The sequence below is a fragment of the Drosophila rhopaloa genome, unplaced genomic scaffold, assembly GCF_018152115.1.
Source record: "Drosophila rhopaloa isolate 14029-0021.01 unplaced genomic scaffold, ASM1815211v1 contig_3, whole genome shotgun sequence".
NCBI classification, from domain to species: domain Eukaryota; kingdom Metazoa; phylum Arthropoda; class Insecta; order Diptera; family Drosophilidae; genus Drosophila; species Drosophila rhopaloa.
The window spans coordinates 10,318,218-10,598,674 of record NW_025335123.1 but is presented as its reverse complement, the minus strand read 5'-3'; the positions used below and the strand labels follow the sequence as shown (position 1 = coordinate 10,598,674).

Here is a 280,457-nt window from a genome sequence, read left to right as displayed (position 1 = left end):
TAACGGTCATCCAAATTCGATGAATCCAAGGTATATAAATAAAAGCATTATATTAGATGTTGTGATGCTGATGAAGAACATATATGTATATTTTATAGGGTCGAAATAGGCTCCATTGCTGTTTTACAAACATCTGACCAAAATGATTATACCCCTTGTCTTATTCTTAAAAAACGATTTTTAAAGCTTTGGGTTTCGTTAGGAACAATTAGAAAAAGTATTATATTTGGGTTTTTTCAAAAGGTTCCTGCTTGAGTTGAGGACTGAGGGAATCAAAGATCACCCTGGAGTCCTTATCTCCAAAATTCGCTTTGGTCATGCTGAGGCATACGGAAAAACAGAGAACTAAGTGCTCGATGATCTGAACTGCAACCAAAATCTTATAAGGTGGGGAAGAAGCTTTTGTTTTGTGTTTTATCTGCGACGTGCATCTACTTTGGCACCCTTTCCACCTTTGGCATTTGTCTTTATCTTCTCGCTCTGAGTATCCGAGTATCTGAACGATCTGTGTCGTAAACTCCGTCGAGCTGTGTGTACTTGTATATGACACAAATATAGCTCTTCTTTTTTATGGGCCCCCAGTGCAGGGCACCCCCCGCCTGGGTGTATTATATTATTATTATCGGACTCCGATTAACAAACACACTTGTGAGTGCACAACTACATACATGTACTATATATATTCATACGTATGCCAGGCGAACCGTTGCACAGTATGGATGTCGTTCCATATAGATCGGATCGGGTTGTAATGGAATAAATCGGAATGGCAGCGCCATTGAACATATGCCGTAGTCGTGTTTATAGAACGCTCTGCTCCCGCCTCTGCCACTGCCTCTGTCAACGTCGCTGCCTCCGACGACGTCGCTGCCGGCGGAGTGTATCTACGAGTGGTGTACCGTAGTGTACCATATAGTACAGTATGGAAGCCCCCAACAGTGTGAGTGAGTAGATTTGAAATAATAACTTATAAGACCGGCGTGGCGGTACGGTGCGTAGTGTTTACTTTGCCGAATATTCAGTTCGAATTCGTTAACAGCCGCTAACGGTTTGCTCCCGCTGCTCCGATCGTCCGCAGATCCTTTTCTATATATATACCTATATATATATACGATCCTGAAAGAGTACTAGCCCCTATAACAACATGTCGAAAGTGTCGCAAAGGTTAGTAATCAACGAAAAGGAAAGCTGTTGGCAACGAAAAATGGGGAGAAAGGGAGACCGAAGCAACTATCTTATCGAGGGATCTCTACATTTGTACATATGAAGTGCAATATAATAACTATGTGTAATCGTCGGTGATAAGGGAACCTTATCTTGGGGTCCACAACTGGCCAGGAGCAGGGTTCAATGGTTACGGGCACGGGTACCGGTACCGATACCGGTACCGGAAAATCAACTACCGTGCATTAGACAATTAGCTCAGAATCCCATTATACATCGATCAAATGGCCAACTCATCCATATGAATGATGGTCGTGGCAACCTTTGACCATTGTGCAATCTGGATCAGCTCACTTAAAGCGCCATTCACCTTCATCCGACTTAGTTTAACTATTTCAAATTGCCCCATAAACCTTGACCAATGATCGTGTTCAGTTATCTACATATGGTTGAGCACAAGGATCATCCCGCATTTAGGGGTTTTCAGGATATAGTAATACATAAAATGATAAATTAAATTCAATATTATTTATAAAATGATTTAAAGTATACTGCTTAAAACAAGATATGATCACAATATTGAATACAATATTTAAAAGTACATATTTTGTTAGTATAGTTTTATACCTCATAAACTAAAGATGCAAAGTGTATTATAAATGTGTTTCCTTAAATGTCGTGTTTAAAATTCTTAAATTTACATTTATCAAAAACGTTTTAAAAAAAGACATTTACATTTACTCAATCACAAAGCATGAATGATGCGGTGTTTCAAAGTAAGATCATCACTTGGGCGTTGCAAAAATTCTTGTTGTGCATTTGTTTGGAACTATCTAGGTGGGCTGTTCAGCACGATTTGGTCCGATCGACTATAAATAGCATTCCAGAAGTGCGGTGATAAGAGCGGTTTCTATGGAAATGAAATGCGGGAGCGGGATGGGGCGATAGAAAGTGAAAGAGAGCGAGCGAGAGGTACCGATGTCATGGTCAAGGTTTCCCAAGTCGATGGCACGATCTGGTATACACTATATATATGGCTCGATTGTGCTGATCGCAATACGTAACGCAAATGCAAAAATACACAAAAACAAAACTAAAACCCAAACCAAAAGCAGTTTGGCATTATCAAGATCTCACGCAGCTGCGGCCGGCAGTATAATTACAGAATATGAGCTGGAAAAAAAACGCTGACCCAACATGGAACTACCCCATTACCACCCACTTTTTCCCGCCCCTTTTTGGAAAAACATGGAAGGGTCCATCTAAAACACTGCAAAAAAAATTACATCAAATGTGGATCAATTTGTGTTTCATTTATAACAGAAATATTAAGTGATCGTCTTTAACTAATATATTTGTCAATACTTAGTAATAATTGGCTTAGTAAATTTAATATTTCTTACTGTATCAAGTAATTTTTAAATAAATTAAATTGTATGCTCAATTTCCCAAAGGATAAACTAAAATATTTTTAACCGAAATCTTATTTGAAAAATGGGAAGAAAGAGCTTTTGAACGAAACTGAAAAGAATGACAAGCTATACATTTTTGTTCTGAATAGCAACAAAAAATTAGACAAAAGAATTTTGAAACAAACTGAAAAGAATGACCAGCTTCTGAATTCGAAGATACCTTTTTTTTCTGTGTAGCCACAAAAAATGTAGCACCAACAATGGAGGATGCCAAAGGTCATCCGATTGTCGCTCGCTGCGAGATAAGGCCTACACGCACACTCACAATCCAAATGGCTCTGGGTCATGCAAGAGTTGGGGTCCGGATTAGGCCCAATTCATCTCCACTCCTCTCCGGTCCAATTCCCTCCAGTTCATATATGTAATTATGATGCTCAGATCAAGAGTCAAATTAGCACAGGCACGCACATCCCACATAAACATAAGTACTATGCTGCAATACTTTAAGTGTGATGCCATTATTTTTAGCTGCAAAGTTTTTTACATATGGTCATATATACATATGTAGTTCCAATATTTTTATAGGAATTAAATAGGTATTTGCAGTCAGATTAGTTAGGAACTAGTTATTTTGTTTAGTAGTGAGGATATCGACTCTGCTGCTAAAGCCCACATCACTTAACATCGTTTTAATGATGCATTTTAATTTGAGTATACCCACAACAGGTAATGACGAAAAGGGCATAACACCTATATTTAAAACTGATATAAAGCTTAACTCGAGAGTGTAAAACCTTAGAGTTAATATACAAGTTGGCAGTAAGTTTAACATTTAAGTGTCCGTACTACCCTTCTTGGTTCAACTAAAACATTAATATTAACAATGTTTCATTGAACTTAACAATATTTCAGTTAAACTTAGATATGGTCAAAATTGGTACATTTTCACTGTCGCTTAAAAATACAAACTGATTAAAATGTTGTCCGATTCAAATCTTCTCTTATATCATAACGACAATGCACTATTGGCAGTTTATGGTATGAAAAGCGACAATCTAAAATGACTATATTCGTTCCCTTTATTGGTATAATCAAAATGTAATTAAAATCTGGCCAAACTAATTTTGTTCAGAATGAAGTGAGAGATACAAAATGAATCAAACTTTTGACTGAAATTAAAAAAGCATCTGCAAGGGTATACAAATCTATAAATAATAAATATATATGTATATCTATAGGTTAAGCTAAAAGTTAACAGTCGCCTTATTTTTTTGGGGTACAGCAAGTCGAGAATGTTTTATAAATTTAAGAAACCTTGAGAAATTGTAAAAGCTTGATAAAAATGCGTATGTATGTACTGATATCCCTTTTGTTTTTTTCAGTGCTGGCAACAGCAACAATGGCAACAGCAATGACATCTACAACATCTTCCTGCTGGTGGTGGACATCCTGATGCTGATCGCCAAGTTCTGGATCGCGATCTTTGAGGCCGTCGTGGGACTCTTCCGACCGGCTCCCCTCGAGGAGGTCAACGGCAAGGTGGTCCTGATCACCGGAACCGGACACGGCATGGGCAAGGAGATGGCCCTGCAGTACGCCAAGTTGGGGGCCACCATCCTCTGCTGGGATGTCAACGAGCAGACCAATAACCAGACGGTGAAGGAAATCCAGAAGAGCGGCGGAAAGGCCTTCGGCTATGTGTGCAATGTGACCAAGCGCGAGGAGCTGCTGGAGTTGGCCCAGAAGGTGCGCAAGGAGCACGGATTCATCCACGTGGTGGTCAACAACGCCGGCATCATGCCCTGCCATCCATTATTGGAGCACACCGAGAACGAGATCCGCCTGATGTACGACATCAACGTGATCTCCCACTACTGGGTAAGTTTCTCATTAGTCTTCAAGGTTCGAATACCTAAAGTAAATAATAAGACAAAGATCAAATTGATTTTATTGTATCAGCAAAAGGTCATTTATACCACATTATTAAGCTAATATCTGGTCAAAAATTATATAAAATTGATCCTTATATTTTATTCATCATTCTATTTATCATTCGGTGTAGATATTTTTACAACGATTACATAATTGACTTATTTTTAATCATATAATATGAAAAAATCATTGTATGAGATTAAATGCTAGATATTTAAACCTATTGTTGTCATCCCTTTTTCGTGTTTCCATAAGTTTTGTTCAAAACTTCTCATGTAGGAGAACCATATTTCAAATGAACTTTAAAAAGCATATTTTCTGTAGAACCAAATTTGTTTTTCAAATTTTAAGTTTTTTTTTATAAATTTCACTGTAGTTTTCATTACTTTTATTTTATTTTATGCCGAAACTGGCAAAAATGTATTATTGGTTTTCTGGTTTTTTCCTACACAAAATATAGTCCAATAAAGTTAAGTCCAATAGTTAATAACACATAATAATAATCGAAGATTTTCTTAAAAAAACATTTATTTATTGGAAAGATGTACATACAGTAGAGGGTTGAATTAAGTTTGCTCTCGAAACTTTTTAACTCAATTTGATTTTGTTTTGATTTTGTTTTTTTATCCTGACGCTACAAGTATAATACTTTTAAATTAATGCGCCAGTCGCAAAAGATTCACAATTAATTAATAAAGTTAACTTAATATTAACATGTTTTAAGTGACTTACTGTACTTAAATATTTGTATCCTATGCACACGTACAAACCAATTAACTAATAATAACTATGTCCACAGATTATCCAGTCCTTCCTGCCCGATATGATTGAGCGCAACGAGGGCAGCATTGTGGCACTATCCTCCTGCGCCGGACTCTTCGGACTGGTCAACCTGGTGCCCTATTGTGGCACCAAGTTCGCCGTTCGCGGCTACATGGCCGCCCTCGCAGAGGAGCTGCGTCAGAAGAACCCCCAGAGCAATGTGAGTACCACTTAAATTTACAGTTCCCAGGCACCATTTGGTGATTTATGATAATGGTGGCATGATAAAAAGTTATTGTATTATAATGAAACGTTGTTTATTGCCGACGAATTATTGCCCCTTTTACACTCTTCGGTTTATGCACAGGTTTAGCATTCGTTTAGTTACTTGTGCACCTTAATTCCAGACCAAAAGCTAATAAAGAAAACCTTAAATTTCTGTTTTGAACAAATTTTTAATATGTACTGAACGTTTGGGCTTGTCAATCACAGAAAAGTTGTATACAAAATAGTCACCGAAAATCAAAACAGAATTTTTAACCATTTTGTATGCAACAGTAAAGAGATACGTAATACCAAAATAATAAGAGGATAGATAATCAGATATTTTATATTATAACGAGTGATTTGGAACCAATCAAAGAATTGTGGCTTTTAAAATCCCTAAAGACTTCCACAATACCACTACCAAATGTACCATTAAACCTATATTAATACTAGGATTACCTGTATCTGAATTCCAGGTCAAGCTGACCACCATCTATCCGTACATGATCGATACGGGTCTGTGCAAGAACCCCCGCTACCGATTCCCCAGCCTGTTCAAGCTGATCTCGCCCCAGGTGGCCGCCGGCTCCATCATCGAGGCCCAGCGCCAGGGATTGGAGGAGGCAGCCATCCCACGGCATTTCGTGGCCGTGGAGAAGATCGGTCGGCTCATTCCCCGCAAGGCGATGCGCCTGGTGAACGACTTCCTCGACACGGGAGTGGACACCGACAAGCACTAGAGGAGGTGCTCGACTTGGACACCCTGCCTTCCCCCAGTAGGTCATAGAGCTTTATTGTTTTACACATTTTTTTTTTGTCGTTTTTACTATTATCTCCTTTTAATTGCTGTGTAGAGAAGTGCAACTAATTGCTGTGTGAAAATATGTGAATTTAGCAAGCTCAATTTAGCTGTTAGAAAGGTTGTTACTTAATTAAAGGCGAACATTGTCGGGCTAATTGTGTTGGTCGTAATAAAGGTCTCCAAAGAGTACTCCGTAAAGTGATGAAATGCTGACCCGTGAGGCTGCCCTAATGTGTTTATCTGGTTGTTTTCTGGTTCATCACGCTAACTGTGAATAGTTTCATGTGGATTCCCCTAGAATGGATTACTTTCTGGTCGAGTGAATATATATTTAGGGATAATAATAGGGATAATAATAGGGATAATAATATTGTTTAGTATACGAACTCTTTGACTTAAAACTGTTAATGCGAGCCTTTGTCATATTATACGTATATTCCAACATTAAATTCAGTTAAATTTCAGTTATATCTTTTCAATCAACCCATTTTTATCAGACCCCCAAACAAATGTTCACTGTTGTCTGGCCGATCCTTGCGAATTCCTTTGATCAGCAGAGGTCCTATTCTCGTAGTTAACTGAAATCGGAGGCCTTGGATCGGGCTGTGTATATATAATAGGTTCTCCCTGGGGTAGCTCATCGTACGGACTCCACTCCTCGAAGACCGTGCGCTCCATGATCACCTGCCTCTTAGAGCGCTTCCTCTCCACGCTGAGTATCATGTCCTGGAACTCACTGATGGCCGTCCGGAACTGGTCGTCGCCCTCGATCATCAACACGAACTGGTCGGGATTGTCGGGATCAAGCTCCAGGACGGGGCCCAGTTCCTGCTCCTGCCGCACGCGATCCTCCTCCGCCTGCAAAAGGGTCTTCCGCTTCAGCCTGACTTCATCATATCGAGCCTCCAGGAGTTTACTCCGCACGATCTCGCGCTCGAACATCTGCAAGGTAGAGATGTCTTGATAAAAAAGTTGAAGTAGTTAAAGGTTCCAAGCCCCCTATTCAATATAAAAGAATATGAATATAACCATTTATATCAAAAAGAAAAAAAATATGAATGTAACTATGAATGAATTATAGCAAAAAAAAAAAAATATATATAAATTGTAAATTGTTATAAATGAAAGTTGTTGATTAATGGTTTTAGTACTGAGTCAGGAAATAAATAACTGAAATAACATTTTTACCACAGGGAAATTAAAAGGAGCAGAGTGGGTATCCTAACCTAGTGCCTTTTTACATTCCAAGATAAGTACGATAAATATGATTAAAATCTCCCACATAACCTCATCCATAATGGAAGGTATGCAGTATAATTAGCAGGAAGCTTGGGTACTTTCGAAAAGAAGGTAATGATATATACCCCTGTAGAGTTCTGTAAGCAATAATAGATAGGCTATAGAAATAAACCAAAGCCTGGGACCCTTACAGCTGCTATTAGTGCCTTCTCCTTGCCGGTGGCCTGTCGCATGGACTCATCCAGGGTCAGGATGTGACTATCGCCATTCTGCAGGGCAATGGCCAGGAGATCACCGTCCGGCCGGAACACCACATCCGCTATCATAACCTTGAAGTCGATGGAGAAAATGGGCAGTCGCTGGTGGAGCAGCAGGTCCCAGAAGTCGACGACGCCATTCATGTCCCCAGTGACAAACAGGGAGCAGCGACCCGTGCTCCAGGCGCCGCAAACGATCTGGGTGCGCTTCCGGAAGTACATGGTGGAGGGTCCGTCCTTGACCTCTTCCGACCAGATCCTGGCCCGCCAATCCCCCGTAACCAGGAAGTTCTTGACGAAGAACGGATTCCGGTTGATACTGCGCACGGGTCCGGCGAACAGTGGATAGTGGGCCAGTAGGGTTTCCGTGGGCGTCATCCCCTTGCGATTGCCCACAAACACGTGACCCATATCGCTGCAGATGATGAAGCGAACCGGGATGGTGTACTCAAACTCCAGCACCGTCACCCCATGCGAATCCATCCTGGACTGGCGCTCCTGCGGTTCCGGCTCGAGGAGCAGCTCCTGCATGGGCATCTTGAGGTCCCGCGTGTCCCAGTACTTGATGGAGCCATCCAGCGAGCCCGAATAGAACTCCGTGTTGGACTTGGAGTGGACCCAGCAGAGGGCCGAGGTGGTCTCCCTGTGGGACACCTCCAGAGGACAAGTCCGCACCGGCAGACCGCCCTTGAAGGTGTTCCACAGACAGACCTGCCCCAGCCCAGTGCCGCCCACCATGTTGTTCTCGTCCTTGGGACAGATCTTGGCCAGCGACACGGCCTCGTTGCAGTCGTAGGATATCTTCGGCCTGAGAGGGTTCTTTACGTCCCACACAAAGGAGGAGTTCGCCTCGCCGAATGGCTCATCCCCCAGCAGACGTAGTCGCTCCCCCTTGTCGAACTGATTGTTGTACTGGGTCATGAACTGGCGGTCGTTGTTGGGCATCCACTCGATGGACTTCAACCGGCGGGACGGGAGCCACAGGTCGTGGAACACGTTGAGCACCCTCGCCCGGAACCTCATCCGGAGGTCGTGCCCCAGTTCCAACGGAAGATCCGCAAAGAAATTCTGATAGATATTGACAGTGTTGTTCTGCTCCGCCACAGTCATCGTGCTGCGGATTATCCCCAGGACCTGCTCACCCCAGCTATCCTCCCGCTCCACCTTCTTGCGGTGGCGCAGCGTCTGCTCCTCGTCCAGGGAGTTCACCTCCTTGGGCCACCCGCCCTCGTAGTGGTACATCCCGTGATGGTCGAGGGTCACGTTCTCCGTCTCCATGATGGTCAAGGCCATCTGGCGACTCAGCTGGGTGCCCTGCACCGAGGGGTTGCGCATGATGTACTTCAGCCGCTGGCGACCACTGGGATGCACGCTGACCATCAGCTCATTCCGATCCTGGAACCGGCACTGCCGTCCAAAGCGACGCCTTTCGCGGGAATAGATGAACTGGTTCTGGTACATGACGGGACTCGGAGGAAAGCTCAATGGAGCAGTGGTGGATTAGGCTCCTACAAGGGTCACAGCTTCATGGGATTGGCCAGATCCAAGGGATCAGGCGGCTTCAAGAAACTCAAAAAAACCAAGGGATTTGGTGTGCTCCTGTTCTTCCTCCTGTGTCTTCTATATTTCTTTGTTTATTTTTAAGTTTTGCTAAATCAATTTGTGTGTCAATGTGTTTTTCTATGTGTATTAAGTATGTTTGATTAAATATGAAAATCCGCCTGCGAACAACCATAACTTTAGGAAATAAAATTGGATGGAGGTGCTTTTTGTTTTTTTTTATTTCTTATTTTTGAATGGCCTTACAGAAAAAAAACCAAAATCATGTTTTTCTTAGGCCATCCATTTTTTTTAATTTTTCAAAGAATTTCAAGCTTGCATCACTATCTTTTCTTACAGAAACTCGATTTCAAAGTGGAATACTTATAAATGCTTGTGGGTTAATTCTCAAAAAATATGCGATTATATCTGGATTTGAGATTTTGCGTCGATTTCCTGTCATTTTTATGATGTCCTTTTAAATTTAAATTACAAAATTGTTGTTATATTATTAATAAACTACGGTCACACTGCCCCCAATCGCCAACAATTAATCGTAGACGTAATCGATATCAGGACATTTTATCGACTGCTCGATTGACCGAGCACGCGTCCAATCGATTGTATAGTATAAAAAAATAAATACAAATATAAAATAAAATAAAAGTTATATGAAATAAGGCTAAGTAACAACGTATAATATAATTTAATGCGGAGCAGCCAGTGGAACAACGTTTCCTGCCATTGACCAACTTAAGGTGACTACATAGAAATTACGCATAATCACGCATCGCTTGCTCTTCCAAACAAAATAATTCGAAATGACTCTACTTGCCAGCAGATCGAATTTCAGAACGGAGCAACTGGGAATCCGGCAAAGTGAGTCCCGTCAAGCAATTGCCGCCATGCTAGCTAGCGAATCCACAGCACCAGACGCTCTGGAAGCGCCGGTGGCAACCAAAACAACAACAGAAGTCGCCACACCGCCAGAATCTGGGAATGATCAGGCGGAGGACAGTGGTAATGTGGAGGAGGGCGATGCCGACACGGATGCGGATGCGGATGCGGAGGCCGCTGCCGTGGAGACCGAGGAGCGCGAGGAACTGCAGCAGTTCATCAACGAGCTGCGCGACAAAATCGAGAGCAAGCGGCAGCTGCGGCTTCAAAACTCCACATTCGAGCTACCCGGCGAGGAGCACTTCGCCAAACTGGACTCCAACCTTAAGAAGAACACGGCGTTCGTGAAGAAACTGAAGCTTTTCACGGCCACCCAGCTGGAGGCGCTTCTGCGGGAGCTGTCCGCCCTGAATCTGAGCAAGTACATTTCGGAGATATGTGCTGCGCTGGCCGAGGCCAAGCTAAAGATGACCGATGTGCCTGCGGTGGTGACTCTGGCCTCCCGGCTGCACTGCACCTACGCCGACTTCGATGTCCAGTTCCTGGAGGCCTGGCAAAAGGCCCTGAACATCAAGGCCAGCGAGAAGATTGCCAATCCCAGCAAGCTGCGCGTGGATCTGCGCCTATTCGCCGAACTGGTCAGCTCTGGTGTAATCCAGATGAAGCCTGGCTTGGCCCAGCTAGGCGTTGTTCTGGTGCACCTAATTGCCCAGGATAAGGACGACCACAGCAACTTCTCTATCATCCTTTCGTTCTGCCGGCACTGCGGCGAGGAGTATGCCGGCCTAGTGCCGCAGAAGATGCAACAGTTGGCCAGCAAATTCGGCGTGGAGGTGCCCAAGTCCGACTTCCTCACTGCCGACAAGCAGCTCAATCTACGCACCATGCTCAAGGGCTACTTCAAGGCCCTGTGCAAACATGTCCTGGCCGAGCAGACCGAGCTGATGAACATGACCAAGAACATCCGGCGCACTATGGAGTGCAAGGGTGAGATCTCCACGGAAAAGCGGGAGAAATGCGAGCTCATGCAGGCAGGGTTCGATAAGCTGCTAGCGTCCGCTCAGTCCCTGTCGGAGCTGCTGGGCGAACCACTGCCGGAGCTGGCCAAGGAGTCGGAGTGTTGCAATCCGGGAACGGTCATCGACAACATGCTGGACAGCGCCGCCTTCGGGGTGCTCGATCCCTGGGGCGACGAGGAGACCCGCTCTTTTTATACAGATTTACCCGATTTACGGCAGTTTCTGCCCAACTTTTCGGCACCGAAAGTGGATCTGGAAACGCTGGAAGAACCCAGTGAACTCACCGAAGAAGCGATTGAAGCCAATCTAGATGCGGAAATGGATCTGGATGATCCGCCATCTACCACCTCGGATACGGCGCTGGAAACTGCCAGCGAAGAGCAGCCGAGCACACCAGCTACACCAGCGGAGGATGTGAAGCCACAAAAGATGGGCAGCGCCTTAATGGAACTGGGTCGGCAGCAGCAGCAGCAAAGCCAGCAGAACCAGAATCAGAGCCAGACCCAAACCCAGACCCAGATGCGGCAGCAGTTCGATGGCTTCCTGGTCAACCTGTTCAACTGTGTGAACAAGGAGCTAATTGATTCGGCGGCCATCGAGTTCCTGCTGAACTTCAACACCAAACATCAGCGCAAAAAGCTGACGAGGACCATATTCTCGGTGCAGCGCACTCGCCTGGACATCCTGCCCTACCTCTCCCGTTTCGTGGCCATCGTGCATCTGTGTAATACGGATGTGGCCGCCGATTTGGCGGAACTGCTGCGCAAGGAGTTCAAGTGGCACATCCGCAAGAAGAACCAGCTGAACATCGAGTCCAAGCTAAAGATTGTGCGGTTTATTGGCGAACTGGTGAAGTTCGGGTTGTTCAAGAAGTTCGATGCCTTAGGATGTCTGAAGATGCTGCTGAGGGACTTTCAGCACCACCAAATCGAGATGGCCTGTGCCTTTGTGGAGGTCAGCGGCGTCTATCTGTACAATTGCCGTGATGCCCGCCTGCTGATGAACGTGTTTCTGGACCAAATGCTGCGTTTGAAGACGGCCACGGCGATGGATTCTCGCCATTCGGCGCAAATCGAGAGCGTTTACTATCTGGTAAAGCCGCCGGAGTCGTCCAAGCGAGAGCCTACGATTCGGCCACCCATGCATGAGTACATCCGTCACCTGATCTTCGAGAAGCTCTGCAAACAGAATGTGGAGCAATGCATCAAGATGCTGCGCCGCATCGACTGGCAGGATCCGGAGACCAATTGTTATGCCATCAAGTGCCTCAGCAAGGCCTACCTGTTGCGCTTTCCGCTAGTCCGCTGCCTGGCCGATCTCGTCTCCGGCCTGAGTTCCTATCAGCCGCGGGCGGTGACCATCGTGATCGATAATGTGTTCGAGGACATCCGCGCGGGTCTGGAGATCCATTCGCCGCGCATGGCCCAGCGGCGCATTGCGATGGCCAAGTACCTGGGCGAGATGTACAACTACAAGCTAGTGGAGTCCACCCACATCCTCAATACGCTGTACTCGATCATCTCGCTGGGCGTGTCCATGGACCAGAGTGTCGTCTCGCCGCTGGATCCACCTGACAGCCTGTTCCGTCTGAAGCTGGCCTGCATGCTACTGGACACGTGTGGACCCTATTTCACCAGCCAGGCCACGCGGAAAAAGTGAGTGGGATCGCCTGTGTTGTCAGCGGGCTACATTCAAACGGATGAGCCGTTTAATTTAAGAAAAAACAAGCTTTCTGATATAATTATTTTTTATTTTTTTAGGCTGGACTACTTTTTGGTGTTCTTCCAGCACTATTATTGGTTCAAGAAAACCCATCCCGTGTTCAGCAAGTCGGAGAACACCTCCGATTTGTTTCCCATCCTGGTGGATCACACCTATCGCGACTGCCTGGCCGGTGTGCGGCCCAAGCTGAAGCTGTTCAAAAGTTTGGAGCAGGCCAAGGCGGCAATTGATCAGTTGCAGGAGAAGCTCTATCCGCAGCTGAAGGCCACCAGTGCCCAGGATCCGTCACTGGCATCCATCAGCGAAATTAGCGAGCTAGACGAAGGCGTAGGTTTTTCAACAAAAATATCTGTCCCAAACGATGCATAACTTGTAATTTGTAATTTACCAGGCCACCGATGAGGACTCGGGATCCTCAAATGACCAACGGGAGCGACAGGTTGCCGGCCAGGAGCCGGAGCAGAGCAACGACTGGACGGAGAACGAGGCGGAGCCACCGCTGCCGCCACCCCCACCGCTAGAGAAGTCTAAGGAGGACCTTGAGTTCGAGCACTTGTACGAAAAGATGACCACGGACTCGTACCAAGAACGGCTGAAGGAGCCGATCAAGGCCACAGCCAAGGATATACCGGTGCCGATGATGGCACGCTTGCAAAAGAAGTCGTACGAACAGATTACGGGTGGTCAGGCCTCCGGCAGTGGTAATGCCAATGCGCCACAGATCTCAAAGGCGGTCGCCAATCATGACGCAGCACCCGGCTCTCCAGGCTCTGAACCTCCTGATGGCAATGGCAAACCCAGAGGAGGAGGAGGAGGCGGCTGCGGCGCTGCAGTAGCATCAGCAGCAACAGCCGCCGTGCCGTTCGTGCTGATGGTGCGCGGCAACAAGGGTGGCAAGCAGCAGTTCAAGTCATTCGTGGCGCCTTCGGACTCACAGTTGGCAATCAACCTGAAACTGCAGGAGCAAAAGATCCGCGAGGAGAAGGAGAAGGTCAAGCGCCTTACGCTTAATATAACGGAGCGGATCGAGGAGGAGGATTACCAGGAGTCACTGCTGCCGCCGCAGCAGCGCAACTTCACCCAGAGCTACTACCAGAAGCCCAACAAGCACAAGTTCAAGCACCAAAAGGGCGCCCCTGATGCGGACCTCATCTTCCACTGAGACGCTGTCCCCGCTGCCGGAACCGAAAGAAAGCCGGGGCCGGTGAGTGTGGGAGCTCCCATGTGCCGCACATGCGTAGTAGCACCTTTGCTTGTTCTCAGCCTCCTGGCCAGCGCATCGATACCACTCTGCTGCTGTACGGCCCATCGACTGCGACTGCGATTGTGTACCACGGAATCGAGAGAATGAGAGAGAGGAACGCTCCAAGAGCCGTCCACTCTCCGCCACGAAAAATGCCCCCAAGCTCCGGACGATATCCACATGAGCCACATCAACCTCAAGCCGTACTTAAGCCAACCAATCCAAACCCACACTTTGCCAGCACGCAATCGCAGTCGTGGCAGCTCAAGCCAATCCAGATGGCCCGGGTCCACGTGCTCGTCTTCGATATTATCGTGTACATAAAACTGCTACTCCCCGATTCGTATCCGTATATTTTAACACTACATAGTACGTAAAATTGCCTAGACTTGTTTCGAAAACAGACCCCTATGAATAACAAAGCATGTATACAACGATATATACAGAACATATATAGAATGTTATACACACATCCGATATTGCCATCCGATGTTCGCTGTTCCATTGACATTTTTGAATCAAATGCAAAGTACAGTCTGAAAGTGAGTTTGTGTCCTTTGGGGGGAAAATGGAAAATGTTGAAATGCTCCCAGGGATGTGATCTGAGTGCCCTCCAATAAGTTTCGAGCTTTATTCGCTTGATCGTTGGTGTTTTTAGCGTTTTATACAAAAAGATAATGCTCAAAACAAGAATTACAATTTGATTAATTTTTTTTTTTTTGTTTTTATATTGCTAGAAATTATCCCCGGTTTTTATTTTATAAATCAAAGTTAAATCAAATCGCCGATTTTTAATCTGCAGGAGAGGAATATAAAAGTACATCAAGGGTCTTCGAATAACCGATTTACCCCAATCTTGTTTTTATATTTTATTTTTTATTCATTTTACTAAAATTAGCATCAAACAATTTAATTTCCACTTCTTTTTATATTGCTAGTGTTTCCACTTCATTTTGTATTAATTTATCATTCAATAAAAATACTCAAAATTATTTTCGTTTTTTTATACAAAATTTTTTGTTTTGGTTTTGTATTACTTTAAATGTTAATCAGTAATCAGTACAAATGGCAAAAAATATATATTTATATAGTAGTATTAATTTACTTTTAATGATCGAAATTCAATAAAACAAAACACGCACAAGAGACTATATTCCATTCTGTTCCACGCGGTTACCCTCTTTACTTTTACTTTCTTTTTCTATAAATAAAACATACAAAAATAAAAATGAACAGATTTTACAGAAAACTAAATGTCCCCGGGGCACTCTTGCATTTCGAAATTAACAATTACAAGCTTAAATGTTAATAGCTTAAATATTAAATGTAAAGTTAGCTTTAAAAACAATAGAAAAACATTTAGACAGGGGGACTTGGCGAAAAACGACAATTTCGGGAGGGTAGAAGCAGTTAAGTTTCCCATTTCTAGCAGTTTGCCGGGATCATTTCAGTTAAATACATCGCTATTTTGCCGTTGTTTGTCGTTAATAATAAAGGATGTTGATACAAAAAATTAGAAGTAGGGAGAAAAAACAAAACAAAAATTACAAATTAAAAATAAAATACAAATTCATTTGCTCCGATTTGGATGCAATGTGTACAAAAAAAGAACACAAAAATCATAGTTCTAACTATCGTTCGTAGTTCATTTGTTGTCTGTTTTTTTTTGTTGTTTCTTCTTTTTCTTGGCTGCTTGTTTTTGCTGTGCATAGTATGATATAGTCTAAAATATGTTGGAAGGCACAAATCGTTTGCTCGTTAAGTATACGCAATGTATAAAGGCTGCCCCGTCGGAGCGGTTTTGTAAATGTATATATAAATGTATATATAAATATATATATATATATATATATATTGTTGACTTAGTTTAGAACGCGTTTCAATGGCAGTTGACTTTAGTGGTTTTTGCACCCGGACAAAGCAGCTTTATCTATGTTTTCGGAGTCGTTTCTGATGATTGGTTATATATTAGTTATATTGGTTGGTTTGGTTGGCTGTTTTTCTTTCTGGTTGCGGTCCAAGCACAGACAATTGTTGTTCAATTGAACGACACAAGTTGCATTTCCCTAATCTAATGTTACATATCGGATTTATTTGCCCGCATACATGGGGTTCTTGAAGGTGGATGTGGCCTGCTTATATATGGGATTCTCGCCCTGTAAATGGAGTAGAGGAGATAATTTAGAATGGACTCAGGGGGTAAATTCTTAATCCAGGAAATACTCACCGTATCCCATTTGGCGTTCATGCGCTCCTTTTCGAACCGCGCAAATTCCCGGCGATCGTGGATCGTTGTTAGCAGCTTCCAGAGCAGAAGAATAGCCAGACCCACTAGCACAATGGCGGCAATTACGCCCAGAACAATGCCAAGCATGAAGACCTTAGGCGGGCACTCCTTTTCCTCCTGGGCATGGACGACTAGATTACCTTGCTCGCTGTACTTGAACATAAACTTGCAGTCGTCCTCGTCAAAGAAGGTGCACATCTGCTCGTCCTTGTGCTCGTCGATCTCCACCTTCTCCACGCCGAAGGGAGTAAAGCTAGTGCAATTATTGGCACAATCATTGCCGTTCTTCAGCACGCCCGTCTTATACATCTGGCACTGGACGCAGTCCTTCAGCTCCTGGCACCGTCCAGAGCAAGTTGGACACTTCTCGCAATGGCGGCCGGAAAAGCGTCCCTGTTCGTTAACCGTACACTTGCAGACACCACATTCGCAAGTACCATGGCCGGAGCAGATCTCGTCGCTGCCGGGTGGCATGCAGGTAGCATTGGAGGCCTGGCAGGCGCAACTGCTGCCGGTCCAGCCCTCCTTGCACACGCAACTGCCGCAGTCGCAGGTGCCGTGATCCGGACCCGAGCACAACTGGTTCTTGTTCCGTTCGCAGCTGAAGTTGTCGCATTCGCAGAGTCGTCCGGAAATCACCTCCTCGGGATTGGTTCGTTTGAAGCACTCGCAGGCGCCACAAACGCAATTACCCCGACCAGAGCAATCCGTCGTCGAGTTGCTATCCGCTCGGCAACTGGCGTCGCTGCCGTTTGTCGAATTCACATCTGTTGCCGAGCACTCGCAGATGTTGCCAAAATGATTATCATCACAATCGCAGATGCCGCACATGGAGGTGCCATGCGTACTGCAGCTCTTCGAATGCTCCTCATAGCCAGCTGTGCCTTTCTTTTCACAGTCACACGCGCAGAGCATCTCCAGATGGATCTGCATGGTCTCATTGATGCCCACGGGCGAGATGTTGATGGTCTGTTTCCAGTCTTTCGGATTCTCGGGGCATTTGAGCACCTGGATCTGGGCCGTGAAGCTCACCTGCTGGCCCGCGGTCAAGTTGTCGCACTTGGTAGTCTGCACTTCAGGACCGCCGTTCAGGCAGGACGAGAAGTAAGTGATTTTCACATCCCCACCGGCGTTGTCCTTCATCTCCACTGAAGAAGAGATTTTCTGCAAAGAATAGATAGATTAAATGGAGTTAGGATTTTAAACGGCTTCAGTGACCACTTACGTCGTATTCTCCCTTGACCAAATCGACCACGTTGGATGAATCGCTGGAGAGTATGGCCGCCGAGGAGCCCTGGATTTGGCGCACCAACTTCTCATACACGGAATGCTGACTGGCGGTCACCGCAAAAATAATATTGATGGCATTGTCCTTGACCTTCTGGTTTATTTGCGAAATGCTGGGATAGTCCTGCTCCGTCGAGTGCGTGTAGTCGCCAGACGGACTCAAATGGCACTCTCCGTCGTTCGGGGCAATCACGCCACCCAGTTTGCCATCGCCAGCATAATGGAATCCTGCGTCCGTGGAGAAGACGAGCAGGCGACGGGCCTGTTCACGCCAACCGATCTGCTGTCGGCAGGCAATGGCCTGCATAATGGCATCGAAGCCACCTTCGGGAGCATCCAGATTGCCCGATACTTTGGCACTCTTCACCTCTCGCTGCCGGTCAGAGATATAAACGATTAGCGGTGGGTTTCTCTGAGGGTTTTGGGTTAATTCGGTGGCTGAGTAAGGGTAATGCATTCTGGCACACTCTGTCATAAATGCCGGATTATTTAGTGCATAAACAAACTACTTGGACAACAAGAATTCTTTCAGCAAACATTTAAGAACCTTGAGCGGTCTGGTCTATCAGTATTAGTCAATGATAAGAATTGTTTCCATACTACGATAAGATATATGCAAGCAGTTATGATTAATAGCACTTTCCCCGCGTAGCTAAGTGAATAGAGTTCTATATTTGGAACCTTGAAATGAGAAACGGTCGCTTCTATAAAAGATATAGGGTTAATTGTGTCAAGTCCGGCAAGATTGTTTTCGGAAATGAGAAACTATTTATAGTGTTATTTGGTGTTCTGATATAAAGTGGAACTAGGTTGTCAGCAATATTTGCACTTTAAAAAACTTATATAAATTAAAAATGCCTCTATGTAAGACATAGATTTAGGATCACGTTTAACCATTCTTTTCGTAAAGGTGATCTTTTTTTAAGCATTTTTGAATGTTAGTTTTGCCTCAACTACATTTTAATAAAGAATTAGACATTCTTTAATTTAACATATACACTTTCTTATATTCTCTAAACGTTTACAGTTTATGAATTTTTCAGAGTGTGCCAGCAAATAAGAGCCTACATATATAACGTTAACCAAACAACAATGAATGCAAGATAACCAATTAGCATTAACATACCAACAGCTATTCTATATTAGTAAGCAATGCCATTTTTAACTTAATAACACAACATTCAAGATAAATTAATAATGAATTATACAACATAGTTAAGTTACAAGCAAACCAAACCCAAACAAATTAATAATATTTCATGCAAAATCCAATGAAACAAGCTCGGAACTTGAATGGATGTTGACCAAAAGAGGTTTCAGATGCAAGTGCGATAATTCCGATTCGGATGGGGGCGTGACCACTTACAGAGAATTTATATGTGTCCGTACTTAAGGCCATGGCATTTTGGTAGCCATAAGGAGCACTGCAATTTTCGCACGGCTCATTCAGGCTAATTAGTTTAGATTTGGTATTTCGTAATATTTTGTTCAAATTTCGAGCCAAGCAACAGGGAATTTTGGAATGCACAAGTACAATACATATGGCCAGATTTATATGGAGAAAGTGATGAGTACACAATGAAATAAAGAAATAGAGAGAAAGAAACACAAAAGATAAATAATGTTTTGACAACATCGATGAGTGCAAATAGATTACGATATAGATACGATACGGTATAAATATGCTAGTGTGGCTAATATATAAAAATGTGCTGATCACCATACAGCACAAATACAACACAAAACTATAGATAAAAAATGTATAAATAATGCTTAAACTAAAAGGTGCAATGGGATATTTGAGATATAATCATAGATGGAATAGGGCAAGCACATAGAGTTATGAAGATACATGCAATTGGATCTATACACAAGGCTATAGATCTATATATAAATATCGATATGGGAGCAGGCACAATTAGATGGGATTATACGGGTCAAGTATTGATTAATTGTCTCTTACAGAAAAGCTTGTGGTGTTTCTGCTGAGTTGCATGTGATTGTGGTAACCGTAAGGAGCCGTGCAGTTGTCGCAGGGATTTAAAAGTCTATGGATTCAATTCGATTCGATTTGATTCGATTCCGTCGATCGTTGGTGTTGTGGTCGAGTTGTTTGTTGGTGTTCATGGTATGGTTGTAAGTATAAAATAATTAACAAAGTTAGCGGCTGAATCGATCTGGTAAATTAGATAAAATTAGCTCAAAAGTTTGCATTAATCGTGTAGACATACAGCATAGAGAGACACTACAAAATCTAGCTGTGGACTTTTTAGAGAGCCAATTAGATGGGTGTGTTACTTTGTATTGTTTTTTTTTTTTTTTTTTGTTAGCAATAGGAATTATTTGGGACTTGTTGATAAATCACTGTGTCATCAGCGGACATTGCTCATGGATGCTATCAATAAGTGACGCTCTCAAGTCTTCGTAATTTCTCCAGAATGGCTGACTAATCGGGTACTCGTTAAAGCTTATGACTATTACAAGGTTTCTTAGCAGCTACAGATGATGAAAACACTTAAAAATAACCTTAAATTGATATGTTCTTTGATATATGTTCCTGCAATCAGTCATCATTAAAATAATTTATATAAGCAAATTGATATTTAAACATTTTGTTTATCAATAATAATAAGTCAATAACTTAAATATGTTCCTTAAATTTTAATCATTATACAAGGAACTGATAAGAGCAAATGGTAAGTAAAAACCAATTAACTATGATTTATTCTTATAATAACTAAATAATGAAATGACCCAATTTAAATAGTGGTCCCAATAGAAGAATCATTGCTCTGTACAAAACTTAAATATGACTAACATTTTTCGAGTTCGTAGAAACATATTGGTACATAACATATTGAGAACATATCCTTAACTAAGCCTAGTTTTTATTAACTCTTTCTTAAGGCCATACTCACTTTTTCTTAATGGTCGAGACATAGGGCATGAGCACCTTGTCCACAAACGAACCAAAACCGATTTGGAAATTCGAGGTTATGCTCGTCATGGTCTTGGACAGTTCGTCGCCCAGCGTGGAGAGCTTCTCCTTGTCGTCCTCCATGGATTTGGAAAGGTCCATCAAGTAGTAGAGATCCACCGGATATCCCCCCGCCTGGGAGTAACTCACCTTGAGGTTGTGTTTCTCATCTGATATTGGGGAAAGTGTAGAATTAGGTTCTGGGTCAAGGCTGCAGAGGCAATACTCACTGACGCGTAACTTCAGACTCACGGACTGGGGCATGATTTGAACAATTTCGCCGGAGCTGGACGACATGCCAGCGGAATATTGCGAGCCATAAAAGCTGGACGAGGATGAGGATGAGGATGAGGACGCTTGATAGGAGCTCGAGCTCCCGCCAGAGATTTGTGCACCACCACCTGCTCCTCCCGCCGCACTACCTGTGCTGGCCAGCGTTAGGTTCTTGTTTAATAGAATCTGCGCTTCGGATCTCGGGTCGCTGATGAACTCATCCGGACACAGATTGGAACCACGCTGGAAGCAGCGCGACTGGCCCTTGAAGCCCGGCTGCATGCACCAGGCACAGGACTCGGTCTGGATGCAGGTGCTGCACTTATCCTTGCCACTGCAAGTTGGTTGGTTGACCTTTAAGTTTGCTGCCTTCTGTCCGTCCGTCTGGCCAGCGATGGCGGCCAGAACGACGACCAGGAGGAGGGCCAATTGGCTCCTCCGGTTTCTCTCGATGATCATGGCTCTGTTAGTGTTGGTGCAGGTTGCAGGACGCAGGAGGATCTTCCTTGGGTGTGCGTGTGCTGTGTGCTCTCTCTCGCTCGCTCGCGAACGTTCTCTGTCGCTTTTGTGCGCCGGCTGTAATGGGAAACCAATTAAACTGATTAGTTTCTCCAATTGAATTGGCTTGCTTCTTAGGATTACAGTTGTGGAAAATATAATAGAACTTCGGTTCAACTGATTTTATGAATTTATTAAATTACTTTTTCATTACATTTATTAATAAAAACAACGATTTTAATACTGAGAACAAGTATTATTTTGCAGCAGTAGATTTTTTTAAAATATTTGTTTACATTTAACCACTTTTAAAAGTTTCTTAGCTTCTACATGTAAAGTTGTAAGATAGTTTTGTTCAATTTATATACTTTATTTAATTTTTTGATATTTTATATTATTTCGACCGCAGCTGTAAGTAAAAGTCCAGCTGCTGGCTGCACTGTTTCTTGAGTATATTGCTGAGCACTGCTTTTCCCGCCTGCCCTGATTTTTTTACTGCAATAACAGAGCAAATGGGCCCCACATCTGCCCTCTTTTTTTTGGATTTGCTCTACGTTAATGTTTAATTTTATTTTCCCATCAACTTTGCCAGATGACTCATCCCACGCACACACAAAAACAGGGGCATGATGTACGATATCATGAGTGGGTGTGAGTGTGCGTGTTTTTTTTTTCTTGGCGTCCAAAAAGAAAATAAGAAGAACAACAAAAAGAGGGAGGAAGAGAGCTTACGATAAACAACAAATGCAATGCAATTACTCATTCAAGCACGTTCTGTTAGCACGCTCTCGGCCACCCATCCCTCTCCAATGAACTCCCTCTCTCTTTTTGCTCCTGGCGAAATGTAAACAAAGAGGGAGTGGAAACAATGAGTAGTCATTGAGTCAGTCAACTGCACTGGATTTGGATTTCCGCTTAAATGAATCACTCACACCAACTTACTCAAAAAAGGGCTGCAAATTACGTATACGTACGGGAATTGTGATAGATATTCAAAAACGCCTACGCACAGACAACTGAACCCAATTCCAGCAGATCGAGTGCCGCCAAAAAATACAAAAGATACAAAGTCAGAGATGAAAACCCCAGTTTATATACCCTGCAATCAATGCAAAACATTTAAGTTAGACAAAAGTTAACTATCAAACCAGAAAGTAGTGTCAATTTTTTCCACTTTTACACAAGACACAACTTAAAAGTCACAGGAATTGCATAACGAATAATAAGTTATAATTTATGCTGTGAGTAGATTAGTCATGTTTTTCATCCTAGAATAAATCACTATCATTTAAAAAACAAAAAGCCACATAGCAAAGTTTCGCAGTTAGTCATCTTTTCGATCTTAACTGTAGTATATGAAATCTCAAACAATCTTGCTAAAACCATTACTAACAATGATGTTGTTCTTCGAAGACGTGTTAAATTCAGTCCAATCTACACAAACTTATTTTTGGAACTAAGAAAGCCTATACCATTTAAAATAAAAGGATTAAATTCCACATAAACAGACACAATGCTTTGAAAAATATTATGAATTGATCATAACCTTTTCTGCAACAAACTCCTGACTCACATCGCACTCTAAATAAACAGCATCTGCAGTACACAGTTTTTACCATGGATGGCCGCCCACGCCCACTAAGTAAAAACGAGCAACATCTGGGCCGCCCACATTTGGGTGTTCAAGTTAAACCAGTGGCGTACGGCGGATTTGTTTAGATAACATTTTGGATTTTTGTAAAGAAATGTTAATTTGAAGTTTTTTTTAATTTTAATTTAAAGTCGTTTACAAATAATGAAAAACAAATAAAAACCTATTCCTTCCCTTTTTAAAAATGTACGCTACTACTATGCTTTTTTTTGCCTCTGCCTACGTACTCTGTGATCAGTGGGCGGGGGAAGTTGCAATAAAGAGGCACCAAGACCAACAACTGGCGTCGTAACGTCGCCAATCGAACCCAAAAAAAAAAATAAATAAAAAAAATTATCGTTGAGGATTCATTATTTTTTTAGCTCAGCAAACAACCCATACACGCACAAAGATACGGCGCTCTATGAGTGTGTGCGTGCCTGTGTGTCGTCACTGCGAATGAAATCATCAAAAAATAAGAGGGGTTTTTTAATCTTTTTTTAGCCAAATGCAGCCGGAATCCATTGATTTATTACGTAATTCCCACTTATTTCACTTGATATCTGTTTAATGGCAGCTCTTTGGTTTAACTTTTATGACGTTTTTGCTGGTAGTTGGCGATATTAATTTCCATCAGGGGCGTTTATTTTTTTATTTTGATTTGCTCTCTCTCGCACACTTGTGGAGTTGCTTACTCACACACACTCACATACACAAACACTTCGCACACACGCAGTTATTACAGATATTTCGTACTCAATACCGTTATTCGCTGAATAAGCAAATAAGCACTTTTCGGTCAAAAAAAATACTAGCTGCAGCAGCCAGAAGACCGCCAATCGGAGGCAACAATTGGTATTTGATTAAACTAATAATTACTGCTTTGTCCGCAACTTCGTCCAGTGTGACTCGACGTGACCTAGGGATGTATCAAAATATCATTATATCGATATTTAAAAATAATATATATATATCGATATATTTTCGTAAGCATCTGAATGCCGATATGTTTATAATTATAAAGCATAGTATCCAGATCGACAAACGATTACGCTAGCGTAAAAACTTTAATCTTTCCAGTGTGACCAAAATTTTGAGCGTTCATCAGATTTAAGCGTGCTACGTTCGTACTGTCAATCAGCTGGGTTTGTTGACGAGCAGTTAAAATTCAAATATCGTATTTGCGGGAAAGAGCCTTTAAAAGATATTATCAAATACCTTGGCAAGACAAGTCTGCCGCTGTACAAAGAAATTAAAAAACAATACAATTTAAAATTAACAGTTCTTTTTTTTAATTTACTGATAATTATTTGCTAATTTAAAGTTCATAGCTGCACTTTTATTGTGTCTTTTCGTACATTCTGGACCTAAAAAACATTTTGCTCTGACAAGAGGCACCCCAGATAGTATTAATATTATTTTGTCCTCACATGTAAACACCTGCAATCGTCTTTTGTGAGTTTTTTGAGTTTTTCCCTCCATTTCTTATAATGTTCAGTGAGAAGCGCACGCCAAAAGATTACATTTTTTAACCTTTCGCTAGGGTTCACCCAAAGTTCATTTCCGCAAACTGGCAACGCTATGGAATTTTCTGGTATTTTTTCGTCAATCTGTGGACCGACGTGAAAAAAAGGCCCGACGAAAAGTGAACGCCAGCTGTTTGCCTCTCACTCTCTCTCATGACTAGCGTACGGTTTTCGTCGATCTGGATACTAGGCTTAAAGCCTGATACTCAGATCGACGAAAAATGTACGCCAGTCATGAGAGAGAGAGCTAGAGGCAAACAGCTGGCGTTCACTTTTCGTCAAGGTTTTTTTTACCTCGATCCTCAGATCGACGAAAAAAATACCAGAAAATTGCATAGCGTTGCCAGACTGCGGAAATGAACTTTGGGTGAACCCTAGCGAAAAGATTAAAAAATTTAATCTTTTGGCGTGCGCTTCTCTCTGAACATTATAAGAAATGGAGGGAAAAACTCAAAAAACTCGTATGAAAAAACACAATAAAAATTCAGCTATGAACTTTAAATTAGCAAATAATTATCAGTAAATTAAAAAAAACAACTGTTAAATTTAAATTGTATAGTACTCAGATCGACGAAAACTGAGCGCCAGTCATGAGAGAGAGCGAGAGGCAACAGCTGGCGTTCACTTTTCGTCAGGCCTTTTTTTCACATCGGTACTCAGATCGACGAAAAAATACCAGAAAATTTCATAAATTGTCTATCTTTACCAGATTTACATCTTTATTTCTGATATTTTTAAGATTGATTAATTGATGTAAAACTTGAAAATATGAATAATAATACATTTATTTCTAAATTCAAAATAATTAAATTTTGATAGCTAAATTTAAGTAGAAAATCCTAGTGCAGACCTTATCGATAAATACTCATAATTTCGTTACTGGTACGGTATATTTTTTGACGTTCCCGCACACTGTTTCGAAGCGTGGTGTTGTTGTTAGTGTTACAAAGGTAACATTTTATGGGGCGATTTCCGCGGTGAAAAGTAAGGAATATTGCTTGAAAACCAATGAAAAGCCCCGCCAAAAAAAGGCTTAATAAAAAACACGGAATAAAGACGGAAATTCAGAGGAGTAAATAAAACCGGAGGGGCACGCCATCGTAAAATCGTCGCACCGCATTCCGCGCTCTCAGCGCCATTTTGTTTCGCTTGTTACGTTTAATTCATCGTGCATTTTTTCATGCGCCGTGCGCTCTCGCTCGTTTGCTTACACGTCGAAATATGAAAATTCACCACCAGAGCGAGAGTGCGGCGGCGGCTCTCTCTTGCAATCGCTCTTTTCACCACACACGCACACCCTCACGTTAGCACGCTCTCTCCCTTGCTGGGTCTAGCCGTCGCATTCGTACATGACCACCCTGTGCAGTGCGTTAGAGCGGCTCAGCTGCATAGAGCAGGCGCGTGCGCCTCGTGCCTGTTGTCCGTGTGTTAGTGTGTATTCGCATTTTCAGTAATTTCGAAAAAAAACTTTTGTATATTTGATGGCGACGGCGACTGCGACTGCTTTACTCACAAGAAACTCGCGCGTTTGTCGAAAATCGTAGCGCGTACGTATATATCGGTGTGTAGAAATTACTAAAAAATTGTGGTAAAAAACGCCAAAAATTATATAAATTTGTGTTCGGTGTGAAGTGCTAATAGCGGGGCATACGTTGGATATGGAAAATTTGTGAAATTCCAACGATTTTAGCGCCAAAAAATGCATTTGAAAAATGTGAGACTTCAATGGACATGACAATTTTTTTCTTCTTTTTTTTCGGTGGTGGAACAAAAGCGAACGAAAGAGGAGAAGAAGAAGCAGAATCGCTCGTCAGTGTGTGTGTGTGTGTGAGGGTATGAGGGCGAACGTGTGTGTAGTCACTAAGTGAATAATATTAACAAAAAAAAAAGGGAAAAAGAGGAATACACACGCAGAAGCGCGCGAAAAAGTTTCACTAAAAAAAAAGAAACAAAAATACAAGTGCTAGCTCTGGTTGTTTCTCGCAAGCAAAACTAACGTACACATTGAAAATCTATAATTTTCGATTTTTTTATTGCATTATTTGATTTTGCGGTTTTGCGGCGCCGTCTGTAACGTAAGCATGCCGTTACGTAGCTTTACGTTGTGCGGTGACGTATAGAAGATCGTTTACGTTATGGGTTAAGTTGTATTTGTCGCTGGGGATTTCTCAATCTCTCTCCTCGAGCTGTCTCGCGCGCGCGAATCAAAAATACAAAAATATAGTGCCAAATAAAGTGATTTTTTGTTTTTATTTTTACAGTTGCACCTTTTTAACAGTCGTGTACAATCTGTATGTTGTATATGTTCAATTTAAATACAACAACAATAGCAACAACGCAACACAGTTTTAAACAAAAACAAAATCGACAAGCTAAACTTGGCTAATACAACGACTACCAGCACACAGCTACAACAACTATAGCAACAAAAACATCAGCAGCACGCAGCCATAAAACAAGTCAAAACCAAAAAATCATTCGGATTAATATCGCTTTTAAAACGGATAAACATCAACAAGAACGTGTGGATTTCACCAAAAAATAACACGAAGGAAATGTAAGTTACAAATGTGCAGCGCACGTGGCTTTTGCCTCGCCTCTCTTTACCGCCCCCCGCCCACACAATGAAGGAAAATTATCTAAGCGTGCCTTTTTGGTTTTTCTATATTTGTCTCAAATACTATTAGCATTTTCTCTGGGTTTTGACGTTTTGCTTTTAGGGGTCAGCAACCCTGAAATTGAAAAATGACAGCTACCCTTTGCCTGGTTTTAAAACTCCATCAAAAACCCTTTTCCAATAAAATTTAAGATTTTTCACTATTTAAACATTAGTTAAGATTTTATTATTTGCGATTTTTTGTCTTGATCTGTGTTAAATTTAAGTGTTTGCTCTTCAATATGCAAAAAAAAAAACAGCTTGGCTTTTTTAAAGTTTTTGTTCTAATATAAATAGCATCATTACAATTTAAATAAATATCATAAATAATAAATACAATCAAATAAAGTTTTACCATACATACAGGTAAAATTAAGAATTTCAAATAAAATTTAATATATATTGATGCTGTGACTAGTTGTGAACTCACTTCTGAAGATTTTAAATATTATTGGGGATTAAAAAAAATTGTTTGATATTGTTTTGTAAAGAATAATATAAAAAATATAATACAAATTAAAAATGGCCTAGAAATATGCGTTTGATATTTGTTTATATTTTTTTTATGAAAAGCTGAAATCAAGCTTAAGTTTTTTTTAAGGACTTTTTTCTTCATGCATTGCATATTTTATTAGTTTTAGGTGAACATTTTAGTTTTGCATCCTCCAGATCTTCTCTATTTTTCATGGATTTCCTTTGCTCTCACTTCTCTTTTGTTTTTTTTTACCGGCATGTGGAATACTAGTTTATTCGTATTGGGTTTTTGTTATGCTCTCATTTAAGTGTAATTGTTGCGGCTGCACTTTTGCTAAGTTGGCGCGTAAATAGGATAGGCAAACGCAATTCGTTTGTTTACTTGTCGGGGCGCAAAATTGAAGATATGTTTATCGTAAATAAGCGCAAAATAGCGGTGAGACATGCGGCTCTCTCTCGAATTGAATTCATTGATGCTTTTTGGGTGACTTTGCTCTTCATTTTTTGCTGCTTCATCTGCGGCTGCTGCTTCTTCTGAATTTGCTGCATGTTGCCATGTAAACCGGCTTTAAATTCGTGCCACTATTAGCACGATTTATTAACCTAGAGGCAGCTCCCCTTTTTCCCTCACCACTTTTGCTTCCTCTCTTTGTGCAGATACACAGCGAGACACTAAAATCAACAACTCTACTCTCTTCTTTCGAATGCCACACACACTGGCACACATGCCGCCATATTTGCATTTGGCTACGTATTACGTAGGACCCCTATTGTTATCTCGCTCTGGCGCACGCTTTGCCAGCTGCAACTTTCAGCAGAGAGTGTGTTTTAGTATTTGTGCTAGTGTGTTTTACTTCAGTATTTTATTTATTTAAATAAAATTTATATATTGCTCGTAGTTCAAGTGCATGGATATTTAAAGAGGATACAAATAACAATATTTAATTAATAAGTGGTCGGTCAATAGGTTTGGCAATGAAGGTAAATACAAAATAGGTTGTCCTCCCCATTTTGCTGCTACAAACTGTTGACCTTTGTTTGTTTGTTAAAGAGGAAATGAGTTTTAGTTCTTGATTATTAATGAAGGGATTAAAAATGGGATGTGTATCTATATATAATATTAATTAAATAGCGGCCTCTTCAAAATAGCGATTCCCAATTTCCATTCCATTTCCAATGCATGCCGTTGCTGTCTCTGCTTCTTCTTCCGCCACACTTCTGCTTCTTCCTCTTCTCTACGTCATCGTATCGTTCTACGTGAATTTCTGTTGAAAACTCAAAGTCTACTGTACTACATAATTACAACCGCTCTCGCGCGCGCTCTCTCTCTCTCTCTTCTGCCCCTGTGTTTGTGTGAGTGCCAGTTAATGTTTTGTTTTGTTGTGGGAGCGAGAGAGAGCCCCCCCTACCTATTGTGTATTTAATATTTGTTATTCCTAAAATTTAAATTTTATTTGTGGCGAGTTTAGAATGGGCCAGATACGTCATAATAATTGTCTGGCCTTGCTATCTACCTTCGTTTGTATTCGTTCTTCTTCCGCTTAATTTACGTCACTAACGCACGTACAAACACACACACTTTCGCATACGCACACTTGGCAACTAACAAAAACACAGTGGGCTAAAATGGACAATTAAATGCAACTTTGAAAATACAGCTGATCACAGTAAAGCATAAAGTGAAAGCCATCGAAAAAAAAGAGAGTATCAAAAATCGCTTGCCGGCCGGCGCCACACACAAGTGGATTAGTGTGTGTGCGAGTGTAAATAAATTCGCAACATCAACAAAAACTCTCTGGTGGGCCAATAAACAATTCGGGACTATGAAGCGAAGCCAAATGTTTGTGCTTGACCTACAGATTAAAAGTTAATATAAACAATAAACAAAGCAAATTCAAAACAAGGAATATTCTAATCAAAACTGTCCAATGGATTTTTATGTGCAACTCAAATGCAATTTGTACCACTGTCAATTTGGAATATCGGAAAAAGGCAAACTATTAAATTTTGTGACTGTGTATGTGTGTGTTCTTCCTCTTTCTTCACACCTCTCCCTCTCTCTATCATCCTTTCTCATAGCCTCATTTAGTTGAGGGTGATAAATAAAATGTGAAAAAACGTAGGAAAGTAGGAATTACGTGCTTTTTATTGCCTTTTTGGCATGCCGTTTGCAGTAGCGCTGCAACAACAACAAACAAAGCGAATGAATCATGCCGAGTGACAAGAATTCAACTTTTAAAAAAGGCGGCGTGGTGAATTTCGTTCAATGCAAACACAACACACGCCGAATCCGTGACACTGCGTGATTGTGTAGTCATTTTTGTCCTATGAGTGAGTTGGTTAAACTTTGATTCAGTATGTGCATTTGCATTAATGTATATTTATTGTGTTTATTAAAGGTTTTTTTTTAATTTTTAAAATTTATTTTGCAGCATTTGGCGTGCGCCATTTGTCCGCTTTTTGTAGTTCTTTGATTCACAAGTGCGAGCGAGACAGCTCTATGTGTGATCTCTGCCTGTGTGCGAGTGTGTGAGCCGGGTGCTCTCTCACTTTTCGATATTCGAAAATGAGAGCGCCGCTCACAGTCTATTTTTTCTCTCTGCGGCCTGTTTGCCTCTTCTCTATTTTTGCTGTTGCTGTGAGTGCCAAAACGGCGGCAAAGTAACTACTCACGACCAAACGGTGGAAGGGAAAAACTAAACGAAAACCGCAAAAAAACGGCTAAAAATAACGTTGGAATCTATAGCCAAACGCATAAACTAATAAACACAAGGAATATTGCTCAGCAAGTGAATTGATTGCTATTAAAAAGTGCCCGGAATTGATTGTTTTGCACTTGGCTTGTGTGTGTGTATTTTGTCGTTCTCTGCGTTTTCTGCTTCTTTCCGTGTCTTCTGTTTTGTGTTTTCCCTTTTCCGTTTTCCTGCCGCCTCTGCATATTCTACATAGATTTGCTGTCGCATTTGTTTATGGCAACCGCCGCAGTTTGTAATTGTTATTTTTGTTTCTGTTTTTGTGCGCCCCTTATTTATTTTTTGTTTATGTAACCCTTGGAGGAGTGTTGTGAAATGCAAATCCCACGACCAGAGTTGCGAAATATCCGAATATGCCGGCTAACTTTGATACTTTCTTTTGCAGATTTATAGCTGCTGCTACGCTTGTGAATTGCCAATAATAAAGGATTAAAACAACAATGCCGCCAATAACTGTCGTAGTTGTCAAATCCATGGCTCTTAAATCAGCTAAAGCCAGTCGATTCCAATGAGAGGAGCCTGGGCCCTGAGAATCTGGAGCAGGCGAGGTGAGTACCATCCTCTAAAGGCTCCTTACAACTATACTTACACGTTATTTACTCTATAAACTATAGTGCACAGACGTTGCTGAGTATGAAGCAACCACTACGGACCACTACGCATCATTATCCCTCGAACAAGAAGAGATTTCTATCAAAAACCAGAACAGGAGCAGCCGGATTAGGAGCTAAGAAAACGATAGGCGGAGGAGGATCACCAGGAGTAGGAGTCGCAGGAGCAGGCGAATCCAGTCACAGAAGGAGAAGGTGGTTATCGGCCACATAAGACTAGTCCCTCCCCCCTTCCCCCAACCCACTAAAACACCCCTTCCCTCAAATTACCCATAAAAAAGGAAGCTCAAAAGAAAGGCAAATCGGAGGACACAAGGAGGAGCGCAGGAGAAGACGGAGACGGCCCGTGTGTGTGTGTGTGTAGGTGGAGTGTGTGTGTCGGCCGTCTCAGTCGGATAACCATCAACCCAGATCCTCAATCCCAAGACCCACATCCCAAACTGAAGCACCAGAACCACCACGAGAACCACCACCACCATGTCGTCCAGTGAGCCACCGCCTCGCTACGAGCCACCCGTGGAGCCAGTCAATGGCATTGTACAGCCACCGGTGATGCCGCCAGCGGAGCGACCCGGCCGCAATACGAACCAATTGCAATATCTGATCAAGACGGTGATGAAGGTGATATGGAAGCACCACTTCTCGTGGCCCTTTCAACAACCCGTCGATGCCAAGAAGCTTAACCTGCCCGACTACCACAAGATCATCAAACAGCCCATGGACATGGGCACGATTAAGAAGCGTCTGGAGAACAACTACTATTGGTCTGCCAAAGAGACCATACACGACTTTAACACGATGTTTAACAATTGCTATGTCTACAACAAGCCCGGCGAGGATGTCGTTGTGATGGCCCAGACCCTCGAGAAAGTCTTTCTCCAGAAGATTGAATCGATGCCCAAGGAGGAGCTTGAACTGGAGCCGGTTACGGCTAAGGGTGGCAAGAAGAAGCAACGGGCGCCGGCTACGCCCAAATTATCGTCATCTTCCGGTGGCGCTGGAGCATCCACCGGTTCTGGTATGGCCTCCTCGGCGGCAGTTAGCAGCGGAGCAGGTAGTGGCTCCTCCAAAGTGTCAGCCGCCGCCTCTTCCGCGCAACAGTCCGGCCTGCAAGGAGCGACAGGAGCGGGAGCTGGTGCGGTGAGCACACCAGGATCCCAGGCGAGTTCCGGTGCCGGAGGAGCAACTGCTGCCCGACCCGTATCCGCCATGGGCGGCACGGTTTCATCGACGGCCGGCGGTGCACCGTCCATACCACCGATTAGCACAATGCCACCGCACACGGTACCCGGCAGCACCAATACGACGACGACGGCGTTGGCCGGCGGCGCTGGTGGAGCAGGTGCAGCGTCTGCCAATACCAATGCCGCCGCCCTGATGGCCAGCCTCCTGAATGCAGGTCAAACGGGTGCCTATCCCGGCGCCCCGGGCCAGACAGCGGTCAATAGCTCCTCGCTTCTAGATGGCAGAACAGCCGCAGCAGCGGAGGCAGCAGCGGCAGCGGCGGCGGCGGGAGCGGGTGGTGCAGCGGGAGCCGCTGGTGGAGCAGCGGGCGCAGGAGTGACAATACCAGCCGTAGCCGTCAATGCCGCCAACGCCGTGCAGGCCTATGTGAGTTCGGGCGTGAGCGTTGGAGTTGACGCCGTGATACCGCCGCAGCAGCCTGCCAAAATCAAGAAGGGTGTTAAGCGAAAGGCGGATACCACCACGCCTACGGCCAATGCCTTCGAATCGCCGTACACGCAAATGGACTCCAAATCGGCCAAGATTGCGACGCGGCGGGAGTCGAATCGTCAGGTAATTGGCAAGAAGGTAAGAGTAACGGGCATCACCAGTCGTATGAGTATGATCCTAGTCCCCAAAAAGCTTGTAAATATTCAGGAGCCACAGTTTTCAGAGTACTTTGTTTGCAACTATATCATTGCCAAAACATTGAGTTTGCAATTTCACAACTTTTGATGTAACCAATTCATAACTTAAATGTTGATCGATTTATGTATTCAAAATTCCAACTTCTGGCAGCAAATCACTATAGTTTTAAAAATTCCACAATCATAAATATATTATTTCAAAATTGAATTGGAAATACAACTTAAAATTAAACATGTTTAATAATAAATAACATTAAAAATACATTTTGGTTTCATTTGGATATAAAAAACATCCAACATTCTTATTTGTCACACTGAATTTTCTAAGTTTCTAATGTCGTATTCCAACAAAAGTCTGATCACTATATTTATTTGCCTAGTTCATTATTTAATTTAGCCAATCTGATCATTTGTAATTCTTTTTTTTCAAATTTATTAAATTGTACAATTCCTAATGCACAACAACAATCGATTAAATCATACACAATACGCCGTCCTGCCTTTTACTCGAAAACCATTTCATATATTTGTAAATAAAGCGACATGCGAGAGGGGATTTGATTTGACCTGTAACATCCGATGTCAACTCCCATCCGCATGATCTGCGATCACTTCTTTTAGAACCATTGGATTTTTTTCGATGCTAACCCCAAGCCGCTTTTTGCTTGTTTTATTTTCTTTTCTTTTCTTTTGCATTGATTTTGCTTGCACTCAACCAATCAATCGATTGATCAAATCAACACCACCAACCACACCAATCAACCAACAACACCACCAACAACAAACCACCAATAAATCAACTCATCAAAAACCAAAACGATGGGTTCTTCTGAATCACAGGATCTTACATTCCAGGGCTCGGGATACAACATGTCGCCGCTGGGCGTCTCCGGAGTGCCCGGACTTGGCGGTCTGGTTGCCGGTGGCGTTGCGGGTGTTGCGGTGGCCAAAAACAAGGAGAAGCTATCGGATGCGCTCAAATCGTGCAACGAGATCCTTAAGGAGCTCTTCTCGAAGAAGCACTCTGGCTATGCCTGGCCCTTCTACAAGCCCGTAGACGCAGAAATGCTAGGTCTGCACGACTACCACGACATCATCAAGAAACCGATGGATCTGGGCACTGTCAAGCGGAAAATGGACAATCGCGAGTACAAGAGCGCGCCGGAATTTGCCGCCGACGTGCGATTAATATTCACCAATTGCTACAAGTACAATCCGCCAGACCACGATGTTGTGGCCATGGGCCGCAAGCTACAGGACGTCTTTGAGATGCGCTACGCCAACATCCCCGACGAGCCGGTGGCCAATTCGGCCCACCATCATGGCCATGGCCACGGGCATGGTCACGGTCACGGTCACAGTCACGGGCATGGCCACGGACATGGGCATGGCCACGGGTACGGCGGCTCCTCCTCACTCAAGCACGATGCCAGCGATTCGTCCAGCGAGGACTCCAGCGACACGGAAAACGAATCCAACTCGGACGAGGAGCGGAGCGCTAAGCTGAAAATGCTTGAGTCCAAGTTGCTCGGCCTGCAGGAGGAGATCCGAAAGCTGTCCGAGGAAGCTTCGGCCAAAAAGAAGGCGAAGAAGAAACTTAAGGAGAAGAAGAAATCAATGGTCGGCGGCTCCGGCTCCGGTTCGGCCTCTCATCATGGTCACGCCTCGGGCGTCGGTGCAAGCGCTGGCGGAGCAGGCGGCACCGGTTCGGGCGGCCATGGGGGCGGTGTCTCGGTGCCGGGCGGTGTCGGCGCCATGGGAGCTGGTGGACCGGGCAGTGCTAGTCTCAACGCACTGCTCAGTGGTTCGTTGGTTGGCCCAGGCGGAGGAGCCATCGCCGGCGGAGTTCCCAATGTGGCGGCCCTGCACAGCCAGGTCCATGACGTGGCCATGGCCTTTAACCAGCTGGCGGGCGGCGGTGCCGCGGCCGGTGGCGGCTTTGGTGGCGGAGTGACTGCAGCGGGAGCTTCAACGGGCGGCAAGGCGGGCACCCTGGCCGGCGCTCTGGCAGCGGGCGCGGCGGCGGGCGCTGGCGGTACAACGGCTGGCAGCGGCAGTGGCAGCAGTAAAGGTGCTAAGAGCAAGGGCGGACGTGGCGCTAAGGGCAGCGGCGCCGGCGGCGTTGGAGCTAGCAATAATTCCGCTGCGGGCAATGCGGCAGGCGGTGCGGCGGGAGCTGCAGCGGGCGCTGGTGCCATTGGAGCCGTTGGCAGTGCAGGAGCAGCAAGCGGCGGTAATGCCTCCAAACGGGCCAAGGGCAGCAGTTCGGCAGGCGCTGGCGGCGCTGTTGGCGGTGCGAATGCCAGTACCGGTGGCGCTGGAGCGCGCGGCAGCAGCAAGAAGAAGCCTAGCCAGGTGATGAACTTTGACTCCGAAGAGGAGGATACGGCCAAGCCAATGTCGTACGATGAGAAGCGCCAGCTGTCGCTCGACATCAACAAGTTGCCAGGTGAGATGATAAAATATTGCTGTATTTATATTTTAAGTTAGGAAGCACACAAAATAGAAAAGTATATAGTTGATTTCTTTAATTATGTCACTGTTGTGAGTTATTTCGTATCTTTATAAAAATCAACAGTACAAATACGTAATTTTTAGGAAATAGACAATAGGGTTGCATATAATAAATACTTACAGAAATGGAATTCGAGCTATGGTAAAACGTATGGTAAATTATAGACTATAATCCACCCCACCTCATTTAAAGCGCCACTAATAACCAATTCCGTTTGCAGGTGACAAGTTGGGCCGTGTGGTACACATCATCCAGAACCGGGAGCCATCGCTGCGTGACTCCAATCCCGACGAAATCGAGATCGACTTCGAGACGCTGAAGCCGTCGACGCTGCGCGAGCTTGAAAGCTATGTGGCGTCGTGTTTGCGCAAAAAAACACGTAAGCCATATTGTAAGTTTGTAACTAAACCGAGACCACAACAAAAGCCAAAGCAAATGCAAAAGCAAAAGCAACAGCAAAAGCAAAAGCAGCAAGAACGGCAAAAGCTAATGAAAGAAAAAGAGAAAGATCCAAGACCCATTATAAGAGTCAAGTTAGGAGCACAACAAGAGCCATTAGACAACAAAAATCTATACATCCAAATTAAATTCGAAATACATTTTTAGTGCAAGATCAAAAATAAGAAGAGAGAAACAAATTTCCGTTTTGGCTTTGCTGACTGCGCTTCCAAATTTGATTTTAATTTCGAACCGAAAACCGTAGTGGTCATGTTTAGTTAGTTAAACTCAAAAAAAATAGCAATTAAACTGCAAATCCGTATGATTAAGTTTTTTAACACTCGAGGTCCTACCGATAAACTGTCTGTAGTTAGCAAGTGCATGCAAAAAAAGAAAAAATAAACCCTTTCCCTTTCCTCAAGTAGCTTGTGAATGCTGTAGAAGTGCCGATGTGTTAAAGAAATCTTTTAAGTTTTCAAAATTCTTTGGGTGCTTTAAGTAAGCTAATGGTGCGAACTTTAAGATACCTCTTGATATAGTATTTTGAATCTCAAGAGATTTTTATAATGCCGCTGATAGAGATATTGCCGCTTTACCTTTTTTCCCGCCCAAACTTTTGAGTACATTTTGTTTCGAGCATGAATCTATATCCTGCCTATTGATCTTTCACATCTCTTCGCCTTTGGAAATCAATCCGGATATAAACGATCAAACCTCTTTCCGTCTCGCAGATAAAAAGCCTTCCGGCAAGTCGAAGGACGAGCAGATGGCGGAGAAAAAACAGGAGCTGGAGAAGCGCCTGCAGGACGTCACCGGCCAGCTGGGGGCAAGCAAGAAAACCACCAAGAAAGGTATGTATTATGAAGATGAGGCGGTTAACCTGCAGATGCGGTCAAAAATAGGGTGTTTACTTGTAGGGTGTTTACTTGTAACATAGGCTTTGTCTCTCATTATCTGAATCGTAATACGTACAAAGTACCTATGAAAATGTATCTTTAATAAATATATCCTTATCGGGTCAAGTGGATAAAGAATTCGAAAAAAAGACCCTAACTGAATAGCCACCCCATTTAAACTTCAATTCAGCGATACTAATATTCCATTTTCTTTATTTTCTCACAGATGAGTCCGCTACAAACAAGGTCGAAGCAGTGCAGCCGGCGAATCCCGTGTCGTCGAGTTCCAGTTCCAGCGATTCATCGTCGTCGAGTTCGAGTGATAGCAGTTCGAGTGACTCGAGCGACAGTGAAGCAGGTTAGGACGCGTTTTGTTTGTTTGTTTTATTTTATACAACTTTTTTTTGATTAGTATACATAGAGATATGCAAATATAAATATATATATATATATAGATGCGTTGTTTAAGAAGCAAACAACAGAACTCACTAAACACACATACGGAAACCGATACCGACTCAGATACAGATTCAGATTCAGATTGAGACAGACTCACACAACTCTAGACCGCATCATTTTTATTATATTATCGTTTAACATTTCAGACCTAAAAACATAACGCTGAGGGGCGGGCGGGCTTGGCATAAATTAGAGAACAGAAGATTTGAACGATATGAAAAGTCTAGGATCTAGGAAAACCCATTAAAACCTGTTGAAAATGTAAAAATATATAAACAAATTAAATGAAAACGAAAGGATGAGCTAATACTTAAGTCGCACAGAATCAGGAGATTTGAACAGAGCGATTGGCTTAATTAATTCAATTGGATATAGGTTTATCTAGTTATATTTTAATAACTACCCCATTAGCACACGAAAAAATGTATGCCAATACGGTTATATGTAGAGTTTATTGATTGTGTTTTCTGCTTAACATTTGTTTTTATCAATTTTTAAGTTAGTTTCAAAAACCCACACAGACACGCACATCCACACTGACATTTGAAATAGAAGGAGACAGAAAGAGACAGAGAGTTAGGGGGATAGAGCGAGAGGGGAAATTATGGGGGTATTACTGCTTTTAAAGACCGACTGACCAAGCTATCCCGCTCACACACACACACGAAAACCCACTCCCCTGTCTCGCTCTAACCGAGCATTTTTAATTTATTGAAGTTAGCGCATTTTGTTTATGTTTTTGTGTGCTAAACAACAACAAAACAAATTAACAGGACGGCCCCAGATCAAAAACAAAACATCTCCATTTTCCAACCGTCTGATTTGAATAGCCCAAAAAAAAAAAAAATCCAACTCTGGTAATTTAAAAGTTTTTTTTTTTTTTTTTTTATACAAACATGTGTTTTTTTTAAGAATGCCCAAGAACCAAGTTCGTGACAAAGTGCAATATGCATTTACTCTAAGACAAAAAATGCACAAGGATATATGGAATTAAGCAACGTAAATTGGAAAATGAGAAAAAATCCTCAGTTAAATTGATATTTAAATGAATTTTATTTAGATATTGCAATAACAAACTTAGCCAGTCACACCCATATAACATGCAAACATATTGAAAATTAAAAGTTGAATGCAGAGTTGTTAAACAAATTTGCTGACAAACAGATGAACTGAACAGAGGTTTTTGTTTCAATTCGCACTTGATCCGAATAAGAGTTGGCTTTTGGGCTATACCAATATCAGACGGTTGGAAAGAACTCATAAAACCATAACACCTTTACTCATTTTTACGAAGCAGCTACACAAAACACCGACAAACAACATGAACACAACGTCAAAACTTTATATAATCGATATATATATATATATATCTATATATAAAAATCTAGGTCTAGTATATACTTAATTATATATACACACCCACACACACACATATATCATACTTAAGCATTTGTAGGTATTAAACGAATTGTATATGTAAATGAAAAAATGAGAAAACAAATCTTACACAACACACATACACAACTATCTAAAATGAGAATAATAAGAGAAAAACACACTCTTTACTACTTTAAGTCTTTTTTGAAAAAACAAAAAAAAAAACAATTCTTAAAAAAATAACAAGAAAAACCTTATTATTACCAATATTATGATTATTATTATTATTATGATTATTATGAGAATATGCTGAAAAAATCGTGAAGCAATTGTGTATTGGGGGCAGCCAATCTGAAAAAGAAAGTAATTAATTCCAACTCCAACCAACCAATCAATCAACCAACCAAACCAAAACCAACCAATCGAACCAATCAACCAAATCAAAACTCCATCAATCTACAAAACAGCAGAGCAACAATGCATGATTTGACAAAAGATCAACGAATAAATCGAAATAAAAACGTATCATCCACACTCCACACACATGATTAACCTTCAGTTACCCATTATCAGTATATCCTTTAGAGGCAGCTTGGGAGCAAATTCCTTCATCGGTCATCATCATTATATCCCCAATCCCTCCCACGACAAAAAAACAAAAACTTAACTGATCAAGGATTTTGCATTCTACTCACTAGACCACCATTAAGCGTATTAACCACAAGGCGTAATCGGATGAATTTTCTCCGCCGACTTTTCAAGGGTTAAAACCTCATAGTCCCCGAAACGAATACTTCTGTGCCAATTTCATATATTTTCTAGTCTTATTTCTTGATAAATCAAAATTAACTAATCCTGAACTCACTCACGACGAATCTTCTTCATCCAGTCTGTAATTGAAATACGAGTGATATATGTTTTTTTGAGAAAGCTGGACAACACAGTCACACGCACACACAAAACACCTACACAACCTCACTGAACTATATGTAAAATATAATAATAATGAAAATGAACAATAACCATAACCATAAAAATATGAAATTTCTAACAAAATTTAATGAACCAAAAATGCAAGCAAAAATACCATATATGTCTAAAGTATGCAAAAAAAAACCTATAAAATCCTCGATACACTTGCAGACAATGTGTAAAAAAAAAAGAAAGTATGAAAAGCTTTGAAAAGATATGGAAAGAAAACACCGAACCACAAACAAAAAAATTGTAATTAAAATAAACAACGTAAGGAACGAATACGTAAGAAATGTATGACAGAGAAAAAACACAGAGAGAAAGAGAGTAAAAGAGGGGGGAATCACTCAAAATTAAAGCTAAGAGGGCACAGATAAAATAGAGGGCTACTTCAACTAACTTCTAATTAAGTCCGCTGACAAATGTGAATGTTAAATTTGATGTTATTAATTGTTTAAACGTTTTTAACCTTAAAACAAAATATAGGCGTTTCCAGTCGGAATGAAAAGAATTGGAACACGGCAATTAGCACAATTCGCGAACTTTAGCTCGCATTATCACTTAAATTCTAGAATTGCCTAATATCTCTCTGTATATCATTAATTCGTGGTTAATTATTTGTTGTTGTCATTAACTTTATGTGTATCAATGTGGGAGAACCGTCATCCGAAAAACAAGAAATACTTCCAGCTTACTTCCAAAAAGACTCCATGAGTAAAAAACCAAAAAGACAGCTTACCAATAAATAAAATAAAAACCAATAAAACGGATCAAATATTGAAAATATCAAAAATCAACTAACGGGAGTAAAAAAAAAAACGATTACTTAACGAGGGGGTAACGGTATCGGGTCCACTTTCCATCTGAATATACTTTTTTTTTCTATCTCTCTCTGTGTCTTTGTCACTGTGTCTGTCTCTGTCTGTAGTAGTAACGGTATATCGGTATGAGAGAAGCGGATCGAATCGGAATGGAAAAAAGCGTTACTTATAGAGTCTTTTGCTCTATAGCTCTAAACTCCAACTAGTTCTATGTACATAGCTATATTCACATATATGTATGCTATACATGATCAAAAGAGGTATAAAACAAAAACAACTACAAAAAAGAAAACAAATAATTAAATGTATTTGAAAGCATTTTATTATTTATTTTTCGGCTGTCGGCTTTCCCCTTTACACATTGTTTGCACGTTTTTTTCAAAAAAAATATATATATATTATATTACGAAAATATACAGAAAAAAAAGAAATGCATAGAAGAGAAGAGGAGGAAGATTGATGATATGATGATGATGAGATGATAATGCAATGCAAATAAAGAAAATTTAATTAAACAAATTGCATAAAATCAATTTAAATATAAATTTTTACTATTAAATTAAATCAAATGAAAAGCGCAAGGAGGAAAACGAAATGAAACAAAAACCAACAATAATAATGATAAACGACAACAAACAAATCCACACGAAACAAAATGTAACAATATTTAATTTCAAATCGTAAAACTCAACGGTCAAAAAGCGAAGCGATAAAAACATGAAGTTAAGAATAGAGCCAAGCAGTGTAGACACCGAGAAAGTCAAGAATGTTGCATTATTTAACCACAGATTAGTTTTAGAATTACATTTTTGTTTTTAAACGCAATTGCCTGTTTTTTAGGGTCCGAACTTTTTTGTATTGTACGTAATATAGTAGCTCTTGTACTTTCTTTAGCGAGGTCAAAGCACCCCGTAAACGCCTTCTCCATCCAATTAACCCCATATTGAAATTGTTTTGTTGTAAGCCTAACTTCTTGTGTTTTTGTATAGCCTGTAGTTAAAGAAGGAAAATAAGAGCGGATATACGCAAAGCACCAACTTTTACACACATGTAAACACGCTCAAAAAGTCTTGTAAGAATAATAAAAACAATTTCCGTAAAGAACGTTGTGAGCAGAAAACATTAAAATCAAAACAGAAAAAATAAAAAAAGTGCATTTTTGGTTTCAATTCGCGCAGGCGTCTCACACAAAAATGATTTAAAAAGGACGAAATAAAATAAAATATAAAATAAAATAAACGCAAGGATAAATAGTAAAAATCTTAGGGAAAGGAAGAAAGTAGAGGGAGTAAGATGAACGAAGAAAGAATAAGAGCGGACAACGCGAACTACGTAACGTAACCCGACTCACGAACACAAATACAAACAAACCAATACAAACACATTTAGAATTATGAAAAACACACGCATACATTTAAATATTTATAGTAAAAACAATAATAATATTTATTATTACAAAATGGCAGCTGCGGTTGCAGCAGCGAAACAACAACTAAACTAAAATAAAAAAACGCAATGAATATAACAAACAAAAATGAAAAATGAGAAAAGAAAATGTTTATTAAAAAAAGAAAAAAAGAAAAACTAATTGTGTGTTTCCTCATTACCCCTAAAAATCCATTTCTATTCACAGAGGAGAAATAATTTAACGATAAAAAAAGAAAGTAACGATTACTTTAGAAACCCGATAACACATATCGATTGGAGCCCCGTTGGTTGGTTTGGTTGCGATTATCCTTTATCCCCCATTAATTTTCCTGGTGCAAAAAAGGTGGTCTGGCCGTTTTTTTTTTAGTTCATTTACAGTTTAGATATTGAAAATAAAGCACAGAGGGAGTGGGCGGAGAAAGGGAGATAGACAGAGAAGAGAAGAAAGAGCGCCGAAAAGCGGCTGCTCGCTCATCCACCAAACTCCAAAAACCACCACAACGAAAACCCACCACGACACAATTGTTTCATCGATCGGCATTGTAAGAGGTATTTTTAATACACCTATACTATATATATATTTATGTAAGCCGTAATTGTTTGTACGATATACGAATACGATCTAAGGCGTCCCCCAAATCACTATCGCTTGTGGTCCTTAGGGTGGAACTCTATATGCTCACAATCGGTCGAGGGCTCAAATTTGTTTTTCAATGGCTTATTTTAATATATTTCCAAAGAACAACCAAAGGATGTGGGATATTTATATTTCTTAAGGGATATGCTTTAAAGTGAAAATTGATGTGGTTAAACTTTTGAAACATAAAATACATACTCTTTACTTTTCATGGAACTATTAAATTGTTTAAAAATAAACGATTAAATATACATTTTTTCATAGTAACAGCTATTCCGATTCAGGTTCCTCTATTTATATGCCTTGAAACTAAGCCCGTTTGTCATATAATGAGGTCCACCCAGGTGTTTTGTTTTTTTTTAGCTTGTTGCTTGTTGTTGATACTGATCCCCCCCCTCCATTAGCTTTGCTACTTTTTTTTTCGGAACCTCGGCCGCCGTTCCTTGCTAACCGCTCTCATTTGTTTTTTGACATTCCACATCCAACAGGTGATGGTGACGAACGACCGCCGCGCAAGAAAAAATCCCGAGACTCGAATGGAAGCAATGTAAGTACCGAAATCCAGTGACTATATCAGATTGAGAAATTTAGGAGGGGTAAAAGATAGACAAATAGATTAATAGACACCACAACGAAGGCTTGGCACCTGGGATTATTTCGATATATTATCATCCGATCAGTAAGAAATTTATTTTATACTGGGTCTTAAGATAAAAATTAAAAATCGTCATAAAAATGTTGATGCAATTGAAATGAAATAAACTTTTAATTCAAGCCAAAAGCTTTTGAAATAAATCATCTTAAACACTTGAATAATAAAAATTTCAAATCAGTTTTATTGATGGTTAAATTAACCTATACTCCAGTGATAGATTGATAATAATTTATTGATTAACCCATTGCCATTGAAGCATACTTGCGACACAACACATTCACTGTGATTGTTAAATGTTGTGATAACCATTGTTTATGTACCACATGTTCATCTCCACCTTTCCTTTTTTCTACCCCGTGTTTCCCTTGGAAAATCTTGACCAGCAGGTAAATAATCCAAGTATAAACGTTGTCCTGGGCGGCAACCTGACGAGTGGCCCTCTTACGCCGACGACCATGTTGATGGGCCTGGACCATGTGGTGAACTCCAACACACCCTCATCACAAATGTGTAAGTACAACCAACCAACCAACCAAAAAACCGGTAAATGGTCACAGAAATCTTTGCAATATTAAGTTCCTTAGGAGAGAGAGATTTCTGTGAACTATCCGTTTAAATCTTGTGATCTCCGTGACTAATTTTTGTGTCTTATGTGTGACCTTTCACACCCTATCCTTCCAATCCTCCCTGATCCTCTTGTAGCCAACATGCTGGGCAATGCCAATCCTCTGACGGCAGCTGCCATACTAAACAACAACAACAAGACATCGCTGCCGGGCAGCAATTTCGGTGGTGCGCCTAATCCCGCCGCCGGCAACATGTTGCACGGTCCAGTTGTCGGCGCTGTAGGTTCTGCGGCGACGGCGGCGGGGCAGCAGCAACAGCACAACAAAAACGGACCAAACGATCTGAGCAAAGTGCCGCCGGGTGGCTCCATCACCGCCGCCCTGCCGCCGCACAGTTTCGCCGGAGGAGGAGGAGTAGCACCGGCCGGAGTGGCCACCAGTCAACCGAGCGGCGGTATTCGTATAGCCAGCAATCTGCACAAGTCGTCCGGTTTGGGTGGCGGTGATCTGGGCGAGCATCATGCGGCACTGGCGGCTGCCCTGACGTCCGGCGTTAACAGTACCGGCGCTTCTGGCGGTGGCAACACCGGCAGCAGCAACAACAACAACAACAACAACGGTAGCAACAACATCCCAAATCCATTAGGCGGCTCGCATGGGGATGCGATGGCCAATGCCTCGCTGGCTTCGGGTCTTAAACAAATACCGCAGTTCGACGATCCCGTGGAGCAGTCGCTGGCCTCGTTGGAGTTCAGCGCCGGTTCCACGGGCAAATCATCGCTAACGGACAACTTTTTGATGCAGCAGCATCTGATGCAGCCCGCCGGACCCCAGCAACAGCAGCAGCAGCAACAACCCTTTGGCCATCAGCAACAGCAGCAGCAACAACAACAACAACAACAGCAACAACAACAACAACAGCAGCAGCAGCAGCAGCATATGGACTACGTGACAGAGTTGCTAACCAAGGGAGCGGAGAGTGTAAGCGGAATGAATGGCAACCACCTGCTGAACTTCAATCTGGACATGGCGGCGGCCTACCAGCAAAAGCATCCCCAGCAACAGCAACAGCAGCAGCAACAGCAGGCGCACAACAACGGCTTCAATGTTGCCGACTTTGGCATGGCCGGATTCGAAAGTCTTAATATGACGGCGGCCTCAGCATTCCTCGATCTGGAGCACACGCTTCAGCAGCAACAGATGCAACAGCAGATGCAGTTGCAACAGCAACAGCAACACCAGCAGCAGCAGCAACAGCAGACGCACCAGCAGCAGCAGCAGCAACACCAGCAGCAACATCACCAGCAACAGCAGCAGCAACTTACGCAGCAGCAGCTCCAGCAACAGCAGCAACACCTCCAGCAGCAGCAACACCAACAGCAGCTCCACCAGCAGCAGCAGGTGGCCAACAAGCTGCTTATCATACCCAAGCCCATCGAATCGATGATGCCCAGTCCGCCGGACAAACAGCAACTGCAGCAGCATCAGAAGGTGTTGCCGCCGCAGCAGTCGCCCTCGGACATGAAGCTGCATCTAAACCAGGCGGCGGCGGTGGCGGCGGCGGTGCAGGGCAAGCTGGCGCAGGCCTTCAAGGCCACCAACGAGCAGAACCTAAAGAACGCCAGCTCGTGGTCCTCGCTGGCCTCGGCCAACTCACCCCAGTCGCATACGTCAAGCAGCTCGAGTAGCAGCAAGGCCAAGCCGGCCATGGACTCGTTCCAGCAGTTCCGCAACAAAGCCAAAGAACGCGACCGTCTCAAGCTGCTGGAGGCGGCCGAGAAGGAGAAAAAGAACCAAAAGGAGGCCGCCGAGAAGGAGCAGCAGCGCAAGCACCACAAGTCCTCGTCATCATCCTCGTCGACCGCGGCCGTCCAGGCAGCAGCCGCTGCTGCAGTTGCGGCCGCAGCGGCGGCATCTGCAGGATCAGCTGGGTCGGCGGCGTCGGCGGTGGCCGCCAGTGCCTGTGCGTCGAACGCCTCGGGCGGCAGCAGCAGTGGTGGCGGCGGCACGGCCAGCAACCAGACGATAAGTGGCGATCGCGAGCGTGACAGGGATCGCGAGCGGGAACGTGAGCGTTCCGGCAGCGGCGGCGGTCAGTCCGGCAATGGGAACAATAGCAGCAACTCGGCCAACAGTAACGGACCTGGCAGTGCGGGCAGCGGCGGCAGTGGTGGCGGCGGAGGAAGTGGCCCGGCCAGCGCCGGAGGACCGAACAGTGGTGGCGGCAATGCCAATAGCAACAGTGGTGGCGGACCAGCGCTGCTCAATGCCGGCAGCAATAGCAACAGCGGTGTTGGCAGCGGCGGCGCAGCCAGCAGCAACAGCAACAGCAGTGTGGGCGGTATTGTTGGTAGCGGCGGCCCCGGCTCCAATAGTCAGGGCAGCAGTGGTGGCGGCGGAGGACCGGCAAGCGGTGGCATGGGCAGTGGCGCCCTCGACTACGGCCAGCAGGTGGCGGTGCTAACGCAGGTGGCGGCCAACGCCCAAGCCCAGCATGTGGCGGCTGCTGTGGCCGCCCAGGCTATTCTGGCCGCCTCCCCCTTGGGAGCCATGGAGAGCGGAAGGTGAGCTATATCCGGAACTATCTCGACAGAAAAGCTTTAAAGTCAAAAACCATAAAATGCATCCAATAAGTAGCAAAGGGGAATATTTTGAATAACAAGTTTTTTTTCTGGGCAAATGTTGGATGTTATTAAATCATTAATATTGCTTATCTTTTGAGTGCCTTGGCTTATGAATCACTAGAATCAATTGTTGAAAATAACCAAAACAAGAAATAAAAATATTCGGACCGCCGAAGTAAATTCTAAAATATATTTTGGTATCAGGATGTTAAATTACAGCATATTAATCTTTAAATTTAATAGGTGTAAAGTAAAATATGTTGAAAAGAACAAATCATCTAAAAAAAAGGAAATACCCAGTGGAAAGCCACTAAAAACTGAACGGGACACTTTGAAACCCCCTATCTGTGAGCTTCTCTAACCAACTATTTTTCATAATATTGCAGGAAAAGCGTGCACGATGCCCAGCCGCAGATATCGCGGGTGGATAACATCAAGGCGTCGCCGGGTGGACAGGGCCAGAATTCGCCGGCGCAGCAATCGCCGCAGGATCGGGCGGCCGCTAAGCGTGCTGAGCAGCGGAAGGCCGAGCAGGAGCGGCGCAGGCGCGAAGCGGTAAGTTAACCAGATGAACTTCCACCCAACTTTAAGTCTAACCGATGAATCTTCTTTGCAGATGGCTGGCCAAATTGATATGAACATGCAGAGCGATCTCATGGCTGCCTTCGAGGAGACACTGTAGGCAAAGGCCCGGAGAAAGTCGACCAACCGGGGCGGTAGCGTCAACGGCATCACCTCAACTAAAACCACCACCTCATCATCCTCCACCTCCGGCGGCCAATCGAAGCGGCGAACTAGGCGCCAGCAACGGACCACGTTGGACAACGGCTTGCAAGAGCAAAAGCAACACGGCTAGGACAGCAACAACGACGACAGTTCGGGACAGAACTGTTAGAGCAAAGAAACAACCAACCCATCAACAAACAAGCAAGCCAACCAACCAACCAACAAATAAAAGAAACAAACAACACAAGCTAAAACCAATAAAGCAATGTTATAAGGCGTAAATAACATACGTACATTTAGTGAGTATATATATATTGCGCATACGGAAGGAGCGAGCAAACAAGAAAATAAGTGAAAACCACCTGCAAAACCCAGCAGCTGTAACCCAGCATCAACAACACAACAGAAAATGGCAAATTTCCTTCGGTTAGCAATTGATTCCTCACAACTTTTTTAAAAATCACTTATCACTTTCGATTATTATTGTGTATTACCATTACGATAATGATGGATCGTGGCGACAAGGATGTCCGCACATGGTTCCAAAGCTTATTATGTTTAATATTATTGATTGCATAGGCAAGTTTAGTTTGTAGTTCTAAACCTAATTGATAATGCTTTTTTTTTTCTTAATTATATACACACACCTATGCTTAGAGTTGTTAACTAATTTAAAAAACAAAACAAAAAAAAACCCTACAAAAAAAGAACAAACAAAACAAATCGAAACGAAATCAATTCAAGATATCTATCCGCAGGGAATGGCACAGTCGCGCTCGCAGTTGTCTGTACACGAATCCAATTATATTATTTAAAAAAGATGTCATTAAAAATAGAGCCATCCCGATCCCCATTCCCCAACCCACGGACCGCCGTGAGCAAATTTTATGGAATCTTATTGTTTTACGATTTTAATTTTTCGCAGCTGAAGAGCAGACTGCACCCCACCCACACAACTGTAATTTATACACATACATAAGAAACTCGCACACATATACACACCGGCCCACTAAGAGAAAATGTGAGCCGATAATTCGCAGAACCAGAACCACAAACCAAAAGCAAATTTAGTTACTAAGTAGATACAACATTTTTTGTATGTGTCGCGCCTAAACAAAACATAGAAAAAAAAGAAATGGAATATAACTTGTAATTTCTTTTCGAATGACCACAAGCCTTCGCAAGCAGGTGCCAGGATGCTATCCCCCCAATTGCAGTGACAATTCAGTAAATTAATGATACATGTTTGGAGTCTCTGCCGTCTTCCATGTATAATCTTTGTCTATATCTTTATCATCTGCATGCATTCGATCCTCCTCGTCAATGTGTCCCTGTAAATAGATCCATAGGTCCTTCTAGATCATTTCTTCATCAGGGACTCTGATCCTGTAATAGCAATAGGAATTATGATAGCAACTATCTATGTAAAAGCTAACGAAATGATTCATGTGTTGTATTCGTATAATGCACGTGTTTTGGTGAAAATTCATACTGTATATTTAATTTACGTTTTGGGGTTCTGATTTCCGAATGTTCTGTGTGTGTGAGTGTGTGTGTGGGTGTTCATAGGGATACGTGTATGTCCTTGTATATAGAGGCGGTCAATAGATTCGTATCTTTCCCCGACTTAACCGGTCTCCCAGTTGTTATGTACACTCGCAGGAAATGTCATTTCGTTTTGTGTAAATTAGTTTTTTTTATCGACAGCGAGTAGAAAGCGAAAGAAATTATCACAAAATATCCCCAATTCTACATAAAAGAATATATATATATACACGATAAAAAGATGCATCAGAAATACATATACAAAAAGAAGAAACATTTTTTTTCTATACTTAATTTTTAGCATTTAATTGAAAAATAAATCACACGAGGAGATAAAAAAGAAATGTATGAAAATAAAAATTGAGAAAAAACCAAACGATTCAAATAAAAAGAAGTTTTTAATTCAGCGATAAAAGGAAATATATATAAATATATTAATTAACACCTCTATATAGATTACATCCCTGATATGAACAACTTATTTGCATATATGAATATAAAACACCTATAAATACATATATATATTTTAACACGAATGAGACGTATTTGATTTTTGTCCAATCTGATCAAATCGCCCAAGTTCTAGCAGATGCATTTGGCATATTAGCAATTAATTGTTGACCTTTTGTTGTTACTTAACGAGGGCATTAACTAGACGACGACGACGACGACGACGACGAGGAATAGGATAGCTGGATAGCTGGATCGAGGAGTATGTAACATATAGCGAAAAACTCACTAAAGAATCACTTTTCTGAAACGTAAAAGCAAACGATCTTAGCCTTAAGCGCCTACCGCTAAACAGAAACACTTTAAAGCAACGTTACGTGTGGAACGTAATGCAGGAACTAATAATAATTACTATTATAATTATAAAGCAAAAATCAAGGGGAAACAATTTGGGATGGCAGAAAGAGTTGATATAGAAAGCATTACATTTACATGACTCCATTTTGGCCCCTTTAGCATTCACTACATATATACAACACTTTTTAGTAAGCCTATAATTAATGAAGGAGAACATAAAAAACAAAAATCGAAGGAAACCAATTAACAAGTAAAACATAAAACATATTTTACCTTTAATGCGTACACTTAGTATTAATGAAAGGCCGACAAAAGCAAAAAACTAAAAGAAATGAAACAAAAAACAAATAAAAAACAAAAAACTGAAGAAAAACAAAGAAAATCCGAAAAAAATAAACAAAAGTTCATAAAAAATAAAATTCAAACGTGTGTTTTTATTTTAGAAAGTAAGTTTGTCGTGAAATCGAAACAAATTTTAATGTTCTATAGCAACTATATGGTATCCTGGATATTTCTGGAATGGAAAAAAAAACAACTTTAAAGTACTTTATAACTTGCTTAATCAATATACATATATTATTCTATATGGACAGATAAAGCGTAATCACGTTTATATAGGTTACACACAACAAATTTGTTGCAATACTTGATGCAGCTGTCTAATTAATACTGTCGTTATTTACTGTACTATTTTTTTCAATATACTACAGTTAAATACATTTTTGAAGAATCCACTAGTTAGAACTAACAACCTGTTTTTATATTTTACATAAATATTTAAAATGCCCTAAAAATTGTACACTTTCATTTATTTGTAATTAATCAATTAGGCCAATCTATCTTTAAAGCTCTTAATTGAGAAATCCCATAAATGTATTTTAATGACGGTGTACTTTGTCAATACATATAGTTCCAAAATGAATTGACAGATTATGGAAAAAAGGAAACTGCGGAGTAAAATCATCTGATAAGAAATTTTGCGGAATCAGCAGATCCACCCTATAAATGCCCGCCATCGGTCATTCCCAAACCAGTCAATAACTAAATTCTTGCGATGGCGGCGGGGGCGGTGTTATTGTTACTGGTTTTGTTAGCTGCTTATGAAAACTCAAAAACTGTGACAAAATGTGAAATTAACACTTCGCCGACAGGACCTCTTCTTGTAACAAGCATCGGGACCCGAACAATACTCTCTGATTATTCAGGCTTAATAGAGCTAAACATAAGCGAAAAAATCCAGTTTTATTGCGGCACTGGATTTATATTCAAAAGAGACGGGTACGTGGTTAAACTTTACCAATAAATATAGAAGTCAACATTTGGCACATATTTTTGAGATACATTGAGATATGTACATCCAATGGATCTGTTCGAAATTTTTAACAAATAAGTAACACGGGATGTAGAAAAAAACGAGAACGAAAGCTATCTTTGATAACAGCGTGCACTGCGCTTATTTATATGTAAGACAGCTTAAGGTTATAGTCAACTCAAGGGATGGATCCGAGGTTATATAAACTCTATTTATTACGCAAAACAACCGAATATAGCAATATTTACCCAATTGTTATATAGTTATAGCAAGATTTTGAAGTGTACACATACGAAAAAAGATTTGGAAAGTTTTATGTTAATAGCTTTTATAATGCGCAACTAAACTACAATTTGAATAGAGATTTATAGTACACTTTTGTAAGGGCGGCAAAAATATTTGTATTTTTAAAATAGTCATTTCGTGCAGCATTATAAAACTTTTTCGAAAATGTTTCCTTTAATATAACATTCCATTTGAATATCTTTTTTATACCCTTGCAGAGGGTATTATAATTTTGGTCAAAAGTGTGCAACGCAGTGAAGGAGACATCTCCGACCCAATAAAGTATATATATTCTTGATCAGGATCACCTCCTGATATAGCCATGTCCGTCTGTCCGTCTGTCTGTTTCTACGCAAACTAGTCTCTCAGTTTTAAAGATATCGAACTGAAACTTTGCACACACCCTTCTTTCCTTTGCACGCAGTATATATGTCGGAACGGCCGGGATCGGCCGACTATATCCTATAGCTGCCATATAACTAATTGATCGGAAATGCCATAACTTTAATGTTTGTAAAGTTAGGAAGCTGGGATTTTCTATTGGTTTTATATTTGGTTAGTCAATCCGACCTACCATATTTCATAAGGATCGGCCGACTATATCCTATAGCTGGCATATAACTGAACAATTGGAAATGCCATAACTTTGGTGTTTTTAAAGTTAGGAAGTTGGAATTTTTTATTAGTATTAAGAATGCATCACATGAATAATTTTGGAGAATATAATGTACATAATATTCTGCAAGGGTATATCAACTTCGGCTCCGCCCGAAGTTAGCTTTCCTTTCTTGTTTTGTTGTAGCTTTGCTAAAAGAAGACGCACAGCGAAAAGAATGACTGTTCTGTGTAGCTGACAGCCTACACAATCGATTCCAGGAGGTTTTAGTAAATTTTATTTTTTGACCGATTTTCGCATTTTTGATAAGGGGTAACACTTGATTTTTTTCGAAATATGGGCCAAAATAAAATTTTTGAGCTGAGAATACTATTCGATTGGAAATTTTGTAACGAATTCAACGAGGTATGACATTCCAAGATCTGACCATTATTTCCAAGGGTTTTGATTGAAAAACTAAAAAAAAATGTGCTGTTTTTTCTGGATTTTGTATATTAAAATCATATATTTAAAACGCATTTTTAAGGGTTTTTATACCCTTGCAGAGGGTATTATAATTTTGGTCAAAAGTGTGCAACGCAGTGAAGGAGACATCTCCGACCCTATAAAGTATATATATTCGATTGATCAGGATCACCTCCTGAGTTGATATAGCCATGTCCGTCTGTCCGTCTGTCGGTCCGTCTGTCCGTCTGTCTGTTTCTACGCAAACTAGTCTCTCAGTTTTGAAGATATCGAACTGAAACCTTGCACACACCCTTCTTTCCTTTGCACGCAGTATATATGTCGGAACGGCCGGGATCGGCCGACTATATCCTATAGCTGCCATATAACTGATTAATCGGAAATACCATAACTTTGGTGTTTGTAAAGTTAGGAAGTTGGGATTTTCTATGGGTTTTATTTTTGGCCAATCAATCCGGCCTACCAAACTTCATAAGGATCGGCCGACTATATCCTATATATAGCTGGCATATAACTGAACGATTGGAAATGCCATAACTTTGGTGTTTTTAAAGTTAGGAAGTTTGGATTTTTTATGAGTATTAAGAATGCATCATATGAATAATTTTGAAGAATATAATTTACAGAGTATTCTGCAAGGGTATATCAACTTCGTGCAAAAAAAATACCAAAAAAATTATTACAAAAAATTAAATTAAATATTTTTCATTTCCATTTTTCCTGCCATTTTTACAGTCGCAAATAGGCCAACTGGGTAAACTTGGATTTGATATAAATGTGAACGCCAGCGATCGATTCTTAAAAGTTGCCAGGTGCGATTATATAAAAAATAAAAAAAATAACGAATTATTACGTCTTTAGATTTTTTGTGCCAACGCAAACAATTATTAATAGAAAAAATGAATAACAATGAAATTTAATTTGAAATGCTATTCATATAATTGAATTAAACTCTAGATGTAGTTACTTGTTTGTAAAACACACTGAATGTATTTCTTATTAAAAGCCCTTTTAAGAACTGAATAATAACTTATAAAGGCCATGATTGTTATCATATAAAATTACAGAAATAATGTCCAAATAAGTTTTAACGTATGTACGTCAAATACCACTTTATCTACTCCGCCGGTTGCAGTCAGGCTGATGTGGACGCCTTTTGGAACAAGGACAAGCAGCTGTCCCAGATGTTCGGCACGGGGCCCTTCGATTACGCCAGTTTGGTCCAGGACGATGCACTAGGTGCCCATGTGGCCGGCTACGAGGTCATGATGAGCATCGTCTGGCTGCACAGCCTGCGCACCGGCAACTGGAGGCACTGGCTCGCGGCACTGCGATCGGCCAGTGAGTCCGGCGACCAGTTCGACATCCGCCTCGGAGTCTCCGGGATGGTCGAGATGCCGGAATCCGGGGATCGCTGCGATCTGGCCATCGACCTGGCGGACGGCAGCACCCTCCCGCTGCCCGCCCACATTTGGGCCCATGTGCGGGCTCTCCACCCAACCGGATCGCCGGAGGACGAGTTCGTCCTTGTCGGACACAACTCGCCCTTTGTAAGTACAAAATAATGAATAATTTAACACTCAGAAAATTTAGAATGTGTAAGCCAATCCAAAGGGGAATTATCCTTGATCTGTGCATCCTAAAACGACTTACTAAATTTATAAAGATCCTTCGCTCGTAACGTTGGTAAATCATTCTGTTTTGTAAGCAATTTAAACAAGGCTGGCATTGAAAAATATTTGTTGATCGCAAAGAATAGTTTAAAATCAGGTCAAAGCCAAGGCCAAACACTAAACATTTAGTTGTAAAAGAATATATTTTGAATTTGTTGTTGGTGTTTATTTCTGTTTAAATAATTTTTTTATTCCGTTCGCAGTTCCGAGACGACCCCTCTGCGGAACAACTTTGCCCATCAATGTGCGACCAGGTGTCCTGGCTGAGGAACACCCTCTTCGCCAGGCTGCATCGGTATCCAATCAACGGCTTGATGCTGTGCTGCCGAGTGGAGGATGTGGCCCAAAAGTTGGATTCCTTTTACGGGTCAAGAGTGCGTGCCACAGCCACCACCGAAAAAATTAAGGAGCTCGAGGAGTAGACAGGATCGAGCACCACAAATGATTTTGTAAACAAATAACATCGGATAATTAATATCTGCATTATAGCTAACTAATAGTTATGTTAGCAATCAATTTTATTAACTAACAAAGAACAAAAAATATGGCAAAAAAAAAATTCCAAAAAGGCAAAATGCATTTTGAATTGTAAACTAAAAATTAATTAAAATAAAAGTTGCAAGTTTTAAGTCTTGTGAAAATGTTTGCTTATTATTTTGCATTTTTTTAATGCGACCGGTTGAATTTGTGATCAAAATTGTCAACCATTCCACTTCTATTGGCTTGAGATACACACTTTTAAACAGAGAAATGTACTACCTGATTATATTTTTGCAGAATTTGTATGTTTTCAATATTGTGTTTATAGTAAATTCTTTAACAACCACCAACAATCTTTTGATCTATTGCCAACTGTCTATTATTTAGGAAAACAAATCGCTTTAGCAAGAGTTGCAATAATATAATAATAATAATAATAAATGCTATCACCTGGTGCACAGTATGTAAATTATTTACATACAGACATTTTAAGTGAGTATTACTGTTCCTATCGACACTCTCATCTTTCAACGGGAAGCAATCTGTGAAAACTTGCGAAAAAGGGGGATCCCACGATCAGTCAGCACAAGCAGCTTTAGCAATATACACACAAATGTCCGTTTGTCTTATTTATAAAGATAATACAAAATATGTATATATATGTATGTTTGTATTTTGTATTTTTAGAGCAAAGGAGATCAACCCATGGCTTATCGCTTTTAGCGCTGCACTCGTCAGAAATGCGCTTACGATTACGAATCCGCAAGTGCGATACGAATTTCTGCTACATCGGCAATTCGACCCTTTAAAAAGGGACTGCACTGGGAGGCAAGATCAGTTTAATTCCAAAGTCGTCGCGATGTGGTCGTTACTCACCGTGTTCCTGGGTCTTTCAGTTCTCTGGGGACTGCCCCAGGATGCAATTGGATCCTGTCAACTTAAGACCACACCCACCGCCCCCCTTATCGTTACGACTTTTGGCTCCAAGCAATTGGTGTCCAATTCTGCTGGGAATCATGAACGCGATAGAGGCGAAACTATTGAGTTGTTTTGCGGCAGTGGATTTCTATTCAATTATAGGTAGGTTGCAGAGTGTATATTAATTTGATTGTGGAAAAGAATTTGCAGAAGGCTCAGAAGCTTGTAACGTAATAAAAACTTGTTTCCAAATTTCCCCTACCTAAATAATTTTCAAGACATATAACTATAATGTACAAGTGTTGACATATTCAATTAGTTGTAAGTGAAATAAGTTTGCAATTTGCTTGTGTTTTTATACCCTTGCAGGAGGTATGTTAATTCATTCAAAAGATTGCAACGCAGTGAAGGAGACATCTCCTATCCTATGAAGGATATATCTTCTTGATCAGCATCACCGTCTGTCCGCCAGTCTAACTGCCCGTTACTATGCAAACTAGTCTCTCAGTGTTAAATCCATTTGGATCGGTCGACTATATCATATGGCTCCCATAGGCACAATCAGTAAAAAGAGAATTCAAATTATAACTTAGTTGTTTCTTAACATATACCCATATACTTCCAGATATAGTAGTTTTTAACGATATCAGAAATACGGTTTTAGTTTTATAAAAATCGTTTACCATATAGCTGCCATAGGAAAGATCGGAAAACAAATAGGAATATAGCATGCAAATACACAGAACTTCGTTGTTTATAAACATGTAAGAAAATTCTCCGAGATAAGTTATATTTACGATTATAGACATACCGTTTAAATTGTAAACAAATCAGACGACTATATAATATGTAAGCTAATTGAAAAGATCGGATGATAATAGGAAAATCGACAAAGCTTCGTTGATTTTCAACATATTCGGCACTACACATATAGTAATTTTATACGGTTTTAGTTAGGATCTTACATCTTTTTTCTCTCTTTTAGCTTGACATTAATTTGTATACCCTTGCAGAGGGTATTATAATTTCAGTCAAAAGTTTGCAACGCAGTTAAGGAAACATTTTGGACTCTATAAAGATATATATTCTTGATTAAATATTACGGAATTACAGTTTTTATCAAATTAAATTAAATATAGCTGCCATAGAAACGATGGCAAAATGCAGCGCAAAGTCGACACAGCTTCATTGTTTTAAGTAATATGGGCATATAAATAGGCATTTCGATTTGTAATAACTGCAAGGGTATATAAACTTCGGCTTGCCGAAGTTTGCTTCCTTTCTTGTTTTTTTTATGTTATAAAAATATCCAGAGAGTATCTTTAAAAATTTTAAGATTCATATTAGCCGTTCTCAACTTATAAATACTTGAGTAACTGTATGAGACTAAAAAATGTTTAAAGGTTGTATTGGATTGAATCTAACATCGAATTAGGTCGATTTATACAATTTCTGGATTTTAATTGCCAGTTCTATCCAAAAAGGAAGAAATGACCAATCGGTCCAAACACATATAGTTCATTGGGAAATTAATGTTTAAGACACTGCAAGTTTATACAAAAAGGTGTGTAAATAGTTTGTATTAATATCTATTTTTTATAGACATTCCTACGGCCATACAGAGTCTTTGTCAATAAATGACAATAAGGTTTCACTGAGATGCGAATCTGATTATTTTGTATATCCAAAAAATCGAGACCGCTTAATGAACCTTGTTGTACAGTGTCAGAAGGGAGTGTCGCAGTTGTTTGAGAGCAGGACCAGTTTGCCCAACTGCGAAGGCGACATGACACTCGTTTTGGGTCATGACTTCGAAGAAATGGGGACCATGAAAAATGCCGCATTGTGCTATAATATTGTCGCCTCCCGGATGAAATACATTGCCTACACGACGTTCCCCGAAAAGAACCTAATTTTGCAAAAGGTAGGACTTACGGAATTGTTATTTCCGAGATCTCGGCGTTGTAAAAGCTTGTTTTTCGGTTTCCCTGCCTACAGACGCAATTGGGTCAGCTAAATACTATCGGATTGGACATCAAAGTAAACTACCGCAAAAACCTAATCAAGTCCATCAGGTGGGTTATGAAATTCTTTGACTCTCTGTGTCTGAGAGTTTAGAACATAATTTAGTCATTAACTTGTGTCTCCTCGAGCAGCCAGACCGAAATCGACGCCTACTTGAAGAAGAAAGACGTGCTGTGGCAGTTGTTCCAGGGAAGAGTCTTCGAATCCGCCAGTCTAGTTCTGGACGATGCTGTTGGTGTCCAGTTGGCCGGCTACGAGGCCATGATGGCCACCACCTGGCTGAGCTCCCTGCGTTCCGGCAACTGGAAGCATTGGGTGGCGGCGATGCGGGAGGCCACCAAAGCCGGTCTCCACTTCGACGTCCGACTGGGCGTCTCCGGAGTACTGGAGCTGCCGTTGGATGTGGGGCGATCCTGCAACGCCAGCCGCTCGCTGGTCTTCGAACTGGCGGACGGCAGCTCCCTGCCGGCTCCCGCCCACATTTGGGCCCATGTCCACATCCTGGAGTCAACTGGAGGCGTCGAGGACGAGTTCGTCATCATCGGCCACAACTCCCCCTTTGTATGTACATATATGCGACCAATCGCAGTGAGGGGAATCTCTCGACTCACCAAACAAAAACCCCTTGACTCTTGCAGTTCCGCAGCGACAATTCCACCGAGCTGTGCTCCTCGATGTGCGACCAGGTATCCTGGCTGAAGAACAGCCTCTTCGCCAGTCTCCACCGGTTCCCCGCCTACGGATTGGTGCAGTGCTGCCGGGTGGAGGACGTGGCCAGCAAGCTGGACAACTTTCCCGGGTCGTTCGCCAATGAATCCGCCTCCAGGAGCACGACCCCGGCACCGGATCCTATTCCGGCGTTTGTGATGTCCCTGAAGCCAGAATCTGAGAACACTGAACTAGAGTAATTGCATACCAACGTTCGCTTGATGGAACTCAAATCGTATTTTTCGAATCGATTGAAGCGCTGTTGCGCTATAGAATAGTTTTCAAACATGTTAAGCATAAAGTAACTGCTACCCTTCATTAGTTTAAATAATAAAGATCCAAATTGCGCATTTCTAAGATAATTTTGTATTGTTTGGAAAAACATAATTCAAAGTTAAATGATCCTTACAACGATCTTTACCACAACTGTGTTTTGTTAAACATAAAAATGTTCGACAAGCTAAGATTCTTGGGCTTTTCTACATATTTCTTCTTTTTTTATTACACTTAGATATTTACAAATTGTAATCTATCCTTGGATTTCGTTTTTAACTGGTTTAAAGGTCTTAGAGGCGCATTGATTTTTTTTTATAAACAAACCATTATTTGGCTATTAGAATAAGAATTTTAGGACATTATTTTCCAGTTGCACATGTATTTTATTGTTTTATTTTATTTATCATCAATAGCAACATATAACCAGTTTGTGTACATATATGTTTTAAGCTTTTAGGCCATATGTCTGAGGTTAACCGCATCTGTTTTGAAAAAACTGCAGATAACATAGTTGGTCAGCTTACTAGAGTTATAATTTATGGTGTGGTGCCATTGGAGACGTAAACGGCGATTGTTATTTTGAGTGTACTGACGATCGATTGGGGAAACCTCAACCTAAATATCCTCCAATAGAACCCCTTTTCTCGTGGGATCGACCTCCATTCGCTGCCGCAGTCCAGGTCAAATGAGCTTTGGCTTATCCCGTTTATTGCGAATTCCTTCTGACTGGTGACTCCCCCCACATCCCCCCCCATCCTTTCGAAGAAGGTCGGCGAATACAACTGGAAGCCACAAGGGGGAGCGGGGGAATGTCAAGTCACTTTCATTATCAACAAAACAAAAGAAGGAAAGTCATAGTGCAGAAGTCCAGAACCGAACCTGAAATACTCTTCATTACTTAAATATTCAAACAATTTATGTTTCGCATTGTCATATTTAAGTTCGACATTTAAATGAAGGAAATAAATACTAATTTGCATGTAAGTTGTGGCATTAAATTTAGATTGTTAAAGTTTTTAAATCGATTTTTTTAGAGCATAATAAATTGTTAAGCACTGGTTGTACAAATATATTTATATTTAAGCTAAGATTAAATATAAATAAATAATAAATCAAAAATACAACAAATATATTTCACGTATTGAAAAGAATTTAATTTAAGCATATTTATGAAATGCAGCTTAATTTCATTCGAATTTATTCAGCCATAATTAAAGCGGTAATAAATACGGAATTTCGGTTTTTGGCATATGTACTTACGAATGATATTTAAATAATTAACCGAAAGTCAGTCATGGGTTTACCAATTATTATGCATAAATATTAATTTTCGAACAAAAAAATGCGGCTTTATTTGCACGATACCCTTTTTGGCACACAAACAAAACGTGGCGAAGGCCGCAAAGGACATTAACGCTGGGCGGTGGGTGGATTTTTGGGGGTGGTAAATAGCAACGGCAAAGGCAACAGGAATTTCTTGATTAAGTAATAGGAATGTTGGGTCGGTACAAAGCGGAGCACACCAGAAATGTCATGTCAGGCCATGAGTGCGCCTTTATCTCGACTCTGACATTTTCGCAACGGGTGTGAGCTTCGGGGCTTATCCTGGCAAAAGTCCTGCGACCAGCGGCGACGGGCGAGTCAATAAAGCATACTGATTAATGTCAATTTGTACTTGGATATTTTGCATAAATTATGCATGAAACAAAGCAGCAAGCAGAAACAAAAAAAAACGCTCACAGTGCGCAATTGGTCCCCAAAGTCCCATCCCGCTGCCACGCCCCCTCTCCTACTCCCCTCCTCCCCTCCTCGCCCTCGTTGATTGGGCGGCACAAGGGCATTTAAGCCGATTTCAGACGCTTAATGCCAGCACACAAAATAAATAAATACTCACAAATGACCATCAAAGATCAGAAAATGGCTGCCAAATAAAATTGATTTAAAAATTCCCCTAGGCATTTAATATTGATTTTTTTAAAACAGTTGTTACCATTTTTAAATATTAAAAGTCAATGAACAGCAGTTTAATTTTTGATAAATTTGTAAACTTAACTCATGTTGTTTTCATGATATTGGAAAATAGTCCTTAAAAGGTACAACAAAAATACATGAACAAAAATGAAAACAAACTTGCAGATTCTAAAATGAATCTAAAAGTTTTATGAAAAGGTAGAAGGATAAGGTAAAGGCGTAAAAATGTGTTGATAAAGTAATAAGCATACATAATATTAGGAACAATATTGTCTGTTAATTTATTTAATAAAATTACGATTATTTTACAAAAAAAGTAAGTGGGGGTCTTCTTTTAACCATTCCCAAATAGTTCTATCATTAAAATTATAAGTCTCTAAAGATAAATTTCCAGTGAGTCCTATTACAATAACCTTTTCTTACAACAGTATAACTTCTTGGAACTTTATTAAACTTTACTTGAAAGAACAGTTAGAAATTAAGAACTCATTGTTAAAGCTCTAATAAAATAAAATTCATCTTTATTAAAAACAGCAATGAATTATGCATATACATATTTTTATATAGCGCGTATCCTAAGGACGACCAGCTCAGAAAAACTGTTTTTATTTTCATCTTAATGCCAAAAATGCGGAAAAGCCTTCATAAAAGGGAATGAAATTACCACAGGCTCCGTGCGGAGGACCTGTTCTTGCTCCTGCTCCTGCTCCTCCTGCAATGACAACAACAGCAACAATCAGCCACCACCATAAATGAAAAATAAAACAAAATAAAAAAAAAAGTAAATCTGTGTTCAAATTTAATTTGCCCTTTTTTTTGTTTCGGTTTGCCTCCCTTGATGCTCTCACAAAAGCTGAACGCAAAATGTCACATAATCAAATTTTTAAACGCAAGCGATTTAAGAGTTGTGGCCGCTTACAAGGAATTCAGGGAGTCGGAATGCTGGGATGTGGGTTTCGGGGATGTGGATGTGGAGTTTGGGGATGCTGGGGATGACGGCTGACGAAAAAAAGTGGAGCGAAGTGGTGTTTCTGGGACTCCTTGCGATGACATATGAAATATTAACAAGAGCACCGTTCGCTCGAAAAATGTTCAATGCAAGGAAAAGCTGCGTGTTTTTTTGGAGGCTTGTGGGAGAAAGTGGCAAAATCTGGCTAACATATAGGGACGGGTGCCTAAGGGGGGGCGGGGGTAACGAAAGGGGCATGGGAAGATAAAGCAAGTCGCCCAGTTCGCCGTCAAGCGTGAAAACAAATTTACTTTAACGATTCGGGGCCAAGCCAACGGGTATGACGATATTTACATACCTTAAATTAAAATAAGCACGTATTGATGTGTTATTATTAACTTGGTTAATATATTATACGAGTTTTTGTTTATTATTGCACAGACCCAAAACTTTAGCAATCATGGGGATAGTTGCTCAAATTTTCATAAAGTATTTTATAATTTTTTTGGCCACTTGCCAAACTTGAAATAGAATTATAAGTTTGTCCAGCCCCGAAGAAGGTAATTAATGCTTATTTATTAACTAGACCAAAAGGAAGCATCTTTGGGAACAATTATATCCCTTGAAAGGGTATTAAGAGAAGATAAAGAAGCCATGCTGTCGTCTGCCAGTCTGTCTATTTGTCTGTTTGTATATAAATTAGAACACATCAAAAGTTTGTGACATTAAATTTGGTCCCTCCCTCACTCCCACTTCCATTCCACAAACTCGTTCACACACGCCAGCGATTGGGCCACAGATAAATATTTTAGCAGAATGAGTCTGCTGTTGGGAACGGGAAATGGGAATGGAAATGGAAATGGGAATGCCGATGCCAATGCCGATGACGATGACAGTAATGATGGTACGCGGTCGCGAGAATCCGGGTCTAAGCCTCAACCTCAACTCCAACATTTACCTCAACCGAAACCTCAGCATCTACAGGCCAACTTCCAAGTGCCGAATTCAACTCACTCGAAATTGTTAGGTATAATTGTATACGATGATTAATGATTGGAGCACTTGGAGCAGATGTTGGATAGTTCCCTGGAAAAGAATTAAATTATTACCAATATAATGTTTCCTAACGAATTTTGGTTTGGTTTCTATTAAACAAAATTTCATGTAAATGATTTTTTTAGTTCCAGCCATATAAATACATATCCTAATTCGGTACAACGCGTTCGCTTCCACATTCATTAATTTCCAGATATTGGGACTACAGAGACAGGGGTTTCTTCTTGATGGATTTGATTTTCGTAAGCTTTACTGTAGCGTACAGGTTGTGCCACTAACCAGAACAAGGCGGTCACGATGAAGGTTGGGTTGATTAAATGTTCTGCCCCTGCCGTTGCAAATGTGTGCGTGTGTAGTGTGTGTGCGAGCGTGAAAATGCAATGACAACAACCCGAAAAAGGCGATTACGCACACACACATACAAACACACAAGCACACACACGAGATTCGGGGCGCCATGCCTTCACGTATGTCATTACGTTAGGTTACGTTACGCATACGCCACATACGCCGCGACCACTTGACTTTTCGCAGTCACGAATCGGGAATCTGCCGCTGACTTTGCTTGGCTTGCACGAAGCACTCTGACTGTGTGACACTGCTCCTAAAAAGCCCATAAATTGACAAATATATTACACAAAAGTTGTATTACTTTGCGTTTTTTACCAATAATAAAAAAAATATTATAATTATGAGCACCGCTCCAAAAATGTTCAATGTGTGGATTGTAAAAATTAAAAAAAATATTTATCTTTTTATTTGTTCTCCTATTTTTTGATTAATTTTTTGATGGATTTTGATTATGCAAAAATAGTTTAATATTATAATAATATTTATTATTAAACGTGTTTTTAAATTACAAGTTTTTAGTGAACAATTTGAAAAAGGTATATAAGTTTTTCATTTTAAATCATACTTTAATGTTCTCAAAATTTTACCAAGTCAATTTTATTATAAAGTGCTTTCTTGTGTTGTTTCGTTAAATATTTTAACAAATTATATCAGTTTTAAAATAACTATTTTAGTTTCTTGTAATTAATCGTTTTCCATGTTTCCAATGTTTATATTAACATTAAATTGGAAAAATGTAAATATATTTTATTTAAGCAAACAACCAAAGGCATTTCCATGTAATCCAGTGTCACACAACTGGAACCTGAATTCCATTCCCCCTCCTCCTTCAATGTTCATTCTTATCGTTCATTCTGTCTGACTTTTTCCTCCCTCCTTTTACTTATATTTTATTTTTCTTCATAGCTTTTCCGGAAAATTGGAATGGGGCTGCGTGGGACGTACGTATGGAGTCTGTCATCTGCTTGAAGGCTTCCACGTCTGATGAAATAATGCTAATGGAATGGAAGCTGTTATATATTTTGTCTCCAAATATAATCCATGCAAAAAAATTACCTCACGGAATACCGCCAACAGAATTAGCTGAAATACTTTCCTTAAAAATTCAATCATAGAGACTCAGTTTAATTCTAGAGATACTATTCAGCAGGCTAAGTGTGTATATGATATTTTCTTAGCCGATTACAATTTAAAATATTTATTTCATGTGTACCCTTTGCACATCTTCTCAACGCCCTTCAATAATTATAATGTAGTTTGCCCCATTCTCTTTTTTTATACCGCCCCAAATTTCGGTGTCTGCGTGTACCCCAATGAATATTAAAATATTTGTTGTTTCGTTAAAAACTTTTAATTGCATTGCAGCCTTTTTATGCCCTTGCTGAGCGCATTATAACTTTGGTCAGAAGTTTGAAACGCCATGGACAAGTATATATATTCTTGATCAACATGACATGGCGAGTAATACTTAACTTTTGTAAGCGTTGATATATAGGATATCAAGTTTGAAAACCACATAGCTGTCATGGGAACAATCGAGTCAAATTTGACTATAACCTGTAGCTGTCATATATCTGCAATTCTGGCCATATCTATAGAATCAATAGTTACGGCCTCAGCAACACAATCATTCATTTGGCTGTGCATCTAGTTTTGGAGAAATTAGAACAAAAACCCGTTAAAAAACGTGTTTTATTGTCAAATTACGGAAAATAATCGCCAAATGTTAGAATGTTATACCTCGTTGAATTCGTTATCAAATTTCCGATCGAGCGGCATTTACAGCTACAATTTCATCTTAGACAAATTTCTTAATAAATAATTACGAATGCAATATGTTTTGGCCAAAATCCAGAAAAGGTTAGTTCAAAATTTTTTTTTATCAAAATACTTTTTATGAAATACTGGTTAAATAATGGAATGTCGTTTAATTCGTTATAAAATTTCCAATCACAGCTAAACAAATTTTATATTTGACCAGTTTTTGGAAAAAACCAGGATGTAACCATTTCGTCCATTCCTTAAGTTGACTTTTACCTCTAGCTGTGTTATATAGGCAAAGTCATCCAATTTCGTTGTGGCTGCAAGGGTTTTACAACTTCGGCTTGCCGAAGTCAGCCTGTGTTGTCGTTGATATTCTCATGACTACCCGTGCGCTTGTCCTTTTTTTTTTTTGTTGGTCACACAAAAATTGTGCACAAAACTGAAAAATCAATTAAAATGACCGGTCGTCAGTCAACGCGTTTAAGGATTAAATGTGCAAAAAGGGCAGTAAAAAGCGAATGTCCATCAATGAACGGGTTAAGCTCTCGAATAATGCCAAACATTCTGGGATTTCCGTGACTCCGTTATGTTGTCCAATTTAAAGTACACTCAACTTTGAAATCAAGAGCATGTGGTAAGGGTACTTAATTAATTTAATTTCCCACGTTTTTCCCGCATAAATAATTATATGATCGCAGACATAATTCTGGTATGGTGGTCAGTTTTTATTAGATAAATTATACATTTTACTTTTTTTTTGGTTTCGCTTTCGATTCGTTTTTGTTTTTTATAAATATTTCATCTACATAGTTTATATATTCATGTGTATATATATTTCTTTTATAGCCATAGAACAATTATCACATCTTACATATGTATGTTGGCTACACTTAAACGTATCCATTACATGTTTACTCAAATGTATGTTTTGTGTGTGTGTGTGTGTGTGTGTCTGTGTTGGTCAGATGAGAATTAAATAAGAAGAAAACCAGGGTGAAGGAATGATGGAGATAGTGGGGGATATCCAAAAGTACACGGGTGCATGTGGTAAGCTCCTGGCTGCTGGTAGCCCATCGACCATGCCCCATGATGCCTTGCCCCCGTTTAAGTGGTGCCAATCTTTCACATTTCCAATAAGATCCCAAGCCAATAGCCATCTATTTTTTTTTTTTAGATTTTTGTCCGCCTTTTCGTCTTGCGTTTTTCTTCGAGCTTCTTGGTAATTAGACTTGGCAACGTCGGGTTGCATCAAAAGTTTGCTCATTTATATTGTATAAACAGTGCGCCCTCCCCCCTCACCCCATTTTCCTGGCCTTCTTGGTTCCGGACACTTCGTCCCGTCCATTTAAGTCCGTTCCGTTCCATTCAGTCAGTTGGCCATTTAATTTTTCAGCTGGCGCTGAGAAGTATGCTACAATTTTGTCTGAGCCAAGTTCAGTGCGGGTGCGTTGGTGTTTGTGAGTGTGCCTGTGTGGGAGTGTGTGTGTGTGTGTGTGTGTGTGTGTGGGCCATGCCTTGTAAGCTGCTTTGTGTTAAACGTTTTAGCCTGGCGGCGCTGTCAGTCGGCAAATTTCAAAGGCTTGCCAAGACAACAAGGGCAAAGGGCACGAGCACGAACACAAACACAAGCCAAAGGCAAAGGCAAAGTCGAAAGCAAAAGCGAAAGCGAAAGCGAAGGGGGGAAAAAAAAACACGGGCGGGATTGGTAAATGCATTAGTTATTTAAAGAGTGAAAACATTTGTTTTGGCCTGTTGCCCTTGCGCTTTCACTTTGGCCCACACACACACACGCACACACACGCACAAAAAGGACGATGATAAGCTAATGGCGATCCGGATGAACGGGCGACTACAGTCGAACTTACATAGCTCATAAAACTAAGTTTTGCAGCTTAAAATAAAATTAAAATTATAATTAAAGCCATTTAATTTGAAATGGAGTTTTCTTCTGACAAGTTATGTTTTATACTTTAAGGGATCATTTCGTCGTTAGGACTGATATCAATTTTCATTTCAATTCATATAGTTTTTCTAAAAAAAGTTTTCATAATTGTTTTTAGTTATCATCTTTTACTAGATAAATATTTTGTTTAAATTTGATAAGCTTTTTTAAATGAAAATAAAACTAAATACTAAATTTTTAATTTTTTTAAAATAATATATCATATGTATGCATATGTATGTACTTGAAGTATGTACGCTGAAACAAGAGTTAAGAAATCCAAAAAAAAGAAGTGATTTCCTTAAAAATTCGCGTTGCAAAAGTTCAGATTATGGAGGTACGACTGTTGAAAACGAAATCCCCGTTTAATCCATTTCGTGTGCTGATGTGTGCCCGTGTGTGCTGTTGTGTATTTGTGTGCTACGTATTATGCCACGCCCCCACGCCACCCATCGGGAGTGCGCCCTTCGGCTAATGCCTAATGCATAGCGCCCTAATAGATGCACTCCCCAAGCAAATCGCACTCGCCCTTCTCCAACGGCCTCAGCCAGAGCGGATTGTAGTTGGGGCACAGTTTGCGGTGGATGGGTATGCGGATTTGCACGGGCGTCGCCGCCACGCCCTCCCAGCTGCCACGCCCCTCGAAGCGAGTGCCATCGGACCTGTTGCACTGCATGCTCAGCGGCTCCTGGATGTACATGGTGTACAGCTGGTCGACACGGGGCTGACTCCACTCGATGCTCCGGTAGTTGGACGACCTGGCTCCGTTCAGGTGCACGCCGTGCTGGTGCTCCGTGCTGCGGGGGGAAAAGGACTATGTAGATTATTGAGAATATATATTCCTAAATATTATATATATACGATCTCTATCCTAGACACTTGAGGTACTGCTCTCATCCTACAAAAGTAAAATTCAAAGTAACTGAGAACGAGACCACTAAAGTTAACAGGAAGTATATTCCGAAATAGGGTTTTTAAATATTGGGGATTGGCAAGTATTCTTCTGCGCTTTGCCGACCTATTTTTTTCTACAAAAGTTAAATTCAACAAGAAAGGAAGCAAAACTTCGGCAAACCGAAGTTTATATACCCTTGCAGTTATTACAAAACGACTAAATTTTAATTTATTACTAAATTTATTACTACATTACTAAAAAACACTGAAGCTATGTCGATTTTGCACTGCATTATCGGCTTAAATTTGGTAAGTTATGGACCCTCGAAGTCAAATTTTGAGTCACTGTATTACAAGACATCGGAAAATTAGAAATAACTGACATGAAATTGGGACAAAAATTTGATCAACTTTAAATTGAAAATTTTGAATGCAGTTTTTTAGAGAATCGAATAACAAGTCTTTAGAGGTAAGCCACTTTGGAATCGGATTAAATTTGGTGAAGTTATGGACCCTCGAAGTCAAATTTTGAGTCACTGTATTATAAGACATCGGAAAATTAGAAATAACTAACATGAAAATGGATATGAAATGGATATGAAAAGGATCGAATCACAAGTCTTTAGAGATATGCAACTTAGCAATCGGATTAAATCTGGTAAAGTTATGCACTCTAGAAGTCAAATTTTAAATCACTCTTTTACAAGAGATCAATTCCCAAAATAGGGTTTTAAATCAGTTCCGATCTGATTTGAGCATATCCAAGTATTCTTTTCTGCCGACCCACGACGACAAATCACTCACCGTCTTTAAGTTGACCTAATACCAATAGGCCAAGTTGTGGTTTTAATACTAATAAATAGACCGAATAATCGAAAACTAACCCCAACATATTCATTGCGGAATACAAACATTGCTGGGTGGCCCAACTTTTATGGACTATCCTATGCTGCGGGGAGTACAATGATTAAAGCCTTGCTAAGCGCCGGCTGAGTGCAGAGTGTAACCGCAACAATAACTTGAACTTTAGCCAGCCATTTCCATTTGCCACTCCCACCTGGCTGATGGTTGATGCTCCTCCGCCAAGGACGAGTTCCAAGTTTCCCCGTTGCGGTGACCCTAATCTAATGCAAACTTCGCCATCAACCGCTGCTCAACTGCTTAAAGTTGGCAATTAGCGAACACCTTTTGGGCCAACCGAATAGGAATAGGGCCAAAATGAAGGGATGCGGGAAGGGGGGGGCGTAACAAAGAGAATTTCGCCGTTATGAATGCGCCAAGGAATCGGGGCCTTGAAAGGGAATGCCGAAAAGTTTCCCTTTGATGCACAAGGAGCTGAGCGGAAGAACCCCTTAATGAAAACCCACAATGCCACCGCTCATCACCCTTAAGCCCCTTAGAAACCGCCGTACCCCCTTAGACCCCCTAAAACCCCCTTAGACCCCCTAAAACCCCCTTAAACCCTCCTAGAACCCCCCTAAATCCACGCCACTTCCATTGTGACGTCGTCTGTCGTCGGTTTCGCTGCGTAGATTAAAAAATATTTCTTCCATTAACGCCGCAAACGCCCGCGGGACGGATGGATAGAATGCCATGAATGTGCATGGGCGTTATAATTGTTGAATAAAGGCAGGCCAAAAAAAAAAAAAGGAGAAATAAAAAAGAATAACGCAAACTAGGGAATGAGCAAGCAAGGAATTCGCCTGCAGCACATTTCAAAATCAAAGGGCTTTCGTTGGTTTTGGGAGTTCTGCGATCAAATCTAATGTAATCAAATCAATTTTGTGAGGATATTGTGATTGCCGTAGTAATTTACAAGTTAAGAAAACTTGTAGCGCTCCTTCACTTTAAAGATATCAAAATCTCCTCAACCAACAATTATGATTAGCTTCCATTATTAATGGTTTGTAAGCTAAATCTCTTTATACAATAGCATTAAATAAGTAGTGAATTTCATGTGACATTTTTTCTAACCGAATTCCAGTGACTTTACAAAGAACAATCCAAAAATATAACAACATCTCCTAAGTACCTAACTAATGCCTAATATATTTATTTAATTTAACCCTGTGATCCCACTCACCGCTTCATGTAGATGAAGTAGTTCTCGAGCGTCTCCTCGGACACGGAACTCTTGCAGACCTCCAGTTTGGTGGCCGGGTAGTAGTGGATGTAGTTGACGCACATCTCGTCGCTGATGGAGAATCCCCCGAGGGTGGCGGTCTGTTCGTTCTTCGTGTCGTAGTAGCAAGTGGTCACCAAGGCGTCGCCCTAAAAAAACAATGGTAGATGGTACAGCTAACAAGTATATCAAGGCTGAAACTAAAACGGAGAATTAAAGGCACCACCAAAAATGTAGAAAAACGTTTAAAGAGTGGTCTTAAGTTGTCTGCGATGTGAAACTAAGGAAAGTTAGTTTTTTCTATTCAGCGTAAAATTGTGAATGTAAAATGACATTTCTTACCCACAGTTACAGTTATTTGGGCAAATACACTTAGCGAACAATCTGACCTTTAAAGTATCAAAATGGGCTACAATTTAATAAATAATGGCCAAAATTCTAGCATAATTTTATAGAAAAAGAAAATGAGATAATGAGATAAAAAAGATTTACCTAAAATATTCGAGCTAGGCTTATCTTTTGGGTAATTATTTGTAAAACTTAGGTAACTTTGTTTTCTGGTTTATGCAATGACCATTTCATGAAATCATTTCATTAAATGGGAAACGAACGATGACCATGCCTTTTGGGTGAATTCATGAAATAGTGCAGTGTTGCCAAATTGTATTTGTTTTATAATAGGCCCAAAAAAGTCTACACCTTCACCTAATGACGTCACTAGCTTATGTTTATTTGTTATTTGTTATTGGGTTATCGATGGCCACCTGACTGATACACCAGGCGGTTTTACTATTAGCATTTTATGAATTCGATAAGATACAGACATCGCATAAACGAGGTCTATTTTGACTTTACGTATTTAAGAATTCATGAAATTCATGGCATAAACATGGTAGTGGTATGTGACTTGCAGTGAAGTTGTGTATTACAATACTAATATGATGCACACAAGACCCGAATGGAAGTCTGGGATGTGGGGCACTCACCGGCAGGACACGTGGCTTGTAGTGCAGGGTGCGCATCTCCTGGAAGTGGTGCGAGTAGAAGTCGTCGCGGTTCACCTCGCGCAGCTCCTGCTCCCCGCGGAAGTGGCGGGTGAGGACGCGGACGCCGCGCAGGTGGGTGTGCAGCTGGGAGCCGAAGATGATGATGCCCGTCGCCGGCAGAGCGGCCCGGGTGCAGTCCGCCACGCAGTAGCCGCTCAGCGGGAAGGCGGTCTGGCCGGGCGGGATAGCCATCTTGTCGGAGTACTCCAGACCCAGTTCCATTACGGCGGCGTCATATTGACGCAGTGTCTTCGACATCTTGATGCGGAAGCCGGAGTTGTCAATCAAACCTGAAAAGGGGATTGGCCAGGCGGCAACGGGGCGGATGATTAATATTGATTGGCCTTAACCAGGACCAGTTAAATTCATGAGCTTAAAAATATTAAACTATATTAATTTGTACACATTAATTCGAAAATTACATGATACTAACTCATTAAAGTAGAGCAAAGAATTTTTGTACACTACTTCTTACATTGCGTATACGACTAGTAAAACAGCTTATAAGTATGCTAACTTTTTCTCTTCAAGTTGTTTCCATAAATACAAATCTTAAAACTTTATAAAATGTAAACAATTAAAAATGATTACTCAGAGCGTTAAAACTGGATTTTAAGCTACAATAATGGTTTCGAAACTGCTTCTACGACTGGTTATTTAGCTGCAAAAAAAATATATTTTCTCGACTGATATAATATGGATATGTTATCCTAATGGCGCCCAAATTGAGTTCCAATTAAAGTTTATGTACACGAACAGCAGGGAACGTAATAAGCTTAAAGCTGGAAACGAAATCCCTCCACTGCGCCACGTGTGGCGATGCAGCTCATCACTTAACCAAATGGGGGCTGTCGGGACGTGGTCGTAATCCCCTTTTGCTTAAGCCATCTGCCATCTGGGGTCAGCACACTCACCAGCCTGCTTCTCCGGATTATTGAAATGGACCTCCAGCCGGACGTAGGGATTGAAGCCGGGCCCGCCGATGGGCAGCCCCGCCTCCGGGGGATAGGTGAAGGTGCCGGCGCCCATGGCCCACAGCACCATCACCTTGGAGCAGACCTTGGCCGGCGGCGGCAGCTGCTCGCAGTCGCCGTTGTACAGCGGGATCTCCTCCCGCTCGCCGGCCTCGCAGTGGAACACCTCCATGTGGTGCACGATGCCCGGGGATCGGATCAGCGGCTCGAACTGGACGATGTGGTGGCGCCGCCGGAGATCGCCCTCCAAACGCTGCACGTGGCACCAGTAGGTCGTCTCCCGGTTGGGAATGGGCGCCTCCTTCAGGGTGATCTCCACATGATCCAGATCGCTGAAGCGGAAGACCGTACAGTAAGTAATTGATGTTTAGTAAACAATGGGAACTATTTTGTTTAAATACAAATTACTTAATACACATAGTAATCTGGACTACGTATTTAGTAATTACTTAATACACATAGTAATCTGGACTATGTGTATTTAGTAATTTTTTTGTATACACATCTTGGGCTTTGTTCTTAATAGTAACTATTAAAAATTTTGGTTATATGAAAGTAATTTGTACCAATAAATTATATATAATAAAATGAGAATTCATTAGTTCCGGATTTTGGGCTGAATATTTTTCACGCTTTTAATGCTTTCAAAAACAATTTTTTTATAAAATTTTGTATTTTGGAAATTTTATAACGAATTAAACGATGTATGAAATTCCAGCATTGGAAAACTATTTACCAGCGTTTTGATCAAAACGCGAAACACGAGTAGTTTGTTGCTAATATTGGCCATAAAATACTCCTGTTTTAGTACTCTTGTTTTCTAGTGCTTATGTTATTTGTGGACCATTACTTTGATTTATTTTACTAAAGTCGAATTACCATATCCTATAGTTTTCATTTTTCATATTAATTGCCACAAATGTAAGTGATTTGTTATCTAAAACACTATATCGCATGCCTCCACTTACTTCTCGGGAATAAGTATCTTGTCGGCACGGAGCAACTGCAGCATCTTGACACCCGCCTCGTGCGGAGCAGTCACATTGGGCAGGGCGAACTGGTGATCCTCCAGGGCCAGCTCCGTTTCCCCGCGGGCCCAAACCACGTACATGGTGCCCTCCTGGAAAACGGAATACCATATAGTCCAGGCGGATCAACTCTCCCCAGGGATTAACTCACGTGGAGTCGGAGATCCAGGGGATCACAGGTGTCGAACTTGCGCCGGAAGGCCAGCGTGAACTCGTCCATCTTGAAGACCTCGCAGTCCTGCTGGTAGTCCCGCCTCACCCACCGTCCATCCGGACTGGTGTACGTATCGGTCACCGCGTTGAAGAACCCGTTCTGGTTCTCGAAGAAGCAAATATCCGCATCGGCCAGGCCGCCCCGCTTCGAGAATCCCAGATAGAACCACCTGTGCTGCTCGTTGAAGGCGTTCTGCAGGTGGAAGAGCACCTCCTGCTTGTACCAGTCCACCATCCAGCTCAACTTGATCTCCTTGTCGTCCAGGTAGATCTCGTGGAGCTTCGTGTCCGACAATCCTAAAGGAGAGGATTGGGGATTCAGGGCTAAATTTAAAGTATAATTGCAAATATCGATATTTACTCAGACTTAGTATATCTTAGATTTGGTGTTTAAAAATAAACGAGAAGGAGTGAAAATGTCTTTAAATTAGTTTCACTTCTTTTTATACCCTTGCAGAGGGTATTATAATTTTGGTCAAAAGTGTGCAACGCAGTGAAGGAGACATCTCCGACCCTATAAAGTATATATATTCGATTGATCAGGATCACCTCCTGAGTTGATATAGCCATGTCCGTCTGTCCGTCTGTCTGTCCGTCTGTCTGTCCGTCTGTCTGTTTCTACGCGAACTAGTCTCTCAGTTTTAAAGATATCGCACTTAAACTTTGCACACACCCTTCTTTCCTTTGCACGCAGTATTTATGTCGGAACGGCCGGGATCGGCCGACTATATCCTATAGCTGCCATATAACTGAACGATTGGAAATGCCATAACTTTGGTGTTTTTAAAGTTAGGAAGTTGGGATTTTTTATGAGTATTAAGAATGCATCACATGAATAATTTTGGAGAACATAATGTACATAATATTCTGCAAGTGTATATCAACTTCGGCTCCGCCCGAAGTTAGCTTTCCTTTCTTGTTTTGTTGTAGCTTTGCTAAAAGAAGACGCACAGCGAAAAGAATGACTGTTCTGTGTAGCTGACAGCCTACACAATCGATTCCAGGAGGTTTTAGTAAATTTCATTTTTTGACCGATTTTCGCATTTTTGATAAGGGGTAACACTTGATTTTTTTCCAAATATGGCCCAAAATAAAATTTTTGAGCTGAGAATACCATTCGATTGGAAATTTTGTAACGAATTCAACGAGGTATGACATTCCAAGATCTGACCATTATTTCCAAGGGTTTTGATTAAAAAACTGAAAAAATTTGCTGTTTTTTCTGGATTTTGGCTATTAAAAACATATATTTAAAACGCATTTTTATACCCTTGCAGAGGGTATTATAATTTCTGTCAAAAGTTGGCAACGCAGTGAAGGAGACATTTCCGACCCTATAAAGTATATATATTCTTGATCAGCATCACCAGGAGAGTCGATTTAGCCATGTCCGTCTGTCCGTCCGTTTCTACGCAAACTAGTCCCTCAGTTTTAAAGCTATCTGCTTGAAACTTTCCCAAAAGTAGTCTTTCTATTGCAGGTAGTATATAAGTCGGAACGAGCCGGATCGGGCGACTATATCATATAGCTGCCATATAACTGAACGATCGGAAAAGCCATAACTTTGGTTTTTTTTAAGTTAGGAAGTTGGGATTTTCTATGAGCTTTATTTTTGGCCAATTAATCCGACCTACCAAACTTCATAAGGATCGGCCGACTATATCCTATAGCTGGCATATAACTGAACGATTGGAAATGCCATAACTTTGGTGTTTTTAAAGTTAGGGAGTTTGGATTTTTTATGAGTATTAAGAATGCATCATATGAATAATTTTGAAGAATATAATTTACAGAGTATTCTGCAAGGGTATTTCAACTTCAGCTCCGCCCGAAGTTAGCTTTCCTTTCTTGTTTTTTATAGAATTTATAGCTTTATTCTTTTTAGAGAAAGTAATTTATATAATATCCTGCAAAATTTAGTAGATTTTGTATTGACTTAAATTTTAGTCATACCAAACCATTTGTTTTTTTGCCAACTGTCTTAGCTTCTGATACACTTAAGATATTATGAAGCCCTTTGAACAGAGACGAAGAGTGTTTTCAATATGTTTACAGAACATCTATGAGTTTTTTATTTTCAGCAAAATAAGTTGAATTGCCCAGATTAACAGACAGGGTCTTTGGTTTATTAGAGACAACACCCTGTGGGAAAGTGCTAGTTCAATTTATTAATTAGGCCAGCTCAGATTGACTACGATTGGATAGCCCAGCTGCGGGGCCAATTTCCCGCGGGAACCCGTGCTGTCAGTGTTATCCGACCTGTTACTCAGCCCCGAGTCCTGTGAGTCCTGTGAGTCCTCGTTGTCCTGGGTGGCCCGTCCTTCTGGACAGCCCGAGTTATTGCTGGCCATTAAGGCGGCTCGTCTGCTTTGGTTACCAATCCCGGCAACTGGGCATCCGTGGAGATGGTGCGATAATCAAGTTGCCTTCTACTAATTACCCAAATAAAAGCAAGCCACGCGACTTCAATTCATCCACTGCCCGGTCAATAAAGCCTCATAACCCCCAGGAACTTCGTAACTCGGGGAAACCATGGAATGGAATCCATGGAAGAGGGAGGGGCTGAAGGGACAGCGTGGATTTATGTTGGCAGCGACTTGGTCGAAACGGCAGCACATCAGGCACATCAATTACGGCAACAATATCAACAACAACAGCAATCGTGGATCCAGTGGAGCGGCAGTAACGAGAGCGAAGGAAAACCCAATAAAATGTCAAATCCAATTGGCAAACACACGCCGAGATCGAGGACGACTAGGACGAGCACGAGCTCGAGCACGAGGACGAGGACCATGGCCAGGACTCCGGACTCAGGACGCAGGACTCAGGATGTGGATGTGGAGGTGGATGTGGATGTGGCTGTGAACGTTGATGGTGGATGTGGCTTTGCAGCGCAGTTCGTAAAGTATATCAAACTGTTTGTCAGTGCGCACACATAGCAAAAAAAAGCAAGCAAAATAATTCATATTTAAAATTCCTTTATTTTTAATGGGATTTAAAAAAAAACATAAATATTTTTTTTTTTTGTGTTACCCTATTTCCAAAAATATAGCTGTCCAATCATATATCTTAAAGCTTTTTAAAATTATATATTTACAATAAGATTTTATTTAATTTAAATTTTTTACAAGAACAAATACATTGTAAAATCAAAATTATGTTAAAATTATTTTTAAACAAAATATTTTAAGTAAGTCTATGCTAAATAAAAGTGGATTATTACAGCAGATTTAGCTTTAACTATAACCCATTCATAACATAGAAATGAGCTTACAAATGCACTTGCCTCTTTCTTTTTGAATAGGAAAAACTTGATGAAATAAAATACAATTTTTTGTCCAGTGTAGCTAGATGAAGACACAGGAGGCAGAGCAACGGCGAGAGCGAGAGGGCGACAATAAAAACACTCGATTACAATCAAAAGTGACAGGGGTCCGTGGTTTTTTTACACGGACGGGGGGAGGGGGGGGCGTTCGAATTTGACATGGGTGGCGGATGGAAGTGGATAAGAGGGTTGGGGTGGGTGGTGTTGGTTGGTGTGCCTCGGATTTTGGGCAATGGTGCGTTGATGAATTTCGCTTTCCGCTCGTTCGCTGTTCGGACCAGAGCAGTTCAATCAAGTTCGGCGGAAGTAATATGCCCCAAAACGGGTTTCGGCTCCACTCGCGGCACCACCCACTTGCCACCCACCGCCCCTTGTCTGTGTTTGCCACTAAAATTGATTTGTTACTGTACATATGTCTCACTTCACTTTTACAAGCGGCACGAACACAGAAACATGCACATCGGCCCAACCGCAGACTCACCTCCCCCCCCTCACCCAAATCGAACCGGAACTGAAAGCCCGTAACCCCCCTCCCCCCCACTTTCTTTCTCCGGCAAAAGTTTGGTAATACGAAACAAATCGGTTTCGTTCACCCAAAAGAACCCAGTTCGAAACCAGTGCCAAACGAGTTCAAATCATAATTGGCTGGTTGATCTGTAATTACTTGGAATGCGTTATGTGTGTTTGCTTTGAAATTCGGCAACACAATGGAATTTAGGGCACTCTACATATTAACTTAATCGCAGAAGGCATATTACTTTGCAGAAAATATATCTTTTTGTACCTTTAATTAATTACAAATAAGCATTTTTAAGGGCTTAATTTGAAATGCAACTGGCATAAATTTAATGATTTCAATAATGTATGCCAAGTAATTCGTTATAGTTTGAAAATTGATTTTAAAATAAAACTAATGTTTCTGGATTTAAAATGTAACTGACTTTGAATTTATGATTTGCATAAAGTTGCTTACAACCTTCGCTTCTTTTATTTAACTAAATATAGATAGCATATTTTGGTGTCCATATAATAAACTTGATAGCTTTAAACCTTGAACTGAATCTTTTGGAATTCCCCTGGAGTTTCGGCTGCCCCGCTCACTTAATAGCCGTATTATGCGGGTAAGTATAACCATATCTGCCTACCTAAGTAATTCAATTTGTATCGTCTTTTTATATTATGTTGGAATGAGTTCGTGGGTCAGTGCTGCGAGTTCATTGTAGATTCAGTCGGTGGAACTGGCCGACTTGATTTGATTTGACATTGATTGGGAGGCTGCCACTGCCACTGCCATTGCCGCTCGCATCCTCGGAATTTACACTTTTCCTTTGGTCTTTTGGCAATTTGATTCCGGGCAAACAATTGCCCGGCCACATACAGTCCATAAGTCGAGGTATGAGTGTGATAAAATTTAATAAACTTGAAGTTTATTGCATTTGCTCGACTGCTTCTCAGTTGTGTTCGCCCCTTATCCAATCGAAAACTTTTCCGATCCGATTTTTCCGCCCCGCTTGAACTTGAAATGCCACTTTGACGCTGTGCTCCTCCTTTGAATGGTTGGTCCTGGGACGGGAGATCCTTCGGGGCTGCGCCGCATAGTTTTGTGTCTCCGGACGAATGACGGGAATGATGAGGATGTTCGGCGCGGAAATGCCAAGGCGCACAGGAATTTTCTTATTATTTACTGGATGCGAGCGAACGGCACTTGAAGGCATGTCCAATTCCTCGCCACCCGCCCATCATTTCGATTCTCTTAAGTTCCCATCGAACATACCAAAGTGCTCCTCAAAATTACATTCAGAGAATGGGGTGCCCATTCTGCACATCTGTAAAAACTACTTAAATATTTTATTTTTTTTATATTATTTTTTATTTCTATTTTTATTTATATTTTTTTATAGTAAAAGTTTGTGATATAGCTCATGTTTTCCAAAAAATAAGTCTAATTTAGTTAACGCAATGTAAATTGTTTTATTCTTGACAATGCTTAACACTCAACACAAACAATTTTCTAAGAAATTATTTTATATATTTTAAACACTTGCACAACAAATACAATTGTGAATATTATTTTATGAATTATAGAAAATTCCTTTTTTCCGGCAGTGTAATTTTTGCATTTGGACGATGGGCTGCCACAGGCGCTCTGGGATGATGTCATTATAATAATGGTTTATGCACAAATCGTCAATTGGTTTGGCCCGGGGACGATTTAGCTTGGCTTTGGAGGCTTTTCCCACCCTCCCCCCGTTTCCCTCTCATTTGCCGCATTTCCAGCATTTCCCTTTCCCATTCGCATTCCGTTTCCCATTCGTCCATTCAAATTGCCGCTCAAGTGACGCAAAAGCATCTGGGGAATGAAATGTTCGTGCTTTCTCCGTTCTTTTCCCCCTTTTCCCAGCTTTCTCCGCCCCTCTCTCTCTCTCTCTCTTTGGCTGCCCCACTTAACACTTTATTGGATTCCTTTTGTGCATGCCGGTCGGTTGTTGCTGTTGCTGTTTTTCTTGTTTTTCTTGTCGCTCCTGTTACTCTTATCACTTATCATTATCCGCGCCCTCATCTGTCCACTTCGATTGCCATGTCCAGGACATTGGCTCATAATATAAATTGACTGCGTCCTTGTGGCCCTTTTCCCTCCCCTTCGCTTTTCCCTCGCCCTCTTCTGCTGTCACTTTGAGATATGAAATGGCTCGACATGAGCACTCGACAATTGTCGAAGCGCCATTTGCCATTATCCATTAGTTGCTATTTTGATACTCGGGAAATGTATTTCCTTTCGACCAACTTAAAGGAAAGAAATCATAATGTTTGAACACATCTGCAACCGATTTTATTATTATACTCCTGCCCATATTTGTTCATAATTATTATTTGCCAATATCCTTTTTGCTTTCTCAAATTCCCGAAAAGTGTTGCCTACATTTTAGCGCATTTTTTGAGTAAATAATGAGTACGATTTGGTCGTCCTTTGCAAGGCGACTGTGATATTGCCACACTCCCTTTTTGATTGAGACAAATATTTGAACAAATTTCACTTTCGCCTAGACACTCACGTTCCGTCCTCCGCTTTCCATTTCCCCTTGCCAAAAACCTCAGAAATGCGGTCGACGCTCAATATAAATTATTGAGGATTTATTGGTTGCACTGCTTACACGCTGAAAACACACACATATATATTGGCATTTTGATAGACTTCTTATGACACCCCTCCAACACACACTCACACCCAGTGATGGGAAGTATCTGGGCGGGTGTACCTGTACCTAAAGCCTTGGGTACATTAACTAAATTAGGGCAGCAAGTTTAAAATTAAACGCTATTTCACAAGACGAAGGAAATATGAAATACCTTTAAAAGTAATTAAATTTTAAAGAAATTTAATGTTTAAATTGGGATTGTAGCTTAAAGTCAATGTACAATTTATTTAAGTGACAAAATAAAAAGTTTATCCCTGAGTTAAATTCGCAACGATTAATAATCCCTAATAATAGTATATTTTTGGACCATAAAACGATGAGAAACAGTACCCTTCCCATCACTAAAACACACCAATTTGGCACATTGTCTAGAACAAACGAGCGCACGTTTAGTTTATCATAAAGCTTATTTATGGCAACCACTTTGCGCCACCTTTCGATGATGATTCCCATAGTGATGATGATGACGAACGATCTTGGGAAAGGTATTTGCCACTTGTCTATATATATATATATATATATATTTGGTGGTGTATTGGCGTGGGTAGTGGTGTGGCTCAACAACTGCCGTGACATATTGAGTAATGACACTCTCGAGTCGATAATCCATTAGGATGTCCAACTCTAAGCCCAATGAATCGTTAATGCCTCCGGGGGAGGTGAGATTTTCCGGAGAGGAAGGGGCGTCTCTTTGGGATAAGTGGCTAGGAATTAATACCAATGTCCGAGCAACGTTTTCCTCATAATTTGAAGGCAAGTTAAGCGACCAACTGTCAAACTTTTGAAAAGCAAAGAAAAACAATTCTTTCTCAAGGCTTTTAGTTTTCAAGAATAGCGAAAGTAAGATTATTTGCAGTACTGTTTACTCAGACCCTTAAATAAATATGGTTTTTAAATAAACGAGAACCTTAAGCTTTGTTAGAAATAAATAAATAAATCTTTGTGATATTTATTATTTTATTTTTGAGCTATTAATTGTAACTGTTTTTCATTTCATTTTATCTTAACACCTTAAATAAAATAAAAACTGAATAATATTACATTTACATTTTTTACATTACATTGAAATAATATTACATTTTGAAAAACAGCTTTGGATAAATTTGTAATTTACAAGGAACTTTCATATCCTCTAAAAATTCAGCATTAATCATAAGTGACAACCTCGGAAAGCAAAATGTGCTTCAATGTTTTTTGTGCGTTAATTTAGTTGGCATTTTTGTGGGCTGTTTGCGTGGCATATGGACGGCCCCCAAAGGCGACATTTGGCATCCAATATTGGGAAGCGGAAAACGGAAAACGGGAGTTGCATATGTTAGAAGTTGCTATAGAAGGGGGCAAAACGTGGCCAAAACGCACGTGAATGTAAACTGCCGCAGGCTGTTGCATAAATAACAAAGCCGCCAAATTGCCACGGCCACGTTTTGGCCAAATGACGCTTTGACCACCAGCAAAAAAGCGAAAAAAGAGCAACACAAAATGTGGGAGGTGAAGGGAAGGCCCAAAAACTGCGGCGGCGAATGCGGCCTCTGATAAATAAATTAAAAGGCACACGCAAAACAGCGGGAATAGCCCACAAGTTCGCCATGCAACTTGAACCTAATAAAGCTGACCACGCACCAAGGGGGGAGGGGGGGAATAGGGGTTTAGTTGCTCGGGGGTCAGGGGTCGAGGGGAAAGGCACATGTGTGGCCACATCCAGGCAGCCGACAAAAAAACCGCCAACGCGTGGCCACACAACGGCCCAAAGCGGCAAAAACGGGCCAAAAGCAAAGCTGCAAAGCCACAGCCCTAAACAAAATTGATATACCCGAAAAAAATAGTCAGGGAATTTACTAAACCCGAAGCTAAAGTACCCTTCTAATTTTAGGAGACAACTAAATTAAAAAATGATCTTTAATAATGCAATTCAGTTTAGAATTTAGAAATTATCCTTTTGTTTTTCAAAATCACACTTATTTAATGTTAGCAATATTATTCTAAAAATTGTTTAAAAACTTAACCACAACTTAAATCTTAAAAATAAGCTAACCTTTTTCTTGACAAATAAATAATAATTATCCTAGTTCATTTCAAACATTTCTAAAAAAAAAATTGTAAATGGTATATTATTAAAGTTTAAATCCAAAATATGTTTATTTTACTTAATTAATTTCTTAAAAAAATAAACCTAATAAAATTGTTTTCTAATATGCTCAATTTTGTATTCATAAATACAAGAATATATTTTATTTTTGTGGACACCTGCGTTTTTTAAAAGTGAAGCTAGTTAGCTAAACAAATTGAATTGAACGATAAACTTTTAGATCTAGTGGTGATAATGAATTGGCTAACTTTATCCCAACTTTATCAGTTGATGCAAATGAAAAAAGGGTTTTATAAATACTTTTGCGCTGTTGCAAACTTTCTATCCACAACAAAACATGCAATTTATGTACTTATACCCACTCCAAGGGGATAACAAGCAAAGTCTAAACGAGTGCAGTCCGAAAAAGAGCAGTGGATGTGGATGAGGATGTGGATGTGGATGTGGTTGGTCCACAGTGGAGTGAACAAGAAACGTGGACCATGTTTTCATTTGGTTATTTGATGCCACCAGCAGAAGGGGCTAAATCGCCTGAGAGGGGAAAAAACAAGCAAAAGTGATCTGAAATGCTGATGGCGGAAAAGAAAGAACCGAAGAAGGAGATATATTCTAAAGCCAAAATAAGACGCACAGCCAAAATAATATATATTCTGTGCAGGTGAGGACCTTAACTATTGATAGCAGATTTTCTCATTTTTCATAAGAGGTAACATCATGATTTTTTTATCTAATAATGCCAAACAATTGAAAATTTTATGACAAATTCAACAAATTTGGTCAAAATACAGATTTTTTAACGAAAAAATAAGATTTTTGGATGGAAAATCAAGACCAGGTGTCTTAGACAAAGAACTATGCATTTCTTAAGAGTTTTTTCGAAATAACTTGGGGAGTTGCAAGTTGCATTAAATCTGATTTTTAATTAAACCCATCGAACTTTTCATCGATTGGCTTTCTAATCTGTACCGTTGGCATAAATTGGAAGCTTCATGACAAGTTCTTCGAAGTTAATCTGTCCAAACCCAACTGGTTTAGGTTTTATGATGTATCCCAAGTCCTCTTGACGTGGCTACTCTAGCCACTTGTCCCCGTAAACTTGGATCAGAGAAGTGCCAAAAAAAAAGGGGCGGATGGGTAGAGGGGAGGGGAGGGGAGGAGTGCCAGGCGAAGTGGGCGGTTGTGGGGGCAGAAACCTTATCAATGTGCCTGAGTGAGTGTGTGCGTGTTGGGTAAATTAGGTTTCATCTTTGGGCAATTTTCCTTTTGCTATTTTGCTGCCTTTTTTGCACTCTGTTTGCAAACTAATTTACCGTTAGTTATTACTTGGCATCTGTGTGTGTGGTGTGTGGCTGTGTGGCTGTGTGTGTTAGTGAGAGTGTCTATCTCAGCATGCATATGCCGGCCATTTGTCTGCCACGCCTTGACCATAAATAACACGTTCTTTAGGGTCCTGGATTCACCAACACAAGCATGGCTCACACGGAGCCACAGACACAGATACACACACACACACACACATAAACATTGCCTGGGGCACGCACACAGCGACAGAGTTGTCACTTATAAATGTGCAGCTATTTCCATTAAGTTGTTGTCATCACTAACATTCCTGCGAGCCTCATTTGACCATCGCCAAAGGCTCTTGGCCAAAAACAGAATTATCTCCAGCCATATACCCTTCGATTCTGATCGGAATTTCGACTTTGGCTTTACCTTTGTTTTCATAGCACAAAATATACATTTTAACCATCAAAACATAAACGATAAATGTCTTAATCCCAGAAGATGGAAACCGAATTCTCAATAAATTAATTGTCCTAACATCCATGACATTCCAATTTTCTTATTATTTTAACTAACAATTTATTTTCAAGAATTCTAATTTGAAACTTTATTGATTTATTGGTTTTTTTAGATGCATAATAATTGGAAAAGCAAATTTAAGCTACATTACTTATTAAGGGACATGTTGCAAAAGGGTATCTGGTCCGTTGTCAAGTCTGTTGCCTTTGACTCCTCATTTTGTTTTAGGTTTGTTTGGGCCAGGCCAAGAGAAAGGTCGGGGAAACAAGTCACTAGGTAATCTACGGCTAAACGGCAAATGGTAGTTGGAATGGGATTCGAGTGGGAGTGGGAACAGTTACAGGGGAGGGGGAGGGGAAGGGGGGCTGGTGGAAGGAAGGACTTGTGGGTAACCGACTTAATCACAAGAAAAGGACGTCACAGTCTTTACTCGGCCCCCTCCCCCTCCCCATCTGCCTCAATCCCTCTCTTTCTGGCCCCTTATACCCATCTCTCTCTCTCCCCCTCCATCTGTCTCTTTCGCCGGTTCCAGTCATTCCAATCTGCAGTGTCAGCCATTCATTTGGTTAATGACATTGTGGCGGTTGCTGCGCCAAAAGCCACAGAGGGGGACGAGGGGGTGTGGGGGGACTCATGGCTAAGAAGGAGGCAAGAAAGTATCTCCAAGATACTTTTTAACTGACACATAAAGTTGTTGGTCGGACAACCGCTATATATTTACACAGAAAAAAATTTTTATCACAATTAAGAATTTTTGTTATAAAGATAGAAAATATAATACAAAAATTTGAGATAACCTCATCCAATTTATGATAAATCCGAGATCAGCTCGGTAAGTTCATCAAATAAACTGGATATACAAGCTCTTATCAATTTTGCGAAAATTTTCAAAGGAAAAGCATCGTTAAAATTTCAAGAAAATGCAAAATAACTACAACCGAAATCTAATATCAATGAACGAAGTAAAAGAATCCTAGCAACTTTTATGCGAAATCAAGGGAAATGAAAAGAAGGACATTTTGCACACCTTGTGCATTTGGTTTTGGAAATTATATATTGTAAATGTGTCACTGGCACACGTTAAAAACTGGTATGACAAAATGAGAGTACTCATATACTTAGGTGTGCATTTTTTTTCACAGTGCACGTATATATGTGTGGGTTGTTGATTGTGTGTTGTTCATGTTGCCGCTTGTCTGTGAATATGAAAGTGGTCGCCCACGAATACCGCTCTTTCCCCTCTAAAGTCCGAGCTCTGGTTGAATTATTTTAGCAGCAACTGTTGTCTGTCGATGTAGTTGCCTTTGTGCTAATGCAGCAATGCCCATTCACATCTGCCCCTCCCCTTTCCTTCATACAAACATCCTTGCAACATTCGGCCTCTTGGGATGTCCCAGCAAGAAATGGAAATGAAATATAAATTAAAAAAAAAAAAATTCAAATAGACAAACATACGAAAATGTATGGAATGTAACTGAATTGAATTAAATGTACAAATGTGGGGGCCCAGCCATATTGTATCTATTTGCATAACAGCTCTGTTTATATGCCTTGGGTGTATCCAAAGTACAATTGTGGGACCTTCCCAACTGTGAGAGCATTTATCATTAACCCATTAAAATTGGGGTATATCATTTAACCGTTTTCAGAAAATCATTCCAAGTACGCTTTATTTAAAAAGGCTATGTATATTATATACTCGTAGGATATTTAAATTCAATTATTCCTAATCAGATTATTCTTTATACCTTTTTTTTTAGAGAAATATGCTCAGAACCAGTATCAGCTTAATGTGAAAAATATTGTTATTTGTTAAATTGACTATTTTATTTCCTTGTGTATCGGCGAGATACACGTTGCTTCTTGGTTCACCTATTAAATTCAAAATAGCATTAATATACCTTTACAACCAGTTCAAAAATGTCACTAATTAATGCGCTGCTGTTAATGAAATGTAGGCCAAGAGAAGAAAAATGACCGAGGGACTTGACCAATACAGCCGCCACTCGCAGAGTGTTTTAGTGACTTAATAATGGCTTAACTTTTGCAAGGCTATCACACACACACACACACATGTTTGATTTAATTTGGCTGCAACGAAGACATTGACACGCCCCCAGGCTAAAAATACCGCCACATGCTTCACATCCTCCACTTGCAACTCCCACTTTTAACCCAGCCGAACTCTCACTAATGAGTTTCAAATGGAAAGTACTCAATGAGAGTACCCCTCGCTTCCTATATTTCGTCCTCCAGCCACGCCCCCCGCACCGAACCGCCCCCGATTTGGAAATTTTTTCCATTCTTCGATGCCGGACGGAACGACCCTTTTGGGCACTTGGGCACTTGATGCATTGCACTCGAACGCCTGCCGATGCGATGCGATGATGGCAGGATAGTGGATAGTGGATTGTGGATAAGGGGTGGATAGTGGATGGAGGACGAAGGATGCAGGATGCAGGATGGATCGGTTGATGATTCCCGATTTCCAAATGGTTTTCCTTTTAATGTGCGCCACATACCATCGTTGACCCAAATCAGGGGAGTGGTTGGTTGGTTGGTTGGTTGGTTCGTTGCTTGGTAGCTGGCTCTGGACCAAACCCGCCATCCACGACCCCCCAAAATGACAGACTGAAACGAATTTTCAATTTTGCATAGAACATTTTGAAGCCAAAATAAATCCGCACAAGTGCTGATGTTGATACACCAAAAGAAAATAAATTTATTGACGTTCTACCAAGCCAAACACTTTAAAAATTAAAAAGAAAACAAGAAAGGAAAGCTAACTTCGGGCGGAGCCGAAGTTGATATACCCTTGCAGAATATTTTATAAATTATATTGTCCAAAATTATTCATATGATGTATTCTTAATACTCATAAAATGTCCCAACTTCCTAACTTTAAAAACACCAAAGTTATGTCATTTCCAATCGTTCAGTTATATGGCAGCTATAAGATATAGTCGGCCGATCCTTATGAAATTTGGTAGGTCGGATTGATTAGCCAAAAATAAAACCCATAGAAAATCCCAACTTCCTAACTTTAAAAACACCAAAGTTATGGCTTTTCCGATCAATCAGTTATATGGCGGCTATAGGATATAGTCGTCCGATCCTTATGAAATTTGGTAGGTCGGATTAATTAGCCAAAAATAAAACCCATAGAAAATCCCAACTTCCTAACTTTAAAAACACCAAAGTTATGGCTTTTCCGATCGTTCAGTTATATGGCAGCTATATGATATAGTGGCCCGATCCGGCTCGTTCCGACTTATATACTACCTGCAATAGAAATACAACTTTTGGGAAAGTTTCAAGCAGATAGCTTTAAAACTGAGGGACTAGTTTGCGTAGAAACGGACGGACAGACGGACAGACGGACAGACGGACAGACGGACGGACAGACGGACGGACAGACGGACAGACGGACATGGCTAGATCGACTCTCCTGGTGATGCTGATCAAGAATATATATACTTTATAGGGTCGGAAATGTCTCCTTCACTGCGTTGCAAACTTTTGACTGAAATTATAATACCCTCTGCAAGGGTATAACAAGAAAGGAAAGCTAACTTCGGGCGGAGCCGAAGTTGATATACCCTTGCAGAATACTCTGTAAATTATATTCTCCAAAATTATTCCTATGATGCATTCTTAATACTCATAAAAAATCCAAACTTCCTAACTTTAAAAACACCAAAGGTATGGCATTTCCTATCATTCAGTTATATGGCAGCTATAGGATATAGTCGGCCGATCCTTATGAAATTTGGTAGGTCGGATTGATTGGCCAAATATAAAACCCATAGAAAATCCCAACTTTCTAACTTTACAAACACCAAAGTTATGGCATTTCCGATCAATCAGTTATATGGCAGCTATAGGATATAGTTGGCCGATCCCGGCCGTTCCGACTTATATACTGCGTGCAAAGGAAAGAAGGGTGTGTGCAAAGTTTCAATTCGATAGCTTTAAAACTGAGAGACTAGTTTGCGTAGAAACAGACAGACGGACAGACGGACATGGCTATATCAACTCAGGAGGTGATCCTGATCAAGAATATATATACTTTATAGGGTCGGAGATGCCTCCTTCACTGCGTTGCACACTTTTGACCAAAATTATAATACCCTCTGCAAGGGTATAAAAATTAAAAGCAAGCAATTTTTTTCTATGTAAAGCATTTTTAATAACATCACTTACTATTTCGAAATGGATATAATTCATATAATTACTTAGTATTTTTAAACGGATAGAGCTCTTGGATAATATTTCTTAGTATTTTTATGTACCTACTTTTGAAACATTAATAATGTATAATTATATGTAATTTAGAAAGATGTTTAACTTTTCCAATAAGAAATGTTTATTTTGTGTATAGAATCTTACAATTTAATATATTTACTCAAATTCTGAAACTAAATAAGCCTCTTAAAATAAAAATGTTGCGAATTTTGATAATCAAAAGTCGTCAATAATAATACACCGAATGGCTGGCAATTTGTTCTCAGTGTGCCTCTTCCTGCTCTTCTTCGACTTTAATGAGTTGCGAAATGTTCCACATGGAAACATTTGAGAACGGAATGAAGCCCGGCAGCATTTTGTAATTGGCTAAAAGAGCGCGCGGGGCTGGGGGAGATTCAAAAATGAAATTATATACCGCAAGGACAAGCCCTAAAAGGATAAATGGCGGAGGGTGGGGCTGTCGGCACGGGCAAACTCAATTTAATCAGGCAACGAAAATCAATTTAAAATAGATTTACTTCGCCACGCTAATTGAGGCGCCGTTACGCCGTTTTTCAGGGGGTTTGGGCATTATCAAATATTTGAAGAAAACTAAGCGCGGCCATATCGGGGAGCAGTTAGTTAATTAAACGCTTTTCGACGCCCCAGAAGCAGCAACAATAACAACAGCAACAACGCGATAACAAGCAACGCGTAACAGCAACAACAATAAAAGTTGTTTAGACATAAGTAAATTACTTGGAAGCGCCATTTTGACACTTGGCTGGCGGCGGCAATTCCACAGTCCGTCGCCTCACCCCTCAACCCGTTTTCCGGGAAAAATCTCCCCCTCCTTCCCCACTCATCCCCTTTATCTGCCACGCCTCCTTTGCGCCCACGCTTTTCTGATGGATTTAAGTTCCCAGCGTAAACTGTAAACAAGAAGGCGGGCTTTCAACTACAAGATACCCTGTGAATTTTGCAAGCATTTAACCTGCGGAAAAATTCATTGCCTACATTTAAGAGCAAGTTAACAAAATATAACATAATATATCAAAATTACCATGCTAGATAGATTATCGATTTAAGCTATTAGGTAAGCTTATTTTTTAATAGAGTATCACTCACATTTTGTTTTAAATTTTAATATTAAATGTCTTTAAAATTGGTCGTATAAGTGACATTAAAGTAAATTTCGTATACGCAGTGTTGTAAGCATTTGTTACAAGATTATTACTCATACGCAGTGTGGGCCATGTATATATGTACATGTGTATGTTTGAATCGATTTAAAATATAAAATATATTTTAGGACTATGATTTATAAAGATTTCCATTAATTATAACAACAACAAAAAGTTATGCGAATATGGTTCCACATTATATCAATCATTCGCAGTGTTGTACGGCTTTGTGAACTTAAATTTTTTCAACAGTAGTTACCGTCATATTTTTATTTAAATGCATACTATTTGAAGAGTTGCATCTAAAAGTGCTTAAAAAGCATATACCCTGACCTTTTTGAAATACCTTTTTGGCAAGGAAAAGATGAAGAAGCGGCTTCGCGAATCGGCTAAGAAAAAGACATGGCCAGAACGATGGAGGAGGGGCAGGGGGTAAAAGCCGGGGAAAGTAAAGAAAAAGCAGCAGCCAAGTGCCCACAAATACATTCAAATTTAATTGAAATACAAATTGGCAGCTTTTGTTGCCAATCGTCCGCATAAAACTCAAGCAGAAGTGGAAGCCGAAGCGAAATAACAATGCAAATAAACAAACAAACGAAACGGGCAAGGGAAAGGACTAAGGACTAAGGGCGGAAGACGAAGGACAGCGAAATTTTGCAAGTGGAAAGCAATTTGAATTGAATCTAAATATTTATGCAGCAGTTGGAGAAAAAAATGAAAAGTTGCTTATGAAACGATGCCCAAAAAGGGCCACTAAAAAAGAAAGTGCGGAAAAAACATCAAGTAAATAAAGACTGCGCTTTAACCGATCCGTGTTACCAGGTCAATATTAAGGTCAAAAGTAACATTTACCCAGTTCAAATTTAAATCGAAACTCAATCACTCGGTAAATATTTTCTATTTTCGCCACGAATTACTAATAAAACTGCAAAGCTAAAACAAAAAATAAAAAAAAAACAAGTATAAAGAAATGTATTTCAAAATGAGGATACCCACACGATTCATCGACTATAAAATGTAGCTAAACGAAGATATACTTACATTCAATTGCCACTGCATAGCGAACTTTAAAATTAATTACGAACACAATTATTCTTATATTAATAATTAATAAACTGTTTTGTGAACTGTGTTATTAAAGATTATTTATTTACGACATAGTGCTGTCAAGTATTTGTTATTAATTAATGCACTTTGAGCTCTAGAAATTAAAACAAGCAAATGGTAACACAAATAAATTATGAGGACATTCAAACCATGCGTACATTTTCCAAAGTCTGCTTTAATATGTTTGTTATATGTACAAATAGAATAGAATTAAAATGTAACAAAACCAACAATTGAAATGACTGCAAAGTGGTTTTAAGCCTTTTCACTCATACGAGCAATTTGAGATTGCTTTGAAATTACACTTTGTTCAATTGCACAGAATATATAAGAGCAGATTTACTTCAATTTACTTTCATCCAAGCTCCAGCTCTTTTAATATTAATGAAAACAATTTTCCAAGTCAATGATAAGGCAATCCAAATGGCCGCAAAAAGGATAAAATCACTGGACGCTGTGCATCCTCAAAATGTGCCTTAAAATAACATTGAAATATATACTGTTCCAATATCTAAAGCCGCAAGCTGTTATCCCTTCCATATCGCTATTTTCCTACCCAGCTCTCGCCTTCTTTTTAATGTTTGTATACAAATAAGATCAAGTAGGATTTGGCCCTGGGGTTTCTGAAGCAAAGTATCTACTGGATTGCATTCCGTGAAGGTTCCGCGGCTGGCACACCCCCTACCCCAACCTCCTGGTCATCTTAAATCGCATTAAGTTTACCCACCACCATCAAAGTCAGCCAATCGTGGTCTTTTAAGAATATCATCGACATCCTCACGTACGCACACACATGGATTAAGCTGCATCAAATGATTTGTCCAATTTAAATTGCTGACGTACGCTTCTAAAATTCGGGCCACAATAGTAGCACTAATAATGGATTGATGTTTCTTTATTTTCAAGATATTTAAATAATATATTATTGGTTAAAATTGAATAACTTATGTCAGTGAGGTAAGACTTTAAAAAATTTAGATATGTTTACCTCAAAAAACGCAACACATCGGTAGTCTAATCAATTTATTAGCTGAACTTTACAATACAAAAAGTTGAAAGCATGTTATTCATAAATTCTGATTTGTATATAAAGAATGTTTTGAACCACTTTGAGTTCCAAAAAGAATATTACCTAATTTGAGCTTTGTAAAATTTATTCGAAATATGAAAAATATGACTTATTATTTTCACCGCAGCTGTATAAACGTATGCTCACAGACATATTTAGCCTGGATTTTTTTTCGGGGGGATCTGGGGGCCAACAAAACATTTCGATTCCTTCACTAACTGAAGCAAATTCAAAGAAAATTTCCCTCAACGGCTTTGGTTTGCTTGAGCGCACTTCAAGTGGCAAACACAAACTCGAGCACTCACCACGTACACAGACACACACACACACACACAGCACACACGTGTTGCAGGAAAAGTCCTGGGAAATGGGAAGCGGAAAAGTGAGAACGGAAAATGCAACAGAAAAAGCAGCGACGCTTAATAAAGCCACGCGGAGCGGAAATGAGCGTGTAATGTAAACGGAAATGCGTTGAATGACGCCATATTTGCTTGGGATGCGAATAGGGGATTGGTTTTGCAATTGAAATGGTGTTCTAGCTTCAGGACACCAGCAGTCGCACTCGTCCAGTTATCCCAGTTATCCCCCGAGCGGCGACAAAGTGTTAAATTGTGTTCGCCAAAGAATGACAGAATGCTGGGAAGACAACACAGATCGGGGGAATTCCCATTTTATGTCAATGCTGCAGGCAATCCCCTTGGCACAGTGGAGCCATTATCCCGAAAACGGGGACCTTATCATCTGCCATTTATTTTTATTAGGTGGCTATCAACATCCATTAACAATAAGTGTCTCCCAATTATTTTTAAAAGGTGCTTATGGTTTTCCTCTGATAATAAACGCTTAAAGTCTAGTATTTCATTGTTCATGCTTAAAGGCACATTCTAATTTTAAATTGGATAACGTATTTAGGAACTAGGTATTGAAGAAAAGTAGTTAATTTTGCTTCAATCAATCGATCAATAGTTATCTTAGAAACTTTAATTATACCATAAAAAAGAGTTATTTAAGACTTTTAATTTAAAAATACTACTATTTTTTAAACGTCAAAAATAAAACAATTTTGCTTTTGTCCACAAAGTACATAAAATTCATTCAATTTGCAAAAAACTAAAACTGTTGTCTACAAATTGCATAAAAATCAGTTAAACTGGTAAACAAAATTAATACAAATCCCAGTAGGCCTTTTAAAAAAGAAGTTACTGGTTCGTATTAACATATATCTTAAAAATTATAAAGAAGTCATCAATTGGCTTAAATTAATTTGTAACGTTTGCTTTACATTTAGAACCAATTTTAAATTTAAATAGCACTTTAACGATATTATATTTTGACCTAATTAAAAACGACAAAATCAAAGCTTTTTCATATTTTTTGTAGCAACTTGCACCACTGTGCGAACTGCACTCGGGGGACTCAGTTGTGCAAGTGTGTGTGCAGAACATACATCATTGGTTATTTATTGGTTTCCACTAAATAAATCGAACTGAAATTGGCAAACGTCGCAGAATGGCCATCATTGGCCTCTCCTGACCCCCTGACCTGCGACCCCCGCCACCCACCTCCGTGCGATATCCGTACGTATGGACGTGTAGTACGCCTCACGTAAGTTCCGGACATATATACTGGTTGCCACCAAAAGGCGACACGAGCAGCCGAAAGTTTTCCCTTTGGCCGGGCACCAAACTCAAGTCACTCCAATAAATGTTGGCCAAAGTTTTTGGCCCGCTTTGGTTCGAGTTTATTATTTATTCAGTCAACTTTTCACTCTGACACCGAATCCAAATATACGTATGTCCCCCTTTATTGGGGCCATATGGGCCTATGTATCGCATATATATACTAATACTGTGTGTATATACATGTATATGTGTAAGGGAGTATCTCATTAGCTGTTTGGGTTGCTCTTAGTTAGCGGATGATTTGCCCCGATTGTCAACCGATTGCAGTCGCACCAAAGTTGGCCCAAAAGGTCCTCCGATGAGTGGGCCAAAAAAGGTGGCGTCATATAAAAGCACCTGCTGTTGGCCCGAAATGTTGCTGTCATGGGGATTCGGGGGAACAAACGATGCCGGCGATAAGAAAGGTAATAACTTTTAAAATCGCTTTAGGCCACCTTTAAAGTGGCAGGAACAGGTGGGGTGACCCATTCACCCGCTTCGCTTTTGGGCAAATCATTTGACATTGTGCTCGGGACAGATTAGATAACTGTTTTGTAATATTCACAATCTGCCGCAATGATAAATGAACCAGTTTAGCATAAATAATAAAGTAATTTAGCCGGGTGACATTATCTGAAAACGTGTTTTATTGATCCTAAATCAATAGAAATTTAAATTGATCTTCAATGAATATAAATTTAATAGCTAATTCAAAATAATAAAATTCGCTTTTGGGTATTTCATGGAAATTGATAAATATTTCTCTTGCAGTCAGTGGTCATAAAATTTTCATAGCATACTTAATCGCGCATTTGTATGGCCATTTCGTTTTTGATTTAAATTAATGACGTTAGCTTCCATTGAATTTTCGCTAACGAAAACGAGTAAAATTGAGATATCAACTCTTTTTAAATGTTTTTTTATACCCTGCAGATGTTTTTAGTGTGAATAATGAGCCATTATTTATTTCGCTTTAATGTTAAATAAAAAGCATATTTAATAATTGTTATGAAAGTACCGAATTTTACAGAATATGGTAATATAATAACATTGTTTTATGAACACTTCATTTAGTTTCCTTTTGCCAAAAACTTAGAGAAATGTAGTTTTATTTTCCTCAAAAGATAAATAAATCGTTTTAAAAAGTCTATTTATTATGATTGATACGAGGGTAAAGAATTTCGGACAATATTTAAATATTCTATTATAAAGAAATCTGCTCTTTTCCGTTTTTCTTCTGTCAGAAATATTAGAGAAATCTCGCACTCTCCTTCCAGACGCTTTATTTTCCAGTCAAGTCCAGTCAGCTTAATGCCAAGCAGTCGCGAAACAACAACAATAATAACAACGCCTACAACAACAATGCGCCAGGAGAACAGCAACATAAGCGTAAGCACTTTGCACACAACAAAAGTCTCCAAACAAAAACAACAACTAAATCAACACTAAAAACAGAGCAGGGCATTAAAAAACAACAACAAAAAGGACGAGAGTCAAGCGGCGAGAGCAAATGAAAGAGAGGGGAAAATAAGGTGGAGAGAGTGAGCAAGAACTGCAGCTGAGAACATAGAATAAAAACAATACAACAAGAGAAATAAAAAATATAAGAGCAACAACAAAGTTAAGCTCAAACAAAGGCGCCGCTTGGAAAATGGGGGGGTTAAAGAAATAAGAGAAAGGAGGCAAAAGCCTCAAAGCGCCCAGCTAAACGCTCGTAAAGCTTTCAATTAAAATTAATAAAAATTTACGCCATTTAAATAAACACCGACTGGGTTCAGAAGCAGCTGGTCAGGACAGGTGCCACAAAGGTAACAGGTACTAATACAGGTCACACAACAGAGAGACAGAGAAAATGTCAAAGGAATTAATTATCCCTTGCTAATCGATTGATGGCAAGTTTTTACAAAAGTACAAGTATTTTGGAAAAATGTGTATGATATATCTGTTGAATTATTATTGATGATACAATTTCTTTTAAAATTCAAGAATCATTTTAATTTATAGGGAAACACTTTCCTAGATAGTTTAATGGCGGTGCTTAATTAGACTCAAATTTTGTTTTTATACGTTTTGGAAAAATGTTTTACTTTTTTATCCAGACCAATTGATTTTATTTTTTTATTAAAAAATAATCAACCTTATTCGCTTTTGATGACTCCAATATACTAGACAGTAGTAGTTTTTACTAAATTCATATATTTGTATTTCTGTAAAAACAATTTTTTGGTTTACAGCGGCCTTTTTTTGAAAATCGAAATTTAAAAACAAATACCTGCCCTCTATAAACTTTAAAATTATATTATACTCCACGTTTTTTTTTTATATATAATTTCAAATGTTTAAACAACAATAAAATACACGCATTGTTAAGCCTATTTGCGAAATTTAATTCAATTGGTCACATTTCTGTGACACATCGAAGCATTATGTTTTGCGCAACGTGCCGAATAGTTAATTGATTTTCCAATTAAGAATATTTTTTTGCTGTATTAAATTAAACATTTCTTCTGACAACAATTGATGCTTTAATTGCCCGATGCTAGCTCCTGAATAAACGTAATTTTTTAAACCAAATTCAATCAAATCTGCGTTTGCATAAATGGGGTTACACAAAACAAATGCAACTTTGAAAGCTCAGCGGACCGGGGCAAAAAAAAAAGAGGGAGCAGAGCAATATGTAACTCGCATCCGGTTACGTGATACGTTTAACGTGACATTCGCATCCTCCGTGGATGTCTGTCGGTGACACATTAACCTGGAATGGACGAACGGAGGAGGAGCACCCACTGTCCGCTGGATTATATAAATTGAATTGTTTGGTACAACATGGCCCTGGCCATTAAGCAGGAAGCTAGAGCGGAACCGAAAATACATACGAGGATGTGCGTGTGGATGGCGTATAGAAAGTAAGACGGGAAAAATCCCGGCAACTCCGGGGCATGGCGCCCTGCCGATCCAAAAGCCCTCGTAAGCCGGGCAATCGACAGACATAAAAAAAAAAAAAAAAGAAGGAAAGTAAAGCCAAGTGATTTCACTCGAGCTTCCTATGCCTTCGGTTTTGTCAGTTCCTTATGGATTTATGAGGCCCACCCGTCGAAGGTAAGTAAGTGGAGAAGCCCTCTCGCACTAATCAGACACTTATGTCGGATTTGGGACGTCCGGCGGCCAAGGAGTGCCCACACATCGGATACGTAATTTGAGCAGCGATGGAAAACGGAGCAGAAGGACGACATAAAAATAACAAATTATTTTGCTTATTTCGTTGTTTACGGTTCGCATTCAAATTTTGTTTTATGGACATTCAATGGCCAATACGAAGGAACATATAATGTTTCATCTGCATACATACAAATAAATACACTTGGAGAAACTAAGCACAAAGATTCCAAAAGTATTGGCGATTTTAAAGTTGCAGTTTAAAAATAAATTCTACGATGAAAATGCCTTAGCTTGGTTTTAATAATCCCAAACTATTTATCTTCCACCACGCTGAGATTGACAGTTTAACCCCAAAAACTTGACCATCTAAGATTTTGTTTTGGATTTTATACCATTTTGTTGTTCAGTGATGTATGTATGTGGGGCATACAGCTAGGATAGCCATTAAGAATGTTTGTCCCATTTATGATTCATGAATGCTCTTTGTTGCTGTCATCGGTCCAATGAACTGCCATCAAATAGCTGGCGTAACTTGAGCATCAATTTGGACTTGTTGCCTTCAATGTCTGGTCATTCTAAGAGTTTACTTAGCATCGCTTCAAGAGTATCGAGTAATTGAAATGTTGTTGATCTAACGGAAAACCAATGGAAGGTGTAGACACCATTAAAAGGAGCAACAAGATTTCAATTAGAATATGGACTATATTCGAAAATCTTGGGCTCATTTTAGAAATGGAGTTATGTATTAAATTGTGCAAATTAATCAGGGCTCAATCACTAAGCACAATTAATTTGATCAATTAGTTTATAATTAAACAGTTTACAACCTTCGACGAAAACATCCCAATTTAATAATCCATTTCCTGCATTTTAAACTATGAACGTTTATCGTTCGTAACGTAATCGCTATTAGTGACTGGTAATCGATCAGTAACAATTATTTTTTTGATCTTATCTTCTTAACCTGTAATTGGGTTTACATTATTTACTCTTTTATGCTTTCAATTTTAATCATAATTCCGATTAAAAAGTTGAACCTTGTGCAAAGAACACATATCAAGCTTTAATCATTTATTGTTCCATCTTCACCAAATTTGCTAAGTTTTTATGGTGTCCTTCTTAGACAAACAAACAAAAGTGTACCCCATCGCATTGACTATTGTGACTGGGTATCTGCAAAACCTTTCGTCCGTTGACGTTGGCACACCTGCATGGACCATATTTCTCCCCCGGAACACCTTAAACCCCAGTAGAATCCACCGTTTAGGTCGTGGGCAGTGGAGCGTCGAGGCAGCCAGTGAGGCAGTAAGGCAGTCAGCCAGTTTGCCGGTTAGCCAGTTTGCCAGTCAGCCAGTTTGCCAGTCAGTCAGCCTGTCAGCGCACAAATGGCGCCACAAATGTTTTGCCCTTTTTGCCCAATGGAAGGATACATTTGTAACTTCTATTGATTTTTAATGTACGCTTTCTGTTCTGCCAGCCAAGGCGTCGTCGTCGTAGTCGGTACTCGGAACAAGCCACCAAGCCATGAACTTTACGAGGAAGCCACCTACTTAGAGCCAGACTCCGTCCCTCGTCCTTCGTCCTTGGTCCTTCGTCCTGCTACGTCTCAATTTTACCCTCTCCGACTCTTTCCACGATTCGGTGGAGATGCGGAGATGCGGGTGGGTGCGAATTTTAATGCTTGTAGCTGAGAAACAAACAAACATGTCACAGTCGAGAGAACTGGCCGCAAATCCGCCATCTTCTTTGGCGATGCCATTGCCGTCGCATTGCTCCACTTGATAACTTAATGTCCCACGCATGCTTTCGTTCCACAACATCCACACACACACACATACATACGCAATTACCCGTACACACGGACAGACACTCCCGCAGACGGACAGCCATCCATCCGGACGGACAACTTTATAAACAAGCAGGCAAACAAGCAACTGAACTTGTCTTTCCGGAATGCCGCCTATGCATTTGCGTATTGGAGATGGGCGCGTGAGAGTTTTGATTGATGGCGGAGTAATTTCGGTGATCAGTACATCAGCGATAATATAGTTTTTGAAAAGTTAAAGCCAGGGATATCTTAATTATATATTATAAAAGTTGTATTATTTTTGGTAAAAACGATTTAGCTTTGGAAAAGTAAAAGATGGTCAAGTAATTACCTGAATTCTAAAGATCAATAAGTAAGTAAAGACATACTTATGAAATAAAAAAAAGTTTGAAATATCCAAACTATTTTAGAATAATATTCTTTGGAGAACTAATGGTTTGGCATGAAAGAATATTAATTCTAATTTATATCTAAAGAAGATGCAAGGGCAATAGCTGTCATTTTATGATCGATAAGAAATAGATCAGAGTGTTTCAAAGTAATTAGGCAGAGTAACTCAAAGCTATTACTTGGGCTAGTGCTTGAGAATACTCATAGCGTATTCCCGCCATTTTGTGTTTGAGAAACTGGCTGTAAACTAATTGGAATATCAATACATTTTGGTGATCGATTTAGCTAGCTTCTTAAGGATATTTTCATATTTTTGGCTCTACTTACGGTTGGAGAGGGCGCTCAGCGGACGCGTGAGGAGCGTGGCCATCAGGAGGAGCAGCATTACTGGCAGCAACGCCGGCGAACGTCCTTGGAACACTTGGTTTTGCTCCTGATGGCGATAAGCCTGTTGTTGTTGCCGCTCTCGCTGCTGTTTTTGCTGATGGGGTCGACGAGGAACCCCATCCTGAATCCTACACTGCAGCGGCATTTTAAGCAGAGTGCCCGGCCTGCAGATCGGTTTTCGATTATCGTTTCTCGGTTATCGCTTATCGCTAATTGCCAATCGCTCCGAATTCTCTGCTATTGCTGATGCTGTAAATGTCGATGCTGCAAAATCATTGATAGGGGAAACCCATTTATTTGGAAATCAAATTGGTGATGTCTTCACATGAAATCACACTTCAAACGAAATCGAAAATAGAACAACGTTTTTTAATGTATAGACTGTATAATACCCTAAGTTTATAAAGTTGCTCAAGAATAAAACAATAAGTATAAACAAATATTGATATATTTCATTTGTATTCTCTAAAGCAAGTTCTATAATGTAAATTTCTACGATATCATAACTTGAAGTAGAATGCCTTTTTCTCAACATGCCCTCATTCGTTTTCAAATAGCGGGTATAATAAAACAAATCCGTGTACAATTTAAATCAGACAATTGACAGATTTGAGCATTGACAACAACAAAATTGTAAGCACATAATAAATGTTTACACGTTCATTGTATTGTATTTACATGACAAATTTATCTGGCGCCATCGACGCGATTGTTAGGATGGGGCCACGGGGGGTTTATTATATTGTGAATTGGGTGGAGTTTGGTGGTTTTGGGGACGAGTGTGCGGTGGTGTTCTGATGGCCGCTGGGCGAATTTCACGGCCCAGCCTGCATTAACATTTTTTGTGGCGGTGAACTCCAAAGCACCACCTCTCTTTTTACGACATGCCAGACTTCGTGCACATCGTACAACTTATTCCGAAAAAGTTTTCAACGTGCCAGCATCACAGCGGCGACGTGTAACTCACTTTCGCCCACCCACTTTCGCCCCTTTCACAGCCTTGGAAATCTGGGTACATAACGCAGGATTTGTCGGGCATAAATGGCATTAATCAGTTTGCGGTTTACTTTCCCAAGTCATCCAACTTTTTGGTGGGAAAGTAAAAGTGCCAAACTGTAACTTTATCGTTTAGGCAAGATGCATATTGAAATCTAAGGGCATTACTGAGAGAATTCGTTTCAAATAATGTTATACTTTAAAACTATACTTTCAAACTAATTTTAAATCTCTTTAAATCTCTGCTTAAAAATAAAGAACAAATAATACAGCGAACATTTTTTTTTAAATAAGTGTATACCTTGAATAGACTGCCTTTAAATAATTTTTATTCTGCATTTTTCCAGTTATTCCTCTTAACAAATATTTAAGAGCATTACAATTTTCTTAAAAATAAAACCTTTGTCATAAGTGGTTTATCGTTTAAGGAACCTGGCGTCGAAATCATAGTTTTTTACTGAGCAAACACTCTCAGAAACATGGATATTGAACAGGTATAAGATACCAAACTTCAACTAAACTTTAGTTCTTCTACTCTCATTTGCATGGAATTCCCAGAAAATAGTTTCAATTTCAATAGATTGGCATTTGTTTGAGATTAAATTCCACAGAAGAATTTCTGACGCCTTGTGTGCTGCACCTTGCAGGAAATGTTCAATTAAACATCTGTCGATAAACCAGACTTAAAAAAATACAACGTGTCCTGCTTAAGGGAGTTTCCAAAGAAATAAGAGGATTAAAGCAACTGATGTTTACCGAATCCGAATCCAGTACGGATTGAATTTCGCTTTGACGTGTCACAAGGTTTTGGTTTATGTGAATCGAACACAAATTTAACACATTCATGATTTATGTGAAGTCATGTTAGATATTTTCTCAGAAATGAAATATTTACATATTTCCTGAATATTTACATAAGAAAAGCAAAGGGAAATCGACCGTAATTTCCAGGTACAACTTAATTTGCTTGATTAAAATTACAAGCCATATAATATTAACAATTTATGTTGCACAAAAGCAAGAGATATAATAATTTCTTCTTTAAATGTTTAAACTAGATATTTTAAAAACATATTTAAATGTCTATTGAAATGAAATATGGCATTTATATGTATTACTTATTCGAAATTGCCCCTAACCCTTTAAGTATCGTATCTTTTTCATATTGTTAAAAGTATTGTGGTTGTGGAATCCGCCAAATTAGCTGCTGTGAATGAACTTTGGCCAATGAATACCCGTGGAGCTAGGCTACACAATCGCAAAACCGTGCCACGTTTAATAGCCTTGCGGGGGATCTGCGTATTTGCTGGCAACTCGGGCATGAGTTAAGCAATCCTCGAGGCATTAAGTCTGCCCTGGGGTTGGTTAGACCAAATTGAAAACGAATTAAAATGAAATTTCAAACGCTTTGTGCCAAAAGTTTTAGTCAGCTTCTCTGCCGCGCCACACGCCGAAATACTTTGGCAAAGTACTTAAATTCCTTCTTTTTTTAAGCAAAACTTGGAAAGTTCTGCACGAGTATATACTCAGGTTTTTTCATTGCGTTCTATCACTAGAAAATGCAATTCCCATTTTGATTGGCTTATCAGATGGCAGCGCTCAACTATGTTGACGGACTTATAAACTTTAGAGCGATCATGCCTCTGATCACATTGACGAACTTTATTATTGGCACAGCAATCATGTTAAATATTAAAAATTTTGTTTTCAACCTAATATGCTGATACTAAAAAATGTTTTAAAAAGAATGACTAGTTCGCTGTTTAATACAAGTGACTTCATTTATTTATGTTTTGAAAGTAATAATAATTGAATATTACTTTTTGAACATATACGGCTGATTTCCTTTTCATTTGGAAAAACTTATGCTTTAATTTAAGGCAATAACAAGATTTTAGCTAAAGAAATTATAATTACACCATTTTGGGTATAGAGCCAAATCGACTTTAGCAGAAAAAAATTGCCAAATGGCAATTATAATTAAATTCGTCACTGTATGTACCAGAATTTTTGTCGGTTTTTTTGTAAATCAGCAAATTTCACTAAAGTCTTATAACATTCTTTAAGAAGCACGTCTCTAACACATAAGATTCAGTTAAACTGTTTGCCACGAACAGGATTTAAAAAAAACAAGAAAGGAAAGCTAACTTCGGACGGAGCCGAAGTTGATATACCCTTGCAGAATATTTTGTAAATTATATTCTTCAAAATTATTCATTTGATGCATTCTTAATACTCATAAAAAGTCCCAATTTCCTAATTTTAAAAACACCAAAGTTATGGCATTTTCAATCGTTCAGTTATATGACAGCTATAAGATATAGTCGGCCGATCCTTATGAAATTCGGTATGTCGGATTGATTGGCCAAAAATAAAACCCATAGAAAATCCCAACTTCTTAACTTTACAAACACCAAAGTTATGGCTTTTCCGATCGTTCAGTTATATGGCAGCTATATGATATAGTCGCCCGATTCGGCTCGTTCCGACTTATATACTACCTGCAATAGAAAAACAACTTTTGGGAAAGTTTCAAGCAGATAGCTTTAAAACTGAGGGACTAGTTTGCGTAGAAACGGACGGACGGACAGACGGACGGACAGACGGACGGACAGACGGACAGACGGACAGACGGACAGACGGACATGGCTAGATCGACTCTCGTGGTGATGCTGATCAAGAATATATATACTTTATAGGGTCGGAAATGTCTCCTTCACTGCGTTGCAAACTTTTGACTGAAATTATAATACCCTCTGCAAGGGTATAAATATGTTTAAAAAATGTGTCAACGTATAAAGAGTTCCAGACGTGTTTTTAATTTTTATTTTTTGCTTCGCTGGGGTTCAGGCATTTTACGAGTTCCCCCACTTTGCATTGTTAAGTGCAGGAGTGTCAAATTGACAGCAGAAAGTACTAAAAATATAAAAGTTTAACGCAGGTGCTTTCACCCGTCCAGTGGTTTGAAATATGCTTGTAAAAAGAAATGAAAAACATTTTTTTTCGGTAAGCTGGAGGCGGTGCTAACATGGCTGATAATGGTGAATTTTATATTGATATCACGAACTGCACTAAATCATCAATTAAATGATTTTATGATGCCATTTGGGGTATTTTTCCTCCAGGCACTTTTGAGTGCGGCTTCTGCTCTATATCTCTTGCCCCGCCCCTCTTTGCTTCCTATCGGATCTGCTTCTCGTGTTTCTGTTCTACAGTTTAAATTCCGTAAGAGGCACCTTGTTGAGATTAAATCCGAAACTTAAATTCCAATAAATTATATGCAATTTAGTATTATTTTTTGAAAATAGGTAAGAACACTAAATATATATAAAACTGATAAGTTTGATTACAAAATTTTGAGAAATGTATGGCAGCACAAAATGTTTTTGTTAAAAAAGATAACATATTTGTTATGGGTTAAGCCAAAATTAGTTACTTAATTCCAAATTGCAACTTAAAATATAATTGTATATTTATGTATTAAAAATACTTAAGCGTGGCAAGTTCAAATTTAAATATTTAAGTTGGGGCTGTACTATAAATGAAAATAAATTATGACTTGTGTTTGCGGCTTATCTTGGGTTATCTCACAAGAGTATGTTTTTTTTTTAGAGGTTTCCTAAATTTGTTCGATATTTTTGAATAGAAGGTTTCACTTGGGGAAGTTCGCCTGTACTTAATTTTTTTTTGGGCAACACCTGAGGCCATTTTGCCGCGGCCAAGATGCCAACGGTAATGGAGAGACTAACGGCAACGGCGAACGACAGCAAAAACAAGACCAACTCGACGGAGCGACGGAAATGCAACACTTTTCCTCTTACGCTTCCGTTTTTTGCAAATTCGCGTTTGTTTTACTAGCTTTTGTTCCTGTTATTTCTTGGACTCTGTTTGAGCAACGACAAAAAAAACAACAAAAAAAAGTGGAGCACAAAATCGCTAAAAAAAAAAAGGGGGAACACAAGACATTACCAACATCAACACAAACACAAACAAAGCGCCCGCCGGATTTATAATGGCAAAGTAAACAAGCTTACGAGTCGCGCGCGACTTTTGTCCCGTTAGTTGGCTTTTTATTTTTTGCGCGCGCTTTTTTGGCGCGCTTCGCTTAGCTAGGACTTCGACAGAGTAGTCGCGCGGGCAAAGAGCGAGATTGGAGAGCACGTCCTACGCCAGCCGAACGCAGAATGCAGCCGACAGCGCAGCCAGCAGTGGCTTTTATATGCGCCGCCAGCCGAGGACTCGACATTCTTTCGTTACCCTTCGGCTCTAAACTTCGGCTCCTGCGAGACGGAGGCAGAGAGAGAGGGTAGGATGAGGTGGCAGTGGGGCAACAGTGGGAGTGGGAGAAAGAATCTGGGGGAGCGGCTTCGGCTCGTTTAGCATATGTCTGCTGCCATCGACATGGGCATCACTGGTGCACATGTGCGTGTGTGTGAACAGCGGTGTTCAGGATGATAGTTGACTTCCAGAAATCGAAAAAAAATATTGTTTTAGCCAGTAAAATTTTTTTTTTATTTTTGATAAAGTTTTTATTTGTATTAGGGCATCGTAACAACATTTATAGTATTACGAAAATAAAACTTAAAATTATTAATTCCAAAGGCAAATATGAGTAACCTTTAAAATCAAAAATTTCTTCTAGCAAAGTCGATCATTAGGAGCACCACAAACTAAATTACCTAAACCGTTACAATTTAAATAAGATACCCGAAAGCGGTTTAAACATATTTAGTAAAATAAAGTAATATTTAAAATTCCTACTTAAATCCTTTATGTGACCACCTACTAGTTAATTGTCCTTGGCTGTAAGTGAGTGTTTGCATATTTGCTTTATGAATGTGTTTACCAGCAAACTTTAACGCGAGAAAGAGATGGGAGACCGGAGAAAAGAGAATGCAGGGGGGGGCGAGCGAGAGGTGAGTACGAAAGTGCCAACACTCGCATTAATGACGCCAACAACAAAGGCAACAATTTGAATTGTAAGCCAGCCAACAGCTCAATTAACTATCCGTCCGGCGGATCGTCCTTCCGTCCCTGTATGCCACCGTGTTCGTGTTGACTTTCTCTCATACGCATAATTTCCATTATTTTGGCAATTACAAGGATGTAATGGCAATTGCATATGCTTGATATTATTTAACCCGTAACCCGCAATGCCATCTCTTTCTGGCGCCCTGTGGAGTCAAATATGAAAAATGCACTGCAACGCTCTGGCATTGTCAGAATCTCAATTATTAATGCAGCATTTTGCACATGTACAGGTCAAATTCCAAGTGAAGAACATCCCTATTTGTTTCTCTAAAAGTATTTAATGATTTATACTAGGAACGAAAATAATCGTTATTTCAGACTTTTTTTTCTGAGAGACTTAGGTGACTTTCACTTGTAAACGTCACAAATAAAAAACTTTTTACTTTTATTTACAAGATTTAAAAAAATCAGCAAAATTGAAAATCCAAATCAATTTAAATTTTATGACCCCACAAAGTGTACAATAATCAGTTAAATTGATAACAAAATAATGTAACGAACAATGTTTTTTAACCACAACTGCTTAAAATCTAAACTGCAGCTGCGTACAAAATCTAAAATTCAATTCTATGGCATGCCGAACATGATTCGGTCGACTAAATATCTCGTAAAATCCATAAAAACACGAGTTTTCAGTTTCCAGTTCAGGTCAACCGTTGGCGAAATAAATGAATAAATACAATTCTTAAATATATATATATAGTTCTCTAGAAATCGATGACAGTTCAAGATATGAAAGTTGGACTGTGCTTGTGTGTTTGCCTGCTGTACATCTGTTTGTTTGTGAGTGCTCCTCGGCGAGCAACATAAAATGAGCAGCAAGTAATTTACATGTAAACAGGTTAAGGGATAAGTTCATCACATGTAAATGGATACGCCTGATTAATGGCAAATATAAACGACACACAGGGACATCGACATCTGTGTGTGCATGTGCGAGTGGTCTGTGTTTATTCGCTTTTTGCCTGGCCTTCATTACATCCGATATTCTGGTATTTTGGTATTCAAGTGTCACCATAACAATCAGGGGTGAATTTATTTATTTACGATTACATATAAAAACGAAATTGACACATTCTGGTGTTAGCAACTAATTTTGGAAAAGTAAGCAATGGAACTTCTTTTTTGATGCCACTTGTTTTAGGTATATATGTACAAGTTGTTTACCACTATTACAATTACTTATTAAGTAAATTAGTAAGTATTTATAATTTTCATAATTAGCAATAAGTCAGAAAAGACTTTTTCTGTTTCTTTCCGATATATGAGAATATATGCATGATTGATGTTATCATCATTAAACTCACATTTTATCCTTACTTTGAGTACTCCAAACCCAAGCAGTTATGGTATAAAGAAAATGTTCAATCTTACTTGTAATTGCTTCAACTTTTTACCAGGACCACCAAACGTTAGAAACTTGAATCGAAGTCTCCTTCAAAGGTGAACCACTCAAACTTGAACTTCCAGTCAGGGCTGCATATGCGGGCCAAATTCGATGCCAAGTTCTGGCCAAGTTAGTAGTTTCATAAGCGACCTCAAGCTGAACAGCTCAAACTTGAACTGCTTCCCTCTTGGCCTCGCATGTGAGGTAAGGCGAGGTAATTGAGATGGATCTGGGATCTGGGCTGGTTGGCAAGACATCCCACTTCCCGCGGCTTCACGCAACAAACATACCGCACCTGCCGCACTTTCCCGGATCCGGCTGCATTCCGTCTTGGGAATTTTGTGTCACCCGGCCGGAGTTTGGGGAAACGGGGCGACTGACAAGCCTCGACATTCCTTCGATACCTCAAATTGGGTTGGTCCGTGTGTGTGCACTGGAAAATAAATAAAGCATTTTTATATCATTATATATAACTTTTCCAGAGCCGTTTACAACTAAACATAAATTACTATTTACAATAAATTACTTAGAGATTTTTAAAGGTATTACTTTTTTTTATATTTCGTGAGACCCCACATACTTTTCTATTTTTATTCGCTTAGATAGCCTAAATATTTGTTAATATTTTTTCTAATCTTTAAAATAATTATGAAGCAACTTAAGATTTTCTTGAGCTCACATTAATTTAATTTAATACATATGTGTTTCTCTGAAATTCAATAATTTCGAAAAGAATAAGACATAATAAAAGCACCAAATATATATTTCAAAAAAGTTCTTAAATGATTTGGTAGAACAGCAGAAAAAAAAACCTTTTTTCCGTGTATGCATAGCTTTTGCAGTTTGCATACATTTTGCATGGCTGGGATAACTTCTGGGTTCATTGACAATGGCCACCACCCATCAAAATCCCCCGTATACCTCGCAGCCTCAAGGATTTTCGGGGAACATGTCTCGCATTTCACTTTCACAACTTGCCAACTGGCAAAGCAAGCAGATAGAGATAAAGAATTCATGAATACATCCCGAGAAATGCAAGAGGGAGGTATACATATAAAATATATAGACGAGCAGGGGAACGAGGAAGGACGACATCGAGGAGTCAGCGAACAATTTGTATTCAAACGATTTGAGAGCTCTCCAGAAAGTAACATCATTAAAAAATTCTTCATCGCCGTGAGTAGCTTGACTCGGCTTCATTCTCAGGACCTTTTCTGCAAGCCGGGAAAATCGCTCCCCAGAGGCCTTCATCATCTTATCCGTCCCGCTTGGCGTCCACTTTCACTCCCATTCCCGCGGGAGCCATGGGAACTTCATTCAAATGCAATATTTCGAAAGCGGGCGTATTGTTGTAGAATATATATATGCTTACATATATATGTACGTATACGTATTCGGCATGTGACATTCCGTCGCAAATACCGCGTTTATGCTATAAAATTTTATGATCTCTGAAATATGCAGCATAGAAAATTCGAAAAATGAATTCCACCTAAAAAACTTGTGGACACACCAGCTGAAATAATTTTATTTAATGTTGGGTAAGACCGCTTTTAAATACTTTAAATATAACCATTAGAGCAAGCATTTATTTATTTATATTTAATACAAGAGAAAGGACCTTAAAGGTATTGAATCAAAATTAAAATACAAACATATTTGAAGTATTTTAACATTTTCAATAATTTTTATTAAGTTGTAATCCATGTATAATTATTCTTAATTACTGAGGGAAATTAATACATTTTTTCTGAATTTTATTTCTTAACGACTTTTGAGTGATATGGTCATCTAAAAATTTTGTAGCATACATTTGTGGGCAGGTAGAATTCGTAATGAATAAAATGAGCAGCCTAAGTGCGGCATAAACGAAGCTGCAGAAAACGAAACAGAAACCAATCCGGCCCCAAATCCAATCCAATCGAGAGCTCGTTACCTTTCCGCTGCCATTTCGATTCTCGCTGCAGGCTGTCAATCGAAGTTTACACGGGATATCGATACCAGCTTCCCGGGAATCAATTGGTAAGTAGAAGCAGTGGTAGTGGCATAGGCCATGGGGCACAGGACCAGGAACCGAAACAGAAAGCGGAGTGAATCCAATAGAAAGTTTCGCCTGCACCGCAGTAGCAGCAAAAGAGCCGTTGACTGGCAGCTCGGTTAGCTCGGTTCAGAGAGCTCACACGTAAAAAAATCAACTTCATATTTTGTATCTTATAATTTATAATAAAAGGCTCACTTTGATATTCCATCGCATCATTACGACATTGCATACATATATTACATTTGATATTTAAAAAAGATATTTCAGAAAAAAAGATAGCAAGCTTCGATCCTTCGTTGGCAGATATAATATAGATCATATATGAATAATTTAAATTTATTTATTATAAGTTGTCAATATAAACTTTTTTTTTAAATCGGTAAAAATTAGTATGTACATATATTCGAGTCTCCTTAAATCGAAATATTTTAGTGGCAGTTACGGAGGTTTGACAGTATTGACATGATATCCATATGATCAATATTTTGTTATGAATTAAAATGAAATCTTTCGCTGATTGCAAATCAATATTTTTTTGTGTGCAGAGATTCCGATGGCTCAGAGGTTGAGCCGGGGTCAGAGAAGGTTGCCATCGCTGCCAGGCAAATAGCTAAAACATTTCTGCCAGGTAACTTTTTAATTAAAGCTGGCAACGGCTCGGGGGAAGTGGTGCATCAAGCTACTTCTTCATCGCCATCATCATTATCATCATCGTAGTCGTCATCTCATCGGGCAACAGTTAACAACAGCTTCCTCGATGGCCACAATAAAATGCTTTTGCAGCAGCAACAGCCACAAAACCCCCTTGCGGTTTTCATCTCGACTATTACAGTGAAAATTGGTTATATAAAAATCATATTGCCCTGCAGTTGGTAGAATTAGCATACAATAGACAATGGCTAAAAATGCAAAGCAGTTCATCCCCGCTTCCAAGGGGTTATTAATTCCAAATCCCAAAATAATTTACTCAATGTATTTCTTGTTAGCAATAGCCACTGTATACGTCCTTCATCCAGCTCGTTATTGTTATTGGGACTTTTGCATTTTATTCATAAGCTCAGAATCTGGCCGACAGTGTTGAAACCAATTTCAATTTATACAAATAAAATCAATTTCATTTATGGTGCATTTCCCCTTTATTTTTTATGGCTCTACAGCTGCAGTAAGCAATTTTTAATTGAAAAAAAAATTGGCTCATACATTCGAGGCAATATTCCCACAGCTAGCCGGTCTCCTCACTCTCGCGCGTCGGCAACTCCCTTTGCGATCTCACACTCTCTCGCACTCCCTTTCTTTTGATGCCAAAATGTTGAATTATGAAAAGTCACAGGTTACCGTTGCTCTGCTGCCAGCAAAATAATCAAACTGCACAAACAGCTCGACATCATAAATAGTTAAGAGACAGAAAATACGGAAAAAATAAAAATGTTATTCCTAGTCCCACATCCTGAGGCCTGGAGGCATCTATGTCCAACGTACCCTGGACTGGTTACCCTCCTTCTCCTTTGCTCACCTTCAGTGCCTGTGCCTGTGTGCGTGCGTGTGCATCTGTGTGTGTCCTCTGCCTGAGTCCTGGATCGCTGGCTTTTGCTGCTGCCAGTGTGACCAAATAAGCTATTTTACCGCCAAATGCTTTCACTCCCATTCCCGCGGGAGCCATGGGGAACTTCATTCAAATGCATTATTTCGAAAGCGGGCAAACAATTAAATTTTAATAAAATAAATAAAAAATCAGTTATAAAAGGTCAGATTTTAATATTTTGTGATTTTGTCAAGGAGCGAAATATTGCATCAATATTTTGATTGCAATTATTCACATTTTTTTTTGAAGATCGATTGCTTTTTTTTTTGTGATTATAAAACTGAAAACAGCTTACTATATTTTAAACTGTAAAAAATATTTATCCTTTCTTTAAAAAGTAAAAACATCTTGAATTAGTATTGGTATGGCTTCTTATAACTAGATGCAGTTATTTTTCTGTTGGATAATTGACAACACTGGCCCTTGTTGTTTGCTGTGGTTGTTGCTGTTTTTGTTTCTTGTGCTGCTTCCATTTTTATTGCCCAGTGGCCACATGCGAGTGGAGCTCAAGCTCCTTGTTTACACTGTCCAACTAATTGGATTGGCAGTTTGCAACGCAAGAAGGAGCCAAAGATATATTGGATTGCGTATGCATGTATGTGAGTTCATATATTTGTAGTTAACACTGGATAACGATAAGTCAACGTACATTTGGTCACACTGCACCAGTAGATTTTCGTTTAGTTGCAACTCTTTTTTCCAGGAATTCTTCACCACGCGTTTCCTCGAAAAATATAAACGTGCGATCATGGAAATCAATGATATCAATAAGCTTTTGATTGAATCCTGTTACCAGACAAACAAAGAGTACAGTATGTCAAGAAACTCTTTACACACTGAAAAAAGAACATATTTTTTGACTTTGCATGCAAAAATAAGGCCTTTCGTTTAGTTTTTTCAATATTTTTTAAATGCAGAACTATTATATAGGAAATTTTTAATGAGTATGTACAAAAATAAAAGCATAACAACGCAAGGGAAAATTTGTAAGCAACAAAATATTAGTTTACACATTTTTGACACTGTCAAGAAACTCTTTACACAAAATACTAAAACTACAGTTTAATGAATATATTTAACAACTTATAGTATTTTATTTTAATCAGAAGTTGAAGATCAAGAACGATTACCAAAGCACCAATAAGAGCAACTCTTATGTTGTGCGTTAATTAGTTTGAATATATTTATTTAAGTGAATGCCATGTAGGTGTCAAAATCCATGTTAAGTTATTTTTTTTTTAATCCACGCAGACAATGTTTTGCGTGCATTGAATATTTGGAATATTTCCATATAAGTGCTACAGACTGCCAAAAGTGTTAAGTTAAAAAGTTTAAACAAATTAAGCTTGCTATTACATATTTACCCACAAATGAAGGACCAAAATAGTTGTAAGAAGGCCAAAAATGAAGATATAAGCTGAACAGAAAAAGCAAAACTCCTTTGGAAACTTTCCTTTACACTTTATGCCAACACATGTACAAGTTTTTAACAAACTTCTGCAAAGATAATCAACAGGATAAGCGCAAGTTTAAGTTTCAAATTCACACTAAAGCGCTAACCTTTAAAGCACACGAAAAGTGCCCTTTGAACTTTTAATGTGATTAGTTGTTGACTATTTGTCGCAGCTTGAGGAAATGTAATTAATATTAATTTTGTGAGCATTGTCACAGACACTGACACTAATAACTTTGTAACTAAACATGTAAAGCTAAAGCCACAAAGAAACAACGTGTAGGTTTTATATTCATGTCCTTAAATAATGAAATATATTACTGTTTAACTACTTGCATTTAATAAACTCCTTTCAAGCTTAATTAATATTTGTTTTTTATTAAAAAAAAAAGGTTTACCCTCGCATAACTATTTGCTAAGAGTTTAAAGCGGTCAAATTTCTTAATGTATTAAATCATCTACTTATTTTGTTACGACCTGAGGAATCGTGTATTTTTTAATTAAGTGAAAATTGTGTGGAGGCGCCTCAGACGGCAATTTAGCAAATTAGACCATCCACATGGCGGGTCCCGGCACCACCACTCGTTTTTTCCGCTAACGAGCAACGTTTGGCGGGGTCAGGTCGGCCATCCACTTGTTGGGCGCAGGTCTTGGTCCTGCTTTTGGTCCTGGCCCGCTGCAGCCGCCTCCAGTTGTCCTTACACAATTCGCCAAACAATAAAAATGCAAAAAGGAAATTGAAAGCCCCGAGATGGAGCCATAAAGTTTGTGACTTTGGCAACCGTTCTTTCAGCTTCTACATGGAGAAAAAATATGAACGACTTACCTGTACCTGTATAATGACTTAAAATATGTTGATCTAGCTATCAGGAATGGTCTACATTTTTTAAAGATGAAAACAAAATTCTTTTCACATTGTACTACAGACTTCACGATCATGAAGATAATTTAGCCCTAGGTCTATTGGACTATAGCCTAAAAGTAAGAATACTCAAAAGATTTCACATTCTTGATCTACCTAATCGGTAAACTTAAGTAAAAGTCAATTTAAAATTTAAAGTCAATTACCAGAAACTTAACAATGACTATTTAAAAATCAATGTGAGTGAAAGCTATCCTAAATCAAGAACTTTAAAATGTAGCTTTAGTTTTTTCCACTGTATGCAACTGCTATTGCTACTTTGCTGTTGGCGACTATGTTGCGAAATGTGCAGCAACTAAGAGGTACAAAAAAATCCGGCGAAGAAAGTTGCAGACCCGGATTGAGTCCGGGGGGCAGTAGAACGTTTCATTTCGTTTCGTTTCGTTTCGTCACAAACATTTCGCAGCGTCGCTCCGTTTTAATGGCGACCCGTGCCCGGAGTCGCGGCCCTTTTGTTGCTTAATTGGCGGCCGGCCGAGTGCCCCGTCTGCACTGCCACAAATTGCCGGGCGAGTTGGCTACGTGCTGCCCCGGATTCCGGTGGACTCGGTGCCCTGCCCGTGCTCCTGCTCCGTGTTTCGTGCTCCTTGGCTGCGCCTGATTGCACAAGTCCAACGGCCAAAGTTGCATATAAATTTTCGCGCCGTGTTCATCTATCCCACGTCCGTGTGCCATTTGCATTCCGCCATTGTCCTGCGCCAAGTCGTTTGGCCGGGCTGAATTGGATCGGATGGGATTGGGTGGGATGGGTAGGTGGGATTGGGTGGCTTTGTGGGTGGTGCAGCAGCGGGAGGAGATTGAGGTGCCGGCGTGGGTGTGTGCTGGAGTTATCCTACGTGTGTGCCATATAACTTGGCCGGCGTCATTGTCATCGTCGCTGTCCATTGTGCACCAAATGCAGTACGTAATCACAACAGCAGAGGCGGAGGACAGTGGTCTACAGGTGCCAGGATGTCAACAAATTGGAGGTCACCAAATAAAATACTACAAACAATTGTATTTTGTTTTTTTCATTAGCTAGATTAAATTAAATTAGATTTAATTAGATTAACAGTAAACTAAATAATAGACCGAACAAATATTATAGCCTGAATGTTTTAAAATCATTGGAGTCATAAAATGGAGTCATAAATCATAAGTAGTCTCATTAAGTTCATAATTATCAATATTCTACCCTTAAAATATCTTTATGTATCCACTCACAACAGCTTATATACATTTATGTTATTATCTCTGAATATCTCAATTCAAAAAGTGTTTATTTTGAATTTATATCTATATTGGCAATAAAAAGGTACCTGTTAGAAATATGACCAGATTTTAACTTACATGTGAAACTGAACTCACGTTTGCCCTAAGCAAGTTTGACTTTTTTAAGGTTTGTAAATGGTTAAAAAACTCAACTTAATTTTAATTTTAAATAATTTTACAACACAACTTTGTGGAGTACAAAAATATGAGAAATATTGGATCCACAGTGCAGCGACATCAAGAATGACAGCAACGAAACAATGTGGCAAATGTGCAGGGTTGACTTTTGGTGGAGGTGGTGGTGCTGGTGGTGCCTACTTTTGCTGTCGTGGCAGAGGCCCCTACTTCGGGCGCCCCCTTACCCCCCCGGGGGTGTTACCTAGAACGGGTCTGGGTTTGGGTCCGGCCATTGCAGTTATGTCACATGGCTGACTTAATTCATTCATTTAGACGACGCTGACAATTGTAGGTGTTGGGTGTGCGCGCCCTCTGTCATTTCGCTTTTGTCAACGTCGTCGACGCAGTGCACCAAAGGGCTGGAGGAGGGGGCGGGGCGGTGTCGGAGGCGGAGGCTGAATGATGGTTTGAGGATGGAGCCAAGGATAGGTCCAGTTCTACCGCCCCGAAAAGGGGGACCGAAGCCGGAGCCAGTGGAGAGCCATTATGGCACCGACGTTGTCAATGACTGGCGAATTATTATTGCCTGGCGGAGGCAGTTGGACGCCAACAAAGTGCCCGCCCACCGCCACGCCCCATTGTTCCCGGGTGCCACCGAGTGGATGTATGTGTGTGCTCCATCTTGTTATGACAGTTGGCACCAATTTCCGCACACGTTGCAGGTGGCCCGTGGCCCGTGGCAATGTGGCATGGGCGTGGGGGGTCCAGCCATTTGTCAGCCAGTCAATCAGGAGCTGGCGACCCTCAGACTTATTGCATTGCGCGGCATTCATTTACTGTGAGGGTAAATTGATTGCGCTTTAATAATTTGCATAAAAAAATGAAATTAATAAATAACTTGAAAATAAGCAAATAATTGTCATTTAAACAGATGGTTTAAGATACAATTTAAATTTAAGCTTTGCTTGAAGGATATAACGGTTCATAGAATAGCGGTCAATAACAGAGCTGCATTGCGCACAGAGTTGCCAACACTTAAAAGAAGGGATGCCAGATATTTATCATCGAATTTCAAATTTGAAAGTATGCAATTGTAAGCCTGAAGATAAAGTAATTATTTTACCTTAATTTAATGTTTAAAAACAATTCCATAGCAATTCAATACCCCACCCCACAATCGAAAATGCCCAAGAATAATGTATATATGTATATATTTCATATGTATCATACAAAATTTCCATTTTAAGTTTTAGCAACTAAATTGGGTTGAGTTTTTTGTTTCGATTTGAAGTGCACAAATTAAAAAAAAAGTTTACTAATTAATTAATTAAGAAATTGACGCAAATAAATAACAAAAAACTAATTCAATATATGCATATGTTAGATATAGTGGAGTTGATTCCATTGCAAAATCGCCGTACGGAGAGATTTGATGTTTAATTTTTGACTTTGTGTTTATTACAGATTAATTTTTAAAGGTTTGCTTAGTGACTAAATTTTGTTTTGCGTATTAAAATTGCTTGCTTGAGTGTTTGGGTGTGAGTGTGGGGTCGTGTGTATGTGTGTGTCCGAGTGTTATCGTTCATATCAATATGTATATAAATATATAAATAAATTTATAGGAATATGTGTTGATTTATTTTTATTTTTTTTCATTTATTTATGTTTTTCTTGCTCTTATTTCCCTTTTCTTTTTTTCTTTTTAATTTTCGGTTTTTTTCCGTTAAGCTTTACGAATCGAATATGTATATATAGGTGTATATATGATGTGCTTGTATAACCATAATGTCATTCTTCATTTTTGCTGGCCTAGTTGCTGATATATTTGATAAAACGGAAGGACTCGCGACAGAAGTTTCGTTTTGTAGTCTACGCTAAAAATTTGTTGTTCTTCTTTTTCAGATTTTCTCATCGTATAAAACGTATAAAAAGCTAAATAGGTTGTTTAAAAAAAATCTCTCTTTCTATGTATACGTAGATCTTTATATATAAATATATAAGTTTTTGTTTTTCATGTTCCATTCACTCGCATTGCCTTCTCTTTATCAAGATTTCTTATTTTTTTTCGTTCATGTTGCAATTGTTGTTTAGGATCTCAAATTCTTGTGCGACTTTTCTCAGCGCTTCAGCTGCGGATCGATAAATAGGGAATCCCGCTTGGATGGGAAGTGTGTGATTGTGATACTGATGACGCGTGCAGCAGCCCGTACGGGAGGGGGCGTGGTTCCGCCCTAGAACTCCCACTGGGTGGCCGAATCGGTGCCATCGTCCAGCAGCTTGAACGCCCCGTTCTTCGTAGCGCCCAGATACTTGCCCTGCTGCGATCTGAAATATTTAAAAGCCATTAGTAACTATTATTTAATGAAGAGGAGATATACAGCGTGGATTAAAACATAGGCGTTTCATACGGTTTTCCTTTCTCTAAATGTCTTTAATCGTTAAAGACTTGGTAACCTGTTGCTTCAAAATATATTTAACGTTTTCTTACTATGTATTAAACAGGCAATTCATTTAATGATTGTCTTAAAAATTAAATGCTCTTTTAATTAAACACAATGATCCACTTTTTTTGATAACTAAATTTTAAGCACTCAATTGTTGAACTAGAGCATTGCCTCTGAAATTACGGAAATATTTTCAAATTATCAATTTGAATCAATGTACTCATGTACACATAACTTATACACTTTAGCAAAAGAAACCATGTCTAAATTTGTCCTAATTACGGGTGAATTTCCTGATGTTTTAATCTGACTGTCTACCCCAAATGTGAGCCAAACCTTATGCAGATCCTGGTCGGCTCGCGAAGCTCCAGGAAGAATCCATCGCTGGGCGCGTCGGCGTCCACCGAGATGCTTTCGCCCTCGATGCGCCAGTACTTGCCGCTGTGCGCCTTCAGATGCACCAGTCCCTTTTGGGCGCGCTCCACGAGGATGGTCTCGTAGGTGGCCTTGTTGCACTCCAGCTTCAGATTGCCGGGCGTGCGATAGCCCACAAATCCTTGCTCACACTTCAGTACCAGAATGGGTCTGCCAATTAAATGATATACAATGTTAGTTTGGGTACAATTTAGAAATCCCAGCTTATCACTTACCGATTGATCAAGTAGAAATAGAACTTGGCTATCTCCTCAATGGATTCCGAAGTGGCGAACAGATGCCCAGAACGCTTAGTGGCCAAGAACTTGCCATTGTTGGCACGGAACGAGAGCGACCCGTCGCCGTGCCAGATCAACTCGAAGAGGGCGTCGGCGCAACGCCGATTGCCGGTGGCCTGGATCCCGCCGCCCGCCGACAGACACCAGTAGCGATCCTGGGTGGTGCGCAGGGCCCAACGGTGCGCCGACCAGTCGTACTCCAGCTGGAACGTCTCGTTCTCGCCCACCTCATCCTGGTTGGCCGTCACATCGACGCCCTGCTTAACGCTCACATAGCGCAAATTGAGGCCGGCAATGAACGAGGCCTGCGGCAACGAGTCCTCCAGCGAGAACAGCTCGTCCCGCGTCACCGACGACGAGCGGGACTTGAGTACCGCCTTGGAGCCAATGGGCGACAAGTACTGACCCTGGCGATCGCGCAGCGCCAGGTGCCCGCCATGATATTCGGCGCTGAACAGGCAATCCTCGTTGCAAACCACCTGCAGTTTCCCATTGGCGTTCAGATATCTGTGGTGGATAAGGAAATATGTTAGAAGGATGGTATTTAACGAAACTAAACAAACCAGCATTTAAAGACCCAATTACTCACTTGTTGTTGCACGTGTGCAGGGCATATCGACCGCCCTCCTCGGCACGGAACTCCAGCGTAAAGAGCGTATCCTCGCCCCACGGAATGTTGGCGTCCACATGGATCTCGTCCTGCGACTCGGAAAGGTGAGCAAACCGCTTGCGTCCAATCGAACGCAGATTGACCTGCGGCCGGGCCGCCAAATGGACCGTCCAGAACTCACTGGCGCCGGGCGTCTTGGCCGTGCAGACCAGTTTGTCCGGAGTGCCGCCGAGGAAGTAGCCGCGCGACTCGTTCTTCAGCGCCCAACGGCCGCTGCCGTCCTCGCTGATGCTGATCTGGAAGCGGCTGCCAGCGTCCCGCTCCTCGCTCTCGCACAGCACGTTGCCAAACTGATCGACCGAAAGGTACTTGTTCAGATGAGATCGTAAGTAGATAATACCTGAAACGAGTGGGGCGACGAGTCGGATTAGTAATGCTTTTCAACGGCTTGGTTTGCAATGAGAGCGTTGCAAATCGTCGCTTAAATTAAATCGAAATGAATTGCCATATATGGCACATAGATTCATTTATTTTTCTTTTTTTTTAAATATAAAAGTAATAAATAATAAAAATATATTTTGATTTTCTAATACATTTTTCGGTCGTTCATTTGACAACTATATTATATAATCATCCCACTTTTATAAAACTAAAACCGTAATTCTGAAATTAATTAAAACTACTATATCTCAAGCAATTCGGTATATGTTTCCTATGGAACCTATACGATATAGTTGTCTGATCCTACTTATATCCTACCTGCAATAGAAAGAATCCTTCCTTGTGTTGAAAAATTTTAACTGAATTTAAAATGATAGATCTAAAACCAAAGATTTTACCCTACCTAAACAAAGAAATATCCCCTGCGGCGTTAGACTAATTCGAAAATCGATTAGACTGGCGCGCAGTTGTGGGCTATCGATACTCGGCCATTTCGATTTGGCTCGCTTTCCAAACATTTTGAGTGCTATCATCTATTAAGCCATTTGTTCAATCCATATCCACCGTGACCAGTAATATAAGTTGGGAGCTGCACAAGCTGCAAGGCCTGGCAAGCAGGCGAAGCAAGAAATTTTCAATTTGGATGAGCTATTTTAATGGCCACGGCGAATGCCGGCTGACTTATAGCTTTGGTATTATAGAAAATGTTTATTAATTGCCAGTGGCAACGACCAGAGCGGCGGCGGCGAATAAAAAACCAGTTGCTGGCCAGCTTTAATTGTAATTGCTCGCCACGGACACAACCAACAGCAAGTCCAAGTGCAGGTCCGACTCCAAAGCCAACTCCAAAGCCAAAGCCAATGCCAACTCCAAATCCAACTGCAATTCCAATGCAGCCGCAGCTTGATAAATGATGCCAAATTCGTGAGGCGCTTTGTTTTCTACTCTCCAGTACGTCAAATTAGTGCAACTGGAATTATCGGCCTCTGCGAGGACACCCCAAATGATTTATGTTGTAAATAAAAGAAAAAGAAAAAGACTCCACTAACTGGCCAAGATGATAGTGATTACGGTTGGCAAATGGTTTCGACTCAGCCACTTAAGCCCCAGAGTCGGGGTAAATAATGGTAGCAACTGGTTCGAAATAACACCACTCCCCAACCGAATAAAAAATAAAACAAAAAATCACCTGCAGTCGTCGGATTAACATGCTTATCTGTGGTGTCCCCAGATAACGGGCACATGCATATTGTTTGCCATTTAAATGTTAAGGTGTGCCATCGATTAGCCCGAAACCGAATTGCCAATCGCGTGTGGAAAGCCACAGCTGTGATTGAATAAATACCACTGGGTTGCAAACTTTTTCTTCAAAGAGTTTAGTTTTCAAGCTTCACTGAAAAACAATTGATTGTACAATAGAATTCCCTTTAAAAACAGGGCTTGGGATTAAATGCCTATTAAATAATCGATACACCAAAAAGTGTCTGATTCAATTGTTTCTTTAAATGCTTTATAATTTTGTTTTTTTTTGTTTTGTTAAATTATGATAAGGTGACGTATACTAGGAATCCTGTGCCCATACTACACTTATTAACATCGAATTCAAAAATTTGAAGAAGTTTGTGATTTAATTCACTTGCTCTTTATGATCATATCTAGATATCGAAATATATGGAAAACCGAAATCTAAACATTTATTTCCTATCGTATTTGCAAAGATATTTTGTTCATCAAGTAAAGCTTATTAGTTTTTTTTTTTTAAAATGTGTTTTATGAAAGTTAGCTTGGAGTCATATGCTTAGAATATGTTTTTGCTTATAGTCCGATGCCTACTCATAACTTTAAGTTTTGGTCGTTAATACTCACTTTCACCGGTGTTCGAGGGTTCCAGCGTCCACAGCTGCTTCTTCTTCAGACTGGCGCCATTGGCATTGAGCTTGAACCCAAAGGTCTCGGCGGTCATGTACTTGTGCTGGCCGTTGATCAGGCCGATGGTCCACCATCCCTTCTGTTGGTTCTGTGAGATGATGTCGCCGTTGCTGTGGCCCAGCTCGCAGCCCTGGCCGTTCATGGTGCTGATGGGAGCAATCTTGGGGCAGTCTCCGGATTCCGGCTTCTTTTTGGAGGAAAAACTAACGTTGCGGCTGCAATAAAAGAGCGAAGACAGGCGTTGAATACAGGGGCGTGGTCAGTTATTGGTTTGGAAATTGGTATCTATCAAACAAACCAAAATAGATCCATAAATATTAAATTATTTAGTGCGAATTACTGAAAATCGTACATCACAAGATCGAAACAGTCTATGACATAAAACACCACGTGATTTACGTTTTATTATTATTAATATTTTAATTTCAGTGATTAATTACCAAAAAGTTTCATTTTATTATTTGTTTTTCTACACAGAAAAATACCTGTAAAATTTAGGACTTTTAAGATTAACATTTAATTACTTTAAGATCAATAAAAAAGTAGTTACTTATACCTATCAAAATTTTGAAATAAAAACGTATGCACACTGACAACGATTATGCAGTTCGTGCCCCTCATGTAACGCCCCTGGGTGAAAACATTGATTATTCGTTTAATTATGTAAAACTATCCGCTTGATTGATGAACACTTTTTCTAAAGGGGCTGCGTGCAAGATTTATGGGTCGTTTCTTCGGCTCACGACTGACTACCACAGGCTGTCAAACAGGGTCTCCACTGTCTGCCATGTGTGTGCTGCAGGCAGTGGGTGCCCGGGGGGAGGAGGGGGGGTCTTGGGAAGGGGTTTTTTGGGGGGAAAGAGTTCTCCAGACATTGCCATTCAGCGCAACAGGAAATGCAGATAACATTTGCATTACATGGCGACACATGTCGCTGATCCACAACTCCATCTCCTTTCTTTTCTGCGTTTTCTTGCGTTTTCCTGCTTTTTCTTGCTTATTCTTCCTTATTCCCCACATCCCAGTCAGCTTCAATAAATTCAAACCCAACAGCCAGGCAAACAGTCAGCTGTCAATGCATCGATGACACTTCTATCGTGCCATCGATAAAGCTGCGTTTGATTCGTAGCAGGTGTTTGGCACTCGAAAACTGGAATCACACCTACTGGGAATACACTGGTTCAATTAATTGATCTGGAGCAGAAAGACTAATCCTCGGCAATCAATTACCGGTTGAAATTAATCAGCTTTTAATGGACAAAACTCCAGCTAAATTGATAAAGCAGAGACAGCAGGCACAGCTGTTTTTTAAACACTTCAAAATCAGCGCTTCGGTGATTCAGTTATAGTTGATCATGTTATTCTAATAATTTCTCACTATATCAGTTATATACAGTCAAACAAACTAACTTAAATGTCTGATTGTAATTTTAAAAATTAAACAGCTGTTCGGTGATTCGGTTTTATTTTATCATGCAATTCTATGCATATTTAAATTTATCAGTTATATACAGGCAAATAAACAAACTTCAATGTCTAATTAATAAAATTAGAAATTAAGCAGCTGCTCGGTGATTTAGCTTTATTTAATCATTGTGTTCTATTAATTTCTAATTTCATCTGTTATATTCAGTCAAACAAACAAACTTTAATGTCTGATTAATAAAATTAAAAATTAAACAGTTGTTTGATGATTTAGTTTTATTCAATCATGCTATTCCATTGTCTTATAATTGCATGAGTAATAAAATTAAAATGAATGCAACTCAGCAAAATATAAACTTCTGTTTTATTATTATTAATTTAACAACTGATTTAAAACACGCGTTTCTGGAAACCGTTGCTAACCGTTAGCCACTGATTCCAAGCGTTTTAAGTATCTACCAGCCACCAGCTGCAGCAACATTAAGGCCATTAGCCATTGCTGCAACAAAAACGCCGTGGAAAAGATAAATAAGCAGAATCATAAACATAAACAGAATCAAGAACAAGAACAACTCATTAGCGTGACGCGTGCCTGCTAATCAGAGCTTATGAATCGCCGGGCCCGGATGAGTCAACAACTCCAGCCAACAATAATAAAAAGCCGCAGCCAGTAACGCTAAACATAAATTAAGAACATCAAAAAAAAAAACTATAAAAAAAAAACTGAAATAAATAAAAAATATGACGGGGCACAGACACTAAAAAAAAAAGTAGAAGAGAGACAGTCATGGAGGCACAATAATCATAATAAATAAGGAGGGAAACTGAAACAGAAACAGTTGATGGCACAAAAGGTGTGTGTGTGTGGAAAAGGAAAAGGGGCGGTTGAATTTTGCATTCTAATTTCTCAAAAAGGCAAACACAAAGGGGCGATAAAGGAGTTGAAGACAAAAGCGTGACAGCGACTCCTACATTTCCTTTTTTCCCCTTATATTTCTAGGCGTTGGCTCCTGGAATAAAAAAAAAAGAAAAATTGGCCGCGGAACGATGGCCTGGGCGTTGGCTTAAAAGCAAATCGCAGATGGCAGATTAACATCAAATGAAATGCAAACAGAAATGAAAATACAAATAAAAACGAAAAACGAATGGCGAAAAACGAAACGAAAATTGCACAGTAAAAAAAAGATCATCTTGGATCTGATAGACATCACAAAGGTAATACAATTAAGTAGTTTACGTTTATTAATGGATTAATAGCGTAACTAGTGGCTCAAAGATTCATTCCCGAAAACTACTCTGAAAGATGAAACATACTTCCTATAAGGTATTGTTTTAAAGTTTTTTCTTAATTCAAATTTATGTAGTGGTTTAATTTTAATAAACGTATATATTTTTCAATTATCACAAACTCATGAACTATTTTTTGGCGACATTATATTCTCTTTAGCCACTTCATTGTTATAAGATATAAATTATAGTTTTATGTGTGAGAAAATCGCGCGAGTTGGAGTCAACGCTCGCTATATGATGCCTCGTCAGCTTAAAGCTCCTCACCTGCACCTCTCACCTTTTCCGCTTATTCGGCCACCTCCCTCTTAACGTCTTTCGACATTTGTTTTCAGGTTAAATGCAATTCGATAGGCGAAAATGTTTGAACAATTTCGCTGGAAAATTAATTATTGCCATTTACAAGACGATTTCCACACACTTGAGCAGTGCAAATCATAATTAATTATGCAAACGAGTCTGGGGTTTTTCCCCCACCTCTTTTTTTGTCGGTTTTATACGGAGGTTAGACCGGAGATCTCCGGCGAAGATACACCACAGAGAGACGTCCTCAAGCAATTAGACAAAGCAATGTTGGCCAGGCAAACACAACAGTTAGACACCGTTGCAGCAGCAACTTGCGGCAGCAACATCATCAGCTGCAACACCATCCTCATCATCATTACCATTATCATCATTATCGAAGGCCTCGGAGGCACAAGCAGCGCCAATTACTGCAAATGGAGTGCCGGGCATCGCCAAGCGGAACAAATGCAGCAATACTGGCTGCCTCCACAGCCACATCCACATCCACATCCACGTCTACGTCCATGCCATATTATCTACCCAAACATCCACATCCATGTTCGTGTCCATCTCGATGCCAAAAGATCCAGAAGCTGTTGCCAAGTGTCTCTGATTCGGCCTTTGTCTTCTTTTACTAGTCTGCCCTTGAAAAGGGGGGCATGTTCACTTGGTTCTCGGACAGGGAAAGTATTTTTGCTTATATATGTAGCATCGAAAAATCTGCTTTAAGACAGTCATTCTTAAATGCTGTCTTCAACAATTATAAACGGTTCTGCCAGGCATTTCAACTAAATTTATTTATTTATTTATCAGTTTTCTGCAGAAGAACCATGTTTCTTCTATAGGGAAACTAGAGTTCAAAGGATAAATAACTTATCTGTTTCCACCGATACTATAAAACTTTTTTTTATGATGCATTATTCGGCAATAATACATAGTACTGCCAAATTTCAGAACAATTCAAGGAGACTATAATATTAAGCCGAAATAAAATTGACGTATTCCAGGGTATTCCAATGTTCAAAGCATAGCTTCTTGCTTGTTTGCTCATTATTATTCTGTTCTTGCTTTGAGTTTTTCTTCTTGTTGCTCTGCTCTGCCAGCAAATCAATTAAATTACACTATCAATATCGGCGATTGAATGTCGCTTGTATGTGCGAATTTCTGCTACAAGTATGTTTGTATGATGGTGTATCTGTATCTTTGTGTTTATCTTTCCCTTGATGTGTGTGAGCGTGGTGTTTGTGTGTGGCATTATTAAAACGCAATCTAATTAAATGAAATTGCACACGCACACTACAGAGTGGTGTTTGTGTGCTCCTATTTTTTCTTTTTGTTTTTTTTTTTTGAGTGTGTGATGTGTGCTTTTAGCAAATTACGAAAATGTAAAATATGATGGAAGCTTTATCGCATCCAGCGCACCTTTCACCAATTGACGTGTTGCTCTGCCTGACTCTCCGCCTCCTCTTTCCCCGTGCTTCCCCCTCTTTCTCCTTTCTTTCTTCTCTCCCCCTTTTCGAAACGCCCAACCTGCTTTTATTTTGCGTGTGTTTCGCTCTCATGCGTGCTCTGCCGACGCCGCTGCTTCTGTGTTGGCTGGTTAATGATAACGGTACAGCTAGCTAGCAGCTAGCCGATAAACGCAGTCGCATTCAAACAATGCGAACAGATCTCAGATTTCCAGGTTTTCCAGTGCAGCTGTATGGCCGTTCAGCTGTTCTCACTTCATCTTCGTCGCTGGAATCTTCTTCTTTCGCATGCGAGCACAGTAAACACTCGAAGTGATCAAATATTCACGAATGCAGTAGAGGCCTAATACAGAGAACTCTTTAAAAAGAAGGATATTTTTACCATAACGATTGAGTGGATAAAAAAAACGCACATTTCAGAACCCTCTTACATAAGTGTTACAAAATATTATTATCAAACCTTAAACGGTGTTAACTTTTGTCTGTATAAATAATATCTCTCTTAAGAACTGCCTCTCCAATATCATTATTAAAAATGTTATTATCGCAATCAGTTTTTATAAATAACAAGAAAGAATCCATAAGAGATTTGTATGTTACATAAATAACATTTCTCGTTGTCATTGAACTAAAACCTATTAAAAAGTGTTACAATATAATAAGAGTGTCGCAATCATTCAGTGCTTTATTTGCAGTATTTACACTTTATACTTGACAGCGTCACAAATATGTTACATAAAAGCTAATGGTCTTCCCATTAACGAACTTCCACTGTGGTTGGCCAATTTCCATGCATTATTTTTGTTTGCCGAATAAAAGAATTGACAAGGTTTTGGCAATTCTTTCATAAGCGCAATAAATCAGCGACAAAAGACCCAGACATCGATTGTGCGATTGTGGATTTTCTTTATTTTGCTGCTGGCTGCCTCGGCTCTTTTGTAACATTTTATAAACAGCCTTAAGTGAGACGTAGAAAGGGGAGGGGGTCGTTGGGAGAAATATGTTGCAGCATACGGTATATTTTACTGTAATGCAGCAGCAAATGGAGCATCATTGGCGATCTGAAAATACGAATACAAGCGCAAATCTTCTACGCCTAACAAGACATTAACAGGATGGGAGCCTAGAGTTCTTGGGGCCAAAGAGCCTCTCTTCTGGCCAAAGAAATAGAAGCATTAAAGAGGCATATAGTAGGTAAGACTGCTACAGTTAACGAGTATTCTCACTGCCACTGCCACTCGAGCCACCTGTCTCTGTTGCACTTTCTTCCGTGGCAAGTGGCTAAGTAGCGCCCTCCCTTTCCCGCTCACGACCAACGCACGCGCGCACGCGCTCTCAAGCGTTGCAACATTGCATTGTGATCGCGTTCGTGTTGCGACTTTTATGGCTGTCAAGAATGCGGTGCAGCAAAGTCGAGGAGCCAGCAAGAGAGAGGCGACGGCCGAAATGGCGCTTTCAAAAACCAAAATACCCTTTAAAACTCTGACAATTTATGGTTTAATTTAAGTAAAATAAACCGTTTTTAAATTTTATATTAACTTAAAATTGTATTTCACAACTTGAATTTCAAAAAACAGGAAAACCCCTTTGAAATTCAAAGTCGGCAGGTTTATAGAAAATCTAAAGCAAATGTATTAATTCTGTTCTAATACTTTATTGTAACATAACTGTCAACTAATACATTATAATCGAAACATCTTAGTACCAATTTCTCATAACCCATGCAATATAAGTGAATTACATAACTAATTACAAATATAATAAAAATTTATACGATTTACCAATTGCCCTGACAACCTTATACTACGCTTCTATAAGAGGGTACTATGGATGGCAGCGACTCAAGCGGAGATACTTGAAAAGTGAATAGTGAATAGTGAGATGCAAAATCGTTTACACCGCACACACACTCTTGAGCTGATGAGTGTGCCTTGGGCCTGTTATTTATAAAACATTTTGCGGTTGTTTATTGTTTTTCCCCAGCACAGCCGATGAAAACAAAAGAAAACAACTTTCTTCGTGTTTTGGCGAAGAATTTACATGCTCTGGCCGATGAAATTTCGCCGAGCGATTTGCAGTTTTGCAGGCGTGATGAGAGTTAAATCGAATCGATAAAATGCTAGATAGAAGCCATTATATGGCCATGGCCAGTTACGATAATTGCGGACATGTCGTGATGGCACACATTAGTGTGACCGCTGCTGTGTGCCTGGCAAATTGTTACCTATCCATAATGAAGCCTTACAAGAGTCAACCGCATCGACCACAATTCAATTAACAACGAATTCAATAGCCGATCTGGTCTATAACTGGCGATCGTTTGTCACGGCAACCACTCAACTAAAATCAACTCAACTCGACCACTCAACTCAGCAGGTCACCTTTCCAATTGTTTTATAATTACCCACCGCAAAGCTTTTCTTTTTTCTTCTTTAGTTTACTTTGCTTTACTTTGCACTATCTTTTTGTTATTTTTTGCGGCCTTTTGCATTTTAGAAAGCGCCAAAACAAGTGCAGCAATCAATTATTACGAGGCAAAAGATTGACGAGACGACTTGAAAAGTAAAAGTCCCAACGACAACAAAGATGAACCATTTTTGTATTTCGGTTATCGGCGGTTTGCCAAAAACCGTTAGAACAACGCTGGCGCTGGCAATCGAAGTTGGCTTCAAAGCCATTGTCATGTAAATTTGGGCCCAAAGATGATGGAGCCAAACGGCATCCCCAACGGCGCTACCTAAAAATAACAAACCAAACTCGGTTTTAACGATCTGCACGGAAAAAAATAAACCAGGGGAATATCTGAAATGCCTAAAGATACATATTTTGTTACGATCCATTTACCGTTCACTATGCCGATTAAATCAGAGTTGATCTCATTTACTGAAATCTTAAATTTCGAATATATAATTTAAATTACATTAGAATAAACAAATTAAAGCTGTCCAAGAATTTGAGTGAAAAAGAAATCAATTACTTTTTCCAATTCATACCTATAGAATTAATCGAAAAATTATACTTCAAATAGACATAGAAACCACAAGATACCAAATGGTATATGTGCGCTAGATTTCTCTCGGTGTATTCCATCTAAACAGATTCAATCCACTGCAATTTACAGTTGAAACGAGACGGTCAGACGGACGGCAATCAAAAAATCAAAATCAATAATGAAATGGAGTGATTTCAAATAGAGAAATCAATGAAAGCCACCGAAAAAAGCCAGACCAAACCAAACTCAACGAAACGAGACAAAACGGTTTCGGGTTTTTGCTCTCTGTCTCCGTCACTATTGCTGTCTCTGTCTCCTTTCTTTCTTTGGGAGATTATCACGAATGGGGAAGGGGACAATACGAAGGAGGGGACGAGGAAAAATAGAGGGGGATGGGCTGCAATTAAGTTGAGGTTCGCTTTATTGAACGCATCTGTATATAGTATATGAAAACATCTGTGGCATGAGATACAAATGTATCTGAGGCAAAACAGTTAACGGTCTTCGTTTCGTTCGTTCGTTGTTGTGGCAACACAACTGAAATTACCAATGCGCTCTCGGCGAAGCAGGTAAAATGATTTATGCGCCAATTATATGGACGCCGACAGCAGAGAGCGCGGGAAAGTAGCTTGGAAAATCTCCGAAGCGTTCGACCCACCGTCTACCACTTTTAACCCCTTCCACCCCCCTCCCCCTTTCCCAGCCACCATCTATACATTAATAATTTGTTCGCATTTTCAATACATAATAACAATGCGCATAAATATCACGGAGTCGAGCAAATTGCATAGAGCAGATGCCTCTGGCAGGCATGAAAAAATGCATTTTACCCTCGATCAATATTTTTCCATCTTTCACAAAGAATTCCGGGCAATGGATTCAATCGAATTAAGGCGGGCTGCTGGGCCCCATTCAATTCTAATTTATTATTATTGCTATGAATTATTCACAGAGCTTGAAGCAAGTGCTGCTTTTGAACTTAATATTTTAGTGAAATTCAAAATCAGCAAAGAAGTGACTTTATTTAGGGGTTGCTTGGTCATAAGGTGTATTATTGTTATTGCATATTTTACAAAAGTTGAAATATGTTAATGAAGTTATTCTCTTTGAGCTTAATATTTAAAGCAAAAGACCATCCAATGATTTAATTTAGTTCAGCTTTTCAACTTTGGACTTAACCATGTTCTTCCTTTAAAAGTCAGTCAACTACAAACATTTTTGTTTCTTTCATTTAGTAACAGCTACATTTGTAAATTATAATTAAATATGTTATATATTATTAAATCCAATATAATATAGGTTTAATTCTCTAAAAATTTCTCATCAACTTTAAATAAGTTAAGCAACATATCTTTCAATTTCTTTTAACCCCGAACTGAACCTGAAGCTGAAGTCTGGGACCAAAGCCGTGGCATTTATGTCTCACTTGACAACCAGCTGGACCAGTTGCAATGGGATTCGCATTCGTATTCGGAGTTGCAGTGGCCTCCAGTCACTGCTGCACTTCACCCAAAAGCATCTTTGGCATCTGGTTGCGGTTTTTTTTGTGGCGCAACAAGTTTATCATCGGCAACAACTGCAACTTGCACTTGTGTGGCATGCGCCAGTTGACACGCCCCCTAGTCCGCCAGCCTTCCAGTTTCCCAGCCCACAACTAAATAAAAAAAAAAAAAGATTGTACAAAATGAATTTGTGGCGACACCTCGGGGTAAAACCCCATCGTCATTTGCCACCCGTCGCCGACAAAATTAACATAGATCCCTCAAAAATGCTAAAACTCAAAGCTATTCAAAACATTGGGGGGTTGGGACCGTAAGTAAATGTAAAAATTTAGTTTAAATGCCACATAAAGAAATCAAATTGGTGTTAAATATTCACAGATTTATTATAGTTACTTTAAAGTTAAGTTTGACATGCATGTTTTTTGTCGATTAAAACTTTATCTACATTACTTGAATTATGAGATTTATTAAACCACAAAATAAATATGAAATGAAAATGAAATGCATACTGATATCGGTTCATGGATTCCAAATAGAAATAACATTTTAGACACCAAATTGTTTGCCCCCTATAATAGTAATTATCGGGCTACGAAAACCGTTTTTTGTTGATAATTCCGTTTTATATTTATGCATTTCGCTTTATCGAACGGAAGCGCTGATATGTATGTTTCGGCCTGCGATGCTGAAAGGCCGATGAACCCAAAAATATCGTCGGCAGAAAAATCAGAAAAGGCTGGCGGCAAAGACCCGAGAGCATATCAATTATTTGTACTGCAATCGCGGAAAGGAAAGGAATGGAGAGGAATTGAGAGGGGGAGACGAAGTGCATCAAGACCACGACGACGACGACGACAGGCGGGCGCCTTCGTAACCCCCGTCCAAGATTTCAAAATACCATGCCCATTTGCATTGATAATGCCACAAGTCGAGGAGTCAACGCGGGCCATTGATATATGGGCCTTAAGTGAGTTTTTTAAGTTGGCAGGAAAGGCAAAACACAAGAGGCAGCCTGAATCACAAGTAGTAGTCGGGAAGTCGGGTAGTCGATACGTCGGGAGGGTAAGGGCGTGCCGTTGAAAGCGAAACCAGTCAACAGGAAAAAAGGAGTAAAGAACAGGAATAACAATACAAGGGGACATGACTCAGCAGCAGCAACAGATATACGGGAGTACAGAAAATAAAACCAGAGAAAACTTGGGGGAGTTGCTGTGCAGCCTAAGAAACAAACAAAGAGAAAATCGGAATCAGACAGAACAGAAACCCTTTTGTGCCCCGCAGGGATTACGATTATTGGCCAGAAAACGCACAAAGAAATGGTAACTAAATGGAAAACAAGTAAATGAAAGGCGATAATGAAAAGGAAATGTACTTGCGGGGGATCCAAATGGTTGGACCGATATTTTGAAGGCGGTACAGTTGCTAAGATCAAACAAAGAAGTTCCAGTTTTCGGCAACTGATTCAAGTAATTAATTAATATGAAATACTAGAATGGCTGATATGAAATGGCTGATATTTAAAAAAAAAAAGTGTTATCGTAAAACTTAAGTAATAGATAAAACCACATTAAAGATTGTTATGTTAATAATGCTCATTTGGAAAGTATTACTAAGCCATCATTAAAATCGAAATAAAAATGCATATAGTTATGTGGAAATATGCCAAATTTAAATAAGATATCGATGAAATGCTTTTAAAATCGAACAAAGGAAATGTGGATTGTATGGAAGACGTGTTCTGTTGGAAATAATTCTACTGGGGATATAAATAGCTTATCCACTGGTTGGCATTCCGTTCAACCCTAGACACACCCTCTCACATCCCAAAGAAAACCTATTCCCCACCTCCGCGACAATGAGTGCGTAAAGTGCGTTCAAGGACGGGCGACAGCTGCAATTGATGACAGATACGATGGGGGTTGGGGTGCAGGAAATGGGGTGGGGAGGCGACACAGGACGGGGGTGTAATGCGAGCATATGCAGCCGAAATCCACAGACAAGTACATAGGCACACTCCCATAAATAAGCGCACAAATACAGCTGGGGTCACAATTAAAGCAATGTTTTTTTACTTACAAAATAATATAAATTACAATTTTAGGGTGAAATCCTAAATATTTTACAAGGAACCCTTATATTTATTGTTCAGATAAATGTTCAAAATCATTAAAAAAAAATATTGATTATGTGACAGATATATCTTTTTCAAAACCTAAATAAAATCTTGTTGCCAGCACACTCTTGAACTTTAAACTTAGGAACTTTGTACTATAAAACAACAATAAACTTTTTACAGTGCCAGTATTTACAAATTTATTTTTGAAAATTTTTGTTAATAGTCGAAGTTTCTTAAGATTTCTCACAAGTTGATTGGTATTGAACGTTTTTTCTGGATTTCGGTAACTTATTACATACTTAGTTTTAGATATGCATATATATATATATATTTTTTTTTAAAGAGTTTAATGTACTTTAACTTTGGGGTCAAATTTAGAGCAAAAAAATAATTAAATATCTGTTTTAAAAAATATCTTTTTTTATTTAAACTGATAGTGTGTATTTTGAACTCGGCTGTTTGTTATGTATATACTTTGTCTTGGGCAGACTGTTGCGACAATGGCTTCTGCGGACGAGAACTCCAAGAAACGATAAAGTGGAGAAGCAGCGCAATGGGTGGGCAATCGGGGGAGATGGGACACCGAATTGAATAAAGGTGGTGTGGGTGGGGGTGTCATTGTCGGTGTACCTGATTTCCGGCGCACAGCGGAAGCATTCGATTGCCATTCCACATAAGCAGCCGAAAAAGTAGAGGGTGCAAGGGGAGGGACGATATATAAGATATGGGAGACGTTGCCATTAGCACAGGCAAAATCACACAAACAAAACGTGACTCAGTGTGAGGGGTTTTATGTACACATTTATAGGGGAATTTCGCTCCTGGCATACTAATTGATCCCGAGAACCCAAACGATAACCCGACTAAAATGCAAAATCCTCATTGAAAATTATTGATTTGCCATTTTACTGGGGTAGGGCAGGATACAAAAGGGGGAGTGCTCGGGTGCCAGGGGGTGATTGTGCAAAATGAGGCAGAAACGCACTGCAAAAACAAAAGAAATATCCATGACGTGTCGTCGACCGTCGCCCACCATGGGTCCAAAAATGTTTGTCAAAGCCAAATTGCAATTTTCCAATTGAATGCGATTTCTCGACGAAAAACAATACTTGGCACAGTGGTGGTTTCATTTTGTAAACGGAAAAAATAATATTATTATAGTTTTTGAACTGAAAAAAAATCAAACTATGCTTTTAATAAGCTTGGAGTAAAGAAAGGAAAAAACTTTCTTTACATCACAATTTAATCTTTATCGAAACACTTTTATAAAATAAGTTTTAAAAATATGGTTACTGTGCAGCTGACACTATAATTTCAAAAACAGTTTTAGATTCTTCTCAATTTAAAAAATTCTTGAGTGGTATCAGCATTTTATGGACCACAGTGCTGCGCTGCCTCCGCCTCAGTCAATGTCCTCTGCCAATAAAGTACACGCCCTGTGCGCATCCATTCAAAGGACGGATGCACAGAAGGAAAATATGCTCTAATATAATAATACATTTGTAGACTTTTGATTTCATCTTAGACTCAGAAACTCCTATGATATTTAAGCAAATTTTTGATATTAAAATACCAAAATTATAATTATTAAAGTGAAAAATATCAAAATGTTTTAAACATCGGTGGAATTTTAACTTGGGTTTTTGTTATTAGGTATGCTGAAAATAATAAAGGATATATTTCGGTTTAAGTTCACTATTTGCATATACAAATAATTTGAAAGGATTCATATCCTTTTAAATAGATATTTTACACCTGCGCGTTTTGTTCTGATACTACTACCATTTTTATTTTCGGTGTAGACGGACGTCAGAACAAACGGAACTTCCGGACGGACAGGAGCGGAAGAGCAGACACAGACACAGAAACGGATACATACACACGAATTGGATTGGATGCGTTTTTTGAGCGTGGCAACAAAGGAGCAAAAAGGAAACTCCGTGCCGCCGAAAGGAGCAGGAGAAAACGTAAACAAGAGCGGATAACAAAACAAGCGAAACTAAGCCGAACAGAGAGAAATAACAGTTAGAAAGGGGGCGGGGTCCCCCGAAAAGGGGGCGGTGGCACCTTGACTGCGTGTTTATGTCTGTTTATAGTTGAACTTGAATGATTGAAACAAGTCGGCGAAAAAAAGAGAGGAGTGCAAAAGAGAAGAGAGAGCATTGAATGCCAATGTCAAGGCAATTAGCCAGCCGAAAGCCGGTTGGAAAAATCAGCAGCACGGAGGCTGAAAAACAATGCCACAAGGTGGAGCAGCCGAAGGAGAGCTCAAAATGAAATGCTAAAGTGAAAAAGAAAAAAAACTGGAGAGACACAGACCGAGAAAAACAGGCAGCGAAGCGAACTGACAACTGCCATAGATTTTATGACTTGCAAGAGGCCCAGAGTAAAAACCCGTGGCCATTGGCTTTACACCTGGAAATGGAGCAGCAGAGAAGCCGGCTCTGTCTAATTTGCACAGGCTGTCTGGGAGTAGGGATGGCCGTGTGACACGACAGTCCCGATGGCTTCACATTTTTCCAATTTGAACTTTAAGGCCTAGACGACACAGGACAGATAGGAATTTTTAAAATTATTTTCCTGTTGTATTTTTCAAAATTCGAGACCACAGAAAACAATCTGGGTTGTAAATATATGAAATATTTTAAGTTGTTTTTATCCTTTTTAATTATAAAGCGCCTTGATTCGCTTAATCGGTGGTTCACAGACTAAGAAAGTCTTGAATATTTATTTGCCAATTTCATTACGGAAAGTAAATATATAAGAAGGAATTTTAGGAAACGGCAACTAAAAAGTGAACATGTTTGATGTTTAAAAGCTTTTTTTATGCCGATTAAAAATAATATTACAGAATTCCCAAATTTTGTATAGAACTTTTATTCTTTTAAATTTAAGATTTAATTTTTCCCTTCAACTTCATGGCTGTTTTCTTTCAACAAAAGTAAGTAAAGTAAGTAATGTATAGTATGTATTTTTGAATCATATTTTGGGCATTTGTTTTAAACAAAAAAATTTATTATCGTGACACGACTTCGAGCACAACCCTTGGTCATCCCTAGTCTCGGGATGAGAGAGCGAAGGAGAGCCATCTTTGGGCAAGGAATTCCACTTACTTTCTTTGCTCCTGCTTTTTGGCTCTTTCGCTCTTTGCTGCTGTTGTTGTTGGTGTCACTGTTGTTATTGCTGTTGTTATTGCTGTTGTTGTTGTTGTTAGACTTCGCGAAATGTCACTTAGTCGCTTGTTTTATAGTATTAGTTTGGTAGTTATTATCCTGTTTTTGCGTTTTCTATTTAGCACTCGCTCTCTCGTCTCCTTTTTTTCGTCTGCCTTTTAGCCGGTCTTTTTTCAGTGCGTTCGTGTGCGTGTGTGCGTCTGTCGTGTCGTCACACCCTTCACTTCTTCGCCAATTCGAATTTTGAATCTGGAATTTTGGCCAGCGCGATTTAACTTCTCACACTCACACAATACAATGCAAAAAAAAATGATGAAAAAAAACGTAAACAAATTACGGTCGGGCGGTAATTAATTTGTATTTTCCTTGATGTTTTTCCTGCTCAGTTGGCAGAAGGCAATTGAGCTTTGTCCGGCTTATTTTTGGGTATGGCAGAAAAGGATTTTCACGATTCGATTTGAGAGTTCTGATTGCAGGTTTTTCTTCTTCTGTTTCTGAGACGGACGCATGCGCGCACAACAGTTTGATGTTAAGTTTTGGTTTCTACTTTTGCTTGCTGCGAGAGAGAGGAGAGAACGACCGCTCACGAATTGCACTCGAGTGGGAATGAAACCCGTTGCGAGCGAGTCCGGGCTATTTGTATCGCCCGCCGGAGATGCTGCTGTTGCCGCACCGGCGGTTTCCCGCCAGAACAGCTGGTCGGCACTGGTATCTGGCTATTTCTTATAGCTAAATAAATGTCATATATTTAGTAGCCGTATTTATTTGGAACACTATGTAATGCTTATAGGAGCCAGCCTCGTCATACAATCATTTTAAAAAATGATTACATTAATTGTAATATCATATTAATTTTAATTGAAAATTTTAAAAACAAAGATTTAGTGGGAAAACGCTAAAGATTTCAGCACTGGCGAAAAGAAAGCCAGAAAGCAGTCACTGTTGGCTTACAGATACAGAGGCCAACGTCTGCTAGCTAACAGCGCTGTTAGCTTTCGCGCGGGATTTAAAATCCGAAATCGTAACGGTGCCTGGGCAAAGGAAATGTGCATAACTTACGTGCATTGCATATTTAATTGCAGTTAAAGCCGAAACTGCATCCGAAACTGCAGCTGGCCACCCGAAAGACGCGTCTCGGCCGTTATGCTTGGGTGGCGACCGAGACTTTATTTGAGATTCGAGATGAGATTCGGATTCAGATTGAGATTGAGACTGAGACTGAGCCCCAGGTGCTTTATGCTCTAATAACCCGCGCTGCACTTGCTTTTATTGGATGTTGCACGTTAGTTTCGGACCTCCGATTCGGGTCCGGATTTCACCAAAATCCTTTAAATCAACACACATGAATATTTATACCGATTTTAGATTTTACAGTTGTTAATCACTGAATATTACCGTCGGCCGTCTCCGCTCTTCACGGCTGCCTGGCTACCAGCTATCTTAAGAGGAGTTAATTATGCCCAGCAAATTAATGTTCGACTGCATGCCAAGTCATTTTTGATTCACCTGTGCTTTTTTTTATTTAAACTTTTACAGCGCGCGCGGTGTACACAGTTTGTCGCCCCCGCAGCATCTACATATGTTAGCAACTGTCAACTGAATGTCGCATTTAACAGAGAATTGTCACGGAAAACACAGTTATTTTGATACAAAATTTAGACAAAATTTATTACATACATCTTATATTTTCATCAGACCAGAATTAAAAGACTTTAAATTGTTTATTTCATTTAGCGTTCAGCAGCATATATTTTTAATAAAAAATACATCACTTTTAAGATTAACTAAATTTTAAAGTCGTGTACATGTGTATTCTTTCGCAGATCAGCTCTGTTATTCTGTTTCTGAATATCTAAGATTCTCGACCTTATAAGACAATTTTCATTATGTTTGTTCCTTACTGAATTAAAAGAAAGGGTAGCGTTTATATAATTAATTGCATGAATATATTTAACTCAAGGTTCTTTAAGCTTAAATTTTGGAATAGTTTTTTATAGTTTTTCAGAAGTTTGATCGAAAACATGCCTTTCTCGGTATGGTGGCATGGAAAACATTAAATATTGTCAATTTATTTACTTACGTTTTGAAATTAACTGAACCGCGCACTTATCCGCCAACTCCAGCTGGTCACACTGGTGGGCTTTGTACTACAGCTGTAAAACAATCGATATTCGGCTTATCGATGCTTTCCGATCTTTCTATAACCAGAATCGATATTAACATCGACGTTTTCACATCCTTAGTTATTAGAACCAATAACAAAAATTCTAGAGTGCATTTGATTTTATTAGTTTGTAGTTAAGTTACATAGCAAAATGCTCGTCTATTTTGGATCGCTAAATTAAGGAAGCTGCCGTTGCACGTTGTCACGCCCCCACCCAAAACAGCCACCTCCCCCGCCTCTGCCCACAACTAAGAGAGAGAGAGAGAGAGAGGGATACAAAGCAACAACAACACATAAAGAAAACTAAAGATTTCCGCAAGGAACCACCAATAAAAACAACAAATTGCTTTGGTTACGAGTAACTGCAAAAACAACAATAGAATAAATCCAAATAAAAATTGTGCTCTCTGCGTGTGTAAGGTGTGTGTTTGTGAGTGTGCGGTGCGTGCATCACAATAATTGCACAAAAACCAAGACAAACGTGGGGCGGGGGTGTTTGTAAGCGTGAGTGCGAGCGAGCGCGACATTTAGAAAGAGAGACGGAGGCAACACGACACGGCAACAACAAAGGCTGTGATTTTTTTTTCCCCCCGCCCCGCCCCCTCTTCAGCACTTGCGTATTTACCAAATAAACGGGGCATAAGCTAGAACAACAAATTTAACAGTCTGTAAAAACAAATAGAAAAGGTGAAAGAGGGAGAAGAAGAGTCGTTGGAAAACTGGCAACTTAAGAAAAATCGTAATGGATGTCCTGGAAATGCTGCGCGCCAGCGCCAACGGCGGCTACAATACTCTCTTCTCGGATGCGTGGTGCCAGTACGTTTCCCAGCAGATCACAGCAACGGTAAGTGCACTTCACCCTTTCTTTGTCTTTCGGTTTGGTTCGAAGGTGCGAGTGAGTCGGTTAGGCTTGGAGAGTGTGTGCCAGAGCGAGAGGGTGCAAAGGATGGCAGCTGGAAAGCTTGGAATACTAAATGTGAGGGAGGGTTACAGCTGTTAAGGGCCTGAATTACAGCTGTTGGTGGCTAGGGTTCAGTCTGAAAGAGCGGGAAAGAGGAAAGCCAACTGGAAAGTGGATCATACAGTGAAGTGGAAAGTGGATTTTATGCAGGATAACAGCTGTAAGAGGTTCATGTCCAAGCTAAATATAATTTAAATTCGCCATTCCACATTTAGTCGTCGCCTGGAAACCACCACCACACAAATATACATTTTTCCAGAATATCCCTTTAAATCTTTATACTTCTTTATATGTATTATTTAACATTTTTATAATGAAAACAGGTTTTTTTGTGATAACATCTATAAAGATTAGGGACCCTGATTAAAATCACTGAACGAAAGATAAAGCAAGTCTAAACGGCTAAAATAAGGTAAACAATCTTAAAACCCACACCAGGTGGAATATTCAATTGAATCTGGACTGTAATTTGTTTATGTGTTTGTGTATAGCCTAATCTTTATGGAAATTTTTAAATAATAATATAGTACAACATTTTATGTCACGGATTACTTTGTCGACTATAAGTAGGTAAGGTGATGTTAAACTTTTAACAACAGATAATTTCATATTTTTGTTGACATTTAACATTTTTGTAACTGTTAAACAAGTATACTTAATTATTTAGGGGCCTAATTTACATATTTATATCTGAATTTTTTAGGAAAAAGATGAAACCAGTTGTGGAGTTCGTAGTTGTTTATTAGTATATGGGGATTGCAGGAATCCAATAAGCTGCACTGGGTTCAGGTCCCAAATAAATGATAAGAGCCAGGAAAAGAAAATGCGATAAGTTTAACCTCTTTCGTTTTTTGGGGAACTTCCTTGTTTTGATGTGTCGCCTTCAAATCGGAATTGTTTTGTTGCCTTACATAAAACGAAAGAAAAGCAAGAACAAACACAAAAACACAGACTACAGTAGCCACATGATAACGCCACACGGCCAATAATATTGATAGTGACAGGCTTGACGACCCCGAAAAAAAATGAACTAAACCGCAAATGCTGATAACTATAACCGATTGCTAATCAGAAGCACGTGCAGTTGTGTGACGGGGGGTGCGTCCCAAATCAGTTTTCAATAATTCAATTAACCCTATGGGGCCAAAGCAATTTAGCCGCCTTGTGACTACGCGAATTTTATCGTTATCATGGTGCCATGTGTGTATTTGTCCGATCAGATCCCAGCAAATCCAATTGGATACATATACGTGTGCGTGCCTTCGGATTTCAATTAGACCGCCTGAGTCAATTGGAATTTATTGCATTTTTCTTGTACATTTCGCAAACCTGTTGTAAAAATAAACTGTAAACAAACAATAATTGCGAGGGGCTTAAAAAGTAACAGTAGATACACAGAAGGAAATTATTATGAACATGATAATATAGATTGTATATAAGAGGTGGAAAAGCAAGACTTTCAATTCGATTCTATTTGGTATTAAAATATAAATACATACACACATACAAATACTATACATATATACTAAAAAACAAATCAAACTAAATATATAAATTTGGATTAAGGAATATTAACCTATCAAAATGTTGTGGAAATATGTATGCAAATATCGAGCTGGTTTTTTCTCCGCGTGTAGTATCAAATGAGAGAGTACAATGCGGAAACTGCAGACAATAACAAATGGCGAGCAACAACAAACCAATAGAGAAACTACTGCCCCAGCAACAACAATAACGTTTAACAAGAACAACTCGTAGAACCGCAAACAATAATAACAAAAACAAGTGCAGCGACGTCGTTTCAATGTCAAAGTGCCTGAGTGCAATAACAACTGCGATAACAACAACAAAAGCTTTAAAGCAACAAAAAGACCAACAAATATAAATAAGGAAAAGCAACAAATAAAAACACAGCTGATTCGCTTGATTATGCGGGCGTGACACTTGCTGGAAATAGACTTTTGGGAAATTACAAGTGTCTTCGTGCTGAATAATTCATCAAGTGTCCCGGGAGTCAAGGAAAAAATCAAAGAAAATCCGTATGCAAATAAAAATGGATTTAAAATCGAAGCGTTATGTATGGCTTCAATTATTCAAATTATTAATTATTTTTAAAACTAATTTTTCCGATAGTATTAATAGAGAGCTAAACAACTCGTAAAATATTACCTCTCCTTTTTACATCAAGAGCTTCCTTTTCCCTTGGAAAGTTAAATTTCGCTGAGTAATGACATTTAAAGGGGTGTGAAGTCTAGCTGAAAATTAGCTTTTGGGAAATCACAAGTGTTTGTGCTGTATAATTGATTTAGTGAAAACAGCAAAGTAAACCATATGCAATTGATGTCTTCTGCATCTGAATTAGTTTGTATTTTCTTTCACGTCGCGTTGGACAGCTTAGTTTTTGCTGAAGTACCCAAATCTTAAGGGCTTTACATCTTTAAATCGGCATCAAAAGGAAAAGTACTAGTTTAAGGGGTTATAATTTTCTCTTGTTAAATAGTTTGGCCAGCTTAAAGTATGTTTTAACGTAAGATAATAAACTAACCTTTTAGGAAGTGATATATTAGTAATTGTGTGTTATTCTATCCAATTCCCTGGCAGATGTACATGTACTGCGCTTTGGGCGTGCTGGCCGTTCTGTTCCTCGCCTGGTTTATGTACTTTAAGCGACTGGCGCGTTTGCGGCTTCGTGACGAGATTGCCCGCTCCCTGAGTGCCGTAACCTCCTCGTCCGGCGGAGATCTCCGGGGCCTGCGATTCCGGAAGCGGGATAAGATGCTCTTCTACGGACGACGCATGCTGCGCAAGATGAAGAACGTGAGTGGCCAAATGTACAGCAGTGGGAAGGGCTATAAGCGCCGGGCTGTGATGAGATTCGCCAGGCGGATACTCCAACTGAGGCGCGACAATATGCCGCTGGAGATGCGCACCGTGGAACCGCCGGCGGAGTATCTGGAGGAGACCAGCGAGGGCAGCGACAGAGTGCCGCCCGATGCCCTCTACATGCTCCAGAGCATCCGCATCTTTGGGCACTTCGAGAAACCCGTCTTCCTGCGTCTCTGCAAGCACACCCAATTGCTGGAACTGATGGCCGGCGACTATCTCTTCAAGATCACCGATCCGGATGACAGTGTCTATATCGTGCAGTCGGGCATGATCAATGTGTACATCTCCAATGCCGACGGCAGTACTCTGTCCCTGAAGACGGTGCGCAAGGGCGAGTCGGTGACCTCGCTGCTCAGCTTCATCGATGTCCTGTCGGGGAATCCCAGCTACTACAAGACGGTCACCGCCAAGGCCATTGAGAAGTCGGTGGTTATTCGGCTGCCCATGCAGGTGAGTTTACTCTTTAGTTTGTTCTGTCAAGATATCTTGTTACCTTTTTGTTGGCGTCTGAAGTTTGCCAAATAAATTTCTTGCAAATTACTACTTTGGCACAGATAATGTGGTTTTTTATATACATATATAAGTCGATTCCACAATAGTTTTTAAAAACCAATAATGTTATATGTAGCAATTGTTCTTAAACGCAACATAAAAAGATAATTCTAAATTTATACTAATTTGCAAATACCTTTTTAGGGGACCTGATTTAAGCCACTTTTTTCAAAAATCTATTACGTTGTTTGCAGGCCTTCGAAGAGGTGTTCCAGGACAATCCCGACGTGATGATTCGCGTCATCCAGGTGATCATGATCCGTCTGCAGCGTGTCCTTTTCACCGCACTTCGCAATTATCTCGGTCTGAATGCCGAGTTGGTGCAGAATCACATGCGATACAAGAGCGTCTCTACGATGGGTGGGCCGATCAACTCGCAGTCCTCGCAATCCTCCCGCCAGGCGGCCAATGGTCCCCCCTCGGTAGTCACCCAGCTCAATCTGATGCAGTCGGCCGCCTCGATGCCGGGATTGGGATTGGGATCGGTATCTGGATCGGGTGTCGCAGTGACCGTGACCCGACCGCCAGCTTCACCATCGCGGCACTCGCGCGAGGAGCACACGCTCTCCGATCCGAATCCCAATCCGGATGGCAGTGTCCAGGGGGGAAGCAATCTATTCACCGAGGTGCATGGCGACGCCCCGAATGCGGATCTATTCCACCAGCAGCAGCACTCGGTGGGCAATCTGTCCACACGCCGCGGTTCAATCACCCAGCTGACGACCGATGGGGCGCAGTCCAGTCCCCATGTTCCGGGCGCAGCTCCCTCGATTGACATGCGCCTGGTGCAATCTTCGGCGGTGGACAGCCTGCGAAAGGAACTGGGTCTGCCCGAGGAGGATGCCCACATCATTGAACCCTTTGTGGAGGTGCGGGAGTTGGAGCCGAATGTCACCCTCATTACCGAGGGCAATGCGGATGATGTTTGCGTGTGGTTCGTGATGACCGGCACTTTGGCTGTCTACCAGAGCAACCAGGATGCCACGCGGGCCAAGCCGGACAAGAGCGACATGCTCATCCACTTTGTCCATCCCGGGGAGATCGTTGGCGGTCTGGCCATGCTGACGGGGGAGGCCAGTGCGTACACCATTCGGTCGAGGAACAACAGCCGGATAGCCCTTATCCGACGGGCAGCCATCTACCAGTGAGTTTGCGCCACCCCATTATTATATCCTTACCATACCCTTGGCTTCCTTTCTTGGCAGGATCATGAGACAGCGACCCCGCATAGTTTTGGATCTGGGCAACGGAGTAGTGCGCCGCCTTTCTCCGCTGGTGAGGCAGTGCGACTACGCCTTGGACTGGATCTTTCTGGAGTCAGGTAGAGCTGTTTATCGCCAGGACGAGAGCAGCGACAGCACATACATCGTGCTGAGCGGACGGATGCGATCGGTTATCACGCATCCTGGTGGCAAGAAGGAGATCGTCGGCGAGTACGGCAAGGGGGATCTCGTGGGCATCGTCGAAATGATCACGGAGACGTCGCGCACCACGACGGTGATGGCTGTGCGCGACTCGGAGCTGGCCAAGCTGCCCGAGGGCCTGTTCAATGCCATCAAGCTGCGCTACCCCATCGTGGTGACCAAGCTGATCAGCTTCCTCAGCCACCGCTTCCTCGGCTCGATGCAGACGCGCTCGGGCAGCGGGGCGCCGGGCGCGCCCGTCGAGGCCAATCCCGTCACGCACAAGTACTCCACGGTGGCCCTGGTGCCCATCACCGACGAGGTGCCGCTGACGCCCTTCACCTACGAGCTCTACCACTCGCTCTGTGCCATAGGTTCGTATGAATGCAGTGAGCTCTTCGAATAATTATTCTTGATAGATGACCATTTATTCTACAATATATGTGTGTAGCTAGTTACACTTCAGGGCTAGGTATCCACAATACAATCTTTCGGTTGAAAACTATGAAGAAAACATAATACTGCCTTGCAAACCCGAGTTCATAAATTAGTATACTAATTCTTTATTTTATCTATTTTCCATCTTTCTTATTGTATAATCTCTTCAAAAATTCAAAAATATATTTTATTCGGTTAAGTCTTATATTCAATATTCTGTTCAATTAACTCGTAGGCATTATTTCGATTTGAATTTAATATTATATGTGTTGGTGGGAATAGGAGAAGGTAATAAGTAAAGAGAGTACAACATACAGTCAGATATCAGATTATAGAACGTTTTATATTTTTTCCGCTAAGATTTATTCAGAACACGATGGATAAGTCCGGTAAAGTTTCACATTGCTGCATTGTAACTGAAAAATATGAGTAATCTCTAATGTTGCTCTTCTGTTTCTCGATTAGGACCCGTCCTCCGTTTGACCTCCGATGTGGTGCGCAAGCAGCTGGGTCCGAACATCTTCGAGGCGGCCAACGAGTACCGGCTGACCTCGTGGCTGGCGCAGCAGGAGGACCGCAACATTATCACGCTCTACCAGTGCGACAGTTCGCTGAGCGCCTGGACACAGCGCTGCATGCGGCAGGCGGACGTCATCCTGATCGTGGGCCTCGGCGATCGCTGCCACCTGGTCGGGAAGTTCGAGCGCGAGATCGATCGGCTGGCGATGCGAACGCAGAAGGAGCTGGTCCTGCTCTATCCGGAGACCACCAATGCCAAGCCGGCCAACACGCTCAGCTATCTAAATGCCCGGCCCTGGGTGACCAAGCACCACCATGTGCTGTGCGTAAAGCGCATCTTTACGCGCAAAAGTCAATACCGCATTGTGAGTATGGTGTAGCATTTAAGTCCGTACGCGTTGAGTATTTTCGTTTATCCCCCTGACCCATGGTGCAAAATACTATACATTAGCAGGAAAAATATAATTTATTTGAAAAAGATGTACCTATGTAGTTTTAACGATTTACTTTAAGAAGTCATATAATGATGAATCATTGAGAGTTTTTTTTTTTGACTTTTTGACTTTTAGATAGTTTCCTAGCACTCATGTACATTAAGCACTTAAGCTCTAATGTACATTAAGACTCAATTTGTAGAGTGTTGCATTAATAAACTCCCTTCGTTAAGATAATTTAACACAAAGTCTAAAGATTGCTAAGTTTATCGTTTAACGATAGCCCCATGTTCAATTAAACTACCGTAGCACCACGTAATAAAGATAAAGCAACCTGATTTCGTGGACAAATAGCTTATTATCAAATGTTTTACCAGAACTCATAAACATCTAAAATGTTATTATTCCATATCTATACTTGGACAAACTAATTCACAACATAAAAAATGAACGGATGTGACATAGAGGTTAGTGTGATAGTCACGAAGATAAGGCATTTATTGTCAATCCTCAAATTATTATGACTGACACAATTGCCGAAAAATAGTAATCATGCCTAATGCATTATCTGTAGATTATCTATAAGTACTACGAGGCAGAACCCAAAGCTTGTACATATGTATGTATGTATAATATAGTTCTAGTTATATTTAAATTATTTCTAATTGATCTCTTGCCTTGCAGAATGATCTCTACAGTCGCGTCTTGCTGTCCGAGCCGAACATGCATTCCGACTTCTCGCGTTTGGCCCGCTGGCTTACGGGCAACTCGATTGGCCTTGTGCTGGGCGGCGGAGGGGCGCGCGGAGCCGCCCACATCGGTATGCTGAAGGCCATCCAGGAGGCGGGTATACCCATCGACATGGTGGGCGGCGTGAGCATCGGCGCCCTGATGGGAGCGCTCTGGTGCTCGGAACGTAATATCACCTCGGTTACGCAAAAGGCGCGCGAGTGGTCAAAGGTGGGTTTGAAGCGCCATATGTGTTTGGTTCATGAAAAATTGGAAGATTTTAGGAGAAAAAACTTTTTTGCACATCAACACCAAAGCCTACTTGCTATGAAAAATTAATAGGGAATTATTTTCATAATTCATTGAATGCTATACATTTATAATAAATACATTATTGTTATATTCTATTATTAATACAATTTATTTACTTAATTTCGTTAGAAAATGACAAAATGGTTCCTACAACTGCTGGACCTCACCTATCCGATTACATCGATGTTTTCCGGACGGGAGTTCAACAAGACGATCCATGATACTTTCGGGGACGTGAGCATAGAGGATCTGTGGATACCCTACTTCACCCTCACCACAGATATTACCGCCAGTTGCCATCGCATTCACACAAATGGTGAGTCAATTCCGCCCCGCATTTGCTTTTTCCCTCTCTTCCTCTATCTTGCTTTATATGTGTCTGTCTCTGTCATTATCTGTCTCTTTCTGTTTAGTATTTGGTGCAGTGGGTATCGGTAATTGGGGTTTCGGTTAATGGTATCCTTTGTTAAAAATTTGGATTTTAAACGTAATTTATTTTGCTTTTTGTTGATCACTAAAATGATCATTACATTTATTTAATTTATTGTCATTCAATTTCTAATCTCTTAAAATGTAATAGGTCAGTAAATTTATGTTTTTAAATAGTAATACAAAAGGGATGTACCTAGAAAGTCTTTTAAATAATTTTTGAACAGAAACTTTGTGAAATTGGCAAAATGACAATTTTTTTGAGAATTAGATAAGTTCAATCTATAAGTTTTATTAAAAATAAAACATTTCTTGATTCTAAATATTTTTTTAAAAAACTTTTTTTGGATGGCCTGATCAATATCATTTAACTCCCTTTTTTTTAATAACTATCTCTACTGCGCTTTAAAATTTAGTTTGCTTTCTGCGATAACTTTTGGTTTCGGTCAATAAAAGCTTATCGTAAACGGTTTCTGGGGCATCCAAAATAAATCCTCCTTTAGTTCCTTCTTTCTTTCGATTTGCTTTTGTACAGTTCTGTGCTTCCTGAACCTTTTCTTTCTTTGGTAGCCTTAGAACTGAGTGTACCCAAAACCCCCAGACAATGAGACACCCACACAAGCTCGCACCCACCCACACACAGCCTCATTCCATGGCCCGCAATTTATTAGAGGCATTTTTACATTTCTAACTGTTATCTCTGCCGTTCAATTGACTAGTTATCGGCGATGCGCTACCAATCGAATGCGCCGCTATGTTTGAATTTGAAGTTTAAGAAATAAAATCAATCTCATTGTTGTTGCTGTTGTTGTTGTTGATGTTTTGTTTGAATAGCTTGTGCCAAAAGTTGAAAAAAGGCCGTTGTGCTTTTTGCTAGAGGCTAACTTGTTGCTATCCTTCAAATTGCTGCTCCCATTAAAACGCATTCCATTGGTGCTCCTCATACCAATATTCTCCATCCCATTCCCCCAATCCTCGCCAAAAAAAAAGAAAAGATTGCTCAAAGCTATTTTCTCTCAATCTCTCTTATTTTTCTCTTCTCCTTTCCCAAACACACACACAAAAACACAACCAATAACACACTCCCACCAACTTATCATTGCTGGCATGTGTCTGTCGTTGATATATAATACCAGGATCTCTGTGGCGTTACGTACGCTCCTCCATGTCGCTCAGTGGTTACATGCCGCCGTTGTGCGACCCCAAAGATGGGCACCTCTTGCTGGATGGCGGCTATGTGAATAATCTGCCAGGTAATTAGCAATTAGCACTTAGCAAATAGCAAATAGAATACCAATAAAAAAAAAAAGATATAAAATACTTAACCCCGAGCGTTAATCCAAAATCTCACTTTCAATTTCCAATCTAGAGCTGACTTTTTCGGCACACAGAGCGCGCAGAGTGTTGGAAATTCCTCTTGTTCGATCATGCTTGCCTGCGTTTCGAGTTCCACGTATCCTGTTCCATTTTGATCCGCTCCGTTTTTTTACCCTAACTCCGTTACCAAAAATCCTTGAGATGCTGTTATATTTGTTGTTCTTGTTCATATATTCTTTTATAGATGTATAAAAGTTTGATAGTTTTTTCGGGCTGGCAATGCTGTTGCCGCCTATCGATAATTTGCGTGGCCTGCATTCCTAACGGTAAAAAGCGCATTTGTTTATATCATCTGTCTCATTACCACCCACATGACCACGCACATACTACCCACACATTTTAAAACTTACACTACACCTACGACTGAGTGCACAAAGTTTCTTTGGGTTTTCCTCTATTTATTTTAGTTTTTATCGTATTTTGAGTTGCTTTTTATTTCGTTGTTTCCCCTGTTGTTGTTTTTGGAAATTTTTTGTATGCGTATAAGTAAACCAAATTTAATTTGTAGTTGTAGCACTGAAGTAAACCGTTATTTCGTGGATAAAAGTGTGTCTCTTTCTCTCTCTCTCTCTTTATCTTTAAAACATATGACCTCTCTCTCACACACACAACAATTGAATACACCAACAAAAACTCACGTGTCCGTATCTGTATCCGTGTCCGTGCCATCTACACCCACATACACAATACAATCCACAATGTTGTGCTGTTGTTGTTCTGTCCCAATTGCAATTTGCCAACGGTGCAAAAAAAATCACAAAAAAAGGTCACCTGTGGCGTTACTGCCGCGCCAGCATGTCGATTGCGGGAGTCTTCCCACCATTTTGTGATTATCGCGACGGCCACCTGCTGCTCGATGGCTGCTACACGAACAACGTTCCAGGTAAAAACAGCATCCACCCCGACTTTCCACGTTCCACGATTCAACAACCCACAACTGAAATTCCCGTTCCAACGCTCTGCGCCGCCGCCCCTGCGTCCGCTCCAGTTTTGGGAATTGAATTCCACGAGAGTCCTAAATCCCCCAGTATCTTAAGTAACCATCTAAAAATCTCATTTCCCGATCTGTCAAATTCATTTATCTCAAATTCCAGATTATCTAGAAGTTTATTTAATTCTCGAACTAAATTCTCTTGGACTCGAGAGCTAAAGAACTCGCGAACATAATTTTCGGGTACAATTTATACCTTTATCCTTAAAGCTAAAAGCTGATTTGAAAATCGGACTGAGATACTGCGGGAAAAAGGAAACTCATTTATAAATGCGACTCTTTTTGATATATAAATTAGATATTTTTTATCTAATCAGAAATTTTTTGAACTCAATTTTTTTCAAAAGTTATAGTACCAAGTTTGATTTTGGAAAATATATATTAATAGACTCGCAGCTATAAACGATATATAATGAAATGGTGTTTCAAAGGAGTAATACCAATAACAACAGCTAACCAAACATTTGCATTGCATCCACATTGACCACCCAAAAAACACCACACGCATGCTCGCCACTCCATTTCCTTGGTCACCATTTAGCCGATGTGATGCACAATCTGGGAGCTGCTCACATAATCGCCATCGATGTCGGATCCCAGGATGACACCGACCTAACCAACTACGGCGACGACCTCAGCGGGTGGTGGCTGCTCTACAAGAAGTGGAATCCCTTCACATCGCCCGTGAAGGTGCCCGACCTGCCGGACATCCAATCCCGTCTCGCCTACGTGTCCTGCGTTCGCCAGTTGGAGGTAAGTTTTCGCTATACCCTTTTTTATAGAGTCCTTTTGGCCATCCCCTGACCTCTTTTTATTTGTCATGCGAAGCTCTTAAAAGTTTTAAATAAATCAAAATAAAGAAAATATTTCGTCATGATCTTGGTTTAATACAAACTTTGTTATTATTATTATTTCAATATTTAAACATCCATATTTATCAGGACTAATTCGTTATCCACTTCCCTTCGCAGGAGGTTAAGAACTCCGACTACTGCGAGTACATCCGACCGCCGATCGACAAGTATAAGACCCTGGCCTTTGGCAGCTTCGACGAGATCCGTGACGTGGGCTACGTGTTCGGGAAGAACTACTTCGAGAACATGGCCAAGGCGGGTCGGCTGGGCAGGTTCAACCAGTGGTTCAACAAGGAGCCACCCAAGCGGGGCAACCACGCCTCCCTCAGCGAGTACACGTTCATCGATCTGGCGCAGATCGTGTGCAGGCTGCCGGAGACGTACGCGGTGAACACGGCGGAACTCTTTAGCGAGGACGAAGACTGTGATGGCTACATCTCGGAGCCAACGACGCTTAACACGGTAGGTGCCCCACGATTCCGGATCTCAACGGCAACGGGCTCAGTTCGATTAAGTATATATTATAGCTTATGTACGAAGAAGAAAAATTGCCAGAATAAATTAATTTTTTTGTTAACCATGATATCTAAAAACACTTGGGGACATTCAAGATCCCATTGCAAAATAACCTACAAGTTCTATAAGTATTATATTTAAACAATACACAAAAAATTTCAAAATTGGTATTCAATCAAAACCAAAAAGGAAGTTGATAAAGCTTTTTAATTATTAGTTTATTATAATAATTTTCTATCAATCTATTTTCGCACAGGATCGTCGGCGCATCCAAGTACCGCGTGCTGGCAACTCGCTGTCCTTCTCCGAGACCGAATTGGACTCGGACGTGGAGATTGACCTGAAGCTGGAGCGCAAGACGGATAAGGCCACACAGTCGACGCCGCCGACGACGAGCAGGTCGACCAGAGAAGAGGCTAGACAGATGGAGGATCGCGATTGGCATTGGGGTGCAAGGCCGAAGGAGGAGATTGCTGGCAGAGCCACTGCAGCCACACACACTCTGACCGAGCAGAACCAGCAGGGTCGCGTGCCGAGGACAGAGCAGCTGGTAGACAAGGATGAGGACAAGGAGAACAGGAGCAGCGCGAATAACTAAACCAAAAACTAGCTATATAGACAAACCAATCGAGGCGGAGATATCTACTCAACAAAAAGCAGCCACAAGCCGAGGACGACGAGGTGCCTTCCGCTTGCCAGACACCCAATGCCCAATGGCCAATCGTTGGCCCGCCACTTCACCAACCAACCGCAACTACTCAATCATCCAATCTCCAACGAAACAAAACTAAATAGCAATGACAAGGAAATTTGTTAACCTCTAGGTTTTATAGCAACCAAGACTTAGGCTTAGCTTAGCATATGGAACGATTACCAATCCCTCATCCAACCCTCATTCACCACACACATTGTAATGGAGGCACAAGAAGTCCACAAACTTTGTATATACATATAGTTATATATTTTTACTGAAGCAACCGATATTGTAGCCACGAAACAGAGACTCCTTTGCAATGAACCCCCAACAAAATCCCGCCCCCTGTTTGCCGCACACTTGTGTAGTCTCTCTATTATTTTAGGTAAGCAATTCGTTTGTTTGATGGTCGGATTTTTTTTGTAAAAGCAAGCAAATAAATTTAAACAATTGAAAGTACAAAACCAATAAGAATTTGTATTAATGTTGATTGATTCGACTGGTTCTGAATGGCTTAATTTCGGGAATACATGGGCCAAAAGCAAACATAGCTTTAAGTGGTTAAATTGTATTACCAAGAGCGAACTAATGGTTTTCTCTGATGTGGATAGTTATTTTGATTTGGGGAATTTTCAATAAACAGCAACTATACATACTGATTCTTAAGGCATGTGTTACATGGATTTGGCAGATTTTGAACATAGTCTTTAAAGATATATGACTAGGGCCATAAAATAGAAATAGAAAACAAATAGTTTTCCTAATATTTAAAACCTCACCTGCCTATAGGAAACTCTTTTCCAATGCTAAATAATATAGTTGTTGACCGGAAAAAAAAAAATCCGAAGCCCTGTGCCAGATAAGAAAATACAATTTTGCAATTTAAAAGTCGATGACCAAAATCGGGAAAATATCCACTCCAGTTTCGGTTTTTGAAACTCTGGGAAATAATAATAAAATCTTGGAATGCCATACCTCTCTGAATTTGTTATAGCTTACAATCGATTTGCATTTACAGCTGAAACATTTCATTTCAGACAACTTTTCGCAAAAAATCAAAAATCGTTAGAAAATAGATTTTTTGAAATCCACTGCACACGATAGTTAGTTGTCTAAGTTTAGATAATTGCAAAAAAAGTAAAGAAATGGGTTAGGCTTACAAAATTAGTACCTTTACTTTTTTCCCATCTCTAGGCCCTTAAGTAACAAAAATGAGGCCTAAACGGAGCATTAGCTGGCCTTTAAAAACTGGTGTGCTGGTAGGCCTTCCTATTACTGCCAACTGTCAGAAATTAATTTGGATTGAGCCCGGAGCCAGAATTTCAGTAATCAGGCAGATTTTCACATTTATAAACCTTATATTTACAAAACCCGTTTACTCCTGCCCAATCGGCTTCAAAATTGTTTCAACTGAAGTTAATACCGAGAAATCGGTCTTATATATTTCGTTACAACAATCAATTTTATTTTGCATTGCCACTCTTGTTCCTGTTCCTCATCGAAATGAAAAAGCGTGGAAATAACAAAGGTACGAAAACAGAATACTCAAGACCAAGAAATCCACAAGTTTGCAACGCAGTTAAGGGCAAATTTTCTCGACCCCATAACGTATATATATATTCTTGATCAGTATCACCAGGCGATTCGATTCCGCCCGTCCTTCGAATTTTATGCAAACTAATCGCTCAGTTGTAAAGCTATTTGGATGTAACATTGCAAAAAGTTTTCTTTCTGTTGCAGGTAGTATATAATTCGAAGTTTATATACCCTTGCAGTTATTACAAATCAACTACATTTCGATTTCTAATCCTATATTACTAAAAACAATAAAGCTATCGACATATTTTCGGTGCATTTTGCCATTGTTTCTATATCAGCTATATGCTATTGTTGTCTGAAAAAAAAATTAAAAACAGAGTTATAATTGTTTTGAATTTTTTTTTCTGATATTATTTCCAAGTTTCCGATGTGTTGTTAAAAGGTGGCCCATAACTGCACTCCCGAAGTCCATAACTTTACCAAATTGTATCCGATTTTAAAGTGGCATACCTCTAAAGACTCTTAATTCGATTCTCAAAAAATCTGCATCAAAGTTTTTCATTTTAGAGTTGGTCCAATTTTTGACCCATTTTCATGTCATTTATTTCCAAGTTTCCGATGTGTTATTAAAAGGTGGCCCATAACTGGACTTCCGAAGTCCATAACTTTACCAAATTGTATCCGATTTTAAAGTGGCATACCTCTAAAGACTCTTATTTCGATTCTCAAAAAATCTGCATCAAAATTTTTCATTTTAGAGTTGGTCCAATTTTTGACCCATTTTCATGTCATTTATTTTCAAGTTTCCGATGTGTTGTTAAAAGGTGGCCCATAACTAAACTTCCAAAGCCCATAACTTTACCAAATTTTATCCGATTTTAAAGTGGCATGCCTCTAAAGACTCTTAATTTGATTCTCAAAAAATCTGCACCAAAATTTTTCATTTTAGAGTTGGTCCAATTTTTGACCCATTTTCATGTAATTTATTTCCAAGTTTCCGATGTGTTGTTAAAAGGTGGCCCATAACTTCCAAAGCCCATAACTTTACCAAATTTGATCCGATTTTAAAGTGGCATACCTCTAAAGACTCTTAATTCGATTCTCAAAAAATCTGCATCAAAATTTTTCATTTTAGCGTTGGTCCAATTTTTGACCCATTTTTCCTAGTGATGCTGATCAGGAATATATATACTTTATTGGGGCCGAAATGTCTTTTACTGCGTTGCAAACTTTTGACTGAAATTTTAATACCCTCTGCAAGGGTATAAAAAACGAAAATGTTAACTACTTTTTTGTTTGAAGCCTAAAAATGTTGGCTTGTTTGGTTTTAATTTAAGAATCATAAAACTGACATCCATTTTCGCTTCTGAGTTTAGACCGTATTAATCAAACAAAAATAATAAAATCGCGTCCGACTTTTTTTTTTTTATTTTTAATTTTCTCAAACCAACAAAATGTTTTTTTAAATGATTCGAAGACCTTCTTCGCCACCAACCCAACCGACACTTATTCCTATCCCTCGGTTCCCCCAGTAATAGGTATGCTGACCGTGACCCAGGTAAAGCGCAAGGAACTTCCGGATGCTGTGATCATCAAGCGACCCAAGTACTTGCCCTACCTCTGCAACCTGATCATGCCGAAAATGGTCTACGAGCACAAGGACCGGATCGTGGTGGCCCGGCTGTTCATAGAGATCCAGAAGCACGACCAAAAGGCTGCAGATTTCTTTGACGGCTGCAAGGCGCCCTGCTTCCAAGTGCCGCGCTCCCTGTTTCCATTGCGCGCTCCCCTGGACAAGATCGTCTATATGCCCACGCTGTTGCTGCCGCCCGGCTTCGAAGCCGGCGGGGTGTTCGGTCCAGGTGTCATCCCCCGGCGGTTCTATCCCATTGGCCTGATGCCCGCGGATCACAAGGGTCAAACGCCGCCTCTGTTCGTGGGTCGTCGCTGTCTGAATCCCCAGTTTTCGCCGGAGGTGAAGAAAATCATCGAAGCAGGCTCTGCCCTTCTCCCCTCACCGCCGCCCGCTTGGCCGTCACCGCCCGTGTGGAGCGCCCTCCCCGCTCTGCCCCCTCCACCCGCTCTGCCCCCTCCACCCGCTCCATCCTCTCCGCTAGCTTCAGCGCTCACTCCCATCCGCGTACCGAAGATGCCTCCCCCGGTAATGATGGCACCGGTCAGCAAGGAAGTGATCAATCTGGAGAAAAGGCTGACTCGGAATGACTTGACCGTGGCCCTGGTGATCACCCCGCCGGTTTCACCGATGATACGGTCACCCTACCCGATTCGCCCTGTGCCACTGCAGTACAACATATATACCCCGAATCTGACCAATGTACTGGTGGTCATGCCGCGCATGTGCAGCCTAACGGTGGCCATTCTCTCCACGGTGATTCATCCGCATATTCCCGCGGTCGCCTTCGCCACCATGGGCGACGAGCCCTGTCCAGAATTTGAGCTTCCCGAGGACCTCTTTCCCCAGATGGAGGCACGGAAGCGTCCCATCTTTCTACCCATGCGTTTCCTGCCCAAAGGATTCGAGGCTTGCTGCGTCTTCAGGCCGGGAGTCCTTCCGGATGCCTGGTTCCAGGGGAGTCTGTGCCACGGAACGCCACAACCACAACATAGCTCCGTCATCACACCACCGCTGCTTGTGGGCAAGTTCTCGAGGGAGGAGGAGGCGAGTTGTTTGCTTGAGGAGCTGAAGATAGAGGCCATGAACTTGGAGTGTTTTGGCGATAGCATGGACGAGGGATCTCTCCCAGCTATGGAGTTTAAGCCATCGACGAACTGCAACAGACCCAATGGCTTTATCTTGCTGGAGACGGAGATCAGGAAGACGCCAAGGGGTGCTTTCAGGTTGGACGACTACATTGATGCCTATGATTTCGGATGCTGCATCAAAATAACCCGAGAGGAAGCCTCTGAAACCCTGATGTTGACAGAACCAGAACCAGAACCCCCGGTGGCTTTCGAAAATATCGGTAGCGATGTGTGCCAAACTGAATGGCAAGCCGAAATAGAAACGGAAACGGACACAGAAACGGCAATGGAAGTGGATATGGAAGTGGATTTGGAAGTGGGTATGGATGTGGATATGGAAGGGGATATGGAAACGTCAACATCCGAGGAGGGTCCCCAAGGATCCAAGGAGAAGTACCTCAAGTATTTCAAAATGGACAGTGACATCGATCTGATAGCCGAGGCTGTGGGCGATATAGGAAAAGCGGAAATCGAGCTGCTAATCGGGAATATGTCGTTGCCCGAAGTTGACGTCGATCGCGCCTTGGGGCAGCTGCGCATTATCCTCGAGGACCGGGACAAGATCCGCCAGGAGACCGCCCAGCGGATGCAGGATCATGTCGAGGGAATGGAAAGGAGCCGCCGGCAGGCTTTGCGCAAGAAGAAGCGTCCCGACTGCTCCTCCTGCCCCGCCTGTTCCGCCTGCTCCGAGTGCAGCAAGATGCACTAAAAGCTGTGGTCATGTCATTCGTCCATTTGCAATTATATATGTTCATACGTTCTTTTGTAATGATTTTTAAATTTTATTCAGGGATTTCGGTTTGTCACTCAGAATGCATGTTTACATTATCTTTTTTGGGTGTACTAGAGTACTAGGGTGTGTGTGTATCTGTGTCGGTGTATTCGGAGTGTCTTGCTGTGCTGTGCTATTTAATCTCTTAAATCGTGTGTTTTTTTGTTTTTGCAGAGTAGTATTTAGTTAGTCTAGGAGGCCAACCGAAACATCTAGATTTGTATAACTAGCAAAAAAAAATATAAGGGAAAAATGTGATATTTTAATATATAATTATACAAGATGCAGCTTCGTTTTTAGTGTATTTACAATGCGCAGCAATTTTTCCCATGTCTTTTTAACTCACATGCAATTGTTCTATAACTCGATGGAATCTTATACCAATTACTAGACAACCAGGTTTAATGAAGGAGATACCTTCAATTTTTTTTTTTTGAATTTCTTGAAAAACCTTAAATACTCAATTCTAGTTCTGCAACTCGAGTCATTTACACGTTTTTACAAAATGTGTGCTCCTACATGACACACAATTTTTAAAAACTAAAAACAAATTCACTTCCGTTCATAGCTGCAATGGGAATTCAATATCAAATTGAACGATCAAATTGATCTACTGCAAAGACTAGCTAATATTTCAATAAATCGAATTGCAGAACTAGAAATAAATACACACAATTTGTTAAAACTAATAACAAATTCACTTCCGATCCTAGTGTTTCATATTCAGATTACCCTCTTCGTCAATCATTTTTTCTTTATGCTTCCACTCTTAATTACATAATATTTATGTATAATGGGATATATGCAAACTAATTTCTACGCAATTCACAATTCGCTTTTCGTTTATTGTTTTTTTGTTTTGTATTTTTTTTTTGCTTTTGTTGCATTAACTTTAGTAAATATGGTATTTATATATATTAACTATATAATCTTTTTTCATTTTTTACATGCACAAACTCATGAGGCCAAAGTAGACAATTGTTATATTGTGTATCGTGTTATTTTTTGTTACTTGCTTTCTTGCCTTTGTTTTCCCTAAAAAAAAAAACCTATAGAGTTAAGGACTTAAGACTTAGTTTAGGTAGAACGCAACTAGAGAGACCCGCGCGGAGCTTAAATTTCGGTTTCTTTCAGGGTTTTATTTTCTTCGTCTTCGCCCAGCAATTGGGTGGTTAGCGTATTTATGTATTTTTAGGTCGCACTAAATTTGTTGATAAATATTTTTTTTGCTCGCGAGATTAGGCGGATTTTTATATTAAGTGTATTATGCGTTTCTCAGTTGAACAGTTGACAACAAACAATCATATAGCTGTAGTTTTTCGTTTTGTTTTGCATCCATATTTATAAGTATTGTTATATATAAAAATGTGTAATATCAATTAATTGCAAATTGCCGACGTTGCTTCTAGGTGCGTGGGGCGTAGTGGTTGGGGGTGACCGTAAGCGAATACGGATGCAGATAGCGGACAGAACGCGGCCTGGTGTCCTACTCCTACTCCTCCTCCGCGAATGAAGCGCCGAAACAACAACGAAACTCGCTTAAACTTAGGGGACAAGTGGGGTTGTTGGTTTGTTGCTTGGTTGGATTAGTGTGGGCTGGTGATTGAAAGGGATTTTGGGGGCGGGTGGTTGACTGGTTCGACTAGGCGAGGAGCGGCCGGGCAGCTGACTGACGCTTCCAATCCCATCTCAGATCTGGCCAACCAGCTCCTGGATGCTGCGCAGTAGATCTTCCATATTTCACAAGAGATCCCGATGGAACACCCAGGTGTGTTTTGTGTGAGCAAACTTATGGGATAGCCACTGCGACTCCAGCAGGTTGAAGCGATCTTGGCTCAAATACAAAGGTTTGCCGCGCCTGCAAAAGGTTTAAGAAAATTTTTGATTATCTCTATAATCTTTATACAGCCGGCAAGCACTCACTTGAGATCGCGATCCTCCTCGTCGAAGTCGTCCAGATACAGAGAGCCCCAAAGGCAGGCGCGTCGTCCGCGGATAACGATGATGTACGTGGAGGTGACCACCAAAAAGATGCCAATGCCTCCACCACAGGATAGCGTGTGCTATTTAAGGACAGATAATAGCAGGAATTAGATTGAATTGTGGTGATGAGGGATTTCCTTAAATGAACCCTTAAACTATACAGCTTACTCACCCGAACAGCCTCGCAGCAGTCGTTCTCCGCACAGCAGTTCTGCTTGAGGCAAACGATCTTCCCGCACAGCAGGCAAATGGAGCTCTCCTTGGGCACTTTGTAGCAGTTGAGGCACGGGCGCTCGTGGTAGTACTGCCAGGGGATAGAGATATTAGATTATATACATAAATCCAATTAGGGTTTGCAAAGCTCACCGTGAACAAGCGTTCGTACTCGCGCGGCAGTTCGAGAAGTCGCGGCTGCTGCCACAACGAGTGCTGATTGATGAGTACCAATTCCCTGATCGTATCCGCCGGCGGACGCACTTCCATTAGCTGCTGGCACCAGAACTGTGGCAGCGTTTGCTCAGTGCCGGGAATAAAGCACAGGCCCTTGCTGGCATTAAAACAATCCCAGTCCATCGAATCGGTGACCAGTTCCAAGTAGTAGACCAGACGCACAAACTCCAGACCCGGGGCCGAGATCTCGGGCATCTCGTGGCGATAGAGATGCTGGCGGAGCAGGGCAGCCACTCGCAGGAAGGGCAAACACAGTGACTGCAGTTGGAGCTCCATGGATTTGAGATTGACCTCATGCGGCGGGGTCGAGGAGGTTGAGGCGGAGGCTGATGCCGTTGCTGTGGCGGAACCTGATGCGGTTGTGGAGGAGGAGCCAGCCGCCGCCGCAGCCGCTGCCGCCGAGCTGCTGGTGCTGGGTATGCAATCCCGCCGCAAGTGAGCCAGCTCATTTGTCTGACTCAGCACCAGGGCCATGGCCTTGCCCAGCTCCGAAGAGCTCTGTTGCTGGTGGCCACCACGGCGACGATTATACGAGCTGGTCGTGGATCCGGCGGTCGACGACTCCGACTGAGTTCCCGCGGCGGAAGTGCCACTGTCAGCGCAGCCGCTGCCGTAAACTTTGAGAATGTGATTGCACTCGAAATCCGTGAGGGTGACGCACAGCTGGACCACAATCTGGTAGTACAGCAGGTTGTACATCACCTTCACCATGCAGGTGAAGTAATCTGCAGAGCAGGAAAGGCCATTAGCATCAAGTAGGGCAAGCAAGGGTAGCATTTATCAAGCTAAAGTACTCACCCTGGTCCAGATGCAGTGGCGCCAGCAGAATGAACTTGAGCAACAGCGCAATGGGATCCGCCAGCAGGCTGGGTATCATCTCGACGCAGTGCGCCGGCAGCGGTTCCGTATCGCCCACAGGCAGGCCGGCCAGCGAGGCCCAGCTGGTCCACAGCGGCCACTTCACCAGGACACGCACATGAACCGATAGGACGTGCAACAGCGGTACGATGCAGTCCCTCTTCGGCTTATACCGCGTGGAATTCGCCGAGCAGAGCGATCCGCCACGCTGAATGATCTCCGCCTCCAGATTTGTTCGTGCTATTGACGTTACGAAGATGAACAGCTTGCGGAACGTGATCGAGGCGCACTTGACCTTGCGTTGCGCAATGTTTGTCATTACCTCCATAGCGTGACCCATGGCCTCTGTTAGTTTTGATGGCTGCTGAAAGTGAAGAAGGTCGTTTTAGACAAATCACTCAAAGCTGTCCTATTCAAAGGTCAATATGCTTACCGGTATCGTCTCGTTCTCCTTGATCAGATCGGTGAGGTCGGCAACGAGGCGCTCGAACGGTTGATTACCTGAGCGGACGAGGTGCGAGGGCCTGTCCAGCTGTGGACTTAGCGGCAACACCGAGTTGGAGAGCTGCCGGCACACGGGACAGTAGAACTCGCCGCGATCCTGAACCGGCTGGCGTTGGGTGGTGTACAGTGTCTTGAGGTATGCCTCCAGGCAACTGAGATGAACGTGGTGGCCACACGACTGGACATGCACACCATTGTCGTAGGCCATGTTGTTGGACAGATACCAGGACTCGTCGCCAAACTTGAGACTTAGCAGTTCTGTACGCCTGCTGAATTCGGCGGCCAGTCTAGTGGTGTGCTCCAGTCGGGACTCATCCTCCGCGTTAAGGGGCAGCGGCAGTCGCTCCGCGATGCGCCGTCGATGGCCAACAATGCCACTGGATTCGACCAGAACCACCAGTCCTATAGGATTCGATTCCGTGCTGGGCGTGGTACAATTGCAGATTATGCAGTCGTACTCCTTCTCGCGCGGCTGCTCCTCGTACAGCTCCTCGTCGTCCTCGTCCTCTGGTCCGTAGTCCATGTTGCTGGCAGCTGCCGCAGCGGATTGCATGAACTGCTTCTGCTTGTTGGCAAAGTGTTGCATCAGCTTCTGCTGGCGCTCGCGTGCCTTCTTGCGGCGCTCCTCCTTCTCCTTGGTCTCGCGGGCTTTCGCTTCCGCCTGCTTCTCGCGCTGGTTGGGCCAGAGTTTGGCCCGGATGTCGTCGATGCATAGGGCGCACTGCTCATCCTGCTTGGCGATCTTGCGCAGCAGATTGCCAATAAAGAATGGTCCATCGCCGATGCGGGAGGAGGATACATGAATGTTCTTGTAGTTGCGCCTGCTGCGTCCTCTTTCGGCCAGAGCGGTGCTTTCGGCTGCTGCCATCGAGGTGCTGGCTTCGTTGCAGTCCACATCCATGGATGAATCCTCGCCAAATGAGTGCTCTTCGCCGTCGCTCAACGAGAAGCTATCCAGCGTGCCCGAGAGCTGGGAATGGAGCTTGAGCAGCAGCGACAATATACTCTCTTCCAAGTGCAGCTCGTCCTTGTTGCTGCCACCGATGGCAATGTCCACTGATCGTTTTCGTGCTCCACCGGTCTCGTAGTTCATCCTACGTCCAGTGCCGCCACCACCCACGCCGGAGGTGAAGCTTCCGCCGGCACCCAGAGCATTGGATGGGACAATGTCCATGTTGACGCTGCTGGGAACGGCCACGGGCTGGACCCTTTGGAAAGGCAGCAGCATGCCACTGCTCGTGGGCGTGGTGGGCGAGAACATCTCGTTGGAGGCCACCGCGGGGGTGTGGCCGATGGATTGGCGCCTCCACCAGGTCCTCCTTCTCCTCCTCCTCCGCCCATTGCCCCCATGTTAATTGTCTCGGCCAGCAGGAGATCCCGCCGGATGGCCACCTCCATCCCACTCTCCGGCAACGTGATCTGCTGCAGCGGGAAATGGAAATCCAGGGCGGCCGCTGGACTCATATCCATGACGTGATCGCCCTCCCTCAGTAGCTCATCGTCGTTGCTGTCCTGCCGGATGACCACACCCGTTTCGGCGACCACCGAGAGATCCGGGGGCAGGGCAACCTCCATGCCGGGCACTCGCATCGGGACCAGCGCCTGCGAGATATTCCTCCTGCTGAGGGCTCCTGGGCCCAGACCAACCGATCCCAGGCCAGCGCCTCCTGTTGCCTCATCGCCTTCGGAATCCACATGACCAATCATTCGCAACGATTGCTCCGGATCCGCCTCAACGTCAAAGTCCAGATCCGAGTAAAACGGATTCGAGCGATAGCTGGAGGTTATCACTTGCGGATCGCGCGACTTCAGAGACACCTTCTTAACCACATGGCGCAGATTGCAGCTTAGATTGTCCGTGGGGTAGCACTGAAACAGCTTGGGCGGTTCCTGCCGGCCCGAACCGTAGCCATGATAACCCGGACCGCCCGAGGACTCCACCATGGCAGCCAGCGCAGGAGGAGCACGATCTCCGGGACAATTGCCAACATCATCACTCGTTTCCACCGCAATCTCCAAGAGAAACACGGCCAGGGCCAGCAGGTGCTCGGAAACATCACGGGTGTGCACTGCCCGGAAAAATATCGATAGGATGGTGGAGTGAAAGACGCGAGAGTTGAGAATCTTGCACGGATCGCTAAAGGAGCTAGTTGCGGGCAGAGCCTGCGGCAGTCGGAACGGTGGCCACAGATTCCCGCTCGCCGGCATCTTCTCCTTACTCTTCACATAGTTCGTAAAACGGTCGAGCGAGGACTGGAAGTCCCGGCGATGAACTGCTCGCAAAAGGACGTGCAGCGGATCGTAGTGCTTCTCCCACACCTCGTCGATGGGCGTGAAGAGACCCTGCTCCAGATTCTCGCTCCCACTGGACGGAGCCTTGTAAACGGAGAGCTTCTTCAGGAAGGTCTCAAAGTTCTTGGTGTGCACATTCCCCGATCTCTCCGGCATCAGTTCGAGGAGCTGCGAATGCGTCTTGTTTTCGGTAGCCAACAGGGCACTGATCTCGATGATGCACTGAGTGGCCTCGTCGTTGCCCAGATTCGTGCGACTCGTCACTAGAGTGGCCAGGAAGGTGAGGAATCCCTCCAACATCGAGGATTGCTCCGCCTTTTGCGGCTGCTTCAGCGGAGCCGTCTCCAGCCACAGGCCCACGTCGAACAGCTCGATGGTGTTCTGCAGGAAGAAGTACTGCGGCAGGTTGGTGGCACAGATCTGCAGGAAGAACAGGTCCATGTCTGCCATCGAGTTGCAGAAGTTCGCCTGGATGTAGGTCATCGCCTGGCCCTTGATCTGCAGCCCGTTGCGCACCCATTTTCCGGCGAGGATCTCGTAGAAGAAACTCTGCAAAAAGGAATACAATTGTTTTAGTCGGGTTTATTTAAGAATACTTAATCAAAGTATGTTAGTAAAGCGAGCTAAGTTTTAAACATAAAGACAGTTTTTAAATCCTTAATCAAGGTGTTCCTTGCTAAAATTTTGTACAAAGCAGTATATAAAAAAGCTGCTTAATAACATTATAATTTAACCAACTTAAAAAATTAAACGCAAAACTTAGTAAACGATTTGTTAGTTTAAACTTTAAACTATTTTAGCTTTTACCAGCCTGGCTTAAGGCTACAACCTTTTAATCTAAAAAAAATATTTATTTTATTTTTAAATTAAATTAATCTAAGACAACCTAAGATCTTCTGATTCAAATTATTTAAAAACTTGTTTTATCGGTGCTAAAATCTAAATCTAATTAAAAATAGAAATCAAACATTTTTTAAATTAGTAGTTAATATTACAATAATGAATTAAATAAAGTGAGATAACCAGATAACAATGGCACATCGATGACACATAATCGGAGTTATCGAAACTCGTTTCGAAAAGTCAACTCTGAGCCTGCCAGCTCGCTCCCACTTATGCTTTGACCTATGTAAGCTGCCGCTCTCTTCCTTCCTCCTACTCTCCCATCATCCAAAAATGAACCGTAAAAAACAAAGAAAAAGAGCCTCTCTCCGTGTGTGTGTGTGTGTGTGCGAGGCAGGGTGTCTGCACGCGGTGAAAAGAGAAAAAGACAAGTAGAACCCACATCTGTACGTTTGTTAATCAATCTCGGCGGCAGCGAGAGCAACGAAGCCGATTAAATCCAATCCCAGAAACTCGACGCTCGAGACAAAACTTAACTCTCTGTTTTTATGGCGGTCGCATTCGCGTTTTGATTTTCAGCTGGCGCAGTTGCGTGTCATTCGGCGTGTGTGTGTGTGTATAAACAATTTTTGTATAAGCGAAATTCAGCCATAATAAATAGAAGGCACCCCAATCATCATATCAGCCCCACCGATCAAATTCAACAAACAAATTCCAAAACAAATATACAAACACTTAACACACACGCACTGCCGCATCTGCAGAATGGAATTTATGAAATGGGGACTTCCCCTGCTGCTGGCCACTTTGGTGGCCTTTCAGCAACCCACACAAACGGAGGGACTGATCGAGGATGTCCTGGATATCATTCATGTGGTGAAGGAAGTCACCTCAGGGGTTCTCAAAGCCTGGGACATTATCCAATCCTCACCACTGGCGGCCAACATTGATTTCCCCCTCATGCGGGAAAAACAGAAGAAGGTCTTACAGCGTCTGAAAGAAGTTAGCAAGCAAATAGATCAAACCGAAGATCAGGTGAGTAAGTCGGTTAAAACCAGCTCTTTAACTCTCTTTATACCCTTGCAGTGGGTATTACAATGTTGGTCAGGTTTTTGGAACATAGTAAAAGTGTTATTGGTGATATTGGACGATAACAACACAAATCTTGCTATTAAGTTCAATATACAAATTTGATCATTTTTGTAACTTCAAGGGTATAACAACTTCTTCGTTTCTAATTTCATGATTAATTTCCAAAAAAAAAACCCCTTTCAGCACGCTCAATATGTTGCCTTGGCCATCGAATCGGTGACAAGTTTCATGCACAACAATGCTCCAATAATGGCCAAGATGAACGATATCTCGGATACGATCTATAGGATCTCATCCCGTTATCAGCAGATGCAAAAGTACGAGGCGTATAAGGATAAGTTGGAAATGTCTACGCTTATAACATTTGCCGAATGGACAGTTTCACCGAATGCCCATTCGGTGCACCATCTGATGGATCGACTGCATCTCACACTTCTCGGCAGCGAGGATAGGTCTTCCAACGCAACGTCCAGCAACCTGCTTCAACAACTGACCACCGCCTATGAGGTAATATAGACTAACTTGTATGTGGCTTGAATTTTTGGGGGCTTCGAACTTAACAAATTCGCATTTTTTTAAGGTGATATTTTTAAAGCTATATTTTCTGCACTTAGTTTTAAAACCAAAACCGGTATTTTTTGAGACAAGAAACTTAAAAACCTAGTAGAATGTCAACAAAAACTTTGAAAAAACAATTTTTTGATATTCTTTTCTAGGGTGGTTTAAGTACAAACACGTTTCTTTGTAATAATTTGGATCGTGAATGGGGTGTCAATTTGCGAATTGCTTCCTGAATGCCTGCTATCCGGATGATTCACGAATGATGTTCTCCGGTGGATTTGATATACGTAGGTCTAGACACATGATTTTAAGCATTGTAAACTCGACTTTCCGGTTGACGCGTCACTAAAATCTTTTTGGTTTTCGGCAAAAGAAAGTCTTGTAGTGTATTAGTCACCGTTTCTTTTGTCGCCAAATAACGGTTAAGCCTTCACACGCGCTCTCTCAAAATGCTCCCCTTTTTTTTTAGCGCGGGTGTGTTGTGTTTGCGTGAGGTCAAAGGTCTTGTGTCAACAAAAGACTGCGAAACAAGTTAAACAAAAATAAAAATCCACAAACAAACGTCTGGGGGCAATGCAGCATGCCCCCATGCTGTGGACAGTGAGTAAGGAGAGCTGAGAGCGCATATCTTTGTTTTGTTAGTGCATTGCGTCAAAGAGAGAGAATGGGGGAGCAGGAAAGAGCTACGCACTCACTCAGCTGTTTGCCATACCAATTAGACAACAAAAACATTGCTATTACAACTTTCTATTTATCGATTGCTTTGCATGAGCCAAAATGATCGCCATCGATTGTATAATTAAGCTTGCACCCTTTGTGTTAAGTGCAGTGTATTATTTCAGTCTATGCAACCAAAGAATCAAACAAAATTTGCTCAATTCGTGATTGTGCTGCTTCACATATACCTAAAAAGTTGCCTGTGTGCGTGTGTATTTACGCTTCTCGCATTCGTTGAAAGAACAACAACAATGCACGGAAAAAGAGCTTCAGTCAGCGATTTTTTTACTTCCAACGAGCACACACTAATACAGAAACAGCCGCTGAGCGAGGAGCGCTTTAAAACAGAAACGAAAAAATGACAGTAGCCGAACAGCACTCAGAACAATAACACCCAGCTAAAATTATATGGCAAGGGGCAAGCGCGAATTAAAGTAAATCGCAAATAATAAAACATCGTGAAATCAGTTAATCGACAATCCTAAAACGGGATTCTTTGTTCCAGTATTGCAAAGCAGTTGAAGGAAGTAGTGTAACAGCAAGAGTACATGCTGTTGTTGCCCTTCCAACTAGAAACTAAAAAGAAGGGAAATCAGAAAAGCTCAAGGCTAAAAGATTTGGAAATATATCCCAGGAAACCCCTTTTTATATTCGCTGGGCGGATATAACTTATCGGGCGAGTCAATATGGCGCCGCCTATCGCAACGTTAGCTGCTATTGTTTTTGTTACAATTGTGATTTGTGGAACGAAATCGGCGACGGGCGAGGGGTGGATGCACCCACGCATCCCTCAACTGGAAGTGGACGCCATGCGTACGGAGTATATTGCCCTGGAACGTGCCTTATGGGATTATCTGGCTAAAACGGCCGACAGCCAGAACAACAAGGAAACGCAAATAAGGAAAGTATACGATTCGCATCGGGATTTCGATGCGAAACCCCTAATGGGTCGCACCTTCGAGGAGCATCGCTACGAGGTCCTCAATCACTACGAATGGTCTCTGCTGGAAAGGGATCTCATCTATATCAGCAAGCTATACGATGCCTACAAGGTATTCTGCCATACACTGAGGATAATATTCTGGAGAGATTATAACCACTAACTCCTCTCTATATAGAACACCTTTGTCAAGCAGAACAGTGCACAACTGGATGAACTGGCCATTCTAACCCTCTCCCGGGAAATCCTGCGCAACGATAATACCATCTCGATGCCACGCATCGTGCAGGAAATTGAACGAGTGATGGTCCAACAGACCCTCTACTACCGGGCCATGATAGTTAGTCAACCAATCAAATATAATAATAGATTAGTGTGGTAGTGATATTAGAAGATCCGAAGATATATCGAATCATAATGCGAGGGGTAACAAATATCTATTTTTTATACAAACGTTTTTAAAGAAAAGGAAAGGAAATCCATTCTCCTTTGTTAAAAACTAATACCAAACCAGTCAAACAAAAACTTAGAAACAGTGATTCACATTCACGATTATTAATTCATAATTAAAATAATCTTTTTAACATCAACTTCCTATTGCATCGAACACAAATAGTCCAATTTTTGTTGTACAACACCCAGGCAAATGCTAATCTTACACCCCCACGCGATCCGTAATTATATATAATACTAAGGGTATGCCAGCGATTTTTACAGCCAGATGTAACGGCTAATTGCAGCTAAAAACAAGAGTTACAAAAAAAACAAAAACTTCGCGGTTTACATTTCAAGTGTAAACAGTAATGAATGCCAGGAGGGTAAACCTAAAAACAGCTGGGTATTAACCATATTAATGAAATTCCAAATAATGCGACAAATTTCTTGCTTACAGGTGTCGAACAATCAGATTTGCAATACAATGCAATCGGCCCAACAGTTTGTGTACTCCCTCTATGCAGACATAGCCCTGACCGAACTGAAAGCCTACACTATGATGGAGTTCTCGTGGATGATGCTGCGGGTTTATGGCAAGGGCAACTACACACAGGAGGCGGAACTGATGCGATCAGACTACGAGAAGAGGACGGAACGCACACTGAAATTGCTCAAGGACGTGATGCTTCGGGCGGATCGTATCGTTTATCGCTGCGACCCAGGGAAACATGTACAAGGCGTCACCTACGACCAGGTCACCCGGCTTCTACAGGGATATATTGAAAACGAGGTGGATCTGAATAATGAGGAAACCTGCCGAGAGACGTGCTCCTTCTACCAGTCCACCCGCAGTGAGGGCTGCTTTAAGGAACTTTACTGTGCCCGCCAGCCAAGATGTATGGGTCGTCTGTACAACTGTCAGTTTGTCGACTCCGACATGTGGGTGTGTCCGTCGCCACAGAACAGCACCAGGCGTTACGAGTTTATCGAGTACGAGAACGGACGAGTCCTCGGACAGCGAGGTAAATGCACCAGGGGCACCACCAAGGTGGACAGCTGGTGGCGTTACCTTCTCTGGCACTGCAGCTACTGCTTCTGCCTGTGCGATGAGCAGGGACTCAAGTCGGATCGATTCTTCAACCTGCGGGATACGATCGCCGATGTAAAGCGCAACCGGTGAGTATTGATTTTGATTAAATATTTTTAAAACTCATTTATGGAAGCTTCTGGAACCTATTTTCTTGAAATGTCAAAAAAATAATCTATATTTATTCTTTTAGAATTGTGACTGGCTTGCGTTTTGTGAAGAAAAATCGAATTTTCCACCTGCAAATCCAGGAGGGCGAACTCCTGCCGCGTGGCGCTGTTAATCAGAGCACCTTGGAGTGGAAGCCTGTGGAGAATTACAACTTCTTTGATCGTGATGTAAAGAAGGGCGCTGACTATCACATGTTGAGCTATGAAAGCCGCTCCATCGATCTGGACGATGTGAACACGGATGACAATAGCTTTGTGATAACCGGCGTGCGATTCCGTGTGGTGGGTGCCCATCTGAATCTAGAGGCTTACTACAGCGAGTTCGACTTCAAAACGGGCCAGCTAATCCAGCCGGAGAGTAATAGCTATTGGAAGTCTAACGATAATACCGATGTCAGCGGAGCACGCAGGTAAGCTCTTATATCTGGGTGATCTATTTCGAAAACCATTAAAATTGACTTTCTCATATTTTCGTTTCAGAGAGAAACTGCGCTTGGAGAACGCCGACGTGTCCACGCGGACAATCACGTACTCAATACCTTTGTCGCGACACAATCAGTACATCGACTTCACCAACACGGGACTGGACAAGGACGCCGCCCAGAGCACTGTGCCCTTCATTGACATCCAGGACGTGGTCTCGAATCCACCTGTACCGTTATCCGGCATTGGTATTTACTACAAAGGACGCAACGGCTACGGCGGCTTCCTGGGCCCCAAGCTTATAACCTACGACTATACGCCCCACGTTCAGGTGCCAAAGAATAAGTTCTAAAGCGGATGAAGTCGGAGAGGCGGTGCTGTTCCATCCCGCACCTATGTCATAGCTTTTTTAGTTGTACACTACCTATCAATACACACTTGCAATTACTGTCGCGTAGGTTAAGTGAGATCAAAGGAGAACGATACGCAAGAGTCCCAGAATCGGGCAAGACAAGAATATAACTCAAATTATATTGGAATTTAGCCTTAAAAAAAACAAATAAAAAGAATCTGAATCTGAATCTGAAAACGCAGAGAACCGAGAAAATCTAGTCTATTTAATTCAATATAAAAGGAGGGACGGAAACTCACCTGGACGCGCAGCGGATGGATCATCAGCAAGGGGAGGAGATAAGGACGTGAGGGAAGCACGTCGTTCAAACTAATTCCCATTTTGGTGACCGCCTGGCACACAAAGGCGGCCAAATATCGGTGCAGTGGAAAGTGGAAGGAAGCCTGCATCATCTCCTCCTGCAAGGATAAATCAACAAATTTAAAATAATATTGAGTTTTCTGTTAAGTGTTAAAACACTTCGAACTTTAGTTTTCAAGTGAAAAAACCTTTGATAACACCCACCATCGATAGACGCGCCTCCATGAAGTAAATAGAGTCCAGCCACTCGTGAAGCGTCGTCACGCAGTAGTTGATGATCTTTTTGGCCAGGTGGGCGTGTGTGCCATCCTGCAAATGCGAAATAATCGACCACATGGGATAGGCACTGGCCTCCAGTTCGCAGGAGAAAGCTGCATAGTAGCTGTTTGGCTCGAATTCCACGTGAGAAGCCGTCTCCCGCACGTTGACATTCATGCCCTGAAGCATCTGGAGGAACTGGAACCACATGTCAATGAGGTTGTCGTCTCTCAAAAAGACCAGGGCCACCGATTCGTGTGACAAAACGTTGTTAAAGTCAGAGACTAGCGGCCAATAGCAATGGTCCTTCATCACCTGTCGCGTACAGTCGATGACAAAGTGAAAATTCTTGCTGGGATCTACAGGGAAAACCACAATTAATTTTAAAAAGAAAGTGGCATAAAACTAAATCTCACCATGTAGCGTATTTTGTATGAGTATCTTGGACATCATCAACTTCAGACTGATGATCATCACGTGCAACAGTGACAGCTCATTGACCATCTTGAGGGCCAGACTTTCGTTGGAGAAGAGCTGGACGCTCATGTGGACCACCCGGTTGCTGAGGGTATCAGGATCGCGGGACATCTCAAGCACGGACGGTATGCGGCTGTAGTGCATCACAAATGTGCGGGTCAGGTGTTCCTTTTGGGGGAAAACGAATGAGCATTGTCGAAAATTTCATTACAATATTCTATCAGCACTCACCTTGTAATCCTGATCTGGGAGCATGTTGAGCAGGAAACAAACTAGCGTCTGTGGAAACTCGAACTTGAATGTCCAGAAGATAAACTCCTCGAGCAACGTGGTGTGTACCAGTTTGTCGCCAAGCGCCGGCAAATCCCTGTACTCATCGGGTGGCTCTGGGTTTGGGAATCTGTTCACAGCATCCTCATACTTCTCCCGGTTCGCTTTCAAGAAACGTCCATTCCGTGTGTCCTGGCATGGTGCCTCCATAAAGTAGGCATATACCTCCGGATTGATCAGCGTACGCGTCATCACTTTGCGCATTATCTCACCCATGTTGTTCAGATCGATCAGCATGTTGGCGAACTCCTCACACGAGTACGACGTCGTTGCGTGCACCTGGAGAGAGGTGTCGCTGTGCTCGCGGAAGTGCTGCAGCAGGCGGAACAGCAACTTAGGCATTATGGCCTCGGCTACCGCCAACAGATTGTTGGGCACCGGGTCGCGATTGACCCGATTATTGATGCCGTGATCGCTGCAGAAGCCCTCCGCCTTCATCACCGAGGTATCGCCACAATCGCAGGCACCGCCCGCCTGCGATAGGAACATGTTGAAGTCGTGGTTCGTGTGGTTGCCCTTCTTGAAGCAGTCGCGGCAAATGGACATGCAGGGCGAGATGCCGCAAGTACGACACCTGTACGCCACCACATGGGGTACCCACACCAGTCCGCACTTCGCGTGGTTGTCATAACTGCGCACTACAAAATAAAATTGAAAAATTAAAATAATGTTTACTAAGGGATATCAATAACCTCTATATAATATAACCTAAACACACACACAAATTGTAAGTAAGCGGCAAGGACGGACTTCACATTGACCGCAGTCTAGAAAATTACCATATTTAACCAACTGATACATTCACAGACACTTAAAAAGTTATAAATTTTCTTTGTATTTATCTTTCAGGAGAAAACACTTGGCCAACTATTGATTCCTTAAATATGATGTGTCATTAGATATCTACATACATATATCTAGATATGCTATTCAGTGCAATTTATTTAAACGATTTTTAAAAGTGATGCACGTCATTTCTGTTTTAGTAACTTTGTACTTCAAGGACTTCAAGCACTACTAATTCATATTAATTTAAATATTATAATTTTTAAATAATTTAATCTAATAAAAATTATGGAAATTATGCATTGATTAAAACATTGTTTTCAAATAACGTTTAAAATTTAAATATTGAATAATATGTAGAACAAACCCCCATTGTTTCTGTTTTTATTTGTTTATTAACTTCCACACTCATTATTTACAATTTTAATAATATGGTAAAAAGTTTATCAAATATTTAAAGTATCTTCTGTTTGAATATGTAATAATTTCCAAAAAGTAACTATTTATAGCTTTGCATAAACCGTTTTGGATAAAATTTTGATAAAAATTATTTATTTTATCTATTTTAATTTTAATTTAATAACAATTTTTAACAATAACAATTTTCAGTCAATCAAAATGAGTATATATACTAAGTTGCTGTTTAAATTCCATGGGGAAAAAATGTTAACTAACTAAAAAAAGGGCTTTAACTGGAATCAAATCATTAATCTTATTTAATCGTTGATTTTAAACAATTCTTTAAGGCATTAAAAATAATTAAATACTAAAAACATTCCATCCAAAAATTATCGAAATAATCGCTCAAGTGCAAATTTTCCTGCCACCTCAAACACCAAACGATAAGTTATCGCACAAATCGAAAAACCTGTCGAGGCCAGCTGTTTTGTTTTGGCCAATTTTGTATTGCTTTATTTTATTTTCTGGCTGCCTTGATATTGCTATTGATTTGATTGAGTTCCAAAAATAAAATGATGCACTCATTGCTTAGTTAATTTAGCTTGTTGCGTGACTCTTTGCTTTTTTGTCTTCTGGGGCGTTTTTCGTTCGGACCTTGTTAGCATAAAAGGTCAACGTTGTCGGCCGCCGCATGCGGAAGGAAATCACTTGGCAATAACAACAACAATATGGCTAAAACGCAGTGCAGTGAAAAATTGATTGACAATTTAAATGGCGATCGATCGACAGACAAGTTGGCTACTCTCTCTCTCTTATAGCCTGCTTGGCAACCAATGCATCTATCTCTTTCTAATTGAGAACTTTTGGACAAGGTTCGCTAGGTGAGCAAGGGAGAGGGGTAGAGGTGACATGGGAACGGAAAGAAGGTGCACTCTCCCACCCTCACACACACCAGCGCAATAACATAACGGTCTGTCGGTCAATTGCCGATGACAACTTACAGTGGGCCATATCACACACTTTAGGGCCCCCTAATCCCCACTGTGCGTGAGCGGTAGCGTGTTGTTGTGTCAATCAACAACAATGACGGTCAATCAACTTTTGCCGCAAGAGTGCAATTTTGCAATTGTTCTGCACTTTGTTGCAACAGAGTAGCGAAAAAACAAAAAAAAAGGAACACTTGGCGGTGACAAAAGGTGCCAGCGCACATAAACAAGCCCGTAGGCGCTGGTGTGCGTGTGTTTTTGGGACGGATGCTGCGGAAACATTTATTACGCAAGGCGAACCGAACAGCTGACACAGCCACAAGGTGCAAGTTGCATTCCACTGTGCGTGTGCGTGTGTGAGAGCTGACAAGTGGGACAAACAACCATAAACGACAAAAGCAACTTTGGCGACTTACGCAGCCTGGCACAAAAAATAAGTAATCATAAAATATATTCACAAATCCAGCATTGCAAATAGTTGAGCAGTTGAGATTAAATTGGGCTAAAGTCGACTCCCCTAATCAGTTCGTGTGTGTGTGCGAGCGAGAGCGCTTGATTGCTGTTGCCATGGTGGTGCACTCGCACTCTTCACGCCGCCTTGCACCTTGCTGTTATGCTCTCTGCCCCTCTCTCTCCCTTTTCCTTGCGTGCCCTACAACCATTACACACACATACACCTCACACAGGTATCTCTCACACACACACGCAGAGTTTCAGGGGCAACGGACTTGCGATCAGCTGTTTGCGATAGGAAATGCAACACATTTATCGATAGACGTACCAATTTTAACAAACTCCTGCGGCGTGCGTCCGCCGGCAATGAGCCATCGTATCCACTCGATGTTGTCCAGATTGTCGATGGGCGTGCCCGGATTAAACAGGGTGTCCATTATAGAGTCGAGATCGGGCGTGGGGCTGCCGCGGCAGCATTCGGTGTTGATCAGGGCGGCCACTTCCTTGCGGCTGCGCAAACTAAAGGACGAGGCGCCAAAGAAGAAGCTCGGCTTGGCGCCGGCATCGCCAGAAGATGAGGAGGAGGGATTGCCGCCAGATCCCGCTGCAGTGGTTCCACGGGGCGGCGGTGGCAGAGGAGCAGCAGCCGCCACTCTGGAATCCCAGTCGTGGAAAGGGGAATGCGAGTTGTCGGTGGCTGCAGTTGTGGCTCCTGCTCCACCTACTCCGCCTCCCGATGATCCTGCACTAGTTCGCACTGGAGGAGGTGCACCACCACCTATCGAGACTATGGCGGGCAGGACATACACCGAGGACAGATCCACATCAGAGGATTCGTCCTCATCCTGGTCCTGGTCATCCTGCTGCATGGCCTCGCGCGAACGCTCCACCGCCTCTTCTTCGTCGATGCTGATGTCGGCATTGGACAGGTTGTCATCCTCATCCATGGTGATGCGTATATTTGGTGACGTCGCCGGTGCTTCGTTCCTAGCACGCTGTAATTCTCGAAACTCCGACTCTTTTTCTTCGGTTCGGCCTTTTTCAAACAAGTTTTCTTTTCTTTTTTTTTTGGCTGCTGCTTCTTCTTCACTGCGTGATTTTTTGTTGTTTGGCTAGTGGTCGAATTTTCGATTTTTGTTTATGGCGGAGTTGCGTTCAATTGAAAATTTTGATGAGGGAATCAATCGCGGCGGGATTACGATTGCGGAGATTACGACCTGGAGACGGAAAATTTCACAACACCACAAAACACTTGACTCAGTGGAGCCGCTTCGACATCTCTGCTCCGTTCCTGCTTTTCCAACTTGACGTCGCCTGACCGACCTACTGTGGTGCGGTGGCTCTATGGATAGATCTATATCCCCATCGTCCGCATCAGAATCCGGATCGAGTTCTTTGGCTGGGCTGCCCTATTCCCGATGTTTCGCTCACTTTTCACGCTGTTTCATCCGCGAGTCTTGCAAATATACGATATACCGCACACATACTCGTCGCGGCCACACAAACACGCGCACACGGACAGCACACACACACACGCGCGCACGCACACTGGCAAGTGTGGCCAAATATATTAGTCGTGCATTGAACTTGCCAATTACGCTGATTTTTGCATATTAGTCGGTGGTTAAGGAACCTCTTAACTGGCTAGTTAGTGTTCTTAGTGCGTGGGCAGCCCTATAGCCGCTGCCTGTGCGTTCGCGAATGCTTTTAATCCTGCCAATTTCGATTTGCTCCACGAATCCACACACGGTCGCTTCGTTCGCGTGTATGTGTATATGAATTTTATCCAGTGTGACCGCGGTGCGACTGGTTTGAATATACTGAGGTGGCCAAGCGGGTCTATCGCCTATCGATAACAACCGCGAACGTTGCCACTGGTAAAACACATCCGAGAGCACCCGAAACAAGCCATTTCCACTGCATTTTCATTTTTTGTTTCTATATTTATGCTGTATTTCATAGTATAAAAAAATAACGCATCGTCAAAACAATGGAGCGCACATTTTTACAGGCGACGACCACGGCGACCTCCCTTCCTGCGGGTGGAGTCCGATGGGATGGGGGTCACATCCTCAATGCGGCCAATCTTCATGGACGAACGGGCCAGGGCACGCAGAGCGGACTGGGCGCCGGGTCCGGGGGTCTTGGTCTTGTTGCCGCCAGTGGCACGCAGCTTGATGTTCAGAGCGGTGATTCCCAGCAACTTGCACTTCTCAGCCACATCCTGAAGGGTATTACAACGGGGTTAAACATTGTTTAGCGAGCTAATTTGGGATTACTTACCTGGGCGGCCAACATAGCGGCGTAGGGCGAAGCCTCGTCACGATCGGCCTTCACCTTCATGCCTCCGGTTACACGGGCAATGGTTTCACGGCCGGACAGATCAGTAACGTGCACGAACGTATCGTTGAAGCTGGCGTAGATGTGAGCCACTCCGAAGACGATCTCGCCGTCGCGAACCTGGGGTCCCAGCTGGACCTGGACCTCCTCCTTCTGAACTTTAGCCTTCCTTGGAGCCATTCTGCAGCGTCTGGTCGTCGATCAGCAACTAGAATGTATAGAAAAACCTTGTTCAATTGCCGGCTCAAGTCACTCACAAAAACAACAACAAAAACAGAAACAAATTAATTCAACCGCATCCACACCGTGCCCACGAGGATTCTAAAATTAAGTCTAGTCATTTCACAAAGGGCCAATGGCACTAGCTGTGGCATCTTTCCGTTTTTGCCGCTCAATTCGCAAATGGCAATAAATAATAAAATAAAGGGGGGAGAAAATCGCAACGAACCAATTGCGTGAACCGGATACGAAAAAAGAAAGCAAAAACAACACAGCTGCTGAGGCGATAGTTATCGGTGGCAGGGCTGCTTTTGTGGGTCTATCGGGCTGCCATTGCGCAGTCGGCGCGAAAAGGTGGCAACTCTGCGGCCTAAAACGGGCAACTTTTGTAAACATTTTGCTATAACCCTTAATAAATCACTTATTAAGCCTGGTTGTACACCCCAAGTTACACCCATTAACATGCACCATTGTCTTGTAATCATTTACATCATGTTTTCCTGGTTTATTACAGTGCATCTATGCACACAAACAGAATGACCTTCTTGTCATATACACAAATGCAGTATTTTGACCAAAAACAGGGATTCCTGCATTCCAGATTTCTCCATTCGGCCATTTACAGACGACGACCACGGCGACCGCCCTTCCTGCGGGTAGAGTCCGATGGGATGGGGGTAACGTCTTCGATGCGACCAATCTTCATGGAGGAACGGGCCAGAGCACGCAGAGCGGACTGGGCGCCGGGTCCGGGAGTCTTGGTCTTGTTGCCGCCGGTGGCACGCAGCTTGATGTGGAGGGCGGTGATGCCCAGCGTCTTGCACTTCTCGGCCACATCCTGGGGGAGAATCAAAAGCTTGAGCAGTGCTCCGACTGGACAGCAGAATCCTCACTCACCTGGGCAGCCAACATAGCGGCATAGGGCGAAGCCTCGTCACGATCGGCCTTCACCTTCATGCCTCCGGTGACACGGGCAATGGTTTCACGTCCGGACAGATCAGTAACGTGCACAAACGTATCGTTGAAGCTGGCGTAGATGTGAGCCACTCCGAATACGATCTCGCCGTCGCGAACCTGGGGTCCCAGCTGGACCTGGACCTCCTCCTTCTGAACTTTAGCCTTCCTGGGTGCCATTCTAAGGTTGTTTGTCGATCAGCAACTGCGGGAATAGCAAGGAAGGCACATTTATACCACACTGACTTTTCACAAACAAAAACAATGGCGTGCGCACAAACAAAACAAAAAAACGTAAAAAAAATAAGCTGCTGGGCAGCTTTACAATGGTTTTCAGTCAGCCCATTGAGCTCGCTTGAGGGGGCACATTTTTGAGGCCTTAAAAGGGCTCAAATACGAAGTTTTTACAAAAAAAATGAAGGGCAAAAGTTTAGAACGAACCACTTGCGTGAACCGGATATCAAAAAAGAAGGCTGTAGTAGCTGTCAAAATGCCAGGGTTGCTGAGTTTTCCCAAAATGTTACGATCTTTAATCGATAGCGAATCGGAGGCTGCCACCTAGTTTTGAATAAAACGATGGAGTATGCAGTTTTTCCAAGACAAAATAAGTGGTAATGATTAAATTAAAATTTTTAAACTTTTTCTTTAATAAAAATAATTATTGTTGCTAATTTAATAAGATGTAATAAAAAAACATACAAATAATAATTATGAATTATTTTTATTTATTTGCTCAAAGTAAAAGTCTTTAGAACTTCAAACTACAAAAATATTTTTTGCTAAAATGGTTTCATATTTTTACAAGGAGATCACAAAACTACCCCAGGATTGTGTTAATAAAATTCCATGATTTTTAATCAATGTTGTTTCATATCCTATTAAAAGGATCACTAAACTGCCCCCAGGGAAATTTTGTTTAACTTAAAAAATATGTATTATTAATTAAATGATTTTCAAAGAATAAAAAACCCTTGTAGTTTTGTAATCCCATTACAATTATATAAAACAGTATTGGTGAATAATCGAAGACAGAAATTGTTAAGTACTTAAGTACGTATTTCAACTAAACAAATAAACAAAAAAACAAGCCATATTTTGGAGTTTTATATTATTTTATCAAAAATACATTTTATTTTATTTTATCAAAAATAGGTTTTATTAAATTTCTTAAAAATATTACTCAATTATCTACAATTTAGAAATAATGGTGCATCCCCACCATATATGATTAGTGTAAATCATTAATAAGGTAAAACAAGGGTTCCTGGCTTTTTGTTTTCTTTAGGAATTTTTATTTTATACTTTTTAATAAAAAACTTGTTTGCATTTAAAATTGTTTTACGGAGTTTATTGGTAAGCTAAAATATAATGTTTTCGGCCCAAGGTAAATGTCTATCGATGGATTGCGTCTGCGATTGATAAATATTCACAAGTTGTGCTCGTTGGGTTTGTGTATGCGGTAACGGTATATTTGGGGTTTATTTACAAAGTGGCAACTGTCACACCGGTTAAGTGGTTTGAGTTCGGGCTGCAATCACAAGACACCCAAACCAAAAGACAAACTAGATAAATAACATAATTATATTCCACTGCCACCGAATCCCACCCAGCGGCAATGTCGTGGGTCTCCGACTACAAGTACACCTGGACGGAGCGGCTCGCGATGCGGACGCTGCGCGCCTGCGGCCACATTCCGCACCACGTCGCCTTCGTGATGGACGGCAATCGGCGGTTTGCCCGCTCGCAGCAGATAGACAAGATCGAGGGCCACTCGCGGGGATTCGCGAAGCTGGCGGACTGCCTGCGCTGGTGCCTGGACGTGGGAGTCCGCGAGGTGACCACCTTTGCATTCAGCATCGAGAACTTCAAGCGTTCTAGCGAGGAGGTCGAAGGTCTGTTCAATTTGGCCCGCGAAAAGTTCGCCCGCTTGCTGGAGGAGACTGCCCGCCTGGACGAGCACGGGATCCGCATCCGGATCATTGGGAATATCGAACTGTTGCCCCTGGACCTGCAGAAACTGGTGGCCTCGGCCATGTTGAGCACGGAGCGCAATGGCAAGCTCTTTCTCAACGTGGCCTTTGCCTACACGTCACGGGACGAGATTACGCAGGCCGTAGAGACGGTCCTGCGGCACGGGTGTGAGGATCTGGCCGCGGAGGACATCAGCGAGCGGCTGCTGGAGGAGTGTCTCTACACGCGACACTCGCCGCCGCCGGATCTGGTGTTCCGTACCTCCGGGGAGACCAGGCTGAGCGACTTCATGATGTGGCAGGTGCGTAAGGAGGGTTATGCCACTTAAAAAGTTTCTTTATTTGTTTCCCTTTTTATGCAATTACTTCTTGTTTTTGTATGGTAAATAAGCCTAATCATAGTTTAAATTAACAATTCTCCTTTAAATTTTTAATGCATTATTTTGTTTTAATGCATTATAAAGCATTACCAAATTGAGCTTTGAACACCATTTAAGGCATACACTTTAAATAAATGCCAAGGTTCTTACAAAGAAACAAAAAAACTAATGTAAAAAAATAACTATTTTCAGTTTCTTTCAACTTTGCTATATAAAAACCTATTCAACCCTTTCATCTTATCATTTTCAGCTGAGCACCTCTGTGCTGTACTTCAGCAATGTCCTGTGGCCGCAAATCACGTTCTGGCACTTCCTGGCCAGCATTGTGGCCTACCAGCGCGACCGCTGGCAGCTGGAGGACTTCCGTCGGGAGAGGAGGATGGAGAGCGTCCAGCTAGCTAAAACCAGCGGCTTCTACAGCGAGCGGGTGCAGAAGTTCCTGGCCATCATCGATGAGGACCGGCGGAAACTGCTCGTGCGACTGGCTGCGAACTAACGTCCTTAGCTCCCACCGATTTCTTCATGTGCATGTTTGTGATACAAGTGGGGAATAAATCCGTGCAAATACCATATATATATACGTACAGCTGCGACGGACTTGCAGCCTCCTTCACAAGTCTTTCACGTTTCAATCTGTGTTACCTTGGAGATTTCTTCACCGCAATGCACTGTTTAAGACGTTCAACTGATTTGTGGCCGATTTGTGCGCTTACATAGCTTATTTGCAATTTTCAGTTTAAAAATAAGTACCATAAAGTGTTTACCTTCCGTTTGATTAGTAAATTATAAAAATGAAAAATTATTTGTTTAAAATTGGTGGGATAAATTAGAATTTCAATGTGTGTGTTTATTTTTTAGTTTTTGTTAGTTTGTGATAGCGTGTACCAACTGTTACATTTTTATTAAAAACAAATTGTTTTTTTTCAAGAATGTTTTACATTTTTGAAATTTTGTAAAGACAATATCACAATTAAAATAAATTTGTCTGTAGAAAATTTGAAAAGAAGTACCGTTATCTTAGTATCGTGCAATTTGATGGGTGTCCGGTTAAATAATAATGCAACCGATTTTCGTTCAATGCAAATTCAAGCAAACCGCCAAGCTGACGTGTAGTAAAACATAGTGGCAGCACTCGCATGGGCATTGCAGCATCGGTTCTGGCAGCCTTCCATACGATAGTATCGATAGTTAGTGGGGACTTACTCCGCAATTAGCGGGGACTTATTCCGCAATTAGCGGGGACTTACTCCGAAGCTACATTTGCTACATGCTGAAAAACATCAAAATACCGATGTTTCCGAAATATCGATTACATAGATGTTAGATTAAAGGGGGAGAAATATCGATAATTTCGGCGGAAAGTACCGATGTCTTATCGTTGTTTAAAAGAAAGTTATGAAAACATTAAGTTTAAGTTTTATCCGCCTCTAAAGAAGTAGTTATTGAGATTGAATCAAGTAAAAAATAAAATAAAAGGGTGATTTTTTAAATCAATATAGGCGTTTGTTTGAAATAAATAAATATTTGCATTTTTTAAAATTTCCTTGGCTTATACTTTATATATCTCCAGATCAGCAAACATTTTTCACAGTCCTATGATTAAAGTGCATTTTGTATGTGGCAAAAAGACTACAAATGGAATGGAATATAACAGAGTAAGAAACGGCGTGGAAAATAACAGAGTGCGTAAGAGCTGGAGGGAAATTGTTACGGGTGCGCAAGAAATGGGATGAAAAAATAAATATGAGCGCAAGATATAGAGCGAAATCGTTAACAGTGCGCAATAAATTGAGTAAAATCGTTAACAGTGCGCAAGAACTGGATGAGATGTTCGATTCTCGTTAGAAATAGAAAAACATCGATTGTGCCCGGCCAAACATCGAAACGATATTTTGGAAACATCGATGACACGATGTTGACATCGATGTTTCTCCACCTTTAGCATCGATGGTTCCCCACCTCTATTGACGAAAAGAGAAGAGTTGATCTCGCGTAGTTTATTTTATTGATTGCATTGGTAATTAATTCAAACAGGATTCGCCTTCAATAAACAATTTTTGCACTTTAATTGCCGGCGTGCGTGTGTTTTGCGTCGTGTTTTCGTGTGTGTGTGCAGCTGCAGCGCTGCATCTTTCATGTGTGTTAGTGTGTGTGCAAAACTGCTCCTTTGTTTGCCCATAAAAAAGCGGCGTCGCCTTCGCGCAGTTGTTGTTGTAGTTACCGCCCCCACCCCCTGCACCCGTTGTTGTTGCATTTGTAGTTGTCATTGTCATTGCCGCTGCTTGAGCTTCTTCCTCTTCTTCTTCTGCCGGCGCCAGGGTGTGTGCTGCAAAAAAAGAAAAAGGAAAAGCAAGAAAACAGGCAAAAGCACCCCCTCTTTTTATTTAATTGCCCGAAACTAGAAAGTAACACCCATTAATCGGCTGCTGCATATGCAAAAAAGGAGGAAAACTTGTAGAAAATGTCAATAAATGCATATAATCAGCAGCAACAACAACGTGACCAAAACCAACCACCAGGAGTGCATATAGATATGTTTGTGTGTGTGTGTTTAGTGGGCAGTGGGTGAAAACAACAAAAAAGCAAGCCGGCTTGTTTTTAGCCACCCCCAACCAAGCAAGAAAGAGAGAAGGGAGGGATGCCGCTCCTTTTCATTTTGCTCTCCCACGCCGCAAACTGTTCACCGCTAGCAGGCTGCAGGTTGCACCTGTCCCTATCTCGCTCTCACTTTGCAACATCGCCTGCCTTTTTGTGTTCAGCTCGGTTTTTCTAAATCACTTGACCCCATTACCTGGTGGCTGGCCAATACCTGCTTTTCCGCCGGGCCCCGCCCCTTCGCGCCTCATTTTCCCCCAGTGGTCATTTGTTTTGCCGCTTTCTAACAAACAGAAACAGTTGAATTGGCGCATGCTCTCTCTCCGCCTCTCTCTCGATTTTTGCTAACTGCACTTAGAAAATTACAGTGCGGCGTCGACAAGTAAACACAAAACATCATTTATCGAAAAAAATGATTGAACTTACAGGACCAAATTTTAAAATTTAATTGTTAATACTAATAGTGACCACTAAATTATTATTTTTGTTTGTTCTCTCGATATAGTGCTTACTGTAGGTGTGGTTTGTGCATGTTTGTGTCTGTGTCTCCATAAAATGTATTATAAGGATCGTTAACCCTAAGGTGTGGCATATTAACCCTTACCGCTGGCTGGATCATACTGTTCGTGTTGCCATTATAATGCAATTGTTTTTCCTCGCGTTTTCTTTTTGCATACTGCACTTGGAAAATGACAGTTCTCACTTAAAGTAGTGAACTAATAAAACGTAAGAGAAAAAGTGCTTAGAGTGGACATAGTAAACTGTTGTGAAGAGGGTGCTCAAGGATCATTCGTTCACCCTTAGGTGTGGCATATTAACCCTTGCTGCTGGATCGAACCATTTTTTGCCCAGTGTTTTTCCTCGTCTTTCCTGTTGTACAAACAAACATTGGCATACAAACACACACTCACACACACACGGCGATTGCGCGAGTGTTGGTCTGGCTCATCCGGCTTTGGTGGACACCATTCTTGTCCAGCTTTCTCTTTTCAATAGTCGTATCGTAGCAATAGCAAGTGCATCTCTCTTTTTTGTATTTTATTTGATATCGCCTATTGTTTGCCTTATCGGATGACGATGAGTCAGGAGCGGCAAACCGATAACAAACTGTGGAATGTCCCCCGCGCGCCCAAGTGATATCATGCTTATACGGATATGTTTGCCATTTTCCAGAAACGAAACGGAAAGGCGAAGGAGAGCTAAAGAGAGCAGCGACTGGAGCGAACGAGAGGGAGCCACTAGCCACCGGACCAGCGACAATCGACTGTCGATACTCGGCCAGAGAACATCATCCAATCCATTCGACCATCGACGAACCATATCCACATCCACATCCGCCAGAGTTGCACACCGCATCGGATCACAATCACATCGGATCGAAGCCCATTTTTACCAAGTAGCCAATCATGGCCTGGCGATTCAAGGCTTCCAAATACAAAAATGCCGCACCCATTGTGCCCAAGGCGGAGGCCTGCGTCCGCGAGATCTGCGTGGGCAGCTACCAGACGTACGGCAACAACATCGCCGCCTCGGGCGCCTTTATGGCCTTTAACTGGGAGCACACCGGGTCCAGCGTGGCGGTCCTGCCGCTGGACGACTGCGGTCGCAAGAGCAAGACCATGCCGCTACTGCACGGCCACACGGACACAGTGACGGACCTCAAGTTCTCGCCGTTTCACGACGGCCTGCTGGCCACCGCCTCGCAGGATTGTCTGGTAAGAGATTTGGTTGGGGAACTTCTGGAAACAGGGGTCTTAAAACTTGAAACCTATCTCGTCATGTCATTAGAATATCGTTTTGAAACTTGGACCCTAAGTCCACACATTCAGAAATAGTTGCCTGATAAAGGGATATGGATATAGGCCTTAAAAACCTGATTTGAAATTGAAATAAAAAACTACTTAATTTTGCACTTTTTTTGCCCTCATGAGTTCTCCTTATAAACGTATAATAGTTTTCAATACAGTTCTTAAATCTCTTTAATTTAGATTAATATTTCTTTCTACATATACTTCAGCCTATTTTTTTCCACTACTGCACTCGATATTTGAAATGTATTAATTTATTTAGTTCAAGCCTAGAGTTATAATTTAAAAGTTAACTTTTTCTTATTTATATTGTTATTGAGAATTTAAATTTGTTTTTATTTTTGACTTTTATTTATGAAATTTCCATTAATAAATAATATAAATAAAATAAAAATTAAACTCAATGTATATGGATCTAAAAAGAATGTATAAAATTGCCATTTATAAGTCATTAAGTCATTATTAAGTCATCACTTGCTTGTACACATGATAAATGCACGGATGGGTTCATCCGCTTGTGTCAAATTCGCTGTTAAATTTATATATCTTAGAACCAAAAAACAAACTTACAAATTTTTCAGAAGTTGCTCACTTTTTGCGACTTTTTTAATTTTAATCTCATTACAAAAATTCACAATTTTTTTTTGTTGTAAATTCCTTAACATTTAATGGTTATGGTTAGAAGATAGTTAAAAAAATTGCATGTTATTAACCAAGAAATTATAAATTTTTGCTCAACAAAATTGATACTATTAGAAAACCATAATGGTTATAATAGCGATAACGCAGCCAAAACCACAAACAATAAAATCCACGCAAAAATATAACATTAGTCACAAATTTGATAGTATTGAAAATAGATTGTGACGAATATGAGATAAATTCATAATCGACCAATTCTAATTGTAATCCACAGGTTAAGATCTGGCACATACCAGAAAAAGGTTTGGAGCAGTCTCTCTCCGATCCGGAGGCCATATTCTCACACAAGCAGCGACGCGTAGAGACGGTGGGCTTTCATCCAACGGCTGATGGCTTGATGTATTCTACAGCCGCCGGTTGCGTGGCTCTCTTTGATCTCAGCACCCAGAAGGAGATCTTCTGTGAGTCACAAGCTCCTCTCTTAAAATAAATTCAATCTGAATGTTTTTTTTGCCCCGCAGCGAACAATGAGCATCCCGAGGTGATACAGTCGGCCAGTTGGCGCGAGGACGGTTCCGTTCTGGCCACTAGTTGCAAGGACAAGTGTGTGCGGATCTTTGATCCCCGTGCTGCCGGTTCTCCTATCCAGCTGACTGCTGAATCGCACCAGAGCATCAAGGATTCACGGGTTGTGTGGCTGGGCAATCAGCAGCGCATCCTCACTACCGGCTTCGATGCGGCCCGCCTGCGTCAGGTTATCATCCGTGATGTGCGTAATTTCAACACACCGGAGAAAACTCTCGAACTGGACTGCTCCACGGGCATATTAATGCCGCTGTTTGATCCCGACACCAATATGCTTTTCCTAGCCGGAAAAGGCGATACAACCATTAACTATTTAGAGATTACGGACAAGGATCCGTATTTGATTGAGGGATTGCGACACACCGGCGAGCAGACGAAGGGAGCTTGTTTGGTGCCCAAGCGGGCACTCAAAGTCATGGAGGCAGAGGTCAATCGAGTACTGCAACTGACCTCTAACATGGTCATTCCCATCATGTACCAGGTGCCCAGAAAGGTGTGTATTCTTATCCTCTTAAATATTATGGCTAGCAATAACGAGAGTATTTCTCAGACATATCGCGATTTCCATGCCGATCTCTATCCGGAGACTACTGGTTACAAGACGGATCTGGTGGCTGGGGAGTGGCTGAATGGCAGCAACCAGGCGGTACCCAAGATGAGCCTGGATCCCGCCAAGCGCGAGCATGGCGATGAGCCTATTATTGTAAGTTATCTTATCATAAAGGGGATATTTAATATTGTTACTTATAGAGTTGAATGGGTATTTTGACCAACAAAATGGAATTAAAAGCTTTAAAGGCGAAAATAGTTAGTGTTTCATAGTCAGCATTTATTAGGTGATTCGATTAACCCCCCTTTGGCCATCAATGTAGATTCATCGCGGTAACCTGAGCGATTTCGTTAAGAACCTGGAGAATCAGCGGGCCAAAGGCATTACCACAGGCAAGCCAATTTCTAATCAGCAGGCCAAGCGCAACGATAACGAGCACTTTGTGATGTTGAGTAAGGGCAATAACTTTGAGGAAAAGAACGGCAATGACAACAGTAACGAGAGCAATGGAAAGAAGAGCACACCCTCGCAATCGCAATCCCAGCCTGATGGCGAGTGCAGTGAGCTCATACGCAAATTCGAAGCCAAATACAAGGTGGATTCGGAGAAGGAAAAGGCCCACGCCCAGTCCCAGGAGGATGATAAAGAGTCGCCCACCGAGCAGGAGCATTCGACGGGCAGCAGCGAGGAGGTCTCCTCGTCTGGGGGCCTGGACAATCACTCGGCCAGTGGTAGCCACTCGCCACCGAAGCCCATGCCGCGTACTTCGCGCAACAATTCCCTGCCAGAGGCCAGCGATTCCGCTGGGGAAAACAGTTGTACCACCACACCACGCCCGAGGCCACGCACCACCGCTGCGTCTGCCTACAAGGTGCCGTCACCACCATATGATAATCCACTCCCAGCCACTCCTTGTTGTTTGTTTTTGATTTCATAAGGTTTTGAGTTGATATTTTCATGATTTATTGTTATGCTATGGTTTCAATTAGGATTTATTTTGTTTAGTTTCCAAACTTATTAGGGGCATATTCTTGTTTTACTTTTGTTTATACATTTTCTGTTGTTTTGTAGACGTTCATTTAAAATGCATTTAGCTTGCACTGGTTTTGATTAGTGTTTTGTATATTATAAATGTCTTGAAGATTTAAAAGCATTGCAGCGCTGATTTGTTAATTCATCTCTTACCTTTGCGTATTAACTATAGTTTTTCATTTGTTTTTATTATTTGTGAAAACACAAATTTTCGTTTATTTTGTTTTTAATGAACTCAGGTAACTAATTCATAATTTTCCTGATATTGGCACGACACTTGCTTTTGCCAACAATCAAAACAACACAATCAATACCTGATTCATATTTCTGCGATCTTGGTTTGTTTTGCTTTAATTACAGATGGTTTCACGCTTGTTTTCTTTGAAAAATAAGTAGGGATTATGTTTTTAGTTTATTGCGATTTATTTTTGTTTTCTTATGATACATTTTCAGTTACTATTAATTGTTTGCCCAGACTATTTGTAGTTTATCCCAGTCTGTATTTTTACGTGAAATTTTTGATTTTCTTAGGGGCTACTTATCAGTTTTCATCCAAGTCTACATTGAATATGTTGACTAACGAAATCTTTTATTAATCCACAGCCACGTCTGGGTCCGAAGCCTTTCTCCAGCACCACAGGTGACGTGTCATTCGACAAGGTTTTTGCCGTGCCCCTGGCACCGGGATCCCATGAGAATATCTCGAACGTGGGTCAGGACAGTGCAGTAGAGATGACACCCGCCCAGGGGGTCAAACCGGATCTCATTGTGGAAATCGAAATCAAAAGTAAGGGGACTAACTTGTTGGTCATAAAGGTAATTATTAACTTTTTTTTCCATTGCCATTGCAGAGAAGCACGAAAGGGAACCCGCGGTGGCCGGTAATGGAGTCCAGAAATCGCTGACCACTTCAGAGCGCCGCAAGGTAAGACCCTTCACCGAATGCCGTCTCTATATAATCCACTCCTATTCTACTATAACGTTCTACTTGCCCTCTCTTACATGCCTGTGCCAACAACAAAATTCGCCTTCTTCCGCTTAACTAATTTTGAAACGATCCCGTTCACTTCCAACTAACCCCTAAAAACCAACTTACTCTTCTGAACTTCAACTACTGCCAATTCTGCAACGGGAACTACTATATCAACTGTGTAGTCCTCGGCTGACGATGATGAATCATCCGACAAGGTCTGCTATAGGGTTACCCACATTGACTAACCGTGCAGAAACTAATTCCTTTCTTGGTTGCCTATTATTGTTCTTAGATATTCGAGCAGAACTCGGAGTCGTCAGAGACTTCGATGGAGGGCGAGGATCGCACGGGTGCGGACCTACAACGTTTATCCACCTCCAGGAGCAGCTTTGCTGAGCGGCGTCGCATATATGAGAATCGCTCGAAGAGTCAGGTGGACGAGAAGCCTCAGTCGCCAGTGCCATTGTGAGTAGGACCTTTAAGTTCTAACAGACTCCTTTACTTACACTTTTCTTTCCTCCTCGTTTAATCTACAGACGTCGTGAGCACTCCAAGGTGGAGCCACTGAAGCCCAGCCAACAGCAGCAGCAGGGCAACGTGATCGACACCAAACGCATATCGGTGCCGGAGGGCAAGCTAATGGAGGAGCACCGCCGAGGAAATGGCGCTGGACTAAAGAAATCCGCCACGGAGGCGGCTTTCAGTGCTGCCAGTACAAAGCGCACCTCCACCGTTTTCGGCAAGGTGTCCAAGTTCCGCCATTTGAAGGGCACTCCCGGTCACAAGTCCACGCACATCGAGAACTTGCGCAACCTGAGCCGCCAGATTCCTGGCGAGTGCAATGGCTTCCACGCCAACCAGGAGCGCGTTGCTGTGCCACTTTCCGGACCCGGCGGCAAGATCGCCATCTTCGAGTTGAGCCGACCTGGACGACTGCCCGATGGAGTCATTCCCTCGCTCGTAAACGGCAGCAACATTATGGACTTCCAGTGGGACCCTTTTGATGCCCAGCGATTGGCCGTGGCCTGCGACGATGGCATCGTCAAGATCTGGCATATTGAAACCGGCGGATTGAGTGAGCCGACAAACACACCCGCCGGCGAGCTTACCGCTCATCTGGACAAGATCTATTTTATACGCTTCCACCCGCTGGCTGCTGATGTTTTGCTTACCGCCAGCTACGATATGACCATTAAGCTATGGGATTTGCGCACCATGAGCGAGAAGTGCTCGCTATCGGGGCACACAGATCAGATCTTCGACTTTGCCTGGAGTCCTTGTGGCCGGTTAGGCGCTACCGTGTGCAAAGATGGCAAAATTAGGGTGTATAATCCGAGGAAATCGGAGACACCCATTCGGGAGGGCAATGGACCGGTAGGCACTCGCGGAGCTCGAATAACCTGGGCGCTGGAGGGACATTACATCGTTTGCACTGGCTTTGACAAGTAGGATCGCAATCATTCCACAATCGCTTACCGCATGAAGATCTGACTGGGACTTTAATTACTTTTCAGGGTTTCGGAGCGACAGATCAGCGTGTACAATGCTCAAAAGCTGTCGGCGCCATTGAACACGGCTAGTTTGGATGTGTCGCCCTCGATACTAATTCCCTTCTACGACGAGGATAGCTCCACTCTGTTTGTCACGGGCAAGGGCGATTCGACGATCTACTGCTACGAGATCACCGACGAGGAGCCGTACATCTGCCCGCTGTCGCACCATCGTTGCACCTCGCTGCACCAGGGCCTCAGCTTCCTCACCAAGAACCACTGCGACGTGGCCAGCGTGGAGTTCTCGAAGGCCTATAGGCTGACTAATACCACAATTGAGCCCCTGAGTTTCACAGTGCCCCGCATCAAGGTGGGTTTTCGGGTTCCATATGTGTCTATACTTAATTTTCTAACCGATTTTCACGTTTTTGGCAGAGCGAGCTGTTCCAAGACGACCTGTTCCCACCCACACGCATCACCTGGAGCGCCACGCTAAGTGCCGAAGATTGGTTTGCCAGCAACGACAAAGCGGCACCCAAGGTTAGCCTCAAGCCGGAGGGTATGGAGACATGTGAGTGTTTAGATCCTAAATGGGACTACCACATACTGATTACTGATGGAATTTCTGTTACAGTATCTTCCATACAGCAAGTGCCAGCGCAGCCCATTAAGAAGCCGGATCACCCCCAGTTCGGTGGTCAGAAGTCCGAGTACGAGATCAACAAACAACAGGAGGTAAGCTTAAACGATCCACTTGTCCTGTACCCAACTATAAGTCGGTCTTTACAGATCCAGAAGTCGGTTAGTGCGCGCATGGAGTTCACCACCAAGCTGGAGCAGGACGACATGGAGGGCGTGGACGAGAACGAGTGGCAGGAGTAGCAGTGTAGCCAGCGGCTGCAGCGGACATGAACCATGGAAATCAGTTCACAATTTAGCGTTTAACCAAGGGGCGTAATTTTTTACCAATCTAGACATGAAGCGGTATCATGACAAAACAGAAAAATGCTCGACATATAAATAAGCCGAAAGCAAAAAACTAACACAGTTCCCACACTCAAGTACACACACCCTCATCCCTCATCATCCCCTGCATTCAGTTCCTTGCTTATCCGCCAATTACTGCAGTTGCTCAATAATGGCCAAATTACAAATTATAAGCCAGTTTTGTTCGTTGTTTAACGTTTATTTTTGTGTTTTTTTTTTTGTATTTTGTGTGTGTATTTTAATATTTGATTTACCCATATATGTTTGTGTTTTTTGTGTGCTATTTAAGTAGTTAGTCCAAAATTAGTTTAGCCTATTTAGGTGTTTACACTTACAATTAATTTCCTGGGTTCTCCTGTGTCCTCCAGATTGTGTGGCCATAAAGGAAAAGTGAGGAGAAGGACTTAGCTGATACTACTTTTACATATACGTATATGTATGTATTTCCCTCTCAGTTTTTTTCATGTTTGCATGCGAGTGAATGAGAGAGAGTGTGTGTGTGTCTCTGTCTGTCTGTCCCTCTCGCATCATTTCACCCCCTTTCTACCACCACCACCCCACTCCATCCCATTCATAAGATAAACCCGCCCAAATCGGGACGATGATGCCCCCACAAACATCTCTTCTAGTCTTTCGCATCGCTCGAATCCCTTAAGAACCGCCATCATTCCCTAACCGAAGGCAAGAAACAAAAACATAGACTGTAGCCAAAAATAATGCTGATAATTACAATCAAGCCAGACCATTTTTGTACTGTATAATGCGTAAATCAAACATACTGCAACAGCCGAATCAAACCGAAAAGACATGCAAATAACAATTCCAAAATGTATAACGAAAAGACTTGAACAACGGATGGGTCAGTTGCCCAGCTGCCCAACTCCATCCTTTGAATCCTCCTCCCCAAACGTCCCCCTACTAACGCAAAATATTAAGAAAAGAAAGTGGAAAATTAGAAAGGGGAAAATAATAAGTTGCCATTGAAACGTGAACGGCAATAGAACGTAACTCGAGTAGCATACCCATAGGCAATAACGTTTTGTACTTGCAATAGAATTATACATTTACACATATACATGATATATTATATTTTATATATTTTGTATACCAATCATAACTAAATAGGCCAAGAATTCGAACTACTGGCTAAAACGACTGATCCAACAACATAGGGCGAATAGCGTGACAAATTCAAATTCCATTCTTTTAAAACAGACCAACAACCAATTCTCGGGTAACGGGCAATATTGTGCTAGACAAGGTTCTATTATACAGATATATATATATATACACATACCATACGCATAGTTATAGGCTTATATATGTCGCAAAGCCGGTGCCCCAAGCTGAAGCCCAGCAATTCCAAATCGAAGTCCAAGTTGCATTTAACTCCAAACGCCATGGAACGACTGACAGACAAGTATTTGCTAAACATTCTGTTCTGCCCCGCCCCAAGACTAGTACTTATGTCGCAGACTATCCCAAAAAGATGAATTTCTAGAGGTTGGATGGGATCGATTAAGATCGGTGAAACGGGAACGCAGCTCTATGATTACAAAGTCCTATGTCCCAAAAAAAAAACCCACTTCAATTCCAATCCCCCAACCGACCGCCCGCAGATATTATGTCATTCTGTATTTATTAGCCATATTCGATTACGATTTTCGAACGTCTCTCTTATTTATATTTATATATATCTATAACATTACCAATATACGAAAATACAACTTCAAGCGATATATATTACGATGATAAACGAGTAAAGGATTGATTGATTGACGATTCACAGCGGAAATCGAACCGATTAAATGTACGAGTGAAAGCAGAAAGTAGAGAGGATGGATTAAGAAAAAGTAGAAGCAGCAGCAGAAGAAGCAGAATCGGAATCAGAAGCATACACATTATTTATACAATTTATTTTACAGTACGAGTATATCCGATAACCCCCCATCCGATACTCTAGCACTAAGTTATAATTACAATAACAATAATGAAAGCAAAAATATATTTATATACATAATTCAATAAAAAACAAACGGAAAATATAAATTAAAATAAGGTTTTTTATATTAAATGGAATAGGAATAACAGGAGGTCACTATGAACACATTGATATTGACTTTAATGAATTTAATGATGGATTTATTTTTGCTATATCCGCCACATAATTGGGTATTTATGACCTATTATTCACACAATACAAGATCGTGACCCTGAATCATCTAATTTATCTTCTAAGCTGGAATCATATGCATATGCATATGTTGGTTTGAGGCAGGTTACCTCTGATTGAATTGGACAGGTGGTTACCAGGACAACGTGTTGTCTTTCTAGTTTTGGATGTCATCGGTCATCGAACAAACAAGCTTAGAAGGTTGTGCGCATTTTTCCGAAAAGCCAGTTGAAGTCGGAGAACGGATTGAAATCTAGGCGGCGGAAATGAAGTTCCTGCTGAAGAAATGCCTGCGCAAGAAAGCACCGGAGATGAAACCCGGGGCCATCTTAGATGCCGTCATCTCGCAATCCTCGGCCACCGCATGCAAGTGCCTGCTCTACAAACTGGCGGATTACAAAAGGGGTGAGCACTTAATAATCCATTGTCATTTAGTCTTCCGAAGAGATGTGTATTCGCTCTTAGGGCCATATCGGATTTAAATTGGTATAAGTTTAAGGTCTCAATTTAAGTCGTCCTCAATTTCCGAAAAAAGGCTACCCAAAAGCAGCATACATTTTGCGATTTTAAAGAGACATACCTCTTTAAAATTTTTCCTTTTAACTTTAATCAATTTGGTGACCCATTCTATATTAGTAATTTTTTGCAAAATAGTGACCCGAAACAGAATTTATAGACCCCTAAAAATCACCAATATATACCCATGTTTAATGTGGCTTACAAACTTCTGAAAACTTGAGGCGTATATATTTTTTTCTACATTTCTGAATATGGAAATATTAATTAAAATATAGGAAACCTCACATTAATGAACTAATCTTGACCAGGTGGTGACCTTATCGACGCCATTAACTCGGGCGGGCTGATTGCCGTAGAGCAATTGATCCGGGAGCAGTTTGGCGTGTTCATGTACAACGATGGTAAGGGCCAGGTGATCAACCGGGCGGAGTTCTTGCGCTGGAAGTACCGCGATCACACCGAGGTGACTATACCTATTGAAGCGTCTCTGTCCATCCACGATCCGCTGGGCAAGTGGGAGGACCACAAGGCCTGCTGGCAGATGCAATACCGCGGCGCCTTGGGCGAGAGCCTGCTCCATGTGCTCATCATCTGCGATTCCAAGGTGCACACCAAGCTGGCCCGAGTGCTCCTTCGAGTGTTTCCCAACCTTGCGCTAGATGTGATGGAGGGCGAGGAGTATCTGGGGGCCAGTGCCCTGCACCTGTCTATTGCCTACAGCAACAACGAGCTGGTGGCGGATCTGATCGAAGCCGGTGCGGACATCAATCAGCGGGCGATCGGAAGCTTCTTTCTGCCACGTGACCAACAGCGGGCGCACCCGGCCAAGAGCACCGACTACGAGGGACTGGCATACATGGGTGAATATCCGCTGGCCTGGGCCGCCTGTTGTGCCAACGAGAGTGTCTACAACCTGCTGGTGGACTGCGGCTCCGATCCGGACGCCCAGGATTCCTTTGGCAATATGATTCTACACATGGTGGTGGTGTGTGACAAGCTGGACATGTTTGGCTATGCACTGCGACATCCGAAGACGCCAGCCAAGAATGGCATTGTCAACCAGACGGGACTGACTCCACTGACCCTGGCCTGCAAGCTGGGCCGAGCGGAGGTGTTCCGCGAGATGTTGGAGCTGTCCGCCCGCGAGTTCTGGCGGTACAGTAACATCACCTGCTCCGGATATCCCCTCAATGCGCTGGACACACTTCTGCCGGACGGCAGGACCAGTGAGTACATTAGAAATGAAGTCCAATTGAAATTCCTTATAATTAACATTTTTCTATAACTCATAGGAGTTATTGATCACATTACATATGTACTTATGTACATATTGTCGCTAAAACTTTAAGGATTTTGCATTTACATACATATATATAAATCTAACATCTAAATAATCAAAACGATATAATATTAAACAAAATTTGAAAATTTCAATATAACGACCCTACTGTTCTCAGAAGATAACTTTCTTTTAGTTATGATATTCTATAGATAACACTTAAACAAAATTCCGTATAGATATAATCTGAATAAAAACAAATTCCCATATTATTCTACCTTAATATATCTCTTATTATATTTTAAAACCCAATAAAAACAGACTGGAATTCAGCATTATTTATCATCCTGAATGGAACCAAGCCGGAGCATCTAGACATGTTGGACGGCGGCATCATCCAGCGTCTGTTGGAGGAGAAGTGGAAGACATTTGCGCAGAACCAGTTTCTAAAGCGCTTGCTCATCCTGTCCACCCACCTGCTGTGCCTCTCCGTATCCGTTTATCTGCGACCCGCCCACGAAGGCGAAGCCGAGGGTGAGGACTCTGAGGGATCTGATCCTTCGGCAGCGGCGCTCCAGGATGTTGAGCTAGGCGAGGGGAATGGTGGCGATGCTGGTGACTACAATGCCCAAACGGTGGCGCGTTATTGTGCCGAGTTTGCCACCCTGGCTGGAGTTCTAAGTTACGTGGTCTTCCAGCAGGGAGACGAGATCAAGAACCAAGGACTATCCGCATTTCTCAAGCAGCTGGTAATAATCTCACTTTCCCACTTTTTATTCATTCTATCCCAGAATATATTTCGGGGCCTTCGGATATTATTAAGATTAGAAATGACTATAGGTAGTCTTTTTTAACTATTTATAATTATTATACATACCTCTTTTAAAAGGTATATAAGGAAACTATGCCAAAATTTAATTTTGCTTTTTAAATACCTTTTATTTTTTACTATACAAATCTTAATTAAATTGATTAGTATATTTCTTATACATTTTTCCGTCATATCATTATAATATATATGAACATAAAGAGCAATTTTAATAATATTTTATTTTGGTCACTTTGTACAGTCCCATGCTCCGGCAAAGGCCATTTTCCTGTTCTCCAACTTGCTGATCCTGGCCTGCATTCCGTTTCGTCTGATTGGTGACACCGATACAGAGGAGGCTATCTTGATCTTTGCTGTTCCCGGCTCCTGGTTCCTGCTAATGTTCTTTGCAGGGTAAGTGCGCTTGCTCGATTCCTTTTGGAAGTGATTCTATTCTATTTATTTTAGTGCCATTCGTCTGACGGGTCCGTTTGTGACCATGATATATTCCATGATCACGGGAGACATGTTTACTTTCGGCATAATCTATTGCATTGTGCTCTGTGGATTCTCGCAGGCCTTCTATTTCCTATACAAGGGACATCCCCAGGTCCAGTCCACCATGTTCAACACCTACACCAGCACCTGGATGGCCCTATTCCAAACCACTTTGGGTGATTATAACGTAAGGAGGTGCGTTTGACTATGGCTTCCTTTTGTATACACTTGATTTTTCCTTGCAGTATCCCGACCTGAATCAGACCACATACCCAAATCTCTCCAAGACCGTGTTCGTCATCTTCATGATATTTGTCCCCATCCTGTTGCTCAACATGTTGATTGCCATGATGGGCAACACCTATGTAACCGTCATCGAGCAATCGGAGAAGGAGTGGATGAAGCAGTGGGCCAAGATTGTCGTCACGTTGGAGCGTGCAGTGCCGCAGGCGGATGCCAAGGGTTATCTAGAGGCCTACTCCATTCCACTGGGTCCCTCCGACGATTCGGGATTCGAAGTTCGCGGCGTGATGGTCATCAAAAGCAAGAGCAAAACGCGGGCCAAGCAGCGCAAAGGAGCCGTCTCCAACTGGAAGGTAAGAGTGTGTGCAGGGTTTCTACTTTACCCATTCTAATTCTTCTCTGGACTAATCCTTGCCAGCGTGTGGGTCGTGTGACGCTAACGGCCCTCAAGAAGCGCGGAATGACCGGCGAGGAAATGCGTCGCCTCATGTGGGGACGGGCCTCCATCTCCAGTCCCGTGAAGGTCACCAAGCAGAAGCTTAAGGATCCCTACAACCTGCACACCGATTCGGACTTCACTAACGCAATGGACATGCTGACCTTCGCCAACAACCCGGCCTCTTCCAATGGCGTTGTCCTGCGAACCGTGACAGCTCCACCGCCTGCGCCCCCAGCACCGGATCCTTTTAGGGAGCTAATTATGATGTCGGACCAGCGACCGGAGACCCATGACCCCCACTACTTCGCCGGTCTGCAGCAACTGGCCAATAAGGCCTTCGATTTGGTGGAGCAAACGATGAAGACGCAACCCCAAGCGCCGGCGGTCAAAAAGATGGATGCATTGCCCGTCGCTCCAGTGGCCACAGCATTGCCTACCGCTCCCCAAGCTGCTCCTCCCGACCTAATGGCCATTCCCCTGCCCATGTCCAATTTGAGCAATCTGTTCCAGGACCCCAAGGAAATCGTCGATCCCAAAAAGCTGGAGGAGTTCATGGCCATGCTGGCCGAAGTGGAGACCGAGGAGAGCGACAGCGGTGGGCCCATTCTGGGCAAGCTTTCGCTGGCCAAAAGGACGCACAACGCACTGTCGAAGGCGGACATTCGGCGAGAGCAGCAGGGATTTGAGGGTCACGGCCACGGTCAGTTTCAGCCCATGTCCTCGGTGTGGGCACCACCTGGCTTGGATGTGGATACGGTGAGAGGAGCTAGAAAAATACAAATGAAATGCTTTATTGGAAACATATTCCAAATACATACATGTGTTACAAATCAAGTTTTACCTTTATTCTTAGGGCTTCCACTTTGATGAGGCGGTGGCCGAGGAAGTGCTGACCATCGAGCAGGAGGCCGAGGTGGAGACCGAAGATGGAAATGGGGGACAGGACAGCGAGGATCTCCCTACGGCGGAGGAAGTGCACGCCACCATGAAACAGTTCCACCTGCGCAAGTGCCAGCCAGCGCAGGATGAAGCTGCTCGTCGGGCCAAAAGCGCTCGCGTTCGTCGAAGAAACAAGTGAGTGGTTGTACCTGCATTTCATCCTTTTAATCCATCTCCTTCTGCGGCAGAGTTTCGCCGGAGCAGAGTGATGACCCAGATGAGCGCAACCAACGCGGACGATCGGCTTACACCCGGAAAACACAGTCGCCGCCCGATCCCCTGGAACCGTGGAGCACCCGCGAGCTGCAGGACATTAACAAGATCTTGGCTAGAAAGTGAACACAGAGCGCGAGTTTCTGGCACATAGTCCTTGGTGGCTTATAATTGTTTATCAGAGCTTAGCTTAGTTAGAAGTACAAATACATAATAAACCGCGGATGCCACGCGAAACGCTGGGTTATGCTTTGGACCGGTGGCATCCTTGTCGTACACTAAGGTTCCCAATATTCTCTCTAAGTGCTATGTTTAAAAGTGGTGGATGTGGCGGTGTTTTGGAGGAGGTGAAACCTGCAGCCAGGGGGGCGGTAGGGCGGTAGGGACAGCAATAAATTACAATTGAGAAATCCTTTCTACACAGATGCCTACGTCTTAGACACTAGCTATATATAATCTCCTCCGATATACAATCGTATACACCTACGTAAACTATAATATTATACATTGTGCTGGATGACAGGGGATGGCGCAATCAATGCCCGTTGCCAATGCCCGATTCCAACGCCTCCCGATGCTTCGATATGATTGCCAACTGTCCGTCCGTTCGGATTGAATTCTCCCAGCTTTTACCGAAATCCGCCGGTTAGTGTGCGATCCGCGGACATGGTGGAGATCGTTTGCGCCTGCTGCTGTTGTTGCTGCTGATGCTGTTGTTGCGCTGCCTGATGCTGCGCCTGCGTCGCCGCCTGGGCACTGGACATGGTCGAGTTGATGAAGATCGGCGTGCCACTGGACACTGCGCTGGCGTTGCTCTGGCTGAGATTGGCATGTTGTTGCTGGACCTGCACCTGAACTTGCTGCTGCTGTTGTTGTTGCTGCACTTGGACCTGCTGCTGCTGATGGGCCACCGTGGGTGCTCCGCCCAACTGGAGCAGTTGCTGCGCCGTCAGCAGTTGGGTTGGGATGATGACCTGCTGTTGCTGCTGCTGCTGTTGCTGCTGCTGTTGTTGCTGCTGCTGTTGCATTTGCAGGCGCTGCAGGAGATGCAAATGGTTGGCATTGATGGCGATCTGGAATAAAATAAACCATCTCAATGAGTAGTTCTCAAATTGTGGGACAAAAAAGCTTAAAGGATACGTACCGGCACATTAGTCAGCTCCCCCGTTGGCGTCACCACTTGCTGGAGCAGCTGAATCTGCTGCTGTTGTTGCTGGTGTTGTTGTTGCTGCTGGGCGAGATTCTGGAGCAGTGCCGTCTGCTGCTGGGCGGCCGTTTGCGGCGCTGGCGTGGCGGTCAGCTGGCCATTTGGACCGGTGGTCAGGATCAACTGCTGGGTGGGTTGTTGGGCTGACACGATGTTGATGCCCAGGCTATTGGGCAGATGATTCTGAGCGGGCTGCGGCTGCTGTTGCACCTGCTGCACGAGCTGCGCCGCCTGCTGGCCGGGAAGCGCGATGAAGTACTGCAGCTGCTGGCCACCAGCGCCTTGCTGAATGATCTGTACCTGCTGCGGATGAGCCTGGTGATGCTGCTGCTGTTGTTGCTGCTGTTGGGCGGCATGTTGTTGCTGCTGCTGCTGTTGTTGTTGCAGTTGCGCTGAGAAGATGTCCGGATTAACGGTGCTAAAGCCGAGCACCTCGGCGGCGGAGGCCGTGCCCGTAGTGTCCAGCTTCAGGCCGCCAGCTGTGGCCGCAGGTACATTGGATCCACCGGCTACAAAATTGCCCGTGGCGGAAGCATTGCCCGCCACGGAGGCGGCTGCATTGGAGGTTGCTGAATTGGACGTGGAGGCCGCATTGCTTGTCGAACCGGCCATTCCGCTCGAACTGGAACTGCTGCCATCCTTTCCCTTCTGCGCCGACGAGGGCTTGATCTCCTCGCGCGGCACAATGTCGATGAGGAAGTCGAACTGATCGTAGTTGGCGATGGCCTGGGCAATGTCCGAGCGCTGAAGCGTTCGCCGCCTGCTTTCCTCGGTGTGCACCCAGGCGTGCATGGTCAGCTCCTGGATGAAGTACTCACAGGCCTTGGCGAACAGAAGCGGCGCCTCACCGGCAATCATCTTGGCATTCTCGTCCAGCTTCATGATCTTCTTGATGCGCGCCAGTGGTAGCACCTGGTGCTTGGCGTCCACCTGGCTAATTCCGTGCACCTCGCTCACAATATTCGGCCAGAAGTTGTCGATGGTGGGCGGCGGTTTGCGGGCCACCTGAGCCCGTGTTGCCTTTGTGGGCTTCTCCTTGGCGGTGCTCCCAGTGGTGGCCACCGTCACACTCATGCTGGGATTCACCAGAGAGCTGGCATTGGATACCAGACTGGCCATTGATATCGCCTGCTGTTGTTGCTGTGCCGCCTGCTGCTGCTGTTGTTGTTGCGCGGAGGAGGAGGTGGTGACCACCACTGCGTTGGGAGTCCGTCGCTGCATCGACACAGCCGCCGCAGGATTCTGGGCCTTTGCATACGCCTGTCCCAGTTCCACTTTGATAGGGGTCACTGTGATGGTGTTGTCGAACATGGAGGTGGCATTGCTGAATGGGATTCGGATTCGGATTGGCACATAAAACGAAAACAAAAAGGAGCGGCGCATATTAAAAATCTCGGCTGTACCGCCTGTTTTGGGGGAGGGGCTCGGTTTCTGTTTCTTGATTTCAGCTCGGTTTACGGACAGAACTTACCTGTTTGGCGCCTTGTTCGTGCCGCCATTGTTCGTGGCGTACATGGCCCGGTTGGCTAGATACCTAAGCTCGGCGTTGGCGGCAACCGTGGAACTCTGGCGACCGGCTCGAGTCCAGAATATTTGTTTCAATTCGACGCTCTTAATTCGCGTAATAATACGCGTAATGCACACATACACGCGAATTTCAGTGTGGCCAGTTGGCTTTGAGGGCGAAAGCACCCCCATACCGATAGCTCCACAATCGATAGCTCAGACTTAGCTACTTTCAAGCCAAATCTGGCTAGGTCGATCGGACACCCACCGCACCGCGATAAGAAACGGAATCCCAAACCAAATCCCGGACAGAAACGAAAATGAAGGACCTCTTCTGGCACCTGGTGGGCATAGCCACCGGCCTGAAGATCCTTCTTATTCCCGCCTAGTGAGTGTGCTTGAGTTCTCAGTGACCAAGCGATCCCATTAAACCCACTCCCTATAGCCACTCCACAGATTTCGAGGTGCACCGCAACTGGCTGGCCATCACCCATAGTTTGCCCCTGGAGCGCTGGTATGTGGAGGCCACCAGCGAGTGGACACTGGACTACCCGCCTTTCTTCGCCCACTTCGAGTGGGTGCTGTCGCAGGTGGCCAAGTATGTGGATCCGCGGATGCTGGAGGTGCAGAACCTCAACTATGAGTCCAAGGGGACCGTCTACTTCCAGCGGCTCTCGGTGATTGCCACAGATCTGGTCTATGTCCTAGGCGTGCGCAGCTGCCTGGGATCATTGGGTTTGGCGCGTGGCACGCAGCAGCACTTTGCCGGCTCCATGTTGCTCCTGCTCAACGTGGGACTGCTATTCGTGGACCACATCCACTTCCAGTACAACGGTTTTCTGTTTGGCATCCTGCTTCTGAGCATCGGGGCCCTCATCCGTCAGCGATTCCTCTGGAGCGCCTTTGCCTTCGCTGTGCTGCTCAACTTCAAGCACATCTTCCTGTACTTGGCACCGGCTTTTGGGGTCTACCTGCTGAGATTCTACTGCCTAGAGCAAACCTCTGTGCTTTCCATGGCGAGTGCCTTTGTCAAGTTGCTGGCTGTGGGACTAACTCCGTTCGCCATGTCCTTTGGACCCTTCTGGCAGCAGCTTCCGCAGGTCCTTTCCCGCCTGTTTCCATTCAAGCGAGGCCTGACGCACGCCTACTGGGCACCCAACTTCTGGGCACTGTACAACACAGCAGACAAGGTGGCCGCTGGCGTTTTAAAGGTGCAGGATTCCGGAACCTCTACCACGTCGGGATTGGTACAGGAAGTCAGGCACACCGTGCTGCCACCCATCACACCGCCCGTAACGTTCGTCCTCACCGTTGTCTTCATGCTGCCAATTCTGGTAAAACTCTTCAGGAGTTCCAAGAAGTAAGCTTAAACCCGAAGTTATAATATGCACTAAACATAATTCCAATCCTTTTGCAGTCAAAGTCCCCTGGTCTTCCTGCGAGCCGTGGTTTTGTGCGGCTGCTCCTCGTTTGTGTTTGGATGGCATGTGCATGAGAAGGCCATCTTAATGGTGCTTATTCCCCTTTGGTAAGTTACCTGTGCTAACCAAAAAAAAAGAAAAAGTGACCCACTAACACCCCCAACAAATTACAGTCTATTGACCCTTGTTAACCGCGAGGATGCCAGATACGCCTATATCCTGGGCATTGCTGGATACTTTTCTCTGTTTCCGCTGCTCTTTGACGCGGATCTGTACATTCCTCGGTATTCCCTGTACATGTCCTATGTGGCCATGCTGTACGGCCAGCTGTATCGCATCTTTCCCGGCTTTCGGGGCTTCCACGCGCTGGAGTGGCTCTACATGCTGGGTTTCCTGGCCATTCCGCTGTACGAGCACCTGCTCGCCTTCCTGCTGCACTTGGACAAGCGTCTTCCCTTCCTGCCACTCCTGCTGACATCCGTGTACTCGGCGCTGGGAGTGCTCTACTTCTTTGGGGCCTTCTATCTGTACGCCCTGGGCTTTACCTGGGGCAAGGTGGCCTTGAGCGGCCCATCCTGCTCCTCCGCTGTTAAAAGAAAACGAAAAACAAAATAAACGGAGCAGTAGAATGGGCTTCAGCAGAAATCCACGATTGGTCACGTCTTGCGTTCCGAGTGGTGGTGCGAGCAGTCGGCAAGGCGCCTGGCGCAACAGCCAGACCGGCGCCGCTGCCGCTGGCCGGGATTCTCTGGTCCATGCGAGACCACGGACAATGGCTGTTAAGTGGAAATTCATTCGCAGGTAGCGTTCACCGGCGTCTAAGCGGCGTACCTGTTGCCGCGACCAGATTATGGCCGGGTGGGCCATAAAACAGGTAACAGCCGGGCTGCCAGAGTGGGTGACATTCCTGGAAAACCCGTGGAAAACACTTTGGCTGAATGAATATATATATATATCAATTGCCCGCCTCGCCGGCAAATAGCTCAGTTGATAACTTTCCGTCCAGGCGAACAGGTCGACATGCAGATGCACATGGAGTTTTCATATGCCTACGGCTGCGAGCCAATCAGGAGGCCACCACCGCAACCTTCGTCACAGCAGCAGGTGTCTAACAAGTAAGCAGGGGTAAGGTTTTACCGAACCAGTGTATCAATGACTTCATTTGTAGCGGGTTTCCCGACGACTCCGATTCCTGCTTCCGTCGCGGCTCCTACATTGAGCTGGCCAACGGGGCCATGCGTCGCGTGGAGGATATACGCACGGAGGACTTTATCCAGTCGGCTCTGCGAAGCCAGCTCTTTGATCTGCGGGAGGCCACAGTGGTCAGGATCGACCGGGGATTATCTCCCAGCCACGTGACCATTACCTTCAGCTATGACACACAGCATGCCAGGGTGGGTGTTTAGATGAGTTATCTCTGTATCCTTTTTGATGACTTCCTTGGTTATTTGCAGTTGGACTTGGAGGTGCTGCCGGGTCATCCGATGTTTGTTTACGGCCAGGGCTGGGCCTCCTGCAATCCCCAGTTGTCGCTGCAGCTGTACGAGCTCAAGTGTCAGCAGCTGCAGGTGGGCGATATTTGCTTGTCGCTGGTGCCGCGCGAGCACCCCGTTGCACCACGTCCTCCTCCGCCGGCACCACCATGTCCTCCTCCTCCACCGGTGGAATACCCACCTCCGATGGCATCTCCCCCCACCGGAGGTTATGTACCGCCCCCGTTTAAACATCCTTACCAGGTGTACGCCCAGATGGCCAGTTTTGTGGCAGTTTACACCCAACACATGATGGAAAAGCTTAACCATTAAGGAAACTAATAATGTTATCAACATACAAATCTATTTGCTTAACTATAAGGCGTATCGGGGATATTTTTTTTTAGCGCTATCCCCCGAATACGCTGCATATTACATACAAATTTTGTATATTTATAAATGTATTTGCTTAATTTTCATAAATAAAGTTTAAAAAACATTGCCCGCCAAAAAGGAGTTTGCCTGATAGTAGAGATGGACCCTTTGCCAATACCACCTGCATTCAACAGTTTTCATCGGAGGATTCAACTTTCGTGTCACGATATAATAAATGCTAATCCAGGAGTCCTTGATCAACCTGTCTGTAGGTGCTTTCCTGATAATGCCCTTATTAAAAGGGAAATCATATAAATAGGGACCTTACAAGGGGGAATTTGAAGAAAGTGCTTTCTCTGAAACATCGATGGCCCGTTAAGCGCCCGCGTCAGCTGTGCCTATCGATAGTGATTGGCCCACCACTAACTGATGTTGGAACAAAAAAAAATTATTTTCTTGATATAAACTAAACACGATTGACCACGATTGATGCCGAGATTCGAGGAGATTTGATGTCTGCGCTAGCGCCGCCAATTCCCTCAATGAAGAACGCGCTCCAGCCGGACAACTACAATGGAACTGGGGCCGAGGAGGAGGCGTCGTCCGCGTTCCACGCGGAGATTGACCGTGTATTGCGGAACAACAATGGCAATAATCACGGAGGCGGCAGCGGCAGTGTCAGTAACGAGGGTGGTAGCGGGAGTGGAAGTGCCAGCGGCAGTGGGAGTGCATCAGGATCTGGAGGCAGTGAGTCCATGTGGTCGCTAGGCGGGAACAAGACGCACGAAGCTGCGCAGGCGTTCGCCAACTCGCTAGTGCTGCGCAACATGAACCACGAGCTGGCCAAGGGGCAGGTAATGCCCCAGAATCAACGCAAGGTGTTCCAGTGTAAAGGTGAGTTGGCTTTCCTGATCTTGGACTTGATTCCAACGCTTAATTTGATCATACCAGGTGATCCAGTCAACCTGACGGCTAATGGTGAGGATCTGCGCCTGTCAAAGATCATCCGAAGGCTTAATAACGAGTCCAATCCCGCCGTGGCTTTGGAGCTGTGCGCCAAACTAGATCAGGCGGTGCGCACGCCCATCAACATGGGCTATATGTCCTGCTCCTTTGTGTGGATCCTGGAGAACATGCTCACACTCTTCAAACAGTGCTCGCCTCCCGTTCTGGAGGAGTGCAGCAAGACTCTCGGTTTGATTGGCTACATTAACCGCAAGTCGTATCCCATCTACGAGGAGTTTATAGTGAAGAACTACAGGAGCAGCAAGCGGATGCAGAGGTATCTGATCGTGGCCCTGCGCACCACCCTGAGGTGACTCTTAAACCGTCTTTCGTTTGCCTTGTTTGCCCTAACCTATCCCAATTCAAATGCAGCTGCGACGCCAAGTGCGAGCTGCATGTGTACGCCGACAAGATCATGCTGCTGCTGAAGGACTTCCTGGAGAATGCGGAGAGTGCCGACAGCTTCACCGCAGTCAGCAATACCCTGGTGCAGTTCTCGGCCAGCTATCGGGACGCCTTCGAGTGCCACTTCACAGACGTGGTCGACATCATCATCGGCTGGCAACTGGAGGCGGGACAGCCCAGACAACTGAAGGCCCACTGCGCCCAGGTGCTAGAGCAGTTGACGCCGTACTTTAGCAAGCAGATTGAGTTCAGCTATGGCTTGTTGGCCCAGTTCGTGGAGGATATCACCGTGCTGGAGGAGGAGGATCCGGCGGCCATGGCGGAGCGAGTGGGCGCCTTTGTGGGTGCCTTCAACACACTGCTAAAGTGCCTGGCCCGCATGCAGATATTCGTGGGCATGCCCACCTGTGAGTGCATAGTCCAAATGGCCGTGGATCACCTAACCAAAATAATTCCCCATCTGGTTCTGCACACGAATTCGGACGCCATGGTCAACATTAACGAGCTGCTCTGCATTTGTCTGCTAAATAACTTTAGCGGCCTGGATCCTGGTACTTTGGAGGAGCTGCTGCTCGGCCAGCTCGAGCAGATGCTTTGTTTGAGTGAGTCACATCGGCAGAGTGTCCTGTATCTGCTGCTGTGCACAGTGAGGAGACTGCGGACACGTCTGCCGCCCAGTCTGGTTCATGTGCTCTTCCAGTCCAGTCCGTATCTGACCGAAGTAAGACGCCAGACGCCGGGCAGCAGTGCTTACAGGCTGTTACTGCGCACCTGCCAGGAGACCCTGCTCATTCGGAATGTGCCCCTGCTGCAGCAGGCATATAAGCATCTTGTGGACGATATCGACGACTGCCTACAACAGCTGAAGTCAACTTCACCTGCAACGGAGGAGTCCGAAAGGAAAGCCAGCGAGGCAGGCATGCTCCTCGTTTTCCATCTGGCCGCCTTGGCTGCCCTGGCTAAGCAGACCTCCTCAATCATTGGTATGTACGCATGCAAGCCATCGATTTTGGAGCTGCTTCTCACCAACTGTAGGGCTCATGAGCTGACGCTTTGGACCAAATATCCCGCCGCCCATCAAGCTATTTTGGCTCTGCTCGTGGTGCACTGCCAGGCGAATCACAACTTTCGCACCAACTCTAGCTTGCTACGAGACCAGGAGCTGGCGGCGGAGAATACCTCGCCGACGGCGAACAGCTTTGCCAGCATTCTTCGCTTTCTAGATTCGGTATTGGAACAGGCTGGCCAACTGGCTACCCAGAACTTGAGAATACTCCTGCAGTGGACCCAAATGCTCCTAAGCGAGTGTCGTGAGAAGGCTGACTTGCTTATGGAGCAAGAGAACTTCCTGGGTATTTGTCGCAACATTGCAGTTGCCGCCTCCAAATGGACGCCCTTAGAAAGTGCTGGTTGCATCCAAACCGTTTTGGAGTATGGCCCGGAAAGGCTTAACCATCTGCCAGAGCTGTTGATCCTGTACCGCGATACGGCACTCCAACAGCTGCAGGTGCTCTCGACGAACGGCCATGCACCCTATGCCCAGATCTACGCCCAGTTGCCACTGCACTTAACCCTCACCGGAGGTGAATCACCAATACCCGGGATGACGAGCAGACGTGTCTGCGTTTGGCAGCAGAGGATGAGTCAGTGCAGCGCCGTACGCGACACCGTCTTCCGGGATTTCTTTGAGCGCCTCCAAAAACCGGAGCAAGATTCGCTGACCAACAGTCTGCGGGAGTTATTCGTGCGTAGCTGCCAAGTGGCGCCGCAGGATGAACGGCAAGAGAAGCTGTCGCAATGCACAAAGCGCTGCCAGCGATTGGCCACCGCCTGGCTGCAGTTCGAAGCAGCCAGATACTGTGTGGACCAGCGACTCCGTACGACGCTGGGAAAGCCGCAAGAAACGTTCCTCGGATTCGAGGCCATCATCATGCGGCACGCCAGATTGCTGAGTGGCTGTGCCAAGGAGTTGGAGCGCTCTGCCCTGGACACGCTGTCGCTGGAGCAGCTCGTTAGCATGCAGGGAAATCTGAGTTTGCTGCTGGGCTTCCTCGATGCACTGGAGAAGCTCATCTACAACGCCGCCGAGGGCAGTGCTTTTGCTCTTCGTCCGCCGGAAAAACCAGTGGCGGCCTTCTTTCGTTTGAATAACCCCACCTGTCAGTCCTGGTTTAATCGCATCCGCATTGGTGTGGTCATCATCGCCATGCATGTGCAGCAGCCGGAACTGGTCATCCGATATGCCCAGGTGAGTTACTCCCATAGAGATTCATATCCGTACTCAGCGGCATCTATTTTTTGTAGCAAATCCTGCTCACCCAGAAGATGCAAGATGCCACTTATAGCCAGGCGATCGTTTACATGGCCTGGGCTTGGGTCAGCTGCCAGGAGGCGGACTCCCTGCGCGGTCTGTGCCTGTGGGCCCGTTCCAAGAGCAGCAAATCCTACCAGTGGCTTTTGTGTGCAGCGGATCAGGCAGCCGGAAAACGGGAATCCGCGCTTGTCGGCTACAGAAGTGTGCTGGCCGAGGAGGAGCACCATCCTGAGCTGGAGCCGCACACACGACAGTTTGTTCTGGCCCAGATGATGCAGTGCCTGCAGGACACAGGCCAGTGGTCGCAGCTGGTGGAACTAAAGCAGCAACAACTAAATCGACCGGAGGACAGAGAACTAAATCCCTTCCTACAACGCAGCAACGTCGAGGTCAATGCTCTGGAACGACTGCTGAATAGGGGAGAGGAGACGTTTTCGTCCATGGAAGAATTTGGAGGAGCCCTGCAGCAGTTGAGCCTGTGGCCCAGCAACTGGGAGGCATCTGGATCAGAAAGCGCTTTAAATGGACGTGCTAGCTTCTCGTCAGTTCATGTGCGCCAGCGCACAGAGGATATTGTGTTGCAAAAGCTGATAGAGGACCGTTGCCTGCCCGATCAGACGAGGAACCTGCTGGATATCCAGTGGCGAGATAGCCTGTTGAACCCCAGTTTTGATCAGAGATCCAGCAGAGAACTCACCCTTCTCCGGCATATTGTTCAAGGCGTCAGTAACGGTCAGGAGTTGTCCCTGCTTCCCTTGTCCACGAAGAGATGCCAAAGCCGCACAAATACCGTATCCAGCGCTGTTTTGATGCGCTGCTTGGCCTGGACGCAGTTGCTGCGCCAGCATTGTGTGCCGGGCAGCTGGGAAACCCTTTGCTTGGACGCAGCAGCCGCAGCTCGAGAGGAGGGAAACCTCCAGCTTTCTGAGATTATGCTCGCCCAGTTCTTTGGCCAGCCGCTGGAGGAGATTGCTGCTCAGTTTCCACTGGAGCAAGGCTTGCATACGGATAGTCCGGAGTTACTTCGTGGTTACAGTGAGCTGGTCAAGTGCCTGCATCTCCAGCAGCAGCAGCAACAGCAGACGCAGTGCGGCGACTTAAGCTCTTCCATTGATGTGTGTGCTTCGCTTTGCCTGAACATCCAGAGGAACAGCCATCAACCGGCCGTCGGTGCGGACCTTTTGCTCACCCTCTCCGATTGGATAGCCGCCAGGACTTGCAACGGGATGACCACCAATCAGTCGCCTGCCTTGATTCAACTGCTGGACCAACTGCCCGAATGTCCGCTGACCTGTGGCTCCAGCCAACCGCTGGCGATTCCCCAAGCTGAGCGCCTGGTTGCCCGCCTGGTCCATGCCAGCTTAAAGCAGCGTCCCAACTGCGAGGAGGCGCTGATCGCGTATGGCAACTGGTGCTATCGCTGGGGCAAGAAGATCGTGGACAGTGGCTGCGTGCTCACTCAGGCTGATGTGTCGGCTCTTAGCCAGGCGCTGGATATTGCCATGCCGCTCGATAACGATCAGTTGGGTGAGCTTCTGCAGGCGCTGAGCATGGAGCAGCCGCCGGCGAACTGTGTGGAGGTGTGTCCGGAAGCGGCGCGTGCCCGGGATGATGAGGCTGCCAAGAACTGCCTGCGTCGACTTAGTTTGCTCGCGGATAAGCCGCCGGAAGTGCTAGATGCCGTCTTGCAGATTTGGCGACGGGCCATAGCCAACACGTATGATTACTACAAAGATGCAGCGCGCTCGTACTTCCAATATCTCAGTTTGAAAGCGGGTTCCGGCTCGGAAAAGCCAGGAGGCGATGGAACCGCTCAGCAGCGGGAACGTTTCCATGTGGACGACAGCAATCTGGTGACCACAACGCTGCGCCTGCTCCGCCTGATTGTGAAGCATGCCAGCGGACTGCAGGAGGTTTTGGAGCAGGGACTACGCACCACGCCAATTGCCCCCTGGAAGGTGATCATTCCGCAGCTATTCAGCCGACTGAATCACCACGAACCGTATGTGAGAAAGAGCGTTTGCGACCTGCTCTGCCGCCTGGCCGAGAGTCGACCACAGCTGGTGATCTTCCCAGCAGTGGTGGGCGCCAACAGGGAGCAACAGGATGCAGCGGCTCCACCCGCGTCCGCACCAGCGCCACCCACCACGGAGGATGCCTGCTGCTACGGCTACTTGCTGGGGGAACTCTCGAAACAGGCGCCGGAGGCAGTGCAGCATGTGCAGCTGATGGTGAAAGAGCTGCGCCGCGTGTGCCTGCTGTGGGACGAGTACTGGATTCACTCGCTGGCCCACATCTACAACACGTACGTGAGTCGGGTGAGTGCGCTGGCCACCGAGTTCCGTCCGGACGACCATGAGGGCAAGAACAACCGCTTCAATGTCTGGCGGCCGCAACTACTGGCGGATCTGGAGGCCCTGGCCGCGCTCACCGCTCGCCCGGCCGAGACCAGCTATGAACGGAGTTTCCACAAGCGATTCGATGCTCCCATACGAGCCACCGTGGAGGCACTGCGATCGCGTCGTTACCCGGAGGCGTGGGACAAGCTGAAGCAGCTATACCACATCCTGCAGTCCAACATGATCAGGGGCACGGGCAGCACCCTCAAGATGCAGAGCCTGAGCCCGGTGCTGTGCGGCATTGGACGGATGCGCATCTCCATGCCTGGCCTGGACGCCCATGGTCCGGATGAGGATCAGGTTTATATCGAGAGCGTCGAGGGTTCAGTGTGCGTGTTGCCCACCAAGACGAAGCCCAAAAAGGTTGCCTTCTATGGCAGCAATGGCCAGCGCTACACGTTCCTGTTCAAGGGGATGGAGGATCTCCATCTGGACGAGCGCATCATGCAGTTCCTGTCCATCTCGAACGCGATCATGGCCTGCCGCAGTGATGCACCGGGCAATGGTTGCTATCGTGCCCACCACTACTCCGTGATTCCGCTGGGCCCGCAGTCCGGATTGATTAGCTGGGTGGACGGAGTCACTCCGCTCTTTGCACTCTACAAGAAGTGGCAGCAGCGACAGCCCCAGATCACTGCGAAAACGGGAGCCGGTGCTGGTGCCAATGCCACGCGGCGTTTTACGGATTTGTTCTACAGCAAACTCTCGCCGCTGCTGGCCAAGCATAATCTGCAGGTAAGCGATCCACGCCGCCAGTGGCCCATATCCGCCCTGCGCCAGGTGCTCGCGGAATTGTCGCAGGAAACGCCTGGAGATCTGCTCGCCCGGGAACTGTGGTGTCAGGCCGGAAACTCCGCCGAGTGGCGGCAATCGGTGCGTCGGTATGCCCGCTGCATGTCGGTCATGTCGATGATTGGCTATGTCATCGGATTGGGCGACCGGCACTTGGACAACGTGCTTATCAACCTGGGAAGTGGCGACATCGTGCACATCGACTACAACGTTTGCTTCGAAAAGGGACGCACACTGCGCATCCCGGAGAAGGTGCCCTTCCGTCTCACCCAGAATCTTGTGCACGCCCTGGGCATCACCGGAATCGAGGTAAGATAATGCTCAATGCCCCTGCTTATTTTAATTTCATTGCCCCTTTTGGGACCTCAATCGCTCTTTATATATGTTGCATACTCACCTATCAGCTCGAAATAGGATACTCAATCCCTCAGTTGCACATTAGTGTTTCAGAAACTTGCAACAAATCTCTTTTATGGGTCAAACAATGAAAGCATTTAAATATAATGCCACAAATCGTTGCGCTTTAATTGCTTTCATCTCAACATAATCCTATAAAGTCAAGGGATGGGTATTCTAAGGGTGATCACTGAGTGGCCTTCGGTTTGATCTCCTGCTGGTATCCCGTGGAAGAGGAGGTGGCCTCCATGCGGTGCTTGCTGTCCGCCGGCAGCTGATCCTCGCACTGCCTCGCCGACCGGCAGCAGAGTGTCTGGGCAAAGGCGCGCCGAAAGCCAGAGTTCTTCCACGAGTAGATGATTGGGTTGAGGGCCGAATTGGCAATCGCCAGCGAGAAGGTGGTCTTGTAGATCATCGAGCTGCTCCGGCACATGCTGAACAGCTGAGCTATGGCCACGCAAAAGTACGGCAGCCAGCAGAGTGTGAAGCAGCCCATGATGAAGACCACGATCTGGACACTCTTCCAATCGGGATGGAGCAGCAGACTCCGCATGGTGGTGGCCTCATCCGTGTTATAGACCACCGACTGCCGCAATCGCTGAGCTTGCATGGAAGCCTCGCGCATGATGCGCCAGTAAACCAGGAGCATGCAGATCCAAATGATTATGAAGCCCGGCGTAATCACACCGGCTATGTAGCCGGGCGAAAGGACCTCGTCGAATTCGCAAGCCTGCGCCTCGGGCCATCGATTCCAGAACACGGGCAGGAGGGCCACCAAAGCACCCAGGCACCAATTGGATACGATGATGCTATAGGCCACGCGACGTGTCATGTATCTGTGGGATATACATACGTCAATGATCAGCGGTTTGGGTGGGTTCCTTTCTTTTTAGCGAGCAAAAAACTTCAAGTTCAATAGATATAAATTAGACCCGTTCATGAATCAACAGCAAACGTAGGCTGCATTTCGAGATACGATTCATACTAATTGTAAGAATTGGTGCGTTCTTCTAATTAAAAACTATATACTTTGAAATTATCTTTTTAAATTTAAATCATTGAATAATCCGAATGAATGAAAAATATGATAAAAACCACAAAATGTTTAGGATTTTTAACAGTTGAATCATTGAATTAAAATAATCCTATTGATTCATTATTACATTGAATCATCCGAATAGTTGAAAAATAGAATACATAATTTGTTTATAACTTTGACAAAGGGCAGAATACTGTTGATAAATGAATAGCTCTAGTATAAATAAATGATATTTCTATATTTCTGGGATACCTGATACACGCAAAAGTATCAATGGCCTGCTTACCTTCTGTAGTGCAAGGCGTAGACCACGGCTATATACCGATCCACCGCAATGGAGATCAGAGTCAGCATGGAGACGCAGCAGGCGCAGATTAGCAGGAAGAAGCGCAGCAGGCAGGGAGCTCGCATCGCGCCAATGTCCGAGCCCATGTAGAAGGTCAGGTGATAGGGCAAGGCCAATCCCACACAGAAATCGGAGACGGCCAGAGAGAGGATGAACAGGTTGGAGATGACCGAGCGCAGATGGCGACAGGTGCGTACCGCCACAATGGTCAGGATATTGCCACCCAGGATGAGGGCAAACAGCAGGGCATTGATGGCCAGCCAAAGGAAGTGACCCGCACCCAGGCTTGTCGTCTGGAGACCCAGGTCACTTGGAGTTATCGTCGCATTTTGCCGCGGAAACAGGAGTCCCAGCGGTTCCGGAGTGCTCTGATAATCCCAGGCGGGCGATGAGGTACTGGAAAATGCCATGTCACACGACGAAAAACGAAGCGCACGCGACGCTAGTGAGGAACTATCTGGCATCTGGCACCCGTGGGAGCTGGAGCTGTGCGGTTTTTGGCCCAGGACGTCGGCTCGATTCGGATTCAGATTCAAATGTGGTTCGGCTGCAGCCGTGGGCGTCGTTTGTTTACGTTTCGCTGGTGGCTCTATGACATCGTCACCGCCAGTTAACTGATAACGCGGCCAGATCCACCGTGAGAACCGCAATCCGTCGATAAGCTTGCCACTTTGGCCCGGGCCTGCAGGGCCCAACTTCCCAACTACCCGCCAATCGAATCGTCAAACCATCCATTGTCACCCAAACCACCCACTGCCCCAGAGCGTTTGGAGTGCCCGGACTCCCGGGCCGAATGAATGGCCAAAACAGATCGCTGGGGGTTTTGGCAGATTAGCCCAGCTCCACGGACCAAAATAGAACGATAAAGCCAGGGGCAGTAACTGAGATATACGGCTCGCAGATACATCTTTAATTTGACAAAATTTGCAGTAGGATCTGTAGGGCCTTCTAGCCATTAAAGAAATATATAAAACAAGTCCACGGATGACTCAAAGGTAACGTTTCCGAGGCATTATCGTTTTACTAGTAGGTATCATATAAGTAGACCTAACACTTAACCATAAAATATTATCAAAAGCAGCAATGGATAGGTATTGCTCAGAAATTTTGAAATGCATATGTTTCTTTTTTTTTGATAACAGTTTACACAATTGCAGCCAAGACAGAAAATGATATTGCATTCTACGTATATAAACATTTTGGGTTATGCATCTTTATAAACTAGAATTTAAGTAACAAAATGTTTTTTTGGTAAACATTTATTATATTTTATATATTCCAGATAGTATAGTTAATTAATATGATCATACGAAGAATCAAAAAGTAAAACTCTTCAGTTTAGAACATCCATCTTAGATAATATTCATTAGAATGCAAAAAGTATGATATTAATATAATACATCATCGGGTAGATAAATGAGTTTTAAAATTGAAACAAAAATAAATAATAAAATAATATATATTAATCGAAGACGACAGAAATTAGATAGATCTTAGGTAATAGAAACATAAGAAGTTTCGCCCCATATTCAGTTGCAAGTGAAGGTGCGAGTGCTAGTCCCCACCGTAATATTAGATTTTTATCTGCTATATGGCAACAGATGACATATATTTCGACTTAAACACCTATATCAATAAGCCATGCACTTTTTGCCTGTTTGGTTTTGGCCACACCACATTGTCGTGGACTATGGATCAACAAAAACCATGTGGGGTATGTTGGAGAAACATCTGAGGTTGGCATGGGCAAATGGATAAATGGGAATAAATCTGAGCCCAAGATATATATGGACAGTCATGGGGCTTATCACATAAATTACGTGCCAATCTACAATTGTAAACAGCGATTAGCTTCGATGTCTGTCGAGGTCGTATATGTAGAACATGGTTATGGTTCGGGTTTTGTTCCTGTTTCTGGTTTGGGCTTGGGGTTGCGTTTTGGTTCCCATAAAATCAGCATTGCTAATATATTGAATCGTATATCTGTGCGATGTACGACAGATGGAAACGGTTCCCTCGCACATTTATGGACCCCAATGACCCGTTTATGGGTGCGACATACGTACACATATACCACCGCCAATAACCACTAACCCCGTCGTCTTTTGCAGGGCTCCTTCCGGCTGGGCTGCGAGTATGTGCTGAAGGTGATGCGCAAGGAACGCGAGACCCTGCTGACCCTGCTGGAGGCCTTTGTCTACGATCCCCTGGTCGACTGGACCGTAAACGACGATGCCCAGGCCCTGCGCCGATCCCTGAGTGCCAAGCACCAGCAGGCGCCGGGTGGAGGAGGAGGAGGTGCAGGTGGCGGCGAACTCAAGTGCCACAAAAAGGACAAGAACAAGGGAAAGCTACACGATTGGGATGCCAAGCGGCAGCACTTCCTAAGCAAACTGGGTGTGCTGCAAAAGTACTGGTCCACCAACAAGTGAGTAGATCAACCATAGTTTCAAAGCTATTTCTCAACACAAGTATATTAATGTTTATAAGATATTTAAAATAGAGTAAGACTATTACAATGGATATGGACAACTAGTTGACTTCAAAATCTAATTTTAATTGGACAGTTCCATTTTTGTCTTAACATGATGCATTATTCTTCACACTCATGATTGACTTGCACGTTTCTTTCCTTTACTTGCCAGGACGGACATGATGCTGCAGCTGCAGGAGATGAATCATGAGGTTGGCAACCTGGTGGCGGCGCAGACCAAGCAATTGGTGGCCGAGCAGGAGCTGGTGGAGCTGAATCAACGGAGCGCCCTCATCGCGGAAATCAAGTCGCTGGGGACGGCGATCGAGAGTCACAGCTTCAACACCGCCTCGCTGCGCCATGCGGTTCGCCGTGGTCACTCGGAGGCACTGGCATCGCTCAGTGCGGAGCGCCTGGCGGACTTCGCCCATGTGCAGAGCCTCCTCAGCACTTATGGCCAATGCCTGCAGCCGTATCACTTGGCCGAACTGCATTCCCAGCTCGTCCAGTTGCAATTGGAGTCGGAAAACGAGAATGTCGCGGAATCGGCTGCTTTGGCGGAGGCTCTTCAGTTATCCGGATTCGAGAGCATGCGTGGCCAGTTGGATGAGCTCCTAAGTCGGCTGGATGAAGTGGCCCTGCAGAGCTCGGAGCACCTGCAGCAATATGCGGCGGTCATGAACTTCTTTCCGGAGCAAAGTCACCGGCAGAATCTATTCGTGCGCTTCCACGACAGCTTTGGATCGTACATTCAGCACGGCGGCACCACCAGCAATCCCAATTCGCCATCCAGCTCGATTATCTGCACGGCAGATGTCTTGGGCGTAGCCGATGCCTTGGAGTCCGCTTGGATCCGGCTCAGTTGCCAGCTGCACGAGTCCTCGCAGCGCTATGCCGCCAAGCAGGCGCAGGCTCTGTCCCTGGGAGCACCCACTCCTGCCCTGCTGGCCATGATTGGCCAAAGTGGCTGCAGCCTGCTGCTGCTGAAGGCCAGCTTAGTTCGCACTTTGAACCGGACTGGCGTAGCGTTCGCCGCCTACGAACAGGTGGCATTGGCCAGCCAAGATGAGGAGCTCCTTCAGCATCAGCTGCACTTTATCCACCTGGTTCGCTCCATGTGCCAAGGTGTATTGGCGATGGCCGACCAGGAGGATCTGCATCTGGGCCAAATGGAGAACCTGCTGTCAGCGCTGTCGCATTTGAAGCAGATCTTTGAGTACGACCTGCCGGCCAGCATATATCGTCTTCTGCTGCTGCAACCCAATCTTGGCCAGCTGAGCGCCTTGTGTCATTTGAGTGCCTCCAGTCTGGGACAGCTGTATCTGGAGGCCACGCTGGAGAAGGAGCAGCAGCCGGAGGAGTTCCCAGCGGATCGTCGATTTCTACTATCCCTGCAGCCTGCCTACGAACAGTTCCAACTGGCGTCCACCGCCTTGGCTTCGCTGGTGGGAAGTGTCAAGATGATGCTCGAGGATGTCCACGATTCGCAGGTCCAGCAGTTAATGGTGGGTGTACAAGATGTTGTATTTTTGTGGCCATAACTATAATAGTTTAATTGTCTGTTTAGGAATTGGACCTTCTCAAATCTTGTCACATGGAGCTGGACGACGAGTGCTTCTTCGGCCTGGTCAGTGAAGCACTAGAATCCAGCCGAAGCTGTGACGTGCGGGAAATGGCGCGGCCCGTTTTGGGTCTCGTCCAACGCCTCCAGGCTGAGAGTTTGGCGGGCCTTCTGCCGCTCCTGGCGCGTAACTTCTACACCGCCGTCGGACCGCAATGCACTCCGACCACGTTGTGCGGGGATCCAGCTCAAGCGGATCACCTGTGCGAGAGCCTCTTCATTTCCCTGCAATCGGACGGCGGCCTGCAGCAGCAACAGGCGGAAATAGCGCTGCTCAATCAGCAGCTGGAGCTGCACACCCTGGCAGCATCAGCCCAATACTGGGCCTATTCGGAGGCACTGGGAGCTCAGTTGCGCTGTGGTCACCACATCGTCAGCCGGCCGAAATTGGCCGCAGCCATTGGCGAGGGCTGGCAGGAATTGGACCAGAATTTGAATGCCCTGCAGCAATTACAAGGTGGCCTGGAGTCGCAACTCAGCCAGTTGCAGTCGCAACGCAGCAACTGGAATCGCAATCACCTTGACAGCTTGTTGCACACGCAGCAGGTTCACAACCATCGGGTGGCTGCCCATGTTTTGGTGGTGCGGCAGCTGGCGGATGGAGCCAGTGCAGTGTCGCGTCTAGAGCAGCATGCCGGAGCTCTTGGTGAGGAGGGGCATGCGCAGGTGGATCATTTGGAACAATGGCTCGCTTCGCACGGACAATGGCAGGCGAGCAGCTCGAGGATTAGTGCCGTGGAGCAGGCCGTGGTGGAACTATTGGACCCCGAGGGCGCCATCGATCCCTATTGGTTGGAGAATGTGCACGGATTGTTGGAGGAACAGACCTGCAAGGTCCAGCGCGAGATTGCAGCCCTGGAGGGCGAGCAGCAGAGCAAGCATAGCTTTATCTGCACCTTGCTCAAGGAGACACTGGTAAGTGGTTGCCCCAAAGCGACTGAATCTTAGATTTTTATTGCCTACATTTCCCCACACACATACACAGCGTCTGCAGGACAACATGCCGCGCTTCCATGTACGCACCCTGTGTTCCGAGGCGCAGGCGCACGGTCAGGGCAAAATAGTGCCCACGGATGTGCAGCTGCTCTGCGGCCACCTGCGCGACTGCCAGCGTCTGGTGCAGGCGCTCTTCCAGAGGCTCCAGGACCTGCGCAAGGACCTCTGTGCCGAGCGGAGAGTTCTGCAGCTTGCTGTGCTGCAAAACTGGCGACAGCAACTGCAGCTGATCCTGGTGATGGCCAGCCAGGAGGTAAACGAGTTCTTCAAGAGCATGGACGACTTCCTGCAGCACGCAACTGAAACGGATTCCTACGAAACCTTCACGCACACCAAAGGTGAGTCCAACAAACCAACGAATCTATCAAGGATGTGTTTTCCACCTTTCCAAATTTACTCCGTCTGCAGGTGCCAGTAATTTGCACGAGCAGAAGCGTAATGCTTACGGCGTGTCCGTGTGGAAGAAGATACGGATGAAGCTGGAGGGGCGCGACCCAGATGGCAACCAGCGCAGCTCCGTCGCCGAGCAGGTGGACTATGCCATTCGCGAGGCCACCAATCCTGACAATTTGGCCGTGCTCTACGAGGGCTGGACGCCGTGGGTCTAAGCTTCCACACTGGTCGGCCGCATTTTGGGCTTTTGATATCACCACGCATCACAACTCGGAGCGGATAGACTACATTCAACATTGGGGAAACCTCTGGACCGAATCGGACCTCCGGATCGGATCTCTGGACCTCCTCCGGACTAGAAGCAGTCGCAGCCTGACGGCAGCCGACTCCCCAAAGGCCGTGGCGGAACCAATTTGGCCACCGCCACCTCCCAACCAAGTGTAGTTGCTTAAACGATAGGAAACGAAACGACAGACAGACGCGTAGCGCAGCGGTCCGGGATTCGTCGGACCGGACCCCGTGCTCTCTCAGATCGCATTCCGCATTCCGAGTGGACATAACGAGAAGCTGGCCGGATGCCGGATTGCCAGTAGCAGCTCACATAGCTCCCGATTTACACGATCTTGGCATAACGACGTAATCGGATTCGATATTTTCCAGGTTTCAGATTTGCAATTTACGTTCTCCGGTCTCAGCTTTTTGCCAATCGCCATTACTTTTGTTCGATTTTTTATATTCGATTCGATTATACTATATATTCATTTACGCCGTACCGGATCTGTTTTAATTATGTGTTAAGCCAATCTTAGATTTTCCCCTCTTACTTTAGTTCAAAATTTCTAAGTGTAAGCCGATTGAATTGTGTTATCAAATTATCCGTAGCCATATTAAAACTATATATACACCCCTATATAACCGAGGCATCAACGCCGCCCGTTCTCGTTTTAGTTATTTCAATAAACGCAGTGCTGAATATAAACGTTGCCCTTTTTTAATTCCAAGAGAGGGAGACTTTTGTGGTATATATAATCACTCATTTATTTTCTAAAGTTCTTCTCGTTTTGCTTCCGTTTTACTTGACAATTGTTATCCTAAATCGTTTTATTTGCTCTATTCGCTTTGGTTGGTTATAAAAGTTCAAATATTTATTTTTTTTTTGCTTCGATTAGTTACCAATTTTGCCATCGGGATACAAAAAACCTTTTCTCAAATATAACCAATATGGAAATTTGCATTTAAATGTTACGTTTATCGCTTTTATTTTGTCGTTTACCTTTGGAGTGAAATCAGTTGTATCCTCAATCGCTCAATGCAACGCTATAGTTATACAGTTACAATTTATATATATATATAATATACATATACAACGTTCTATATATATGCATGGTGTATGGGGTGTATATCTGTACAATACATTAAAGTATATCATTTACAAAATAGTTCTTACGTGCTGCCGCCGTAGCTGCTGTTGCTTCGGTTGCTAAGGAAACTTTGGCGGATCATCGACGCAATCTTCGCAGCGATCCGGTTATCGATGAGCAAGGATAGTAAACATAATGGGTAGTAATTTACATACAGTAATCAGTAATGATAATAAACGCACAGCTTCCAGGCAAACGGCGCCCCGAGACTAAAGGTGGTCGTAATTGATGCAGATATTAAATTCAGCAAATATCTAAAATGGTTTCATATACATGCTGGCGCTGCATCGTTTACAACCAGCTTACAATGTCTACGGGTATTGGATATATGGCCAGTTTGAAGCATTTGACAAAAAAAAATAGAATAGGATTTGTCCTTAGCTTTCGTTTGACCAGAACTTCACATTGACAAATTACAAATAATGGCGAATATTTAAAATATTTCTCTTCGATCTGTCAATTTAAAATTTTTTTGTTTAAACAGAAACACAAACAAAATGTTCATAACAAACATGGGTATAAAAAATTACAATAATTTAAATATAACTAGCCATAACTAATGGATAAACACAAAGAGAATTGATTGCGATTGTTAAACAAATCTTATAGTACACCGAAATTGGGAAAAATGGTTTTCTATCTTCGTTACATTTCATTCTTAATTAATGTTGGTTTTTATGTTTTTGGTTGCTTTGCTTTTCGTTTTCGTTTGTTTGTCTTCTAAATTAGCATAATTATTAATAGTATTTGTTATTGTTATTTTCTTTTTGTGTGTGTTCTCCTTACGCTTGTGTTTTTGTGTTTATCCTATTTTAGTCCTGTTTAAAATAATAAATACATACATATACATTACAATTACAATTACATCATTATCCATAGTACAAAATATAAAATTTAACATCACATTGGTTGACATTCTTTTGTTGGTTGGTTGGTTGCTTCGCTTTACACTCCTCCCATCTTCTTAATCTTCTGGTTGTTGCTTCTTGTTGTTGTAGTTTTTGTGGGTTGGTTGATTTTGTTATTTGATTTTTTCTTTGTGTATTATTATTATTATTATGTTGCCAGTTTAGCATTGTAAATTAATTTGTTTCAATTGATTTGTGTGTGTTTTTGGGTTCCATCAGCAGTCGATCGGTCGGTCGGTAGGTCAAGTGATCGATTGCTCAATCCCACTTTTTAGATCCGCATTTTGTGGCATAGCCTCTCCCATCCTATATCCTATATCCTTTACACGCTTTTTTCAAGCTCCAGCTCCAGCTCGGGGTGTTGAGCAGCTGAAAAGGACAGGATATTACATTTTGGCCATCTTTTTACTTACTTACTACTAATTATTAAACTAGCATAACTCGCAATTAATTTTTTTTTAAATAAATAAGACAATTAAAACCGATTTAAAAATAGTTTTGATATCTCTGATTGGCAATATTCTGGATTTCAATATAGAAATGGAAATTGTGTTATAAAAACAATTTACCAAGCAATAAACGACTCTTAAGATATAAAAACTTGTACCACTAATTGTGCGATATGCTGTACAACATACGTGCTAAATATTTGGTCTCAGAGCATTTGCACTGTATCCTTACCCAGAGATTAAACCCTTCTTCGCACCGCTACTAGCTGCCCAGTTCCAGTTCCATTCCAGCTCCAATACCTCTCCTCGCTTGCATAACGCACCACACAAACAACTTGGCGAGCTCTGCAACAGTAAATGCAAATGTAAATCCCATTATAATCGAGAACCTGCCCTCTCGAACTATTCCACCAACTGGTTGAAATTAATGAGGCTGACTTGTTTTTGTCCGGACATCCAACACACATGTGCCAATTATGGGGCTTACCTGGCGAGGATTACTAATCTCCAGGATGCTCGGGACAGGAGCGATTCACCTCAAACCAACGGTCGATGCATCTGTGGGCGGACAGAAAGTCAAGAGAATTGTAATTAGCCCTCTGGCACTTAGTAGAGAGAAGTCGGCATGCAGCCCCCATTATGTGAACACACTTATTTTTAAATTTATTGCCCCAAAGGGGTGAGGTAAGTGTAAAATTCAAACTGAGACACTCCTCAAATTTTCGTTATTGACTCTTTGTTCCCAGGGTTTTGTTTTCTTTCTGCGGTTTATGGGGGCTTGTGGTAAAAAGTTTTCTTCAATGGTAAATTTAATGATTAGTTTAAAGATAAGATACCTAATGCCTACTATGTAGAGTTATTACCGATTATAACAAACTAGCTACATAGATAACGATGAAAACAAATGCAACCGGCTGTTTCAATAAAACATAAGCTAATTGAATATTTATACGTATTGCGCATTTAATTTATTATATTATTTAATAACTGCAAATAATGATATTTTATATATGTATGTTGAACAAAGTTCTGTATTCTGAGATCTTTTAGATCAATTATAAGCCAACTGTATAAATATTATATTTGCAATACAATACGATCTTTTAAACCAAACCTCAAACTTTCAATTGTTTTTAAATATATCAAGTTCAGTACTTCATAACTCCCTATTTTAAACTCACCCTTTGTGATATATGCAGAGGCAAGGCAGCCGGGCGATGGTGTCCCCCGGACTCAGGTCTTCAAGGCAGATGACGCACTCGCCCTTGGCGTCCGACAAAATATCCTCTGGAATGCGACGCATAGAGAAAATAAGTATAAATATTCCAGGAAATCGGGGAACTGAGGGTCAACTGCATACCGTTATATGAGAGTCGTGGTTTCGTTAGGCACATGACTAAATGGCATTCAATGTCGTCCGGCAACACAAACTTATTGCACACAGGGCATTTGATACCTGCAATTATTCGAGGAATTTCGTGAGGTTTACAAATATGAGAAAACAGGTGTAGGCGACACGAGGGCTTACCATTGAAGGACCAAATGTGCGATGGAAGCGAGGTGGCCGTGTAGACACGGCCGATCCCATTGGCGGACGTGGCGGAAGCGGCCAGAGCGATGCTCTCGGCGATATTGCCGCCGGTCATTGTCATGTCCTGTAATTGAGGATTGCGGAACAAAGGTTAGTGAAAAAGGTCTGATGGTGCGTATACGTTATTTTTACTGGTATAGTCTTAATCAGACAATACTTTTAACTATCAAAAATGATTTTTTTCCATGACTTTAATCGTCATAGATCAAACTAAAATAACTACTGTTAAAAACCGATTTAATATTTAAGATATTTTGTTTAAAATGTAATTTATACCTTGAATTTTTTTAAACTAGATTGTACTAGTGAAATTAGTATTACATTTTTCTGATTAACAGATATTAATTTTTTATTTATCCCTTGGGAAATACTGAATATTTCATATATATAAAAAAACAGGCAATTTCTTATATTTCGTTATATTTTTAAATTAAACAAGCTAAACTATATGATAAAAATAACAATAATTTTTGATATATCACAGTATACAAAAACGTATATTCAACGTTCCAAATTTTTTTTTTCTTATTATAGTTTACTATAAACATTTAATGTTACATGTTGTGTTGAATCGATATACCATTACGAATATTTTTTAAGGTACTTTATTCTGTACTATTAACATGGCCTTAAGGATATTTAAATACCGTGTTAGACTACAACTGATTTTAGGGTAATTTAGACCTCCAGAGTATTTTAAACTAAGCCGAAGTCCAATTTATATATTCCATAATTTACGATCATTTTGGAAAACTTTTAAGGTAATTTGGGAATACTTATTATTCTATTAATTAATGGCTAATTTATAGCTATTAACGTGATCTTTGAAATACTCAAGTAGTGAGTTTAATAGATACTGACTGTAGAGTATAATGATACCAAATCATGATTTTACTTTTGCATTAATTCACTTCTGACCTTTGGAGTACACAAATGTTGTGTATCATAGATACCTACGAATGGGTAATCCATTTTGATAGACAGATACATAAATCGCGATTTCCATTTCTTCCGATCTTTGAAATACGTAAATATTGTGTTAAATAAATACTAACTATACGATATATGAATCATAATTTTAATCTTGAGCTAGTCCCCTTTTGACCTCTGGAAAATCCAAATATTGTGTTCACTCCTGACTACTGTGTATTGTGAGTTCCTTTAGCCAGGTATTTAGCCTGGCTCCTGGATCCACTCACCCGTATGGAATCGCCGAGGGTGCGCCTCTGCTGCATGTAGGGCTGCGTGGCGGATCCATTGTTGTTCCCGGCCGCCGGGAAGCTACTGTGGCTATTCTCATTGGCATTCGCCGACACGGAAACCCCCACAGCCGGGTGGCCGTGTGCCGCGTGCGGATGCGAGTGCGGACTGCTCCCAGACGAGGTGATCGAGCCCACCTGCTGCTGCTGGGCCGCCTGCTGCTGGATGTCCGGCACAGAGCTCAGACTCCGCGCCCGCTGACGGTCAATGGACGTGGAGTTCTGGTTGTGGTACACCTGCAGGACGGGCGGAGTGCGCAGCAGATTGAATCCCTGGCCGCCGTCATTCTGACCACCGCGATTCTGGCCGGGATTCGACTGCTGCTGCGTGGAGTCCGCAGCTCCCGTTGAGCTACTCGAAAATGTCCTGGAGCGAGGGCTCTGCTGGCCACTGGTCGCCGGAGTGCTCGTCTTTTGACCCATAGATGCAGGATACTGGATGCCTCGGATCCTTTGTCGCCGTCTCCTCCACCTCCTGCACCTCCTCCTTCTCCTCCTCCTCGGCGCGTCCTCTTTGTCTGCTCCTTCGCGTGCAAATCGGAGCAGACAACAATAGCAAACAATGCGATGTGCGATGTGCGGATGATAAATGCGGTCGGTTTTTTGTCGCTCGGATGATAAGTATATATGTGTTTTGGTGTTTTTTTTTAGTGTGCCTCTGTGTTTGTGCCAAAAGTGCGGGCGTTCGAGGGGCGTGCGGGGTTAGGGGGCGGGGCTATGGGGTGGCAAGGACGGGGGGCGGGTGTTAATGGGTGCGTAGTTGAATTGGAATTGTTGTTATTGTTGCTGCCCCTTTATAGTCGCCTGCTGATTGGGATTCCAATTCCTGTATTTCGCTGCTGGCTGCTCCAAATTCTACGCGCTACTGCTGCTCTCGCCGACAAAAAATAAAGGTGTGACGCGACGACGACGCTGCTGCCCAATCTGCCTTGATTACACTCTCAATTTAAATGACCGTTTTCATTTTTTTCTTTTATTTTATACATTACATTAAAAAGAGTTTTCAACAGAGGCGTGCAAATTACGATAGGCTGTCAATCGATTGTCGCCGAGAATTCTAATAAGAATGGTGGTGGTCCTGTATAGACATTGAGCGAGGACTCAACCCCAGCCTGGATGTTTTTTCAGATGATATTTTCAAATTATTTTTCCGTATAGTTTATAGATAATATATTTACATATATAGACATAGCTTATATATAAAAGCATAAGGGTAACTTTTATTAAGGTTATTTTTAAAGGAATATCCATATATATATTATTTCCATCTTTTGTAAAATTTTGATGTCTTTTGTGTGTAAAAATGTATCAATCTTACAGGCCTAAGTAGAGACAATTAAAAACTCACCATACTTACTAAAATAATAAGATTCATTAAAATTTAAACTTAATGTTTCATAGATTTTTCGTATCCGGTTGCTTAAATTAATTATATATAATACAAATAAATAAAATTCAAAATAAATAATGTTAAATGCTGAATAAGAAGTGTTACCCAATGTAAAATGGATGTACATTTTATTAAGACCGAAATGTCAAACTATTTTTGCAATGTACTATACAAAAAATTATATTAATGTTCATTGTATTGAGCGTGTACTGTGGTAAACAACAAACGGTTACACTGTGTCATCTCCAGCTGATCTATCGATAAGTGGAAATCGATTAACTGGAAACAGGATTTTGGTTTTAATTATGTGTTCCTAAAACAAGGAAATCCCAATTGGAAATCCACAGTCACCACACAGCCAGATTTGCATGTGCCCCCCGAGGAGCAGGAGATTGCAGCAGCAGGAGTGCGTTTACGACTTTGTTATCGCCAGCCGCCTGCAGCGACGTCAACAATATTGATACAGTGGCAATTGGGCTTGGGATTTCGCATCAGCATCCACCATGAGCTGGTTCGAAAAGGCTAAGACGGTGCTGATTGAGGCGCTGGACATCCAGGACGACGACAGCAAGTCTGTGGAGAAGGACTCGCCGACCGCCGGTGTTCCGGGCGAAAGTGGAACACCTGGAAACACCTCATCCGCGGAGACACAAGGATCTGTAGCCACGCCCGCATCGGACACACCCACTTTCTTCGACAATCCGCATGCCAACGAGATGGTTACCATTCCGCCCACGCCCACTTCCATTCCGGGGAGCGCCGCCTACGGCAAGCGGCAGTCGGCGACCTCGGATTCGGTGGATCTTCTGTCCTCGCCGACGTCACCAATTTCGGCCAGCGGCGAGGAGCCGTCGGTGGCCAAGCGCTTGTCCGAATCTTCGCTGGAGCTCATCACGGCCACCACGGCCAGTGAAATGGAGATGTCTCCGGACACGGAGCCCTCGCTGCCGGACAGTATTGTGATCATTGCCAGCAACGACACATCCGACAACGCCGAGGGCGATGGCGAGGATGACGACGACGAGGGCACGCAGCTGGAGCGGCATATGGAGGATCACCTGAATGGTGGGTACACAAATGCCTTTTCCTTCATATAAACCACGTCCTAACCACCGTGTTCCTGTCCAGACTCCACCAAAACCATGAAGGCCCTGGTGCTTAGCGATATCCAGGCAGCTGGCAACGCCGATTCCGATTCCACGCAGAGCTTCGAGGACATCCAGTTGCAGATGAGCCACAAGGGCAAGTCGCCCGCCCCGCCCAAGGCAGAAGTGGTAGACCAGAGCTACTCGTCCACATCGTCGGACATCGAGATCATCTCCAATCCGAATGGCGACTCCAGCACCAATAGTACCACCACGCGCACCAGTCCTCAAAAGTTCAAGGAGCTGGCGGGCGGCAAGGTGGGCCTGAAGGCCAAGGGTCACAATCGCGAGCCCTCGGAGATCTCGCTGCTGTCGGAGGACTCGCAATCGGAGCTGGACAAGCTGGTGCAGCGCATCAGTGAGCTAAACCAGGTCATTGAGGCGCGGGAGCAAAGACTACTGCAGTCGGAGCGCCAGAATGCCGAGCTGCTGGAACGGAATCAGGAGTTGCGCGCCCGCGTAGAGGCGGCGGCCAATAGCGCCAACAGTCCGGATGCGGCGGATGCAGTGCAGCGTCTGTCGGCGCTGGAGAAGAAGTTCCAGGCCAGCATACGTGAACGCGATGCCCTGCGCATCCAAATGAAGAGCCTGCGCGATGAGCTGCAAAACAAGATACCCAAGGACGAGCTGGCCGAGTGCAACGAGATGATCGCCGGCCTGCAGTCCGAGGGCGAGAAGCTGTCCAAGGAGATCCTGCAGCAGTCGACGATCATCAAGAAGCTCCGCGCCAAGGAGAAGACATCGGACACGTTGTTAAAGAAAAACGGCGAGCAGATATCGCTGCTGTCCAGCGAATCGGAGCGCTTGAAAAAGTCCTTGGCAGCCAAGGAGGAAATGGAGCGCACTCAGATCGAAGCGGTTTGCCGGATGACAGCGGAGAAGAAGCGTGTGGACGAGGAGAATGCTGAGGGCCGCAGCCGCATCGAAGATCTCCAGTCCCGGCTGGCGGCCCTGCAAGCCAGCTTCGATGGGCTGAAAGGGGATTTGCAAAAGCGCACGCGCCTCGAGCAGGACAGTCTGCGCGCCGAGCAGCAGGAGTACGTGCAACAGGTGTCGGATCTGCGCGAGAAACTGCGCCTGGCCGAGCATAGCCTGGCCAGAAGGGAGCAGCAGATGCGCGAGGAGAACCGCCAGCTGTTGGGTCGCCTAGAAGCCGCCGAGCTCCGGGCGGAGAGCTCCACGCAAGAGCTGGGTGCCACTACCACGCCCCTGATCCGACAGATCGAGTCTCTGCAGCGCACTCTGGATCAGCGTTCCGCCGGATGGAACCGCGAGGAGCAGCAGCTGCTCCAGAAGCTGGACGACTCACAGGTGCAGTTGCGCTCGCTGCAGCAGTTGGAATCCGTGCAGGGCGAGAAGCAGGAGCTGCTACGCACCCGCTGCGGTCTGCTGGAGGAGAAGCTGTCGAGTGCGCTGATGGAGGCGGAGACCGCCAAGATGGCACTGCGCCAGCATGACCTTGATGCGGGCAACAAGGAGAGCGATCATCAGAGGTCTGTCATACTAAACTGTCTTGATTTTCCCAATCCTAATACCATATTCTTCGGCCTGGCAGGCAACTCAGTTTGCTACAGGACGAGCTTAGGCAGCAGCAGGAGCGGATTGCGAACCTGGAGCACCAGTGCCAGCAGCAGGCGGAGAACGAGCGGAGCAAACAACAGCCCAGCCTGCTGACCGTGGAGGCAGTGAAGGCCAGCAGTGAGCTGCAGCCACAGCTGCAAATGCAGCTGCCGAAATCGCAGGCCCCATTGCGCTCCTCGCCGCCTCTCAGTCTGGCGGACGACAGTGGTTCGAACGAGGAAGTTCTGGGCGGCATCATCGACTGGCAGGCGGTAATTTCTCAACGTCTAACCTTAAAATGAAGAATCTTCTCAACCGTTTTATTGACTTGTCGATCTAGGACGATCTCGATTGCGCTTCCAACTCGGGCCGGCAGCCGTCGGGCATCATCCAAGGTGTGCACCTCAGCTTCCTGGCGGCCAACACCAGCACTTTGGAACACCTGCAGGCGCTGCTGAAGCAACGCGATGGCGAGCTGACCCACCTACAGTGGGAACTATCTCGCCTGCAGGCGGAACGGGGCGTTCTTGACGGCGAGATATCTAACCTGACCATCGAACTGGAAACGGTAGGAGGAAATCCTACATTTGTGTATAGGATTTTAATAACTTCTACCCAAATATCTTAGATGAAGGAGAAGCTGCAAGTCTACGAGGTGATGGAGAAGGGCTACGAGGACCTACAGCATCGCTACGACGCCCTGCTTCAGATGTACGGCGAGAAGGTGGAGCGCACCGAGGAACTGGAGTTGGACCTGACCGAGCTGAAGGCGGCCTATAAGCTGCAAATTGACGAGCTGCTGGCCGCCCCGCCGCCCAATCTGCAACGGCCGTCGAAGCAGACATGATTGCCGGAGCGCAGGATCGTCTCCCTGCCCGAATTGCCTTGTCTGCGGGGAACGTGGTCACCGTAACGTTTCCCGTTTGCGTCTCCCATTCCCAGTTGCAATGTATTATGCTTTATATACTTATCGATTAGCCAAGCGATCTGGATCCGGTCTGGGGAATCCACTTCCACCTCCCCATACTTCAAACAGCCACCACACACATGTACATGCGAGTAAATTTCTATGATTTGCGAACGTTGACACTTTCTAGTTATATTATGAATTGATCGATTGTGATAATTTAATTTATACTTATATATACATAAAGTTATCGTCTATGACTATGTACAAAACTGTTTCTGTTCCGAGCAGTTAGCCAGGCGGCTGTGAAGCAGCTCCAACAACCTCTTGCAAATAAATAAAATATCATTTAATACAGATTATGACAAGTCGGATATCAGGGATATTTCTGGATTTTTCATTTCCGGATTTTATACGTTTATTCTAATCAGTTTTTTAGGTTTTAGCTAGTCGGTCAATGATTTGTATGGGGGTTTTGATACCCCCGAAAATAATTATATAAAACAAATTTGAAAATTATATGAGTGACCCATTATAATATTTTTATTTAATTTTGATTGATTGCAAATGGTGTGTCGCTTTCTTTTGGTTTGGCGGGCTTTCAACGATATTTATTTCGTCTTTTATAAATCGATATCCCAGGAATATTGATAAGTCGATATCGAATCATAATTGATCAAAAAATAAATACATGGTGTTAAAAAAGTTTCGGAATGATTTTAATTTAGAATGGTCAGTGTTGAAAAGTGGCGCAGAACCATTTTATTCAGGAATGGTCAGTGTTGAATAGTGGCGCGGAATGATTTTCGTATCATAACATATCGATAACACCAGTCGTTCACCACAAAGCAGAAAAATCCTACAGAAAAAAGGAAATTAATCTGTAGCTGAAAGAGTAAATCAGTTAATAATGGATTGCAACCCGCTGTCGCAGTTTAGCCAGCAGCTCTTTGCCTTCTTCACCCAACCGGAGGATGAGTCGGCCGGCGATGCAGGGGCTGTGGCTCCGTTGCGCTTGCGGAGATGCGGCGAGATCATCCGCTACCACAACGAGAATCTGGCCGAGCAGGGCGACCTCAGCCTGGCGGCCACCTCGCGCTACTGGCAGAACTTTGCCAAGAGGCAGGGTCGTGGTCTGCGCCGCGACATGGATGTCCTGCTGCCCGGCGAGGAGCAGCGCCAGGAGCTGGTGCGGCAGTCCAAGGAGTGGCGCTTCCCGCTTTGCGAGATCACTCTGCTGCACAAGGAGCGCTATGCCCTGCACTTCCAGCGCCGTCCGATCATCGACTATGTTCTGAAGGCCGTGCTCATCCAGGGCGCCGACTACGGGCGTCCCCAGAAGACGGAGCACTCGCCCACCATGTGCCTGCGCTTGCAGGCCGAGGCGGGAGCCACCGATGGCTCCCAGGAGCTGCGCTTCTATCGCCTGCAGCAGCTCTACCAGATCATGCTCCGTCTGGTGGACTATTCGCCCTGGCGCCTGGTCGAGGCCAAGGATCAGAAGGAGGACACCCTCTTCGTGAACGTCGAGTTGCAGAAATGCTCCCAGATGGAGACCAAGAATCATGTCTGCCTCGTGAGCGGTCCTGTGCTGGAGCCCGTAAAGAAGACTGCTACTGCGATGGTCTTAGACAACTACTTGGAGTGAGTATATTCAGCGCTATGTAGAATATATTCACTTATTTAAAAAGCTGTGCATATAACAAACACATTTCTTTAAAGCAAAACTTTTATTTTTATAAAAAACATATATATTTATACACATGTACTGATAAGAGTTAAATCTCTTCAATATTTTTGCATATCTTAAAGTTGTACTCTGCTATTTTCTTTTAACGCAGGATGCGCTCCATGCACATGCGTCTGATGGCCATGCACCGCAATGGAATCCGTCCGGCAGGCTTGTGCAACATTGACGTGCTGATGAAGCGTCTGGGAGCAGCTGCCGTGATCGTGGATCTCTTCGAGGTGCGCCACGCCACCGCCGCCAGTGTGGTGCGCAATGGATTGGGCAGCTCCAAGGGGGCTTCGTACATCCTGTACAATTCGGCTCGACTGGAGACGCTGCTACGCACCTTTGGTGGTCAGGTGCACGCCGGAGTGTACGAGCCACTGCCACCGTTGGGTGAGATCGATCTCAGAGTTCTAGAAGATGATGTAAGAGGATTGTTTCCTGATTCTTGCAATTCTTTCTAAAATTTTCTTGTTACTTTTTGCAGATGGATTGGCAGTTGATTTACGGCTACCTTTTGACTTTCCCAGAGCTTCTCGAATCCCTGATGGATCAAGTGAAGCAGGGCCAGTGTGGTGTCCATCTGTTGGTGCGCTTTATTGACAGTCTGGCCAGTACCTTCAGTCGCTACTATCGCCACAAGAAGGTGCTGGTCCAGAAGCGCGATCAACTGATGCCGATTTTGTATGCCAGGATCTACCTCATCATGGCCGTGCGACAGATCATGAATGTGGCTTTGTCATTGCTCGGCATAGAGCCGGTGGATTATGTATAGACATCCATTGGATATGCATCGTTTACAACTTTAAAAGGAAGCTTAACACGATGCTTTTAACTTGACAATAATCAAATTACTGTCTGCACAGTAGTTGGTTATAAATAACGGAAACTATGTGATCTATTAATATCTATTTGATATAGATTTTAAATATATATATAATATTATCAAGTAGAATAGATGTCCATAATCATAGAATTATGTTGGATGCAGAACTGAAACATTGTTACAAAACCAATTTCCAATACTTATCTTCTAATGAGTAAAATTAACCGTCAAATGAAAGACGTTTGGTTTTATTTTAAAATAAAGACATCTTCTATACAATTAAGTGTTTATTTGAGTGGAAAATCAAGTATTTAGATAACTTGTGAATGCATATTTTATCAACACGATTTTGGTTATTGGAATACAATTTTCCTAGTCAAATCAAAGAAAATAAGGTCTTATTATTAAATTATAGATAAACATTTAGATATGCATTTTTAAAATGCTACAGAATTAGGGACATGGATCAGCTCGGATGGATAGCTATATCTTAATAAATAACCAATCTACCTACAGTGATGGGAAAAGTTATGGTGGAATAGAAGGTACTTAGGCGCACCACCATTACTACCATTATCTGACTTAAAACTATCTAAATTATTTAAAAAAATTATAATTTATGTTCAAAAGTCTATTGACATTGTAAATACTAATTATTTGTACACTTCATTATTTGTTTTTAATTCCCAGGCAAGTCTAAATAGGAACAACTTTTTTACTTCTCGATTTACTCCACTCAATTTTGAATTGGCAATATGGAATAGTAATTTATATAATTATTATTAAAATTATTATTATTACCGCAAATATTTAAAATAGTATCGACATTTTTAGTTGTTTTATGTTGGTTACTATTTACCGATGACTTATTCAAGATTAAAAAATAAAGTTATCATTTGTTTTCATAATGCACATTTAAGCAGGTAATAATTTTGTATCGGTAGCTTCATCCTACTAGTTAACAATTTGTACCTATCCCAATCCCATCACTGCCATCTATGGATGCAGGGATCACTAGATGTCTAGCTTAGCATTAGGGACTAACGAATTGATTTGGCATATCGGCTGGCTCACACACACTCCACGCACGCGCTCATTTAGGAAACATTTAGCATAATACTATGTGGCAGAATCGCGGATGGGGATCACTGGATTTGGATGGGATCGATCATCACCTGGCCTGCTGCTGCTGCTGCTGCTGTTGCTGTTGCTTTTGGCGATTAAAGTCGGCGGCAAACTGGACGTTCCCCGGACTGCTGTGGAAGAGCTGCTCCATCAGTCTCGTGCTGCCCAGGGAGTTGGCCTTGGTGCCCAGGCACATGTTGTACTGCGGGGCATCCAGCTGGACGTCGCAGCTAATGTCGTGGTAGATGTGGACGAGCGTGGGATCCGGTGCGCGGAAGACACTCAGCCGGCGCCACTGCTCGGCGGCCTCATTGTAGTCCATGGCCACCTCGGCGGTGTTGGCCAGGAAGCCGCGCTGCCTGGTGCCCACCCGCACGATCTTCTCCAGGAACTTGACATCCTCCAGGCCCCAGCCGGTGATGTCCTTGTCGAACCCGTTGATATCCTCGTCCAGAATGTCCGACTTGTAGATGGCGCAGATGCCGAAGCCAAACTGCCGGAAGTAGCCGCTCTCGTCGTCGATCCTTGGGGCCTCCTCCTCGCCAGCTCCACCACTCCTCCGCTGCGGATCGTACTGGCTGAAGACAATGGGCAGATACACCTGCTTGCCCCGCTGCGTGTGCATCCTCACCCGCTGCAGTGTCTCCACCTCGAACACCATGTCCACGTCGATGAACAGGATGATGTCCTCCTGCCGGATGTACGAGGATCTGGCCGCCACATCCAAGGCCACGCCGCGCGAGAAGGCGGTGCTCCTTTGGATCCAGTTCACCTGCTGGTAGACATGCCTGCCACGCAGATCGTGGAGCAGCTGCAGGTGGTCGCCCAGGTCCTCCGGCAAGCCGAAGATCACCACCAGCAGGTCGCAGTGCTGCTCGCCGCGCACGCAGACGCGCTCGTAGGTGCGCAGGAAGCGCTCGAAGGTTCCCAGGCGGCCCGCGATCGGCAGGACGAACACAATCTTGTCCTGCGTCGGCGGGAGCAGTCCGCTGGCCATCGTGAAGTGGCTGGTCAGCCGGGCCATCCCGTTCTGGAAGAGGCTGCCCAAGAGACCTGCCGGGGAAAGAGGAAAATATAAAAAATGTAAGTAAAAGCGGGTGGGGCGAAACCGACCGCTCATTGAAATTTGGCGGAAATTATTTATTTATTTGAATAAAATATGAAATTATAACTTTTAGGATATTTTTCGTATTTCTTTTGCTTTCTCTAAATTAAAAAAACTATGATAAATAAAATTGTTAATTAAAATAAATGAATTCTGTTATATAACTCTGTTTGACAAAAATTATTATACCCTTGCAGAGGGTATTATAATTTTGGTCAAAAGTGTGCAACGCAGTGAAGGAGACATCTCCGACCCTATAAAGTATATATATTCTTGATCAGGATCACCTCCTGAGTTGATATAGCCATGTCCGTCTGTCCGTCTGTCTGTCCGTCTGTCTGTTTCTACGCAAACTAGTCTCTCAGTTTTAAAGATATCGAATTGAAACTTTGCACACACCCTTCTTTCCTTTGCATGCAGTATATAAGTCGGAACGGCCGGGATCGGCCGACTATATAACTGAACGATTGGAAATGCTATAACTTTGGTGTTTTAAAAGTTAGGAAGTTGGGATTTTTTATGAGTGTTAAGAATGCATCATATGAATAATTTTGGAGAATATAATTTACAGAAGATTCTGCAAGGGTATTTCAACTTCGGCTCCGCCCGAAGATAGCTTTCCTTTCTTGTTTTTGAATCAAATTTAGAGTCTTTAGAGGTATGCCACTTTGAAATCGGATAAAATTTGGCAAAGTTATGGACTTCGGAAGTCCAGTTATGGGCCACCTTTTAACAACACATCGTAAACTTGGAAATAAATGACATGAAAATGGGTCAAAAATTGCACCAACGCTAAAATGAAAAATTTTGATGCAGATTTTTTGAGAATCAAATCACGAGTCTTTAAAGGTATGCCACTTTGAAATCGGATAAAATTTGGTAAAGTTATGGACTTTGGAAGTCCAGTTATGGCCACCTTTTAACAATACATCGGAAACTTTGAAATAAATGACATGAAAATGGGTCAAAAATTGGACCAACTCTAAAATGAAAAATGTTGATGCAGATTTTTTGAGAATCGAATTAAGAGTCTTTAAAGGTATGCCACTTAAAAATCGGATAAAATTTGGTAAAGTTATGGGCTTTGGAAGTCCAGTTATGGGCCACCTTTTAACAACACATCGGAAACTTGGAAATAAATGACATGAAAATGGGTCAAAAATTGGACCAACTCTAAAATGAAAAATGTTGATGCAGATTTTTTGAGAATCGAATTAAGAGTCTTTAAAGGTATGCCACTTAAAAATCGGATAAAATTTGGTAAAGTTATGGGCTTTGGAAGTCCAGTTATGGGCCACCTTTTAACAACACATCGGAAACTTGGAAATAAATGACATGAAAATGGGTCCAAATTTGGATCAACTCTAAAATGAAAAATTTTGATGCAGATTTTTTGAGAATCGAATTAAGAGTCTTTAAAGGTATGCCACTTTGAAATCGGATAAAATTTGGTAAAGTTATGGACTTTGGAAGTCCAGTTATGGGCCACCTTTTAACAACACATCGGAAACTTGGAAATAAATGACATGAAAATGGGTCAAAAATTGCACCAACGCTAAAATGAAAAATTTTGATGCAGATTTTTTGAGAATCAAATCACGAGTCTTTAAAGGTATGCCACTTTGAAATCGGATAAAATTTGGTAAAGTTATGGACTTTGGAAGTCCAGTTATGGCCACCTTTTAACAATACATCGGAAACTTTGAAATAAATGACATGAAAATGGGTCAAAAATTGGACCAACTCTAAAATGAAAAATGTTGATGCAGATTTTTTGAGAATCGAATTAAGAGTCTTTAAAGGTATGCCACTTAAAAATCGGATAAAATTTGGTAAAGTTATGGGCTTTGGAAGTCCAGTTATGGGCCACCTTTTAACAACACATCGGAAACTTGGAAATAAATGACATGAAAATGGGTCAAAAATTGGACCAACTCTAAAATGAAAAATGTTGATGCAGATTTTTTGAGAATCGAATTAAGAGTCTTTAAAGGTATGCCACTTAAAAATCGGATAAAATTTGGTAAAGTTATGGGCTTTGGAAGTCCAGTTATGGGCCACCTTTTAACAACACATCGGAAACTTGGAAATAAATGACATGAAAATGGGTCCAAATTTGGATCAACTCTAAAATGAAAAATTTTGATGCAGATTTTTTGAGAATCGAATTAAGAGACTTTAGAGGTATGCCACTTTAAAATCGGATAAAATTTGGTAAAGTTATGGACTTCGGAAGTCCAGTTATGGGCCACCTTTTAACAACACATCGGAAACTTGGAAATAAATAACATAAAAATGGGTCAAAAATTGCACCAATGCTAAAATGAAAAATTTTGATGAGGATTTTTTGAGAATCAAATCACGAGTCTTTAAAGGTATGCCACTTTAAAATCGGATAAAATTTGGTAAAGTTATGGACTTTGGAAGTCCAGTTATGGCCACCTTTTAACAACACATCGGAAACTTGGAAATAAATGACATGAAAATGGGTCAAAATTTGGATCAACTCTAAAATGAAAAATTTTGATGCAGATTTTTTGAGAATCGAATTAAGAGACTTTAGAGGTATGCCACTTTAAAATCGGATAAAATTTGGTAAAGTTATGGACTTCGGAAGTCCAGTTATGGGCCACCTTTTAACAACACATCGGAAACTTGGAAATAAATGACATGAAAATGGGTCAAAATTTGGATCAACTCTAAAATGAAAAATTTTGATGCAGATTTTTTGAGAATCGAATTAAGAGACTTTAGAGGTATGCCACTTTAAAATCGGATAAAATTTGGTAAAGTTATGGACTTCGGAAGTCCAGTTATGGGCCACCTTTTAACAACACATCGAAAACTTGGAAATAAATGACATGAAAATGGGTCAAAAATTGCACCAATGCTAAAATGAAAAATTTTGATGAGGATTTTTTGAGAATCAAATCACGAGTCTTTAACGGTATGCCACTTTAAAATCGGATAAAATTTGGTAAAGTTATGGACTTCGGAAGTCCAGTTATGGGCCACCTTTTAACAACACATCGGAAACTTGGAAATAAATGACATAAAAATGGGTCAAAAATTGCACCAATGCTAAAATGAAAAATTTTGATGAGGATTTTTTGAGAATCAAATCACGAGTCTTTAACGGTATGCCACTTTGAAATCGGATAAAATTTGGTAAAGTTACGGACTTCCGAAGTCCAGTTATGGGCCACCTTTTAACAACACATCGGAAACTTGGAAATAAATGACATGAAAATGGGTCAAAAATTGGACCAACTCTAAAAAGAAAATTTTTGATGCAGATTTTTTGAGAATCAAATCACGAGTCTTTAACGGTATGCCACTTTAAAATCGGATAAAATTTGGTAAAGTTATGGACTTCGGAAGTCCAGTTATGGGCCACCTTTTAACAACACATCGGAAACTTGGAAATAAATGACATGAAAATGGGTCAAAATTTGGATCAACTCTAAAATGAAAAATTTTGATGCAGATTTTTTGAGAATCGAATTAAGAGTCTTTAGAGGTATGCCACATTAAAATCGGATAAAATTTGGTAAAGTTATGGACTTCGGAAGTCCAGTTATGGGCCACCTTTTAACAACACATCGGAAACTTGGAAATAAATGACATGAAAATGGGTAAAAAATTGGACCAACTCTAAAATGAAAAATTTTGATGCAGATTTTTTGAGAATCAAATCACGAGTCTTAACGGTATGCCACTTTGAAATCGGATAAAATTTGGTAAAGTTACGGACTTCCGAAGTCCAGTTATGGGCCACCTTTTAACAACACATTGGAAACTTGGAAATAAATGACATGAAAATGGGTCAAAAATTGCACCAACGCTAAAATGAAAATTTTTGATGCAGATTTTTTGAGAATCAAATCACGAGTCTTAACGGTATGCCACTTTGAAATCGGATAAAATTTGGTAAAGTTATGGACTCCCGAAGTCCAGTTATGGGCCACCTTTTAACAACACATCGGAAACTTGGAAATAAATGACATGAAAATGGGTAAAAAATCGGAACAACTCTAAAATTAAAAATTTTGATGCAGATTTTTTGAGAATCGAATTAGGAGTCTTTAGAGGTATGCCACTTTAAAATCAGATAAAATTTGGTAAAGTTATGGACTTCGGAAGTCCAGTTATGGGCCACCTTTCAGTAATATAGGCATAGAAATCGAAATGTATTCGATTTGTAATAATTGTAAGGGTATATAAACTTCGGCTTGCCGAAGTTTACTTCTTTTCTTGTTTATGATTAAGATTAATTTTTTATTGAAAAATGGAAAACAACAAGTTTGGGGCTTGATTCTCTGTTATTCAGCAATTTCAGTTCAGAACAGCATAAAAATTAACCAAAAACCCGAGTAAAAACCAAGTAAAGGGAAATAGCTCACGGAAAAAAGCTTTCCAATGGTGTTCCTGGCTGTCCCAATACCCTCTATCCTAATTCCTCCCACTACTCACTCTGCTGCAATGTGACGTTGTAGAAGTCCTCGTCGAACTCCTTGACAAAGATTCCAGTGAAGGCCCGCTGCACGTAGAGATGCCTTCGCACCGGGACCGTCATCTTCTTGCCGCGGTACTTCTTGTAGATGAGCAGCAGGTCCAGGATCAGATCCTGGCCATGCAGCGCGTCCAGCCGATGGTATCCGTAGAGCAGTTCCCGGAACTCGATCACGCGACCCCGCTGCCGGGAGTAGTTGTTGATGTTCTCCATCACCTCGGTGATGACGTCCTCGAGGCCCTCCCGCATCGCCGAGTCGATCTTCTGCTTGGGATTGGCCGAACTGGCCGAGTACAGGCTGCGGGAGATGAAGGACCAGTCCAGCAGGTCATCGGTGCTGCCGGGTACGAATTTATTCAATTCCGGACTAATTCCTGTGGACGAGAAGGAGGGAATAGATGACGTCAGATGGGTAAGAAATATAAAGCATATTATAAAAAAATAAGTCTTAAGCACATGATGGATAAATTAAAAACTAAATATTTATTATAAGATGTTTAATATTCGTCAGTTTAAAGAAAGCAAATTTAAGTAATAGAAAAGTCATATACAAATAAAGTAGTGACATTGAAACTCTTTCTGTAATAACAGATTTTTTTTTAGGAAATTACAAATATTTATTTGCATAACTTTTAAATTTGTATTAGGTATATATTTTTTATATAAATATTCCAATTTTCTATTGTATTTGGATCTTATTCAAACTTTGTATAAAATCAAAAATTCAATCCCAAATAGTTTTAGGCAATGCAAAAAAGTCATTGAATTTATAAAGTTAAATTGTATTTAATAGATTATTATAGATTATTTAAACATTTTATCATTGCAAAAAACATTTGAATTTATGAAGTCACGTTTTATTTAATATATTATTATAAAATTGATCAATTTTTTCTATTTTAAAATTTGTTTCAAAACGTTAGATAGTCTATTAATTCTTTCTATTGAAAAATAGGTATTCTTGAAAAATAGGTATTTTTCATAGACTCAATACACCCTCACGTATTTCTATGTTATTAATTAAAATAAAGGTGGTCCTAAAAATGTTTCTTTTGAATTTAAGCAAAAACCAAAACTTTTCACGCCTTATCAAAATTAATTAGTGTCATTTCTGCGCCCCCGAATCAGGTTAGCTTATCCATGGGCCCCCTGCAATTGGGCCAATGCTAATGGGAAGACGCCCCATGTGGTGGTTGATTTTCCGGTGCGTTGGCTTGGCAAATCCTCAACAGAGTTGGCCATTTAAACGGACGTCTGACGGCGCCGGCAGTCAGATCGGATTCGGTCTTGTCCCGTGAAAAAAAACCCGAGCCGAAATGTCGCCCCAAGCCAAGCGAATGCCGATCCTGGTGCTCCTGATCCTCGTTCAATCGCTGATCTTCGCGGAGCAAGTGCAGCCGGCGGAGGAGCAGCTGGCGTCCTTTTGGCTGCGTCAGGCGCAGGATCAGTTGCACGAACGTTTGGCCAGGACCAAGGACTCCATCGCCGATGGCCGACGGGCCAAAAACATGGTGATGTTCCTGGGCGATGGCCTGTCCATCACCACCATGACGGCCGCCCGCATCCTGAAGGGCCAACGTCGCGGAGGACGCGGCGAGGAGGCCCAACTGGCCGTGGAGCGTTTCCCCTTCGCCGGCCTCAGCAAGACGTACTGCATCGACGAGCAGACGCCGGACTCGGCCTGCACGGCCACCGCCTACTTGGGCGGGGTCAAGACCCGCAGCGGCACGGTGGGCCAGAGTGCCGGCGGCGAGCAGGTGGACTCCGTGCTGCAGTGGGCCCAGCGGGCGGGCAAGGCCACGGGTGTGGTGACCACCACCCGGCTGACGGACGCCAGTCCCGCCGGCGCCTACGCCCATGTCCCGCGGAGGGGCGAGGAGCTGGAGATCGCCCGCCAGCTGGTGGAGGACGAGCCGGGCTGCAATCTGCACGTGATCCTGGGCGGTGGTCTGGGCAAGTTCGCCGACGAGCGCAGGGACGGCAAGGACCTGCTCTCCCAGTGGCGCCAGTCCAACCCAAGTGGCTGCTTCTCCCGCTCCCTGAAGGAGTTGAGGAACTGCAGCGGCGCCACGGGAGCCCTTTTGGGACTCTTCAGCGACAACCACATGTCCTACCACCTGGCCGCCAGCAAGGAGCAGCCCCGACTCTGCGAAATGGCCGCGACGGCCATTGAAAAGCTGGAGCAAAAGTCGCAGGAGGAAGGCAATGGCTACTTCGTGTTCATCGAGGGCGGCCGCATTGACCATGGTCACCACGAGACGCGGGTGGGTTACGCCCTGGACGAGACGCTCGAGTTCGATGCGGCGGTGGAGGCGGTGGCCAAGATGACCGACCCAAGGGAAACCCTGCTGGTGGTCACCGCCGACCATTCGCACACCCTCAGCATGGCCGGATACGCCCGCCGGGGAACCCCCATCCTGGGCATGGATGAGCAGCAGCGGGACCTGAATGGGGTGCCCTATAGCACCTTGAACTACGCCATCGGCAAGTGGCAGAGCCTGGACAAGGATGGTCGGAGGGAGAGTCCTAGCAAGACGCTGAGTCCAAGTGAGTATAGGTTCCCAATTTGGTCTACCATAAGAAAACCGAAAAATGTCTCGGAAAAAAAGGTGAAATCTAATTTTAAAATTAATTAGACTGTTGGCTGGTGAATAATATTTCAAAATCCTGTTAAATAATAGTCTTGACCCTTGGAAGCTTTTAAATTTTAATTTTTCTCGTGGCAAACAAAAGGAAGTACAATTTAAAACCGGGCAAAAAAAATCGTGAAACTTTAAAAAATTTCTAAAAGTGCAGAAAAACAGATTTACGAACTTAAAGAGTTTATTGTACGACTTTTAAGTTTTGGCAATATTACCAATTTATAACAGCTTCTGTATCATTAAATTATTTAAATAATATTAAAAACCTAATACTCAAACTCTCAAACTTTTCTATTTAAGGCCTCAAAATATTTTAGAAGCCATAGAAATTCCTACTTCAAATTTGAGAGTTGTGGTGTTTAAAATACCTTTTATAGGAAGTAAAAAATTGATATTTTAACCTGAACTTTATTTTTTTTTTCTCTTGGTATTGCTTTGTTAATGTCTGATACCAAAAGTGACCCATCTTTGTCCCTTTCACAGCCTCCTACACCCCCAGTTATATTCATGGACGGAAGGGTGTGCATTCTGGAGAGGATGTGGCCGTGTTTGCGATGGGTCCGCAGGCGCACCTTTTCGGTGGGGTCATGGAGCAGAATCTGCTGCCCCATCTCATGGGATATGCCGCCTGCCTGGGAAGTGGGGTCACCCTGTGCAACCACGACCAGGATGCGGCTGCAGATGCGGATGATGACCAGCTTAAGGTTTCATAATACTTCTTAGTTTGTCAGAGATGTGTAAATTTTTGTTCTCAGTTATTTCAAATACATAACGTTGTAATAGTCCTCTAAAAGTCACTGCAATTGCTATGTTTTTTGGACTTACCCAATATGTTGTGGTCCTGGAAGTGCCTCTTGCCCGAATCGCTTTCTGGCGAGGCACTGGGCAGCATGTAGGTGCTCTCGTCCGGAACCTCCAGATACTTGGCCATCCGCTTGATGTCCCGGTGGAGGAGCAGGGACTCCTGCCGCATCTCCTCGGCCTTCAGCCCCTGTTTTACACAATAGCGATTTAGTTTAATTCGAATTTAATGTTTCTCAATATTTAAATATTGAAGGACCCACCTGGACATAGGAGTGCAATCGGTACATGAGTGGCGCCTGCTTAATGGGATGCAGGGTGATGGCGTTGTGGATCTCTTTCCGTTTCAGTTTTCCAGTGTATGCATTTCGACCGCTGGAGTTGTGACGCAGAATGTACTGCATCTATAAGTTTAAAATCAAGATCATTAAGCACGGAAGTCTAAAAAGTTGTTTCGATTTTAATATAAAAAAAACATTGGACTTTGAAGATTTCGGTAGTTATTAAGAACGAAGCTACATATTTGTTGGTCTAATCATAACGACATCATTACTAGTATGAACTTCCGTCTGCTAATATACGAAATTCCTATTACACAGCCTTTATGTTGGGTATATATTACGGAACCAGCCGGATCGGGCGACTATATCATATAGCTCCCATTGGAATAATCGGAAAAAAGGATTCAACAAAAATTATTACTTTGTTTTAAATAATTTATTTTTATTCTTTGGGATTTGGTAATATTTAAATATTATAAAATTACGGTTTTAAATAAATTAAAATCGGACAACAATATCATATAGCTTCCATATAAACGATGGCAAAATGCAGCGCAAAATGGACAGATTTGTAACAACTGCAACTTTCTTGTTTTGAATAAAGTTTTAGGTGATGAAAAATCGAATGTAAGATTTCGATCCCAAATGGGGAGAACCCACCTCGTAGTTCCAGGTGCATGGAATGCCGGCGAACTTCTGCACACACCTGCCCACCTCGACGTCCTCGTGGTTGCTGTACAGGTTCTTCAGGCAGGTGGGGATGTGGGGCGCCACGCGGCGCAGGGTCTCGCTGCTGAGGATGACGCCCGGTCCGCCCATGCAGAAGTTCTCGTCGAACTCCAGGGACAGCAGGCCGAACTCCTCACTGTTGCCCTTGCCCGCCTGCCCGATGAACTGCGGCCGGGAGCTGTCGATGGAGCGGAGGAAGCGCTCCAGCTTGGCCGGCTCCATGTACACATCGTCGTCCGCCCGGATGAACCACTCGAACTTGTCGATGTAGTGCTCGTACATGTAGTACAGCATCATGAAGGACTTCTTCTGCGGCGGATAGCGGTCGTCGACGTTCTTCAGGCCCACCACGGGCAGATCCTCGGAGTAGCTGCCCTCCGAGCTGAAGAAGGCCATCCGGCCGGGCACCTCCTTGCCCCACGTATCGTACACCGCCCGCGCCCTGCCCTCCAGGAAGCTCTTGGCCGTCATCACGCCCACGAAGACGAGGTTCCGCTGCGAATTCTGAATGGTGTCCTCCTCCCGCAGCCCGATGATCTCCGCCGGCGACCTGAGATTCGTGGGCCGCAGGCTGCATCGCTTCACGATCTCCAGGGCCCGGTAGTTCCTCATCACGGTGCCGATGCAGAGGCCCAACACGATCCCGCAACAGGCGATGATCAGCGTCTTGCGCTTCGTCATCGCGAGCTGCGCCATCCCGGATTGGATGTCCCGGCTGGTCTGTGGAATGGGGGATAGTGGCGGTGGTGTTCAGTGGCCGCCGTTCATGGGAATCTCTGCGTGGGGAAAATCAGAAGAGGGGAGCATTGAATAAATTAATGCCACGTGCCGAGTGCCGCTTCTGCCGGAAATATTACTCATCTAGTCTGTTCTATTTCTATGCTGGAAAAATCATATACCCACTTCTGCCCGCTATTTCAATATAAATATATTTTCATGATAACAGAGAAACAGTTACAAAGTTAATCCACACATTAAAACCAAATTATCACTATGATCAATTCTTGTATGTAATAAAGGATATTTTAAATCGATCATTGAATAAATAGTTTGATCCAAGTTGACCCATCATCAAAAATTCCCTTAGCATTACGTTTATAAATTTTCACTTATCGGTAAAATAGAAAAAATTAAAACTAAATGTTGATTAAAGACAACAGTTTTTTACTGATTTTGCTATGCAACATGATCGGTTTCAAGTGCTCAGTGTATTGAAATAAATTTGGGGGGAATGTGCAACTGAAGCGGGTAAATTAAAGTGGTGATAAAACTTAAATCAACTTTATTGTAAAAAATAAATAAATCAAATGAAAATTACATTTACGATGTGCCAGCATAATCTCAATTTGTTTTTTTAACAGTTGCTCATCACAAACCTTCACCTGCCAAGTTTAAAGTGATTATTTAATTTGTATGAGTTCTCAATTACCACAATATAGTATGAGCTTTAAATCGATAGTAACATATAATCAAAAATAAAAGATACGCAGCCAATAACCTTATGGATTTACCTACACCATATTTGCTTTTTGAGTTGTACCAAAAGCATATTGCCCGAAATCAAATACCATCTTTCCATAATTCGAAATGAGACGCACTTGTTGCGTGGGTAAAATATAAATTTGATGTTGGGTTGGAGTGGAGTGGTTCCGCAAATATTTGAGTTCGTGCCTCGTTTCCCTGGAAGTGTTTTCCATTAGCAATGGACGCACTGGTGTCCGGTGGCCGATTCCACCGGGCGACGATCTTCGAGAGACGCGGACACTTGAGCCGCGATAAAGCTTGAAACTAAACGCTGCACCGCCCAGATTCTTTAAATCTATTTATAAATTGAGACGATTGCGTTGGCGGCCCCGGTGAATTAGACATCCCACAATTGGACGGCTACTAATTCCGTCTGTCCGGGAATTCAGAGGCCTCAGAGACTCTTGAAATGTCTCGAAAAGTCAGCTTAAAGAAGACCCCACTATAAACAGTTTTTGAGAGGTGGGGAAATTATTTATTTTTTAAGCAAAATATGATGCATATTTTCATAAATTTTTATAAATATTGCAATATTAAAATATTGATATTGAATAAGTCATCTTTTATGTTTTCGAAATTTTTTGGAAATTAAAGGTGGGCAGAAAAATGATTATTTCAAATTTAAAATATTTGCTTTTCGTCGACGCAACTTCTTTGAGCTCGAAAAGTCTCGGGAATTCTGGCGCGGATGTTAGTTCTCCGGTGCGTCGGCCCCACCGTCCACACATAACCAAATGCTAATTAAATAAACAAACAGCTCGGGAAACTATTTGGTTTACAAATCAAAGGCCGGCAAACGTAAACTGGAGCACACATAAGAAATAAACGGAAGGTGCTGCCATTCCATTAGTTTTGCGTCAACAAAAACAACAAAGTTTTCTATTCATTTCAACCAACAAAAAATTTTAAGAAAAGACAATATTAAAAGTTATAAACAAGTGAATAATTTAAGACCTGTTCTAGCTTGTGATTTTGGCCAGAATTGGTAAAAATAATTAAACTTCCTTTGCAGTGTAAATCATTTTGATTTCAATAATTAAGAGAACCTTTTTAACATGATTATTACATTTCGTATTAAATATTGAAAATGTAATAGTAAAATTAAAATGTAATAAAAATAGAAAGAATATAAATAAAACACATCAAAGTGATAGAAGCTTTAATCAGTTAAATTATGCAAATTGTGTGAATGTAGGACCTAGTTCTGTGTCTAGTGAGTGGCTGTTTGTGAGGTCTAGTTTCTTTCTGTGTAATTAGCATGGTCTTGACGCACCAGCTGACCTTCCCTCTATTCCCTGACTCACCTGTTCAGGTGCGACCTCAGTGGTCTCTTAGTGTCCGTTATGCAACATCTGCCTCCGTTCCTACATTGATCTTAACTCGGCTTCTATTTGCTGTGCCCCACTATCAGGTCGATTGCCTCTCCCCGATAAGGTACCACGTTCCACACTATTACTATTTTGATTTATTAAACAATTTCGCCCAGGCCTATCTGTGTTTTGAATAATCGGCTTTGCCGGAGGAAGGGTATAAGAAGTCAGACAGACGGGCTGAATTCGTTTAATGGACTCTTCATTGCCCAAGTGTTTGAGTCTCGTTTCGGATTCTCGGACCTTGACAGCAAGTTGAGGCATTTAAGCGGTCCGAGTTTGGTTTACATATATACATTTTCGCCGAAAGCTGAGATTTCCGCTTTCGATAGTAAGAACTTTTGCGTGGCAACGGAATCTATTTGAACTATTTTCGTGTTGTAATAATTTCTGAAATTATTAACAAATGTAGTAATCAATAATTATTGTTGCAGACAGAAAGTTGAATGAATTTGATAACAAACAACCTACGTATATGAAGCCGTTGTTTTGCATTCGTCTTATTTTTTATGATGTATATATTTGAATAGAAAAAAATCTGAGCCTATTGGAAATTTCTTGAGAATTCTTGAGAATTCATTTCCAAAATTGATTGCTGCTCAAGTTCTAAATTATTATTATTTTATTAGATAATTTAGGCAGGGCATCATTTTTAAAGTGTATCCTTCATTCATTAATCACTATTAACACCTTGCCAAAGATTTTTAAGATAAACATTTCAACATACAATAAATATACAAAAAATGAATTGACTTGTATTTCTTTCCAATACAATTATGTACTTCTTACTGTATATAATTTATACAATTTCGTAACCTCTTTTGTTAAAGTCAGCATTACTTGCTGGCTACTTCTTCCTATAAATCTACGGAAGTTTAAATATACTTTTAAAGCTATGTGTGGCTACTTTTAAAGTTACTTTTGCCACTTAATTATATGTATCTTATAAGTCCACATTTTATAATTTTTTAGTTTATTAACATACATTTTCTATTGCTTCTACTCAATAGTATTTCTATTTTATTTTAACATTACAAATGTACTCTAGCTGCATTCTTAATTTGTAGTCTGTAGATATAATTAAGCTAAGGATTCCCAACCAGCATTTATGTGTATAGGCCTCGGGTATCGACCCAAATTGAAATACTTAACGGCACTTAACATACTATACTTAACTCACCTGTTCCTACCCGATCAAGTTGCCGTCGACTGCCCAGTTAGCACTTTTTCCTCTTTTTCGCCGTTTTCACTGTGCTCGGGTTGTCCGGTTGTTGGGCCCATGCAATTCGCATCGATCGGATGATCGGGGAATACTATATGCTCTATGGAGTGAGGGAGTGACGGAGTGGGGGAGTGAGGTAGTGAGGGGGTGTGCGGAGTTTAAGGGGTCTGCAGTGGAGTAGGACTGTCTGTCGAAGTGGCGGGTCTCAACTGTTGACAATTGGAGGATTGGACGATGGGACGTCTCCGCAGAAACACAGCACACACACACACACACTGGCCCAGTTCGCCACACACACTCGCTCACAGATACTCGGCTCACGCACACACCGACAGTTCAGTGAGCACACAACAACGCACTCTGTTTAATTATTATTAGCCACCGTTGTTGTTGTCATTGCTGTTTTTTTTTATAATTTTTGTTTTTGCTGGTTACGACGATAAGTTCGCAAAGGTCGATTCACGAAAAAAAAAAAACGTAGATAATAAAAACCTAGCAAACACGCACAGAAAATAATTAAAAGCCACCTGTTATTAAACCGATTTCATCATATGCAACTTCACTTTTTACCTCAAAACGATGAATTCATTTATTTAACAAATTGTTGCGTTTTCGCTTTTTTTTTCTTTTATAATTGAGAGCGCTTGTTTTGGGCTCGGTGCAAAGAACGAACGTCGGAAAACGTTGAATTCCGTCCAAGAACTAAAGATCCCATCCGATCCGAACCGAAAACTCACACAACTCGCGGCGAGAGCGACTACAGCGAGCTGACTAAAGAGAGAGCCGCTCGAAAAAACACACAACTAAAATACCTTTGCGCTCTCGCTGCGAAAGTATCCCCCAGATACTTTTAAGCTCTTCGCAGCTGTCTCTGCTTGCGCCAGTGATGCGCCCGTGACTCCAGCGAACGATCACTGCGATCGGAGAGAGACTGCAGTTCTCAAAATGTAAGAAAAAAGTTCACAATAAAAATACCGCAAAATGGTGATTATAAAAGAAGTTATGGTATTGGCCACGAAAGAAAAGGTAACTGGCCGTCATCGTTGTGCCCTTTTAAAACTTTTATTTTGACATTTTTTTTGTAAGAATAAATTTAGATTGAAATAAATGATCACGGTAATTCAAAGAAGTGCAGTCATTATAAGGACAACAAAAGTACAGAAAGAAAGACTACAACATACTGATCACAAAAACATGAATCCTATGTATACAGATGCATATACTAAGTATGTACATATGTAATTCTTAAGATGCATAATCGATTAGGAACAACTCGGTATTTCTACTTCTTTTTGCCCAGTTTTCGTGTTCATTTGTACGGAGAGTTGTCTGGTTTCTACTTCCACAAGTACCCAGAATGCATAGTCCCTTGAGCATTTTAATGACACTTACTGGTTAACTCAACATATATTCCCAATGGTACATTATTGTTAATGTGGCAAGCGGTCGAAAAAACTGTGATATGGATAACCCCATGCCGAAATATATCTACGCGGTTGTGAAAAACCGAGTCACGCTTTCGTTTGTTTGCGGCACCTCCCGGCGGTGTTTGTGAGTATCTGTGTGTTTGCCGAGAGATGTGCGTAGCTGTATCCGTATCTGATATTGCTCATCGCACCGTTCGCCATCTCTTTCTCTACCTTCGACATGTGGTGTGCGTGGTCATGGCAACATGTGCCTCCGAATTACTTGCTTCGTTGCTCCCGGTTTATAGTTCGCGGAATTACCCAGAATTCGTAAAGCCGAAAATAATAATCAAACTTGCGGTCGAATAAAGAATCTTAATGCCATCTTATAATCGGGAATGCTGCCCATTTGTCTTTTCAAGGGAAATTGGAAATTAATTTATAGCTTCATTGACATTATCAGTTTATTAGTTTGCAAAAAATGCAGTAGATTATTCTACTTAAACCCAAAATTTTATTAAAATTAAGAATAATGGAATTAGAGTATAAAAAATAACAGGCGCATTGAAAAATATTTTGGAGGAATATCAAATTATATGTTTGAAATCTTTTATCAATACCGTTGGATATTTTTCAAATTTAACTGCAAATGTTGCTTTAATTTCAGACGCAAGCTGGAGCCACTCCTGAAATGCGCCATCTATATAGTTATGTAGAAAACGTTATTTAGTTTAACAAGTGCCTGTCCAGTTGGCGCTTTTGAGAAATGTAAAATCTAATTAGAAACATGTGTGTAAAAGAAACTGTAGCCCAACGTTTGAAATTAAGGATCTTAATTTATAATTCAGTGATTTTTTAAAAATATGATACAAATTTCGCTAACAAAATGTATCTTTTAATCGATGCAGTAAAGCTATTTGGGTTTTATTGTGTACTGCATTTGTATTAACACTACCAAATTGCAGATTCTTTGCTGTTTATCATTTGATTTTCCATTTGACAAGTGCGATCTCTTGTGTCAATGGTTTTCAGAGTAGTGTGACTGCTGGTGTGACTTTAAATCGAAAAAATGAAAACCTCCTTGGGGAACAATTTCCTTAAACTTATGCACCTTGCTCCTCGAGAGGCTGACAACTGGTATGCCCCGCCCTGAGAGCGATCCATCAAGATCGAAATCGCTCAACTATCATTAGCCGATGCTGGATAAAAAATGGGATGTGGGAAACAAATGCGTTCCAGCTAAACTGACAGCGGAATACAATTAACCATGCTAATGCCAGGCATTCAAGGTATTCAAGGGGTTAAGCCGCATCGGGGGTGGTTATGTTGTGCTTCGTGTAAATTACAACTAACACTATAAATTTTTGCATTTCTAGGCTTTAAATGTTATTTTGCATTTAACATTAGCTTAATGCCATCATAAATTTTGTGCTCGCATCCAATGGCAATAAATACATTAGCAAAGTCTGAAATGAGTAGTGCGGGGGCGAGGGCGGCTCATTGAATTTCAAAATGATGCTAAAGTGAGAAAAGTTTTCAATTGAATTTAATGCGAAAAGTTGATATGCAAATGCGACGCGGTCGATCGGTGCGATGTTGTTTACTTTATTTATTATTTATTTATTTATCTGTCCATCTATTCTGCTGTCGCTTGGCTTGTAGCCGGGTTATATATTTAATCTTTAATAAATGGGAACATTTAGCAGCCCACAGTTTAGTTTATCGAATTTATCGCGCCGACCTCTTCGCACTCGCCCGATCAGCCGATCAGCCGACCAACCGGCAATTAAATGCACATTAATCATTCCCATTCGCCCCTCTCTTTCTCAGCCCCTTGCGCCCTCTCTTTCTGGCAGGAGCAGTCGACATGTGTTTGCCCATCGGCATCTCAGATATATGTAGATATATCCCCCGATCCGCCATATCCCCCCGTGGCTATCTCCATCTCCATCTCCATTTTCATTTACACCGTGACAATCCAAGTGACGTGCGACATGATGCCATGTTGAACTATTAAAGGGCTTGCATTGGGGGCTGGCTCGCTATGTATACACAAAAACAAAAAGGTGAGGTCTGACAAAAGAAATAATTCCGCGATGTCTTTGATTTTCAGTGTCTTACATATTGACTAAAACCAACTGGGAATTATAAATGCACAGTAGGAGAAAGCCCAAAATGTACTGTTAGTTACAGTGAGCTAAACAGCAACTAAAATAAACTACAATAATTTACATAGACAAGAGGCTACTAATACATGATTTAATATTTCGATGCGTACAATTTAAAACTTTAATAATTTATAATACCCCTCAAATCTCCTCTCGAAACATGTATCTCCCAGGTTTACATGCTAATAAACACAACAACAGACACGGGGTAACAAGGGGTTAAGGGGGGTCAAAACATCCACCTTAACCGCCAGTTGCATTAACATTTTCAGCTATTAACTGAATTGCCCGAACCAGTTGCCATGTGGCTAGTTTCAGTCTCTCGATCCGATTAAGTCGGGCAAACCACTTGATGGCTTAATTATCTACTTAAGAATATTAACTGTTTTGCGGTGAGTTACGTTGACTGGGCCATCACAATTGTTTTTTAATTATTTACTTATTCTTCGACCACCCATTTAATTAAAATTGATAATTGCATTGATAATTTGGTTGTTTGTTTTTTATTTGAGCCAAATCTTTTTAGTAAATTAATCTAAGTCCATGCCTTTAAAATATTTTAGAAAAGATGTGTATGAATCTAAGTAACCTTTTCAATTGAACATTTATTTAACTTATAATTAATAACAAAGGTTTTCTCGTTCACTTTAATGGACTTTCAATCAGCAGAAATGATAAAGAAATATCAAATAAAGCCCCCTTTTCTCCATCTAACCATATCCATATCTTTAAAATTCTTAGCCACCTTCCGCGCAGAAGTTTCCCATGGTTGTGAAATCGGTATTTCACTATCCATATAATTTGTCAGCATTTTGTACTCTCGATTATTTATTTTCGCCCATTTATTTATGTATTTATTTTTGCTGCTGCCGCAGTTACTACAGTGGGGCAACGAAATGTGCAACTCAGCGTCGATTTCTGTTGTTTTGCCACCGTGTTGTCCGTTGTCCCCTCCCCTTAGCAGCCCCCCCATTCAGTTGCCACTTTTGCTTGTTGTTTGATTAAATTGTTTCAATTGTAAACGTTGCTCGCAATTTGTCAAGTCCAAGTGGCGTGTTTGTGTTGCCGTTGTTATTTTTTTGTCGTTGTTTGTGGCGCGTGGCGCGACTTCGAATTAAGAAAACAAAAAATGCAAGAATGCAGCAGGATGGAGTGCTAAACTGCCTCATACCTATTACTACCGACAAGCAGGTTATTCTAAGAATATATAAGGACTGTATCTGACCTGAAAAAAAGGAAGTTTTAGACAGTTTTTGGTTACGGTTTCTAAAGTATATCTTATTTAATAATATTTAACATTATTTTATATCTCCTTATTTCTCAAATTATAGTCTTCCTATACACAATATTAATGTAAAGCTTATGATTATTTGTGTTTTGATAATACATTATTATTATTTATTTGGCATCATTATCTGCAACTTGTGAACACAGTCGTGAACTTCCATTAGCTGTAAAGGGTAACTACTGGCAAAGCAAACAAGCGACTCAAATTGCCAATTTTTCGTGCATTTTGTGCTCCTTTTCAAAACTAATCACGACTAATGAAAGGCAACAACAAACAGCAAGTAGTAATGGCTTTTTGGGGTCGGCCACGCCCCCCAAAACACACACATACAGTGGCCACATGTATGTATATGGGCACAGTATATACCCGACCGCCCCCACACCTGGTGATTGACAGAGCGCCTGGGCACGGCCGAAACAATCGAAGCGGCTTCAATCTGGACCCACAAGTAGAGCCACGGCTATGCCTTAGTCACAGTCATAGAGCCAGATACAATGTCGGCAAAGTCAGCTACAGATACATATACAGATGCAGATACAGATACATATATACAGATACAGATACAAACTGTCCTCGTTTGGTCACCGGGCGCTGTGCCGGCCATAATTTAAGCAAATGTCGTGCCAACGACAATGACGTCGCCGCTGCCACTCAGCGATCACGCTTCGGTTTCTGGCTTCGATCCATATACCCTTTCCTTACCCTATCTCTCCGGGATCTTCAGCTATATCTTCAGCCTTCAACTGGATACTCACTGGCACACTCGTAATGTGCATTCTATCTGATTAAAAGTAGAATTATTAATCCTAGTTTAAAGGAATACCCGAAAGTTAAGAGTTTTGTGCAATAAGGTAAAGTTTAGTTACATGAAACGTGAAAATCAAATCTCTATTTAAATTCAGCCAATTTTTTTCAAGATATATATGCCTGATTTAAATTTGTTGTGGATGTAGTAACAAATATTTGTGTATATGGTTCAGATACATCATCTTTTCCTTTATTTAATTATTTTTTTAAATTTTAATACCAAATTTGTATACAAATGCTTAAGACATTTTTTTTTAAAACCGTAGAGTGTGTTTTCTACTAAAGGAAACTATTAAATTTAATAATTAGGGAATTACATCTTCGCCAACATAAAGTCTGTAGATTTTCTTCCTGTTCTTGCAAAAGTGCCCAGCCCGACATTTGTTTTCTCGACTTACGGCCAAGTGACCCACCTACCAACCACCCACTGATCCATTGAACCACTGAACCACCGACACACCCACCCTCCGACCACGCCCCCCAGCCGCCCACAATGCTAATTGGAGCATTTGTTAAATGGATTTTTGTACCTCCGTACGGCAGCATTTTTCCTTATATTTTATCATTCCAATTAGGCGGTAATGGTAAATGCAATAATAACTGTGACTGCATTAAGGTTTTCCATTTCCATTTTCAATTCGAATCGACTTGGGCTCTGAAATATGATCTCAGATAAAAAGATCAAGAAATGGGTAGCAGAATTAATTATCACTGCCCCCAAATGTGCACTGTTTGAAATTTCTTAGGTTGGTAACTAAAAAAAGACCTTTTTCAAATTTATATTTTTGAAAACTCGCTTTTTGGGACTCCTAAGATCTAAACAAATTTGACAGATTATTTAAATTCAATTGAATCCATTATTTCTAATATATTTCATCTCCCACTCTTTGTTTAGCTATCTTTTGGCCCATTCAGCTTTGAGTTTTTTTTTTAATTAATGACTCAGTGAGGTAATCAATTTGTAATTTAATTTGCAATTTTATTTACATAGCAATTGATTTTGATTGTTGCGTTACAATTACACAGTCCCGCGGCATTCGGCACTTGGGGAGCTTGAAGAGGGGAAAGGGGGTGAGCCGAGACAGAAGCAGAGACATATAGCGACCCAGTCGGACCAGATCGGACCCAATCCCCGATCCCCAATCCCCAATCCGCGATCCCCAATCCGCGATCCCCGATCGGAGGCCATGTGGTTAGCTTGGCTCAAAGCGGCTGCAATCGCATACGATTTGCATGCAATTGGCACTGAAACATGTTTCCCTGTTCGCGGGAGTGATTGGGTGGTTGGGGGCTGGCTGCTGGTATCATAAATAAATCAAGTATCGAAATCTGACACTAAACTCAATCCGAAGACTTGGGCACCCTCAGCGGAGCCAATGGATATTACAGAAGACTTGATCAAATTTTAACTGGTTAAAAAGAGTCTGTATTCTTCTTTAATTCCAAAAATATAATGTAAATAATTCAAAAATTCTCTAATATTTTCTTGAAAAGTTACCCAGTTGAATCCTAGTTATGGATTTTCTCACCATTTACCAATCATATTTAATATTATTTCAATTAAACAGGAACAATTTACTTGTTTATTTTATTTAAAAATTTTTAAAAACATATTAGAAAAATCACTTTTAAATTTTGTTAGTACAGTTTGTTTTTTCTTTTATCATATTGCTTGAATTGTTTTAGAACTTAGTATCTTTGAATCTATACATTTAAAAAAAAATTAATCAATAAATCGTATCTTATTTATATTCAATGGTCCTGATTTTTAGGTCTATTGTAGACTTGATTGCATGACTTGAAGATATGATTTTGATATAAGGATATCCATATAAGGATATTTCGCAACGGATGCAATTTCTTGGGGTGTAATTTTTGGCAACACACATCATGAAATTTTTGTGTGAGCTTAGCAAAACCAAATTGGGATATTGTTAGCATCATTCTTCGCCATCCTTCGCCTGTCCCAACTGATCGATTGGCCAAAACAGAATTCCTGCGATCCATTCAAGCGCATATGCCCCCGCGATCGGAACTGCAGGAGGGCATCGAAATAGATGGAATTCCAGCGCCGAAGGTGTTAAATGCAAGCGAGTGCAATTTACATCATCGATTTTATTAGCCAGCGGCATTTATAATTCAATTAAAGTGAAATCGACAATTTCCATTCGTCAGTTTCGTTTCGTTTCGTTCCATTCCGCTCCATTTCGTTTCATTCTGTTCTTTTCCATTCCCCTTGGCGTGATCCATTCCGCTTGTTCCATGGCCAAATCGGTGGCGGTTAATTGGCGCATTTTGCTGATGTTTATTGAATATTATTATGATGTTTATGGCTTTTGGCTGTTATTGTCATGCTGACAAATTAGTTTCACACTTTGCCGGCAACCGCCAACGACCCACGCCGAACACCCACTCCATTCCTGCATCCAAAACCACAGCCACATCCACAGCCACATCCATCTGGGCATCGCATCCAATCCGGGGCTTTCATTCATGACCACTCCATGCCGGTTCGGTTCAGCTCGGTTCATTTTATTCCGCTTTTAACTGCCCGCCCACCGTCTTCGGTTGTTTAGTACACTCAAAAAAAAAAAGAATCTCAAATGTGAAACATATTTTTAAAAATTCGAATGTCTTTTTTCTCCTTTTTTTCATCAGAACAGATCAACAGATCAATGTTTACTCTAAGGAATACGTTTGTATTGGCAATTTATACCTTAATATTAACCCATATTGCTTTAAATCCCATTTTAAGTATGCAACATATTCTATAAAGTTAATTTTATATTCTACCTACATCAATGGAAAACAATTATTAGCAGTAAAATCCATTGAAAGGGCCCAATATTTCTTGTCAGTTAAGTGAAACGACCATCATTTAAAGTCCTTATTTTCTTTCTGTGTATTTATTTTTATTTTCAGAGTTGGTACCGAACACTAAACACTGAAATCTGAAAACTGAAACTGGAACGGAGCGCTCCACTTTTGGCTGGACCGCCTGCATTTATAATTAGTTCCAAATTTGTCGACGCCATGATTTGTTTTGGCCCCTTTTTATGGACATGTCCAGGTCCAGGTCCAAATTGGCTTTTAATTCATAAAAATGAAATTTTGTCGGTCTTTATTTTTTGCTGTTTTACTTGTTTTTGTTGCTGTTTTTTATTATGTCAGATCGCGTGGCCACAAAAATAATCAACAATCAACAATCAACGGCAGCATTTCAAACATTCGATGGATGGTTCGAATTGGAGCGTGGCATTTGGAGAATTTTGGGTTCGTGTTAATTTTACGCAGAAATCTCCGGCATGCTAATCGAATCTGTTCCACAATTGTGGCTCCATACTTCGGAGTGGGTTTGTGCTATTCGGTTTGATTCCGATGCGAACCTGTTCACTTGATCCCCAATTGGATGTGCGATCAGATGTGTTTTCTATTTGTCCTGTCCGGAGTTTTGACCATTTATTGAAAACCGGTTTTTGGAAATTCCTTAAAAGAAATTGTTCGGAACACCAACCTAACTAGAAAATCATCCGCTTTTCTACCACATTGAAAATTATAAAATTAAACTTAAGAAAACTTTTTTTTTGGTTTGTGAGCATAAAATGCATAATAAATTGATTATTATCTGGAAGTGACTTTAAATTTAATATTCCAAATTCGGACAAATTTAGCTTGATGCATTGTTTTTTATCAGTTACAATTGTGCTTGTTGTATTAAAATTTCTGTGCGTCCAATATTCAATTACCTATTTAAATTAAAATAAATACTTTTAAAGATGTATATACAAAATATATTATGGTGCTTTTATTTGTATGTAGCAACATAAAATTGTTTTAAGAACCTTCTTATTCGATTGCTCGTTTAACAAGAATTGAAGTAATGCAAAAGCTAATTATTGACCCACTTCCAGAACTTAAGTCCTTTGGCAGTTTATTGGGGAATTGAAGAAACCCAACCCAGAATAACCCAAATAACCTTAGCTGATCTGCGTTGCGGAGCTTGTTGAGGCAATTAGCCGGCGACATGGGTGCCAACATGATTTGACCTCTTCGGAGCATATTTGTATGCAATCAGTTAACAATCAGCGATGGCAGAGACCAAGGCGATCCCTGAGATACGATATCCACGATGGGAGGGGGGTGGTGGTGCAAGGGGCGGCGGTGACACAAATAAATGTGGCAAGTTCACGTGGGTAGAATGGACATCTGGAAGCAGGAAAAGCCAGGATTGGACTGGATAAATTAAAGTTTCCTAACGTATAAATGTACATATTCTGAAAGAGCTTATTTTTTGTACGAAAGAGGACTCAGATAAAAAACGATTTTGTTATAGTAATAATAATATAATATATATTCTTTATAGGGTCGCAAATGTCTCCTTCACTGCGTTGCAAACTTTTGACTGAAATTAAAATACCCTCTGCAAGGGTATAAAGATAAACAAAAAAATTAACAATTTGATGTGTATATTATTAAGGCCTCTTTTTGTGTTTTCAAGAAAACAGATTATTGATAAGCGATAAGCGATAAGTAAAACCAGTTAACATATTTCTTGACATGGAACTCCATAAATTCTATCTATTTGATAGAGCGATTATAATGGCGTTCGGTTTGTTGTTATTTCCATTTCAGTTAATTCCGTTTTAATGATCTTGCATTGCCTGATATATGGATCAGCTTGTGGAGCAATTGCAGTGCTGATAGATGAAGTCATCGCCTGTCTTGGAGGCGATTTCTCTAACGTTTCCTATATCTACATATCTGTCCGCTGAATAAGTGCGCTTGTATCTGACAGATATGCGATTTGGCCCAGGCTCAGTTTTAGCTTTTCCATTGACACAGACCTGCCAGCCTTGCGTGATCTTGGGTTCTCCGAGACTTGGATCCGATTATCTGTTTCGTGGACAGGGAAATCGGGTTGTACACTGAAAGGCAATGGGTTGGACATTTAATGGTAGGACAGCAGTTCCGAGAAATAGTATTGCAGGTATCATTGTTAAATAAATGGATGAAAATATGAACAACAAATATTTTAGTTATTAAGTTAATAATCTAGGATAGCAGTTCCGAGAAATAGTATTGCAGGTATCATTGGTAAATAAATAGATGAAAGTAAGAACAACAAATATTTTAGTTATTAAGGAAACGGCCATTTCATAATAATCTTATACGTGGTTCTTAAAAGGGCAATTAAAACATTTAAAAATACAAATGATAAGATTGAGTAAGGTCTTAGGTGCTATCAATAAATATACCACAAAATGTTTGCAAAGATATGCAATTATTAATAATATTTTTTCGCAGAACTTGACTCAGGGATGATTGTGTAAAACAATTTTTAAAAAGGCTATAAAGATAAATAGCAAAAAATTACTTCACCTCCAGATAAAAAGCCTATTAATACATTTATAACTTTATTTCACCAATAAAAATATAAAACGAGAACGGAAGCTTACTTTGGCAAGCCGAAGGTTTAATACCCTTGCAGTCACTCAGAAACGTGATGACTGCGCTTTTATATTTGATAGTAAACTCAATAAATGTGAGTGTAAATCTATTAAAAATTTCAAAACGAATTCAAGATTTGTCCATTATTTCCCCAGAGTTTTCCGATTCGGGATATTGGACATAAATAAAATTTATACGGCATTTTTGTTTTAACATAGCCAAAATACAAAGCAGGACAAACAGAAATAATGTTTTGTGAGGCTGAGTACCTGATTTGTTGATTTCAGGTTGATTCAGAAAAAAATGACCGATTTTCTCATTTTTTATACTGGATAACATCATGATTTTTTGAAAAATTGGCTTTAAATAAACTTTTTCAACTGTGAAATTTAAAACGAATTCAAAAAGCATTAACATTCCAACATTGAATCATTATTTACCAGGGTTTTGGTTTGAAAACCGAAACTAGTGTTGTTTATTTTAATTTTGTAATGGTTTTCTCTACTAAACGTAGCCAAAATTGGTTGCACCAAACTATCGATTCCAGATTGAAATCGTATTGACTTGTGAATGCTTTTTAACGTTTTAGAATTTTAAACAGGAGGTAAAAGAACAGATAACGTTTCTGAATAACTAGTATAACTAACCGTAATTTTATATATTTAAAACTAATAAAGAACCTAAAATGGGTCGCTTACCTTAATCATAGAATTCAAAATGAGTTCATTGCTAAACAACAATGGACGATGTTTATTATTTAATCATGGGTATTACTAAGCCGTGAATCGATATTGCCTTTGAATATTTAATTTACAGTTTTAGGCATTTGCTTTATGTTTTCAGTGTAGACTATTCGTGATCTATTTGAGCGTTTAATCGGCTGCCATCGGCAGTCTGGGCCAATAAAAGTGTATCGCAAAGTCGTGGCCGGGCTATTGAAAGGTGAATTGATTTCAGTGAGTGCGGTGCAGTGACAGCTGCAATCAAAACAAAGTTAGGCAAACGTTTATTCACATTGTATATCAATAAAGTTTAACACATGCTTTGCATATTTGCGGCAATTACCCGCGCGACTGCGAATGAAAATCAGACAGCAGCGGATAATTGATGATTATGAGTGCGACAACGAATACGACTATGAATACGAGTACGAGTACGAGTACAAATACGAGTATTAGACTGGCTGGTTAAATGTCGTGAGCGTGTTTGGTGTGACACATAAATAAGCGAGTGCAGATATCATCTGCGGTGGATATTATGGTGTGACGGGGCTTATCGGTCCGATCCGAAGGGTTTGGCCGGGCCAACTCAATTAATTGATAGCGCCGAAATGCAAATGCCAGCTCCCAGATGGGCCGGCGATTGATATCCGATATCCACGAGATACTGTCAACACGAATTGCGGAACGCCAACGCCAATGCCTCGGATTCCCGCGTCCCATGACGGATGCTGCAGATTCGAATCTCCTCCGGCTGCTTTCGGTAGCTGCCACACCCACCACAGCCACAGCCACCGCCCATCACCTATCACCTCCCACCGCCACCCACCCACACACACATGCACGGCAAGAAAAAACACCATACCTTCGAGTATCAACACTCAAGATTAGCATTTTAAGGGAACTCTTGGCTTTTTACACTGTAGAAATATCATTTTAACATCAAACAACATTTTGTTAGAAGAATTCGTACTTTTTAGCTAAAAAAATATTTTTAATATTTTGATTTATATATTTATTTATGTGACAGGTGTCATTTAAAAAACATTGGATAACAATAACACATCTAAGGTAAGATAATATTTGATATTTCAAAATATTCGATTTATTTGAAGATTAACTTTTAATTAAATAATATACACGGTAAAAATAAACTCACATATGGTTTTAAATGTGATAAATTTTATACTACTTTAAAAAAATATTGAAAACACAATTATTCTGCTAAGAAACCGGATAATTTTCGCTGTTTAAATGTTTTATTTACTTGCAAGATAAACTATTCAATAACAAATAATCATAGACTGTTGAAATGGAATCACATATATTTAGATAAATTATAGACTATTTATTTTAAAAATTTGTATAAACTGTAACTTTGAAAAAGATTCTTTAAATTGTATACCAGTTTGAACTTTCTATACATATTTCATTATTTATCTTATCTAACCCGTTAATAGAAATACCATTTTAAAACTTTTTTATTTATTCTGAAATACAAAATGTAAATTTGAAGGATTTTGTTCAGTGTATCAAACTCAGAGTCACAGGGCAGATTCAAATTGTCGTGCCACTGGGCCGCGCCCCTCGACAGCTCAAAAACGGCAATGGCTGAAGTATATTCATTTGTTTGCCAATCAGCCTGTCAATAATTGTCAACAAGGTGTGACTATGCCAATATTTAATTATTCGATTTCATTCAAAGGCAACCACATCAACTGCAGTGGCAACAACTTGGCTCACAATGGCATTCGCACAGGCTGCTGATTTTGCTTCTCTAATCTGCTGGAATTATAATGTGGATCAAATGTTGTGGAAAATTAGGCATTAAAGCTCATTTAGGATGTATATTGTTTGTAAGAGCCCAAATGATCAGTCGCTTTTAAACAGAGTATTATTTTTGTCAAGAAATATAGTTAAATTTGTGGTCCAATAATTCCCAATATGGTTGAAAATTTAGGAGAGATAGGAAACTCTCCATTGTTGGTTCTCTAAAAAAACACAAATTAAAGCCACATATTCGTTGTTTGCAAATTAAATAATGAGATACTTTCTGTGGCAATTTAATCAAATGTTTGGCCGGAAATGTGAGAAACTGTCGAATGCAAAACGCCCAAAATCGCCGAAAAAAGGCATTTGACAATCATCATTTTTGGGCCATGAAAGCCATTTGGATAATTTGATGTGTCGGTTATAAAAACCGAGAGATAATTGCTCTATAATATATTTTATAGGTATAATTGTCTGAGTGTCTGCGGCAAATTGCCATTCCGAAAATTGAGTTGCCTAATAGGAGAGGTCAAAAAAAAAAAAAGAAAAAAAAAAGAACGCTGGCCCACAGATCAGTAAAACGAGCGGAATTTGATTGTTGTTGTGTATATATATATAAATATATACATATATATTTTTTGAATATATTTCGTCAATATCTTGATTCACTCTTTTGTATTTCTATTTGTTCTTCTGTTTCCATAGTTCGGATTTGTTTTGTTTAGTTGTTTAGTTGTTCTTGCTTTTGCGCATTGAATAAAAATCAAATAAATTCATCATCTCACGATCGTCGTAAGTAAAAAAAATAAAAGCTTTATGATTTTGTAGTTTTTGTTTATTCTCTGTGTGTGTGTTTTGTTGTTGTTTTTTTGATTTTAACTTTTTGTTTAATTCATAAACACTAAATATAAGTTATTAGTACAAGTTTGTTTAGCTCTTCATCGTTTTAAATATTTTTGATTGCATTTAATCAATTATTTAAAATATATATATATGTATGTTTTTACGAGCTACAAAAAAAAACATTATAATAATAATAAACATAAAATAATAATAATAAGAATAATTTAATAGAATAAAAAATTAATACAATTTCTGTCTGTGTATGCGGTAAATTTCCTTATCTTTTTGTTTCTTTTTTCATTTTGTTCTTTTTATGTGTGTATGGGTGTGTGTTTTGTGTATAAATATGTGTACATGGCATTTTTTGAAATAGTTTTCTTTTTTTTTTTTAACAAATTTTGTACATAATTATTGAAAATTTTCCATAAAATGTATTTTAATTTAAAAGTATACTCCTAAAAAGAAATAAAAACTTTTCAATGTGTATGTGTGTGCATGTCGATTTCTAAATGTATGTGTGCGTGTGTGTGTTGGTGTGAGTAACAATTAGTACAAAATAATTTCACATTGAAAAGCCGCGTTTTCAATTTTCTTCACTTTCTTGCTTGCGAATAAACATTTTTAAAGCTAATTTTATTTTTGCCATTCAGTCAATCAGTTGAAACTTTTGGGTTGCTAAAATATATCTATCGATACAAATGTCGATAACCACATAATGCGCCAAATGCGTTTCCCACTGTGTTTTGTTTCTCATAAATTATATAGATATATATGTATCTGTATATATATGTATATATAAAAAATATGGTATATATATGTATAATCAGAATAATTAGATTTAAGTTAATATTCCCACGATAGCTGCTGCGTTATCGATTTGCTTTCAAATTTCAATTTAAATTTTAATTTAAATGAATTGAAAAGGTTTAAGTATTTCAATAAGTCAAATGTGTGCGTTTTCAAAACTCAGTACAGTTTTAATTTCGATTTCTTTTTGTTTTTGGTTGTGTGTTTTTTTTTTTGTGTGATTTTTATGATATTTTTTAATAAATTAAAATTTAATTTTAATGTTTTTTGGGGGTTATTAATGGGGGTGGGTAGATTTTTGTGAAAAGAAATTCAGAAAATGCTTCAATAGAAAATTCTGCGTTTGGAGAATTTAAAGCAAACTGCACTGGTTTTAATGTCCTTTTCTAAGGATCTCAATATCTCTCTATCCCTCTCTGTTTCTCTATTTTCTCCATTCATTTTTTTTTTTTTGTATTTTTCGTTAATGAGAATTCTCCGTTTCTCCCTTTGTTTTCATATATATAATACAAGTTTCCATTGCTGCCACATAACAACAACGATCTATGCAAGTCCTTGCACAAGTGTGTGTGTATGCTCGATTGTGTGGGTGATGTGAGTGTGGGTGGGTGTGCGGTTGTGTGGGTGTGTGATCGGGTGGTGCACATCGCACTGAGTGAGTAAGTGGTTTCCCCCGTGGATCTGGAGTGGTCCTCTGGATCTGGATCTGGATCCGGGTCCATCCTGCTGCCCTGCCATCCTCAACTGGAGGGGATCGCTCAACTGGAGGAGCGCTGCTGGTGGTGCGGCTGCCGCTTGTGGTGGCGCCTCGACCGGCGGCACTGGGTGGAGCAGCACTCGTCGATGGCCGGAGCCACTGCGTCCGGCTTCTCGAACAGGCGCCGCTTGCTGGACACGCGGGTCTGCTGCTGGCACGTGGAGCGGGAGCAGCGCTTGCGGTCGCAGTTCACCTTGGAGTCCTTTAAATAGAATAAAACAAAAATGTCTCATTAGTTACAAGCTCGGAAAAGATATATAAAATGGTGTCATTTAACTAATTGCTTAAGCTCAAACAGTTATGTAGAAACTCCTTTCAATTTAAGACTCAACTTTACTTTAAATTTTAAACATAAATTGTAGCATTTTAATTAATTTTTTTTAATTTTAATTTAAGACTCAACTCTTCAATTTTGCAATTTAAATTGTAGCATTTTAATTAATTTTATTGTTATGATATGAAACTTACAGATTATATCAAAACCTCAAATTTACTTAAATTTTTAATTGAAAATGTTAGAGGTATATCAAAAAAATTGAAAGAGTTAAATTAAAGTAACAAAAATTAAAGTGGAATTATTGGGTATTACAAATTATATTTAAATTTCAATTGATTCTAAAAATAGAGATGCAATTTCCTTAAGGGTCAGTATGCCAGCTAACGAAATCTCCACCAAAACAAATGTATAATGTATTTAAAAAGGTTTTGGATATTAATATGTTTTAAGTTGGCTGGAATACTGGCCTTAAGTCAAAGAGTTAACCCTTCCAATTTGGTAACAAAAAAAGGGCAAAGTGGAAAGAAAAAGAAAAACCAACGAAACTAACCTTGCAGCGGCACTTGATGCACTTCTGCTCGCCGTGGGACATGAGGATGGGGTGCCACTCCTGGCCGTTCTCGTAGACCTTGTTCACCACCTTGCAGCCGCCGCTGGCCAGGACCTCCTCGGCACTGTGGCTGGGGGAGCGCTGCATGGCCTGGTCCTGCAGCACGTTGGGGTTGTTGGGCGTGGCCTTGTGGTTGCCGGAGCTGCTCTGCTTGCCCTCGGGACACACCTTGCAGCAGGCCTTCTTGTCGGGACGGTAGGCCAGCTTCTCGCTGCACTGCAGCGGCGGGCACACCAGGCGGGGGCAGCGGATCTCCAAAGTGAGCGGGTCGCAGCTGCAGGTGGTGCAGGTGTCGAAGCCGTTGGGCGGCAGGAACGGATGCCAGCTGGCGCCGGCGGGATGGAACTGCTCGCCCAGTCGGCAGCCGCGTCGCTGTTGCAGCAGATCGGTGGCATTGGTGGCCGGCGAGGAGGAGGAGGACATGGCCGACCACTCGGCGGCCTCCTTCTTGGACACGCAGCTGGGGCAGCACTCGCCCTCGCGCTGCAGCATCTGCTCCGTGGCGGAGCGGCACTTGACCGCCGGACACTTGATCACCTCGCAACTGGACTGGCCACGCAGGCAGGCGCACATCTGGCAGGCATCCTGGGCACTGCGCCACTGCTCCGACTCGTTGTAGAAGCGACCGGAGTGGAAGCACTTGGTCTCCCCGTTGGCCAGGTGGTTGTCGTTGTGGTCACCGGGCACCGGCACATTGTTGTCCGTGTAGACGGGGAAACAGTGGCCCGGCACCTTGGTGCTCTTCAGTTTGCCGCGCAGGAGCAGCTGCTTGGAGTGCTTCGAGTGCACCTCCAGGTAGCAGACGCTCATCTCCAGCTTGATCAGTTCCGCGGAGGGCATGCTGAGGAAGAAGCCCTCCAGGTAGGAGCCGTTGAATTCTTCGAGCAGCTTCCTCGTCACCGGTGCCCCAATCGCCTCGATGGGCTTCTCCTCGAGATACAGCTGCAGATCCTGGGCGGGCACTCCGTTGAGGGTCACCTCGTAGTGCAGGTTGCACTCGTTGTCGATCGACATCCAGGCCATGCCCACGGCATGTGGATTCTGCGCCTCCGACTGCTCCTGTCGCTTCAGCAGGATCGGTTCGGCGGAGTCGCGGGCATCGGCCACGGGTCGTGGGACCAGTCGTCCTCGGATCAGGCTCGTCTCGTGCTCGGTGGCCACGTTCACGCCCAGCTCGCCGGCGTAGAGCGACTCCAGGACCTTGGGGCCCAGCTTGTCCACGCTGCCAATGGCCTGGTTGAAGTTGAAACTGGGTGTGAGGTCCTCCAGCTTGGCCTTGCGCTTGCCCTGCTCCTCCACCAGGCTGATGTTGGGTCGGTCGCGGGTGTTCACGTGCTCCGTCTCGATGTTGTAGGCCAGGGAGCCGTCGGTGTTCAGGTAGACCCAGGCCAAACCACTGCTCTTGGTGGCGGACTCGGAACTGTGCGGCGCCAGCAGAGTTTGGAAGATCTCGCAGCTGGCCCGGGTCACAATATGACCCTGGATGCGGAGCTGGGGATACTTCTTGGACTCCACCGTCAGCAGCAGTTTGCCGCGGGACATCAGACGCAGGTTCTGGATCGAGATGGGCGAGGACAGCTCCAGGACATTGATCTCGGCGGAGGGTTTGCGCACCCGCGGCACCTCATCGAAGATCACCTCCTTGCGTTCCGGCAGCTCGATCCTCACACTCAGTGCCGCGTCGGCGAACTCCTCGGCGCCGAAGACGCCGTTGAAGACCAGGGTGAGGTGCATGGAGGAGGCGGCTCCACTGCTGGTGGACACAATGGCCGTGCCACCGGCTCCGGCCAACTGGGGATCCGTCTTGCCGTCGGGTTGCGTTTGTGGCGCCTCCAGCAGCGAACTGAACAGCTCCGTCTGCAGTGCCGTGTACTTGGCCACTTTGCCGGCCAAAGCCAGCTCCGACTGCTGCTTGTTGCCCCAGAGGAGGACCACATGGAGGCGGTCATCACGCAGGATGCGCTTGTAGTCCCTGGGCACACGACGCCACACGCCGCAGATCTTGCCGGTGGCATTCTGGTAGACACTCAGGGTGCCCGCCAGCGTGGTCTCCAGCTGGTGCTCCTCCAGGATGACGCCGGCATCGTCCACGAACTGAATGGCCCGCGGACGACCGATGCGCGACGAGGTGTAGAACGAGTAGTAGAGGTTCTTCTTGTGGAACAGAAAGCGGGCGGTGGCCACCACGTTCTGCGGATTGTAGGTGGAGTACATGGACTTCATCTCCTCGCCTTTGAGGAAGTAGGAAGTGCGGCCCGTCAGCAGCGCAGCGTAATCTGGATGTGGGGAGAGAGGGGTGGAGAAGGTGGTATGTTAGATGTGTGTGGGAAGGGGGCTTATTCGCCAGCATTCCACCGGGTTTCGCCGGATTCTACGGGGTGTCCTGCGGACTTGTCCTTTGTACTTACGTTTCATGTTGCGCTCTTCCTCTTCGCTGGGCACTGGCACATCCAAGGCCACTTCCGTATCTGCAAGATGGAGAGAATAGAACAGAGGATGAGATGCTGTGCGATAGGGTCTTAGGGTCTTAAATGGAATTTAGATAGCAACAAATGCTTCAAAGCAGCCGTACCGCCCAACGGCCAAGCCATTCACCATCCAGAATTCCGGACTATTCATCTAGTTTCAGTTCCAGTTGAATGGGTGACTGTGGATGTGAATGTGAATGTGACTGTGAATGTGAATGAAGGGCGACGGAATGCCAGGGGATCATCATGAATGGCAGCCAGGTAGGAGCCTGAACTAAGACCCTCTCCTCCACCCAGGTGGCATTCATTAATCGTGCATAAATTGAGGGCAGGTAGAGCAGAGAACGGAGAACGGGAAGTCTAACCCACATCTAACTAGGGAAGTGCTTTGTGTCGCACTGCCGGAGTTCCCGGAATCCACATGACACGCTCATTTGATCTTTTGGACCTGGACCTCAACCTGGGATGTTGGACCTTCGGCGTGAAAGTGGGTGGACACATTTCCGCTGCTGTCCCGCTGATTGACACCCGGGAACCTGCGCATAAATCACCATCAGCAAATCAGAATTGGAATTGGAATCACGCTCCCCAGCTCTCAGTTCGTTAGAAGTGGCAGTCCCCGACAAAAGCTGATTAAAGCCAGACGGAGTCGAAGTACTGGAGGATTGGAACTCTGATTCTTCGCCCTGTCGATGATGCCGCATTGGCATTTCGATTATTTTATGCTGCTCCTTCTCAAATCCCCGGCCTTTAAGCCGCAAAAAAAAAATAACAAAAAAAAAAAAGTAAAGGAAAAAAAAGGGAAAAGAACTTGGGGCCGCCATCGCATAATGAAGGGCGACAAATCTGACACCTTGTATAGCATTTTATTGAGAGCCCCGCACCAGGGTTCGCCTGGGTCTCTGCGGCTTCTGCTGTCCGATCTTATCGCCTGATCTTAATACGAGCCACTTCGCCAGCCATCCAGCCATCCAGCCAGCCAGTTTTGGCCTTAGCTTCGACTCCAACTCGCCTCGGCTCACTTCTTTTTTTTCAATTTGTGGCTCTACATTCTTGGGGCTTATTGGTGTCTTCCGAACGGAGTCCGAAGTCGCAGTCGCAGTCGCAGGCATCTCTGCCCTTGAATCGCGCTTGCAGATGAATGAAAATTTCGTTCTTTTTTTGCGGGTCTTTTTCTCCTGCTCGCTGTAAGCCAAGATAAATGAGTTTTGGTGCGCACAAAGACGACGACACGTTGCCTTTAGGGGGGGGAGGGGGTGGAAGTGGTTGGGGTAACCCCTTCAGCGGAGAGACGGACAAACGGACAGATGGACAAACGGACAGATGGACAAACGGACAAGGGGAATAAGACGCAGCGGAATGAAGCCGACAAAGCCGCGACCGAAAGACAAACGACACCTCGGCATTGACTCAACGCTTTGGTATGTGGGGCCGGCCCCAAAAGAATCTCGGCGGCAGCTCATTAACAAAACTGAAGAAACCCGAAGGGGGAATAAACAGAAAAAAAACAAAAAACAGAAAACAGAAAATAGAATCGTTTGAAAGTGTTTCCCTCAAATGGTGGCTAAATGTGCGGCGATCAGAGCTATACGGTTTCCGAAGAAATCCCGAGCACGTGAGAATGATTTGATAAATCTGTCTCGAATTTCATGTCATATTACCAGGTGTGGGATCAGCACCATGAACAATCATAAACTGGCAAAGTGGAGTGTGGGATTTGGAGAAGTGCTTTACGACACACAGTTGGAAGACTAGTTTGAGGTATTTTGTATGCAGAGTGTTAGAGGTGGTAATAAAATTGCTAAACTTTAATAAATAAAGAAAGTCTATGGAAGATCTCCCAGTATGCTCTGCATAATCCTCCCCTCGCAACGATCGTTAACTCTTTTTAGCTCTTCTCTATACCATTATAATCCCCGGTTCAGATCATTCGATTCTGATTGTTTTCGAACCCAACCCGACGCCTTGTTAGCTCTATTTCTCAGCCTTATCGCGATCCACAATCTCCACTTAGGAAAAAGGCCGTAGAGAGTGGGAATATAATAGACAGTTCCGTTCGCCGCTGCCGCTGCCGATGCAGAACCGATAAAGATACAGATAAAGATAAAGTTGAGGATTTTATTGTTCGATGGCGCACCTCACGCCCGGCCATAAAAATGAATTTGGCCCGGCGATCCTTTTGTGGCACAACAAAGTTGCTGCTGATGTTGCTGGCAGCGATCTTCGATCTGGATTCCGATCTTGGGATCGTGGTATCTTGGTATCTTAGTATCTGGGTATCTTTGGGGGGAAAAAAGGGATGGACTGCGCTGTTGACCACGACCACAAAAGATGTCATCAAGTTGAATTGTCAACTCGGGCGACTCGCCTAATGGGATCGATGCGATGCGATGCGATGAGAGTCGATGGAATCGAAAACATTAACTTTTATTGTCTACCTGGGGATATAACCCCGTCCCCGCCCCCGCCCCCTACTCTCTCTCCCTTTCTCTCCAATCGGGGACCGCCCGCCGTTTGTGGCGGCAAATGAGATAATTTAATAAGCGTTAAAATGCCCGAGTTATGTCATTATAAAAATGAACGAACAAAAAATACCAGGCATAAATTAATGCCGTTCGCTCTTCGCATTCGTGGTCGCAGGAGGGGATTGGAGGGGGTTGGTGGAATTGGCGGGGAAGAGCCAAAAGATTCGATCCCAAAATGGACATTTAACGAAGGTAGGCAATTGTTGATGTTGATTATATGGCCATGTCATGAGCTTCAGGCTCCAGGCATCGGGTCTTCGGGCCTGACAACTTGCCCAGGACGAGCCCGAGTACAGTGGGGCCTGGCTAAGTTGGGCCACTGCTCCGCTCTCCTAAAGATCTGCACTTGTAGGCCTGACACTGCTCGTTGTACAATGAAAAAAAAATCAAATTAAATTGGAATAAAGTTATTGAGAGTTTCCTTCTTCTAAGTTTTGTTTTGTTTTCTATTTGAAATAGTTATCAAGTTTTAAATAGGTTTTACTTTTGTATATGCCAAAACCACAATTTAAAAACTCAATTTCAGAATTCTATCTAATACTTTACTGCAATCATTTTTTCTGCGTGCAGGCATAATATGCGGAGTATGGGGCAAAAACCAAGTTAGGCAAAAAATAACTTTGGAAACGATCGTTGCGAGCCTGGCTGCTGTAGATGAAACTGCTGCCGTTGTGCTTTGTTGCTGTTGTTGCAGCGAAATATTTGTACAATAGCCCAGGCTAGATGGCTAGCTAGATGGCTAGCTGGTGGCTAGATGGCTAGATGGCTAGATGGCTAGATGGCTGACTAGTCAGCCGGTGACTGCGTGAGAGCCAAAGAGTCTCGCTGGAAAAGCCGCGCCCGTGCCTTCTAACTATTTATGGCAAACGAGTTGCGTTGGGAGTTTCTTTTGAACGTAGGGGCAAAACTTAAAACTCAAAGAAAAAAAAAAAAAAAAAAGAAAAAAGAAGTACAAAAGTAGCAAGCCATAACCAATCGGTAAAATACAGCGGAAAAGTGAAATTGTTTTCGGGTGGAAGGTCCGCGGGTCAACGGCTCTTTGCATAAGCAAATGAAAAATTGCCGCAAAACGGAAACTAATGATGTGATGCAGCGACCGCCTTAACCCCTCGCAGCCCCCTTAACCCCATTCCCCCGTTCGGTGGCAACCAGTTTGCCCCATGCCACACAGCAACTGGCAACTGGCAACTGCCAACCAGCAACTACCAACCAGCAACTAGCAACATACAACATGCAGCAGCAGCAGCAACTTGGCGACTGGAATTCAGGCAGCACTCGCCTGATTATGTGAAAAATGTCACAGAGAAAGAGGCAACATTTTCTCTGCAAAACAAAAAGAAAAACCATTGCCAATTGTGCATTGAATTCGGATGGAAAATTAGGCAAAGCCAAGCGGTGGGTGATTCAGTCTAATCATAAATTAATGCAGCTGCCGGGAAATAAAAGTGAATGAAATTGGGCGAATGGGTGGATTTGGTTCTGCTGCCAGAGAATTGAACTCCCGGTATAATTGGTCTATTAGGGCGCTTCGAATGCGGCACGTGCGCCCCCAATGGGACCCAGGCAAAGTGCTCAAACAAATACTTGAAATACTCTTGTTGTTCCGATCCGATAATGTTGCGCCCAGAAACAACTTCAGGCGCCGTTCGTTCGTTGGTGCGTTGTTCGGGCGATATAAAATAGATTGAAAATAAAACAAAAAGCGGCGGGCGCACACACAAAAAACGACTAAAGGCGACTACGACGATGGCAAATAAATAAATGCAAATGTCACCGAAATAAAAAGAGCGACACCACATGCCCAATGGCCATTATCCGAAGTAGTGGACGTGGACGTGGACCAGGGAATAGGAATCATCAGTAGAATCATCATCATCATCATCTTCATCATCATCATCATCATCATCATGATCGCCGGCGACAGAGGCTGACTGACTGAGACATAAAAACGAAATATAAATTGCGTAGCGCTGACCTTCATTTCGGGCCAAGTAATTTTTCATAAACAATTTACGCGTTTCGGCCACATACATATGACAAAGGTGGGGAGGGAGGAGGGGGGGGGGGGTGGAGCCTTCTGGGCATCATAATATCTTTTTTTGTCCCCCTGGCAGCTGCCGTGGATGGTACGCTTAATTATTCATGGCTATGTGGCCAGCAGACGAACAGATATAGCCGCGATATCGGCCCAAATCATTCGGTCAGATGCCTAATGCCCCTCTAATCCCGATTTATGCCATCAAACAGGCCGTTTTCAGTGTCAAAATATTGAAACATTCTTCGGAAATTATGACTGCGAATTGTTTTGGTTATGTGCTATATTATTTTTAAAGGCCAATTTAATGTGCTCATTGGGTGGTTATAACTTTCTTTAAAGCATTTGCTTGCCCCGCCCGTAATCGATATTGCATTGGGATGTGGATCTTTTGGATCTCTTCGATCTCTTGGATCTTTTGGACTTACCGTTCCGATCGCCGGGACAGGTCTTGCAGCATTTTCCGGGCAGCGAGATGGGATCATCGCATTTGGCCGGCGGACACTCGTTCTTAATATTGCGACACTGGACGCGTGCAACGATGCGGCGCTTCTTGGGTATCTGAAAACAAAAAAAAAAAAAAAAAATGAGGAAATAGGAAAATTAAGATGCGAATAGAGCGGCGAAATGGAAAATTAATTGGAATTAGTAATGCAGATTCCCAGGCCTGTCACCTGTCCCGGTCGCCGTGATTTATGCCTTCTCAGCCACCGAATCTGGTCTAAATCAAGCCGGTCCAAATCTCATCCCGATATCGGGTCTATGGTCTATATAAATATAGAAGTCCGCGTGTTCGCCTGTGTGCCTTTTTATAATTATATTTTTATGAATTCGCTGTGCTGCTGCTGCTTCTACTGCTGCTGTGCTGTTTGTCTTTTTGATGTTCCTCTGTTTTTTATTATTAATTTTTATTGGTCGCCAGCGCCGCTGATGATGATGATGTTGCCGCTGTGCTTAAAGTTCAACAGCAGCAACATGTTTTAAATAATTTTATGATGTGCTCATTTGCGACGCTTGCAGCCGACATAAATTATAATTAATTAATTTCAAAGCTGACTTTTATGCAATGCACATTAAAAATTAACAAAAAATATATACTCGTTGTACACTGGAGAAATCGCAGCTTGTGACCGGACCCCATATCCATATAGTCACATATCCATATATATATTCGATATATATATATATATATATATCTGCATATATCTGGCCCGTCTGGTCCATCGCAGACTAGCAACAACAACTCACGCCCGATGGCGTCAATTAATTTTTGTCTCCCGACCACGAATACGCATCTATATCTATATGGATCTGGTGTTTTTTACCCGGCGAGGACACGAGTGTGACATTTTTATGTGTCGCTTGGGAAAATTGCTCAGGCTTGCCCTCGTTTCCCCCCTTTTATTTGCCTTTTTTTGTTTTTTTTTTTCCTTTTCGTTTCGCACTGCAACATTTCTTGGGCAGTTTTGCGTAATTCGATCGAGCATTCACGAAAACGATGAATTTGTTTTTCAATTTGGCAAGGCTGAACCCGGCTGTCTATAGAATATTTGGCGCTGATTCTGATTCGTAACGTATCGCATAAAGAGCTTTAAAATCGATATTAATCATGCGTGGAAATGCCATAAATTAGGCGCGCCCAAAACCGAAAACACAATCATTTTCATTCGCCTTTCAGTGGCACTTTTCCCCCGTCGATTTTCCTCAGCTTGTGGCGAATGTCGACGGTCATTAGTCAATCTGCTCAGGCGGAATTTGTTAGCCGTTTGCATCTGAGGTGAATTTTCCAACCGCTTTTCATACGGAAATTCTGCCTTTTTTTAGTTAGTTGTTTTGTGCGTTTTTCTAATACTTAAGCTTGATTTTTTCGTATGTCTAATAGTTAGTTGAGTTGATCACTTACCGCCACGCATTCACACTTGATGCAGTACATAACGCCGAAGGGTGGACCCAAATCCGCATACCAGGTCGAGCCTAATTCGCGCAGAACTTTGCCAAACTGACATTCGGTGACTGAAAGTAAAGGAAATGAAAAGGCAAAAATAAATATCTGATTCTGTTGCGTTGTGTTTCCTCAATTGCCATTTAAGATCTATGGGATTTTATATACATATATGTTTTTTTTCAGGTTGCTGGCGCCAGTCGCCAGTGCAATTGCCTATATATACAATGCCTATACAATATCAGCAGCGGATGATGATGATGCAAAGCGAGGTTAATAATAATAATGAAAATTCATAAAATTCAAATGACAGACGCCCACAGTCGAAGTGAAGATGGAATCCAAAGGGGATTGCCAATCGATCAGCAACTAATTAACTTCCACCGAAGGAGCCCCACAGTTGGAGGCCCATCTTCAGGTTTTCCACTCCGATTCGGGTGGGTAGAGTAGACCGATACAGATACAGATACAGATACGGATACAGATACAGATACCTATTCGGATACCGATACAGATGCAATCAGAATTGCAGAACGTTTTCAGCCAAAAGCGGCGAAACGAACAAAAAACTGGCGCCACATTCGCTGAGAGGCGTTGAGTCGCTTCCGGCAGCGTTTTCAATTACAAATGCAAGGGAAATGCACTGGGAAAAAATTTGCCCATTATTGATCAAGTAATTTAGCTATTGAGAAAGCTAAAGATATTTTTAAAATGGTTTAAGGTGTATAACTTTTTAAGCGGGTATTTATTTTTAAGACCAAACTCAAAGAGTTATTATTATTTAACTTTAATTTTGTAAAATTCCTATCTATCAAAATATTTATATTAAAAGATCAACTTTAATAGTTAACAATATAAAATTGATATGTAAATTGAATGTATTCCCATTTTGTTACCGTGTAGGTAAGTGGAGTGAAGAAGAGGCCGAGTCATTCTGCGGCGCCAACAAGTGTCAAATTGTGGGATTAGATCGAAAGGGGGTTTCGGGGGCAAGAGGGGCAAGGGGGCGAGGGGAGCATCAGCATCAGCATCCACTTTGATAGTCTCAATTTCATTAGCAGCATTTTTGGGATTACGTTTTTGATTTCGTCTCCTCGTTAATTGGCTGCGCGCGAGCGGCAAAACTTTGCACAAAATGCCACAAATCGTATGCAAATCGAAAACGCGACGCCTTATATTATTAATATATTTTCAATATCAACACACACACATTCGCCGATGTCTCGGTAAAATTATGCTAAAACTTTTGGCGCCACTAATAAAAAATGTAAACGAAACAAGAAGACAAAAACGCCGCAGCAAATTATGGAGAAAACAATAAAAAGGAAGGCAAAGGCCCATAATCTATAGGTTTTTTTGGGGGCGGGGCGGCAGCTAGAAAAATTAATTAAATTAAAATAAAGGTCGCAGCCAAAACGCGCCAAAGTCGCAAGAAAAACGCGTGTAAAACGCTCCGGCAACGCGCAAATTGAAGCACGCAATTTTTGTTTGAAAAAAACCAACTTTTGCTTAAGAAAAATAAAACTTAAGACAAATTTAGAATCTTGAAATAATAGATAAATTATAGGAAAATTGTTACAACCTTCTGAAGTGAATCTATTAAAACCCTTTGATATTTAAATGTATTCAGTGGCCATATATGCAATAAACATTTCGCTGTGTGTATCAAATCACCGGCAGTTGACACCTGTTGTCGGTGAGTTGCGAGTTGTGAGTTGTTTTTGTTCTGAGGCTCCCCCGCGGTTATCGCACACATCATTCACGATTCCATATCTCGGGCCATGCTGCCCTGATAATCGCTCCTCCGCCGCTTTTCGCGTTTGCTCGCCAAATGGCACAATAGTATAAACTAATAGACAGAAAGCGAGTGGAGGGGGGGTGAGAGGGGGGGCTTGACAATAAACTAATTAGCTAAATACACGTGATAGCGGTAGCTAGATATTTTTGATGCAATCGAACCACCCACTGAACCACTGAGCCACTGAGCTACAGAGATCCACCTAGCCACAGAACCACCGAATCCGCGGCGCCATGGCGTATACGTGATAAGTGGCGCTAACGACGCGCGACGTTTATCAATTTTGTTGTTGCCGCTGCTGCTGCTGCTGCTGCCGCTTGTCATTGGCGCCAGTTTTATTTGCGTGCGAAACAATTTAAATACAACAACAACAACAACAACAGCGGCGAAACAATGATGATGAAAAAATAAGCCCCGCGCAATAGATTTATGTGTACAATTGTGCAGGCAAAACCGCGAAGAGGAAGAACCAGATCGGGGATATAGCGATAATCCGCAGGCAGGTCCGTTAATCATATTGCAAGTCTTGATCTCCGCCTGTCACACATTTCCCCAAAAAGTGTCTCGCATAACAATCAAATTAATTAAATAGAAATTTCATTTAATTGCGGCCATACGAAATCACAAATTATTTGAGTAATATTTAGCAGCGACTTAGAGGCTTTCATTTGTATCGTGAAATGAGTTCAAGTTGATAGCTCTTGATACGATCATCGAATGGGAATAAAAGCCAGCTAGTTAAATGTAAAAACAAAAAAAGCAGCACAAGTAAGGGGAGAAAATCAAAGACCGATGAAACGAAGCGATACCAAAATTGGCGAAATTATAAAACCATAATTATAACAATTTGTGGAAAAATCCCCGCCGTATTTTCTAGCCCATCTTTGGCGCTATCTCGCTCTCCTGACACTCCACTTCCTGTTTTCAACCTCAGCTGTTGTTTTTGCCATTATTATTGTGTTGCCACAATTTGTCTAGACATTTGATGTATGACCGCGAAAAAAAAAAAAAAAACGCGGCCAATTTCTGTTTTTTTTTTTTTTTTTGGTTTGTGCAAAAATTGATATTTGTTTGTTTGCCTATGCACTTAACAAAGTGAACTGAATTTGATTTCGGTTATGGGCGAATTAATTTCTGATCATTTCCATTTGATTGACAAGCCGAATGGGAATAACACCGAAATTCGAATAATATCCATGTACATATTTTGTGCAAAATGTTCGAAATAATAATGATTGCGATGGGGGGAGGGGAATGGGGAATGGGGGGGGGGGTTGTAAATTGCAGCGTGGGTGTGCAACAACACAAGAGCATTCCACATGCTTTATTTTTAAGTTTAATTTAAGACGATATGTCTAGAAATAAATTGTGTTCTTGTTCGCTCATCTTCGTCTGCTGCCGCCATTTCCCCTTATTTTTCTTATTTTTTTCGCAGTGCATTGACTCACACACACACACGCGTGTGTGCAACAAATTATGGTGCATCAACGGAAAAAGTCAAAACTCGAAAGTGTCTGGGCAAACATTTGCCGCATACGAGTCATTAGCAAACAAATGTTAAAAATACTAAAGACATCCTCTTTGGCAGCACTTTTTGTTGCCAGGCGAAAAAAGTCAGCTAAAATTGAGGAATCATAATTTTCAAAAACATTTAAGATTGTAATTTACTGCAGATTTCTAAGCAAACTCTAACAAGAAATAATTAAAGATGGTCGGAAAAATAAATTAAATCATATTTAATTAAATCATTCGTTTGACTATTTAAGCTTGGCTATTTTGAGCACTTAAAAAGGCAATTTATTTATTTTTTATAGTATTTTTTGGTACCCACTTTCTGACCATTTTGTGGGGTGGACCGATGCCCAGCATAAAGACAACAAACTAATGGTCTCTATTTTTTGTGGCTATGCAATGTGCTAATTACAGTCAACAGAAACAGGACCAAAAGGCCCAAAAAGGGGGCGTGGCGGGGGCAGATGTGTCACCGTGCTGGTGGCATGGTGGCTTTGGTGGCTTTGGTGGCCAAAAGGAAAATGGACCAAAGACTTTCGCCTGTTGCCAAATGCGTTGCAGCCGCAGTCGACGTCGCTGACTCACATGACGCAGAACCAGCGGCGTCGGATTGTCGGCTATTTTTTGTAGACCCACACACACATCAGTATCCAAATAGATATATACTTAAATATAACACAAACACACACATATATGTATATATATATATATTTGTATATATACAGGGACAGAGCGAAGTGCCTTTGAAAATTTTGGCGCTCGTACGCGCTTTTAATTGAGTTAAAAGATCAGCACAGATCGGTGCATATAGCCGTGCGAAATATATAGACCAGGCCGTAGCTGTTTTCATTTATCTATATATCGCGCAAAACATATAAATATATACATGTATTTGTTTCTATATATTTATTTATTTTCATTCGTTTTTTGCTGCTCTTGTTTAATGTTATTTTTATTTTGCGCGTTAATTAATTGTGGCAAAATAATTAGCGCAAATGTTAAAGCTCAACGTTGGATATCATAAAATTCAATGAAATGCCGACGACACATTAAATGTTGATATTCTTTTTTAAGATCGATGGCCATACCTTTTGATGACTGGAAAATATTTTTTTTAATTTAATTTTAACCTAGGCATTGAATCGTTGGCAAAAGGTGCAGCATTTTTGAGGTAGTTTGAGTTCAAAAACTGATGATTGCACTTTCGAGTTGTTCAAATTTGACAGCTACGAGTGTTGAACTGTCAATCAGTCCATCGGTCAATCAATCAATCGAGATGGAATCGGTTAAAGGCGGCATACAACAAAAAAAAAACCGTGATAAAACTAAATGAAATATTTGTTCAAATGGTTCACCAGCGACTTGTTTGTTTTATAAGCAATTAAATTATTTAAGTGCAAAGCAAACAAAGTCGAAATGCCTTTACTTTACTTTATTTTTGGGGACACGCCAGTTCTAATGAAGATTTCTAATGGTTGATTAAGTGCGTCGCTCAAAGGCGGGCAAAAGTACACAGAGAGAAAGGGAAGTACCATCTATATTTGATATTGAATTTTAAATTTAATTTCTATTGTTTGGCTGGTCTTTAAGTCAGTGGGAACTTTTCAATCTTAATTTCATTGGAAGTCATTTTATTTTTTCTGAGTGCAGGGGGGAGGGGGAGGGGTTGTCATCATCGCTTGTGGTCGCTTGGCCGTTGATAATTTATGACAGCCGCGAAGAGAGAGCAAACAACAACATCGGATGGCGGTGGCAACAAAGCAAACAACAACAAAACCAAACCGATGGACAAACACCATTTCCCCCCAGGTGTACTACACCCCCCTGCCCCCCTCTCCACTCCACCATGCCTAGCCCACACCCACCCAACTGCCACTCCCCCAACTACCGATTGCACAAAGGAAAAAAATGTAAGTTCAAAAGTAAAAAAGCCGCTGCGCGTTTAAAGTCGCCAACGAAACGCCCCCAAAATCCACAAGACCGAAAAAAGGGGGGCTCGTTCAATTATTTTGATTCTTTCTGTTCTGTTTTTTTTTTCTCTGAGGTTGTAGCCAATTCTTGGCTAAAAAGAAAGCAATTTTCCCTACGCTGCAGTTTGGCTTATGTAAAGGCAGAAATTCGGCTGTTGGATAAGCGCAGAAAGCAAAAGAGTACAGTGCGTTTTGTTTAAAAAGTTTACCAATTATCCACAAATTTAAAAGGGCGACTTTATATCTTAATGATTTATAGTAAAACAATTAGCATAAAAAGAGGATCTTAAAGAAAAAAGGATGAAATGTTTATATAAGTATTTTCGATAGTCTTTTAAGTAAATTAAGATTTTCAACTCACTAAAACCAACAAAAATGGCCTGTCCCTGATAAATTATTTTTAATCGCCATAAATCTTCGCAAATTGCCGTTCAGCTTTTGCTTCAGTGGCCGCCCATAATGTAAAATCTATAATATGAATGCAATTTGGATTCCGTCTGTAAATACCAAACGATCTATGGATCATTTATATATCTGTTGCAGTTTATATCTAGCAGTATATCTTCCTATTTTTCCCGTTTTTTTTCGCGTGTGATTTTGTTTCTTTTTTTTTTGCATTATAACTTTTTGCTATTTTGGAACAGTCAACAAGCAGCAGCAACTACAACGGCAACAACAACAACAACAATGAAGACCCGGCCTGGCCGTAAACATTTTCAATGACTATTTTTATTTTTGGTTTTAGTTTTTGCATTTTTCATACCCCCCATACGATACGTATGAGCCGTATTCGTATACGAGTATACCCCACTGCCATTCGTGTTTCGCCTTCCTTCCCATTTACAAACCAAATCACGCGACTGCGACTTGCCCCGCACAGATGTCGACAACAGCAACAACAACAACAACAACAATAGCACCAACAAAATACAACAACCAACGACAACAACAACAACCAACAACTGAATACGTTGGCGGTTTCGTTGTTGTTCTTGTTGCTAGCTAATTTTAAATGCGCTGATAAGTTGCACAAATATGTTGAGGATGTATTCTTTTTATTTTTATTTTTTTTATTTTTATTTTGTATTTTTTGTGTTTTTGTTTTTGGGGTTGCAATGAATGGGCAGACAACAACAACAGCAACAGCAACAATAGTAACAACCGGCAAAACGCGTCACGCGACACGCGATTTGCGGGCGTTTTTGGGTTTTCTTCTTGTTTTGGTGGGCGTTTTTAGCACGAAAAAATACGAAACGAAAGATTTGCCCCATGTGCGACTATTAAAGGGTAAATTTAATTGTCGAGCTATGCAATTGCATGCCCAATTGCAAACAGTTTGTTTGGCGACAAAAATTGCCAGCAATTTTTATAGAAAATATAGTGTGAGCCAAAGCAGCGAATATATATATTTTATTCATTATAATTTTCGGCTGTTGAAATAGTCATCAAAGGGTTTTCACATATATATTTCACAAATATTTTCGGATTTTAGCTGCTTTGGTTTTGTGTTTTGATTTAATTGAATACATTTTAAGGACTGTTTTTGCATATATATTATAATCTATGTTGATTTCTGCAACTAGATAATTATAATATATATATGTTATTTTGACATTGTTGCTAAATTTGGTTTGCAGAGAAGTAAATATCCATCAAAAGGTTTGTACTCTTTAATACCATAAATTGTTAAAATAATCTATTTTTTTTAGTGAATTAACCAGTTGATTCCTCGTTCTTGTTGAACTTTTAGCCTTAGAAGAGCCACAAGCGAGTCCATTGAATTTAATTCCCCCATAAAATAGCCATAGAAAGATGGCAAATTGATGCTCGGCAACTGATAGAACCTTCAGCGCGTTTTCAGAGCGTTTTCTGCCGCTGCCCGCCTATCAGCGATCCGCAATTTAGATGATGCGTGCGAATGCATCTCTCATTTAGAGAAAGGCCCAAGAGGGGTAGGGGGCATGGGGGAAGGGGAGGGAGGGGGGCTGAATGGCGCTGATTGCGCCTTGATAATTAATGCATGGCAAGAATGCGGCATGTGCTAATGAAAGGCATGGCAAATGCCACTGAGAGATGCAGATGGATGGCGCCCATAAAAAAAGAGCCCAGCGCAAATCTGTTATTAGCTGTCAACTTTCCACCGTTTTTATTTTCCTTTTCCATTTTCCTTTTCCGCCGATTTACTCCATGCCTATCTCTTTTTTGGTTTCCTGTCTTTCAATTCTCCTTTCGGCCCAATCAAATTGCAACTTCATTCATTGGAACGGAAACGGCGTGGAACCTACGGATTTGATTCAATGAGATCGTATCGTATCTATTTTGCCTACGCTCTTGGCCAAATTAATTTACGCCAGACACATAGGCTGATATTTTTTTTCATTCGTTTTTTGTGTGTGTGTGTATTATTTTTTTTCTTTTTGGTTGTTTTTTTTTATTTTTTTCGGGGTGGGCGAAGCGGAGTTTTCTGCAATTTGACACCTTGTGGGCATTAAGTGCTTGTGCTTCCTCTGCCCACACGCTGCGGCGACGCCTCGGCCTCGAGGTCTCCTCCTCGACGCGTCTGTGTGGCAAATGCAACAAATTGGTTGCATTTCGCTTGGCACTGCCACGGGGGCTCCTCCTCTAAGGGGAGGAGGGGTGCAGGGAGGGGCAGCAGGGGCAACGGGGGCACCTCCAGGTCCCCCTTTTGGCCAGCTGACATGCAACTGACACGACGACGGCGGCGGTGGCTCATTTCGGGTGGCTGTCGCAGACGGCCCCAAACAAACGACAGACAGTCTTTGGCTTTAGCTTAAGCCCTGCCCCCCTCCCCTCTACCCCCCTCCCCACCCCCTACCTGCTCCGTCTTAACTTGTTTCGTGCCGACCCCCCACTTGGCCATACCCTCACTGAGAAGTCCACCAAATACATCTCCAGATGGTAATTAAATTCTATAGCAACATTTTTAACTAGCATTGGGAAAATTCTTTTAACAAGCTTTTATTTTAAATTGAAGAAGATCTATACTGAATTTGATTCCTAATGATGATTAAGGAAATATTGCAGTAGTCCTAAAAACATTTATCTAAAACTCCTTAAGATAAAAATTTGTTTTCCTTTTTTTTTAACTGAATTTAAAACATGTTAATTTATCTATAATACTATTTATGGAATATCATATTCTAAAAGGTATGGCTAAATCTCACAAAAACCCTTTTGAAACCTGTCATTCTGGGCCACATTGCATTTTCAGGGTATCCAAAGCTTCGGCTTTGACCATTAAGCTGGCTCTTTTCCATCTTCTTCGCGTTTCGTTTTCTGCCGCCGCTGATCATGATATGTTTGCCGAGATCCCAAAACGAAACGAAACGAAATGAACGGAACGATTTTTGCCGTTGCCGGCGGCAAAGTTGGGGCTGCTCTACGTAGGCACATCTTGATCTTTTTTTTCGTTGCCTTTTTTCGGATTTTTTGTCGGTTTTCGTTATTTTTTGTTTTGCTTTTTTTTTGCCCCCCTGCTTTTTGCCCGTTTTTTGTGTGAGTGTTGTGTTTTTACACGCATTCATTAAAAATAAGTTAACAACTTTTTAACACCTAACTGGGCGGCAGACAGTTGAATAAATGAATTATGCTGACGAATGGCGGCACCGTGGGTTGTCGATGGGAATGGAAATGAGGGGGGGAATGGCGGGGGAAGGGGGATGGTGAAGGGGTCGGTCAGCTTGTTAATCAGTTAAATTAAATGCGAAATGAACAAAACGAATTGGCTGGTAGTTTGCTGGGCCTGTCTGCGTGGTCTTTGACGTTTGATTAGCCACCAGTTGGGTTCCGAAAAGAGGGGAAATAAAACAAAAAAAAAATACAAAAAGCGAAGAAAAAAAAAAAAAAAGAACTGACGCCCAAAAAAAGAACTGTTTTTGGTAGTTGTTGCTACTCTGCCCGTGCGTTGGCTTTTCATTCATTCTTTCAAAATAAAACGATGGCAAGAGCAACAACGGCGGATAAGTGTGTCTGGTGGTTGGGGGCTCGCAGCCATATAACGACTAAATTATGCTAAGACTTTGTATAAACAGAGATCTCTGGAAGTGGAAGTGGCAGTGGAGGTGGCAGTGGAGGTGGGTGCCGAATAGGTAGGATGCAAGTTGGGTCGCGCGTGGGCGTCAAAGTGTGCCATCTACGATTGCCCACGAGCGTGGCCCGAACCAATTACCGGGGGCCTAACTCATTTCGCCGGGGCAACATTATGAAAACGACCAACGATTTGGGGGAAACTTTGATAAACGGCCAGGGCGGCTGGGAAATGAAGTTTACCAGAGGATTGACTAAGCTAGCTGGCTTACTTCTCGAGATAACTGAGTTGGAAGTTGAAACCACCTAATATGGTATACGTTTATGATACTCCCTGCTGTAAGCTGCAGATTGCGTAGCTATGTAAGCCCTAAAACCTGAGGATTAACTTTAAGCTTAGTTTGGTTGTGCAAGTACTATTCGTTCCGGTTCCGGCGCAAATACCGGGATGTGGATGTGGATGGGACGCACTGGACATCTGAGGCAACTAAGCCCAGAAACAAACAGAACCTGTTAATCATCATTACTATGTAAGCCGAGAAACGTTTCAAAGTCGCTGCAACGTAAACCGCAATCTGTTTTTAATTGAAAATGCAACAGCGGCAGCGGACCAAGAAAAACGGCAACTTGGAAACATAATATAATAGTATGCGATATAGTATAGGGAGCCGGGGAGCCAAACAGGAAATGCAGCTAATCAAGCGTGTGAGTTGCAACAAATTGCAGTTGGGTGCCGCTCGCCATCCCATCTCATCTCATCTCCAGTATGCCCCATCCATATATCGATCGCTCTATATATCGTATATAGATAGTGGCTCCTACGGTAAGCGGCTTATGGACGCCGACGCGTCTGCGCGTCAAACAAAAAAAAACAACAACGCAGGCAGCGAACGGAAGGGAATTCCCATTCCCGCTTTCCGGATTAGCACACACGGCGGCCAAATCGCACACACAATATGTGGTGCGGTACACAATAAAAAAAAAAGTAGGGAGTGTGTGTGCCTGTGCCGCCGGGAATGGGAATATCCCACATCCCGACCCCTGGCGGGATTAGAGGTGCGAGCAGGTCCCGCCTCGACACCGGCTGGAATTCTACCTGCGGGGATTTCCCCGCACCATAAAGATATGGCCGCACAACCGCCGCCGGCAGCCGACACGGCGTATGCGCAATGGCAACGAAAACTTATGCAACCACAGCGGAGGTAGAAATTTCAGAATTGCCAGGCTTCAACCAAGTCGCAATCCCTCTCCTATTTAATTTCAATTTCTTAGAAATTGATTATTATGATTTATTAATCATAACATAAAATGATAAACATAAGCTTTTATACTTTGTGTTCTCAAAAGGAAATATTATACTGTAATTTATGAAAAGCCTATTTTTATAATCACAAATTACTATTTTTGCTTAAATTTCTTTAACCTATAAAAGACTTATTCCTTTAAATTTTAAAATATCAAATTGTAATAAATTATCTTCGTTGATTTTGAGTATTTTACAGATTATTCGATTTTAAAGTCGTACAAATTGAAAATTCTATTATTCTCCAATGTTAGCTTTTAATTTTGTAGATATTTTGGGAATTAGAGTATTTCTGACCTAAGATGTGATTTTGGAAAATACATTTTTGAAAGTATTTAAAAATCTTAAAAAGTATTAGAATATCTTAAGCTGTGGATACTTAAAACAATGCCTTGTTTTGAATATGCTACTAATTTGGAAATTGCTGGCAATATATTTTGAAATTACGTTTTTCATTTAAGACCATTTTAATTATTTAAACTGCCTATAATTTTGTTTGAAAACTAAAAAATTGCCAACTTAAGCCGGTTGGTTTTCTATTTCAGCAACCGGCGCTGTTTGTTCTCTGGCAAGTGGGTAAAAGTAAAACGGCAAGTGGGAAATGGAAAATGGAAAATGGCAAATGACATACGATACTGTGGAGATGGGGTAATAATGGATGGAGGTGACTTACCCGCTGGTCGGTTGGAGCGCCTGCCCGTGTCGGACTCCTCGAACATGAGCGGCGCATGCCGCCGGCCCTCCGTCCCGCCCACGAGGCACACGAGCAGCAGTCCGGCGATGAGCAGGTGGCGCAGGTGGCGGCCCATTGGCAGCGGCTGATCCTGCTCCCGCTGGACTCTGCAGTGGTGCTGCTGGTGGTGGTGTTGGGTGGCTGGGAGGGGCGGGGCGGGGTACTCGCTATCTCTGCTGCTGCTGCTGCAGTGGCTCCTTTCCAGGAGCTGCACTGTGCCGGTGGCCGTGGCCCACTCGATGCCGCCACTCGACTTCCTCTGCTTGTTGGCCATATTTATGTATGTATATGGATATTTTTTTTTTATTATGCCCGGCTTGGGAAGCACGTTTCACAGTTTGAACCAACAACAAAAAATATATAAAACAAAGGTCGCAGCGCGCGCACACACACACAACACACACGCGATGGATATAGATATGGATATAGTATAGAATCGATTCCGATTTCGATTCTTGTACTTCTCTTGCAGATTAGATAACACACACGCGAGTTTCGCGCGCCGATTTATTGGATTTATTCTATTTTGCTGTTTTTTATTCGCTGTTTTGGTTTGTTTTTATTTTTATTTTTATTTAGCTTTAGCGTAGTGGCTGCATAAATTTGCGTTTTTCGTTTTCA

At 42.3% G+C, this 280,457-nt stretch overlaps 29 protein-coding genes across 60 annotated transcripts; 17 read left to right on the top strand and 12 right to left on the bottom strand.

The window, feature by feature from the left end:
* Positions 1–998: 998 nt before the first annotated feature.
* Positions 999–6,537, top strand: LOC108048770 (17-beta-hydroxysteroid dehydrogenase 13). The gene is made up of 4 exons (XM_017129642.2): positions 999–1,164; positions 3,959–4,454; positions 5,308–5,490; positions 6,014–6,537. Exons 1-4 carry the CDS (start codon positions 1,145–1,147, stop codon positions 6,275–6,277), a joined length of 963 nt encoding a protein of 320 aa, XP_016985131.1. The 5' UTR covers positions 999–1,144; the 3' UTR covers positions 6,278–6,537.
* Positions 6,538–6,755: 218 nt separating this feature from the next.
* On the bottom strand, positions 6,756–9,880 carry LOC108048766 (dynein intermediate chain 3, ciliary). The gene is made up of 2 exons (XM_017129628.2): positions 7,770–9,880; positions 6,756–7,281 (listed from the first exon to the last, which is right to left on the bottom strand). The coding sequence occupies exons 1-2, from the start codon at positions 9,294–9,296 to the stop codon at positions 6,853–6,855; spliced, it is 1,956 nt and encodes a 651-aa protein (XP_016985117.1). The 5' UTR covers positions 9,297–9,880; the 3' UTR covers positions 6,756–6,852.
* A 79-nt stretch (positions 9,881–9,959) lies between these two features.
* Positions 9,960–14,797, top strand: LOC108048525 (regulator of nonsense transcripts 2). Of its 2 annotated transcripts, none has more exons than XM_017129272.1 (4): positions 9,960–10,132; positions 10,216–12,945; positions 13,051–13,339; positions 13,404–14,797. In XM_017129272.1, exons 2-4 carry the CDS (start codon positions 10,280–10,282, stop codon positions 14,172–14,174), a joined length of 3,726 nt encoding a protein of 1,241 aa, XP_016984761.1. In that variant the 5' UTR covers positions 9,960–10,132; positions 10,216–10,279; the 3' UTR covers positions 14,175–14,797. The 2 variants fall into 2 exon arrangements, with proteins under 2 accessions (XP_016984761.1, XP_016984752.1); XM_017129263.1 differs by having other exon boundaries at positions 10,213–12,945.
* Positions 14,798–16,316: 1,519 nt separating this feature from the next.
* On the bottom strand, positions 16,317–24,134 carry LOC108048540 (integrin beta-PS). Of its 4 annotated transcripts, none has more exons than XM_017129283.2 (7): positions 24,087–24,134; positions 21,037–21,655; positions 20,748–20,976; positions 19,793–19,877; positions 17,768–18,202; positions 16,483–17,706; positions 16,317–16,411 (listed from the first exon to the last, which is right to left on the bottom strand). In XM_017129283.2, the coding sequence occupies exons 2-7, from the start codon at positions 21,536–21,538 to the stop codon at positions 16,346–16,348; spliced, it is 2,541 nt and encodes an 846-aa protein (XP_016984772.1). In that variant the 5' UTR covers positions 21,539–21,655; positions 24,087–24,134; the 3' UTR covers positions 16,317–16,345. The 4 variants fall into 4 exon arrangements, with proteins under 4 accessions (XP_016984772.1, XP_044317361.1, XP_016984780.1 ...); XM_044461426.1 differs by lacking the exons at positions 19,793–19,877; positions 24,087–24,134 and adding exons at positions 19,196–19,280; positions 23,971–24,080; XM_017129291.2 differs by lacking the exon at positions 24,087–24,134 and adding an exon at positions 23,971–24,079.
* Positions 24,135–25,639: 1,505 nt separating this feature from the next.
* LOC108048442 (homeotic protein female sterile) lies at positions 25,640–47,505 on the top strand. 14 transcript variants are annotated; one of them, XM_017129120.2, is made up of 13 exons: positions 25,640–25,717; positions 26,995–27,290; positions 31,002–31,164; positions 31,231–33,024; positions 33,939–35,547; positions 35,834–36,004; positions 36,783–36,902; positions 37,174–37,305; positions 43,130–43,188; positions 43,683–43,806; positions 43,999–46,426; positions 46,873–47,041; positions 47,103–47,505. In XM_017129120.2, exons 4-13 carry the CDS (start codon positions 31,705–31,707, stop codon positions 47,166–47,168), a joined length of 6,198 nt encoding a protein of 2,065 aa, XP_016984609.1. In that variant the 5' UTR covers positions 25,640–25,717; positions 26,995–27,290; positions 31,002–31,164; positions 31,231–31,704; the 3' UTR covers positions 47,169–47,505. The 14 variants fall into 14 exon arrangements, with proteins under 14 accessions (XP_016984609.1, XP_016984656.1, XP_016984665.1 ...); XM_017129167.2 differs by having other exon boundaries at positions 25,662–25,683; XM_017129176.2 differs by lacking the exon at positions 25,640–25,717 and adding an exon at positions 25,783–25,805.
* A 3,315-nt stretch (positions 47,506–50,820) lies between these two features.
* Positions 50,821–54,462, top strand: LOC108048399. The gene is made up of 4 exons (XM_017129003.1): positions 50,821–50,842; positions 52,978–53,054; positions 53,378–53,792; positions 54,119–54,462. Exons 3-4 carry the CDS (start codon positions 53,427–53,429, stop codon positions 54,335–54,337), a joined length of 585 nt encoding a protein of 194 aa, XP_016984492.1. The 5' UTR covers positions 50,821–50,842; positions 52,978–53,054; positions 53,378–53,426; the 3' UTR covers positions 54,338–54,462.
* Positions 54,463–55,230: 768 nt separating this feature from the next.
* LOC108048906 lies at positions 55,231–58,403 on the top strand. Its single transcript, XM_017129856.2, has 5 exons — positions 55,231–55,475; positions 56,916–57,237; positions 57,312–57,388; positions 57,470–57,899; positions 57,977–58,403. The coding sequence occupies exons 1-5, from the start codon at positions 55,255–55,257 to the stop codon at positions 58,244–58,246; spliced, it is 1,320 nt and encodes a 439-aa protein (XP_016985345.1). The 5' UTR covers positions 55,231–55,254; the 3' UTR covers positions 58,247–58,403.
* An 8,141-nt stretch (positions 58,404–66,544) lies between these two features.
* LOC108048110 (tyramine beta-hydroxylase) lies at positions 66,545–103,216 on the bottom strand. Of its 3 annotated transcripts, none has more exons than XM_017128597.1 (8): positions 103,018–103,216; positions 97,993–98,316; positions 72,571–72,929; positions 72,360–72,511; positions 71,332–71,723; positions 70,358–70,707; positions 69,333–69,520; positions 66,545–67,152 (listed from the first exon to the last, which is right to left on the bottom strand). In XM_017128597.1, exons 2-8 carry the CDS (start codon positions 98,195–98,197, stop codon positions 66,849–66,851), a joined length of 1,950 nt encoding a protein of 649 aa, XP_016984086.1. In that variant the 5' UTR covers positions 98,198–98,316; positions 103,018–103,216; the 3' UTR covers positions 66,545–66,848. The 3 variants fall into 3 exon arrangements, with proteins under 3 accessions (XP_016984086.1, XP_016984093.1, XP_016984101.1); XM_017128604.1 differs by having other exon boundaries at positions 103,083–103,216; XM_017128612.1 differs by lacking the exon at positions 103,018–103,216 and adding an exon at positions 99,350–99,429.
* A 10,991-nt stretch (positions 103,217–114,207) lies between these two features.
* LOC108048594 (protein singed) lies at positions 114,208–133,813 on the bottom strand. Its single transcript, XM_017129365.2, has 6 exons — positions 133,159–133,813; positions 118,907–119,184; positions 116,579–116,999; positions 115,927–116,496; positions 115,613–115,861; positions 114,208–115,157 (listed from the first exon to the last, which is right to left on the bottom strand). Exons 2-6 carry the CDS (start codon positions 119,109–119,111, stop codon positions 115,064–115,066), a joined length of 1,539 nt encoding a protein of 512 aa, XP_016984854.1. The 5' UTR covers positions 119,112–119,184; positions 133,159–133,813; the 3' UTR covers positions 114,208–115,063.
* Positions 133,814–135,440: 1,627 nt separating this feature from the next.
* On the top strand, positions 135,441–148,941 carry LOC108048566 (neuropathy target esterase sws). 5 transcript variants are annotated; one of them, XM_017129320.2, is made up of 12 exons: positions 135,441–136,226; positions 138,945–139,679; positions 139,976–140,925; positions 140,987–141,558; positions 142,088–142,506; positions 143,260–143,535; positions 143,746–143,932; positions 145,182–145,298; positions 146,189–146,305; positions 146,955–147,166; positions 147,385–147,729; positions 148,040–148,941. In XM_017129320.2, exons 1-12 carry the CDS (start codon positions 136,125–136,127, stop codon positions 148,379–148,381), a joined length of 4,374 nt encoding a protein of 1,457 aa, XP_016984809.1. In that variant the 5' UTR covers positions 135,441–136,124; the 3' UTR covers positions 148,382–148,941. The 5 variants fall into 5 exon arrangements, with proteins under 5 accessions (XP_016984809.1, XP_016984826.1, XP_016984818.1 ...); XM_017129337.2 differs by lacking the exon at positions 145,182–145,298; XM_017129329.2 differs by lacking the exon at positions 146,189–146,305.
* Positions 148,942–149,795: 854 nt separating this feature from the next.
* On the top strand, positions 149,796–153,548 carry LOC108048433 (DM7 family protein CG15332-like). Its single transcript, XM_017129071.2, has 2 exons — positions 149,796–150,005; positions 151,549–153,548. The coding sequence occupies exons 1-2, from the start codon at positions 149,981–149,983 to the stop codon at positions 153,486–153,488; spliced, it is 1,965 nt and encodes a 654-aa protein (XP_016984560.1). The 5' UTR covers positions 149,796–149,980; the 3' UTR covers positions 153,489–153,548.
* LOC108048406 (E3 ubiquitin-protein ligase Ubr3) lies at positions 153,538–172,107 on the bottom strand. The gene is given in 12 exon segments (XM_017129016.2): positions 153,538–155,409; positions 155,475–155,614; positions 155,707–155,838; positions 155,901–156,709; positions 156,783–157,206; positions 157,276–158,621; positions 158,624–160,187; positions 166,558–166,716; positions 166,823–167,235; positions 167,293–167,521; positions 167,585–168,321; positions 170,636–172,107. Coding segments are annotated over 12 exon segments (6,741 nt in total). The 5' UTR covers positions 171,255–172,107; the 3' UTR covers positions 153,538–155,240.
* On the top strand, positions 160,868–166,513 carry LOC108048421. 3 transcript variants are annotated; one of them, XM_017129055.2, is made up of 6 exons: positions 162,984–163,285; positions 163,357–163,903; positions 163,970–164,131; positions 164,684–165,402; positions 165,507–165,893; positions 165,964–166,513. In XM_017129055.2, the coding sequence occupies exons 2-6, from the start codon at positions 163,538–163,540 to the stop codon at positions 166,256–166,258; spliced, it is 1,929 nt and encodes a 642-aa protein (XP_016984544.1). In that variant the 5' UTR covers positions 162,984–163,285; positions 163,357–163,537; the 3' UTR covers positions 166,259–166,513. The 3 variants fall into 3 exon arrangements, with proteins under 3 accessions (XP_016984528.1, XP_016984544.1, XP_016984536.1); XM_017129039.2 differs by lacking the exons at positions 162,984–163,285; positions 163,357–163,903; positions 163,970–164,131 and adding exons at positions 160,868–161,516; positions 161,757–162,080; XM_017129047.2 differs by having other exon boundaries at positions 162,984–163,903.
* A 118-nt stretch (positions 172,108–172,225) lies between the features above and the next one.
* On the bottom strand, positions 172,226–173,178 carry LOC108048435 (40S ribosomal protein S14a-like). The gene is made up of 3 exons (XM_017129102.1): positions 173,096–173,178; positions 172,591–172,855; positions 172,226–172,531 (listed from the first exon to the last, which is right to left on the bottom strand). The coding sequence occupies exons 2-3, from the start codon at positions 172,825–172,827 to the stop codon at positions 172,313–172,315; spliced, it is 456 nt and encodes a 151-aa protein (XP_016984591.1). The 5' UTR covers positions 172,828–172,855; positions 173,096–173,178; the 3' UTR covers positions 172,226–172,312.
* Positions 173,179–173,341: 163 nt separating this feature from the next.
* On the bottom strand, positions 173,342–174,364 carry LOC108048434 (40S ribosomal protein S14a). Its single transcript, XM_017129086.2, has 3 exons — positions 174,262–174,364; positions 173,764–174,025; positions 173,342–173,704 (listed from the first exon to the last, which is right to left on the bottom strand). The coding sequence occupies exons 2-3, from the start codon at positions 173,998–174,000 to the stop codon at positions 173,486–173,488; spliced, it is 456 nt and encodes a 151-aa protein (XP_016984575.1). The 5' UTR covers positions 174,001–174,025; positions 174,262–174,364; the 3' UTR covers positions 173,342–173,485.
* Positions 174,365–175,303: 939 nt separating this feature from the next.
* Positions 175,304–176,972, top strand: LOC108048131 (dehydrodolichyl diphosphate synthase complex subunit DHDDS). The gene is made up of 2 exons (XM_017128623.1): positions 175,304–176,092; positions 176,421–176,972. The coding sequence occupies exons 1-2, from the start codon at positions 175,436–175,438 to the stop codon at positions 176,664–176,666; spliced, it is 903 nt and encodes a 300-aa protein (XP_016984112.1). The 5' UTR covers positions 175,304–175,435; the 3' UTR covers positions 176,667–176,972.
* A 1,129-nt stretch (positions 176,973–178,101) lies between these two features.
* On the top strand, positions 178,102–187,971 carry LOC108048647 (coronin-7). Of its 4 annotated transcripts, XM_017129448.2 has the most exons (15): positions 178,102–178,187; positions 179,939–180,480; positions 181,490–181,676; positions 181,737–182,293; positions 182,351–182,503; positions 182,673–183,221; positions 183,986–184,169; positions 184,234–184,307; positions 184,538–184,570; positions 184,648–184,820; positions 184,892–185,800; positions 185,870–186,215; positions 186,281–186,416; positions 186,480–186,580; positions 186,635–187,971. In XM_017129448.2, the coding sequence occupies exons 2-15, from the start codon at positions 180,172–180,174 to the stop codon at positions 186,725–186,727; spliced, it is 3,804 nt and encodes a 1,267-aa protein (XP_016984937.1). In that variant the 5' UTR covers positions 178,102–178,187; positions 179,939–180,171; the 3' UTR covers positions 186,728–187,971. The 4 variants fall into 4 exon arrangements, with proteins under 4 accessions (XP_016984937.1, XP_044316938.1, XP_044316937.1 ...); XM_044461003.1 differs by lacking the exons at positions 178,102–178,187; positions 182,673–183,221; XM_044461002.1 differs by lacking the exons at positions 178,102–178,187; positions 184,538–184,570.
* Positions 187,972–189,251: 1,280 nt separating this feature from the next.
* LOC108048689 lies at positions 189,252–194,075 on the top strand. The gene is made up of 9 exons (XM_017129514.2): positions 189,252–189,410; positions 189,833–190,750; positions 191,125–191,552; positions 191,874–192,025; positions 192,080–192,296; positions 192,355–192,705; positions 192,771–193,547; positions 193,645–193,865; positions 193,919–194,075. The coding sequence occupies exons 1-9, from the start codon at positions 189,272–189,274 to the stop codon at positions 194,067–194,069; spliced, it is 3,354 nt and encodes a 1,117-aa protein (XP_016985003.1). The 5' UTR covers positions 189,252–189,271; the 3' UTR covers positions 194,070–194,075.
* An 8-nt stretch (positions 194,076–194,083) lies between these two features.
* On the bottom strand, positions 194,084–196,825 carry LOC108048698 (nuclear transcription factor Y subunit gamma). The gene is made up of 3 exons (XM_017129526.2): positions 196,622–196,825; positions 195,088–196,474; positions 194,084–195,016 (listed from the first exon to the last, which is right to left on the bottom strand). The coding sequence occupies exons 1-3, from the start codon at positions 196,663–196,665 to the stop codon at positions 194,573–194,575; spliced, it is 1,875 nt and encodes a 624-aa protein (XP_016985015.1). The 5' UTR covers positions 196,666–196,825; the 3' UTR covers positions 194,084–194,572.
* Positions 196,826–196,905: 80 nt separating this feature from the next.
* On the top strand, positions 196,906–198,722 carry LOC108048709 (probable dolichyl pyrophosphate Glc1Man9GlcNAc2 alpha-1,3-glucosyltransferase). Its single transcript, XM_017129536.1, has 4 exons — positions 196,906–197,044; positions 197,102–198,016; positions 198,074–198,184; positions 198,251–198,722. The coding sequence occupies exons 1-4, from the start codon at positions 196,977–196,979 to the stop codon at positions 198,690–198,692; spliced, it is 1,536 nt and encodes a 511-aa protein (XP_016985025.1). The 5' UTR covers positions 196,906–196,976; the 3' UTR covers positions 198,693–198,722.
* A 36-nt stretch (positions 198,723–198,758) lies between these two features.
* Positions 198,759–200,051, top strand: LOC108048718 (ataxin-1-like). The gene is made up of 3 exons (XM_017129548.2): positions 198,759–199,192; positions 199,246–199,471; positions 199,532–200,051. The coding sequence occupies exons 1-3, from the start codon at positions 199,098–199,100 to the stop codon at positions 199,880–199,882; spliced, it is 672 nt and encodes a 223-aa protein (XP_016985037.1). The 5' UTR covers positions 198,759–199,097; the 3' UTR covers positions 199,883–200,051.
* A 219-nt stretch (positions 200,052–200,270) lies between these two features.
* LOC108048506 (serine/threonine-protein kinase Smg1) lies at positions 200,271–215,082 on the top strand. Its single transcript, XM_017129242.2, has 9 exons — positions 200,271–200,818; positions 200,876–201,239; positions 201,302–203,582; positions 203,639–207,148; positions 210,732–211,048; positions 211,266–212,598; positions 212,661–213,629; positions 213,700–214,048; positions 214,119–215,082. Exons 1-9 carry the CDS (start codon positions 200,437–200,439, stop codon positions 214,316–214,318), a joined length of 9,705 nt encoding a protein of 3,234 aa, XP_016984731.1. The 5' UTR covers positions 200,271–200,436; the 3' UTR covers positions 214,319–215,082.
* LOC108048515 (histamine H2 receptor) lies at positions 207,339–209,469 on the bottom strand. The gene is made up of 2 exons (XM_017129251.1): positions 208,561–209,469; positions 207,339–208,071 (listed from the first exon to the last, which is right to left on the bottom strand). Exons 1-2 carry the CDS (start codon positions 209,082–209,084, stop codon positions 207,423–207,425), a joined length of 1,173 nt encoding a protein of 390 aa, XP_016984740.1. The 5' UTR covers positions 209,085–209,469; the 3' UTR covers positions 207,339–207,422.
* Positions 215,083–216,324: 1,242 nt separating the features above from the next.
* Positions 216,325–220,825, bottom strand: LOC108048850 (E3 ubiquitin-protein ligase znrf2). Of its 2 annotated transcripts, XM_017129781.1 has the most exons (8): positions 220,721–220,825; positions 219,672–220,655; positions 218,410–218,536; positions 218,242–218,337; positions 218,063–218,168; positions 217,369–217,439; positions 217,114–217,226; positions 216,325–216,801 (listed from the first exon to the last, which is right to left on the bottom strand). In XM_017129781.1, the coding sequence occupies exons 2-6, from the start codon at positions 220,152–220,154 to the stop codon at positions 217,382–217,384; spliced, it is 870 nt and encodes a 289-aa protein (XP_016985270.1). In that variant the 5' UTR covers positions 220,155–220,655; positions 220,721–220,825; the 3' UTR covers positions 216,325–216,801; positions 217,114–217,226; positions 217,369–217,381. The 2 variants fall into 2 exon arrangements, with proteins under 2 accessions (XP_016985270.1, XP_016985262.1); XM_017129773.2 differs by having other exon boundaries at positions 219,672–220,768.
* Positions 220,826–221,372: 547 nt separating this feature from the next.
* LOC108048819 (TATA element modulatory factor) lies at positions 221,373–225,092 on the top strand. Its single transcript, XM_017129723.1, has 5 exons — positions 221,373–222,186; positions 222,250–223,759; positions 223,822–224,098; positions 224,167–224,394; positions 224,455–225,092. Exons 1-5 carry the CDS (start codon positions 221,625–221,627, stop codon positions 224,671–224,673), a joined length of 2,796 nt encoding a protein of 931 aa, XP_016985212.1. The 5' UTR covers positions 221,373–221,624; the 3' UTR covers positions 224,674–225,092.
* A 366-nt stretch (positions 225,093–225,458) lies between these two features.
* LOC108048833 (DALR anticodon-binding domain-containing protein 3) lies at positions 225,459–227,570 on the top strand. The gene is made up of 3 exons (XM_017129750.2): positions 225,459–226,377; positions 226,575–226,890; positions 226,953–227,570. Exons 1-3 carry the CDS (start codon positions 225,644–225,646, stop codon positions 227,238–227,240), a joined length of 1,338 nt encoding a protein of 445 aa, XP_016985239.1. The 5' UTR covers positions 225,459–225,643; the 3' UTR covers positions 227,241–227,570.
* On the bottom strand, positions 227,524–243,346 carry LOC108049922 (chondroitin sulfate synthase 1). Of its 3 annotated transcripts, XM_044461069.1 has the most exons (7): positions 243,174–243,346; positions 242,562–243,095; positions 238,419–239,263; positions 237,741–237,881; positions 237,502–237,667; positions 233,995–234,408; positions 227,524–229,469 (listed from the first exon to the last, which is right to left on the bottom strand). In XM_044461069.1, exons 3-7 carry the CDS (start codon positions 239,181–239,183, stop codon positions 228,463–228,465), a joined length of 2,493 nt encoding a protein of 830 aa, XP_044317004.1. In that variant the 5' UTR covers positions 239,184–239,263; positions 242,562–243,095; positions 243,174–243,346; the 3' UTR covers positions 227,524–228,462. The 3 variants fall into 3 exon arrangements, with proteins under 3 accessions (XP_044317004.1, XP_044317003.1, XP_044317005.1); XM_044461068.1 differs by having other exon boundaries at positions 242,562–243,346; XM_044461070.1 differs by lacking the exon at positions 238,419–239,263 and having other exon boundaries at positions 242,562–243,346.
* LOC108049923 (alkaline phosphatase, tissue-nonspecific isozyme) lies at positions 235,305–237,469 on the top strand. The gene is made up of 2 exons (XM_017131327.2): positions 235,305–236,581; positions 237,160–237,469. Exons 1-2 carry the CDS (start codon positions 235,351–235,353, stop codon positions 237,387–237,389), a joined length of 1,461 nt encoding a protein of 486 aa, XP_016986816.1. The 5' UTR covers positions 235,305–235,350; the 3' UTR covers positions 237,390–237,469.
* A 14,946-nt stretch (positions 243,347–258,292) lies between the features above and the next one.
* LOC108049890 (dorsal-ventral patterning protein Sog) lies at positions 258,293–280,117 on the bottom strand. Its single transcript, XM_017131281.2, has 6 exons — positions 279,777–280,117; positions 268,435–268,544; positions 266,960–267,092; positions 261,912–261,971; positions 259,444–261,779; positions 258,293–258,818 (listed from the first exon to the last, which is right to left on the bottom strand). Exons 1-6 carry the CDS (start codon positions 280,108–280,110, stop codon positions 258,618–258,620), a joined length of 3,174 nt encoding a protein of 1,057 aa, XP_016986770.1. The 5' UTR covers positions 280,111–280,117; the 3' UTR covers positions 258,293–258,617.
* Positions 280,118–280,457: the final 340 nt, after the last annotated feature.

Coding starts and splice junctions, on each gene's coding strand:
- LOC108048770 (XM_017129642.2), top strand. CDS start 1,145: ATGTCGAAAGTGTCGCAAAG. Junction 4,455..5,307: donor ACGTGATCTCCCACTACTGG/GTAAGTTTCTCA, acceptor CTATGTCCACAG/ATTATCCAGTCCTTCCTGCC. Junction 5,491..6,013: donor AGAAGAACCCCCAGAGCAAT/GTGAGTACCACT, acceptor TCTGAATTCCAG/GTCAAGCTGACCACCATCTA.
- LOC108048766 (XM_017129628.2), bottom strand. CDS start 9,296: ATGTACCAGAACCAGTTCATCTATTCCCGCGAAAGGCGTCGCTTTGGA. Junction 7,282..7,769: donor AGAAGGCACTAATAGCAGCT/GTAAGGGTCCCA, acceptor TCTACCTTGCAG/ATGTTCGAGCGCGAGATCGT.
- LOC108048525 (XM_017129272.1), top strand. CDS start 10,280: ATGCTAGCTAGCGAATCCACAGCACCAGACGCTCTGGAAGCGCCGGTG. Junction 12,946..13,050: donor AGCCAGGCCACGCGGAAAAA/GTGAGTGGGATC, acceptor TTATTTTTTTAG/GCTGGACTACTTTTTGGTGT. Junction 13,340..13,403: donor TTAGCGAGCTAGACGAAGGC/GTAGGTTTTTCA, acceptor GTAATTTACCAG/GCCACCGATGAGGACTCGGG.
- LOC108048540 (XM_017129283.2), bottom strand. CDS start 21,538: ATGATCATCGAGAGAAACCGGAGGAGCCAATTGGCCCTCCTCCTGGTC. Junction 17,707..17,767: donor TGGTCAAGGGAGAATACGAC/GTAAGTGGTCAC, acceptor TATTCTTTGCAG/AAAATCTCTTCTTCAGTGGA. Junction 16,412..16,482: donor TGAACGCCAAATGGGATACG/GTGAGTATTTCC, acceptor CTCCATTTACAG/GGCGAGAATCCCATATATAA.
- LOC108048442 (XM_017129120.2), top strand. CDS start 31,705: ATGTCGTCCAGTGAGCCACCGCCTCGCTACGAGCCACCCGTGGAGCCA. Junction 43,807..43,998: donor CACACCCTCATCACAAATGT/GTAAGTACAACC, acceptor ATCCTCTTGTAG/CCAACATGCTGGGCAATGCC. Junction 46,427..46,872: donor GGAGCCATGGAGAGCGGAAG/GTGAGCTATATC, acceptor ATAATATTGCAG/GAAAAGCGTGCACGATGCCC.
- LOC108048399 (XM_017129003.1), top strand. CDS start 53,427: ATGTTCGGCACGGGGCCCTTCGATTACGCCAGTTTGGTCCAGGACGAT. Junction 53,793..54,118: donor TCGGACACAACTCGCCCTTT/GTAAGTACAAAA, acceptor TTCCGTTCGCAG/TTCCGAGACGACCCCTCTGC.
- LOC108048906 (XM_017129856.2), top strand. CDS start 55,255: ATGTGGTCGTTACTCACCGTGTTCCTGGGTCTTTCAGTTCTCTGGGGA. Junction 57,389..57,469: donor AACCTAATCAAGTCCATCAG/GTGGGTTATGAA, acceptor CTCCTCGAGCAG/CCAGACCGAAATCGACGCCT. Junction 57,900..57,976: donor TCGGCCACAACTCCCCCTTT/GTATGTACATAT, acceptor TGACTCTTGCAG/TTCCGCAGCGACAATTCCAC.
- LOC108048110 (XM_017128597.1), bottom strand. CDS start 98,197: ATGCCGCTGCAGTGTAGGATTCAGGATGGGGTTCCTCGTCGACCCCAT. Junction 72,930..97,992: donor GCTGAGCGCCCTCTCCAACC/GTAAGTAGAGCC, acceptor CCTCTCCTTTAG/GATTGTCGGACACGAAGCTC. Junction 69,521..70,357: donor ACAAGCCACGTGTCCTGCCG/GTGAGTGCCCCA, acceptor TTGTTTTTTTAG/GGCGACGCCTTGGTGACCAC.
- LOC108048594 (XM_017129365.2), bottom strand. CDS start 119,111: ATGAACGGCCAGGGCTGCGAGCTGGGCCACAGCAACGGCGACATCATC. Junction 116,497..116,578: donor CTGCACACGTGCAACAACAA/GTGAGTAATTGG, acceptor TATCCACCACAG/ATATCTGAACGCCAATGGGA. Junction 115,158..115,612: donor CCGACCAGGATCTGCATAAG/GTTTGGCTCACA, acceptor TAAATATTTCAG/ATCGCAGCAGGGCAAGTATC.
- LOC108048566 (XM_017129320.2), top strand. CDS start 136,125: ATGGATGTCCTGGAAATGCTGCGCGCCAGCGCCAACGGCGGCTACAAT. Junction 143,536..143,745: donor AGGCGCGCGAGTGGTCAAAG/GTGGGTTTGAAG, acceptor TAATTTCGTTAG/AAAATGACAAAATGGTTCCT. Junction 146,306..146,954: donor CTACACGAACAACGTTCCAG/GTAAAAACAGCA, acceptor GTCACCATTTAG/CCGATGTGATGCACAATCTG.
- LOC108048433 (XM_017129071.2), top strand. CDS start 149,981: ATGAAAAAGCGTGGAAATAACAAAG. Junction 150,006..151,548: donor AAAGCGTGGAAATAACAAAG/GTACGAAAACAG, acceptor CGGTTCCCCCAG/TAATAGGTATGCTGACCGTG.
- LOC108048421 (XM_017129039.2), top strand. CDS start 161,247: ATGGAATTTATGAAATGGGGACTTCCCCTGCTGCTGGCCACTTTGGTG. Junction 165,403..165,506: donor GCCGATGTAAAGCGCAACCG/GTGAGTATTGAT, acceptor TTATTCTTTTAG/AATTGTGACTGGCTTGCGTT. Junction 165,894..165,963: donor GATGTCAGCGGAGCACGCAG/GTAAGCTCTTAT, acceptor TTTTCGTTTCAG/AGAGAAACTGCGCTTGGAGA.
- LOC108048435 (XM_017129102.1), bottom strand. CDS start 172,827: ATGGCTCCAAGGAAGGCTAAAGTTCAGAAGGAGGAGGTCCAGGTCCAG. Junction 172,532..172,590: donor CCGCTATGTTGGCCGCCCAG/GTAAGTAATCCC, acceptor AATACCCTTCAG/GATGTGGCTGAGAAGTGCAA.
- LOC108048434 (XM_017129086.2), bottom strand. CDS start 174,000: ATGGCACCCAGGAAGGCTAAAGTTCAGAAGGAGGAGGTCCAGGTCCAG. Junction 173,705..173,763: donor CCGCTATGTTGGCTGCCCAG/GTGAGTGAGGAT, acceptor ATTCTCCCCCAG/GATGTGGCCGAGAAGTGCAA.
- LOC108048131 (XM_017128623.1), top strand. CDS start 175,436: ATGTCGTGGGTCTCCGACTACAAGTACACCTGGACGGAGCGGCTCGCG. Junction 176,093..176,420: donor GCGACTTCATGATGTGGCAG/GTGCGTAAGGAG, acceptor TATCATTTTCAG/CTGAGCACCTCTGTGCTGTA.
- LOC108048647 (XM_017129448.2), top strand. CDS start 180,172: ATGGCCTGGCGATTCAAGGCTTCCAAATACAAAAATGCCGCACCCATT. Junction 184,170..184,233: donor TGTGGAAATCGAAATCAAAA/GTAAGGGGACTA, acceptor TTGCCATTGCAG/AGAAGCACGAAAGGGAACCC. Junction 184,571..184,647: donor ATGATGAATCATCCGACAAG/GTCTGCTATAGG, acceptor TATTGTTCTTAG/ATATTCGAGCAGAACTCGGA.
- LOC108048689 (XM_017129514.2), top strand. CDS start 189,272: ATGAAGTTCCTGCTGAAGAAATGCCTGCGCAAGAAAGCACCGGAGATG. Junction 189,411..189,832: donor ACTGGCGGATTACAAAAGGG/GTGAGCACTTAA, acceptor AATCTTGACCAG/GTGGTGACCTTATCGACGCC. Junction 190,751..191,124: donor TCTGCCGGACGGCAGGACCA/GTGAGTACATTA, acceptor CAATAAAAACAG/ACTGGAATTCAGCATTATTT.
- LOC108048698 (XM_017129526.2), bottom strand. CDS start 196,665: ATGTACGCCACGAACAATGGCGGCACGAACAAGGCGCCAAACAG. Junction 196,475..196,621: donor ACGAACAAGGCGCCAAACAG/GTAAGTTCTGTC, acceptor AATCCCATTCAG/CAATGCCACCTCCATGTTCG. Junction 195,017..195,087: donor GGGAGCTGACTAATGTGCCG/GTACGTATCCTT, acceptor ATTTTATTCCAG/ATCGCCATCAATGCCAACCA.
- LOC108048709 (XM_017129536.1), top strand. CDS start 196,977: ATGAAGGACCTCTTCTGGCACCTGGTGGGCATAGCCACCGGCCTGAAG. Junction 197,045..197,101: donor ATCCTTCTTATTCCCGCCTA/GTGAGTGTGCTT, acceptor CACTCCCTATAG/CCACTCCACAGATTTCGAGG. Junction 198,185..198,250: donor ATGGTGCTTATTCCCCTTTG/GTAAGTTACCTG, acceptor AACAAATTACAG/TCTATTGACCCTTGTTAACC.
- LOC108048718 (XM_017129548.2), top strand. CDS start 199,098: ATGCAGATGCACATGGAGTTTTCATATGCCTACGGCTGCGAGCCAATC. Junction 199,193..199,245: donor CAGCAGCAGGTGTCTAACAA/GTAAGCAGGGGT, acceptor CTTCATTTGTAG/CGGGTTTCCCGACGACTCCG. Junction 199,472..199,531: donor ATGACACACAGCATGCCAGG/GTGGGTGTTTAG, acceptor GGTTATTTGCAG/TTGGACTTGGAGGTGCTGCC.
- LOC108048506 (XM_017129242.2), top strand. CDS start 200,437: ATGTCTGCGCTAGCGCCGCCAATTCCCTCAATGAAGAACGCGCTCCAG. Junction 201,240..201,301: donor GCCCTGCGCACCACCCTGAG/GTGACTCTTAAA, acceptor ATTCAAATGCAG/CTGCGACGCCAAGTGCGAGC. Junction 214,049..214,118: donor AACCTTCACGCACACCAAAG/GTGAGTCCAACA, acceptor CTCCGTCTGCAG/GTGCCAGTAATTTGCACGAG.
- LOC108048515 (XM_017129251.1), bottom strand. CDS start 209,084: ATGCCAGATAGTTCCTCACTAGCGTCGCGTGCGCTTCGTTTTTCGTCG. Junction 208,072..208,560: donor TACGCCTTGCACTACAGAAG/GTAAGCAGGCCA, acceptor TATATCCCACAG/ATACATGACACGTCGCGTGG.
- LOC108048850 (XM_017129781.1), bottom strand. CDS start 220,154: ATGGGTCAAAAGACGAGCACTCCGGCGACCAGTGGCCAGCAGAGCCCT. Junction 218,338..218,409: donor GCACATTTGGTCCTTCAATG/GTAAGCCCTCGT, acceptor GAATAATTGCAG/GTATCAAATGCCCTGTGTGC. Junction 217,440..218,062: donor CTCTGCATATATCACAAAGG/GTGAGTTTAAAA, acceptor GTCCGCCCACAG/ATGCATCGACCGTTGGTTTG.
- LOC108048819 (XM_017129723.1), top strand. CDS start 221,625: ATGAGCTGGTTCGAAAAGGCTAAGACGGTGCTGATTGAGGCGCTGGAC. Junction 222,187..222,249: donor TATGGAGGATCACCTGAATG/GTGGGTACACAA, acceptor GTTCCTGTCCAG/ACTCCACCAAAACCATGAAG. Junction 223,760..223,821: donor AAGGAGAGCGATCATCAGAG/GTCTGTCATACT, acceptor TCGGCCTGGCAG/GCAACTCAGTTTGCTACAGG.
- LOC108048833 (XM_017129750.2), top strand. CDS start 225,644: ATGGATTGCAACCCGCTGTCGCAGTTTAGCCAGCAGCTCTTTGCCTTC. Junction 226,378..226,574: donor GTCTTAGACAACTACTTGGA/GTGAGTATATTC, acceptor CTTTTAACGCAG/GATGCGCTCCATGCACATGC. Junction 226,891..226,952: donor TCAGAGTTCTAGAAGATGAT/GTAAGAGGATTG, acceptor TACTTTTTGCAG/ATGGATTGGCAGTTGATTTA.
- LOC108049923 (XM_017131327.2), top strand. CDS start 235,351: ATGTCGCCCCAAGCCAAGCGAATGCCGATCCTGGTGCTCCTGATCCTC. Junction 236,582..237,159: donor TAGCAAGACGCTGAGTCCAA/GTGAGTATAGGT, acceptor TCCCTTTCACAG/CCTCCTACACCCCCAGTTAT.
- LOC108049922 (XM_044461068.1), bottom strand. CDS start 239,183: ATGGCGCAGCTCGCGATGACGAAGCGCAAGACGCTGATCATCGCCTGT. Junction 234,409..237,501: donor CCAGGACCACAACATATTGG/GTAAGTCCAAAA, acceptor TCTCGTCCACAG/GAATTAGTCCGGAATTGAAT. Junction 229,470..233,994: donor CAACGTCACATTGCAGCAGA/GTGAGTAGTGGG, acceptor TTTCCCCGGCAG/GTCTCTTGGGCAGCCTCTTC.
- LOC108049890 (XM_017131281.2), bottom strand. CDS start 280,110: ATGGCCAACAAGCAGAGGAAGTCGAGTGGCGGCATCGAGTGGGCCACG. Junction 267,093..268,434: donor TCAAGTGTGAATGCGTGGCG/GTAAGTGATCAA, acceptor TTTTGTTTTCAG/ATACCCAAGAAGCGCCGCAT. Junction 261,780..261,911: donor GGAAGAGCGCAACATGAAAC/GTAAGTACAAAG, acceptor CCCCACATCCAG/ATTACGCTGCGCTGCTGACG.